A 288,358-nucleotide genomic window follows, 5' to 3' on the forward strand; every position below is an offset into this window, starting at 1 on the left:
TGCAAGAAAATGCATTCATTTTTTAGAGAGCTACAAAGTAGATTTAAGCTGATACTCACTGCCACTATGTAGAAGGCAAATTGCCAACACCGCTGTCATAAATGAGCACATAATCTGAGCAACCCTTAAGACACTCTGCAACCTATTCTGGCTTCCACGTTGGCATTGTGGACTTAGCTGCTAGCTCATCTACCAGACATTTTCCAGCAAGATCTCTCAGGCATTGTCTGAACTTCTAGGATCTCATCTCGGCTCGGTGCCTAAATTTGAGGGTTTTTACTTTAAGTGTAACTTAAGTTTTACCGAGTAACTGACAACAGTGTGGTGGAGTCCTGCCTTCCTATGTGGAGCTTTTGCTGTTGAGATTCAAACACACTTTTGCTGACCTCCCTCCGTAACAAAACTCTTCACCTGCAAGTAGTACACCACAGGAACAGACTGTGAGTGGAGAGGTCCTCAAGAAGTCCTTTTTGGGAGAATTTGACAAGGCAAGTGGTGTGCTGGGGCTGCTGCTGCTGCTGAATATGGGAAAGGCACTTGCACCTCCCATCTACCCTCTCCCCAGGAATGGAAACTATTTGTATCAGCTCTTGCCTAGTTCCCTGAACATATCTAGGGTACTTGACAGGTATTCAGCCAAGGGTGGTGTCCCTGGGTCTGCCCAGGGACAGCTAAGAATAGCTGTGTTTACTAACACCTCTCACAAATGACAGCCAGGAGCAGCAAGACAGGTAGTAGGGTGTGAATGGATAGGAGGAGTCAGGAGACTGCTTCCTCTTTCTGCTTCATTGAGTCACTCAGTATCTGCTTCCTTCTCTGCACAATGGGAGTTTCTTGAGTTCACTCCCAGTTTTGATAGCTGGATGAAAAGAGGTGAAGCACATTATGATTAATTTTCATAAGCAGCTATTAGGCTTGCTCATGGCTTTGAAAAGCTCTGTCAAAGAGAAAATCAAACTGAGATCATGATCTGACTCCTTCCCCAGCTCTGTAAAGACTCAGCAGTCAGTGGACACTGAACCTTCTCATGTGGCAGGTTTATAACCCACTCTGAGATACGGCAGTTTCAACAATGCAGTCAAACTCCCCGGTTGGGCATGTCAGAGAAGAGTAGTATTCCCACAAGGGAACTTGTTTGCCTGACTTGGATATTCAGATTGTATCAGATAGGATCAGGATCTCCCTCTGCAGTAGGCGAACTTCCTTCTGTCCTGTGTAAGGAATAGCATAGGCATTTGTTCAGGAACATGACATCATTGGGTACCTCATTGCAGGAACAAGATGAGTGCCAAAACAGGCTAGATTGGAGCACAGCTGTGAAAATGTCAAGCAATGGAGGATCCACCACAACATGACATGAGACTCTGGAACATGCATCTGTGCCTTCTCCGCTTCCTCATTGTTCACATATGTGTGTGCCATGCCCATCCTGTAAGAAAACATAGTATACTAAGTGTGGTGAATTGACCAACCTTTTTACCCAGCTTTCTCTCCCCAGAAAGGCCAGAAGAAGGGTATTTGCTGCAGCTGACACTACTCTGAGGGACTGGGTGCCCCTCAGCACCCAGGGAGGTGGTAGTAGTGAGCTTGAAGCACATCATCTGTCCCCTGCCCTGCACCAGGCTCCTTTGCGCACTCCAGCTCCATGGGGGCCAGAGACAGCACATAATGAACAGCAGAAACAGAGACTGAAACACCTTGCTTCAGGGTGTGGGACTTTCCATGCTCAGGGTGTGGGGTCTGGCATGCAATGAGACTTGAGGTGTGTGATATGGGAAGGATTTCCTACTGTTGCTTCTAAATTAAGGAAGAGAATAATTTCCAGGGGTTGATTCTGAACAGTGAGGAGAAGATCTTGTCCTGAAGTGCCCTTTGTGAGTGAGAGCATCTCTTAAACAACAAAGAAGTTGGAGTGTGGCTTTCCCAGCCTCTGTGAGCATCTTGTTATCAGCTGGAGAAGTCTTTGAAGATTCTAATTAAAGTCTGACTTCACCTAAATAGATGTAGTCAAGAAAGATACGGAAGCATAGCATGAGCTATGTTCTTCATAAAGAGGAACTCAGCAAATATGTAACTGTTTTCTAGAATGGGCAAGGCTAGGCAAAGAATAGTAAGTAAAAGAAAGACAGAAAGAAAGGAGGAAGGAAGAAAACAGAACAGAAAAAATGGAAAAAGCAGAGTGAGAAGAGGAACTTCTAAAATGGACAAGGTTTTATTTTATTCTACTCTCATCCCTTCCCTGTGTATCTATTACAGGTTCAATGTTGCTTTATCACTAAGCATTAAGTGTGCCAAATCATCTTGCAAAAATCTTGAACCAAAAATGAGCCTCAATTTTGATTTTGCTACAGTCACTAGGAAATCCATTTATATCAGGGGCTAAAGATCGTAGTGGCTTTGCTTGGAAAACATTGCATCAGTAGCAAGAAGGTGATTATAACGTGTTAGGCTGGGTTCTTAACTACTTAATTCAGTTTGGATCTGGTGTAATTTTATTTTTCCACCAGTGGTGTGGAACCTAGAATAACCCTTTTAAATCTCCTGTACAGTTAATCCAAGAGGCTGCTGTACAGAAATCAGAGCAAGGCTGGGCAATTGCAGTCACTTTAAGATGTTTCTTATGGAAAATAATTATATTTAAAAGGAATAATACTTGCTGAAGACTGCTTTTTTTCTCTGCTCAGTCTAATGGAGCCCCTTCAGCTGAAGACATTATTGTATATGACAGTATGAAATTGCTATTTTCTTTTAAATCTCTTTCACTTTCTTACCCTTGCTGAAATGCTGAAGGCTGTAGCACTGATATATCTGCTTCCCAGGGACAAATGCAAGTAACTAGGACTTTGAAACATTTTGTAAATATTTCTGAAAGCACATTTAATACCCCTACATAATTTTTCTCCTTTTTGAAGTGTATGTGCTGTAGCTTGCTCTGAGACAGAAACCCCCAAACTGGCCACTTAACAATGCTGTGGATCACAGGAATTTTCAACCATGTCCTCTCTGACCTGCACTATTGTGTTTAACAATAACAATATAAGAGTTATCATATATATATATATACATGGTCTTCAGACTCATCGCAAGCGATCTGGGATTCACTGCAAACAGCCACCACTGCTTTCCTTAGGAATGTTTTAGCATTTCCTCCATAAGCAACCTACCAGATCATTAGGACTGAAGTTTAGACCATCCCTGACGTATCTTAACACATCACTTCTTGGCCTAAAAGCTTGGTGTGGGAAAAAAAATCCCAACATTATATATATTTATTTCTATTTAGAGAGATTTGTGAGTGATTAGAAGCTTCTTTGCACTTTCAGACATCAAAGGACTAGTTTTAGGGAATGAAATTAGTTGTATTACTGCAGACAGAATTTATTTCTCCTTAAGATATTTTACGTTTTTTAAAGAGACATATGGCTAGAAAGAATGCTACTGTGCACATGGAGGAATGTTGCCTTCCTAAAATTAATTTGGTAATGCTTTGTACTCTCAAATGAAACAATACAATACTGGAAGTTCAGGAAGAACTTGATAGGAGAAGTACAGCCTGATATATGCAGAGTTAACCTTTGTGCCAGGAGGCCCTGAAGAACTTGGTCTGTGCTCCAACTCCTACAGCCAGAAATATAAACTGTTCTTCTGCTAGATGCTACTATCTCCTTTCTGAAAAGTCAAAGTGTGCTTGCAAGTGAAGTGAACAACCTTAGTGCTTACTTCCAAGCTAGAAAAAGTGTGTTATCATGAGAGACAGGGTTGTCTGTTTAGCTTGTTAAAAAGAAGATAAATTGATGTCTCTTTAAACCAGCAGGTAAGATATGAGTGTCTTAAAAGAGAGAAAATAGAATGTACCAAAGGGCTATTCAACAAAACAGAGAAGCGTGACAAGTACTAGTGCCTGGAAGTTGAATTTGGGCACATTGGATACGATGCATCTCTCAGCAGCAAGGATGATTAATGGCTGGAACAAACCCCATGAGGTTCTTTATCCTCTGTCTCTTGCCATCTTGAGTTCAAGCTGTTATGAAAGATGGGACTTCACCAAATGTAAGTCACTGAATTACTCTAAAGACCAGCTGAATTAAATTCTACAGTTTGCATTAAATAAGCCAGAACAAATCTGGTGCTCATTCTCCCTCATACAGATGAGTTTTTCCATTGCTCCCTCTTCACAGTGGCACTTGTGCCACAGTCCATGCCTGCAGCAGAGCATTTTATATTATGTCTCCTTAGCAGATGAAGCTTACTTAGTTCACTGTAAATCAGAAGTTATAGAGAGAAGGAGCTGTAATCTTTTCATACTGCCTTCTCACAAGACAATGTCAGATTAAGGTCAATAACTGCATGGAAATCCAATATAGGCTTGGGACTTCAAAACATCCTTACTCATGCTGAACTGCTCATGTCTTGGGATGACAACAGTGTCCGAGATGTAAAATGCTGCTAGCAGCATACCCTGGCAGCAAAGAGGTCTACCAGACTGACCCCTTGGCTCAGCTTCATTCTCAGTGAGGTTTGCAGAGCTCCCTGCTGCCACAGCATCCTTGCTAGCAACAGGCAAAGCGGCCAATGCAGCCCCACGGGAATACATGGCAGAGAGCACAGCATCAACGGGCCCAGAGCAACTGGGCACTGTGCCCTGGGGCCAGGGCTGAGCAGGCAGAGCCCCTGAAAGGGAAAACCCACAGCCTGGCAGCATGCCCCAGCTTCAGAGCAGTGCCTCCAGACACTGGTGATTTGTCACACTAAGCAGTTTACATCCATCTGCCATAACCATGTCAGGTGAAGCAATTTTGCCTTTCTGTTGAATTCCCATATTTGGATAGGTGCTGTTGGGAGGCAAAGGACACATTTTTTCAAGCCTCATGGCCTAAATTTGTAAATGAAGACTAGAAGGTGCCTTTGATGGAATTTGTGACATTTTGGAAAACAGGTCAATTATCTAGGTGCCTATTTCTGTGCATGTGTTTCTAACTTTAGTCAGAAAGCAAGAAAGTACTATCTTCCCATTTTGAAATGTAGAAGTAATGTAATTCAGGAGATCCTTCACTTACAGAGCTGTATTCCTCCATAATCTTTGTCTATAATCATCTTTGAATTTTTGATTTCTCATCTGATAGGCCTCCAGGGTCAGATCTGAAAAATCTTCCTTGGGGTATATGCCTTGGCAACAGTACTTTCTTTGTGTCAGATCTACTTCAAACTGTTTATGGTTTGGTTTTCTTTTTCATCTGGTAACATCTAAATGCACTTTTACAACATGAAGACAATGTAGGGACAAACTTTGCACTTAGAAAAACTGCATTTGGGAAAGTTTGTCTGGGAGGTGTTGACCCTGAAGGTGCTTACAAGGTAGAATATGCTGTATCTAGGATTTGTTTAAGTGAATAAATTCCACAGCGCCTTGCTGGATAACATTGAGTAAGGACACTCTTACACATTTCTTTACTGACCGGTGAGAGTCATTAACAGCAGGATGTAGCTGCTATTGTGTCAGCCTGACTGTACTGGCCAGGAGATAGTCCGATTTTTCCATTCCCTGGTACTGTACAAAATTGCACTCATGGGAGAGAGAGCCAAGGATACAAAATACTGATGATTATTGTACCAGGGTCTGGTAGTGCCACTTGCTTTCCAGCAAGCTTTAATATTAATCACATGGTGATGTAACCTTCCCCTGCTGTTTTGAGCTGTGCCAACTGCTACATGTACACAAAAAATTGGTCCTGCTTCAAATCAATGCACAAATCCCAGCACATACTGAAACACAGTAACACACAAAGGAATATAATGACCAATCAGAGAGGGGGAAGATGTGGAAAACAGGGTAAAAATGTAAGGATTGTGGTTAACATAGCGAACAGAGGTCACACCGCAGCAAGTGCAGTATCCATATTCTAGTACTTGACAAGCCTCACAACTGTAGTGAATTTAGGAAGGTCTGAAGCAAGCGCCTTGGTGATTTTGGCTGGCTGTATTCCCACAATAAAGGAGGGGCATGTGATAAAGGTGAAGGTGTCTGACTGAGAAAAAATAGCAAGAAAAAAATAGCCCAACCTGGTATTAAAGGTTGATCTCACAGAGAAGAGTTAAGGCTCCATTGTTTCAAAGTGTAATTATTGAGTATTCCTGTGCTGGCAGATGTGGTATTGAGCACAGATGTCACAGAGAGCTGTCCAGGAGATGAAACAAAAAAGAATTTCACCTGGATAAGTTTAGCCACCTGAAAAGGACATGCTTTAAAATGTAACCCAGGTAGCTCTCTTTCTTCAGTGTAAATCTATTTCCTAACATGCCCCCCATGGCTATTTCCTTCTTTACCCAGTTGGGCAGGGCTGAGCTGTGACACCTGTAAATTGAAACCTACTTCCTTCACTGAGTTTGTGATATTTGGTTTAACATAGATGGAGATGTAAATGAGGTGTGCCAATACAGTTGTGCCATACCTGATAGAAAAGTAACATAACTGGCTAAAGCAATGGAGAACTGGGAGGTGTAGCCTATGCCAAAATCAACAGACTAAAGCTCTGAGGAAAATGGGGGATAGCAGAATTACCCTCAAAGGAGGATTCATCTCACTTCTCTGTAGTGTGGCCTTCTAAAATAATGGTTTAATCCTGTCACCAGATATGTGTCAATTGCTGTCTCCATTACCTATAGAGGAGTCTATACTTACCCTCTTGTTGTAAGTTTTAGACCATTCAAGTTAGCTAATATAAATCCCACTCCAGGTTTCTAAACAGGAGTTCCCTGGTGCTTTCTGTTACTTTTCATTTGTACATACAAACTCCACTTCTATTCCATACTTGTTCAGGATGAAGGCTTCAAAAATGCAGAAGCATTACTACGGGAAACTTGTAGAGGGGAAGATTGACTTTTCTTTTTTTCTTTTTTTTTTTTTTTTTTTTTTTTTTTTGCTTTAGTTTCACAGGTTTACATTAATGTTTGCACTTAGAAGATTTCTGAAGTATTTGTTTTAAGGCTGAAGCTCTCCACATACAGAGCTCACGCATATTGAGTTAAAAGAACTGCAATTACTGGACCAAAGAAATGAATATCCATTACATTTTCAACTCACTGGATATTTCTACATGAAAATCCTTTTGGTGCTTTTGGACTTGTTCTAAAAAAGAGAAATAAAAACAAAAAAGCCAAGAGCATGGTGACCCACTTTGCTCCCAAACGAAACTTTTCTAACAAAAACTGCTCAGATCTGACCAAATGACTTCTGCTAATAAGTGAAATGTACATAGGAGTTATATTCATCGTCTGAGTGTGAAGGAAGATTAAAATTAATGTTCTTTTAATCTTCTATACAATGTACGCTTTGAAAGGTGTTATTTTTTCTGTCAAGTAATTACAGGGTGGAGAGAATGTGAGGCCAATGGCAGGAGGTTAATTACATGACCAAACACCCACTACATCTTGCTCAAAGAACCCTGAAATGATTACACATTGTTGTAACTAATAGCCTATTTTGGACTGCCGGATGGAGGGCTACCCTCAGCTTAAAAGAAATGCATAACTTCTGCATAAAAATCTTTACTATTTTGAAAAATAATGTTGTATGCCACAGAGAGACTAGCTAAATTTCTGGAGACAAGAGATGTCAGTTTATTTATTTGGTCCACTTGAGAGTTTTACATAGACTCTATTTCTCATGGCCAGCCAATTTCTCATCTTCTTTCACAACACAGCAGTTGGCAAGAAAATATTTTAAAGTAGAGATCTGTAATTACAAAAAAAAAACTATCAGAAAGCTTTTTTTCATACCTGCAGCAGCTCTGAACTTTGCTTTAACTGATTTCATTTTAGATTACATTGGAAAAGGCCAGGAGATACCACCTGATAATCTAATATCAGTGTATACCAGTCATGAAATCTCTCCTCTATACTTCTGCTTTGAAAAAAATCACTCCCCGGATGTAAAGAGTTTTCAAGAAAAACAGTCAGTATTTATCTGAAAATGAATCCAGCAGATATTACAGTATTAGGATAACACCTCTTACTGGGACCCACCTCTCTTCCCATGTGCTTCTGATTTCCAGGAGCTGTTCACCTGAGGACAAACACACATCTTGCTGAAGTCAACCTGAACGCCCATGTGCTACATGACAGTCAGACTCTCATTCACCTTGCTGAACACGGATCACAGCACAGCTCAGCTAAGACAGGACAAAGGCTGTCTGTGCTCGGAACCTTCAAGTACAGGTATGACACAGACTGAGCACCCCATCCGGCAGAGGACCCTGCCTTGAAGCCAGATGCACAAGAAGAGCTTTCTCTACTGCTAAATGGTCCCCTGGGCCATTTCAGCGTCCAGATCTGCTCCTTTATGCCCAGCTATCTGTAAATTAAGTGGTGAGCAAAGTCTGGCTGTGAAATTGATAGCTCATAGACAACTCCTGGGCATGGACTAGGAAAGAGCATGTGCCAGTGACCTCTCCAGCAGGCAATGTGCATGCAGCCACTCTATTTTAGAGCTAAAACAATTTTAAACCATGGAGGTGGTCAAGCTAGGTCACCTGGCTGTAGGGCTAGAGAAAGATCCTTACATTGCCTATTTCATTAGTACAAATATAAATCTAGATATTTTGATCCAGGAAGTATTTACTAATAAATTACTTTGAAATATCTATGCATAATAGAAATTAAGCATCTTCCTTAAGGGAACTTTCTTGACATTTTTCATCCATCCAGAAACCAAAAAGTAAGAGATATTTATTAAATGGCAATACAAAGCTGCCATTTTATACAGTTCTGTGCTTCCCCTCCCTAAAAATAGAGTGAGGATAATTGAACTGAAAAACCTAAAGATTTCCAAAACCCAATTACATAACTTGCCACACTTCCTCTGTTTTCCCCTCTTACTTGTATCTCAAAGAGGTCAAGGTTATTAAATAAAGGCTTCTGCACTAATACAGTAAGAAAAGCAGGAACTAAGTACACAGTAAAGATTTTTCATGTATGTGAATTTGCTCAGGTAGCCTGTGTATACTACTGTTTACCAATTCGGGTATGAAATTGATACTTTGATGTACACAGTGTGTGCAATTCTTCTGGGTGAGATAATGGCGCATTAAAAAACTTCTTTTCTCTCCCTGATTTTTGTGTGCTTATAGTGTCCAAAGCTGAAATCCTTATTCTGGATAATTTATTTTCCTCAGTGGGTGTGTCATCTATGTAGAGACTGCAGTTTGATGACCCAGGTTTGTTAATGTTGCTCTAACATAAGGTTTTGCACTGCATTGTGCCAAATTACAGCTCTGGTACCTCTGATCTCAAAACAGATGCACGCATGGGAAGCCATGAGAAGGGTTACTTTAATAATTTTGGTCTTACATATGAATTTATAACTTTCAGTAGTGCACTGACTTACACAGCATGGCACTATACATCAGATGCACGCAGCCTCGGAAAATTAATGCTGCATTCTGGCAACCATATGGGCAGCTGGCGAGTGGCCAGGAGACCAGCAGAGCATGACCCTACCTTCATGCAAGCCTTCCCGATGCAGGAGAACTATTTGCATGGACTGCACTAGCCAACGAGCAGAAGGGATCCTGTACGTGGTTGCTTCTCATAACCATCAGGTCCCACAGGGACCAACATATGCCAATGTGATTAATGAGAGGAGCTGCACAGACAGCAGACAGACCCTTGTGGCAGATAATCACATGGGCACTTGTGACTTTGTGATGTCCAGGGAATGAAGAGGATTGTAAAGCCTTCCTTGCATATCTATGTTCCTTCTTTATGGTCCTATCTTCTAGCTGGTGCTCTCACCTGTGACAAAATTTACCTTGCATGCTCTACAGGGAAGGGCATTTATCTTATTTGTTCTGTAAAATGCATATTAAACATTGAGTGCTGAACAAACAATCAGAATAATAGCTTGCAGCACCTTAGTTATCTTTAGCACCTTGGAAAAGAACACTGTTCAGCAAGAAAAGAAATTTAAAAAAAATTACCATCACTTGCAAGGAAAGCAGTTTTTGTTTCCCATTCTTTTGCTTCACTTACTCTATTATTTCTTATCAAGCATCTGATCTTCTAAGGACTTAAATCTAACTCTGCCACTGGCTTCAGAGGGCATACCTGCAGGAATGACAGTCTGAATTGGAAACTCCTCAAATAGGATTGTCTTCTCACTGTGTAAATGATAAAATGCTCACAAAGAATAGAGAGGAGAATTTAATTTAATGGTTTCAAGTAACTTTATGCATTACCTTAAACAGAAGATGCCTTGATGATAGTCAAACACACAATCCTGTTTATAATACTTTTTATACATATAATGCTTTCCATTCATAAATATCTCTAATTTTTTTTTACAGTTGTTCACAGGAATCATGCCACTCTCCAGGCTCTATAGCAGCTGTTTTACTTCTCATTGCAATGGCCTTATGACAAAACATAGGGACTGCAAGTGAAACAGCACACATTTTCCACAGAAAACTAGCTGGTATACTGTAATTTAATGCTTTAGTTCCCTGCACACTTGCTTTTCCAAGGAAATCAGGGCTTCTGTTTTATCTTCTGCAGTACAGTCTCTATATGCTGGTCCTGCTGGTTCACTCAGACATCTAAATTTTTATCTACACGAGTATTTTTCTTAAATCCTGATTCTGTACTAAAGATGCTGTCATTTGACTGTTGATGGCAACTTGTTCAGCAAGTTCAAGCAGGCCTGGTTTCTTCCAACGCTGCTTCAGCACTGACCAGATCATGACAGAATTAATCATCAGCATAGTTGCTGCTGGTATCTGACCATCAGTAGCATTTCAACTGCTCCTGCTAAACAGAAATACATTGTAGTCACTCGGGATTTCTGAGAAGTCACATCTAAACATTATTAGCCTACTCCAATTCTGCTTCATTTGAGGGATTTGTTTGTGTCTAGGCTGGAATCGAGTGTGGATCCAGAACAGTGATAATTTCATGCCTGGTGCTCCCCGGCATTTGAAAACCCAGGCATGCCAGCAATGCTAAATCAACTACTTTCAGTAGCCAGTTTTCCCAGAGCAACCACCTCTTTTCCCCAGGAAAACCAATTTTATCTATGTAGCTGGTAACAGCAAAACGTTGAGCTATGCACACTCTGTACCTAAGTCTCCTTTCTAATCCTGAAGCAATACAGCCACTGTTTCTCACCCTGCGAATTGAACCACCCATTTCAGCAATATGCAGACAGAACCAAGCATACAAACCAGCACAACATTCTGCAAATGTCATCTGTGAGAGAGCATGGAGATATCCGCCTTGGGTAGTGAGCTATCACATCACAGATGTGATACTTGGTTTCTGGGAGGCATTGCAAAATATCCAATGCTATCTGGCAGCACACTCTGGTTTTGGGAAAAAAAAAAATTCATGCTATTTTTCCCCTTCCTTTTATGTAAGAAGGTTATGTCTTATTTTTTCTTTTCTCTACACTTTACATCTAAAAGGAATACAGTATAGCTTTAGTATGATGGCACTACAAGAACTTGAGTTTTTGTGTGTCTCCCCTGACTCCTGCTAAGTTCTCCAAGGGCTCAGACAGGCTTTCAACACCTCCCAAAGCCTGGGACCCAAGAAATAGAATCCCTTCTACCCTTGGAACTGAGAAGTTTGAATATGGCACAGTTTACATATGTAGGGCAAAAGTATAACTGACCTTCACCTGTAAAACCAGAACTTCTGGTAGTTATACAGGTGCTGTACTACTGGATAAAAACAAAAATTTAATTGCTTAATGTAGACAAGGCCTCTGAGGAATCTCCTTCTTTAAATAACCCAGCCAAATCAAAACTTCATGAGCAAAATTCACTCCTCTGAACTACCTCAGCAAAGAGGAACTTGAAATACTTTGCCAGGTATGCTTAAAGGAAACAGTAGTTCCCCCTTTTTAAGCACTCGAAGAAACCAGAAAAGATACACACTTGGACAACTGAGTTCATACAGCATTGTTCACGTACTAAGTTTCAGAGGATGCCCAAAGCACGACAAATATGACCGCTGAACTATCAGGATGCATTACTTCAGCGGGTTAAGAAACAAAGCCAAACCGCCAGAGCTGGACTGGATTCCAAAGTCTACACAATGGGCGATGCCTCCTAGGGCCAACTAACACGTTTTGTGAGAAACCGCAGAAAAACGACATGTCTAAAATCCATTAAAACGTATCTGATGCTTTAACTTTTTATCAGGTTTATCTCAAGCTGTGGAAATTTCTGTCAATGCAGCCTTTTTAGACAATTCCTTACACACGGCGCTCCCAAGGCACTCCATAACCATTATCAAACGCAGCAGCGACCGGGGCAGCAGCGGAGCGTCGCTCCCCAAGCGGTGCCAGGAGAGGCCGAGGCACCGCGGCGACCCGGGGGCCGCAGGGCGAGGGGGCGGCCTTGACCTGGAGCCACCCCCCAGGCCGTGAGCCCAGACCTCCGCCCGCGGACAGGGAGGGCCGGGCAGCGACGACATTCCGCCCGCCCGCCTTAGCGCGGGGAAGCTACGGCGGTGCCGCGCCGGGATCCGCCCGCAGGGTCTTTGTTCCCGCGGCCGCGGCGGCTCTTTGTTGGTGCCACAGCCCGACCACGGGCCCAGCGCTAAGGCAGCGCCCAGGGCTCCCGCCGCTTCTCCCGCGGGGCCTCCTGCCGGCCGCGCTGACCCCGCCGCCGCGTGTCCCCGGCCGCCGGGCGGGGACTCCCGCTGCACCTGGCCGCGCCTCGCCCCGCCCCGGCCACCGCCGGGCCCCGGCCGCCCCCCCACGCCGGCGGGAGCAGGGGAGCGAGAGGGAAGGCGGGACACGGAGGGCACTCTCCGGAGGCGCGCGCCGGCGGGAGGCGACGGCCGCCGGGAGCGCGCGCAGGCGCGCACACGCCCGGGAAGGGGAGGAGGAGGGCGGGCGGCCGGGCGGGGGCGCGCACGGCCGGTGTGTGAGGGAGAGAGCGAGGGGAGGGTGATCCCGGGGCGGAGAAAGGCGGCGGCAGCGGCGGCAGCGGCGGCTTCGCTCGGCTCAGGGCAGGCGAGCGGCCACAGGCGCTGCCGAGCCGGGAGATACGGCGGGCGCTGCAGACTCGGGGCATCCTTCCTCTTCCTCCCCGCCCCCTGCCCGCCCTTCCCCCTTTTCTTTCTCTCCTTCCCCACTGTCCGCCGGGGCCGATCGCTGTCGGCGGCACGATCCCGGGGCGTTTCCGCGGCTCCCGAGCCGGCAGCGGCCGCGGGGAGAGCCGGTCCCTCCCCTGCCCGGCCGGGACTGAGGGACCCCCCGCTCCGTCCGGGGCTCGGCTGAGAGGGCCTGGCCCCGGCCCCGGCTCGGCTCCCCGGCGGCGGGCTCGGCGAGGATGTCGGGCGGCGGCGGCAGCCGGGAGGAGGAGCGGCGCAAACTCGCCGACATCATCAACCACTGGAACGCGAACCGGCTGGACCTGTTCGAGATCAGCGACCCCACCGAGGTGAGCGACCCCGGCGAGGGCCTCCCGCCCGGCCGGCCCGGTGAGACGCCGCGCCCGGGCCAGGCCGCGCCCCACGGCAGCCGGGCTCCCGCGCCGCCCGCCGCCCCGGCCGGCGGCTCGGACACAGGCTCTCCTGCGCTGTCCGCGGCCGGGGCTCCGCTCCTCGGTGGGCAGCGAGGGCCCCTCGCGCTGCCCGGGTGAAGGCAGGTTGCAGCGGCCGGGGAGGGGAAGGGAGCGTAGGGCCGGAGCCCTCCCCTCCTCCCTCTGTTCCCTCCCGCAGGCACATACCGGCCTGACCCCGCCGGACAGGCGGCTCCGAGGCAGGGGAGAAACCCGCTGGGAGATGGAGGTGGCGAAAGGGGGCGGGCAAGGGCGAGAATACAGGAGCTGCCCCCGTCCCGAGCCCGACACCGGGTTCCTCCGTGGGGTTTTTTTTGGGGTTTCTTTTTTTTTTTTTTTTTTGTCTGTCTGTGACTTAAACAGTACATACAGGCGGCTGGTGGAGGAGGATTGAGAAGCCCGGTGGTAGGCGCTTTTTTTGTTGCTAGCTTGTTTGTTTCTTTAAATATTCGTCTTTGTGCAGAAGGCGCTTCTTACAAAGCAACCTGCCGCTTACAGTCCGGCGGCTCTCCGGGTTTCTGGTACAATCCCCGGAGTGGCTTTCCCAGGGCGTGACGGACGGAGCGCCTTGGCTCTCCGAGCCTGCAGGCTGCCAGCCCGCCGCCTAAAGTAAATACCAGGAGCAGGTTCGTAGACCCGAGTTCACATGTTGTACTGGAAAAACACAGCGGGTAATTTCTGCCTAATGAAGTGGGTGTTTCTGATGGCCTAGAGAGGCTGGGTTTTGTCCTTTTTAAAAAAAAATAAAAATGTAATAGTCAAACCACACCCTCCCGCTGCCCCTTGTCATGTTCCCTTTGGCTGGTTCGTGCTTCGCGTCTGGTTTGAAAGCGTCGAGGGGGGGTAGGGGGAGGGCTGGGGACGCAGGTTACAGCCCTGTTTGTGTGTGACAGCGGGCTCCCTGCTAAGAGGGTGGAGGCTGATCATGTGCGTGTTCCCGGGGAAAAGGAGGAAATTCACACTTGCTCTTGGCCTGGCCCTGGTTGTTTATTAACAGAAGCCTCTGAGAAATCACGTTGGCTCGGTCTTGGAGCTGGCTCTTGTTCTGCTCCTAGGTGCTGACTGCTAGCAGAGCTACAAAAAAGTGTTGAAAGCAATTCTAAGATTAGGAACTACGACACCTTCGGGTATTTTCAGTTCTGCTCATTGCAGACAGTTTCTTGAACACAAAGATGAAAGTTTTCTCTGATTATTCCCTACATCTTCCAAGATTTATCGTAATTAGAGGTCCTTGATTGTGTTGCTTAGGTTTTAACAACGTCATTGTTGGTTGACAGTTACTGTCTCAAAAAAGTGGGCGGAAGCCAATGTCAAGAAGCTTTCATGATTGTGTTTGAGAACATAGCACAGTCTTTTTGGAATTGCAGGTTGACTGCTAACTGCCTGTGGCTGAACTTTTTGCTTTACTGATGTGTTTGTCCATTCCCAGTGCATTCTAACTCCAGCCTGTCTTCTTTGTGTTTATGGCAGACTGTGCTTCTGTGGTTTTGTTAGTAAGTAGTTTAACAAATCATACTTTCTTTAGGTCAGCCATGCATATTTATTATTGTAGTTAACTAGAGTTTGCACAAAAGTCACCAGCTTCGTTATAGATATTATTGAAAGAAAAATTTACTTGCATTCACTCCACACTTCTGCAGTTAAGCCTCCTGTATAGGAGCATACTCACCACTGTCAGTGATGACATTTCAGTTGAACTACTGAATGTAAAAAATGAAGTGCATGCATAATATCTTTGAATGTATAAGCTCTTTAGCCAACTAGTTCTAAAAGCATTTGATGAGACTGCAGGTGAGTTTACATCAAACTGGCACCGGGTAACAATTTTATAGATGAAGTATGTTTTCCTTCCAGATAATTACACTTACGAATGCTCACATTTATTTTCACTCTTACCCTGAGCTGACACAAATTTGGCGATATTTTTAACCTAGGTCATGGTGTGATTCACATTTGTGCTGTTTATCAGCTTAAATGAAAGCCCTTTTACTAGACTCTTGAGAACTGACAATCCTCTGTTGTTTCCCTGTTTTTCCAGGCTCAGCTTGATCATGAGGCATATCTTGCTTTTTGTAGGGACTGCAGCAAGTCTGGCATCTGTGAAGATGCAGTAACCTAGATATGACTTTTGGCTGTGTGTGCCTGAGCTGAGTCAAACTGAATAATTTTAAGCTGTCCAGGCATAGTTGTTGGCCTGCTGGGTTAATTTTGTAGCCCAAACTGCAGACTGTCATCCAGGAGCTGCTGGTTGGATGTATCAGTAGAGTTGATGCCTTGTTGTGATTCTTCAGGCATTTCCTCAGTGTAAGTAACCTGGTTTAAGTGAGTTGTCTTGTAACTTTCCTATATAAGAGAGTAGGATTTTCCAGAGGGCTAATCACAGTCTTAATAGTGGGGTTCAGAGATTTTGGTAAAGTGAAATCTAATGTAAATTTACTAGGGTTCTGACAGTATAGATTATGCAGTGACAGTGAAAGGAATTCAATGTGAGCGACTGATGTACCTTGGTATTAGTTTGATAGGTCTAATTCTTTGGTGAGATAGAGTTGTTCCAACTCCATTAGATCCTCTTTGCTTTACTGCAGTGTGTAAAATGTGACTTTGTTTTGAAGGTTGGATGGTATTTTGAAAGTAATTCAAATGTGTGGGGCTTTATTCGGAGAAGTGGTTCATGAAATTAATCTGTTTGAATTCCTGTTAATATTTTATTGGGTAGACTAGTCCTAAGGGATTAGAGATCTACCTGTTTTCTTGCCTCTTGTGAGGCTTCAGGAACAAATTGTTAAGGTATGTAAGACATTGAAGAGCAGAAGCCTTGGATAGGGTATATTGAGTTCTGTTACTAACTTTTTCTTAACTTCTCTTTGACTCTAGTAGTTAACTTAGTCATTCAGAGCTGCTGTATCCCAGCAAAACAAAAACGAAAACTTTCTGTTGCATGCTCAAAGTTGAGTGTTCCTCTGTCTGTATCATGTGGAAAGCTGAAAGACTTCTTGGGAGTGAGGATTTCATATCTTCACTGCTTTCACTGAAGTAATTTATGGACTCCTGCTTGAGAGCAAAGTGGTAATTTTAAATTTATTAGATACTTACCTATTTGAACCATTGTTGCTGTTCTGACAAACCTGTTAATTTGCACTATTTTACTCCGAAAATTTAAAATTATTTTTATTCAGAAAGTAGCTCAGAGAAGCTCTGCGGCTTGAGAAACTTATAATTGAACAAAACCAAAACACTGCGTTTACTTGCAGAAGTTTAAATGATAGTGTTTCAGGAGTGCTGCTGGGTACAGACCTTTGCTAAAGATGTCTGTAATACTGGTCATCATTTAAATTTGATTAAGCTTTTACTGTCTCTAACCTATGTGAGGCAGCTACTCACTTTGGCAAGTCTGAAAAAAATACTGGACTTTTTGGGGAAAGGTGGAGTGAATCAGTTTTTGTTTGTAGATAAATTAACAGATTCAAAATAAAAAAGATTGTTAACCCTTTTCTTCAATTGTTTCCCCTTGCCCTTGTTCCAAGTGTTGTGGATGCTTTTTCCTTTTATTGTTTTAAATTTTTTTGGTCAGGCATAGAAACACAGTAAAGAGATTTTGAAAATACTTAGACCTTTTGCAGTAGGAGATAAAATGATGGTTTGATCTTGATTTAAGTCTTGGGTGCTTACTCCTTTTTGAAAACTTTGGATGCTGTAAGTTCGAATGAATGATTTTGTAATAAGTGCATAGAGTTTTTTTGGGAACTTGTAGATAGGAGATGATTTGCATTTATACAGTTTAGCTTTTTTAACCTCCTCCTTTAATAAAAGTGCTAACTGGAGTTGATTGTTACATAAAATAACTGCGCATGGATGTTTTAGGTGAGAGGAAGGGATGGAGGGGTACTGTAGACTATGCATTTATCACTGTTTGAATACATCTAATAAGATACCATATCTGAACTAGATGTTGCAATTATTGTTGATAACAAATTAAGGTTTCATCTTTAATATATGCTTTCATATCTGTTATATATGAGGAAGAGAAGTGTTTTTTCTAAGCATGGTTTGTGGACTAGGAATGTGAATTGCATTTAATTCTTTTGAGACAGACACTTTGTAGAACAAGTGGGATTTTTTTATAACATTTGCCCAGGGGCTAGGGGATTGTTGTCAGAAACACTGATCAGTTGGAGTTTTGTTTTCTGATAGAGAATGCTTTTCTAGACTGATATACCTCTGTGTCAGCAAAAGTAAAAAGGTCTAATCAAAAAGCTTAGAGAAATAATATACTTTGCATTAAAGAATAACTCCTGAGAGTTTGACTTTTAAATGGCCATAATTAAAAAAAAAAGAAGGAATTTCAAAAGTGTTCATGCTATTTGATTATTTATGTGTGAAAAAACTTAGTCTTAGCAACAAGGTATTAGAAATAACCCATCAGAATGTGGGCGGGGCATTTTTTTTCCGGGTTGCTTTGTTTTGGTTTTTTTTTAATACTGACTTTCCATGTGTTGTTTTATGTATGTTTGGTGTATTCAATATGTTTTATATTGTTTTCTTTGGCTTTAAATACAAGTAAGCAATCTATTAACAGAAAATACTGTACAGTACACTGTATGGCAGGATATTTTAGGGCTGATGGAATTTTGGTCTTCTTCTGAACTTTTTGGGTTCAGATCTGTTTCTAGTTCATTAATTGTCATAGGGAAGACATAAGCTTTACAGCCTTTTAATGGTAGTTGTGCAAGCTTGTTATTTAAATCTAGTTAAAGCAACAAGAAATGGGAATTTTTAGGTTTTAACCCCCATGCTGTTTATCTGCATGGTTGCTCACCCACAAAAAGATCTCACCCTTATAAAAATCTGGCTCTGAGGCTTTTTCAAGACCTGTTTTTAAAATTGGTAATGTATTGTGTTATGGGTGATAGTAATAGTGGAAATGCAAGTCTGGAGCTAAGGAAACACTGTCTAAATGGTGGAAATACTTGTGCCATCTCCACTAGTTGGATTGTACCACTTTCAGTAGTTTAAGCAAGTGCAACTCTTCATACTGTATGGACCTCAAGAAGCTGGTAATATATCTGAAAATACTGTCCTTTTTAAGTTTGCCAAACCTATGGTGTGGAAAGTAAACTGTCTTTGCAACAGATGTTTAAACTAATATTTAGTCAGTCTGGAAGGGTGATTGGAATCCTGAGGACTGATGCCTGTGCTTTTTAGTGAACAGAATGTTTTTCTAATAATTGCTACCACTAAGCAGGCACAGCTCAAGAGGACATAAAAACACTGAGGCATTAGTTAAAGGTTCGGGATTACTAATAGCACTTTACTGAGTCTGTTGAGCTCTAGTTCTGCATTAAAATGGTTGGAGAATAGAAGGGATGCAGGCCTGCTAATGTGCATCAGAAGGGGTATTTGGAGACCAGTTTTTCTTTTACTGAGTCAAAGTGAATAGTCATTACAAATGAAGTCTTAGAGCTCTCTAGAGAGTCCCAATTCTGAGTTTGAATTAAGATATTGACCACAGTCTACACACATCATAATCTAATGAAAATAATTCTAGGAAGAAGTTTTAGGCTGTGCTTTTCATATTCCTTATATAAATTATTTCTTGAGCCAGTGGCCAATTAGTTCCATTCAATTCAGACATACTGGCTTTAAGAATTCCCTCCTGATGTGTGGATCTGTTCTCCGCCTAAAATGCCATTGACAAGCATTACTTTTCAGCTGAAAAACCCTCAGTCATCTAGACATGTAAGGGATTTGCTTTGTTTATGCAAGTGTGTTTTTTCTGTCAAAACCATTTCTCTTTCAGAGAGGTTAAACCAAGATGAATGGAACACACTTTCATGATTTTTGAGAAAAACTTAACTTTATAATTAATGAAATTCTGCTCTTGTGTCTAGATGCTTTTGTCATCTAAAGGGGGTAACAAAAGCTAAAACTTAGCTGGAAAGTGATAAAAGTTGAAATGAACTGGTGTTTGTGGGAAGGCTGTAGATGATAAGAAACCACTCTGAGTTAGTTTTTATGTCAGTATCTTTTGGCGTAGTTGCTCTGTTATAAATAAAGGGGAATAAATGGTAGCTGTGCAAAATTCAGAACATGCATAAAGAAAATAACTCCTTGTTTTGAGCCGTGGTTCTGATGAAGGTGGAATTGAGAGTCACAATGTGAAGTAGTAAACTGAATGTTGTGATAAACTTAAGAGAAGTCTAATTTAGCAGATATTACAGATACGTAATGGAGTGTCTACTCTGTCTTTTGAAGTGAACTTCATGCTAATGGAAGCCTCTTCTGAAGTGTATTTGAGTAAAGCACTGTTTAGGTAGTTGTTGGTTTTTCAAGATTTTTGGCTAGGAGGAATATTTACATGTAAAATAGATATTGAGTGATGCTCATTTCATATTGTGAAAAGGCTAAAACCTGTTAATTTCTGCTGTTAAGATTGTTCAGTAGATAAACCAAGGAGGTAATCGATAGTTGTTCTGGATGCATGCATCATTTGGCTTATAGTTGTTGTTAAACTTCTTGCAGAGATTCCTCTTTCCCCTCAGGTCTTTAGTTGCAAGTAAAAATGACCGCTTTTCTGTATCTGTCTCTCTCTAGAAGCTTAATAATCAAAGATGAAAACTTGAGTCAACAGAGATAAAACTCTGTAGTAGTTCAGACCTAGCAGTAGCAGTCAAATTATCTTCCTGGACTGTATTGTGCCTCATGAGCTTTTGCATAATGAAGATGTATAACGTTGTAACATAACTTTTTTCAGTGTAGGGATAAGTTTTCCACATGGTTGGTTGCCTTCAGTCGTTCAATTGCAGTTCTGCCTTCTGCTGCTGTCTAGTTTGGTTCTCTAGAAAGACTAAAACATTCTGCTTTGACATGAAGTCCAGTGTTCTTTTTTTTTTTTTTTTTTAGCCATCACTTTTTTGTCATACCTTCTTATTATGCTTGACTTTAATGTTTTCTTGTGTTAGGTACATGTAACTTGCTAAAACCATTTTGTGTAATGCTTCAGGATAATGGTCATCTCTTTCTGTTACAGGCATTGCCCTCAAGGTTATCAACTTATTGTTATTATATATTAAATTTTCTAGGTCTTCCTTCTTCCATTGTGTGCTCACCTGTAAGTTAGCCAGCTCCTCTTCAGATCATCTTCTAGCACAGGTATTCTTATCAGGGAGCCATTCCTCTTATTCTTGCTCATTCTTGTCTCCTATGAAGATGCCTTCCGTGTAGATACTACTTGCTTCATTTCTCTATGCACCGTGTAGAGCAGGGCTCTTTATTGCCCTGGTCTGTCTTGCAGAATTTTGTTGTAGATTAATCATTACTCTGGGAAATTTGCTTAGAGTTTGAATCCTGTAAGAACTGGAAAAAGTCCTAGAATTAGGGTTGTCATTTAGAAGATCAGTATAGGGCGTAGTTTTAAGTGCAAATCTGCACTTAAATGTAAACTTTACTTGGTTACATGAATTTGTAATTTGTGTTTGAATTTCATCATATTAATAGAAGAGTCTGTAAGAGTTTGATTGTACTGATGAAATTGTGTACACTCCTGTAAGTTTGTTTGTGTCACCTCTTCCAGTGAAGAGCAGAAATTGCACATCATTAGTTTTGAAAATTTTAAGCTTTTATTAAGTGGTGCTTGGTGTATCTTAAGAATAATAATAAATGGATTTCTAATTTTACTTATGCATTACAAGAGTATAAAATAGATTTTACTTTAAAAAAATATGAGTTACTATAGTGATTCTATTCAAGGATGTTAGAAAACTGGCTGGCTTGATATGGAATTGGTGATTGTGTATGTGTTTGGCTATGACTCCTAATGCCAGGTCAACTCTTGGGTAAATATTTTGGAATGGGTTTTATGCACTACAGTACTAGTTGCTATAGAGTGATGGCAGACTGAAACAATGGCTGCAGGTGGGCCTTTTTATTTGGTCAGTGTTTTTCTTACTACTTTGATAATTTGCAATCTTGTAACTAGAACTCAGAAGTAGGAAAGCACTCACAAAAACTCACTACTTAGTGATAGATGATCAGTTACTGATTATGTGGTTTAAGGCTTCCCCTTGGTGAATTGTGTCCCAGGGCATGGTCCTGCTGTATAGTAAGAGCACCTTTTATAGTGTGAAAAAGTGAAAAAGAATGAATTGTCTGGCAACAGTATTTATTTGGCTGACAAACTAGGTTGCTCAGAGCAGTATTTGTGAACTAAGATTTCAGCGTGTAGACTTTTCAAGCACTCCATGATGTGTTTAGTAGAGCTTTCTCTTGGTTAGATGACTTGATTTGTCAGTCCACACTTTTCTGTTTTCTTAGCGGCAAGATAAACAATTTGATGACAGTGCCACGCTTTTACAAATATTTACATTTTGCTTTTTCATATATTGTATTGCTTACAAAACTCAGTGGAAGATCAGAATCTCACTTCTTAATGAAAATTAGGGGCTGTTGGATAACCTGTCTTTGGGTGAGAGTTCAAAGGACAAAGAAACCATGCCCTTATGTCTAAAACAAGAAAAGGCCTCAATTGCCCTCCAGAAGGTGCTCTGCTTTGAGCAGTACATCAGCTAGAAATTCAGAAGGTCCCTTTAAACATTTTGTCATCGTTCTTAACTTTAGTAAAAACATTTACACCATGTTCCTAATTTTAAAAACATCGGGCCAATGCTGTCTGTGATAAGTGTCCTCCTGGATGGGAAAATGTCTATGTGGAAACAAACAAAATAGAACCAGGTTGTGTTACAGAAAGCTTTGCATTGCTAAAATGCTTTTCATAATATCACTTCTTTTATATTGAAAAATCCGGTTTGCATTCACCTTGCATTTACTGTTTGATAATATTTTCTGCGTTCGGATCGTATCCAAGCATTGCACACTTCTTGTAGAATGCTGTCTGTTTTGTTGGGAAACATGTAAGTTGTTTCCACTAAAAGCGATAGCCTTACTGAACATGGCTGCTACTTAATCTCAGTGTAGACAGAATGAAAGTTTTAAGACTTCTTTAATACTCACTGTACGTATTCTGGCTGTTTAAAGAGTAGGATAGTTTATTTTCCTATCTGGAAAGGGAAAATAATCTGAAAATGGTGATGGAAAGACAGTGTTTACTAATGAAAACACTGCTCAATCCTGCTAATTGATTTTGATGGATTTGCCTGTTAGGTCTAGTGTTTGCTGTAGAGTGAAGAAGGTCAAATTTGGAATTACTTAAGATTACTGTGTCTAATTCTTTAGCTTTTTGAAGCCTTTTAAAAAAATAAAAGGCCAAACAACTGTTTCCTTCTTTAAAAATCAGTGAAATGCTCTAACAAGGCCCTTCTTTGTTTTGTGTGAGATGTATTGTAATGCTGGAGACTTTATCAAAAGTAATACTGAAACTGTATCAAGTATTTCATGAGAGTTTTTCTAGTTGCCATAGCGCAGCAAAGACTATTTCAATAAATTCACTTGTTATGCTTATAGCAGACTGTTTTCAGACAGATAAGGATTGATATGTAGACTGGGCTAGAAAAAAAAAGGAGAACAATGATGTAATTTTATGCCCTGACTACTGGTATATTCACCAAAGCCATCTACCAGCATCCAAAGACCTAACCAACCCAAAGTGGTGACATTATTGCAGTTCTGGGAAGTTTTCAGTATACGAGCTGGGTTTGCAGTCTGCCTCAGGTGTTCTCTCCATTTAATAGGAAAAAAAGAAAAGTGAAATAAGAGAGGATTTATCTCTCTCCTGGAGCGTTTGTCAGGATTTACAGTAAAACATCTAGTTTTCTATTACCTTCTGATTTCTGCCTGTCTGTAGCTTTGGACTAAAATAGGATCCTGTAAAGTAGGATCTGTGATGAAATGAGAGTGTTTGAATTTTACAGTGTTCAAAATTCTGGTAGAATTTTCTGAAGCAATAATCAACTGTATCTCCTAACATTCTGATACTGGCTCAGTATCTTGGGTATTAGATGTTCTGAAGGAGTTACTAATTCTTACTGTTGTAAATAAATTGTTTGTAGTCTGCTACAAGCTCCAGAATACTTTGGTTTCACGATTTGCTTTCTCACCTGCATTAAGTTTAAGCTTGAATTCAAAAACTGGTACTTCCATTTTTTGATAGATTAGACAAATTTGAGAACTTTGCCTTCTCAAAGAAGTCTTCATTCATTTTGAGTGATAAAGTGTCAAGTGGCAGCACAAAAATTGGTAGCATTGTACCAATGTGAGAAAGTCACATACTGAAGCTCAGGTGTTGTACAGTGTTCTGATACTGGTGGTTTGTAAAAACTTTTGAAACTCAGCACTTGCTTAAGTTGCCTGTCTTATCTTCAGTGTACCACATTTGTCTCCAAATTCTTGTGTGTATGGATGCTCATAAATATCCATGTATATAATTATAAATGTACTGATATAGCTTTCTCAGTAAGCCTACCTGTGCTGAGACCTTTTCCCTCTCATTTCCTCGCACATGCACTCTGTGGCAAAACTCTCACATCCACAACCTTAAACCAAACACTCCAAACTTCTCCTTTCAGGGAAAAATGCCAATTACAGCAGTTTTCAAATGTGTTCATCCTGCTGCACTGGCTTCAGAGAGCAGCCTTTTGATTATCTGCCTCTGTCAGAAGTTTCCCGTGAGGTTACAGATCAGCCATGAAATCCTGAACACCTGCCACGTGGACTTTGTAGTTTGGAGTGGCCTTGCAGTTGGACCTGTTTATAACTAGCTAGTCTGTGTGCTGATGGTGGCTGTGACACCTGGGTTTTCTTCTAAGGAAGTGCTTTTTTGCTTGCTATACTGTTATAACCATAGATACTTTTCCCTTATTTTGGAGAGGATTCCTTTTAATAGGCTTTCAGCTTGTGTCATCTCTTCTGGGTATCTGTTCGGTAGGCAGACTGAGTTTTCTGGATTAACCTTATACTGAATTCCTTAGCTGCTGAGAAGGAAGTCTTGCTCCAAGGGGAAAAATGCCTTCCTAACCACCTCAGAGGTAATAAGGATGGTACTCAGAGCATGTAGAGCTTAAGTTATCCAAATCCTGAGGATAAGTAGATGTTTCTGTATGTTGCAAAAGGGTTAGGACAATTTCTCAGATCCTTGATACACATGCCTTTTTCCTAGTGTCTGTTGTCTTCTTCTGTGGCAGTATCATGATGTTATCAGTAGTAGTAGAAACCTGCAAGTAGAGTGAGATACCAACATATTTCTGATACCTTTATATCCTTAATTTATGAAGCGAAATGTTAAATAGCAGTGTTCTTTGTAATGGCTGATGGATGTGTGAGTAATCTGAAGCTATTTCCACCTCAGCAACTGCAAAAGAGGATGAACACTTTCACAGGTACACACACACAATGTTCTGCAGCCCCTTCTTCACCCACCTCTCAGCACTTCTGAGGCACAGAAAGGAAGTGGGCAGTGTTGACCTTCTTCCTGCCATCACTGCCATCATGTGATTGCTGTCATGGGGTTCTGTCTTCTGCCATGCAGAACTGTCCATCTTTGATTGTCTTCCAGCTCTGTGGTGTTGATGATACTGACTTTTACAGCAACCACAAGTACATGGTAGCAGTTAAATTTGTATGCTGCTTTTTACTGCGGCTTTCAGCTTTGACCAGCCCTTTCTCTGCCTTATTCTCCACCCCCAATGTCTGTCTGACTTAAACATCATTAAATGTTGACAACATTTTAAAATTGGTGCTTAGTTTATTTCAACATTTATTTTCTATATTTACATATGTGAAATTTAGGTAAAATGAAAAAAAATTACTTCAACAAGTTCGGGTCTTGCTAAAGCTTACTGCATTTGTTTTTGGGAAAAAGCTGCTTACTTGCTGTATGCAAGGAGACTTTTCTCTTTAATTACTGAGCTTTCCTGTTTGTATATGCCATTACAAAATAATGTGGTAATATGACTTTTCATTACATTGATTATCTCTCTAAATCAGTTTTATAAGTAGAACTTTTATGATACATTTTGTTCATGCAATGAGCAATTTTAAGTCTAATTCTTGTAAGTGGGCAATGGTCATTCAAGTGTGTTAGGAACTGAGCCGTATTACTTGATTTGACTTTTTTCCCCCCTTAGAGTGCTTCTCCAATTTGTTGCTATTAGCAAAATTGAGGGTTGGGACTAGATGATCTTTAAGGTCCCTTGCAACTCAAGCCATTCTGTGATTCTAAGGTGATATTTATTTAGATCATGCTTAGCTTGTACGTGTGAACAGCTGTATCTTCATAAACTGTCTTGGTTTGTATAAAAGACATCTAACATTCTCACTTTGTTATAATATTTCCAGGACAGTGGGATGGGAAAAGTGATGCAGATACATGAAGTAATGTGTTGAAAACTGATGTAAATTTAGTTACTATAGAGGCAGAAAGAGAAGCTAGATTTTTATAGATATATGCAATTCTCTAGGTTATCCTATTTTGAGATTTCACCCTATAAGACATAGGAGGAAGGGACTTAATCACACTTAGAGTGTCATCTACCGGCACCACCACACCCCCCTGGTTTAACTCTTCTGTGGTATAGCAAAGATTGCCCCTTTTCTCTACTGGGGAGCTGCATGCACTTAGGATGAATGTTATGTATCCTCCTAGAAAACTTGAATAATTTTCATATTTGGGGTTTTATTTAGTTCAGGAATACTTCTGTATCAAATGTACATGAGACTGCCTCACTTCTGTAAGTAGGTAACTTTAGTTCCAAATGTGAGGAATCAAACTGCTAAGGAGGTGGAATGGACCTTAAGGATCACCTGGTTACAGCCCCACCTGCCATGGGTGGGGACACCTCCAGCTAGACCAGGTTGCTCAAGGGCTTATCCAGTCTGGCCTTGAACACTGCCAGGGTCAGGGCATCCACAGCCTCCCTTGGAAACCTGTTCCAGTGTCTCACCACCCCCACAATAAAGAACTTCTTCCTAATGTCTAATCTTTCCCCTCTTTCAGTTTTTGTACCCATTACTCCTTGTCCCATCACTGGAGTTCCTGTCAGACTCCTTTTCTAACTTCCCTGTAGGCCCCCTTCAGATATTGGAAGGCTGCTTGAGATTTCCACACAAACTTCTCTTCCTGGCTGAACAGCCCTAGCTTTTTCCCCAGGAATTTCCTTTTTCCTCATGTGTAACTTTCTGGTATTCTGATGTCTTGTAAGCTGTTAATTAAGGCAAGCATATATGTTTTATTAACATTTTTGAAGTGAATTCTGAATAGAAGGAAATTCAAAATCCCCAAATGCTTTGCAATAATAATTTAAAAAATGAAATCTATTTGAATGAGTTACTCTTAAGTACCTAATCATAAGGAAAGTTTGTGGCTCACCATGGAGAGTGATAAAAAATGCAGACGACAAATGATAATGGTGTTATCTAAGACTATTTAGAATGTGCCTGTGCTTTTTCTTGGGGTTTGGTTTTTGTTTCATATGTTTCTGTTTCTATACAAATACAATATATTTGGAGGAATAAGTCTGGGAAAGTTACTGTTCTCAGTAGTAGAGAAACATACATGCTGTAGTCAGGATACATACTATACTAGGAGACATTATTGGTTGTTAATTAAAAGGAAAAGAAGCTAGAGACTCCTTAGATTTGTAAATTCTTTTCCACTTCTGCATGCTGCTGTCTTTGCTTCCTGTCAGAATTTTTGTTTTGGGTCATCTTCTCATATTCTTGTGTCATACTCCCTCACTGAGAAGATAGACCTCATTGGTATAACTCTTCAGCTGTTTTAATTCTGATTATTTGCTGCAGAGACTGTTTGGCTAATATTAGCAGTTAGTTAAAGCCTTAATTGTTTCACTGTGAGTCAGAGTATACTTGATTTCTTGTATGGTAGTATCATTTATGCCTTCATTAACTATGTTTTAATATCTGAGTAAGCCAAACCAAGTTACTGAATGCTTTTGTAATCTGAGCCTGTTTAAACTCGAAATAGTCCTGTTCACGGTTAATCATCTGCGTTAATGTTTGCATTGTAACTTGTCCTTGCTCTGTGTGCCACTCAACTGACAGTCCCTTGATAAGGATAAAAGTAAGGGTATTTGATAGAATTGTGTTTTAGAGCAAGAAAATGCCTGACAGTAAGGAACCATTTAATTTTCTGATAGTTTCTTGCAATGTGGAGATGATGAATGAAAGGTGGGAATTTAAGTGAAGTTAACTAAACATCCAAGCCATGTCACTGGCTGCAAAACTAACTACTGGGCAGAAGTGCGGAACTTGGTTAAAAATGAGAGTTCATGCCCAGTACACTGGCAAACACATTCTTCTGGCAACTCCTGATTAACAGAGCTGTAGAGACCAGTTTTGTTAACCAGTGCTAGATGATAAAAACAGTAATTTGTTCTCTTCTAGAAGAAATTTGTAGAATAGTGCTGGTAGCACTTTTTAAAACACAGCTCTTTGGTAACCAAATGTGCTATTTGAAGGTGAAATGAGCATTTTTATGAGTAGACTCCCCTGAGCAAAGTTACTTTCCTGGATTGGGAAATACTTCTCACTTTCTTATTCTATATTTAAACAAAGTGTATAATAATATTCTATGCAAATAAAAAAAGTATATTTTTTGTGTGTTTGAGGCATATTACAAAAAAAAAATCAGTTGCAAGTATAAAATTGCAATATAAAATTTACTTCAATGTATTGGAAGAATTAGATTGTATTTTCAAAATGAAAAGCATTTCAAGCATTTTTTTCATAAAGCTGAAGTATAGTCCAGAGGATTGGAATTTAAATAATCAACAAATTTTACTTAAGGAAAAAGAAGAATTGCATTGCTTTAATAAAAATGCATCTGATCTGGGCTTGATTATTGTCAAAATCTGATCTATGAGATGGCTTTCTTCTTGAAACAAGCATGAAAATTTTCAGTGCTTATTTTTGTAAACCTTACTGATGATGAAGAGGGTGTAGCATATGGGACAGAGTGTAATGGCATGTCTAAGTTCAATAGTTCTTGATCACGGCTTAAAAATGAATGGATACTGGAACTACCATTTCTGACTTTGATGTTGCAAATGAATCCATCTAAGTTTATTAGTATGGATTGGTCCAAAGAGAGCAGCTTACAAAATGGACATCTATATCCTTGCAGACAAAATTATGCTTTCTCTTCTTTGTCATTCAGAAGAGCATCTGAAAAATTTGGCCTTGGGGAAAAGATGTATTTGCTGGCATTGAACTAATCCAAGGATAGGGCATCCACCACCTTGCTGGGCAACCTCAGAGTAACGAATTTCTTCATAATAACTAATATAAATGTACTCTTTTCCAGTTTAAAACCATTCCCCTTAGTCCTCTCCAATACATGCCCTTGTAAAAAGTCCCTCTCCATGTTTGTTTAGCCGCCTTTAGGTACTGTAAGGCTGCTGTAAAAATGCTTCCCTAAAGTCTTCAGTTCTCCAGGCTGAACAATCCCAATGTCTCAGCTGTCATAGGAGAGGTGCTCCAGCCAACTGATAATTCCTCTCTTTTATCTTGGTCTACCTCACTTTCCTTTTGTTCCTGCTTTCTGAGTTTGTTTTCTTTTGATGTTCTGTTACTTTGTGGTGTTCTCAAAATCAAGCTGTTTGCTGTGGTTAGCTTGTGACTATTATTATTAATAATAATATTTCCACCCACTCCTGCCTTCCTGTGCCCCACATACCCTATAGCAACTATAGGTTAGCAACAAATGTGTATTTTTGATAGTGAATCACTTCCCTTGTTCCACTCAGATGCTTGTCTAGAGCTTCAGGACTGAATTGCCTTCAAAAGTAACATGTAGAACCCATGGAAATCTCACTGGTTTGAGGATGTAGAGAGGGTGACGAATACTGAATTTTTTTTTCCCCCAACTGCTTCTTCTGAGTTTTTGCCTTAAATTTCTGTATTTTTCTTGAGTTTTTTGATATTTCATTGTTTTTTGGTTATATAATCTTTCTTAAATGATGAACTTGTGTGTTAAAAGAATTATTATTTCAGGCATACAGTTCATTTTATCTGTATTAAAAGTTAAATCATTATGCAGTTCCCTAACTACAAGAGTGTTCTGCAAAAGAAAACTTCTCAGATGCCAGTGAATAGTCAAGTAGTGGAACAGGTTGCACAGGGAGGTTGTGCAGTTTCTGTCCATGGAGATTTCTAAGAGCAAGCTGGAGAAAGCTGCAAAAGAGCCTGATAAGAGCTCAGAAACGACCTTTCTTTCACTAGGAGGTTAGATTGGAAAATCCTGAAGTTTGTTTCTCCCTGAATTATCCTGTTATCTTAGATGGTTCCATGGCATATATACCCATTCCAGTTTATTTCCAGTTGTGATGGATTGCGTTGCATTATTAATGACTCTTCTTGTGTGTAGTAGAACCACTTATATAGGCTTTACTGTCTCTATTGTCTACCAGTTGGGCTTGTACCTGAAGAGAAATTTACAAATGTTACGGTGTCACTTAGAGTACTTTATTTAGCTTTTTCCATCCCTTCATTTGTCATGGCCCTTGTTGAGACACACCTCTTGATACATCTCCGTATCGTGAGCTGTCCTGTTGGTTAGAAGTCATGTCTAAAGTAAGAGTATCTGCCTGCCTGGCTGCTGTAACAATTAGTGTTTTCTGTAGCTGAACAGTCTTGGAAAATTAGCCTGTCCTCTACAGATGTTTAAATATGATCATTTGATTTGGAATAGACCTCAGGAGATTTCTAGTCCAGCCTCCTGCTTGAAGCAAGGTCAGTCCTGATGCCCCTGAGGGCTTTTCTCATAAGGTGTTGAAAACCCCCTAAGGACCAGTAACTGCAGTAACTCTGGGCACCCGTCTTCTTTGGCTTGACTGTCCTAATGTTGGAAAAAAGTTTCCGGTATAGTCAGTTTAAAGGCTGCTTTTATTTCAACTTAATGCCCAGTGTTTGTCCTCCCACCATGCCCTGTTCATCACTGCTGCGTTGTCTTCTAGGCCTCTTTGCAGATCCTGTGAGCTGCTTTGTAGGTCTCCCCAAAGCCAGCTCTTCTCCAGGAGCAAGAAACCCAGTTCCTTCTGTCTCGCCTTCTAAGATGGTTCTTCAGCCTCCTAAACATTCTGTAACTCTCTGCTGAACTTCAGCTTATTTCTGTTCTTCCTGTACTGACAGCACAAAACCAGAGTGATGGGTAGAGCAGTACAATTGTTTTACTTGACCTAAAGCTTATATTCCTCCTGTTAACGCGACTAAGCCTGATGTTGACTTTGCTGCCAGGGCATGCTTCTGAATCATCTTCAGCTTGCTGTTTACCAAGATCCTCAAGTTTATTTAGCAGAGCTTCTTCCCAGCCAGTCATTTTTTGAGCCTGTGTTGTTGCAAGACATTTACCTTCTATTGTCAGGACTTTCCTTTTTGCCCTTGTTGAATTCTGTTGAACTGAAAGGCCACTCAAAACTTTGAGCAAAAACAAAGCAAAAATACCCCATCTAAACCACTACCTTTCCTTTGGCAAAGCCTTTAGGCATGTACTTGAAAGCTTTGAATATTGAAATGCTTAGATTTTTCTTGAAGTTGAGCACATCATTCTTCTACCCATCCCGCACAGCCTTCAAGACTGAAAGTACTTTAATGTTTCAGGATCACTTTATGTATCCTTTGAGTTAAGCAAACTATGTTCTGTCAATGTATCCTCTGATAGATTGCCTAGGGGAGATAGGGTGAGGTCCTAGTGCTGCGCGACAAGAAGTGTTTCTAAGTTGTGTGAATTGCACACAGTTTTGCTCCCATTTTCTGTTTCAGTGCTTCTTCCTTCTCCAGGTGACACGCCTGTATTAGTTACTGGAATGGATAGGTGCAGTGAATGAGCTGTGCTGCGTTATTTTTGTTGATACGTGTTTTTTGGGAATGAAGATTTGCTTTCACTCCTGATTATTGTTAGTGTATAAAACTGTTTATACAGTATGGTGTATTGACTAGTTCAATTACTGATACTCAGCCTCATGTTCTTTGTTTTGAATTCTGCTATTGTGATATGGGTCTCTGTGTGATGCTGAAAAATAGGCCATGCTGGTAGTGTACCATTTTTAATGAAAGAAATGCTGAAGTTTGGAAGTAGACTGTAATCTTGCCTGGCCACAGATATTTGTAACAACTTTGTAACTTCAATGGAGCATTTTTACTATTAAAATTTAAGTAGCTATTTTGAAACTTGGGTAGCATTAGTCTGTTAATTCTGCAAATGTTTTTAGGCCAGAATTAATATAATAGGAATTTTAAACCGAAATAAACCAAATAAGAAACATCTCAAACTCAGCATTAAATTGTATATATTGATATTAAGTTTAAAGAAGCTTTAAGTCACCTTTTCTGCATCTTATGTTTGAATCTGTTTTGATGCAATCTTGCTAGCCATTCTTAAGTAGCTGAACTACTACTTTAGCTGTTAATCCCTACGTCCAGATGCTTGTTCTAGGATTTCCTTCCAAAAAAACATGGCTAAAAGGTTTATTGTGCACCCTGGGAAATCATTAGATCAGGACTGGTTTGCCCCAGAAGTTCAGAGATCAGAATTGAGTTGCTGAAGAAAAATACCCTTCTGATGGTCTCCTTTGATAAGTGGAATCTGCTCAGCTGAAGACAGTCATTGCAGTGACTGAGGGGAGACTGCCTAGATTATGACAACATGAAGTCTTAATGCTGGATGAACAAACTCTGGAAGGGAGCTATTAAGTTTATTCTCTAATATCTGTAATTATCTGCTCTCTCAGTTCTAGGAATGAAGCTGCTACCTAGACTAAGCAATGTACAAATACAGAATTGCACTGTTTATTTTCAAGTTCCTTATTCCAGACTAGGGTGGGTAGGAAGGGTGAGGAAGAAAGTAGTAATGTGAAGGATGCCTATGTGATGATTAAGTATTCAGCTTTTCAGTTGTCTTTTTGTTGTTTCTATCTCCTCCCAGCTCCACACACCCAGTCTTGTAACTGATGATCTGACTGACCTGCCCTCTGAAACTTCCTCACTCTTCTTTAAGCAGGCGGTGGCAACCTTTTGAGAAACAAAGAACAAGACACTACGAAATGAGGGGGCAGTATTAGTTTGGTTGCTGACCTACCAGACTAGATTTGTTCTGATGATAAAATGAGAAGCCAGCAAGCAATTCTTGACTACTTCAAATTTTGAGCACTTAATCAATTGAATCAATTCCATACTTTTCTTTCAATCCCTCATTAGGTCTAAAAGTGAAGCCAGATTTCTGCATTACCTTATATTGCAACAAAATTATAATTTAACATGCCTTATATAATTTTAAAGAAGTAATGATATATTTGTGTTTACCACTGGGAAAAGAGCTGCCTTGCTACTTTTTGAGAATCATAATTTTTCATAAAACATAAGTAGTCTTGCACAGAACACTTACTCTAATGAGAAACTCAACTCCAAAACATTTGAGAGGTTATGATAACAATAATAGTCAATCTATTTTTTTGAACTGGGATATGTGTATCTCGACTATTGTTTGAAAAACTTAAGGTGTTTTCTGACTGAATTCCTTCTGACAAAAAAATCGCTGAAGTTGGTCTTTATGCTACTACCACAAGATACCTTTCTCTAGATTATTTCTGCTATTATGAAGAGAACTGCAAAGGAAATGAGGAGCTTCCTATGTAATCAACTGGTCAACTGCTGTTTCCTCTATCGGGGATAGTGTTGGCGATTACTCACAGTCGCTGTGTTTACATTGTTGTCCTGAGCCTGGAATAAGAGACTGTGAAGCAGTAGGAAAAAAAGGGAATACAGTGGTCATGCAGTTACAGAATACTGCAGTTACAGAAAGAAAGTAGCTTTTTACACCCCTAGTTAAGCTTTTGAGTGCTTCTCTGTTTTAATGACTGGTGGCACAATGAAACGTTACCTTTAGCAGATCTCATTGAGCTTTTAAAATATGTGTATGCCACCCTGTCTCTAAACTGACTTTGTTAATTGACTATTTTTAAAAATCTCATTGTCTTTTAATCATTTTGTTTACTCTCCTCCTCTGGCTTGGACTTTGGAGATTCTGGGCTATAAAACCTGTCAGTGTTTGTGTGTGGACAGCATCTGATGCAGCAGTGTTTGGCGGAAGATCTCTTGGCACTGCTGAATAATTCCTGTACCATTTGTGTCATTCCTGCTTGAACTGAACCCCCTTGCCTTTTTATGCTCAGGATGTTTAAAAAAAAGTTGAAGGCTACAGTTAGAAGCTGGTGATTGGAGCTCTAATGGACTATGTACTTGGTGGCTCCTGATGTCTTGGAAAAAATACTATTTACATTAGAAAATAACACCACCTTGGTATTTGATACCTTTAGTTACTTTTTGTTGAAGCAGTAGAAAACTGTATATATTTGTGCATAGCGCTACTCATAGGCCTGGGTTGCTATGTCCTCTATCTAGTACTAAAACAAAAACATGGCTAAAGTTCTCCTCAGTTAAATGATTTAATAATTGAATTACAGTCTGATTTTATTTTAATAGCCTTTTTTAGGTCTATTGTAGTGAGTTTCAAATACTGTATTACTTTCATGGTGTTTTGTTTGTTCATCCTTAGGCAAGTGAAATAGATGTTTAGACAAGGATGATGAAATTCCTGCATTCCCACAGATAACCAGTTTATTCCCACCATGGAAGCCAGCTTCTATCATACAGCCGATTGGTTGGATTTCTGGGTCTGCAGAAGCATTCCTTGCCTCTGCAAACTACTGCTGTTGGTTTTATTTTGGGTGTCAATAGCTACCCAAGGGAAAAGTATGTGGATGAGGTTTCATACTTTTAGCTGGAACTGGTAAAATAGCTTTCTAGCTTCAAGAGAGTGCTCCTTTGACCCCTTCTTCAATTGAACAGGTTTGTTTGGGTTTTTTTAATCCCTCCTTTATGCCGGCATTGGGTTTTATGTGACTCCATGGTGAAGATCTTAGGGAAGCTGGGAGACTAGGATTAGTTCTTGTTGGGCTTTTTCCTCTGAACTGGCTTATTAGAGTTCTCCTAAATGCTTGTGTTGAAACAATTATAATGACACACAGCTGGAGTAGGGGTAGACAGGGGTAGGGAAAACCCCTTCCAATGTAACTGTTAGTTGCCATTGGATTAGTTTAACGTCGTATTTTCCCTTGCTACCACAAGCAGGATTTACAGAGTAATGTTTCTCTTGAGGTAGCCATCCAGTAATCAACAATTAGGAACTTCTTGGGGAATTTATTTCTAGGTCGATGTGACTAATACCTTCCGTGTTCTGTAATAATAATACTAATATGGAAGATACATAAAAGAAGAAAGTATTCATTTATAGAGATTTTCTTGTTAGATAAGCCTGTTTAGAGAGTAGGACCTTTCAGGCAATAAACTTGTTTCCAGTCTGGCAAAACAGACGCTGTTGTAGATTGGGAGCAAGCTGGAACCCCATTGGGGAAAAGGAAGTTGGTGGTAATTGGAATGTAAAATCCTTCTTGAGTGAGAAGGGTGTCAGCTCAAGTACAAAACATTAAAGTGTATTGTTGTGTTGATAGCTTCATGGTATCTTCTCTTTCAAATCTGAAAGTAAACAGAGCATTGAGGGAGTAAAATCAGAAGCAAGGTAACCTTCAGTGCCTTAGGAAGAAACCTTTTTATATGTTTAGGAGTGCTTTGAGCTAGCTTTTGTGTTAGAATGGAGGATTTTGTAGTATGAGAACAGTCAAAAGAAAACATCACAAAACAGGGAGTACAAAACCACTGTCAGTATGAAGATATTGTATATGGTGTTACTGCATAGAAAGCCCTTTTTTAGCTGTCAGCAGTTGTTTTTAAATGCAACTAACTGAGGCTGAATGTCATTCACAAAGCACAGTGCTTGATGAAATTGTTGCCAGAGATTATACAACAGGTTTAAGTAGGATTTGCAGAGAGAAGGCTATCAACAGATGAATTTTACCTAACTATTAGAATTACTGTATAGATTTTTCACAAGCTATCTGTGGCCTTGGTAGTCCAACATTCAGATAACTAATGATGTCAATAAACTGCTTTGTAAGTTTTAAGAAATTTCCCAATTCCTTTAAATATAAAATGGAGTCATTCATAATGAGGAGGAGGAGTTTTTGAGTGACTGAATTAAAAAAAAAAAAAACCAAACCCAAACAAACAAAAATACAACTCTTTTTGGGACATGCTCATGTTTAAAGGTTGTAATGTCAACCCCATTTTTTTTTTTTTTTAAGTATTCAAGGTAATGCTTTTTAATGTGGAAAACTGTGTGGCAATTTCATGGGTTAATTTGAAACATGTTTGGTTGTATCTGTAGTGAATGAATACCTTTTTTTTCCTGGATGTGTGGTAGAAGTAACCAGAAGGATGTCTCAGCTTGTGTATGTGTATGTTTACTCTAGACAAAGCTGCATATAAAAGCAGTGTGGTTGTGTGTCTTTGGCCATGACACAGATCATCTCAATTTCATTCATCAGTGCAGATTTTCAGTTTGGGGTTTTTTTCAGAACTATTTTTCTAGGTGTTGATTATTCCATAGCCTGAAGTATGGCTGATTTGCCCTTAAAAAGCAAAGAGGAAAGTATTTCAGGTAGGGAAGAAAAACAGTAGTAGTTCCAAAAGATGTCCTTTACCCCATTTCTCTAGAATTTGTTACAGTAAAATTGCATTTAGTGGTACTTTTTGACCTTATAATGTTACTTAAAACCTGCTTGACTAGCATAACTTATTTGGGAAATAGTTTTTTGAAATCTAGTCAGAGGTTGTATTTAAATCAGAATGTTGAGTTTTGAGGTTTGGGGTATTTTTATTTTTTTTTCATGCAGATTCCAGGCTGCAGTTTGTCTACTTCAGGAGAATCAGGTGCTTGTTTTTCTGTTAGGCTTGTTAGCATTCCTGCTTCAAACTCCTGACTAATTAGCCTGGTTGCCAAAGCTCCTCCATGCAGTGTATCAGATGGCACCAGCACCAGCGTTTTTCTGGTTCAGTCAGTGTAGCTGGATGTCTTAACCCTGTACGGGGCTTATTCCAGCTCATCCCAGAGGACTGAGAAGCCAGGGTAACACAATCAAGTTTATCATTACAGAGTAGAACTTAGCTCAAACTTTACTGGCTGTGTCAGCATAAATACATGGCATGACCCTTGTTGCATTATGTAAAAATGATTCTGTTTTTATAGTTTCCTTTGATAGCCTCATCATACTAAAGCCTGATACTGAAATAGTAAAAATGCAGTGCTAATTACAAGAAATTATTCCAGAAGTTGTTCATTTAAAGGATTGTTGGTGTCGGGTTTTTTTTGTCCTGTAGTGAGAGTTTATTTATATTATTTCCAATAGAGAGGTTATACTGAAAGCAAATAAATATTAATGTTTTGTCAAGTGAATGTGAGGTGGTTGAAGTGGGCATGGTTTCTGAGCTGCTCTATGGATTTGCTGGTGACAGCTTATCAATGGGCACCAGCTTGTCAAATTTGAGTTTTATTTGGTCTGTTGATTCTTTGATTGAATCTTCAGCCTATGTCAGGAGTGTGAAGTTGCCACTGTAAGAGGTCAGAAATGGACAAGAAATTTAATTTAGTTTGTACTAAGTAGTGTATGTACTTCTGGACACTAGAGAACCCATATGGGAGGGAAATGTTAAGAATAATTTTATTTGTGCCATCTATAATGAAACTGTGATCAGCTTTCGGAAGACAGCCACAAGAAACCCGGCTTCATGATCGGTGGAAATGGTTTTTTTCCATAATGCAGCTTTCTGCAGTAAGTAGATTGACATTTCTGTTAGAGATACTTCTTTTTGAGTGAAAACTCAGTATCTTTTCAGCTTTTAGTAGTTTCACAGATGAATTTGCAGACTACTTGTATTGTCATTTTTTATGGTTTTAAGACTGTTTCTGAGACATTCTTGTATCAAAGTTTTATTACAGAGGAAAAACTGTAATCTTTTTAAGTTGTGGAGAAATTATCGTGTAACTCTGGAATCTAACATTTTGTATGCCAGTTAAAAAAATATCCTTAAGATAACAGTATTCTAAATTTTACTTTGTGACTGTAGAAAATTAATTTATCTAAATGCCTTGTGATTGTGGACTAAGTCTTTAAAATATTTGAGAGATTTGCCATTCCTGTAACAAACTATAGTTTCCACGTAGCTCATCAGGACTGCCAGTCTCTGCTAGGCTGCTGCATTTCTGCTGCCTTCTTTGGTCTGGTGCTTATCTGACCTGTGTCAAGACTTCACAGCTGAGCCAGCATAGCCTGAGACAAAAAGCAGTAAGAGCCCGCTGGCTTATCGTGCTGGAGGCAGGTACGTGCTGATGCTGGTGCAGAAATGGGAATGAAGTGTCCAGCTTGGCATGCTGTTTCATGGTTCCTTGGTTGCTGTTTCATGGTTCCTTCAAGTTAACACAAGGTGCCAGCACCACAGTTTCCCCCAGCTGCTACCACTGACAATTTCCTCCGCACTGGATGAAGGGAAGGGAAATATCTTCCGAGTTAACCTGATTCATGTTGCTGTACAACAGCAGGATGCTGGTGCCTGGCATAAGAGAGGAGGTGGGAATGAGTGTGTCAATATGAGGAAGTGCTTTCTGCAGCACTAGAGTTTCTGTTGCTGACTGTGTGTCTGCACTTTTAATGTCAAAGTGAGTAAGGGCAGTCTTTTTTGTGGCCTGATTGATGTCTGAAGATGTTTTAAATACAGGGATTGCAGCTCTGCAAGTAGCAATGACAGTGAAAAATCAGACTTCCAGTGCCTGAACTTTCATTCTCACCCTTTAATTTTCCTGTTGTATTTTGGTTTGAGGTGGATGTAATAACCTGTTTCTTTTCCTCTAAATGGAACTGTTCAAAAGGAACAGTTTTTAACACAGTAAATAATATGGAAAACTCTGATTTATTTCAGTGGGTTTTTAAGATGCATCTGAAAAATGTTATAGAGGATTGTCTGTACTTTTAATTCTTTAAGTTTTCTGGTGTTGCTCCTTAGCAATTGTCTTAGTTGCACAACAGTGACAGGTTGTAAATAAATAGTAGAAAGGGAAGAAATGTTTTATTGAGGCCCACTGCTATTTGTTATTTTTCCTCTTTTAAATATGTCATGCTAATTCAAAGGAGGCTTTGTTTGGTTTTGACTTGCTTTTTACCTGGTCTCAGGTATGATTGAGTTCTGCCTGTACCTCTCTCCTGTTGTTGGAGGCCTTCAGGGTATTTTGATACACCAGATGTACATAAATTACTTTTCTGTTTTCTTAATGTCATATCACCACCTTCAAACAATTTTCCTAATCATAATAATAACAACATCTTTCTTAACAAGCTTTTGTTGGGTATATTTTTTTCAAGCGTATGTGTTGACAGTTGCTGCAAGGCCCTCAGTATAAGGGTATTGGGAGAGTCTCTGTATGATACTAGCATTAAATAGTTTGTAACTGGTGGTATATTTTAACTTGGGGATCTGATTTAATCTTACGTAGCTTTTTTTTTTTTATTTTGAATGTAATCAAGCTGATGAATGATTAAATAGTTACCAAACTGTTGGTAGTGCTTATTGTTGAAAACATTTTTAGTTTGATTTCTTCAGTTAACTGCAGGTTTCATTTTGTACAAAGAACAGATATGTGTGTTCTCTGGTTGATTGTGTAAATGCTGTCCACCGCAGCTTAACAAAGCACACCCTGCAGGGGGCAGGCAGCAGCTGTGTTGCAAGTGCTGTGCTGATTTTGCTGATCGGTACTGTTGGTTTGAAAATTAAAGATTGGAAAGTAATGTCTGTCATGCTTTTGGGGAATGCCCTTGGCAAGTTTTTTTTTTTAATTTTTAATGAAAAAGTGCTTTTTTATTCAATAATTTAATGTGAAGACAATTCATGTTGCTTGTGTAATATTATCTTTTGTAAAAGGTTATGAAAACTTCGGTGTATTCAGAATGAAGTAAGGTTGATGGCACCTCAGAATGTGGCACTGGTAAAAGACGACTCTGAAAACAACTTGTTTTGGTTTTTTTTTGAAGTCAGTAGGACCTGCTTCATCTACCTGGTGTAGATGGCTCTCTTTCGAAACTTAATTTTTTGATCTGTGAGATGTAAGTTAGCAGGAAAGTATTGAAGATTTACAGTAGTGTTTGTTTAATCCCTCGAGTTTTTGTGTTAATTAGTCTTGCTGTTGGGGGCAGATAAGCAACAGGAAGCAGGGACAGTGCATAGAAAGTATACAGTAAAATATCTACATCTGTGATATTTCAGGGTTCATATGGGCATTAAACCTGCATTTATAAAAGTCAATCCTTTTTTAGTGGATGTAATAATTATACAAAAGTCTTTTGGTCTTAGTTTAAGATTTTGGCCTTAGTTTAAGATTTTGTGTACTGTTTGTCATTTAGTGCAGTGGCCTTTGCATTGACTTCACTGCATTACATTTATATTGTGAAAGTGTTTATAGTACCTCTTGTCTTTTGGTTTTGAGGTTTTGTTTCAAAATGTAGTGGGACTGGTTCCTAAGATGCAAGTTTCCTCAGGAAAATAAAGAGGAGGTTTGTTAGTTATGATCTTTGTGTTGTAGGTTATTGGTAATTCTCTTTGACAGAAAGCTCAGTTGTTGGTCCTGCTTCTGTGAACATTACAGTATCTAAAGTGTGGCAGAATGAGTCATTCTGTAGTGAAAAGTCTTTGTTGATCCAGGTGTCGGAGGTTTGTGAGAGGAAGTAAAGCTGATGAAAATTATTTTTTTGTAGGAGCTGTTTTTTCATCTGTATTGTTCTTCCTTTCTTCTGTTAGATTAAAGGTAGTCTTTTATCGTGAAGCTGCACTTTTTGAAGTTAACTCAAAAACTGTAGCTTAACAAGAACACTGTTTCTTTTCTACATGGGAAACAGTTTATAACAGTTACCAGGATTTAAAAAAAAATTATTTGAAATTCCTTTTTAATAGTATTGTCTGTCCTCAAGTTTCAAATTGAGCAGTCATTATGGGAATTGAGTGCTAGAACTGGGAATGAGTGCTAGAAACCTCACCCTCATGTAATTTCACAGTGCTTATTGCCTTACTGATTTAAATGGGTTTTAAAATATTATAGGATTTTTAAAAAAATAATCTTGTACTCATTAGAATTCCACAGATTTGTCGTGTACATATGGCTTTTGGAGAGGCAAAGGAAGCAATTCCATTTTACTGTGTAGACTGACAACAGGTCAGATGCAAAGGCATGATATGAATGTTTCAGAATAATACTGTTCAGTGAAAATACTGTTGCTATGCTGACCTGTTATATCAATATTGTGACCCGAATTCATTTGAAAGCAACTTGTATGTGCTTTAATTCTACTTTTTGTGCTGTGGATTGGTTTTATTGTTATTTATATATATTCTATTAGCAAAACTCCTGAGCAGCAAGCACATGTACCTGAATAGTAATTGCAGCTTAGTTCTCTGTAGATTTTTGCTTGCAGAATTTGAATGGGGCACGAAGAAAGATGTGATGTTCTTAGTGCTGGATTTTGGTTTTTTCTAGGTGCAGTCATGCAGAATGTGCTTGCAAGGCAAACAGTGTTATCAGTGCAGCTGAAAGAGATCAAAGCCTCTTGGAGGGGGTGCAGATGAGGATTTCTGAAGAGAAACTTGTGTATTCTCTGCTCTGCTCCAGAGACTGAATAGTTTACAGAATGGGTAGTGTGTAATAACTCTTAAGTATTGAAGTATGTAGTGCTTTGTGATGCATACAGGTGGGATAGGAGTTTTAACAGCCTATGGGAATTCTTTGCTGGTTTATGAGAGTAGTAGCTTGGTCTCATTAATTGCTGTGCCCTACATATTGTGATAAATACTCTCATTATCTCTGACACTTTAAAGCAGGGGTTTCCTTTCTCATGTGAGCATGGCTGTAGATTATGGCTCCTGGATATTACTGTTTTGTTTGCAGAAGCTTCTCAGATTCTTCAGGAAGTCCAGGTTTCCCTGCTGCAAATCCCATTGTGTCACATTGCAGGCTTTTTCTGAGCTTCATGTACAGTGCAATCTTTTTATCTCTTTCTACATGTTTTTCGTATTCCTTCTTGACTACTATATTCTTGTGTAAAAAGAATGGGATGATTGGCAGAAAGAGAGGTTTGGAGAACGATGGTTTTTTGCGGGGATTTTCTTTGTTTTGAATTGCCAAAGTATTAAACATCTTTGGCTTCCATAATTATTAACACTTTTCACATGTGTATATATAACCACTCTTCATAGTTGGAGAAGGGAGCTTGAAATGCTTTTCCCTCCATCTATTCCTTGCATTTCTCTGTAGCATAACTTCAGATGAGTGATCTTGATTATTACTGATTTAAAGCAGAAATCCACCCTTGACAGTAAGTAACTGGGAACTAGATTTAAAGATAAGACTCTTTTAAAAACCTCAGTCACTTTTGTGAAGCCTCATTCAAAACACTGGTGAGAATTGATGTGATAACTTGTACCTCACATCTTCAGTTTTAAGTGTGACTTAAGTGTGACTGACTTCATTATGTATTTAAGTTTGTTTGCTTCCTGCTTTCGTAATGCTCTTTTTCATTTTATGATGGTCTGAGGTCCTCAAGGAGAATGTCAGAGTAGAGTGATAGCACTGAGAAGGCAGATGTTTTCTAAGAATGTTTAATGGAAGCTTTTCACAAGATTTTGTAGAATTTTGAAGAAGTTTCACTTTATGAAAGTGTTTCAGGTGTTTCATTCTGATGCTTTTGTGTGGTTTTATTTTTGTTTTCTGAAGACGCACTTTTGGAACCTTTATCCTATTGGCTTTGAAGCAGTTAGTGGCTGTCATTGACTTGATGCAAGAAGTCATAGCTAGGGATTTGAAATGCTTCTATAAACTCTTTCCTTTGTGCCTAATGAAAAGGTGCTGCAGCTTACTTTTGTTCCTAAAATGAAGAAACAATTGTTAACTGGCAACTATTATGTAAGTTGAAACCTTTTGAGTAGGATATGTTTTTGCAAACTACCATAACTTCATTTGCAACTGATAAAAAGGAATAATTATGCTTTGTGTTTGAGGAAAGTTGCCTTTATTATTTGAAAGGCCTAAAAAGCTGACTTTCACTATATGATCTTCAAAATGTGTTTTGCAGTCTAGATGATCAGCATGAAAATTTTGTGAAAATCGACTGTACTTGTGTGGCTGAAGACTAGTCTGTGTCCTTGCTTTCCTACATGATCCATGAACTTCTACAGCAGATACATAAAATACCAAACTTGATCGATAATAGAGCTAAAATTGCTTATCATGCATATAAACTCCTGAGAGGAATTTAGGAGTGTTCATACACTTAAGTAATCATTCTTGAAATCTGGAAAACAGTTTAATTTCTTTTTATTAAATGATAAATGACAGTTATTATTTTTAGAGAAAGATGGTTTCAAGAGATTTTTAAGCATTTTCGGGGAGATTCCTTCACTTACAAGAAGGTATCAGGGAATAATAGATAGATACTTCTGTATCTACCTAGTTTAGGACAAGTGATTTTTGTTCTTTAGCCTCTTTTCTTGACAGAAGTTCATATTATAAACTGCAGTGACTAGCAGTCTTGACAAAGAAATTCAGTAGTGAATGAGTTTGAGGATGAAACAAGAAACTCTGAAAAATAAGCACTTTAATGCAGAATTAGAGTGGAGAGTGGAAATTTAAGTGCGGTGCCTACCTTGTTGTCTGAGTGTGAGTGGTGGCATCTGTTTCTGTGCAGTTGGGATTTATTTATCTGCTAAGCACGTGGCTGGAAAGTTAAATATGGCTTGAACTGCAACTATACACACACACAAACACACATGCGATATTAAAAAAAAAATGAAGACTAGAAGGGGTTTTTTGGGTTTTTTTGGTCTCCTATTTCCTGATTTTTTGAAATGTGAAACCAATTACTTCCGTGTCATCAAATACTTTTATTTAAATCTGTAATAGTCAAAACAATGCCCCAAGGTACAGTTTGCAATGTAATGGAAATTAAATATTAAAAGGACTTTATATGGGGAAGTGATAGAAGATGGGGATGCTGTTTTGCAGTTTTTTTTTTTTTTTTTTAACAGAAAACTTTGGAAAAAGTAGAGGGGAAGGGACAAGGACATGGTTTATGGGGACACAGCCTGAGAAGCTGCTGTAGAAGAGATTGGGGGGAAATGGACAGTCAGTGGTCACTGCCTTCAGTTGTTTTTATATCCAGGTTGTCAAATGGCAGTATTAGAAAAACACATTACTTCTTTTGGAAAATGAAAACAAAACTTGCTTAAACAGATGTTGTATCTTGAGAATTCAGAATGTACTTTTGTTAGTACCTGGAAGTAGAAATAAGTAGAAATAAGTTGTTATTATTATTGATATTACTAATAGTAACAACAACAACAAACATGTAGTTTAGAATGCTTCTTGGGTTGTTTTTTTCACCTTCTCTAAATGGACCTGTGTTCAATTCCCTTGCTCTTTAATCTCTACTGTGTTATTAAAAAACCCTACAGAATAAAAGCATGGCTGCTTGGCAGTAGAATGTGTCCTCAGTAAAATCTGCTCTCCCAAAAAAAAAAAAAAAAACCAGAACCAAAAAACCACTTTGAAAAAAGCTACTTGAAACTTATCTCATTATGTACTCACACAGTACATAATGCATGCAAAAGATTAGGAATGTGCTCATTTTTCTCTTTTAAAATTCTTGCTTCAGCAGTACCTTGAGGTGGTGGTGGGGAAAACCTTGTATAAAGGGAAATAAAAGTTCTAAATGGGCCATGATTTTGCTTCATGATACTTCTGCAGAAGGTTTATGTGTTGTCTTTTGCAATGATCAAACAAGTGGATTGAAAGTTAAAGTTGATGATAAAAATACTGTGGCTGTTTTGTGAAGCATCATGGTTAAGGAGTATTAGCAGGAGAGACAACCATTTAAACCAAATCTGCGCAAAAGTGTGCATGGAATGTGGCTTGGAATATTACCTGTGACAATTCTTTCTTTTCTAGAGATCATGACATGATTAGATTGATTTTCTTGCAAAAAGTACAGAATTTTCCAAGCCAGTTGGAAATGCAGGATACTGGCGCTAGGGAAGCTTGGTAAAGCTAAAAGGGGCAAGTAAGTAGCCAAGTACTTATGCCTGCTGAGAGTTAAAGATGCTGTGCTGGAGGTACAGACCAAAAGCATGCCAGCTATTGAAGGAAGTGTGAAAGGAAGCTGGCATGACTGAACATCAGGCAAAGATAGTTACTAGAAAGCTGAAGTAGTATCCAAATGAGGAAAATTGTGAGGGTATAAAATCTGACAAGTAAAATATAAAAGCATGAGATAAAAAAAATAAATTGAGGAATGCTTTCAGATCAGCATTTGTTAAGAGTGATGAAGGCAGGAAAGCAAGTTACTAGAACTAGAGAATCTTTATCCAATAACTGAAGGAAGTGAGAGATGAATTAATTTTACCAAGTGGTCTGTAATGGCTCTGTTAGGTGGACACCTTCAGGTTGTTGGATGCAAATGCACTCTGAAACCAGTATTACAAAGGACGTTCACTGGTGATATTCTGTGTGAGAAGAAACTGCGTTAACCTACAGAATTCATGGACACGTGGTGTCTGTTATAATAGACTGTGGAAGGGTCAACAGGACTTAAAAAAGAAATTGTGCTTCAGACTTTTGGAACTCATTGGAGGAGTTTGCAAGAACACATGTAAGGGAAGCTCCAATTCACTATGATCGGTAGCATTTCCAGAAGTTGTTAGGTAGCCTTCTGCATGAGAGAAGTCCTTGTATGGATAATTAGTTAATAATTTGGTATATATAATTAAAGACAAGAAATTAAGTAGCCAGTAGTACTTTTGAGAGGTGAGTAGTAGCTGTTTGCAGCTAAAGAATTATACCCATGGCTGTATAAAGTGCAGTTAAGTTCAGAGTGTATGCAGAGGTGGAAGTTAGCTGGAGTGAGGAACGTGGAAACTGTAACTTCTTGCAGGAAGGAACACTGTATTGCTAAGTACAATACATAGTTCTGTGGGAGCGGCAGTGCAGGCTCAGAAAGATTAATTCTGTAAATTGTTCAGATAACAACAGAGAATAAAACACAGTTGGCCATTGTTGAGTTCCATGGTGCATTTCATTGGACTGCTGTGTTGGTGTAGGCTTGGGAATATCCTCAGAAGAACAGTTCTTATTTCTGCATGTATCTAGGTGACATAGATGTTTGTCTAATTGTAGGTTATTTGACTTTTTAATTCCTTTAAAAATATTCTTGTTTTTTCCTTTCTTTTTTGCAAAGGTCTTCTGAATGATAGAGTAGCTTCAGTAAATATCTCTATTCTTTGCTGTTCAAAGAAGCATTGTAATGTGTGTCCTGTGATCAGATGTAGTACTGGAAAGGGCTGTGCCTAGCATAAAATCTGTCACTGTGCTCAACAACTACGGATTTGCCTATTTCAAAGCCTCTGGAGAGTGAAGACAGGAGCAGTGGTTATTAAACTGTAGAGTAAACTTGACAAAGTCAACTGGAGCCTTGAATATCCTTGATTCCCCTTGAGTGCAGGGCCCCATGATTGCTGGGATTTATGCAAGGTGCAAAAGTTGGCCAGGTGGAGACCACTGGGGAACTAAAATTTGAATTTGGAGTTGTCATTCAGACCAGTAGTGGAGTAGCATAAGCAGACAGTATCCTCCTGAAGTTTGGTGTGCTGCAGTTGAGCACAGACTCCAGTGGCAAAGGAAATCACTTGAGGATGTGAATTTACAGTAGTTTGAACAAATTGCCTTTGCAGTTGTAGTGTAGCCACCTGGCAGACAGTTGCAGTCCCTTTCTTCACCTCGTGTTGGTGCTGACGTTTTTTTCCCTCTCAGAGTGTTTAGGGAGCTGTATCAAAGACTAACCTTTCTTAAAATAAAAAGTGCAAGCAAGTCAAATAGTTTAGCTTCCTTAAAAGGCTGCTTCTGGGACAAAGAGGTGCCAGCATGAGAGAGGAGTGCATGAAGGGGTGAAAAGAAGAGAGAAATGATGATCCTGTGAGTTCTGTGCAAGCTGTTCCTATCAAGACATGCTGTGCTGTTCCTTGAGCATGCACTTTTATGGACTTGGGTTGCAGGGGCCTGTTCTCAGTTAGTGTTCAAGATGTCTCTAGGTTTTAGAAAAGAGGTTTTATTAATTCTCCTGAATATAGCTGTTAATTTGAATACTTAAAGATTCAAGTTCAGTATTTTCAGTAATAGTCCTTAATTTCTTTTTTCAGGATAGCTTTTCAAGTTTATAGTGTCCTGGTTTTTAATTCTACTGTTTTGAAAATTTTGAAAACCAGTGTAATATTTGGAGGTCTGATATTTTCATAATAAATTTGTAACGAATAATAAAAGAACTCTGTACCTTATAACTGTTAGCCAGCACTCAGATTTGTATTTTTATTTCTTTACAGGATCTTGAGTTTCATGGAGTAATGAGATTCTACTTTCAAGACAAAGCAGCTGGAAATTTTGCAACAAAATGTATCCGTGTCTCTAGTACTGCCACAACTCAAGATGTGATAGAAACTCTTGCAGAAAAGTTTCGACCAGACATGCGAATGTTGTCATCCCCTAAATACTCACTTTATGAAGTGCATGTCAGTGGAGGTTTGTATTTATTCATTAAGTCCTTCCTGCATCCTCAGCACCATCATATCTGCTCCCAGCCCAAGTATATTTTTAGCTTTGCCCTCAGCTTCTGAACCACATGAGACTTGTTTTTTTTTTTTTTCTTAAATATGTTGCAGTTAATTGTTTTTGCTGAGTGTTTTTCAAAACTCAGTTATACATACCAGGCCTGCAGTTAATATAAGATTTGATTATGGTCTATAAAATGCTGTGACATCCTGTTAGTTTGTTGACATTTGTGACAGAGTTGCTATTTTTAGGATTAGTAGGTAAAGACAAAATTTATAATGGGAGACTGGGATTATTAAATTAGACTAGTTGAGAGTACATTTTCTGTTCTTTGAAACTGTGGGTTTGTGATGGTAGCCTTGTAACTCATGTTCTTTTACTGCTGAACTGGGGAAATTCAGCTTAATATTGTTTGAAGCCATTGTGTTTCTTAAACAGATCCTCTAATGCTACCTGTGAAGAACTTGGATATCTAAATAGCCTTTGGTACTGCTAAAATTTGTCTGTTAGAGATCAGAAGGTGTGTGTGGTGGTGGTGGCAGGGACAGATAAAGGAGAAACTATCTTTTGGTTGTGGGTTTTTTTTGGGTTTTTTTTTTTTTGGTTGTTGTTTTTTTTTTTTTTGTATTTCAGAAGTATACACAAGTGCTTGAACGACCTTAAATTCTGCATTTCAAAGACTGAAAATAATTTATTTTTTTCTGCCTTAGATTTCTTTAAAAGTCTGTTAGTGCTGTACCTATAGTCAAAATGAAATTGTTTTCTTTGCGGAACAAGTACCTGAGTTTTAAAAGATGCTTGAGGCATGCAAGATCAATAGGAGTTTCTTACTGAACAAAAATAACCACAAAGACATCGTTGTTTTTCTGGGCATATGTACTGTCTCCTTCTTTTCTTAGGGAAAATCAAATGGCAAGACTTGCTTAAGTTTTTTAATCACTCTGTCAGTTGTTTTTCCATATACTTAAAATAGATGTAATACTCTAAATGAAATTTTGTCTTGGATCTGAATAATGTCGTGGGGGCTTTTGATTTGTTTTATTGTTTAAACTTTGTAATCTTGTTTATTTTTGTGCGGTCTTTTTAGGATAGTATTTCTCAGGCTGCAACCAGACTGTGGTCTACTTTAAAGTAAATTTAAAATAAGAAAAATGAGTATTTACAAGGCCTAGGATGTTACAGAGTGCTAAACATTTCAACTCTAAATCTAACTTCTCCTCCAGAGTGGTAATGTTGTGTTCCGAGACTTAGTTCTGACAAAGGAGTTATGCGAGACTACCTTATGGGGACCTTTAGCTTACCTAGATGGATGGAGCACTTGGGCTTGTTGCTGGAAAGGGGACATGTAATTAACTCTACATTCCCGAACTTTCTTTCTGTCCCTATGCTTAACAGGAAAACATCAACTGATGTGTTCTGTTAAGCAAACCTTGGGGTTTTATTAAAAGTTTAACTTATTTCAAACTATCTTTGCTCTTGAGATACCAAGTAACTGTCACTGCTTTTCATTTTTTTGAAGAAGAAAGAAGATTAGATGTGGATGAGAAGCCTCTTGTTGTACAGTTAAACTGGAACAAAGATGATCGCGAGGGAAGGTTTGTCCTCAAGAATGAAAATGATACACTTCCTCCAAAGGTGAGTCTTCACAGAGCATGCTAGTGCTAACAGCAATTTTGAAATCTCTGGGGTTTGCTTATGTAGGAAAACATAAATTTCTCTTTTGCAATTCCTGAAAACAACTGCTGCTCATGACCTTCAATATCTGGAGCAAGTATTTTAAAATACTTAAAGTACATCTTTGCAACACAGCGCTTTTGTTATCTTTCAATGGCTGGTGATGCTGTGATCCATGTAGCTGTCTAGTACTGGAACATGCCTAGAGAACTTAAAGCTTGCTTGCTTCTATTATGATGACTTGAAAAACACCTCAAACAGTATATGGTGCCACATACCAGGAGGTGATCCTGTCTCTTGCAAAGCTTTTAAAAGGGAATGCCAGGGGGAGTTAAAGAGCTAAAAATTATTACCTCCTTAGGTAACATTCTGTGTCTTGAAAAAAATGATGGAAGATTTTTCCTTTTGTGCAGGGTTTTTTGATTTGGTTTGGTATTGTTTTTTTTGGTTTTTCATTATTTTTTTCTCTTACAAATGCAAAATGAAAGAGCTGCCAACATCAGCTGTACAAAAATTTGCTTTAATATTAGCAATTTAAACATTAAATTAGATTAGACTTTGCCTCCTAAACTCATATAATTATATATATTCTATGTAGCTTGGTTGCCTATAGCTATGGAAAACATGCCGTTCAGTGTGGGCTGTCTTAAGGCAAGTTTTTGATCTTGTGCTGAGCACTAAATTTCCTTCGCTTTTGGAACTAGAGCTTGTTAATTTTAGAAGTGCTTTGGGTATAGGGACGTGAGCTTGTACCGGGCATTTGACTACAGGATACATCCGTGTTACAGGGCAGAAGGGAAAGTTAGTGATGCCTTGCACTACATGTACCAACCCTGCAATTCCTGTTAATTGAATTAAGTGATTTGCAGTCTTCATTGTCTATGTTCTTTGCTTCCTGGTAGAAGTGAGAAAATCTGCATCTTCTTTCTCTCATGCTCTGTAATCTTCTCTGCAGAAAGCAAATGAGCCTAGGATTACAGGTATCTTGTGCATGCAAGGAGCAGGAATTGAAGAAGACAACACTGGAATGACGACTTAGAAAAATATTCCATTGGGGAAAAGTTTTCTGTAATGTTTTTCCTGCTGCAGTTTATTCTTATCTGGTGCTCCAACACAGTTGCCTTGAAAGCAGATTAAGCACAGCATTGTTACAGAGTATTTTTACTCAGAAGCAAAAATTTGTTTTGCAGCTTCAGTTAATCTTTTGAGGCCAACTAGATAGCAGGCATTATTCAAGTAAAATTCTGCAGTTCTTTCACTTTGTTGGGTACAGTTACTTCATACCTTCTTTGGAACATGACATTATATTTGTCTTCTCTGTGTTTCCCTTGAGAGCATTAATCCCATTGCTGTGTAATGAGTGTTGTTTCCTGTAGTGTTGGTTTTGGGTCAGTGATACGGTGTCTTAAACAGGTTCGTCTGCAAAGTTAAAACCAATACTAACTTTTCTTTGGATTGAAATTGATGGAAGCTGTTTTAAACTCATTTATTTCAGAAAGCTCAGAGTAATGGGCCTGAAAAACAAGAAAAAGAGGGAGTAATTCAGAATTTCAAGCGAACTCTCTCAAAAAAAGAAAAAAAGGAAAAAAAGAGGCGTGAAAAAGAGGCATTGCGACAAGCGTCAGATAAAGATGATAGACTTCTTCATGGGGATGATATGTAAGTGGCTTAAACTTATTTTTTAAAACTTAAATGATAGTTGTTTTTAAGTGCATTTGCAAAAGAAAAAGCGTGACTTGGAAGCACATGCTAACTCAGCTTTCCCATGCTTTGTCGTATTGAAAATCATAGTAGAGTTAGGAGTAGAAGGTAAAGTTTCTTTAATGCCTTTCCCCCTGTCCCCCTGTTTAAGAGGTAGAAGACTTCTTGTTTTCTTTGAAAACTAGCAGCTAGTAGTCCTTAAATTGGTTTTTTACATCAGGTGAGCATGGGTATACGAACAGCATTAACTGTAGCAAAACTGAAATTCATGTAGAAACCATCTTACAAGAACTTAAATGAGTTCCTGTGTCTGTGAACCCTATTGCTTTTTTATCCTGTGTGAAGTAATAAGGATGTATCTATTTTAAGCTCTTAATGACCTTCTTTTTATTTAAACTAACTTGGCAGTGAGAATTTTCGCCTTGCAGCTGAGGTTTACAAAGATATGCCTGAGACCAGCTTCACTCGCACAATATCCAATCCTGAGGTGGTTATGAAACGGCGACGACAGCAAAAACTAGAGAAGAGAATGCAGGAATTTCGCAGTTCTGATGGCAGACCAGACTCAGGTACTTGGAGTTCTTCTGGTTAAGTTATAAACATTTTACCGAGAGCATATTCTTAAGGCCAGCAACTCCTGTAAATTTTACTTAACTTTTGCTTTCTCCAGCATTTTTTGCACATGGCTAGTTTATCTGGTGTGTAACTGTACAAAGGGTTTGTGAAGGTAGGATTCCACAGGGGGGTGTTCCATGGTGAGTGTGAGTCAAAGCTTTCTGTGGTGGGCAGATTGAGAGAGTGTGCTCATTGAGCTTGCTAACAGTGCTAAACTGGGAAAAAAGGAAGGATGGACTTAGCCTGGCAAACTGAGGAGGTTGGCTGAGATAGCTGACATTCCTTGTACTAAGAATGAGCTGAATAACCTGATAGAAAATTCAGTCAGTAGTGTAAGTAAAGGACGTAAAGGACTGATTGTTCTGCATAAAGGATTCTGGTAGATCTTGGGAATAATAGTGATTAAGTATTTCTCATTCATGGGATGGGGATATAACAACAATGATTGTATACACTGTATATACCATTAGAAAACAACAAATGAAGCTATATTAGAACTGCTAAAATCTGAAATTATTATGTGTTCGTGGAGGAGTAGTGAAGAAAGAGTTGGAGGTGTAGAAAACATTGTCCTGAAGGAAATCTTAAATGGGCTTGTTAAAGAAAGGGGAGGTCAGCACAGACTTCCTGACAAGATGGTAAAGGTCTGTTCTTCAGCCAGTCATTGACATTATTTCATTTTAACTTCATGTAATACTAAGCATGGTGAAACACTGGGGAAACACTTCATCAGATAAATTACAGAAATATCACTGGAGATTTTTACCAGTGGAGAGATAAATCTATTTTGGGGATGTTACATAATTTTTCTTGTATTAGTAGAGTAACGAAGTTATTTCTGAAAGGGTTTGTTCTTGTGTACTGTTAGAAGTATAATTAATTACTTCATGTCTGTCTTTTTATTCTGTGGTTGCATTGTTAATTCCATTTGGTTTCCAAGGTGGGACGCTGAGAATTTATGCAGACAGTTTAAAACCAAATATACCGTACAAGACAATCCTGCTGTCCACTACAGATACTGCAGACTTTGCAGTTATTGAAGCACTGGAAAAATACGGCCTGGAAAAAGAAAATCCTAAGGATTATTGTATTGCTCGTGTAAGTTACTAAAACACAGTCTTCTCACATTTCGTGTTTGGTTGTTTTTTTTTTTTTTTCTTGCAGTAGCTTCCAAGCTAAATAGAATGACTCAGTTAGCTCAGTTAGTTCTGTGACTAACTTCTTCCCCCCCCCCCCAAAATCTAACAGCCTCAGGAATTGTGAAGTGACATAAGTGACATACCAGTTTTTTTGTTTTTAAAACTTAAATCTTCCAGTTGTACTAAATTACTGCTTGCTGTACAGGAAAACATTAATACTGAAAATGACATATTTCTTCATTGGCACTTTTATGGGTTTTATGGCACTGAATGTGCTGGTGATTCACAGATGTATAAACTAATAGTTCATCCTGTGGATACCTAAATCTGTGCACAGAACTATTTCCCTGAACTAAGAGTGTCCACTCTGAAGTGGAAGTGCTGAGGTGAGCTCCATTGTAAAAGGTGTATGTTGTGTGCTGCTTCCTTAAACCTTGCAGTGGTAGCCAACGCTCACTACAAACCAGAAAAGATTAAAGTGATGCACTTAATTTCAGAATTTAATTATTTTAGGAGTTCTAGACAAATTGCATAGAATTGTTATTTCTTAGAGGTGTGGCTTTAATCAAAAAGTCCCATGGGCAGTACTGATTAAAGTTTACAAACTTCTGACCATGTTGTCTTCTCAGGGAGGACACTGAGGCTTGAAAATATTGATCCTTTTTTGAATCCAGTGTTTGATTACATTTTTGCTATGACTTGTCTAATAAATTTGCATTTTTTGCTCTGTAAAATGTTGAAAAATGGGAAAAAAAGTTTGTTTCTTATAATAATGTGGTGGTTTGGGAGAATCATGGGCTACAGCAGAGACACTGAGTCTGAATTTGGAGGATAGTTCTACTTCATTCTGCTTAGTTCAGACTTAGGATATATTAAAAATCTTTGAGTATTAGTGAATTTATTGGACTAATTGCGCCTTTACCCAGGAAACTGCTGAAAGTTACTTTTTTTGTAGTGGTGGTGTTCCCCCTTAGATCCTATTTTCTGGTCTTGTGTGTGTATGTTTAATGTAGAAAATAGTCTGGGGAATGTTGCTTTGATCTTTGGCAAAGGTTAATGAAGTCATTGCTGCAAAAGAAATTTTTTTATAGTATTTTTTTGGGAAGTACTTCTGGAAAATATTTTGTGTTTCCTGAGTAACACATCTTCATACAGTAAGTGTCTGAACTGATGTCAGTTGTGTGCTTATGTTTACATTTGACGTACAGGAATGGTCTTCACTGAACAATAGCAGATCTGTTTTAATAAATCTTAAGTGTAGCAGATCTTATTTGTTCTCAGTAAGTTGTTGTAGTTGGCTAAAATCTGCTTGGCCATCCTCTGCTGATAACAGTGTTTGGCTTTTAATATGATAATGCTTCTTTTATTAATAAAGTTGAGTATTTTGAATCTAGATTTTAAAATCTACTTTTTTCCTGATATTTTATAAAGTTGCTTTCCTTGCTTAAAACATGAAAATATCCAAGAATTAGCTGGATGTGTCTTTAATCACTGTTGTCTTTTTGGGGGACTCAAAAATACACCATTAAATTTGTCCAATGCAACTCCCTTTATACTGAAGTCTCACAGCTATTCTCTGTCCCTGGTTTGGCTTTTGCCCCTGTTCTTCTGGCACTTTATGGTACTCTGTAGAGAGTACCATAGACAGGTCCTGCACATGTTCTTATTCTTTACATTTTGTTAAGTTCAGCTATTATCAGTGGAACATACAAAACGTCTTGTTCTCTTTGAGTGCCAGGTGCAGTGTTTTCTTTGAAGATTTAAGCAGTTGACATTTACTTAATAATTAAAATGAATTTTAAGTTTCAGGACAAGACCATTATAAGGCTGTGTTAGTACCTGAAATAAGGTTCACTCCTGAAGCTTCAGTTGAAAGATAAACATTGTAAGGCTTTTCATAACATTTTTGACAACTTTTTTTGTAAATGGCATTCTCCTATTGGTTGATTGCTTTCATACATTGGTTTGCAGTGTATCAGGCTGTGCCTTTATTCCTGGTTCTAAAGTGCTTTTCTGTGTAGGCAAGTAGACACCAGTTTGTTCCAATGTGTGTGTTTTGTTTATTTCAGTTTGCTTGGTTTGAGTTTCCCTGAGTAATGTGGGGTTCACTGCACTTCTCTGAAGATGTCAAATTAATTAGACAGTCTTCCAAGCTACCTGTGCATATTCACTCAGGGCATTAGGCTTCAGGCCTGCAGCAAACCAGTTAACTCTTGAAAGCAGAATCTTGATTAGACTTTGTTTTTAGCATGCACTTATTTTTTACTTGAGGGTAAGGCATAAATAACTTCTTGTAATGTCAAGCAAAAATATGCATTTAATGATGAGTAGTTTTATTGGGTTTTTTTAAGAAGTAGTCATTACAGACATAAGTATTTTAGCAAGATCCATTGCGGGGGTTTTGTGGTTTGTTTTGTGGTGTTGCTGTTGTTTTCTTAGTTTTCTTTTTTGGGTTTGTTTCTTTTTTTTTCGTTTGTTTGTTTTAGTAGGGGCATGTGCGGAGCCCGTGTTCCCAGCTTGTAAGGAAAACTGTAACTTAATTAATCACAATAAGCAGATATGCTCAAATATACTGTAGATATGATGGTTTTTACTTAAAAAAACATTAAAATGACAGAAGAGCTTATTGAAGACCTGTTGCAGCATGGGGTGTTGTCATGTGAGACTTTTTTAAGGATGGGTCTGATAATTTAATCTCTAGTTATTACTTATCAGAAGGCTTAATACTCAAATACGTGCCTTCCCTTACTTGCTTGTTCCAACAAATGTTATGAAAGTTAAGTCTGAAGTTGCTGTGGTCTTCATTTAAGTTTCTTAGCTTGTATTTCCTGTATATTTCACCAAATGTGCATTTGGTTTTTCTTTGGTTTCCTTCCAAGTCCAGTATTGGTCAGGTCCTGGTATTGTATGTATTTCGTGCTTTGTAACTATCTTCTGTCTCAAGAGCTTTGGAATTTTAAGATTGATGCTTCCTGAACATAGCTTGAAACACAGTGTTACCCAAATTATCCTATATGTGTAACTGTTTTTAAAATCTGAGATGTGAAATAGAGCAATTTGGCAGGATAAGGTTTGAGTGCAGATGTGCTTCTGTTTCCCTCTGGTTTATACATTGTAATGTTTTCCTTCTTTTATAATACCTTGTCTATTTGAAAATCTAATTAAAGATAATTTAATTAGTCCTATGTTTAGCCATGTTTTGCATGGAAAATGATTTAGGGATTGCATACTTTTAATCTTAAATGTAGTTGTTTCCTGCCTGGAAGAAGATTAAAGGATGTTTGAGGTAGATCTGTGAGAACTTGGTTAACACAGAAATGGGTGTGGAAAGGAGGGAACAAATGAGTGCAAAGTCTCTAGAGGGCTGCAGCGTAGTAGGGTGCTGTAGCCAATAGCTGCATCACTTCAGAAGGTCATAGTTCAGAGGTGGCAATAATTTGGAGTAGTTTGTTTAAAATAGAACTGTCCATGAATTTAAATAACATTGTTAGGATTACAAGTGTGGGAGTACAACATATTTTGTTTTATTTTTTGATTCAGCTTTGAAAGATCTGTTTTTAATAACTGTAATACTGCCTGTCATTGTTACTTGTTCTTGATCGCTGTGGGGAGCAGTAATGCATGAAATTACAGGCTGTGTCTCCTCTAAGATCAGATTTCATGAATCAAAGTTTCCCCCTTCCTCTGCCTTGTAAGGATATAGCTGTAAAAGGTAGGACCAGTCTGTAGTTCTGTTCCAAAAGTATTCTTGGTTTTGTTTCTTCCTTAGAGCTAGGCAGCATGAAGCAGTTGTGTGAAATGCGCCAGTTGTGCCCTTAGTCCCTTGTGTAGACCAGGTAAATTTTGGCTAAGACAAGGATGCAGCAGGTATAACATAGTCTTTGCCAGCTTGTTGTGTCTTTTCTAAATATAGGTGTATATATATATATATATATATATATATATATATATATATGTTATGTTAGCAGAATGGCAGTAGTGAAATGAAATGCTGATTCCAGTGTATGAAATAATAATGGAGAGTTCAGTTTTGTTTTTTGACTATCATCTCCACAGATTTTTTTTTTTTTTGTCTTAGCTAATGAGAAATTGAAATAACTTTTTTTTACTGAAAGAGGATCTCTCCTACTTAAAGTGTAGCTTCTTTGCTTTTTAGACTTGGTGTTCTGGGAAGTGCGATTTAACTGTAGCAAGAGGCAAGAGAAGAGTGTTAGAAAATCTTGGAAACAGAATGCATTCCAAGTTACTGAATTCTTTGGCCTTATCTCTTGTTATAAATAACACATGCAAAAAAAGTTATCAGAGAATATACGCCTGAATGTTCTAATTGTCCACTAACAGCGCTGAAAACTGATAATTCTTTTGTAGGTCATGCTGCCTCCTGGTGCTCAGCACTCTGATGATAAAGGTGCTAAAGAAACTATTCTTGATGATGATGAGTGTCCACTGCAGATATTCAGGGAGTGGCCTAGTGATAAAGGTATGTCCAAAAACCTTAAAGATATTTTTGTGCCTTGGGTCATAAACCATGTTGTGGAGCCCCTGTAAAGGAAGAAATTCTAACATATTTTAGTGTGTTTTGCTTTTGCTTTTGGACACTTAAAATACTAGGGAGTATTAGAGTTATTTACTATTTCATTATGCACTGTTCGTAGTATTACACTATTAGGTAGTAGAAAGGTTTTGCATTTTGTCCCAAATTTTCTAAATTATTCACTATACTGAAGTATGCTTTTAATCTGTGTGTAGTTATTTTGAAGTTAAAACTATTCTAAAGAAGTGACAGGAACTTAGTAAGCTGAAAGTAATCCTGTGGGACACTTGCAGATTAATAGATGTTGGTTGTGTGCTTATGCAGTGGTAGTGTGACTCAAAGGATGTATGATACTGTGTTTTAGGAGTACTGGTCTTTCAGTTGAAAAGGCGGCCTCCTGATTATGTCCCAAAGAAAACCAGGAAGATAACTGATGGAAAGCCATTAAAGGGGAAGGAAAGAGTTGATGGGTCTGGCTATGGCTCTTGCCTTCCTCCTGAGAAGCTACCATACCTGGTAGAATTAAGCCCAGGTAAGAATTGTGGTTATGTATTAAGCTAAATTAGATTATTGTATTGTCATTTGGATTTTTCAAAAATAAGACACACTCTTTGTAAACACAAGGAACTCTGTGTGGCAGGAAGTCTGTGCCACATGAGTTGTTCAGCTGATGTCAGATTCTAAATTGGAGGTAACAATTCTAAAGGTAGAGATGCATGTTGCTCTAATATCAAAATCTGGAGTTGGGAGTGTTTGGAGTGGAAAAAGGGGGTGAAATTATTTACCAAGCTCAAATCTGATTTTGCTTACATTCACAAGTACACTGTAGCATACATGGTATTTGACAGTGCCATACATGGAAAATCACATTTTTTTAACAGTACAAGAACATGAATTTTTAAATCAAACTTAGATGTGAAACATTTTTCAGCCTGTATGGAACTTTCTAATCACTAGCAAGCTGAGTTTTATTTTGGCATAACTGGAACTTGCTGGGCTTTGTGGTAATTTGCAATTAATTTTATCATCTAGGAACAGCTGGGGTGATTTATTGTGTATAGCACAGCTACTGATAAGACACACATGACTTACGCTCTTAATTTCTGTCATTCTCATGTTTATAGATTTGGATATGGACTTTTATTTTTGGTGATTGAGTTATATATGGTTCTTTTTCCTATTAAGTGTAACTTGAGTACACTCAGATATTCAAGTAAATGTTACAGTTTGAAGTCTGGTTGTGTACCTTTTGGGAAGCAAGGTTGGAAATTGGTGCTGAAACCTTTGCTGGATCAGATCTGCAAAAAAAAGGTTAAATTTATGGTCAAATAGTGTGGGGTTTTTTGTTTGTTTGTTTTAAATCCAGATGAAATTATCAGTACACAGAATATATGAAACGTACTGTTCCGTTCTACAGGTTGATGTTAGGTTTGCATATTAATATTTTGGATTCTTTTAATAGTACTGTTGATTTTTTTTCTTGTTTTCTTACTCTTTGTGGGATTTGGTGCTTTATCAGTGAAATGTTGTTCTCGGGCAGTGGCAAGAGTAAACCCAGTCCGAAATGCCGAAGGTGTCAGTGCTGTGTGCTGAACTTAACACATTGCCTGTGGGACTGACCTCTTGTTCGTGTTCTTCTTCTAACAGCTTGTTATTGCTTCTCTAAACAATAAGAATTGCTTCATTCAGTAGCTTTGTAGCACTGATGTCTTTATATTCTACACAGTTTCTAAAATTGAAAAAGTTTAATGAACTTCATCCTTATAAATTAAATAGGTGTTGTCCGGCTACAGTTTCACCCTTTTCTGTCTTTTCTTTTCTTGCCCTCCTCCGCATGTTCTGCATGGTATCTGTCCTGCTGGTGCTGCCTTCACCTGGGTCCTCTGCATGTGTTTCTAACCCCAGGGAGAAGGAATCACTTTGCCTACTACAACTATCACACTTACGAAGGTAACGCTGCATTTGATACTGTTCTCTCATTAGTTACTAAAAACTTCTCTGACTCTAAATCTTGTGTTTCTTTATGACAAATGAAGGATTATCTTATCTTAAGGGTTTTTTCCCAAGGGATTGCTTCTGTGATGTAGTTATGTTTTGTTAGTTGCCATTTAATTATTTGATTGGTGAACAAACATCAAATAGATCATGAATATGCTGTTATCCAAAGAGCTCAACCTTCCAGCTACAGTTAACAGCTAAATTTCAGAGGCTGGTTTACAAGCAGTGTTGTAGTGGAGCTAAAAGTTCTTTCATCCATCTGCTTGCAGAATTCATAGTTAAAATGGTTATTGGGTAAATAGCATGGAACCTAGCTGTCTTTTTCAGTATTTGACTGTGTTGATGCAGTGGATGAAGTCTGTGATGATTTTTATGGGAAATAGCGTTTGGACCCCTGGGAGAATTACTTCACTTTCTACTCCGTGGTGTTCCATAGCATCCTTTGGTATTTCTGCTGCCTGGTTTGTCTAACATTGGTGGTGTATGTCAAAGATTTAGGACTTCAGACAGTAGAGACTTGTTCATTTCTTGTAGTGTTTGAAATCGGTTGCTTAATGTACAAATCATTATGGATCTTCAACTCTCTTTAGAGTTTAAAGTAATATGCAGATGTGTTCTGGTTTGACTGAATAGACAGGAATAAAAAGCCATTCTCTTTTCATTGTGAAATGTCTGCCAAAATATTTTTTATTTTATTACTTTTTTCCCCTGTTTCCTCACTTTATTTTCTTGACTGCTGTAGAAGAACTACATGTGGTTGTCAGTGCAGCTCACCCTTTCCTTTATGGTTGCGCAGTGCAGTACTGGGGTTTAAAGAACTGTATTCAAACTTGTGTCCAGTGCTCAATTATGTGAATTGAATTCAGACTTCCATTTTGTTAACATTGTTATTCCAGAGAGCAGAAGGGTTTCATAGAGCATGCTGAGCTGAAAATCATGGATTGGCTCTGCAGGAACACTTGACCATTAACTAGGAAGACTGAAATTTGTTTGCATGTCACTGAAAAAAAAAAAAAAAGATAGCTTTTAATTTTTTATCTCAGTGTGTGAAAAAGAGGTCTTCACATAGTCTAGAGTCAGACTGTGTCTTTGGAAAAAGCACTTTAGGATACTTGTATTTATTATAGAAATAACTCCAGTAGAAATGTCTTCCTGTCAAAACAGAGGCTGTTTATTTTTGCAGAAGAACCTAGCAGACTTGCTTTCATGCCCTGTGCAATTGCACAAATTCATTAAGTTTGCTAGGGAAGTATGTCCAGTTTTTCCACTTCTCCACAGCTGCTGATGTTGCTGTTTGTACGACTGTTTCATTGACTGGAGATTAGAGATTCTGTATGGTGGAGGATGCACTTCAGTAGCTTGTGGCTGTACATGTGGCAGTCAGCAATAGTCTCTGTATCCAAGTCATGTGAATGAACTAGCAAACTGAGATGAATCTGATAGAAATAGGCTGAAGTGACGCTGAGCAGCACTTTGAATAGCTGATTTTGTCTGTATTGTCTGAATATGGGTTTTGATGAGTTCAGGAGTGTTAATAACTTCAGTTGTACAATCATAATATTTAAAGGCTGAGAAAAGTGGCAAACCCCCGTATTTTCAGATATGAGCCTCATATCCTACAAGCCTGAAATTAAAATTACAAAGCATAAGTAAAAAATAAAAAGGCAACCCCATAAGGCTTTTTTCCTTGCTTCATCACAAAAAAGAGCAACTTTGAGCTGTAGAACAAATAGCAGTGGATGATGTGGAGGACATGGAGTATAACAGCTTGGACGGAAGAATTGCAGAAGGTTGGAGAAGTGGAAAGCCTTGGCCAGGGTGCTTTCCTGGCCAAGCTCCTTTCTGAGAACAGAACTGTAGTATGTGTAACACTTTTGCACATGAGTTTGTTGTCTGTTACAATAAAAAAAAGGTTACAGTTGGCTCTTTCTGCTGGAAGTGCATATCTTGTCTGAAATTTAATAGTAGAATTATCTCCTGAGTTCAACATGGTATTTCAGATCTGCCCAACCATCTCCTAAGCTTATTAGTGTTTAAACCCTTAGTAGTTAGGAACTTGTAGAGGAAATATGCTTTAAAAGTGTAGACTTAAACTAATTTTATCTCAATAGGTAAAGTCCATTGTGTGACCATTTTTGTTCAACTTTGGGCTTTCTTGTTTTCTATGAGCTGATCTTCATAATTTGTTTTGGTCTGTGCTAAGTCAGTACTATTTCCCAGCATTGTTTCATTGGACCGGTGAAATCAACTGAAGTTACAATTTTCAAAGTGGTGTAGGATTCTTTTTTTTTTTTTAATTGCTTAAAAAATATGTGTTTGTGTTGCAAACCACTGATTTGATGTCCTTACAGTGATTATTCACTATAGTTCCCTGCAGGCTTTTTTTTATAACATTACTATTTAAAGTGTGAATGGTGACTCTTAAGTGCATAAATCAAGTGATGAAATCTATTTGTAGTGCATAATTTTCTAAGATCAGCCTTTGTGGACTCTCGTGGCCTGGGGTGTAGGGAGTAGGGCCTTCACCATAGGTATAGCAGAATATCCTGCTGCAGTGAGTTTTAAGGGATACATTCCAAATACCATTTAGGTGAGGTTCCAGCTGTTGGAAAACAGGAAATACACTTTACATTGTAGTATAACACAACCATCCTTCCCTTCTGTGTCCCTCCCCTAGAACAAAAAAGCCTTTTGTCATTCTTAGGAGTTGTTGTAATTATCTTCAAGATTAAGATACCTTATACTGTAGAAATTGGCTTTTAATACTGATGGAGTACAACAAATAACCCAAGTAACTCTGAATAACTCCTTAAAATTTTCTCCTTTTTGTGGAGGAAAAAATTGCATTTGTATCTAGTGCTGTGGTTGTAATACAAGGTGTTCTGGGAGTTTACAACTAGATTTATAGAACTTCTGTTTATATTGCCTTTCACATAAAAATTTGAAGATAACTAGTTGCCTACTGTAGACAGCATGAATGTATGCACCGTGGCTTTAATAATATTCTCTAATGCTTTTTTGGAGATGACTTAAAATCATTGTTCATTATACAGGTAAGACATACTTTGTCTTGCAGCCTGTATTTTACTTTGCTTTGGAAAAGAGATTGGAGAGAAATAGAAATGACAGTATTATTTCCGTTTCCACTCATATTTAAAGTTGTAGGATTTTCTGGGAAGTGGGGAGGATTTATATGTATGACAAGACCCATTTGTGTTAGTCTGTGAAGGCACCAGCTAAATTGTGCACACTTTGTATGTCCAGCATTTTTCTGAGGGGAGTAGGAAGTTGGACTTTATTTTTTACCTAATTTTCTGTGAGATGAAAATATAGGTCAATGGAACTATAAAGATAAAGCCAGAAGTGCTAAAGTCCTGTATATTAAGACTAAATGTCATAGGTAAACTTTTTGTAGGATTGTCTTTTAATGTTGCACTTGTTCGGTGTCTGATGAATTTGAAACAGTTTTGGTATATGGTTCACTTGACAGCAGATATTGCTGATAACATGTACTTTAATAAGATCAGTAGATGTTATTAATGTGGGATCTGGAGGTATTTTATTTTCTTTATCTTCTAAACCCATATATACCCATATAAAATCTTAGAGATTTACAAAAACTGTTGTATTGCTTAAAGTAGTAAGGAAATACAAAAGGTTTTTCACGGTATGTTCAGAATAGTAGCTCTTCATTACTTTATTTGTAGTAAACAGCTGTTCCAAGTAGGCTTTCTCTACTTTCAGGGTTCTTACATTATGAGGAACAACCAAGTTCCCTACAGTCTTGAAAGAATGTCACTCAGGTTTTCTTTTTTTTGTTAACATTGCTAAGTTGCAGTAAATGTAGAAATACTGTGTGAATGTTTGAACTTTATTAACTTACAAATAATTATTTGTCACTTGTTGTACAGATGGTTCTGACTCCAGAGATAAGCCAAAGCTCTATCGTCTACAATTAAGTGTCACTGAAGTTGGAACTGAAAAATTTGATGACAATTCCATTCAGGTATGGGAAAAAGCATACTCACATTACAGTCCTGATCTGATCTCTGGTGTGCTATGTGTCATTGTGAAATCTTAATAAAATATGCTGTAAATACGCTTCAAAGTTTGAAGGGTAAAATATTGCTGATATTTGGTATTATTGTTCATAATTATTTGTTTTAATTTACTTCCACTCTTAAATTAAGATGAGTGTTTTATTAAGTCAGTTTTTATTAAGGTGTTTATTATTTGAAATGGGGTTTTCTTTTTCGTAACTGGATCAATAGTGCATATCAGTGTTATTGTAACTGCTTAATGGCTTTCAAGTCCTAGTCTTAATCCCATTGAAGCAGGATTTTTTAAGAGTATAGAACAAGCATATTTGTATGAAGTTCATGCCAGGGAGTCTCTTACAGTAGCCTTGGTCCATGTCAGTGCATTTGGTTAATTTTTAATTATTTGCATTTTGTGATTTCATATAAAGCAGCAAGTAGAAGAAAACAGTATATGACCAAAACAGTGAAAAAATTTTCATCAAGGGATGTCTGCTGCACATGTTAGTTAAATATGTTTTATTATTCTTGTTGCATTGAAAAATGAAGTGAAACTCACTGATTTTAGTACCACTCATCTCTGTAAATTCATAATTAAAGTCAAATAATCAGTCTGTAAATAGGGGAAGCTACATCTTACTCTTTGGTTTTTTATTTCTGCTGCAGTATAATTTAATTTATTCTATGTTAATTAATTTTATTCCCAGTTATTTGGTCCAGGAATTCAGCCTCATCACTGTGACCTCACTAATATGGATGGAGTTGTTACTGTAACCCCGAGAAGCATTGATGCTGAAACCTATGTGGAAGGTCAACGTATTTCAGAAACCACCATGCTGCAAAGTGGGATGAAGGTTCAGTTTGGGTCTTCTCATGTATTTAAATTTGTGGATCCTACTCAGGACCATATTATTTCCAAAAGATCTACTGATGCAAGTCTTATGGTCAAAGGTCCAAGACACAAAACTGGGTGAGTAAAATTTATTTTCATCCTTGTGAGGTTAGAAGGGAAGCCTTGGAAAAAAATACATAATGAAAGCATTATAAATGACCAGGGACTAGTGTGTGAACTCATTTAAAGTGTTAGGTATATAATTTTAATACTTGAGCTCCACCTTGTGATTTTATGTAGGATTAGCAAGTGTCATTTTCATTATAAAGTATTCTAACAAGTTTTCCTCTTGCTCACTTCTGTGTGAAAAACGCTATAATGCCTTATTTTCATGTATTTCATAGTTCATCCGAGCTCCAGGAAAAGTCAGAAGGTGCTGAATGTTTTCAGAGAGTCTGGGTTTTGTTTTTTCTCAGATAATAACTTTCAAAATTCCACTAAAAGGATTTGGAAATGAAGTAAACATGAAATGAGACTCTTAAGATAGGGAATTATATGTCTCAATATAACAACCACTTTTTTGGTTGTTACCCACTGGTTTTTTTGATTACTTGCCCACTGGTTTCTGTTGCAAGGACTGACAGTCTAGAAGACTACCCTGTTGTTTCTCATTCATATTTTTAACAGGTGCATAATAAAAATACTGATCATAGATATTGTGACTCATAGGGGTTCAGGTGTTTTGTTCTATGGCTATAGAAATACTCAGTAGAAACAATCTTAAAATACATTATTGTATAATGTTATTCAGAAAAATAACAAATTGGCTTGGAGATGAGTGAAAGATACCTAGGAAAAGAAGCTTATCTGCTGAATTAATATAGATGTATGCTTTAAGCATTTTCATTTTTTCTCCGCTGTATTTTCTTATGGAAGGACACTGTTCTTTGAAGGCCCTGTCTGCAGGAAGACCTCCAGCCGTGTGGCTGTCATGTAATATTCTTGCTTAAATCTTGAGTTCATCCTGCATTTAGCCTTCAGATCAATAAATAAGTGCTCTTGCAGATTTACAGTCAACTGGAAAGCACTGTATTACTGCAGAACTTTATCTGGACAATAAAATCTATGGCAAAGGGCTGTTGCGGCTTGAACAATCAAGTATTTTTTGTAATCTTTGGAATAAGGAGATAGTAATATACATTGCAGTGATTTAAGAGTTATTTCCATTATGTTGTACATTTAATACTAAAGACCTGAGTAAAATATTGTAGCTACTGTATTGTAGTAAATGCAATGCCATGAACATGTTTTATGTGTATTATGTTTATGTGTATTTATATTTTCTCACTTGACTGGGAAGAAATTAGCTATGAATCTGGTTTTGCAAATGAAATTGTCTGTATGAATTTTTTAAGGTTTTATTGATTTGAAGAACTAATAGAGTATTAAAAAAAGTTAATATTAAGTGGACTCATAGTATAACCCTTGAATTTTAATTTACTAATTTTAGTTACTCTGTTCCTTGTTTATTAAATGTTGAACAGTATAATCTCTAAAACATACTGGAAATGTTATCTTGCTTATAGAGCTGTCCAGGAAACCACATTTGATCTGGAGGGAGATATTCACAGTGGAACAGCATTACCAGCAAGCAAGGTATTGTATTATGACTAAGTTAGCAATAAATAACAGTATATGTAAGTTAAATCAAAATTACATCAGCAGTAGTATTTGGGGAAGTGTGGCCAATTTATCAGTCTCCTCAGATGTTTTTTGTTGTGGATGGGCTCAGATATTATATGCATTGTTATTTTAGATTTTATTTCATTTTTTTTTCCCTAAAACCCTTTTGTTTACATTTGTATTGGCATTGGGGATGTGTCTCATGTCAAAGACAGTAACATTTTTTAGAAAGGGAAACTCTCCAAACCTTAAGTAGTTTCTCCTCAAATTGACTTATGGAAAGCAGATTACGTGCAGGTAGAGATTCTTGTTAGAACTGGTACATTGTTACCTTGTGTGTGTAGCATATGGCTGTTGTCATTTGTGATGTGGTAAATAAATGTTTTATATAAAATGTGAAAGGGTGTTCAATTTTAATTTAACTAGGCTTTTAAAATTTAATGGATGTGACTTTAGACTTCAATAGAGCTCCTGTACACACATTGACTAAACTGTCTCTGCAATCATAATTATAAACATTTTATGAGGTGATAATCTTTTCATGCTTTCTTTCTGCACTTTCTCTTAATAGATTTTGTGTCAGAATTGCATTTTGCAAGAGCAAACAAAGAGTAAATAACACAATGGTTAATGCCTTACTTGCATGATCACATACCTCAGATGAAATGAGAATTATTTCAGCAGTATTAAATGGAGTAATCTTCCCTGAACTGCAATCCCTTTTATGTTATTACACAACTCAAATACTTGTAACTATTTAGTGATATTAATGCAGCAGTGTAGGTATTAATAACTGATAGCTTTTGAGTGTATTTTTAGTCTTACTTGTTTTCTTACCACAGTCTTTTGATTCCGTTTCTCTACTTTTTTTTTTGTACCATTGGGTAGTGCTTTTAGCTTATGTGTGTTCTTCAGCTACTTCTGATAGGAATTTTAGTGATATTTTAAAAGGAAGAACAGAAACTTTATAAACTAATAAAAATCTCTTGAAATTTTTCATAATAAGAGTTTCTGGCTTTATTATAGAGCTTATTTCATATCGTATTCACAGTCATTAGAAGAATACTTCTAGTGGACTTAAGGTTTAATGGGAAAATTTAGTTTCTTTTTCAGTTGTGTTGTTTGAGACAGTGTACATCCTCTTGTTAAAGCACTGATGAATCACTCATTTTCTAACATTTGCTCTCTTCTAAGTTTGCTTTTCTGTTTGGAAAAGGGGTGACAGTAAGTTTAATGAAAGTTCTTTGAGATGTGGTGAAAATTATTTAGTTCAAACTCTTGCTTTGAGATGCGCTTATTGGCAGGTTTTCCTATGTTGAAGCAAATTATTTAGTCCTAGAAATTTCTTATGAAATGTTGAAACATATTCTGTTTTACTGATGTCTTGTTTTCTATTCTTTATGCTGAAAAAAATTGCTATTTATTTTGCTGCTTAAGGCAGCGTATTTGTCCCATTCCTGATAGGATTTGATTGAATTAGAAATCATAAATTAAAAGCTTCCTATTAAGGATCATGACACACCAAAAGAAAACAAATCAAATGTTACATAAAAACATAACAGTTTGAATTGCCCCTTCTTGTCTTGGAAATGTTGTACTGCCTGCCAGAGCAGACTTTCCTTAAGATCAGGATAAATTATGTTACAGATCAGTAGTGCAAACACTTGGAACTATTGCAGAAGCAGAGTGGGGGAGCATGACCAGTTTTAAATTTGTAAATACATTTAACTTTGTCCCTTACCTAAAGTTTTTATTCCCAACTCATTCTTACTTTGTATTGTAGCTATGCAGCTTTTGATTAAAGATGTTTGCAAGCTACATTATAAATTCTAGCAGTGCATTAACAAAGAGCTGCTCCTAGCTGGCTGTTGTTGTCTGTTGAATTGGAAGCAGGCTCTTCAGTGCTTCACTGTGGTGAAAACGCCTGCTGAGCTGTCGCTCTCTGTGCCATACTCCCTTCTTCGGTTTCCCCATCTCTTTTCAAGCCTCAGACCTCAGCTTTTAGTGCTGCTAGGCACAACTACTGGCTCATGCAGTGCTTGCATGCTAAGCACCTGTCCTGCTGTTTTGAATTAGAGCACGAGCAGGCTGGACGGTGACAGGACATCATCCGCATCCAGCACAGCTGAGCGAGGAATGGTGAAGCCGATGATTAGAATAGACCAGCAGGATTACCGCCGACAGGACAGCAGGTAGGAAATGTGGGATCCATTACTTCTCAGAGTCGAAAAAATGGATTTGTTTTTCCAGCAGGTCAAGTGCTGTGTTGAAGTATTTTAAATGATCTGGCTTTCTGTATGGAGAATGAGATCTCTCTCTAGATAAGTCCCAGGATTAACAACCAAAGCAAAAAACTTCACAATACTTTAAAAAACTCAAAAAAAGTAATCCTTTGCTTCAATATTCTATTATTTGTGGTTCTCTATCTGTAAAGTCAGGCTGATGGTCATGTCACATCATTGTTGATTTGTAGTTAGGCATGTCATATGAAATGAAAAGTACAATTATGTAAAATTTGTCAGTGGCAAGATGATGTGATTTACTCTGGAGAATGAAATAACCAGGTCATTGCTATGTCTACTGTGCTGTTGTCAGTGGGTGTGGAGTCTGTCCTTGAAGATACTTAAAGATACTTAAAACCTGTCTGGACACGGTAGTGAGCAACTGCTCTTGTTGACCCTGTTTTGAGCGGGGAAGTTGGATCAGATGATTTCTAGTCTCCTGTCACACCTCAGCAAATCATTGAGAATGTGAATAGAAGTTTTTCCAAATCTTTTTAAAAATACGAGATTGTATTGCTAGCTTCATAAATCAGCTTTTAAATTTAGATGAACAGCTGTGATAAATGCATGAAAGGTAAGGTAAATGTGCTGCAGGGTTAAAATGTGCAGTGATCCAAGTTGTAAAGCTTGCAGTATGAAGCTTTTTGTATCTTTAAATTGATATATTATTCACTAGACAGAAAAGAGAATTCAGAGATGTGAGTGGCAGGAAAAAAATACCAAAAAAGGGCAGAAAATTATGCTTCTGCTTGAACTTGAATGTTCAAATGTTCTAAAGCAGGGGCATCTTTAAAATACTTTCAGTGAAGTGAGACTAGAATATAACTCAGTTCTACTCTACTCTCCCTTGTTAGAGTGCCTGAGCATCTTCAGATTCATTTTTAGAATTTTATTAAGATTGTAAAGATTTAACTCCTTTTTGGATTACTAGTATTTTAATTGCAATTTTCCTCATAAAAGAAGAACAAAAACTTCTTTCTGGACTTTTTATAACCTGTCAGAGGTTCTTGAGGCTTCTGCTCTTATTATTTCTTGAACTGTGCTTCTGTATGTATATGAAGTTTATTAAATTTCTATGAAGAGGATTATCTTGTGCTGTAGTTCTATATTTCAAAAACACAGAGCCATCTGTGAGCTGTATCTTGGCTTCATTTTGATGGGGATGTTTTAACATCTTATATTCCTGCTAAAGAGAGTACTCATTGCTAGTTTTACAAAGGTCTTTTCACCATGGTTCCAGTGTGCAAAAAGTATTTTTAGAGGCATCTATATCACATTTAAATTTGTGACAACTACAACTTCAGAGATCTTCATCATCAGCCCTGACATTGATATTTTATTTCTTGTATATCTTAAATGTCTGTAGTATGTGTTGTGTAAAGAGTCTTATTCATCTAAATACAGCCCTTCTATCATGTGCTCTTTGTCAGATACATTCACTGTGTTCATGAGAATAACAAATTAGCAAAGTCAGGATGTCAGATTAGGACATGACAGATTGAACAATGAACTGCCTGAATACATGGAATTCCCCTTTGTGGATGTATTTGTGGACCTTTAGTTAGGTTTCCTCTGGGATACTCTGGCCTCATTTTGTGAACTCTAAGGACAGTAATTGTGAACTTCTTTATTAGTTTAAAAACCCAAAAATTCTTCACTGGCAAGTTTCAGGTTCTTCTACAACTTTCAGTCCACACTGAATGTTCTTGTGGGTACTCTGTGTGTTCATCACTGCTCTATAAAGGTGAATAATAAAACAAACAAGACTTTCTTTCAGTAACTTACTGAATAGATTAAAGACCCAAGATTAGAACTTGGCTGCCATGTTTTTTGCATTTCTAGAAAGAAAAAAACCTGACATCTGAGAGCATAACTCCAGTTTACTTACCGGGTATGCTTGTTCTGATTGTAATGTGACTCTTGGAAATCAAACATAATGACTATTCAGTTAAGGATTGTGGTCATACATGCTCATTACTACAATTAACATGCGCAAACATATAATAAAAATGAGAAGAGGGAATTTTTTGCCTTGGATGTCTTTCAGGAGTTCTTTAAGATGTGTTTGGTTGGTAAAGAGTGTGATGAGATATAAGTGGTGTTAACTGAATACAGATGCTTACCTGATGCCTTGCTTTAAAAAATACCTTAAAAATTTATACATGGTATGCTGACAGAAATAATCACACAAGGGTGTTTCATTTTTTTTCTCTAGTTTATCAGAGGCAATCTAGGAGAATACAGAAATAATCAGGAGAGTGCATTATTGCTTTTAAAGCGATATTAAAGTGTAATATTACCTGACACTATCTAAGAAAGGAGGCAACCCCTAGTCAATATTTATGGGCCTTCTAAACCTAACTAGACTTTCAGACTGGTTTAGCTCAAAGAATTTCATCACCACAGAGAGGCTTTATCTATAGGAGCAATAGCATAGACAGTATACACTTAAAATGTATCCATTAAAATGTGTTATCGTATCAGAAGCACAGAGAATTACTTTAACTTAGATTTCTAATGTGCAAAGCTTAATTAGAGAGTATTTCTTTAGTGTGTTTTTAGGGCAAGGAGGAAGATGGTACAGGGGTTGGACCTAGATGATCTTCAAGGGCCCCTTCCAGCTCACACGTATGGGTCCAGGATCTTTTGAAGGGAATTCCTGTTAGGGTAGTTAAATAATTGATTACTGCATCAGTTCCTAGACAACTAATTTACAGATAGAATTACATTTTAAATAATGCTTTGTATTAATTTGGCTCTTATGGCCAATTTCCAGAAGTCTGTGAGCAATCTTGCATTAATATCAGGTCTCATCACTCATGACACAGGGTCTCTCATTGGCTGGGAATCCAGTTCCTCTGTTTGTTCTGAAACTGATCAATATAATTTTGTTCTAAGGAAAATAAAATAAATCATCAGCTGAAATCTGTCACTGGTTTACTAGCCAATTTGTTAAACTGTTTCTATCTCTTACTACCTTTCCAATAATGAAATATTAAAAATTTTTCTGGAGTTGTCACTCTATTTCCATTTTATAATACTGTGTATTAGTAATTTTTCTATGGAAGTCATTAAGTTCTCAGTGGAGAAGCACTTTTGATAGTGTAGAAGTAGTGACAAATTAGTTCATTTTAAATTTATAGCAATAAAAAGACAGAAAATACTACAATTTACACACCAGCTGGGTGCTTTTCATAAAGACAGCATGCTGTCATGTTTGAAATGTAACTGAAATGGCAGAAATCTGTGTACATACAGCCATGCTGTGCCTGCTATTCCTTAACTTTCAACTCACACAGAAATTGGATTTGGTGAACATTTCTTCTAATAATGGATTATGTAGGTGGCATAACCTGAATTCTCTGCTGGTTTAAGGTTTTGCAAGTTTGTAAAAAAGCAAGGAACCAAACAAACCCTCACCAAAACCCAAAGGTACCCCGGATTTTTGGATTCAATATGCTAAAACTTAGTTTCGATCTTTTGACATCAGCCATCAAAATTATATTGTGGTTTTTTACTACAGGAGAAACGACACTGAAAGCTTTTATTCAGTTATCTCTGCCTTTTGGCATAACTAATAATTTTCAGGCGAATGACATTAATATGTAACATTCCTTTCTTTATCAATGTTGTTGGGGAAAGTAGAAAGCTGCCAGTTGTATTACATGTGGTTAAAATGGTCATTGCATTCAGAAGATGTTAAACTTTACTCATTTCCTAAAAATAGGTGCCCAGCCACAGAGAACAGCTCAGGTAATGTCTTTGCTTAAGGCTGTAATGATTTATTACATTAGCAAAAGGTTTTTCACTCAGAGGGTGGTTGGGCACTGGAAGAGCTCCTCAGGGCAGTGATCACAGCGCCAGCCTGACAGAGTTCAAGAAGCATTTGGACAATGCTCTCATGTACATGTTGTGACTCTTGGGGTGTTGTGTGCAGGGCCAGGAGTTGGACTCAATGATTCTAATGGGTCCTTTCCTACTCAGGATATTCTGTGATTCTGTGAAATATATGTGTAACCTTTTGTAGGCACCAGAAAAGTCAAATCTCTGTTCAGTTTTCTACTCAGTGATTTCTCTGATGGGTTCTGGTAAGAAACAGCTCTGCAGTCAGTTTCAGTGAGGACAGTTCTGGGGCTAATAGCTGTTTCTTGATGTAACATAGCAACAGCTAGATAGGGCCAGGGTTTGACCTCCTTTCCCTCTTTCCCAAAAAAAAAGGTCAAATAGGTTGGCTAAGTCTTCATAAATTTTGAAGGCACGGAAGGCAGCAAAGTACATTTGTTGTAACCAAGCTGATGTTTCAGGCAAAGCTTCATTCAATTTCTTTCATGTGTCCATGAATAATTTGTTATTTGAATCCTGTAAATGGCAGATGGCAAACTGATCCTATCAGTCTGCTGTGCAGCACATGAGAGGGTGCTAATTAATATCACAGACTCCGCAGTTCAAGTCTGTATTTTTATCTGTTGTGTTGCTGGCAAGTACAGCTTGAATGATTGTGGAGGAAAGGTAAAAAAAGTGTCCTTCTGTAGAAGGTTGTTGTGTCAATATTTGGAACTCGTGTATTTGGAGAAATATGTAATTTTACAGTAATTAGTATCACCCATGTGGATTATTTAATTTTTCTCATCTTTCTTTAGATCTCAGGATACCCATGGGCCAGAACTGATACTGCCTGCCAGTATTGAATTCAGGGAAAGCTGTGAGTAAATTGTGAAGTTACAATACTAAACTGTTAATGCATTCTTCTGTACTGTAATATTTCAGTCAGCTTGAAAACTTAAAGGTGATTTACGTAAACATTGAAAGAAACTATGAGTATATAGATGCTAGACAGTCTAGTAGTATAACTTGTTTTGTTGGGAGAGTGAGCGGATACTTTAGATATTAAGGCATGTTCATGTGTATCTTAATTCTGATTGCATTTCAACTCCTTATCTTCAGATTTCAGATTAAATGTGAAAAAAATTTTAATCCCATCTCCTCAAGAGTATCTTGGATTCATTGTCTTCTATATAGTTCTCTGTATAGCCTTGTGTAATAGGTAGCACCTTGGTCAAAATCCGTTTTCTATAAAATCTGATTAGGTTTATATTGTCATTTAGAGTTTAATTTTTTATTATCTTGGTCCCCAGGTTTTTAAGGCCTCAGATCTGGTAGCAAAATGTCATACTAAAGATTGCCCATACTTCAGATATTTGAAATGAAACAGATTAGTGAGTGCAAGCAAAGACTGATTTTTATTAGTATGAGAGCTCTGTTGGAGTAAAATTTGCAAGAGAAATCTTTCATTTCCCTGTTCCCTTGAAGATGCAAATTTTCAGTGGATAGGAAATAGTACAGAAATATTTCCCAAAGATCAGATTTTCTGGCTTTATATGGAAGTGTTTTGTTAATGTGTCTAACTGTAGTACATAATAGACAACTTATAGTTCAGATTCCTGTATGTTGCTCCCCCTTCCTCTTCTTTTCCCAAAGAAAATCCTTTATGCCTCAAGTAATGAAATTGTTTTCTTTTATTTTCTTTGTCTTTGGATTTATGACATACTGTTTTTTTTCCTCTTTGTCTGCAGCTGAAGATGCCTTCTTATCTGCCATTATAAATTACACAAATAGCTCGACAGTTCATTTTAAGCTGTCACCAACATATGTTTTGTATATGACATGTCGGTATGTATTGTCCAGCCAGTACAGACCTGACATCACTCCTGCTGAGCGTACTCACAAAGTCATTGCAATAGTCAACAAGATGGTGAACATGATGGAAGGAGTGATACAGGTGAGTTACTCTGCCAAAATAGGTCAAGGGAATTACCTACGGTTTTTGATAATCAAGCAAATTTCTTAGCCTTTTTCTTAGTCTGACCCTTAACAGCAGTTGATTCAGCAGTAATACCTGCATTAACTGCCCTTATGAGGGGCAGTCACTGTTTTTATGTCAGTGAATAATGTCAGTGGTAAGAAACTCTCAGCTGAGCAATGTGGGAAGTTAGGGAGTGGCTGTTGCTCTGAAGATGATGTTCCCTGACAAGAGGCGACTCCTTTCTAGAAGGTAAGATCTTTGTAAACATTTCTGGCTGTGAACCCTTGTAAAACAAGTTGGATCGGCTTATTAAAAACTACTGTATAGGCAGCATTTGTTTGCACTGATTGATACTTGAAAGTATTAAAAGAACCATGACTTTTAAATTCTGACCCTGTCACTTTTACAACGTTTGTAACCATGGAAATGGTTGGACGTCTTGAACATAAAACTGAACATAAAACGTGGACATCTTTAACCAAGCCGACACAACTGCTTTGTAAAGAAAAATACAAGTTCTCAAATGTTCCAATGTTTTATATGTAGTTTAACACTCTTGCTACTATACGTGCAAGACTTCTGCAGAATCACAGGGGGAATTCTGTTTTGTGTAAAAATTCAGGATAAGATCCACTGGGCTCTCTATGATATTAGACAATACCTTGGATTGTGTACCTTGCATTGATAAAACAGACTGGTCATTTTCTCAAAAAGGAGTGCTAATTCATGTATCCTCAGTAATTAATTAATTAAACTTCTTTGTCTGCAGGTTTTTCTCAGAAGAAAAATTGAAATCTGTTTCTATATTTATTAAAACAGGTGTGTTCGTTGCAAATAGTGCTGCCAGAGTAGCAGCAAGGACCCTGCTGTACTAAGTGCTGTACAGGCATAACAAGTGTCAGTCCTGCTTAGAGAATTTACAATACAAGTGTTACACAACAGCTTGAGTAAGGGAGAGTAGGAAAGTAATCAACAGGAGTGGCATGAAACTCACAACAAACCAAAATTTTTCTGGTTTTGGAAAGATTTAGTGACATTTTCAGCAAGGGAATGTTAGCTCTAGACACCTGTGTAATCTTATACAACAAGCTCCTACCTTTCACAAGAAAGACTGGGAGTAAATGCTGTTGTTGAGGATGCTTTGCAATAGGAAAGTGAGATTTGCCTTCTGTGTACATTCCAAAGTTCATCAGAGACTGAACAGCAGTTTGCTTCTGAAGTGAAGAACTAGTATGTTGCTTTGAATCTTGATGTTACAGTTGTTTGAATCTTGATATCACAGTGAATGGATATTTGATAAAATGGAAATGGTATCAAAAATTAATATCAGGCTCTTTTATTAAAAAAAATAATTAAATCTGTCTGTGTAAGAGAGGAGACTGTGATTGCAGGGGAGAGCATGAACTGGCAAGAGCCTGCACATTAGCAATTCAGCAGGTAGAATGGAAAGTAAACAGAGAAGTAGGCTTCAAATATAAACTGGAAGTTACAGGTTTGAATCAAAGAAAGTCACTCAGTTTATAGAGCTAATGTATACTAGTTATAATGAACCTAAAAAGACTTGTAGTGACAGAGGCAGGTACAGTGGGAAAGCAGAGATAAAGTTTTCTGTTCTTAGTGTTGAATGGCTAACAAGGTGGCTGCTAGAAGATACTAGCGGGGTGGACTCAAACATCAGTTTAATTTAGAAACAAATCAAAGCTAGAAAGTAGATTATCCTGTGAAAAATATTCACTCATTGCACTGAGGAGGGCTTCCCAAGTCACATGCAGCCTTGTGATTGTAAGCAAATGTATTTTCTATAATCATGTTAATACTATTACAAAACTGTTAAACCCAGCTGTTTGCCTGGACTGTCCTTTGTGAAAGGCCATTTCTGCAGCCTTGTAACTTCAGCTGCAGTCTAATCTCCAACCTAAATATTATGGAACACATCAGCAAGGAAGCAGTATTTGTGGTCTGTGAAAGATGTTGCCTAGTCGCAAGAAATTAACTGAAAGGAGTCAGAGGTTGCATAGAAATTGGGAAGGGCTTCATTCAAATGTCATGGTGAAAGGAGCCAGAGGAAAGGGGGGAAAATACACCTGGAACAAAAGAGAAAAACTTTAGTGAATTTCAAGGTTAATAGTCTGAAGGCAAAGAAATACATTGATTCTAGGGATTAGTAAAATGTCTTTAGCTTGGACCTCTCTTAGTAGAGTAGAAACAGTACAAGCTTAGCTAAGTCAAATGACTTCATCTAAGGTGTAACATAAGTGGTTGTATTTATGGCTGTAACAGTCAAATTACCACATAATAAGTTGTATCAAAATAGCTTTTCTGTGTGTCTCACGTGTAAAGTGTTCCTGCACTGAAGGGGATCTGATGGTGTGAGAGACACAGAAAGCAAATGAGTGGCAAGCAGAGACAGGCACCCAAAACAGGAGTGAGAAGGTGCACAAGCTCCTGTGCTACATTGTGGGAGTGAATTAATGGCTGAGATCTTAATTTTGCCTGCCTAGATCAGAAAGCTATCAAGTCTCTTTGTGAAGTTACCCAAGAAGTATTTGCTTACAAATAAAATTTGTGACTTCATATATAGTATACTATACATATATATGTATAGTATACTATACATATATATACATACACTCATGTATAGTATACTATACATAAATAGGTATACTATAGTATAGTATCCAAATATTATAGATGACTTCATATGAGATAAGTATAAAATAGGAGAGATCTATGAGAAGGCTCAGTGCTTTCAATAAAAATCCAGGATTAGAAGTTTAGTTCATATTAAAAAGCCCTTTTTTTGTATCCTTTTTTTTCCCCCCCCCCAAATCATTCTGTGGCATTTTTCATCCTTTTTAAATTTTAACATTTGTTTGTAGAAGGAGCATTTCCTTTTGTTCTGTGCCAACACATCTTCAGTCAGTTAAGAGTGCTTTGGTTGGAAAGGGAGAAGAAACAAAAAAGCGGCAAGTTGGTGTTTTGAGCTCTTAACTAAAATTAAAATAGTAACACCTCAAATATTTGCATCTAAGCTCACTGTGTTGCAGGTGGGGAGAGTGATCTGAACAGAAAGCGAAAAATAATTAAGAGCTCAGTTCTAAATAATCAGGCAAACATCTGGTGGGTTCTTTTTTTTCTTTTAACTCAGTGTAGCTTTATATTTGCCAACATTTAAGAAACTTAGTATGGTATTTCATTTGACTCTTCTGTTGTTTCAAACAATCTTTTTGTTCTTTAATTGAAAAGTCATGTATTAAATCTGTCCTAGGTGTTCTGTGTATTTTGTTTGCTTTTGAATGTTGTTGTTGTTGTTTTTTTTTTTTTCATTTTGGATGGGGGGTTTCTGTTCCCTCTTTGTGTGTGTTTGTATATTGTCTCTGTTGCAGCAGTGTGGGTAAATGGCTCCCAGGATCTGTTGTTTGGATGGCTAGTTACCCCATTGCCTGCAAAAATTTCTGCAAGGTTTCTCTGGCACACTGAGCATGGAATAACCAGTCTGGGATGGCAACTAGTTTAAGGCATTAATTCACTGAATTAATTGTGACATGTAGGCACTTCAGTTCATAGCTGTTGTGCTGCTCGTCCTATTGAAATAATTAATTTTTTAGAAGGAGCTCAGTTGCATTGTTGCTACTGATTAATGCATCTGTGTATAACTGTGAACATGTGTTGTACCTTCATATTTAGTGTTTGATTTCTAAAGCTTTCATGATTGTTCACAAGTTTCTTTCTTCTATTCTGTTTGATTTCCTTCGTCCGTTTTTCTCCAGGAGGTAGACCAGGTTGATCAGGTAGGATATATTTGCTGGGAACTGATCCTAGCTATGTTGGCTTAGCTCAGTTTCTCATGCTGCTTCCATATCAAAATACAATACTCAAACAGCTGGACTTGAACAGTTCATAACACTCATTCAGCAACTGGAACATGCAGTACTAAAATCCTTTTTTGACTTTGCAACTTTTACGGCATTCCATAATTTCTGCTTAACGCACTTCAATGTGGATATGAAATGACCAAAGTTCTTTTTCTTCCCTTTATTTTCTTTTTTTGTTGTTTGTGGTTCCTATTCTTTGGATTTCATCTGAGGTTGCCTGGCCTGGCATTTGTGGTCGGGAGATGGTGAGATAGATCAGTACTTGATACTGAATCACGTGGTATCAAAGCCAGTGAGCGCAGTATCAGTGTGGCAGTGGGCAGTAGTGAACATGCGCTTAAAAGTGCACAGATTACCAGATACTGCATCTGCTAAGCTTGTAGCACTGTGCAATTTGATGCTTACACTGTGGCTTCCATTGATGTGGCTATTGGCAATTTATTAGCATTTCATGTGTTCAGTGAACATGTTAAAATTGAACATAGTAGTTACAGCAATTGCGGTATTACGTACAAACATTTTGCAAATATCTGGTATCTGAGAGATGTTTGGTGAAATGGGAAGAGGTACTGGTCTATCTTTTGGAGCCTTTTTAAGCTGCCATGCTTTATCAGAAAATTATTTCCCTGTATTATTTCTTGCTTCTTTCCACTTACAGAAACAGAAGAATATTGCTGGAGCCCTTGCCTTTTGGATGGCAAATGCATCTGAACTACTCAATTTCATAAAGCAAGACAGAGATCTTAGCCGAATTACTGTGGATGCACAAGATGTTTTGGCACACTTGGTTCAAATGGCATTCAAGTAAGGCTATCAAACTTGTGTTTCAATTACCATTTTCTTTTGTTTCTGTGATTCATAGAACAACTTCACATTTCTGCCAGATTTTAGATATTGCAATAATATCCTTTGAGTATTATTAAATACCTGAGAGGAAAACTTAAAAGAACGGCCTAGAGTTACTTCTTTAGACAAATGCCCTGTTTTGTGAATATGGATCACTGAGTTGTGCACGAGTTTCATCTGTTAGATGGTCTTGTGATAGTTGAGTCTGCCAATGATAATTTTAGGGAAATTTAGTTTATGTTGATTGCTTTCTCTTAATTTAATGTGAAATTGTGAGGAAAGTTTAGTTTTGCTGTTAGTATGTAAATATATAGGCTTAAATAGTCCTGGGTCTTTAAAGTAATGAATCTTGTGCTCTTTAAGGGCTTTTAAATATAGTCTACTTTAATAATTCTCATAAATTGCAATTTTCACAGGTTTTTTTTGCACAGATTTTTCTTTGAAAAGGAAGGACAGGTTTTGGTTTGGAGTAAAAATCAAGCTATACTTGTCAGCTCAGGCAATAACAATATTGAATAAAGGAAAAATTGAATGAAATAACCAAATGGGAAGGGGAACCCTCAGAGGAAAGTGTCCTTGAGTAAAGATAACAATATTGTCCGAGCACAACATTAATCAAAAAGAAAAGCTTAATTTTTGTTCATATGTAGATTTTTTCCTTCTCCCCAAGCCGCTACTGAACAAGTATCTCACAGCAGATTTGTCAATCAGAAACTAATGTTTAGCGATGTCCCAGTGTACCTTGGGTCACTTAGACCCAGCCTACTCCCACTTGTAAGATGACTATTTTAAATACAGTGTTTTTATTTTTCTATAATCTTAAATACTGTATTGTGTGCTCTTTTCATACTGTGACAAATCTGGGAGAGCTAACCATGGTTGAACAATTTAGCTTTCAGGGGCTGTGTTTCTCAGAAAAGCAGTATGTGTAGTTTGCGAAACTTTGTCATTGTTTTCTGAACTTCCAAAAGGTTTCAGGGGAGCACCAGACCCCTTTGTATGGATTCCTGCAGATTCCTTTTTTTTTCCCTGTTGGTAAATTTTGGGCAAGTAGGGTAAAGCAAGTAGCTATTTTGACAAAGTCTTTCAATTTTTATAGCATCTCTGAATCACCAGTTGTTAATGAAGCTGTGCCTTTTGCCACAGCTCAGTGTCTTGAATTGGTGTCTTAAAATAATTTCCTGCTACTTTATTGGCCGGGTTGTCATCAAGGACAGAATACTGCTGTGTCTAGGAAGGCATGGTGCTGCATTTATCTCTCTACATTATGAGCAGTCTGGATGCAAAATTAGTCTTGAATTTTAGCTTTGTGGATTTTCCCCAAGTATAGTGTAACATGGCATATTCCAAATTCATGTATTAAACTTCTGGAGACCCCTGGAATATGGACTTAGAAGGTAAATAAAAAAGCAAAACTGAAGCATGAACAGAAAGAAGTGCTGTGAAAATGTCACTTGATGGTAACTGGTGTACTCCAGCACTGGTGGAAATTGCCATGGATTTAATTTCTAGCAATTGTATTTCATTAAAAATGGTTCCAGTAAAACAAAGGGAGAGTTTTAGAAAGCCATGAAATATTTTCCTGTATACATATGTTTACAATCTGATTCCTTTTTAGTTTCAGTTCTTAACAGAAAATATTAATTAGCAAAAACAAAGTTAAAGAGAATGTTTAATTATTTGAAGAGAAAGGATACTAAAACAGATTTTCATTTTGGGGTAGTTAAAGGTAAGAGTAATAAAAGAATAAAAAAATTTCTCACACAAAGCCCTAGGGTCATTTCAGGATTTTGTGTGTTGGGTAAGTACTACTCTTGCTAGATTTTAAAACTAAGAAAAATCTATTTCTGTTTAGAAGAAATTATTTTTTCAAACTTATGGAACCCAGGATTGGCCTGACAGCATCTCTTCGTGTAGCATATGACTGTCTCTTACCAGTGTGTTAGCAATATTTTATGTAAATTCATATTGCTTGTTCCCAGACAGCCTAATTGTTTGTGCAACGTTTCTAGGAGATTTATGGGAAAACTTGTCTCTCAGGCCTTTTAAAAAGTATTATTTGGCTTCCTGTAATCATATTCATAACAGAATTTTCAGGAATCTTGTAATTTGATAGAACTCTTCTCTTTAGAACATTTTGTAATGAACACATAGAGGATTTAAATTTCACTTTTTTCCCCATTCCCTTCCAGGTACCTGGTTCATTGTCTGCAGTCAGAGCTTAATAACTACATGCCAGCATTCCTGGATGATCCAGAAGAAAATAATCCTCAGAGGCCTAAAATAGGTTAGACTACTTGATCTCTGCTGAATTTGGTCCCTTAAACCTGTATCTTCCTTGTGCCAGGGATTCTGAAAGTGGCTGCTGTGCTCCAGATGCAGTCTCGCAATGCGGAGTGTATAGGAAGGATTGCTTCCCTCTCTCCCTCCTGCTAGCTGCACTGCTGCTGACTCAACAGCTCAGTGTGCAACTGATACCTTTCAAGCAACAACACACTGTTCAATCACATCCAACCTGATGTTTACTAGGATCTCTCCATAATTTTCATCAGGGATATTTTCTGTTCAGGTGGCACCTGTCCTGTGCTGTTGCATAAACTTACTCTGTCCCACATGCAGGACTTGACAGTTGCCTTGGACCTTTGTGAAATCCCTGTCGGCCCATTTCTTCAGCCCTTCTGAAAAATGCTGCTGCTCTTCAGCATATCAGTATTTTGCCCCCTCTTGATATCATCTGTGAACTTGCTGAGAATGTGCTCCATCACATTGCTCAGATCATTTATTAAAGGCATTAATTAAACAGTATCAGTCTCCCCTCAAAACATGAGGGAAGCCCCTAATCTGTGATTGCCAACTGGACATTGTATCTGCAAAGCTACCAAGTCCTACTGTCCAGTCATGTGTTGCCGTCAGTTTATCCAGTCCTCACCTTGGCAGTTTCCTCCCATAACTGTAGAGATGTTATGGGAGAACATGTCCAAGACCCTCCCAGCTACTAAGGTCAGGTTGACTGGCCGTGTAGATTCCTGCCAGGGTTCCCTGCTGTGATACTTGAAACATGATGCTTGCCACCAGAACACCCTGCTCAATGTGTGCTATCACCCTGTGTCTGTAATCCTGGCTCAATGACTGTGCTCAGGCTTCTAATGCCTCAATAATTTAAGGAAAAGTGATCTGCAGAGCAATTAAACAGAGCATTCTGTTGAACTACTAAAATTTCATAGATACTTTCTGGTACTTGAGGTATTAAGCTTTCTGTTCTTGCTTCTTCTCCTGCATTGAGCCTTTAAGGAAGACTGAAGACTGTGTTTGCAGGGCCATGTACTGTGAGAGTACTTCTGGGGACACAAATCCAGAAAATGTAGCAAACTGATACTGGAATAAAAGCAGATGCTGTTCTTATTTCAGTTATTTTTGAGCTGCATTATAGATTTCTTATAACCTACAGATATTTTTTTCAGACACAATCCTGAGTTTCAATTCTAAAAAAACTAATGGTCTCTTCAAAAGAGATTTCCAATTAAAAGTGTTGCTTTAAAGAAGACCTGGAGGTAAATGTATTGCTTCCACTGGGAAGCGTATGAGGGTGTTTGCTCTTAGTGATGCTAATAGTAGTCCCTGTTGCTTGTTAGGTAATATTGCAGTGGAGTAATTGGAAAATGGGATTTTGAAGTGTTTTAAAAATCTGATGTGTGAAAAGAAGGTACGTTCTATACTTCAGCTACATCATACAATGCAAATAACTTCAGCTGAAATTTCTAAGTACTTAGAAGAAGCTATGGAATAATTAGAATATGCATTTGAAACAGTAGAATATAAAGTTTGCATAGAAGAACAGAATATGAGCTTGTTATAAAAACTAATAGAAAAATCAGTTTACTGAAGTAAGAATGTGATTTAAATGTTGGGTATAGCCAGTTATTTACTTGTATGATAAATATTTTCCCCAATAATTTATTTTCATTTCAGGGGTTACGTTCCACCTAGCATTTTAATGTTGCTCTGTCTTTAAAATCATGGACCAGTAAGTGTATTTCTGAAAGACACTTACTTTCATAGATAAATACATATTCTTACATTCATAATTAAATAAACGTCAGTTCTGCCTAGCGTTTACCAGCCTGACTCAAGTGTCTTTGTGTTATTGCCTAAACCAGGTGTACTCTGCAGTTTGTGAACATGAGTGACTTTTTGTTTTATCTCTGTAGATGATGTGCTGCATACCTTGACTGGAGCCATGTCCCTGTTGCGACGATGCAGAGTAAATGCTGCTCTGACCATACAGCTCTTCTCCCAGCTCTTTCATTTTATCAACATGTGGCTTTTTAACAGATTAGTTACAGCCCCAGATTCAGGGTTATGTTCACATTACTGGGGAGCTATCATGCGCCAACAGCTTGGCCACATTGAAGCCTGGGCAGAAAAACAAGGTTTAGAATTGGCTGCTGATTGCCACCTGAGCAGAATAGTACAGGTGAGTGTATTTGTGATTAACACTTCTCACATATTTGTATATTCAAAGACAATATTTGCCTATGCTGTGTTCCTAGAAAATAGCATGTGGACAAGTATAGTTTGAGTGAGTCAATCCTGGAATGCTGAGGTAACATTGAGGTAAAGACTCAAAACATGTTTTCAGTACTGTTAATGTTTAAGTTACAAGTGAAATTAATAGTGAACATGGCTGTTAAATTTCCATTTATAAGACTGAGCTGTAACTATACCGAACAGAGACGGGAAGAGCAGCTGAAAAATTGATATGCTTCATTTGTTACAGATTTAATATTAATTCATCTTTATTTAGGGTTTGTTTGGGGAGGCTATTGATGTTGCTTCTGTTACAAATCTGTCTTCTTGCTTTCTCTTTTCCCGTATCTAAAGAGCATTTAGACACAAGGCTTAAAGTTTTATTCTGGTTTGAATTTGTCATCTGGGACTTTTTTCTCCTCTCTAGGCAACCACATTGCTTACCATGGACAAATACTCACATGCAGATGTTCCAAATATTAACAGTACTTGCTTTAAGCTGAATTCTCTGCAGCTACAAGCCTTGTTGCAGAATTATCACTGTGCTCCAGATGAACCACTCATCCCAACAGTAAGTCTCTTCTATCACTCATTGTCCAGTTTTAACATACTGGAGATAAAAAACCACTGGCTTTGAATAGGTATCTTACCTTTGGTGGATGTACTTCACTGACTCAAGCAGGGTGTAAACAAGAATCTCTTACGCTGAGTTGGAAAGGAAGGTACCATTCCCTGTTGGACATATTCTGGAAGGTGTCACTGCATCTTACACCATTTGTAATGAAATACAGAAAGATGCTAGAAGAGAGGACTAAGCACTCCTAAAATCTGGTTCTGTGTAACCAGAAGGAACAAAGTTTGCTAATTTGTAGAAATCAAAAGAAAGCATCAGAAACACTACACTTTTTGACATGTAGGAGGTAAATATTGAGGGATCTTGAATCCCTTCATACAAGCAGCAGACAGATTGTCTTTTGATTAGCATATTGATACCTGGAATTTGTATGTATATGTATGTATAATGTTGATTTTTGGGACTGTTTTTTTCTTGATAACTAAGATGACTGACTATTCTAAGTTTTATCCATGCCAAAATTCAAAAGACAGCTGTGTTATTGCAGAATTGTAAAAAACACTCTAAAAAAGGCAGAGGTAGTCTAATATTTATATAGCTGAATGCATTATCTACAAAGTCCATCTTTTATTAACTTTGGATACATTTTTTTATTAAGTCAGAAGCACTAATACAACAGCTCAAAGTTGTTGGGGGAATGGGAGGAAGGACATGTAGCTTGGAGATGTTTTTATGTATTGGCTACCAAATTAAAAAGTCTTTTGCTGAAGAACATAACCTATATTACCTGTTTACACAGAGGTAGCATTCCACAGTTGCTTGGGTTTTTTTTTATTATTATTATTATTATTATTATTATTATATCAAAAACATGCACCACAGGGTTGGAAAATACTGAAGAAAAAATGAGAGCATCTGTTTAATTTGCTAATATTTATCTATGGGTTTTCATAAAATAAAGCAATGCAGTGTACTGACTGTACATAGCAGAGCCAAAGCTGATTTTTCTTGCAATCTTAGCATCTTCTTAATATAAGGTTTTTTAACTTAATAAAATGATCACTTTGTCGTAACAATGTCTTTCTGCCTTCTGTCCAGGAATTGATAGAGAATGTAGTAACTGTTGCAGAAAATACGGCTGATGAACTTGCTCGCAGTGATGGCCGAGAAGTTCAGCTGGAAGAGGATCCTGACTTACAGCTACCTTTTCTCTTACCAGAAGATGGCTATTCCTGTGATGTTGTCAGAAATGTTCCTAGTGGTTTACAAGAATTTTTAGATCCACTCTGTCAAAGAGGTTAGTTCTTTTGTTGTTTTGCAATGATCTGTGTAGCAAACACAGAATGCAGAATATATTTTAGTAAAGTGTAAGCAAGTGTTTCTTTGTGTATGATTGTCTTTTTATACTATGTTCTTCAAGTGTTTGCTTTTGCAAGCCATTAAAATTATTAAGGCTTTTTTAATCCTTACCCTTTCCCCCTTTCCCTTTCTTTCAATTTCAAGGTTCTAAGTAAGCAGTGCTGAGTTACTAGAGCCTGCTGAAATATTATTTTGCCTTAGCTCCAAAACTTTTGATTTTTAAAATTAATGTGAATTGAGTAGTTAAAATCAAAAATTTTTTTACTCATCAGCTGATTCCATGTAATATTAAAAAACCCCATGAGGTTAAAATAATTCTTTCACTGATGATCAGTGTAATAACTTATGGTTTGGGCATTTGTAGTCCAACAGAATTTCAGATGACAAGTAGATGATAGATCTTGTGGTTGCATGAAACTCACTTAAACTTGTGGAAGTAAAGCAGGGGGGTCTGTCTGAGCATCTTCAGTAAATGAACAAGTTATAATCTTTATTTGGTGCTACTCAATTTTATTAGAATTTCTTGATTTTCTGCTTAAAAGCAGTTGTTTAAAATAAAATTGTACAGGAATGTCTGTACTACAGTGAACCTTTGCAGTTGTTGCTTCCAACTTAGTATATAGAAAAGCTGTATTCTTGCATTTAAAAGAAAAGTAGGAAACTTTCTGTTTTGAAAGTCCAGTTAGTAACAGAGGGTAATTTTGAGACTAGAGGAGCTTAGTAGAATAAATTATTTAATTAGTAAATATAATTTGTTGCCATAAAAATGGCTGTACATTCATTATAAGTAAAGCTTTTTTAATGCATATGTTCAAAATTTTGCTTTTTGGGTATCCCTTAAATTATGCTGAGGGACTTTTTGGAGTGAAACAGTGTAAACTGAATAGCTGAAAAATGGTCTTTATGGTGAGGAGAATATAATATATTTGGATGGAGTGATTAATAATTTCTGTGTGATATGTGTTCTCAGTGTCCCTGATATAGCAGAAAATGTTGGATATTTCTGAACTGCTGTGGCTTCTTTTTCAAAATTCTAGGAATTTTTCAAATAAAAAAAAGTAAATCAAACTAAATACCTGTTAATTGCAGTGCTGTATTTAAAATTGAATTGTATTGAATGTACACAGAGCTTCTCCTCTGCTAAATCTATGTTGAGACTGGTTAGCTAGACCCTCTGCAAAGCAGATTTCTGTAGCACTGTTTTAGTGAGAGTTCTGGTAGTTTGTATTCTAAAAAATGATTTGGCATTTCATGTCTCTTCTGAATCTGGTTGTTGCAGCCTTGGAGTTTTTTGTGAGCTTGCAGTGTTTTTAAATAAGTATGTTTCTGAGAAACAACATCTATAGAGCTATAGGATTTTGTAGGTAATAGCATAAAATTGCAGCAAAGCCCATAATGGCATCTGAGATATAAGATTTGACATGTTAATAAATATAAAAAGATTAATATTATTTTATTTTAATTAATCCCTTGACAAAATACCATGAGTATATTGACATTACTTTTTCTTTTAGGCTTTTGTAGACTAACACCTCATCCACGGTCACCAGGCACATGGACAATATACTTTGAAGGTGCTGATTATGAAAGTCACCTGTCCCATGAGAATGCTGAGCTGGTAAGTATTGATTCAGTGAATAATTACTGACTGCAATCTTGGCAAGGCATTGAGTTTTATGTGATCAGTTTTAGCCCTTATTAGGAAGAATAGGCTTCATTGTTAAACATGTAGTTCATCAGTGCGTTGGTGCATTTAAGGAACTGTTTGGAGATTTTTTTAAAGTCACTGTTTTTCTAGGCTGTAGCATGATTATAATTTTCACATAAGTAAACTTTGGCATATTCCCCCAATCAGAGAATAAACAATGAAGAAATTTCTTCTAAACACAGACAAAAATATAGATGGATGTGGATCTATAAATAACTTATGGAACTGCAGGGTGCTTTTATTTATAATTTGGCAGTTACCAACCAAATATTTAATATTAAGTTCTAGTCTGGTGCTTTTTCCTGGGAGAAAAAAAAAATCTTTAGTTTTCCTTTACATTATACTTACTAAAAAGGGTCTCCCTTCAGTGCAAGATACGGGGTTTTTTATTTTCTGTTATAAGGGTTGGTTTGTTTGTTTTGTAGTGGATTTTTTCTGCTTGTCTGTTTGAATATCAAAGTTACAGAACAGCTTGGTTTTGGAAGGATGGTGGCTTTATTTGAAATACTTTTTAGAGCAACTAAACAGAAATAGATAATATTTTAATTAGTATTTTCAGCTTAAAAACTACTTGCATTTCTAATACTTGAACTCGGTCAGAAACTACTAATATTTTTTTAAATTACTCTCCTTGGTTTATATTTTTACTTATCATGGGTCTTGTGGAACTTGCAGTTATGTTTCAGTATGAATACAAGGTAATGTGCTCCAGCTGACATTCTTCAGCTCATGAAGATTGGGATTAAAACTTTTTGAGTTGAGGAACTGGCAATGTTGAAAGATATATTAAAAAAAATTACTGAACATGTCTGGGGACTCTGGCTGTATTCCAAAGTATTCAGAAGTGAAATTTTTTGGAACTTTATTTCAAAGGTTTAATTCTGCCTTTTTAATGAATTGGCTTCTTCATAATTCTGCAAAGATAATATCATCTTCTAGATGCAGCACTAAAAATTGAGCTTTCTGTGTAGATCACCCTCACCGTTGTAATAGGGGCCTGTGGAGTCTGAACTTCAGTTTTTGTTAAAAGTTACTACAATTTTATAGATCGGTTACATTTTGATTTCTGATTCATTAATAATCTACTGAATTAAAGAAGGAGGAACAATGAGTAGACCTCAAATTTCAGTGGTGTAGTATAACACAGGTGTAGTACTTAATATGAATCCATATTAATTAAATGTTAGCTATTCTACCTGTAAAATAGATATTTTCTTTTTTCCCCTTCACTATTTGATAGGCTCAGCCTTTGAGAAAAGAACCTGAAATTATCACTGTAACACTAAAAAAACAAAATGGAATGGGACTGAGCATCGTTGCTGCCAAGGTATGGAAGTCAGTTTGTTTAAGTCTTATTGAAAAAAGCCTGCTGTGGAAAATGTAAATGGAAAAGGTCTGTTTCCCTTAAGTTGTTTGTGCACATTGTGTTGATCATGCTTTTATTCTGGTTGGGAAATGTTTCTGTAAAATACAGAGATGGGGACAATACAAGGGAAGACATAATATGTATGTAGTTATTATGGCACTTCAATTCAAACCTCGGCTCCAGGTTTATTCTGTTTTTTCAGAGCCAAAAGTTAGCAGTGTTATTAAATGGAATTAGTAAACAGGTGTATTTAGCACTTGTGCTGAAAGTAAAGAAGTAAACACAAAGAATGTGTGGGTAAATTGGTGAATAAACAAAACTATTCAAATGTATACAATAAAGTTGGAATACTTTCTGCCATGAACACAACACCTTTTCTTTTGTGCAGAATAGAGGTGCAAGAATGGATTCAGTTTTGTTTCTTTACAGTGGAGACCTACTTTGTAATAGCCAAAATTGTGGGTGTGTGCTGTAGCTAGTAGCAATGCATAGTAATGTATAGAATGCACATACAGCTCCAGCCACCAGATGGAAGACTCCACTAGTTGGTTGGTTTTGCTTTATTAACTGAATCAAGTAGCAGACATAATCTTTTGAGTTTAAAATTTGTTATAAATTATGCAACAGTGATACTGAAAAGTCTGTGTTGTGATTAGGTGGTATACAATAGATGGAATAAGTCTTTCCTAATATCTCTTCACTGTGCAGTATGTGAATCTTCAGAATACTGTGGTACTCCTTGGCACTTAGTGCATGAGCTGAAAACAAGATTGTTTGACTTTTAAGTTACCTCACATAGTTAATTGCTTCTAAACAGCACTGTTTGGTTTTTTTATTTTTTTTTTACAACCTTCACTCATTTCATAGTCTGTTCTTGAAATGGTAATCTTGCATGGTATCAGCTTTTAAGAATTATTTCTGACATCTGTAAGAAATATCTGGTGTCAGGTGAATAGTTCTAAACAATCAGCAATTATTAAGGAAACAGTTCAGGGTCTGGAAAGTCAATTTTCTGCTCTGATTTTAGTGGAGTGGGTTAATAATTTGAGAAGCAAATACTTGTTCTTGACACTGGATTAAATACCTATCAGACTTCTGACTGCCATCTACATTTCTGTTGAATGTTTCAAAATGTGCCATGGAAGTAATTTTTTTTACACTTTACTCTGTGAAATCTAATTTCTCATCTAGAGTGAAGCAGCATATTACAGGGGGAGAAGTTTCCTTTTTCATTGGAACTGGCTGCTAGATGTTGATTTAACAACTGACATTTAACTTCCATTAGCAGTATGCAAGAGTGCTGCCAGTCAGTGCATAAGGTTGATCTGAAACTTTTTTACAAGTTAATTAATACCATGATTTCTAACATCTGTAAAGGAATACAGTCATGGAAGAACAGTTTTCATCTGCACAGTTGCAGAAACATTGGTTCAGGCAGTCCTATTTTATCTTAATGTTGTGTGCTGCCCTAATATTGGAATTCTGATATAAAAACAGTCATGTTTTAAATCTTGCTCTGAAATAAGTAAGAAACTGATTTTTTTTGTTTTGGTGTATGTACAATAGAAACTTCTTTTAATATGAAGTCATGTTCATTGGATATGAAGAATGTTCATTGGATTGAAATGATTGTATGCATTGTATTGCTGTAGTAGTTAGGTAGGATTATTTTCAAGAGGTTCACAGTTGCATACTGTGAGTAATTACCAGCGTTCCTTTTCCTGTAATGGGCTTCATTTAAAAAAAAAGAGTAAAGAAGAATACAAAGAATACCCAAGCATTAGTTTTCTCAATCTGGTCAGGGCAGAACAGCTCAGAGAATTGAGTGAGTTTGACTGAGAAGCTAGCAAGGGTTGGTGCATTTTTTTCTTTCTATTCCTTAGATTGTTGATATTTCCTAGCATATTTTTCTACATGTCTCAAGTAGTATATCTTTTAGCAGCATAAAAGTTAAAATTCTTTTTTAACTTTGAAAATGCAGGAAGAAGTCCAATAGACTATTTGTAAAAATTTTCGAAACATTAACTGGATGGAATGCCTAAAATGAGAGGTAGAGGCAAGTATGAGAATAGATCCAGATTTTTCTAAACTTTCTAATAGTAAAAAGGTTGGCTGTTAGGTGCTCACAAAGTTGAAGAAATTAAAGCTCTTACTTTCAGAAATACCTAGTTGCTGCTGCCCTGCACAGGAACCCAGTTTGATTGCTGACCCAGTTGTGTTTAATGAACTGTTGGTTTCTACAGTGCTTCGAAAGGGGCTGTAGGAGTAGAAAATGCAGCTGGTCAACAGGCCCTGCTCCAACCAGTGAAGGACAACCCTGAATCTGTTTAGCTTTTGTTAGGAAAACAGTTCTTTTCCTGGGATGTATTTCCTGAATACTTGCTTTCAGTAACATGTTGTGAGAATACCTTTGCATGTCAGTGCTGATCTGCCTTTCTTGTTACGGGGCTTCTCATACTTGTCATGGGCTTTGGATTGAGTTTGTTGACATGCAGCTTGATTATATTCTAGAGGTGGACAAAATGGGCAGATTCACAGGAGATCATAAAGAAAAATAATACCAATGGACTGCTTTTCTTCCTTCTACCCATTGCAAAAAAATGTGTGCTTTCCTAGTAAATCTCTGTTCAACTGAGGAAACATCTAAAAAATTTGTAATCTAATGATTGAGTTTTTATTAGTTTTGAGGTTTTATTGGCTTAAGGTTTGTGCCAATTAATGACAAAATTAGAAATCATACCTTATATAATACCTTTACACCAAATGTTCCTAATTATCAAGTGATTGTTACGCCTTCTCTTCTGCTATCAAAAAACAAGGACTGAAGTTGAAGCAAAGGTTGTACAAGAAAAGAAGGAATGCAACTTGCATTGAAATGCCGTGCACCTGCTTATTCTTAGGATAGAAGTATTACCTTGGGATACTAGGTGTTTGCAAACATGTGTACGTTAATATAATTAAAACCCAAACAAAACCTGAAGAGGTGAGTCAGGGAGGATATGAAAGTGTCACGTCCCTGGGGAACTGTGTGTTGGATCATCTTCCCACCTAGAGACACGTAAAATGTTTAAGTGCATTACTTCTTTCACTTTCTAATCACAACTACTCATATTTTATTTAATTAGAAGTTTTAAAGGCCTGCTAGGAGTGCCAGAGAGAGCAGAAATTCAGTGCACCACCTAATTCACCTCGCTTTGGTGTTATCTGAGGCAGGACAGTGCCTCTGAGCAAATATGTACTAAGTGCATAAGCTATATGCAAGCGTAGCGGAGAAAACAGGTTTACTTATGAAACAGCTGTTAGCTTCCAGAGCACTGTAAACAGTGCTGTGCTTGTTTGGGTTTTGTTTTGTTTTTTATAAATTGAGAAAATACCTAACAGCAATTCTTAAACGGAATGCTTTAAACCAGTTTTTATTTTTATTTAAAATTAAAGTGTATAGCTTCATATATGATCCAGAAGAATAACTTCTTGTTCTGCCCTTTGGTAGATATTGCATGTTTTCTTACAGTAATACTCTCTAGCTTTATTAGCAATAGCTTTTGTAATGGAATATGGAAATGTAGTTAGTAGGAGTGGTCGGGCATAGGGAACAGGGAACAGTGTTGCTTTTTGAGGTTTTGTGCAGTCTTTGGTTGCTCTAACCCTGAAAGATGTTTTGATGTTAAAAGCTGCCAGATTCCCAACCACATTGTGGTTAAATTTTTATGAAATCCAGATGATTTGGAAGCTGCGTGTGCATGCAGTTTACTTTAAAAATATATCACTTTTTTGGGGGCTTTTGCATGTGACTTCTTAGCCATCTGTGGGCCAGCACATTACTTCCTGTTTAATTTGGAGGTTTTTTGTCTTTAGTACAAAAGGGCTCCCTTTTTGTTTTTCTAGCAGTTTTCAGAGTTTAATAAAGCCTCTAAAGTAAATGGAAGTCAGAACAGCATAACTGATTACGTAAGAGTCTGAATATTGTATTGGTTATAGCTGGTGTTGATAAATGCTACACTGTGTCATAGCATCGAGCTCCGAGTTATCTTGATGGGTATCTTGGAAAATCCAGCAGACTAGAGCTGGTGGTTGCTGTTGAGGGCTGGAAGAGAAGTGGAGAATTGTTTTTTTTCTTTCAAGGATCTGTAGTCCCGGAGATCAAAATGTGGTTTTCTGTTGTTGGAAGAACAGAATCCATGGTAAGTCCGTTCAGGTTTCTGTTGGGACTGTTTTTCTCTGAAGTTTTACTATCCCTGTACTTTTTCCTGCTCTCTTGCCTGTTTAAACCTGCCAGTAGTTACTTGTTCATGTAGCAAGTATGTAATACAGCATGCAGTTAAATATAGTCAGATGTTAGTAGCTAACTTTCTAAAATCTAGAAGGAAAAAACTAATTTTTTAGCTTGTTCTTCATATGTACTTCTGAAATTTGTGGAAGTGACTATTAATATTTAAAGTTTCAGGTGTGATAACTACTGTTTTACTGTGCCAGAGCATGAATAGCATGACCTGTGATCTGTTTACTTGTCATATTAGTTGGCTTTAATCCAGGTTTCTCTAAAAGTCTGTTTTCCTCTTAAAAAAAATCTTAGTAGAAAAATTAAAATCAGTGTCCCAAGCAGTGTAAGATTTTTAATACTCTCTAGACTCTTCTGGAAAGATCAGAACATTTAAATTAGTTGCAGTTAGGGTGTCTTATTGATCACATTCACAGAGGAGAGGCATTTAAATTCTGTTTAGATTCCTACTGCACGAAAGAAAGGATTCCCATGTCCTGCAGGAAGTTTTGTTGATTAATCTTTGCATGCTGGTTATACTCATTAGTGTATTGTGATTTAGTTCATTAAAATACGGCACACTTCTACTTCTTGTCCAGTCGTCTTTTAGTATTATCAACAGAAAAAATTACCTTAAAATATATGCAAGGACCTTAAAATGCATATGTATATGGCCCCACTGGCACATAAAGCAGAGTGTATTTTCTAGGATTTTTTAACGGGTAGTCAGACTAGGTAGTGCTTACTGAAATAGTGTGAGAGGTGATAAGGTATTTCTTTTTTGATAGAAGCATTTTAAACATGTGTATGACAGTTCAGCAGTAAATACTCCAGGGAATGGACTTACTGTTCTAAAAACAAATTTGTAACATCTTACCCAGAAATAATTTGCATTATTTGGCAACCTTTGTTGTTCTTAAGGATAAGCTAAATGATTCTAACTTGCCTTAATTTCTAAACCACTGTTTGTCATTTTATATTTAGCAGTCAGTTCAAGGTGTTAAATTTAAGGAGGGTTTCAGACTACAGGAATATCAATTTTAAAGTAAAATTTTTATGAAGGTTTTTTTGACAAGTATCTTGTAGGAGGTCCATGTAGAAGGAACAGGTTAAACATTAATTTAATTATTTTTTCCCAAAATTGAAAATTATGCTTATAGTTAATTATACTGGTAACAATATACAATTGTGAATCTAACCTGTGTTTGCAAATACAGAGAGTTTATAGGATTTTTTTTTTACTTTGTTAGCTTTTTACATGTGTTCTAGGTCTTAAGATTTCAAATACCTCAGCATTTAAAGCCTTCCTGTGACTGTGTTTCCTAAGTATTTAAGGAAATTTTCTGGCCTCTCCTCCCAGCATGACTGAATTGAAATGTTTCAGTAATAAGATTTAAAATTTTTTGAAGGTGGTTTTTTATTGGTTTTATTCTTTTTTTTTCTTTTTTTTTTTTAGTGTTCAGTACTAAACTACTAAACTAAACTGCTGGTTTAGTAAACTGGAAGCCTAACGGGCTTCTCAGGAGGACCTTAGGGGAAATAAAGTGTATAATTCTCATTTTCAGGACAGATTTCTCAGTCTCACAGAAATAAAATAGTATGTAGTTTGCCAGTTTAGTTTTCATCATGAACAAATAAGTAGCTGCGTGTTAGCAGTTTGCCTGGTTTTTGTTGATTCCTAACTTCCAGCAGTTTTTGCTTAAATTTTGGTGCCCTGTAAATGTTGTACAAATGTTTTTTTAATACTTTTATGTGCCATGTAAAATCTGAAGGTTACACAATCACAGTGTGATTGTTCTTCTCAGTAGTTGTGAGACCTCAGCTCTGCTCAGGTGGAGTGGGTTTTGTCTTATTTATTCGCTTGTATTTAGATTAATACTGCATCTAGGTGGTGACTCAGACATTTAGGCCTTCTGAAAGAAAGTGTGTTTTAAAATTCATGTGCCATTTCCTCATTGCACTGAGACCCTGTGTATGCAGGCACTTCTTAGCATGCCTGCTAAAACTGTAGTGCACATATCTCTGTAGCTAGAATTCCTGTACCACGCTTCTTTAAATTCTGGCATTCTAATAACTTTGAAAATTCTGTTTAGTTACATGTTAATACAGATTTTTTTTTTTTTTTTTCATATTAATGGAAAAGACTTTTGGAACTTGGAAAGTTCTGTGTTGACTTTTTGCTGTATGAGTAATACTCTCAGTTGGAGTAGGAATTTAGGTACTTAATAAGTCTGTGTTAGTGTACACACTGATCCAGGATTATGTTGTATCCATCTGAAACTGCAGAGCCTGCATTATGTGGAAGTTAATGTTCTGGGTTTTTTGGGTTGTAATTTATCCTTATAAAGGCAAGTGCAATTTCTTTGAAAAAGTGCAGAGATATAGGGTGTTTTTTTTTTTTTCCCCAAAATAAATTGCCCAGTATGTCTTGCCTGTGAAGCCTAATGCAGACATGATTAAGCTGAACCATAGGATCAGAATTGCCTTACCAAGGAAGAGCATCACAGAACCTGCAGTACAACTTGTAGATTTGTACATAACTCTGAGTATTATTAGTGTGTCAGTGCTCATGGAGTATTTATATCAGATGTACATTAAAAAGTTAACCCTTGTCTGGTGAAACAGAGCTCAAGCAATATATTTTCCTTGAGCTCAATGAAAGGTTTTTCCTTTGAAACAAAAGAGAAGTGGAATCAAACAAACAGGCTCATGTATTTAATATCTTTTTTTTTTTTGAAAATTAAGAGTGCCTTTAGTGCATTTTTAATGTGTCATATAAAGTTGCAGCATTTACAATAATAAAAAAGACAACTTTTTCCAGAAGGGTTAAGAAAGACTTGTAAAAGCAAATTTTGTTCATTAATGTTGTATATGAAACCTTTTGCATTTACTTACCACTTTTCCCATTTCATGAGAGTAAGAGTAAAGTAAGTTAAGAACTGTTGCATAGTTGATTCCAGTCTTAGAATTAAATGTTAGGTCAGTTGCATTCCTGGAGTGTTAGAGAAATCATGCTGTTGTAAATGTATGTATTTCTGTTTAGAACATTAGATGCTAGAGCTCTTTGTGTCAGTGTATCTGCTTTCCATGCTGAACACTGTTAAAATCCCCATACAACCACATATGCACAAGAGTACAGCACAGTATAATTTATTAATGCCATTTCAGGACATCCACTTCAGAACATCCTGGGTTGTCCTGTGAGAAGGACTTTTAGAAGATGAGAGTATATCCACTTGCTTGCTTTGTGTGCAAGTCAATCTTGATTGCAAACATTCATTTATTGAAAAGTAACATGTAACCCTTGTTCCATTAAAAATAACAACCAAACTTTTCAGTCTTTTCTCTTTACTCCCTTGGAGATTTTCTTATGAGTAGAGCACCTAGATACACCAGACATAAAGTTTCTTGGTTGTTGGATGTTTCAGATGTTGTATGTACTGCTGCCAACCTACCTTTTTTCCTCTGTGTAGTAAGGCACTTCTCATCCGTTTTAGTGCAATTTAAAGCTGCTGTGGAATTGGTCATAGCAGTTAAATACTTAGTTTCTTTACCTATTGAATAATATTGATTCTCACCAAAGTTTTGGTGATAATCTTGTGCTTGTTTTGATTGGAAATATTTTGGTTTGTTTAATTGAAAATATTTTGCCCACTTGTGACTGTACTTTTTCTAGCTCTAAAAGGTCTGGGTTTTGGCTCCTGACATGGAGGAGTATGTGAGAGGGGAAAGCAGAAGTATGTTGTATGTAGAGCATGGGTCAGTTTTAAAATTCTTTTTGAGTCAGGGTACAACATGACTCAGTGCAGCTGTAACTAACCACAGCTAACAGATCAGTTTAGATACAGTAGGCTGATTCACCTCATGTATATTTGAAAAGTATTTTCTCTAATGATGACAGATTTCCAAAGTGTCTGCATTGGTCTTGAGGCAACACAGGCCTTGGCTTTCTCTAACAAAGTGGGTTTTTCTGATTTTCAAGTCCAGAAAAATTTGCACTTGCTGGAGGTGGGACCAGTAGCTACAAAGTTGGCCTTTCTGCTGCCTCTGGGCCCACAGCAAGTAGTTTAGTGAGTCTTAGACATAGTATTATTTAGTACCTAAAGAAGATAAAATTTATACTCATCCAGATACAACCTAAAGAACACATACAGCTTTTTGAATGTGAGTGGGTGGTCAAAAACCTTTGCTTTTGCCTCCTAGAGAGTGAATTTGTAAATTCGCTGCATAGTTTAGTAAACTGTTATTTTTTAAAATGCTTACAAGCTTGGGTTATTTAATTGCTTCTAGACTAATTACTTCCCAGGGCAGTCAGAATGAGACTTGATTCTGTTCCATAAACTTGCTTTTAAGGATGTTTATTACAACTTGCAGAGTGCTTCTGTGGAAGCTTAAGAATCTGGAATCAGGAATTAGCCTTGATAAAAATCAGTGAAATCTACTCTGGGTGTAGGCAGATAAAAGGCATGATGTCTGGTATCAGGCCTGATAAGCTACATTTCTATGCTATTTTCTTTAAACACATTTTATTTGCAGTTGATTCATTCTCTGTTAAACTATTTAATTTTTATAAAATACCACAGAAGCTTAAGTAACTTGGAAAAACTGTCAGCTGTAAAGCATTATGAGACATCCCAGATACCTTTAGTAAGATAGATAGATTTGTGTATGTGTGCACACATATATGTGATACCTACATTATTAAAATAAAATCTTATTTCATGTTTGCATAAATATAAAGAATTTAAGAAAATCTTGAAAATTACTTATTTTAAAATATGTATGGTTATGTGAACTACTGAAATGTTTTGACATATAGTCTTGGTATCTAAAGCCACTTAAATTGGAGTATTACTTAAAAAGGTTGGTGACTGTATGACACTTTTGTGGATTCAGAGTATAATTGGAGAGGGAAGATGCTTTCAGTTCAGTGCTACTTTTTCGTTTTACTATTTATGTGAAATGTGAAACCATTTACATGTATATGTACTTAAGACAGAAATGTACATTTCTATATTGAAAGGTCATTAGGAAGACATTCTGACATTTTATGGAAATTAAAGTCTTTTATATTGAAACTTTTTTTATTTTATGGAAACTTTTATACTTTATGGAAATTAAAGGCTTTTATATGCAAACTTTTTTTATATTAAAACATCTAACATTGAAAAAAATTGTTATTGAAGGGTATTTTTTTACTCAGGTATGATTTTGCCAGACTTCGTTGGAAGCTGTTTGTTGCTTTAGTTTTATCAGAGTGATAAACAAAGTATATGAAGCTCAACGGGTGTGGGCAAAAGAGGCTTCAGAACAAGTAAAGACAAGACCTTCCTGTTAATTGTTTGGAGCAGCACCAGTTTGGTTAGGTGCTGTGTACTGCAGATCTGCTCTGCAGATGCATAGTTTTTCCTTAACTACTTAATACAATTCTTCTGTTATTTTTAACAACTGTAAAACTGTTTTTATAATAGTTTTTGTAGTTCTAGTTCTCATTATAGGTATTGAAATAGCCAGGTCATTTTACAGGTCTCCTAAAACTGCGGGAATTTTGCTAACCTCACAGAAAGTACAGCTGGTTTGTGATCCACCTACGTTAGGTGGGGCACGATGTATGGGCATCGGAGTAGTTCGACTGTTAAGAGGTTAGCACCTGGTCAACAGATGGACCTTCACTCCCTCTCATTCTTTACACTGGGATGCTGATGGGGCTGTGTGGTGTCTCAGCACTCCAGGCCATCATTCTGCAGGTGGCAGGTCCCCGTGAGCATGTCACAGCATGGGTGGCTCACCTGGGAATGAAGCTGAATGTTGATTCTCACTAGAAGGAGCTGGCTGTTGTTTTCACCATGCCTTTATGGCTGCTTGTCCTGGCAAATACCAAATGGGAAGGAAGGAGGAGCAGGCAGAATTTCTTCTGCCGGCTTTTAATGCTTCTTTGGTGACTCACAAGCTCATTGATAGCTGTGGTGCTGCCATTAGGAAGTCTGTCGAATATTCCTGTTATTCAGACTGTGACTTTTTCATACAGTTATGCTGTATGGTGTTTTCTGATTTTATGGCCAATGGAATGTGTGTGAGACAAAGTTCCCTGTGTCTGTTATTGACAAGGAAGTGTTATAAAACTTTTCTTGTGTCATAGCAACATTAGCAATAAAATCTGTTCTCCTTAACTACTCTGATTAAATCTGTCATGTTTATTAATTTGCTACTGTGGTACTTTTGTACATCCTCAATTTTACGTCCTCCTGATGTGGGAGTAGCAATTTCATTTTTTAGACCACTGTAGTTTATCTTGTTCTTGTCTTCGACATTAGTCTGAATACTCTATAGAAGTAGCTGTAATGGTTTGTTTTGGTCAGGTATTCTTTAATGCTGCCTCTTTTATTTCTATAGTTTTCATAGTGATATTTTTAAGCAAATGCAATATTTTGGGCACAATCCTTTCAGAACAAGGAAGGGCTTTCAAAATAATCCTAATTGTGCAAACAATTATGGGCTGCTATGTACTGATATATTAACAATGAATGTGATGGAAAAGAACTTGTTTCTTTTTAGGCTATCTCAAAAACTTAGGTTAGATTAGGTTATTCAGCTTGGTCCTTCGGCTTCTTTAACATTTTTGTAATTAAGGAGAAAATTGTACCAGGCTTAAAAGGGGTAAATACCCTTTTGGACAACAGGTATGAAATCTTTGTGTAGCATTGTCTCAGCTGAGCTTTTTTTTTAATGCATTAAGTTGACTTGTCTCTGTTGTATCAAATTAGTTTTTCTTCCATCCTCTTGCTCCCAGTGAATTTGTAGGTTGTTTTTTTTTTTTTTTGAAATTGAAGTCTGTGTGACTTGAAGAATGAAAATCTATAACAAACATAATATTGGGGGGAAGTTGTTTATTTTCTTCACCTTTCAGGTTCTGTTTTAGTCAGGTACTGTAGTGGTTAGTTTGCTCCCCTGCCATTTGTCACTGCCATCTTAAATATAGTGTATCAGCATTATAGAGACTAAAGTGCTGACCAGAGGTGCCAAAATTGGCTCTTTAACTGCTAGGGATTGCCATAGTTGCATGAGTTCTCAGAACTCTTCCAATCTTCCAGGCCCTACCGGAAAGCAATTCAGTTAATTTATTTGTTTATTCAATAAATTCTTTACTGATTTCCTTTATGAAAGGTGATATGTCCTGAAATCTAGCTCAGGTTTTCCAGTTATGCTACTGCTATTTAGAAGACAATGGTAAATGAAAGTTTACAGAGTCTTCATTACACCTTAATTTTACAAATATGGGTACTTAGCCCACACTTTTCCTGAATTAGTTGAGAAGAATAAATGTGAGTCCACGCATAGGAGCACATCTGTCAGAATATGCCAATGTTATCTCTCAGGTTAGGTTTTAATGTCGGCTTTAGTTGTTGGATTTTAATAGGTTTTTTGTTGGCTCCATTCTGTCTGAATTCATTCATCTCCAAGATAAATAGTAGTGTTTTTTTAAAAAGAACTGGAAGCTCTTGCTGCAGTTCCAGCTGTTCTCTGCTCCAGTCTTTGGTCATATTTTCAGGTGAAGTTAGATTTGCGTGGACTCTGCTACACATGGCCTGTGACAAGTACTGATAGGAAACGCATCATCAGCCAAATGCCTAATAAACCCTCTCTGTGTTTTATTTCCTTGTTTTTTATTTTCCTTTGTTTTTATTTATAGCCTTTTGTTGTAATTTTAGACTCCATCTTGGAGGATTTTTCTAAACGTGTTTTGTTCTGTGATAAGAACTATTTCAAACTAGCCTGCCTTGTAAAAAATAGAGCTACTTGTCTTTTCTAAACGCTTTCCTGTCTTCCTTCAGTCCAACTTTAAATATTGTCACACCTGTACAGGGCCACACAGATGAGATAAAGGTAGGTCTAAGGAAAGTAGAACTCCTGGTGAGTTTTAATTCCTGGATGTATTGCTAGTGTTTCATACCTCTGATTTTCATTTATCCTCTTGACTTGTAGCTCCTTTTAGTCTATCAGTAAGGGTGGAGTCCTTGTTTAATTTGTTTTTACATGGTACTTTGGTCACTTAAACATTTTCCCATGTATTTTCTTCATTTAGGTTTAGAATAATGACCCAAGTTGCCATTCTAGCAGATATCTGTATGCAGAAGTGTCCAGTGTTTATTTTTACCTCCCAAGTAGCATTTGAAAATCTTTTAAAATTCCAGTTATAAAAATTCTAGTTAAATGGAAAAGTTGTCCTTTGTCATAGAATTCCAACCTGTAAACCGCAGCAAATTTAGGATTAATTATTCTCATACACTGACTGAACTCCAAGTGCATGACAAACTTGCAAGTGCAGTGTGTTAACGTCTTTCAACTTGTGCTCTTTCAAAACATTTAATTACTTCTTAAGATAAGTGTGAGATGATTAGAAAATCTTTATACAGGTGTTGCATCTCATGCTAATGTGTGGCTTCATCTTGGATACTGGATTTAATAGCTTGCCTCAGTTTCCCCCATGTGTTGGCTTTCTGCATCCTAAAGATGAATAAACCCAAGCATGGAGAAGATTATTTTCAATAATCTTTTTATGCTTTGCCTCAGAGACCTCATAAAGCTCTCTGGAAAAAAAGGGGACAGGAACATAACATTTTTATCCCATTGTGCAATTACATGAGTAAAAGTGCATTGTGCTTTTTAGCCAGACACATTTTCATCAGTTCTACATGTCATTCATCTCCATCCTTTGCTAAAGTTAGGAATTTTTTTTACATTTAGAAGGGGAGTTGGTGGGACTCGGCAAAATAGGGAAGTGTCTTTTCAGTGCGTTTGCCATGCAGGCGTTCAAAAGCTTAAAAATGAAGACATTTTCCACTGTGTGGGAATGTATGTGGGTGTTTGTTTTGCAATTGTTTTGGGGCTCAGCTCCCACTAGAATACAGTTGTTTTGCAGACACTACACAGTGCTGCTTGAAATGTCAATAGGTGAGCTATAGTAGGATTTAGGAATTTCAAATTAAGTTGTTGGGTTGAAAATAACGTTATTAACAAAATAAAGGAATTAACCTCCCTTAATGATTCAGGCCCCTCCTAGCAACCTCCTTTCCTCCACTGTTATGAACAAGTCATGCTGTGCTGTAAACAATTTAGGGAAGCTGATTAAGTTGAAAACAAAGCTTGTATTTGGGAGGAGGGGAACTGGAGACAGGGATCAGCTGAGTCTCCATCTAGGTCTGTCATGGGACCTGCCACAATACACTAGTGCCTGCACAGCTCCAGGTATGAGACAGCAGGGGAGAAGACAGGTGGGTTTCTTCCTGACACTTTGTGTAAGTGCCCTACTACTGTTGCTGTAATTAATTTACTATTATAGGATTTTTAAAATCCTGCCGTGTATGGATAGCTTCATTGCTGGCCTTCAAACTAGTTCTCTCAGCTTTATGCGCTTTATTTGTGTATAAAGGTTTTTGTTTATTGATTATTTAACTGGATTGTAAAAGCATGGAATGGAGGTGTTTCTTGTATTGAAGCTTAGGTCTGGTGTTCATCACATATGAGCACTTTTAAATACCATATTCCCTTCTTCAGTTCCCAGTTCACTATTTGTTGAATTCTGTTCAGCTAATATCTTCCTTATAAAACTATTTTTCCTGTTTTGGCTATGCATTGTAAAAGTAGATATCATTTAGAAGTCTTCAGAGTCGTATTATACTCAGTTCAGTTCGAGAATATTGTCACCCAGGTGAACTGAAGCAGCAGTAGCAGTTTAGTGGGTTTTCTCCTTAAATTATTACTTAAAGAGGAGGATTTCCCAAATTTTTCCTTCAAGGATTGTGGGAAAAAGTTGCATCAAGTGTGAAAGAAAATAGGTAGATTGGTAGCACTAGAAACTGTGGTACAGCGGGTGAGGCTTTTTTAAATATAGCATATCTTATATTATTTTTTGAAAAATCCTTAAAAAGGTTTTCGTGATTTTGTATTTGCTTATGTATATTTGAGAAAATATGCTGTAGGTTTCAGTATGTTAATCTTGGGAATAAGCCATCTCTTTACGCTTACTGCATTCTTGCTTTCCAGTCAACTGACTCCTTTACAGTTGTGTTCTTCTGTTTGGACTAAAAGCCGTATCGATACACATGCTTCTGGTATTAAGGATTGGAGAAAATAAAATGAAGTGAAAAGAAGGTTCATCATTACTTTTGTTACTGATACACACATGTTATTGCTCTGTTTGTGGGGGAATAGTTTCAATTATGTTGACTTTCACATTCCTTTGGAAGAAAAGCAGTTTGATAAGTAGTTTACAAAGAAATCTGTTTAATTGTAAAGCCATTAAATGAAAACAGGAAAACCCATGTGGAGCATATGAAAATTTTATTCACTTTGGATTTAGTATGGTTGACTGCATATTAAGAACATTTTTGTGTTTCTAAAAATTATATATTTCCTTCTAATGCAGCCTTCTGGAAGGTAAAAACAAAACAAAATCAAGTCTATTTCAATAGAAATTAGGAATTTGGATTCAAGTTACAATAAAGCTTAGGGTAAAAGTTGAAGGGAATGTGCTGAGTTGATTTTAAGGTATTTAGTGAGAAGTCTTCCCAAGCTTGTACATGCATGTCATTAGAAGCATGTTAAATGACATGTGAATTTGAGAGAAGCTCACTGGTCCTAATAAGACATGAGTAGATGTGGTAACTGATAAGGATTTTCTTGTAATGTAATCTGAACAGAGATTTATTTTAAAATAATTTTTATGCTTTCAAAATGCATTATTTTTGTATCTAAGGGAGATGACGTGGAGCTAATACATCTGCTCATAACTTCCTTTAAAAGAACAGGAAAGAGATTGACAAACTGTATAGATATCATAAAAACATTGGAAAAGAAGCAATGAGGAGTAAAATGACAGCTCCTTTGAATCATAATGAAGAATTACTGCCAGGGTTAGAGTACAGGCAGAGTTAGAGAAAAAATCTGTCTGACATGGTATCTTCCAGCTGTGGTGCCTTTAGCCAAAGAACATAACAAAGTGTAAGATCTTTCTCTCATGTGAGGAAAGGCTGGGAGAATTGGGATTGTTCAGCCGGAAGTAAAAACCCCAGAGTAGCCTAATTGTGGCCTTCCAGTACCTAAAGGGTGCCAGCCAGCCAGCTGCAGAGGGACTTGTTAGAAGCGCAAGACAAGGGGAAATGGCTTTAAACTTAATAAGAGTAAGTTTAGATTAGGTGAAAGTAAAGAAATTCTTTACTGTGAGGGAGGTGACAGATTGGAACTGGTTACTCAGCTAAGTGGTGGATGCCCCATCCCTGGAAGTGTTCAAGGCTACGTTGAATGGGGCTTTGAACAACCCAGTCTAGTGGAAGGTGTCCCTGTCTGTGCAAAGGGGGTTGGAGCTAGATGGTCTTTAAGTTCTTTTCAACCCAAACTGTTCTATGGTTCATCCTGGTTTCTAGCTTTCTGTAATTTCAGAGTGCCTTGTATCGGGGGGGGGGTGGGGGGGGTGGGGGTGTTATGTTATTTGTTTGGTTGGTTTTTTCTCTAAAGCCTCAAAGAGCCCTACCAAGAATCTTGGCTTCTGTTTACACTTTGGCATCTTTCAGCAGTCTTGTTGCTGACTGTTTCCCAATTTAATTATGAAATCTTATGGAAAATGTTTTGCAGGGTGGAGTTTGGTTGCATTTTGTTTGTGTTTTACTATTTAAAGCATGCTAGATGTGATAGGAGAAGTAAGAAAGTGTTTTCTACTGGCTGATCAGAGAGATGATAAATAATTCTATCAGTACAACTCATAATCCCATTGGCCTTCAGTTCCTTGATTGTTGCTGAGCTGTGGAGCCAATGTGTCTGCTTAGTTGGTTGTCTAAAGAAAGGTATTCCATGTTTCTGATGATTCTGTTAGTGTCATTTTGTAAGGGAGTAATCAGAATTCTAAGCAGTTTTCTAAATGTGACCCTTGTAGATTTTTAGTGACCGTGGTGGTTTTTGCTTTGTTCTTTTCTGTTCTGCTGGCTTCCAGATTTCTGAGCTGATATAAGATGGCCCTGAAAACAATTAAAATCAGTTTAGAAACCATTATGGGTATTTGTGCAATTGAAAATGTTTATTTCAACATTATCTGCAAACCAATATAAGCCACGTATCATGGGGTTATACAAAAGGTTTCAACGTTGTTTAATGTGCCTAAGAGTTATAATCAAGCATGAGAAAGGTGATGCATATGGATGAATATAGTGTCTGACGCAATAAATGAGTACCGAAGTTGCATGATTAATGTGCGCACTGTTTTAAGTGGCAGTGCTCTTCCAAAGGTTTGCTTGTTTTTACCTAATCATTGTATGAGAAAATCTTTGTCTGAATTTCTGGACCTGAGGGGAAGAGATTCCTGCTAGCAACCTTTGAAGTTAGGACTGAATAAAAATGCTATCAATTCCAGGTGGCTTCAGAGGAATCTGGTTATCCTTGGTCACTGTGGCCACCAAGAAGAGCTGGTGTTTGGTTCTGCAATGAAAGATGAGATGCATGAGGTTGTAACTGCAAGGGTGGGTGGGTGAGTTGCTGTTGATTATTTTGCCCTTTGGAATTCAAGGCACTTGCCTTCAGGTATGCTTAGTGGCTGGAGGCAGAAGAAGGGACATATAAATGCCATCATTTAATTTTCAGTTCCTAGCTAGGAAATAGCTGGTTCTGCCAACAGTGCCCTGGTGGGAACCTTAGGAGGTTGAAACATTACTTCACATTTGAACCAGTGAAGTAAATTTTCACCCCATTACTGCTCCAGTATTCAGCATCAGGTGATCCATCTGCAACTCTTGGTTTTGACTTATTTGAAGAATCTTCTATTTGGTACATATAGTTACATTATTATTATTTGCCCTTTTTTTGGAACACATAGGAGCATGGTAAACAGCACATATTTTTAGGGTTCCTCTGCCAACATCTGGTCCTTGTGAAAACTAAGAACTTTTGATCCATAATTGAATCTGTTATTAATACACAAGGACAAGTTCTTTCTTATTGCCTATCACCTTGAAGTCTTGAAGAACTCCTGCTAAAAGTTCTTACGATGTCCATCTTGGAAGTCTAGGTGTTCAGCTAGATCATCCTTCCTCATATACATCTTGGTTGCTTGGGGGAAAAACAAAGAGATTTGTGAAGCGTGATTTCATTTTCCATTACATTTATCTAGTTGTCTTCTGACTTGTGTTTCTCATAACTTTAGCCAATTTTTCTGGTATAAAGTTAAAATTATTCTGCAGCTACAGCAATGTTTCTTTTGAGCTTAAATAAAATAAAACAAAAAGGAACTGAACTCTTAATTTCTTTGTATTCTTTCTAGACAGAGAAAATATCCGTATTTCAGTTATTTTTTGCATGTTTCCTTTATATCCATAAGTGACTTTAGCAATTATTATGAAAAATTTGGACACGTAGAATGTTAATCTGGAATTTTAAGACTTGAAGGAATTATTTTTCTGCGTCTTTTGTTTAAACATTTGGGATTAACCTAGGACTTAATGAAAATAGGTCTTTCACTTGTTTAGAAAGCCATGTCTGTGTAACACTAGCTTTGGAATAATCTTCACCTTGGTTCTTATTTTACTCTGTTATAACAATGGGAGCAATGCATGCTTTTGCTGCCAAAACTAAAGAGTTGAAAAGGAAGAGGGGAAAAAAGGAGGAAGCTGTATGTTCAATATCAAAGCAACTTGTGGGGTTAAGTTAGAAAAATGATGTTAAAATTAAGTCTGTGCTCTGTTGAAAATGTACTTAGCACTCTCCTAAGTGCAGAGTAAAACGGCACCATTTGCTGTAATAGATAAATGACAAGTAATAGTCTTACATTATAAGAGACAATTTAAAGGTTTGTGATACTAACATTTGGACTGATTTGTGTGGTGTCTTGTACATTGGAGCATGTGGATGACACAACAGCATGGCTTGAATAGATGCTTCCGTTCTTGTATCTTGGTATCTGTTGGTATCTGTCTTGCAATAAGTTCACTGTTAACAGTCCTTTCAAAATGCAGCAGAACACTTTTGAGAAAGATGTTTTATGAACAAAATTGCATGGTTTTGCACTAGACTTAAATATTGGCTCTGTCAATTCTAAGATACTTATGTCTGCTTTACTTGTTTATGTAAAGCTAAAGATACTCTCTGTTCCTTTACACTGGCTCCTTTACAGTCCTAATGAATGTAAAAAAACATTTCTATTCCTTTTTCTTGTAATCTGCAATTTACCTTGTTTCACTGGGGTACAGTGCTCTCTTTAAAAGCATAATACAAAGAGGTACAAATAACAACATGTGTAAAAGTGCAAATAAGTATTTCTTACTAGAAGGGGACTAGAGCAAACTTCTAAAGTGTAAGTTTTAGTTAATGTATTTTTTTATTCAAACTTGCATTAAGACCAAATATTCTTTGCTTCTAACAAAGCTTGCAGTTCTAAGAGGCCTACTATTAAATTTTTCATATGACTTCAATTGAATGGAGCTCTCTCTTCATAATTGGTTTATCTCCAGTTTGAAAATACGTAAAAGTAATGCGAAAGTAGAGGTTTTCTTATTCATATAAAGTTTTGATTAAAGTTTGTGGAGTGCTTAAGAAATCAAATATAAATTAACTAAATTAATGCCTTTTTCTCTGTAGGGTGCTGGTCAAGACAAACTTGGAATATACGTCAAGTCTGTTGTGAAAGGAGGTGCTGCAGATGTGGTTAGTAATATTCTTAATTCATCAATTTCAAAAGTAGTAAGAGCCTTTGGAAATGCTTGAAAGTCCTTTGTTTACTAGTCTGTGTGAATGATTGATTGTTGTAATGGAGATCATGCTAGCATTGGTGTATGAATTTTCTTCTCTTGAACACGAATTTAGGATGGTCGTCTGGCCGCAGGGGATCAGTTGCTTAGTGTGGATGGTCGAAGTTTGGTGGGCCTGTCCCAGGAGAGGTACAGAATGCTTTCCTTGGTTGTTTTTATACAAAGAAAATGTTAGCTTAATAATGTACCAAAATGGGCAGAAGCTCATGTTTTTTACACTTTGGGCTTTGTCTTGGCGTTTGATAACTGCCTATGGATAACTGTAGCAACATGTTCAACTGTTTGTGTACTATTTTTCTCTTCATACAGTATGGGTTATCTATGTGGAAGAAATTGTATTATACATTTGGATTTTGGTTTTGAACAATCTTTATTTAGGTCTAATTTTAAATACTTTGGCTTCTGACCTTTGAAGCAGAAACTGGAACTAACTAGTACTTGTCAGTAGGTATAGTACTTGTCAGTAGGTCTGTGTGCATAAACCTATCTTCTTGTCACTATCTTGTAATTTTTTTCAAAGGAATTTTAAGTATTAATCTGAAAAAGAGTGCTTTGTCAAGCAACAGATTACTGATAATAAGGGTAACTAAGTAATACAGTGCCTAATTTAATTTTGTTTTATTTGCTCTGCCTTTTTTTACAGGGCAGCAGAACTTATGACTAGGACAGGTTCTGTAGTAACACTAGAAGTAGCAAAACAAGGAGCAATTTACCATGGCCTGGCAACCCTGCTTAATCAGCCATCCCCAATGATGCAAAGAGGTAAAGATACTAATATTGATGTTAATGAAAGCTTTGTAAGTCTGCCTTCTGGGTTCATAAGAATGCAGAAAATAGAATAATTTACAGTGTCATACCAAGTATTACTATAATATTAAATCAGACAAGAATTGCACACAAAAAAAGAAATTTCCTTTCTTATCAGAAATTCATCTGGTTTTAAATAGTGCTTGAAATTTTCCTAGTCTAGTAATGAATAAATCCTTTGCACATGTACCTTTCAAAAGTTAATTATGCATTTAAACACAATTTTGATTTGAATTAATTTCCGTTTTAACAAACTGAATATAATTAATATAAAGGGCATTAAACTTAATGGCATTTTTTGTCCCTTTTATAAGAGCTTCTCTCCTCTCAGAATATGTCTTCTATGTAACGACAGAGTGTAGTGTAATTAGTAGGAGATAAATAAATGTAAACAGAAGCCCTGGAATGTATTTTGCCATTGAATTTTAATTTTTTTTTTTTAACTAGAAATGTTGAAATGTATCTTCTTAAGTTTCAGTGTCTGATCATAAGAAGTTCTTGGAGGCTTTCCAGTGTTTTATTTTATGATCCTACTTCAGGGTACTAACAAAACACATTTTAAACTCCAATATAAAATACTGTTGTAAAGGAAATAATTTTGTTAATGAAGACATTTTCTACATACAGGGTAGTATAGGAAAGAATGGGTTAAAAGAACAAATCCTTATTATCACAGTTGACAACACCATCCCAGATGCCATATGTCTCAGTCATCCAGAGACCTTTCAGAGTAACATATTTAGTTTTTCCAATTGTTGTGGTACCTTGTCAGAAGTTCTTTTGAAGAACACAGATGGAGGGAATTCTGTAGATTTGATAGAAGATTGGGATTGCATAAATGAAAAAAATAAAGATTTTTAAATCTAGCATTTGCTTTACTGGGAACTTAATTTTTAAATATAAGCTCAAGGTAGCTCTGGTTTAAAAAAAAATACGCTAGGCAGTAGTTAAGTGAAAAGGAGAAACTACATATCCAACTGTTACAGTTTCTGACCGTCGTGGCTCAGGTAAACCCCGACCAAAGAGTGAAGGTTTCGAGCTGTATAACAATTCCACGCAAAATGGATCACCTGAGAGTCCTCAGCTGCCGTGGACAGAGTACAGTGAACCAAAGAAGCTGCCAGGGGATGACAGATTGATGAAGAACAGAGCTGATCATCGTTCCAGTCCCAATGTAGCAAGTAAGAAAAGTTAACCTCCTTTTGGGGATAGATTCCTCCTCCAGTAGTTTTAGAGGCTGTTGTATTCAAAAGGGGGTGACTGTTTTTAAAAATTGATTAAGTTTAAAATACCAGTGTAGTGGTAACATTTGGAGCAAGCTTCTTGCTAGAACTACTTAAAGACAAAATAGTAGTTATTTTGTGAATACTGTTCCTTTGTTAAGTCTTTATTAAGGTCTGTAAATTATTATTAACAGTCATGTAAATGCTTCCTTTAACTTTCCAACAGATCAGCCTCCAAGCCCTGGGGGAAAGAATGCTTATGCATCTGGAACTACCACCAAAATAACCTCAGTCTCTACTGGAAATCTTTGTACAGAGGTCAGAAATGGCAAGCAAAATGCTGGCTATTAAACTTTCTTTATCTATTAGTAGTGTCAGTGGGCTTGAGTCAAAGCAGTGTCTTACTGAAGTATTTGACCACAGTGCTAGAGCTTGTGACTGGGTGGGGTTTTGCTTATTACAGCTAATGAAAGGTTTGGAAAGTTTTCAATTATTTCATTTAATTTTGTTCATGAAGTTGTCCTTGTGATTTCTTAGGTTTGTATAATGTTGCATACTTGCTTTGAGACCATAAAAACATGAGTCATAGCCACAGTTATATTTGATACTAGGCAACCTCTTCATCTCCTGTCCCAGATGAGTAATGCTCTTAGGAGCCAAAAGAAAATATTTGGAAAAAGCATGTTTAGAACAATTTTCCATACAGATCTATGTGATTAGAGAATCCTACCTTATTTTTTTCTCTCTTTTCCAGGAACAGATTCTGCCACCGCGACCTGAAGCTTATCCCATCCCAACACAGACCTATACTAGAGAATATTTCACATTCCCAGCTTCAAAGTCACAGGATCGAATGGGTCCATCTCAGAGTCAGTGGCCAAGTTATGAAGAAAAACCCCAGCTTCAGGCAGAAAGTAATCATTCTATCAATACTACCATGCAGGTGAGAAGTAATTTTTTTCAGTATGAGGAAACAAATCAGAAAGAAACTGCTTGCTTTCCGTTCCTGGACTGCTAGAGACTTTTTTCAGAATAGTCAATTCTCTACAACTATACCATGAGACGGGAACAACTATACTTTTGTCAAGGTGGGCTTGGGTTCAGGAACCGTATGGTTTGGTTTTTTTCCCTTTTCATTTTGCATTTTTTCCCCCATTCCTTTTACCAGAATTTGTTGCCATGTTCTGCAGACCTGTTATCTGGGATATTTTAATCCCCCTGGTAGAGATAATGGGGTGTAAGTGGTAGTAGGGTTCATCTTGTAAAATGTTTTGTGGCTTTCTGGAAAGCAAACTAAATCTCCATTCTTCCAAGAAGGTTTATGTGGAAAAATGTTTGCCTGAGGAATGTGTTATTTAAGTGATAAAATATTAAAACTGAAATAAAACAGTTCTTTGAGACCTATCCAGGGTGTTCACTGAAACAGATTCTCTGTTCCTAGTTAAAAAAAGAAATATATAACTTAATCATATCTATTATCAAAGTGTAGATGCACCTTGACATGGAATGACCATTGTACTTTCAGAAGTTCAAACACAGTGTTGTTCGGCTCCTATTAGTGAGAACTTCACTCAAATCCATACAGGAAATTAAACCTAGATCTACTAAATCTAATTACTGGATGATCTTCTTTCTCTAATCCACCAGACTTAAAAATATAGAGGTTTGGTTTTTTGTTGTGGTTTTTTTTTTTTTCTTTTCCTGCTGTTTCTTACTTAGTGATAAGAGCAGAGCCTTACAACAGGCTTATCTTTTACTTCTGGAAAAGTGTTGTGTAAATTATCATGAGATTCTGTCTAAGTAAGTAAAGAAAGAATTGTTTATAGGTTGCTCACATGTTCATAGGCAAATGAATTCAGTAAAAAGTCACTTTTATTTCGGTGTTTTTTTAGTATTATAGAGATTAAATTCTTGTTATTTGGGCTGTTAAAAAAATAGATGCTTTGCTCCAAGTAGGATGGTAATTTTGAAAGGGAATGCTGCAAGTTGAACAACTTTGGCAAATAGATATAGAAGTATTTTACTGAATTTCCATGCTTAACTCTTCCACATTTCATGATTTCATCTCACTTAACCTTTGCTGCATAATTAACATCTACATGCTTTCTGTCAGTGATGGGAGAAAGGGGAGGCGGGTGTCTCCAGAGAATGGTTCCTACCCATTTGTCTTAACTGAATTCTATGGTAATTGTTGCCTGGACACGCATCTCTCCCCTGCTTAAAACAAGCTTAAGTGAGTAGCTTAGATGAGGTGGTTAAAACGGGTAAAGATGAAGCCCATCTATTAAAGTTGTTGACAGACATGAATTTAAGCTATAGCCTTAAGGCTGAAGGCAGGGCAGAAAAGGATTTTGCTAAAGCAAAATAGAAGATTTAATTTCTTATGAGCACTGAAAGTGTTAATAGTTTTTTCTTGCCAGACTATAGTTCTTTTAAGTTGAAAATTAGAAGAAAACAGAAGAAAAACTTTTACAAAAATAAAAAAAATACACTTTAATCTTTGCAGAGAGAACTGGGCTTGTAAAAAAAGCTGCTAAATGCCTGTTTTCTATTCTGAAGGCATTAGCAAACTTTGACTAGGTGCATCTTTACAGCAAATCTACCACAAATAACTGTGTGTTCAGCTCTGTTGGACTAATAGAGCATAAAAAATACACTTGTTCCTCTCAAAGAAGGCATTCTTTAGAGGTCGTGGTTAAGGTCATTGATGGAGGAAAATAAAAGGAGTTTGCTTTGTTAGTCTTCTGTCAATTGTTGATAATTGGTGTGTTATGTGTTCAGTGCTTAGCAGTTCCTAACATTCAAAGTATGAATATTTCCTTCAAGAAAATCATTAACAGATTTAATAATCCTGGTTTATGGTCCAGTGTTCCTTTTCAGGTGGTTTTCAGTGCAATGGGACCCAGAGGTTCTATAGAAAAAGACTTGGTGTTGCATTAAAGTGACAAAAATCTCAGACCATTATGCTCACGTTCCAGGAGCAGGTAGAATTAGATTGCCTGCCTGGATTCTGTACCCTGAATTGTGTTAGTAATGGGAGCTTCCTGCAGGACATCTCTCCTGTTAATGGAGGAGGGTAGTCAGAGGCACTCTTCTCTCTCTCTGTCTGTAGCCTTTGTGTTTGCTTTTCCAACAGGAAAGATGTTCAGTGAAGCCAGTTGAAGTCTGAATGGCAGAGCTGGTATGACTGAGCCACTGCTCAGAGCTACCAGGACTCTTGTACTCACACGTGGGGGAGGGGGTGTCAGGGATAGTCCTGAGAAACTGTGCAAGCTGGGGAGGTTTTCAGCTTAAACTCCATTTTGCATTCATAATTCCTCCCAGTCCAGTTACCAGGCAGTTCCCAGGAGCTTGCTATAAGTCTTCCATCGCTTGAATGAGCTAAGAAGACTGAGAAACATACTTTATTGTTGTTTTTGGGAAACCTGCTGAGTATGGAAATGCTGAAATTTGTTAAAAGTAATTACCTTCAGTAATAAGAACATGTTTTGTAAGTCATTTTCAAATATGTTTTAATGTGGATGGACTGTGATACACATGCCTTGTTTATTATTTTTCAGCGTGCAGCTCGTTCCCAGGAAGAGCTCAGAGACAAAGCTTTCCAGCCAGAGAGGAATCGTTTGGAAGTTGTTATACGGAAGGATGTGGAGTACATTGATCGGAAGTCAGACAGCGATCAGTGGATGAATTCATCTGTGGATTCTAGCACATCTAGCCAAGAACACCTGAATCATTCCTCCAAACCAGTGTCACCTGGTTCTTGTTTAACTAAAAGTGGACCTGGCCGTTGGAAAACTCCAGCCACTAGCCAGCCAACTCCAGTGGCTATTTCCCAGCCCATCAGAACAGATCTTCCCCCTCCGCCACCACCTCCTCCAGTGCATTATGCTGCTGAATTTGATGAACTACAAATGGATTTGCCTCTGCCTCCACCTCCTCCTCCAAATCAGATAGGAGCACAAGCATCCTCCCAGGTAGCTGCTGCTGAGCGTAAAAAAAGAGAAGAGCATCAGAGGTGGTATGAAAAGGAAAAGGCACGTTTGGAAGAAGAACGAGAAAGGAAACGTCGTGAGCAGGAGAGAAAACTGGGCCAAATGCGTTCTCAGCCACTAATTCCTGCTCAGCCTGTGGTTCCTCCCGTCTCCCTTCAACAAGTGAAGTCAGAAAAGCCCTCAACTTTGCAGAGGTCTCAAGAAACAGTTATTCGAGAGCTGCAGCCCCAACAGCAGCCGCGGACTATTGAGCGGAGAGATCTGCAGTACATTACTATCAGCAAGGAAGAACTGTCCTCTGGTGATAGCCTCTCTCCAGATCCGTGGAAACGGGATGCAAAGGAGAAGCTGGAGAAGCAGCAACAGATGCACATTGTGGACATGCTGAGTAAAGAGATTCAGGAACTCCAGAACAAACCTGATCGTACAGCGGAAGAAAATGACCGCCTCCGTAAACTCATGCTTGAGTGGCAGTTCCAAAAGCGACTGCAGGAATCAAAGCAAAAGGATGAAGATGACGATGAAGAGGAGGATGATGAGGTGGATACTATGCTCATCATGCAGCGACTGGAGGCAGAAAGAAGAGCAAGGGTAAAATCCTTTCTAGAAAAAAATACTGTAAATTTCTAGCTTGGTGGGTTTTCATGCTTTGAGTATTTGATGTTCTTAGAGAGTAAAGGAGGATGACACTTTCTTAAATGGCTTGAATGTTAAAATTAATAACTTAGAGTGGTTTCATTCGTTAAGTAAGGTATTGTGAAAGTATCAAAGCTATCTTTTGTAGAATTCAGTTTAGCAATTGAATTTACTTTTCTGGTTTGGGGGCGAGAAAAGTTTCCTTTGGATAAAGGTTTTTTGCCATGTGCCTAGAGTATGGTTAGAAGGTAAAATATGGCAGAAATTTGCTTGCAGAAAGGTAAGCAAAAACATTTGAAATTATGAAAGTTTGTAGGAGAATCAGGAATAAAAATAGTGTGATTTCTCCCTCCCCTCCCCCGTGTATTTACCTCTAAAAGTTTTTATTTATAGTCTTGGGTCATGAACACAGACACTGAATGCATACTGTTTCCTGGGAGTAGTGAGCTGAACAGACATTCCAACTTGCTGGTCTGATACAGCTGCTACCTCTACCTTTACCACCCCTCAGTGCTGACCTCAGCAGTGGAGGGAGCATTGCTTGAGCTGTGTGGTTTTGGGTGGTATAATAGCTAATACACCCTGTCTAGAGCTCCAACTCCTACAGGCCTGGATTTTTCATGGTGTCCAGTTTAATCAGCACCTGAGGTTTGCTTACCTTAGCTTCAGTTCTGTGAAAGCTCATAATATATGTAATAAGATAATACAACTGAATAGTATGGTGAAATTTTTAACCACTTGCTGGTGGCTGTTGTCTCCCAAGACTCTGATAAATCTCCTGTTATTGAGAAGTAGTGTCTATAGGAAAATCTGTTCTTTCCTGAATAACAGCATGGATTCCAAAATTGCATAACAATAGCTATGCTTTTCCAGGCTTAAAAGCTAGCTCTGTAATATGTTCAGTGTCTTCTGCGTGTTTGTCTTGAAAAGTTGACTTAATTCTGTGATAAGCAGTGTTTAATTCCTGAGAAATGTTTGGACATGCTTGTTTTGACATTCAGAAATAGCTAGTGGCTTGAGTAGGATTTGAGTTCACGATTGTTTTGGCAGCTTCATTTCCTAAACTTACTCCTCTCATATTCGCTGCAGTCTGCATTGCTTTCCTTTTTTTTCCCCTTATGCCTAACTTTATTACTGTGTAAAACAATAGATACCTCAAACTTGGGAACTGAAGAAAGGAAAAGCTAAATATGTATTTGGCAAACAGGCTTCCCTAAAGTCCAGCATTGCTAACAGGCAATTTGTGGCACGTAGACAGTTACCTATGGGCATAAAAAATTCATGTGTAACTGCCATTATAACAAACAGTGTCTTAAAAATTTTACTGTGGCAAGGCTAAGAAAGCCACATGTTAATAAAAAAAAAAGCCAGTTGTATTGCATAACAATATTAGTCTTCTCTACAAGTGCCGGCTTTATAACACTATTCGTGCATGAAATTCTTCCAGCTTTTTGGAACATTTTGAAACTAAAAAGTAACAGTTGTCTTGAACTGAATCATTTTGATTACATTTTGCTTTTAGAGATGCAGTTAAGTAGCATCTTTGTGGAACTACTGAGGTGGATTATTTGGATATTTTGGTTTATTTGTTTTAATTTCTGTATTTCACATTTATGTCCATTCAGTTCCTCTTTCTAAAGCAGCCAACTAAACAAATAAAAGAAAATGCTTTTGAAATAGCACATATCTAACCTATCTTTATTTACGCTATGCATCTTTCTTTTTTTTCCCCTTTCTTACTACCTGCAGCAGACTGCTGTGCCAGCAATCTCTGTTCTAGATTTGGTATGTTTATTTCTTTCTCTTCAATATCTCTTTCCCATTTCAGTTCCTTATTATTATTAATAACAGCCCTATGTGCTTTGGATGATGATTTGGCATCTTTGGGTGTTCAGAGATCATTATGATACTGTAAGCAGTAAGTTAACTGCAAGCATGCATTTGAATGTTTTCAGATATGGTGATTCCTTTCCCTGTGTTTCCTTCCTCTTAGAAGTTTTGTTCTGCTTGCAGACTTGATTTGTTTGTTGCAGCAGTGATCTAACATAAAACTGTATCTGCTGATTTGTGCAATTTTGTTTACAAAATCTTACTAATAACTTTGAATGAACAGGCTGTGATGTAAGATTGTTTCCTTTCCCTTGCTCACCCATGCAGATTTTAGAAGAGCTCTAAGAACACTTCTTTACAGTTTGAAGGGAAATTGTACTGAGAGCCTAATAGTACAGCATACTTATTCAGCACATGCTAACACCCTGTTGTTTGCAGGTGTTACAGGTGTTTAGTTTTGGCACATTAACATAAAAATGGATTGTAAACTCAGAAATCACTTCCAAACTGACATTTCCAAGTCGGTTGCATAAGCATGCAATCGTTAAGTTACAATATAATTTTAGTTTCAATTGGTTAATACCATTCTCTTGCATCTAAAACATGACAGGCTTTCAAACTGGAGCAGCAATTGCTATGATTCCAGCTAATTTTGTATTTTATTGCACTCATTGGGCATGGAAAAGGAGTTTTGTAGTCTTCCAGAGCAGAAACACATTCCCTTCAAATCAATTTCTGTGTAATTAATGTACTAGTTCTAAAAGAAAGGGGATGTTAGTAAATTTTAATTTGTGCTGCTTGGAAAAATTGTCAATGTGTCGGTTCAAAATATGGATTTCAATATTCAGCACTGCCTTATGAAGAAGAAAAGCACCTTTTAAAATACATACTTCTGGTAACTTATAAAATCTAAGGTGCTCGGTTTTGTATCGTGTGTTATGTGAGTGTTAAACAGTTTACAGCAGTGGAACAGGTGAAGCATTTCACCTTCTTGAATTTAAGGACAAGCCAGGAGTCATGGATTTTTCAGACATAGTATCTTATCAATATTTTCTAATTACTACCTATATTTTTTTGCTCAAACCTTGATTCCTGGAGCTGCAGCTAGATAGATAGAATGCTTTTCCAAGCAGACTGCAAACATCTGGATCTTTCAGCAACAGGAGGTTGTGAAGGCAGACGGTATCACCAGCTTGAAAAATGGATTAGACAAATGCAAAGACATCATGCCTGCAAACAGCTGCTCAGAGGATTAGACAAGGCTGTACCAGCTGACATCTCTAGTAGTGTGCTGAATGCTGGGGGAATGGTAGAAGAAAAGGCCAGGCTCATGTACAGCTCTTTTTGCCATGGTCAGAGACAGCAGAATACTGGGCTAGATGGAGGCATGGCCTGAATCAGTTTATGATTTATGATGTTCATAGATTTAGCTTTAAAAAAAGACACCAAGCTAATTCTAAAATAGTTGAACACTATACCCAGCAAATACCACTTTTTCGTAATTTCGTTGTTTTTATCCCATTCACATGACTTTCGAGACATAAATGCTTCTAAACAATGCCACTTCATATACCCAAGTAATTGCTACTTTGTTTCTAAAAAAAACCCCAAACCAACAAAACTTTGTTATGTTTTATGCTTTTTTTGTATATCTAAAGTGAGCATTGTTGATAGCTGTTCTGCTAATTACAAAGCTGAAAGAAGGTTATGAACAATTAATACAAGAATTGTCAGCTTAGATAGTGTTTGTTTTTTAAATTCCCCAAGTCCTGTGAGATCTGACACAGCTTTTTAGCTGTCATTAAATAAATAGGTATAAATTTAAAGTTCTCCTGGAGCATCTTTTAGAGTGTTACAAGCAGTGCTTGGAGAAATTAATGTTTTCTGAAATTTGAGACTTCCTGGATTTGAGAATGGCCTGCCAGTCCTATGAATATCTTAACTTTCCTGATAGGATCAGCCCACTGACCCCTTTACCAGGAGCAGTAGCTCGGAAGAAATGTGGACTTCTGTGCTCTCCTAGGTGTAGGAGTAGTGCTGCGAGTGTATGTTGGCAACAGGGAGACAAAGTTGTGTGGCTGAGCAAATGGTTGGCACTTTGCAGTGGATCTCTGGGTCAAAACAGGGGAAAAGAATAGGTGCTTTGTGCTCAGCTGCTTTGCTCAGTTACAGCTGGGAGAATGCTCTTCTCCATCATTCTGGCTGTACAAATTAGTTGTTCTTCCCTGTTAAAATATAAACACGTGGCTTTGGAGGAGATAATGGAAGTATGGTGAAAACATGACTTTTAAACAAGAGAAAAACTGATTGGGATAGAGAAGCCCCCAATCAAAATACTCAACCTGGGAATCTTACAGCCCTCTCACTAGAAGTGGGATGCAAAGCTAATTTTCCTTTGCATCTTGAAAATTTGGGGTGAAGTTAGAACTGGGTACCATTGTACACACAGAATTATAGACACATTCCTTCAAGTGCTCTGACATACCTCATCATCCCACTGATCCCTGCCTTCATCTGAGAATGCTCCAAAATGGAAACTAATTAGTGATCATCAGGAAATGAAATGCCATCTCTTAATAGTTTCTGTATTCTTATTTCTGCCTTCCATGCAATTTTTAGCCATTTTCCTATAGGTATTATGTTTAGAATAGCCTCTGACCTGAATACAGTTGTCTTCACATTTCTTACGATTCAGATGCTAACAACAATTCCCAGCTAGGCAGCTTGGTAACTTTTGCCTTCTTTCTTTAGTTATGGTCAGAAGACAATTAAATAAACCAGTTCTTCTTTCTCTATAATTTAGCTTGAAATTCTTTACCATTTGAGTGCTTTTGAATAGGAATATTTGCTGCTAAGCAGTAAGGCATCCATGCCATAACCTGGGAGCAGTAACTGCCATGTTCAGGTGTTTTTCTAATATAGTTGGGACAGGAATTTTCCTGTATTTTCTCACCATGTAGTTTTTGCTTGCCTTTTTTTTTTAAATTTCTTTTATTATTATTATTATTATTATTATTAAGAGGAAATGACTTCTCTTCTACAAACTCATGTGAATTACTAGCTGTCTTTCCTTTTGACAGCAATATTTATCCTTTCCTAAAATAATGTCTTTCTAATAACTAAGACAAGAAGTCTTAATCCAAGTAGGGAGTTGGTTAACTACTCCATTCCCTGCTCTGCAGTGCAAACTGAGCTTGATCTTTATCTTTGTTTTCAGTTAGGAATGACAAAGTTTTAGCCCTAAATAAGGGGAATTTACTTGGAGGTAGCATCCTCTAAAATACATATATCAAACTAATTTTGTTCTTTAGCTTTCATGCTCAGAAATGAACAATGGGGGGAAATAATTGTAAAAAAATTAACCAAACGCTTTATACTATTTTATTATTTAAATGGGGAGGAAGATACTTGTATGGGGGTTGCCCTCACAAAGTCTATTTAATTTCTCTTTCTCTCTTGTACTGCTGTGTGTCTTAAGGGTCTTACTCTGTAAGTGAATTTGGATTGTAAAATAAAATCCAGGAGTAGAAAAGTATCCCTGTTACATGCAGCAAGATCAAATAATTTGTTGATTTGTACTAATAAGGATTTTAAAAAAAATATGTGGAGGAAAAAAAATACTTTAAAACATAGGCGACAGTAAGAAATAACACAGTATGTAGTCCAGTTAATTTCTACTTGTATTACTGTGCCAGTGAATATTCCTGTCCATCAAGGGCTTATATACTGTTAGCTTTAAGGAATCATGCAAAGTTTGGATTGTGCTCAGTTTTCCTATCTGTGCAGCATCATGCGTGTATATAAACCAGTATTGTCTGTCGGACATGAGTTGTTCTTGTGAGCTGTTTCATCCCAGTAGTCAAAAGTTTTCTTTCCTTCACTCTCTCCTTTTTCCAAAACCCATCTGCTGCAGATACAGTGGGAGATTTTATTTCCTGAGAATATTTGCAAACTTGCTGAATGAGCCTGTTACTTTAAATGGATTGACCCTTTGACTAATGAGTCATGATTTTCCGGTGCTTGAATTCTAATCCAAAATGAAAAAAACAATTGACTGCTGGAGCTGTGGACTTTTGGTTCCAAGTATTTAATTTCATTTTATTGTACCAATGAGACTCTGGTTGTTGAAGCTCTGTCACCTTGGTCTTCTTCTGGGGGTTCATACATGACTGCTAAAAATGTCTCCCTGTGTAATTTATGTTTTAATGTATATAGTTCTGTGCGCCTCTATTTTGCTTTTTTTTTTTTTTTTCTCTTAGGGATTTTAGGCAAGCCAGTATAACAAAGCATACTTGTAATGACTGGAAATTATATTGATGGATCTGTAGCATAGCATTTTCTGCTGAATGAGTTGTTTTTAGATGCCAGTATTTAGTTCCATTTTTGACCCATCTTGCCCATGTGAGTGACCAATTAAAATTGTGTCTCTGTTAGTTACAGGATGAAGAACGCAGACGGCAGCAACAATTGGAAGAAATGCGGAAACGAGAAGCAGAAGACAGGGCCAGGCAGGAAGAAGAGCGCAGACAGCAAGAGGAGGAGCGGACCAGGAGAGAGGCTGAAGAAAAGGTTGTGGTCTTCTGAGTGCCACAGGGGTTCTTGCAGGCCTTTCCTCTTCAGCCTGGCCAGTACCAGCTCAGTGTTGGGTCAGCAGGGTTTAAACACAGTAGCCCTGGTGATAAGGGTCATGGCCCAAGGCTTCAATTTGCCTGTCCAAACCAAAAAGGAATTAAACAAATAGCCCATTCCTGCTGGCTGGCTGGAGTTGACTGGTATTGCAGAAATAGTACTGCTTAGTACCTGATGGTTTTTAGCAGTGGCAAGGCTCTTACCTTCAGAGCCTTTCTGAAAATCATGGAAGAAATAAGGTACTTCCTGTTTCCCTTCAGCTCCCATCTTAAATTGCATACCTTTTTTATTATGGCTCAGTTAGTGCTGTTGGGTTTTCCTGTGTCCCAGTAGATGGCACTTAGATATTTCTGTAGTTTTTTTTAATATAGATACAGAGAGAAGTATGAAATATGATGGAGTAGTGATAAATATTCCATATTGTTTTTTATGTTTGGACAGTGGGAGGGCAGTGGTTTCTACAAAGCAAGTAAATCATTTCAGAGATGAGTGTGCAGTCAAATTATAAATATAAAGGGTAGTAGGGTTCCGTTGAAACATTATACATGAATATGAGAAGCTTTACTGATAAAACTAGAAGACAAAGCAACTTATTTGACTCAGCATGTTTCTTAAGACTTTTTTTGTTCCTAGAGAAAGCAGTTCCTTCTGTTCAGTTTGCCTGTTAGTAACACTGACTTCAGAAAGAAGGCTAGCTTTTAAAGTCGTTCATCTTAGAAGATTGAGCAGATACATTTAAAAAGCCCCCAAACTTTAGATACATTAACTTTGTTCATTTATTTTTCAGGCTTTGTTAAATTCTTTCCCATAAACAGTATGGTTTGATGAGTGGAAGAGGTGGTAATAAGAGAAGTGAGGAAGGTGTATCTGGAGTGCGGAAGGTTTTTAAAAGTAGGCTGTAGAGACCTTAAAAAATGCAACCAAGAGAAAACAACTATGGCTTTCTTAACTTCTGACAATGAGGCAGCCAAATGACATTTGGATCACACTTGAACGAGTTTTCACTGACAGATGTTGACTGTGATATTTCTACCAACTCAGAACTCAATACCATCAGTAAAATGGTTTTAGAGAGTAGTGCAAGGAGATGAGTTTCATGTCTTTGCTGCAATGAACAAGATCAGATCTATTTATTTTTTTTTCAGGATAACTGACTCAGTGTTGGACAGATAAGCATTAGTGTGGATTTTTTAAAACGTGGATTAAAACCAGAAATTATGGTTATTTCAAATGTCATATATTCCCAGCAGAAATTATGCTATGCTTATACTCAAAGGGTTTTGTAATGTACATACAGTTCCCAAATACACCTCATGTGTTATCAAACTACTGAATAAACCCTTGTATTAATTTACAATGTGCCTGAGACAAGAACTGAATAGAATTAAATGTTATTTAGTTTAAAAACAGAACAGTCTTAAAGAGGAAGAATACATAGAAGATATTTCATGACCTTTTAAATGGTCACTAACCTCATATAAATATCATTAGCATAGTTTCTGTTTCAAATGCCTTTTAACAGTATTTGTTTGATGCCTGTTTTGGAAAAGTTCTTTGTAATAATTTTTTTGTGTGAAAGTAGTTTTCCTGGTGTTTATACTAAAAACTTTGTTAGGAGTCATCCATTCCAAGGTTCTTTTGACTAATTTACATTGTATAAGCATGAAACAAAATTACAAAGTTCCTTTTTTAAGGTGGTAGTTAATGTTAGTTATATTCCTCTCCAACAGATTCTCTACAGGTTTAGTAAATTTGCACCTTATTAACTGTATTTACAGTGTGAGTAATAAATGTTGGAATGCCCTTAGTTTACACAGGCAGTTTCTTTAGTGACCACAGGCAGTGGTAAATCTGTAAATAACAGCTACACTGTGTTACTGGATGGCTGCTGGTTTTTGCAAATGTGACGGTTTGACCACTGGCCAAACACCAGTGCACCCATGAAAATCATTCACTCTTAGAAGTAAATAATCTTTGTATGAGTCTGTATAGATGCCCTGCTTATAGCCAGAAAATGAGACAAAAAAGATTGACAGAAGATATTTGTAGCTCAGTGATGGAAAGTTTAAATCTCATGGATTGAAATGCCTGACCACTGTGTTTCTGTTTCCTCTGGGCTTTCAGAGGCGCCAGGAAGAGGAGTATTACAGTCGCTTAGAGGCTGAAAGGCGCAGGCAGCACGATGAAGCTGAACGAAGATTGCTGGAACCTGACGAGCCTGGTCTGTACAGACCTCCACTTCCACGGGAATATGAACTCCCATCCCCAACCCCTTCATCTAACGCTCCTCCTCCCCCACCTCAGCGAAACACCTCTTACCTCAAAACACAGGTCCTCTCCCCTGACACGATTTATACTGCCAAGTTTGTTGCTTACAATGATGATGATGATGAGGAGGAGGATTCCAATCTAGCAGGTCAGGATAAGTACTCCAGCACAAGAAAATCTTATGGTGACTTTCCTCCTGCCACCCTTAAGCCACAGCAGCCCTCCCGCCAGCCTCGCCCAGTTTCAGATGGCATCTTTCTTTCCAACTCATTCCAGTCATCTTCTGTCAATGCCAACAGTACTACTGTCAAAAAAAGCCAGCCCCTGCCCCCATCAAACAAACCAAGTTTCATCCATGCCAGCAGCTCTAAAGGTAGAAACAATGAAATAAGTCATCTCTACAAAACTGTCCTTGTATTTTCAACTCCAGGGCTATAGATTGAATCACTTATTTTGTGATTTCCCCCTCCCTTAATCACTATTTTCACTCTGGTGATCTAACTTAAATCTTTGTATTAATATGAATCCTTCAATTTTTAATTATTTTGATCTCTCAAATTTTCTTCTCTTTACCCAAACTTTTCAAAAGAAAAAAATTCCATCTTTCATGTATGAATCAGAAATTATTTTAACTGCTACTCAATCAGTTTGAAGTACTGTTGGTTTTGGCTTTCACTGTGTATCTCTAAGTGATTTGTTTTGTATGACTGACTGCTGTTTACTCAGAACATCTGGAAGTGCACCTTTCTTGAACACAGGAAATCTCTCCTAATGGGTTCGTGGACGGAACTTATCTTCTGCTTTGTTTTTGGTACCAGGGTTCTCTCTCTTTAATTAGTGTGTGCAAATGGCTTTAAAAATTACATTTGTAGATGTAGATCTTAAATACACAAGCACCAAGAGAAATACAGGTCTTGCAGTTAGTTTCATGTATTAGGCACCATTCCTGAATTTCTGGTTTGTACAACGCAGTTTCCTTGCAGAGAGACAAAAATCTAAATTTCATCTTAGTACTGTTTGCTTTACTCCTTCCCTTCTATACCTTTATGTTTCTTTGACTCCTCATCTTGTTGTTGTATAACTCCAAGCCAACCATAATGAAGTTTAATTTCACTTAGAGTTCTAGCTGCCAGTAACTTCAGCACCATATTTTGCCTGCAGAGTACTAGTTGAACTATACTCTTGTATTCAAAGCTAATTCAGTCCAAAGTCTGGGGATTTTTTTTTAAACTGCTGCTGTATAGGAGAAATCTTGTATACTTCTTTGAGTATGTCTCACTCTGATAAGATTGCACTTTATTGATATAATACTTTGTCTTTAAACAGCAGCATCTGCTGTTACGTCTCCATTTGTTTTCTTCTATATTCTTTTGAAGGTGGTGGCCATGACATTCTCCTAGTTTATTCTTTTTACTTGCACTGGCAGTTAACAAGTGCCTGACAACCAATTCTATGGGATCAATTCATGCTTCTAAAATGAAAAAGGTAGCAAGTGACCTGAGATCCCAAGAGAAGGTGTTTATGCTGGCTTCTAGCTGAATGGTCAACTTGTTTGCTGGATTCAAGTCTCAGTGGCACAGGTGGAATCCTATAGTGTGTTACATCCCTCATCACTTTTTTGGCCACCTAACAAATTAGGAAAATCACTCACTTGCTTTATTCAGCAGTGTGCCCTGAGCATAGGGGAGGATATGAGCCTCCAAATAGGTTCCATCTATTAGAAGCAAGTATAATCCAACTGCAATAATACGTGAATCTGATTTAGGATATATACAAGGCCACTGAACTACTTGTCCACATCCTGTTCAGTTGAGGCTCAAGTCATCATTTTCCAGCAAGGAAAATTAGCATCCTTTCCTTTTCAGGTCAGGTTAGCTTCTGCTACCGTTGAACTGCTTCCAGTGCTGAAGAGAAGCTGTTCACTGTATTGTGTAGTTTTTAATATTACTGAAGGGATGGTTTAGCTCAGTTATAATTATTGTCCCACTGGTGCAATTGATGATCAGTAGTTCCACTGTTTGTGGTCAGCTCAACACCCAACTTGCATTAAAAAAAATGAGATCTCAGGATGTAGTAGTCTCTGTGGTAATAGCCTCTCTTATACAAACCCACTGTTACTCCTGTCTGGGTCTGTAATAGGTTCTGAATCTTAAAGGAAGGTGAGGGAATGTTTTAGCTTTTGAGTATGTTTTCATTAGACTGGAGTATAATTCTGGACACTACCTGCTGTGTGCTACCATAATGCCTACTACCGTGCATGTGAAATCACTGATAAACCCACAGCCAATTTTGTACCAGGAGGACTTCAGCTTTTGAACACTAGATATCACAAAGAATTAAGAATATTCTGAAATAGCAGGCTTCTGACATGAAATATGGCTGCTTTATGTCTGTACTTAATTTTTTTTCTTTCGAAGGACTTTCTTTTTCTAGGAATTCTTATTTGAAACTGACTGTAATAAAAAGTAAAATGTGCCTTCCATTACAGTACGTAGGCTTGCAAAAGCCATTGCTTCCCTTCCCTTTTTGGCACTTTGAAGGCTGTACATGTAATGAATTAGGCAACCCTAGAGCCATGAGTCACTAGTTGTCACCACCACACTCCCTGCCTCCCATCATCCACAACCCAGAATGCTATTTAGTATATATTGCATTTCTAATTCTGCTTTCTGTTAATATTAATTGAAAAATGAATCTCAGGCAAGTGAAATGTTCAGTGGTATTGTTTGTGCACATTTATTTTTCCTGAAAACTGTCAAAAGGACAATTTACAAAGATTCGGTTAGGTTTTTGGTAACAATTAAGGAAAATTGTAGTATGATGCTTCGCCTTTAATAGCCTAATTCATAAACCATAGAACTAATTCTGAATACTCTTATTTCATAATTTTTAAAATAGCCATGAGAACAGGTTAACTTCACTTGATTGCTCAAGCTTCTATGAAGACTGCCTGCGTAACGTACAAAGCCGTTTGCACAAAATGCAGAATTCACTGTGCAGTTTGACCATCTCCCATCTCGCTGACTCTGTTACATTCCTGTCCTTTACAGCTCTTTCCTGTTCTGAGTGTTAACTCTAGTAAACCATGCTTCTGCAAATTTTGCTCTCGTGCTTTCTTCCACTGGGTCTTAAAGACCATTGGGTCTGTCAGCTCACCAAGGAAAAAGTCAACACTCAAATTAAAACCACTATCCAAACGCAAATGAAACCATGAGCCACAGCTTGTGGATCCAGCCACAAGCTTTTCAAAGTAGGGAAGGCAGTACTTACAGGAATGTAAGACTCACAACTGAGAGGAAAAAAAATCTATAAAGATTTTTGGCATACCTAGTATGATTTGGTTTGCTGCAAATTTTTGGTGGAAAAAATTTGGCCTAGAACACATTAGCTAAATTGGCTTATATGTTCTAGCCTCGCTCAGAATTACTGAATATTTCTGAGAAGTTAGATGTACCAGTGGAAGAAGCAAACATCTCCTTTTGTACCAAAGAAGGTTCACAAGACATAACATGAATGATATTGAGATCAGAACTGTCTGAAGACAAATCTGAGTAGTGTGCAACACTTCTTTTTACTCTTTTCCTGACAGTTAAGAGAATATGGTCTTAAATATATAAATTAAATTATTAAATTTCTGATTGGAAATAAAAGGTTTTGTCTTGTGACCTTTACAAGGAATTAATATAATGTGTAAAACTTGTGTGTTTTATCAACTTAAAGGTGCAGTGCTGCAAGACTTGAAATTTAAATTCAGGGGTGGGAGGAAAGGGCCATCTTCTGAGTGGTGCAGTTTCAGTGTATCAGACTTAACAGGTGCTAAGATTTTATTCTGCTGAATTGCAAAGATGGTATATACTAATCTTTGCTTACTTTTAGCCTCAGAAAGAGAGGAGCTACAGCTAACTTACTTCCTGTGAAGTTTGTCGCAGGATAATGGAGAGTGTTGCTCTTTCTGTTGTTCTCCTTGAACAGCCTCTAGTATCTGTTTTACAATAAGGCATAGTAAGATAAAGATCATGATTTGGCATGTGCTGGATAATCTAAACAAAATGGGTTTTGACTCAAAATTAGGAATTAATAAAACAGACCATTTTAAGAGGGTTTAAATTTATTAGTACTGGAATTAAATATTCTAGAAGTCACATGAGCTCTGATTATTTATGATTCTCATTTGAGATTGTTTCTTGAAAGAAGCACTGCACCTTTTTGAAGGAATACAGTATAAAACTTCTGTGTTGTAGCTGCTGTCCTTAAATTTACTTCTTTCTTTTGCATAAGGAGTAAATTCATACACTGGATCTACAGGAGCAGCTGCTGGGGAAGTTTATCGGGATCCAAGAGACAAAAGATCTAAAAGGTGATATACAGGAGTCTATCAACTTCTATACAACTGACTTGGCTAGCTTCTGCAGTATTTTCTGTTGTCATCGTTGTATCTCTGGGGGCTACTCCAGAGTTCTGCTGTTGGCTCTGTTATGGGTTACTATAAAACACAACTAAGTTCTCTCTGCAAGTCCTTAGATGATCTGAAGCACTGCTGAACAGCAACAAGTTTTGGCACTACAAGTTAACCAAATGATCACTGTATACGAGCAACTTCAGCTGGTTTAGATGTATTTATAAATCTGAACAGTATCTCTCCAGTGGGATTCTTAAAAACTTGTAATAAGCATAAAAGATTTAGCTGTATATATACCTCATACAGGCTTTACCATGTAGCATACTGATAATGGGACAAGAAAAGGTTTGTCTTCCAGCGCTTATTCTTAGAAATGTGCCACCACAGAAGACTACTCTAGCCAAAGCAGTAATGCTATGCTAACACAGGCAGAGCCTTAGTTTATAACCTGCCATCCATGTTGGAAATTGGCAAGCATTTCCATTTATTTTGACATGCAATTAATGGTCAAGTCATGAATTTCTCTTAAGTGGTAGCACGATGTCAGAGTTTAAGGTATGTGTGGAGGAGCAAAACCTTTCAGAACACAGAACTTTGCTGTAGTCAAAGAAGCTGTCATTACATGTCATCAAGAATGATTATATTTAAGGCTCTTGTAGATGAGAAATATAAAAATTATTTTTTGTTTCCTTTCCAGTCAAGATGCAGATTTACCTGGAGCACCAGAAAACCTGACGTTCAGGGAACGCCAGCGACTTTTTTCACAGGGTCAAGATGTATCCAATAAAGTAAAAGCTTCTAGGAAACTAATGGAACTGGAAAATGAGCTGAACACAAAATAAGATTAAAGCACCTTATCAGATGTAATGGATCATCTCCAAATTGAGGGATTGAGATTGGGGGCACACTACTAAGTATGAGCAGAAAATGAATGTTTTCTGAAAGGAGTGACTTTGATTCCTCTATATCTAAGACTGTTAATTAAGACTTAGAGATATTGCAATAGCAAGAAAACTGATTACTTTGCCAGGAGCTTGTGGTTTATACAATGAAAGCACTGTAAATTTTTAAAGATATGAATCACGTGAAGGTAACTTTTTTTCTGTTTTGGGGGTAAAGTTCTTTTGCACCAGACCAAGTAGCACTTGTCAAAGATAAGTTCTGTTTCCTGGTGTTTTACAGACACACTTTTGTTTTAGCTGCTGAGCAGAGAGAGTGAGGATAGCTTGAACTGCCTAAACTGAACTGTGCACTAGAAATTAGTATTTTAGGTTGTTTGACAAGAACCCAATGTCTGGGCCACCTTAAATAAGGTTTCATATGCAAGTGTGACACACTGTATGTATGGTGTTCATAGAAGGATCAGCATATCAATACAGATTTTACCATTACTTAGTACTGGCATAACACACATTCTCTAGATAGAATCTTGGAATAAAAATGTCTCTATTCCTATGTATTTGTTGGGTCTAAAATGGATGCCTAAGATTTTATCTGTAGTTATGGAAAAGTCTACATTGTTGTATCCCCACTATTTGTGCTTCAGACTTTGAAAAAATGTGAAGATAACAACCTTTGGATAACTGTTTAATTAAAAATTTCATAAGCAATAGATAGTAGGCTACACTTAGTGGCCCTTCATCAGCTAGGACCAAAATGTTAGTAGCGTGTTAAAGGCAAGGATTACAGTTGGAAGGTGAGCAGAACACGTGGGTATGTTTTCTGAGAAATTCATATTAGAAGTTATTGGGCAATTAGGCCTGGAACAGTATTGATAAGTCTGTTATTATCAGTTCAGCATAGATTTCCTTTTCTATGGAGATATCAACTGGCATATTAGCGAAGACTGAAGTGCAAAGCATCAAATACAGTACTGCAGTCTGGAAGTGGGAACGTTCATAAGGTCATTAACAGAGCTGGTGTGCTAGCAAGGAACCATCCCTGCTCCTGCTGAGGAAGCAGTGCTAGTGAGTTCCCATTCCATCTAACTGGCTTTACTGACATCCTGTTACGGTTGTACTGAAAGCCTTTTTGGCAGTTCAAGCTATTTTTTCACACTGTTATAGCCTTATTTAATTTTTAATTGTTAATCTTTTTCCTCCCACTATTTCCTCAGCTATGCTTATGTGGCTGATGATGTTGGGAATAAGGACCTCATCAGAGTCTTTCTCATTGTGTGATGTTAAGACAATATATATTGTGATTCCAAACAAATTTTCTATTTGACAAAGCCCTTTACTGGCTTTAGATGATTTTTTTTTCCCTGTATCATATTGTTCTCTTATAAATATATATTTAGGGATTTGTGCACACTTCCAAATACAAAGGGGTAGACTTTCACTGCCTTAGGAAAGAAATCACTTTTAATAAGAGTTGTATGATAAATAAATGCAAGTTAATGAAAATTGGAGTGTAAATATTTTTTACGTATTTCAGGTTTCTTATTTGAAAGTGTGCTTTTACCGTTTCACCTGTTAAATATGAAGTAGAAGATTAAACTGGTTCAAAGTGTTAATGAAGGATCTGCATGCTTGCTATGTCTGTTCATCAGCAAAAGCAAGCCTCTCCCAATTTATCTTGAGAACACTAGCAGCCTTACAGTGACAAATTTTTCTTGAAGAAAAAAACTTATGCTGTGGCTGAATTACTGTTGCTGCTAGACTCTGAAAAAGGCTTAGCAAAAAAATACCTATAACCTTCAGTTGAGTGGATTTGGCCGCTATTGGGCATTCGGGTCAAGTGTGAATATGTGTAAAAGTGCTTTTCATATTTGTCTGTGCATTATTTGAAAAGAAAACATCAAAACTGCTGTAGTTTCCCATTTCTACTGTATTTCACTTGCAACCTATTTTTAATAAAGTTTGTATTGTATTTAACTTTGCATTTAATGTTTTTTGTATTCTTATTTCATTCTGCATTCCTAACAATATTATCATAAACCAAAGGGGCTCTTAATATGTTTTGCCTTGCCTGTCCTCTTACACTGATTTTGCTCATAAATACATTTTATCTTATATGAAAACTTCAAATTAATTTTACATGGAGAATCAACAGAGGCAGACCTCCCTAATCAGAGAGGAGAAATTCATAGCCTGTTTGATACCTATCGTGGTGACATGAAGGGATTTTTACAGCTTAACCAGCAGTTTAGGAAGTAGTAAATACCAGTGGTGTCGATTATACAGACTAGTCACACTGTATCTGTACGCTCCTCAAGTGCAAAGTTGTTTTTCTAACAACAAAGAGGAACCTAGAACGTGGCATCTTTTGGAAAAGTAAATAGTGTATGCAGAGTCTCCACTGGGATTGCTGTGGTTAATGGGAGTCAGCAGTTCAAGCTCTGCTTGAGGAGGGAGCCTGGCCCCAGTGAGGTGTTGTAAATGCTTTCTGCTGCAGCTGTACATCTGCTGAAGATGTACACCTATAACCTCAAAAGAACACAACTTTTAATTTTGAATATAGACTGTCTAGACTTGAAGAAAATGGAAACAATCCATTGCTCTACTGTATGTAAGTCCCTCAGTCTAAACAAAAGAGCCAGTACAAACAGAAAGTGGTGTATTTCAGTCTGTAGTTATTGCAGCTGTGAACTTTGTCATAGAAACTTTTATTTCTTGATCAAACTAATCCAGGGGTTATGAGAGGAACTGTGTGTGATGTGCAGTAGTAATGCATTTTCAGTGGGAAAAATGTTTTGGGCTATGCCTTCAGGTCAGGTTTGCTCAGTGAGCACACTAGTGTGATGCTGTTGGGCATTGCAGCACCTGCTTTGCTTTAGGGACATGAGCTGTCAGCCTTGGCAGCACAGCTCTTGGTGTTTTTCCTGATGGTGGCCCTTAGAGTGAAAACTGAAGTTATATTTGCATATGCAGTCAGCTCTCTACAAAACAAATCATTTAAAATCTGTGTTAAATTCTCCCTTCTGCACCTATCATCCATATGCACTGTTTTTCAACTCCTTTAGGTAGTCTGTACTACAGTCTTGCTGGGATTTGAGGAAAAGGCAATGAAATGAAGATGTTGACCAAGTCCATAGTATGCATCCTGTTCCCTGAAATAATAAGCAATATACTTGATCATACAGATTGCTGTTTATATGTCAAGCAATGAGTACATGAGTAGCAGAATAAACAAGACTGTTCTTTACCTCCTTATTCAATTAGATAACACAAAACATAGAGCTGGTAGAAAATGAGCTTCAGTAAAAACAGTCTTAAAACACATGCAGTAACTCATGTATGTGATGATAAGAATTGGCTCTTCCTCCTGTTTTGTCAGATGATACTGCTCTCTCAGGGTCAGTTACTGGTTGTGTGTTCCAGAAGGCAAAGCCTCACAGGCTAAAAATTTGGAGTTGGCTGACTTCTTTCCCAGCTGTAATAGCAGGTAAACTTAATGAGACCACAGTGCAATACACCTGCCCAGAGAATCTCAGTTTTTTGTTACTGACAGGTGGTCAGAACTCAACTACAGTTACCAAATAATGTGCAATGACATATTTACAGCTTCACCAAATAATGTTTACAGGCTGTGTGCAGTACAGCAGTCTCAAGTTACCATCTGCTGAGTGTGGAGAATGTCACCTCATAGTGGTGATGTGAGGATGTCCCCAAAACGTGGGGAAGTACAGCAGAATCTCTGTGTTTGGCAGAAGAGGGATAATGGCCTTCTTCCTAGGCTTTTCCCTCAAATGCTTTTCTACCCATTCTGCATTTAGGAATGTTGCAATGGACAACATATCAGAAGTTTATGGAGCTGGGACCTCATAGGTCTTGTTGGTTCCATCACTGGAGTTAAAGGGAAATACATCAGAAGTATTCAAGACAATGCTCACTTAATAGTTTCCTAAGATTTGTAATCCGCTTACACATTTTATAATCCACATATGGTATTTCACTGATGCTAAAAATAATAGAGCTAAATGTGGTTTTTGACAATACCATTAAATTTCATTTACAGAAGGATCTGTAATATGGCAGGGCCTTGCATTTGCAGGGGGGATATGGGATCAAATTGGTAAAAGCTGGGGGGGAAAGAATCTTTAAAACAGAGAATCACTGTAGAAGGATATGCTGCTGTACAGTCTGGCAGTATTTCTAGAAGACAGCTGGATTTTATAATTGTTTCTTTCCCAGGTCTCACCAAAAGGCTGTTTCGTTCATCAAGGAACCTATCCTAAGCTTTGACAATAGAAGGAACATCCCTAAGGAGATCTGCTGCTGTTGTGAAAAGTTACACATCATACTGAGATTTTTTGTTTTTCTACTCATGGGACAATTTTTAGTACTATTTGACCTTCAGAGGTGCACAGAGGAATGACTAAATAGGAGCAGTGGATGCTCAGTTTTAGGTTATACTTCAAAGAGTGCTAGTAAATTAAGTCTTGTCTGTTACAGCCTACAGAAACAAGATCCTTAATCTCATTAATTGTGGGTAAAATCCACAGTGAGGGAGAGATTAACCATTACACTTCAGAGGTGATCCTTCTGGGATGAAGCTGAGTTTCACTGGTAAATAACATTGTTCTGACTTGATTGCTGCTGCAGGATAAGCATTACATATAAAATCATAGCTCATTGTCAAGAATTGTGAGTCACACCCTGCAAGCAACTAAATCATCCTCCCCAAAATAGCTGATGTTGATTAAAATCCTGTCTGCCTTACTTAGTGCCAACATCTTGTAACATCCACACCATTGCAGCACTTTTGAACTTTTTTTTAGCCTGTATCCATTTGTCAGTTCTCATTTTTTCATCAAAGAGGAGCTAGTTGCAAGCAGGAACTGCTGAGTTACATTTTTGTGTGCCAAACCTAACCAGATGAGGGTTTTCTTTAGGTTTTTTTGTTTGTTTGTTTTTGGTGGTTTGTTGGGGTTTTTTTGGGTTTTTTTTTGTTTTTTTTTTTTTTTTTTTAACAGAGGCAACAGATTGTAGCAACTTGAAGATGCAGGATCCCAGAAAATGGTGGATAGAGCTGCACGGGGTGTTTGGTTTGGTCTGTGATAGCTTGGCTGTATCTGGGTTTCTTAGGAAAGGAACACTATCCCTTTTGTGCCAGGCATGGAGGGATTCACTGCTCTGTGTCTTTGGATTTTCTACTGTCCACATGAGAGCACATTTACCATGTTCAGTAGAGAGTAACTTGAGACTGCTATTTTGCAGAACTGGATTCCTCTGTAATTATCATGTTGGTTTTGGTTAAAAAAAAAAAGAAACCCAAACAACTACAGTGCAAAAATAGTGCTATTTCCCACTTCCAAGAAGCTGACATGTCTGTATCTGGTATACTTACATATTTTATAGCCAAATAGTATAATGACTGCTTTCAGGACCATGTAAATCTTTCAGTGCAATACAGTAGAGTACCAAGTAATATTGCTAAAGCATGTCACATTTTCACCTTGGAAACCTCGGTGCGAGACCCCCAGCCATACTCTGGATGAGTAGCTCCTGCTCTAGAGCAGCTCCTCAGGAGTCCCACACGACCCGAACCCATAGGCTTTGTGCTTGTGCTAAGACCAGCCCTAATGCCGGCCGTGTTTGCAGTTACTGAGCAGCCCCTGTGGGGCATCACCCAGCTCCACGTCAAAGCAAGGTCAGCTACAGCTCCTTGCCGGGACTGGGTCTACTTGGGGTTTGAGTAGCTCCAAGGATGGAGACTCCATCATCTCTTTGGGCAGCCTGTGCCAGTGTTTGACTACCCTCACACTATCCTTAGATTCCTGCCTCTTGTCCTGGCCCCTGGGCACCACAGAGCACAGTCTGTGGTGTTCATACTCTCCCATCAGGTATTTGCACATACTGTCTGGATCCCCCTCAGCCTTCCCTTCCTCCGGGCTGCACTTCCCCCAGCACATTCCGTGTAACAGATGTTCTTATCCCTTAATCTTCTTTGTGGCCTTACAGACTTAGCCCAAAGCACACATCACCGACTGCTTAGGGGGGAAGTCGTGTAGCCAATATCGGAGCTCTCAACTCTGTCCTTCTCCTCCTCGCCCTTTGCACTGATGTGAGGCTTGTGCCCCTGAGCCCAGGAACCTGGTAGCCTTACACCAGCCTTGGGAGCTCCAGCCTTTCCTTTTATTCCTGCACTCCCTGCCCTAATCCTTGACCATGGTCTCTGAGATCCGGACGCTGCAGGCAGAGGGATCCCCCACTCCATGGATAATGGGTACGGACCTCTGAGGTCGCTTGTCCCGCGGGACACTGCAGGCGGAGGGACCCCCACTCCCACGGATAGCACGCCCGTTCCCTGCTCAGCCTCCCTGCTGGGGGCGCTCTCAGTCACAGGCCCCCGCCTTGGCCCCGCCCCGTTCCCGCTCTCTGATCGCGGATTGGTTGACTGCCCTGCCACTCAGAGCCAGGGCGCGGCTGGCAGGCTGTGGTGCTCGCTCAGCCAATCGCAGCGCATAGCGCTGGGCGGGGAAGGGGCGGGCCCGTCGCCATGGCAGCCGCGATACCGCCCCAGACACGTCCCGGGTTAAATCCCCGCCGGAGCCAGAGCCGGAGCCGGGGGAGTTCTCGCTCCGCCTCGAAGTGGGACCGGGCAGAATGATGCGGCCGCGCCGCGGGCTCGACCCGGGCTCCGTGTGGGCGCAGCGCCTGCGGCAGCTGGAGCAGCGGTTGCGCGTGAGGGGGCGAGGGGCGGGGCCGGGGCGGGGCCTGCGGGCGGGCACGTGCTGCGGGGCCGCGCCTCGGTCGCCGGGCGGGAGGGCCTGGAGGGCGCTGCCAAAGCCGGCTCCTTCCTGGGCGGGCGTCCCGAATCCCCTCCTGCAGGGCCTCTTGTTAGGCCCCCACGTGTCGGAGGAGCGTGCTCCAGCTGGGTCTGGGGTAGGAGTGTCGGAGCAGTGCGCCGCTCTCCTTCTCTCGGGCCCCGCCGCCGGGCAGGGCGGGCGCTGGCGCTGTGGGGAGGCGCCCCTGTGCTGAGGGAGCGTCTGGCCGCCACGCCGTTGAAGAGCTCTAATGATGCTGCCTTGGAAATGGAAACTTACGTCCTTACGCATAAATAAATAAAATAGTGCTTTGCTAATGACCACGGTTCTGGGAAATGCCATGAGGAGGTTGTTTCGCAAAGCAAAAGCGCTTTAAATGGCGTACCTATGCATTCCCACGCAAGCAAGCAACGTAACAGAAAAGATGGAGATAAAGGAATATTAAGAGTTTATCCTAATTTTTGCATGCTCCTATACAAATATTGTTGTGATTAGGAGATGGGGGTAGGTAGTCCGTTGATCTCAGAAGTTTGAGACACAGTGGAATATGGTAATCAAGGCTATCATAATGAAATTATATTAATCAGACTAATTTTTATTTAGTTTTCATTTTTGTGTATTTGGGTGGCTTTTTTTCCTTAGACCAAAGAAGAAAGAATAGTTGTCCTGGAAACTGAAAATGCTGTTCTTCATCTAAAACTTGCAGAGGTGACTTTATTTTTTTTTCAGAAAGAATTAATGTGGAAATAGAAAAAAATACACTGAAATTTGCCTTCCTCTTTTCAGGTTTTGCCCTCTTTACCATCTGGGAAAATCTATAAGGGGTTAAGGCTCAGTGTCTCTTTCTTTTCAAAATCATGAATGGTAGCAGTAATGATAGGCTGATCAAGTAACTAGAAGTCAGCTTGAATTTAAATATTTGCTATTGTTTTAAATCTAGAAAGCTGAACTGAGGGAATGACTCTGGAAGTGTTAGATGTGGGATATCTCTTCTTACAGGGAACATGTTTGTCTAAAAGACAATGGCAGATTTTTCAGGAATGCTATTTAGACACAACTGGGACAATGCTTTGAAAGGAACTGTTCACAGAGTGCAGGAGAGACATTTCATTAGGAGTAGACTTACCAGGGATGCCCTGCTGTGTTTTTAGTTCTGGTATTGTTGCACGTGTGCCTTGTCACACAGCATACAGCAATAACTGGATGCCCTCATTGCCTTATATCCTTCTATAGGATAGAAGGATACAAGCATAGGTTATTCCTAGATCCTCACTGAAATAAGGAGCAGCCTGTGATAATGTTTGGGGCCTTCAAAGGAGGGGATTTCAGAGATTTAAAGAATTTTGAATATAGATCTAGGCTGCTAGAGCAGAGCCAGCTGTATTAGTGGTGATGGAAGCTGTTGGCCAAGAGTTTCTAATCTGGGCTGAAACATTAACTGGTTGGGTGACCTCAGGGAAGCCATTTGCCCTCCCTGTGAGTTTGCTAACACCTGTGGATAAAAGTGGGTTTAACATTTTTCAAAGTCTAACTGGAAACAGGTGGTATATCTGAAATGAGTTTTGCTAGGTATACAAAAGAACAATAATTTATTCTGAGGAAATGTTTTTACTGTCTTTGTTCTTCGTTACAATATTCATTGAAAACCTTAAGTATTTCAGCTGATTATTTTTTATCCTCACAAGCACAAAAAATTATTTATTCTAGTCAGTAAGGTGTATCAGATGTAGGAAGGAGTTGTCTGTGTATCAGAGAATACACTGAAGCCTTGTTTTTGAAATAGAGCACTGCTTCATTTTATTGAAAAAGGTGCTGGAAGAAATGGGCACCTTCAGACGCACAAGGAGTGTGGGCAGTGTTACCACCATCAGTCAGAAACAATGTCAAAAGAAATCCTTTGCAATTAACCTTGCACTAGTGGTTCTTGCACTGATTCCGGCAGTTATTTAAATACACTTAAAAAATTTGCCTCTTCTTGGTTAATGGGCCCCAGCAATCTGAAAATACAAGCTGAACTGACATCTATGAAATAGTTTTACCTTACTTGAAGACCCTCTATTAAAGATAATGCTAATTGAAATTAGTGTTATTTAAGGTTGTGCAATATTCCACCATATGTCCTAATATTCTACCAGCTATGCTGATGAGAAAAGCTACTGCCCTTGACTGTGTATTCCTGATCCTTCAGATCTGCCAGTGGAGTTGCCTGAGTGATTGAGCTGTAACAAGTCCAGTCACAGGGACCAGGGTTAACAGAGGTCTCATTCTTAACTTGTAAAAGCTAATTGGATTCATTTTGTCTGGAGTGAGTTGGGAAGCTTTGGAGACAAACTTATGAGGATTGCCATAAATTAGAATTTGCAGTATGAATGTTTGTCTGTAGGTTGCACCAGTCTTATTAAAATGTTATCTCCTGCTACAGACCTTCCCTTACATCCTTGAGACAGTGATGAACTTCAGCACTTCTCCTGTGTTCTGCAGCCTGGAGGGGTTGTTACTGCACATAGGCAGGCAGATTTCTAGGTAGATCTCCTTTTGCCCTGCTTTTTCCTGTTTGGAAGTCTGTTTATCTATTTGCATAGCCCTTGCTTTTATTAGCAGTCTTTGAGGTCCTCACCCTGCAGCCTTTTTTATGTAAAGCCAAGTCTGCCAGAATGGATCTGATTGCAAAACTGAGATTTCACTTTGGAGAACACTATTGAATAGTTCTGTTTCACTTCAGCTTATAATAAAGCTGACTATAAAGATATTTTAGTCCATTTTTTGCATCTATGTTCAAGCACAGGTTTACAAGTGCTGGCCTATGAACAACTCTGGTGAATGTTAAAACTATTTTAGTGGAGAAAATCCTAAAATCAAGACAACGTTTGCAATAAAGATGGACTTGATAGACAAAGTGATGCAATGACAGTAGCATCGAACTTTCTGATTTTGTCTTAGTGTTGGGAAATGTGGAGGGTCAAGGGGAATCTGTGCAGATGATGCAGATTAGGTGCTAAAAGGAGGTTTTAACTACCCTAAGCTTACCTAACCACAAGGCTTGAGTACTGCAATTGTTTATAGACATATGCTTAACTTTTCTAAACACTGTATAGAATCAATCTCAGTATCTGGGACCTTAAAGCCTGTAACAATTAAAAAAAACAAACTTCTTCCTGCTATTTCTTGTAAGAACTTTTTCTAATAGTGCTAAGGTGGTGCATTGTTCTACAGACATTCCACTTGCATGTGGAAATAGAAGATTCATGCTTTGTAAAGATGAAAAAGCCACATGAAAACATTGGTTTTGATAAGTTAAGTACTTCTTTTTTTGAAAATACAATCTGTCTTTATCCTGACAGCTTCAGGATGTTGTACTGTTTTTGTCGATATCGCCGGTAGTTAAACTGCAATTAAATGTTTGCTTTTTATCATCTGATAAATTTTGTTATCAGATGATTGGAATTGAATCAAATCCATTGTGTGAGTAGGTTTAGCTCTTTCATGTCTCTTGTCTCTTCTATGCTTTGCTAATTTAAATAACAGGGAATTACAGTCACAGAATGTATGGTGTGAATGAAGTAGGAAATAAGTCTGTGCAAGAGACAAGTGCATTTCAAAAATAAAGAGGCAATTAATTGGTACTGGTTAATGAATGATAGATGTGAACAGGTGGCAGGGGAAAACAGCTGCAGTTGCAGCTCATTTTAAGCACCAGGACTGTCAGAAAATTACAAAAATGCATTTTTTAGTGTTTTACAGATTCTTCCATATTTCAGAATTTCACAAGAAGTCTCTACTGAGATGACTCTTCTTGCATTCATGCCTGTAAATATTTAAAGCTGCATTATTTCTATTTTCCTTTTGATTTCAATATCTCAAACAATTTTCAAGTTGGCCATCAAAATTGCTTTTGCATAATAGGTAACTTTGGACTGTTAGATGGGATTCTTCTCCACAAACTTTAAAACTTGCTTTGGTTGCTGTGATCTCTGAAGACCTGGAGCAGGGCTTTATTGGCCCAGATTCACCCCATGGCAGCCCTACTGATTGTAGTGGAGTTGGTGTTGTCAGGGGGCACAAAGCTGGGGGCTTTGTATTCGGGATTTCAGCAGTTAACACGTGTATGTTTGTTCTGTTTCATGTCCTTCCACTGTGCTTTCTGCATTGAATCTAGTTTCCAGAGACACTTAATCCAGCTGTGTAACCAGCCCTTTTCCCTAAGTGAGAGGGTTTAGGTACTGCAGAAACATTTTAGTAATCTGGTGCTCAGGTTTATGATCCAAGAAAGTAGAATTTTGTGATGTTGGCTTGGGAATCATGAGGTGATTCTTTACATAACTCAGAAAAAGGTAAAAGCAAAGAAGTTAAGTATTAGCAACATCCTATGTTATCATATAGTTGAATTACCAATATTTACAGAGGAAAAGGGGACAGAATGCAATAGGAAGCATGAGTGTTTTAAGTGATTTTTTGTGATTTTTGTGATTTTTTTTTTAAATAGTACCAAGGGTTGGCTGGAAGAAGCACTAAAGAAGTATTGCAGCTCTATGCTGCTCATGGCCAGCAGATGAAATTTCAAAGGAGTTCTGTTGTAACCCAGCTGCATGGAGCAATAAAGGTAAAGGCACTTAATGATAACATAGACGTAATCAATGCCCCAAAACATTTACATGGTTATCAAATATAGTTAACCCCAGAAAATGGTGTGATATGACCCTGATCTGTGGCTTCATTGTATTCACAACAGGGCTTGCAGTGAGGTGTAACAATGATTTCATAGTGGTTTTGCTGTAATAGGCTGCAAAGTCACCTGAGAGGCTGGTAAAAGTGGATGGACCAGAGCTCCAGGATCTTACATATAGGGTGCTGTTAATACCTGAGACATATATTTTTGTAGTCAAAACTTTACAATTTCCCATCATACTGACATCCCTAGAAACAGTAATTGTGATATACTTTAGCCAGGTAGGCAAATCCTTTGAAAAAGGCATTTTAGAGCTCCACTGATTACTAAGAGTTCTCTGGCAGATCTCACGAGAAGTTTGCTGTATGCTCACTCAGGTTTTAATTTTGCATCACAGAGACTGAAACTGTTCTCCTAGTGCCAGTACCATAATATTTGCCTTTGTTGAAGTACTTCTGTGTGATGTTACTCCACAGAGTAGCGAGTTCCTTTTAGGCACACTACCAAATATCAGCTTTTCTCAGGGCAGCACCGAATGCCTGCATAAAATGACCAAAAAGTATCTCAGGAAAAAAATCTGATTCTTAATAGACAGAAGGATGCAGCTTAACTGGAACATTTGTTGGACTAGATGATTGTTGTAGGTCTCTTCCAATGAAACTATACTGTTTTATTCTAATTATAGTAGTTCTGCTTCGTAAATTTTGTAGTAGTATTTTATACTTTTGATTAGGTAGAATGGCAGAACTGCTTGTGATGCAATACCAGTGGATTGAGGCAGTAAACTATCAGATGTCAATGAAGACTAGGAGGGAGCAAAGCTCTCTAAATAGAAGTCTAGATGAACAGTCATCCTATACCCATAATAACAAAAAGATACTCCTTCCCATTTACATTTTATGGCTTTTGAGAGTGAGAAATGCAATGATTTTGTCCCTTTAGATTGCCTTTTTATCATTGAAACGAATTAATTAATTCAAGGTCAATACCTTAGGAAAAAAAAAATCACAGAATATGTAACACTTTATGTCACAGAATATGTAACACGGGCTGACAATGAAATATCACAATGTTTCTGTGACATAAGGTATTGTTAAGTTCACCTTAGAGATGGTTTTACATGTCCATTTCAGGACTTGGATGTCAAGAACTTTACTAATCCTAAAATTAGGTCAATTTGTTTTTATTTGTGTGGACTTGTACCTGAATATAGGCTGATCTTACAAACATTTAAAAGCCTCATACTGTATATTACACTGAATTACATACATAATAAAAATATTTTTCTGAACAACATCAGTTTCTGGTTTTTTTTTTCAAAATACATCTGGTCTCATAGGAAGACATAGGAGTAGCCTATACAAGAAATGCCTCAAGTGAATCCTAGCAAATACCTTCTGATCAAAGTGTGGAAAATTAAAGTAAGGCATATATAGATCACAATTTTTCATTGCTAATTCTGGGTATGACTTAAAAGTGGACAGAGCCTGCACATGCTCTCACACACTTATTTTTGTTTGATGAAATAACAAGGAGACTTGGTTATACCTGAAGCTGTGTTACAGTCAAAATAGGTATGATAAAATGATAAGGATCCATAAACTCTTGCTGGAACTTTTAGGAAATTACATTGCTAAATGTTTTGCAGGATCCTTCTCTAAACGTACTGAAAGATATTTTCTTGAAGGCTTCCTTCCATCAAGTAAAGGGTTCTTCTTGCCTGTGCTGTCTCACCATAATCATTTGGGCTGTTATGTTGATTCTTCGTAACTGGTGGTTCTGTGTCTTTATAACATATTTTTTTCTTGCTGAGAAGAGGCTTAAGCAAGACCTGAAGAGCCTTCATTCATTTGCTCTTGAGCTTTCAAAAGATTTTCAACGTCAAAGCAAGACTTGTCTTTACCAAGTTCTGGCAGCGGTCCAGGGGATACAGCTGCAGAATGAAGCAATGCAAAGTAAGGCTCATTGCACTTAGATTTCAAACATGTAACATCAACAATGTAATTGTTCAATGTTACTAATGTTAAAAGGTTGAGTTTGATTTTTGAGAAATGTGTTGCTGAAATTGTAGCATTTGTTTCTTGTTTGACATTAAATCATCAAGGAGTTCTGAAGCATTAGAAGAAGTACAAATAAGTCTGCAGAGGTTATGACTGATAATTTGAATTTGTCTTTTGTGTGGATTACAGCTGCTAGTAGACTGCTGCTGAGTTGGCTCAGCTGTAGCCTTTTTAAACTGAAGTTCTCAGGCTTGTTATCTTGGCTATTTTAGAAGAGCAAAATAAAGAATGCATTGCTTTATAAAGCTGAAATTTGTCTGCTTTTGACTGTACCAGCTTATTTCAGAGGTTTATGAAAATACTGCCTGAAATTAGGATAGACTCAATTTTTAATATTTCTGTGTATTTATCAAAAAAGGAATTACTTCAAATTCAAAAACCAGTTGCATCTGCTGGACTGTAGATACTAACAGCACATGGATTGCTGTTTTGGAATTCAGGCACTTCCTTGTTCGTGTATACATAAGAAGGAGAGCCAGTGCACTGGTATACTCTGCCCTCATCCCTGAGGATTAAGTGCATTGGTCCTACACCTGGATCCCATGGTGTGGATCTCTGTACCTGCTTCCAATATCCTTGATTCTGGTGAAGCTCCTACCAGGCCTGAGAATCACATGACACATGCAATGCTTAAATTGTTTGATGTGTAGCAGCCTGGTGAACTACAACAGATAGACAAATTTACAGTCAGAGGCCCTTTGTGATGCTCTGAAAGCCATCTGTCACCATTTAAAAGGTATGTTTTCTTTCCTTGAATTATTTAATTTTGGGACTGATTTGGTTCTGATGGGACTCCTTACGTCAATATCAACAAACAACACTCTTGGTGATGGGTGTTTACAAAACTTATTCCTGTATGTTAAGTACTAAGTTATGAATAAAATTTGATTACTGTATTCTTCTTGTTGAGAAAATGCTCCTTCAAAGAAAAAATCCCAAAGTTGAAAATTACCTTTATCTAAAAAGTGAACTTTTCTCTTATTGAAACAGGGGGCTAAATGAGCAGATATGAGATTGAGTTTGGCACTGAGCTATTGTGGTGTAAATAAATAATAAGTGTTCCTTTGGAGGTCTGGCAAAGTTGTGCTAACTCTTCTCAATTTGCATTTCCTGGTGCATTGTTCTTTGAAGTCATAAGAAGGAGCAACTTCCCTAACTATAACAAAATTTGTATCCACTTTGGTGGATGACTTTTGTTTTAATTTGTCTGGTTTTCAGTTCTCTGTCAAGTGTTTTAGATGGAGATTCTATTGTTAAGGTTAAATATGACCATTGGAATTGCCATCCTTAAATTACATGTAATCTTTTGTAGACAGAAAGCCCTAAGTATATATTCTGGAGACAGTATATATTACCAGTTTAATCTTAAAATAGAGATTGAAAACAAGGGAGAAAATTACAGAAGAAGCATTTGAGTAGGTAAATTTCAAGGTTGTAGTTGACTTGCAACAAACTGTAAAACTTTCTTATAATAACTGAGTAGTCCTTTGCTTAGAAATATTTATTCACAATCTGAAAACCAGGCTATGCCACCTTTCCCACTGAATTTAAGCAGTAGCAGCTCATAAGAGAGAGAGGTGCTCATTATTCTGTTGCTATAGGTCTGTTTCCCTCAGGGATAAAGCTGATATCATTTTTGCTAAAAAAAAAAAGTGGCCACAGAACTGCAAATGATACTACTGAGACAGATGCAGTAATGCAGCAGATTTTTGGAAAGGTAGAAATTATTGAAAATTTGAGATTAGTTTTTACATTGCTTCACCATGCAGATATTATGAGAGTCACAAGCCTAGTGACTTAGATATGCTTTGCAATTCTGGGGCACTTTCTCTCTGCATGGAGAAGATTAAAAATGGAGATTTCCCATTTTGTCCATGTTCTACCACCTATGTTCTTTGCTTTTGTTGGAGAAAGCTGAGCTCTGCACTGTGCTAATGACTTATTATTGATGGAATGTGAACTACCATCATCTTTTATCCTCAACTCCACAGGTGATTTTCACCAGCTCAGCTGCCTTTTGAGAGCATTTCCCTTAGTGGAGTAGGGAAGTAGGAGCAGGACCTTGGATCCAGTAACAGAAGTATTGTAGCAGCCCAAGGAATAGTCCATAGAACGGTTTGGAAGAGATCTGGAAAGGTCATCTATTTTCATTCCCCTTGCAGTGAGTAGGGACTTCTTCAACTAGATCAGGTTCTCAGAGGCCCATCTGACCTGATCTTGGATGTTTCCAGGGATGGGGAATCCACCACCTCTTTGCACAACCTGTTCAGTGTTTCACCACCCACACTGTTAAAAACTTCCTTTCTTATAGCTGATGCAAGTCGACCCTCTTTTAGTTTAAAACCATTACTTGTTGACCTATTACAACAGGCCATGCAAAAAATAATGTTACAGTGTGGGACATAAAATACAGCTGAATTCAAAAGAAATTTTGGTATTAAGTCTGTTGCATCATAGCTGCTTGTCCTAGGAGACATGATTAGATTTGATCTTTTTAAAAATGGATTCTAGAGTGGCAAGAAACATTAAAAAACCCAGGGAACTATGGGGACTGTTACACATCCATATCTCAGATGTGCTGTGGCTGTGCTAGGTTATGCTGCTCCTGTTTTTCATGTCCCTGTTATGGACCTTTCTGTTATGTTTGTGTAACTCTTTGTTACACAAACACACAGAACAGATCAGAGAGCTGAGCCAGGACAGAATTTGCTCAGAAGGAAGGATTGCTTTTAGACCTTCGTGTGGCTGAGGAAACAGTTTTGTGAGCACAGCAGAACATCCAGTGCAGCATTGAAGGGAAGGGAATAAAAAGCTCTGGGACTGTCAATTGAAGGAAGGGGGCTGTAAAGGTTTCAGAGCTGAATATGCTTGCAAGACATCACAACTGTTAGACTGATGTTACTGTGATCAGTAACATTTAAACAGAAAAATTGTTGACATTCCTAGCTCCCAGAAAAAGTCCCTATCAATCAATGAAATGAGCAAAGAATGGGGAAAAGGGATGTCTTTAATGGCTGCATTCTTGTGGTGACTACTTCTCTTGCCTAATGAAGAGTGTGTTAGTAGTATTTTAAAACAGATGTACCCAATGTCTACCCCTAGGTTTAAGGATGAAAATGTAATGCCTGTATACCTTGCATCTGATGCCAAGGAGAAAACTAGGAAAATGTTAAATGAATGTTTATATTAGTAACTGCATAACTCTACTTTCAGAAAAAACAATAGAAGGTCAGAAATAATTTATGCATCAGGAAACTTTTGTTCTTTCAAGACTGGAATAATGGAAGAGTATCCTAAGCATCTATTGTTTTACCTTACTGCTTGTTTCAGAGACTTAGGGAACTCAAAGTGTGTGTACACAAATATGTAAATTAAGATACTTATTGTGGAAGTTAATTAAATAATAAATGGAACGTTACTTAAATAATCAATGGAATCTAACCTTGTGTTTTAAAAATCACACTATAATTAGGGGTCACTGACTGTAAGTGGCCTTTTTGAAAACTTATGGTAACATATTTGCATGGGATTCTCCAAACCAAAGCATGCTAGTGTTACTCCACATGCTGGATGCAAAAGAAGGATTTTTCATAGTGAAACTCCTAGACATTGATTCCCCAGCTATTAACATCATGGTTCCACTGCATGCATGCACTTGTGAAGGGACGCTGTAAGCTGGAGGTGAACGGTGTGGGTATTAGAAAAAAGAGATCTGAGAAATCTCTAGTGTACACAAATGTCCCTGGAAATGATCTGATTTTTAGTCTATAAAAGAGAGATTAAATTGTATGTGCGACCATGCTGAGATACTGAGTCTGTTCCTTGCTCTGCAAGGTAGCATATACTGAGGCTGGTGGCCATGCTGCTAATTCAGCTCTCAGACCCTGATTTTGACTGCTTGATACTCTACATTTCCAACCTACTCACTAATTGCTGGGGATGTTGATTTCCCACCGGGGTTCCTAAAAGCTTGCTTTTTACACAAGCTTACAGTTGCATAATGTGTCTTCTGGGCTGTATGTTTGTTTTAGGCCTGCTCGGTGTTAATGTTATTGGGCTGAAATAAAAGCATTTGTGAAGTAAGAAGGCTTTTATAATGACCCATTCAAGTCTTCTCCATTTGGTGAAAGAAACTCCCTAGGGTTCAAATGGTCCATCTTTCCTATGAATTCCTCATGGAGTGATGGACCTATCTTAAAGGGGAACCTTACAACTGTTGAAAAGGATTAGAGGCACTGTAAGTGAGGCTGAGGGTAAATGACAGGTTAACTTCTTGTAAAGCTAGCCCACTTGAGTCTAATAAGTGCAGATGTGGTGTGAGCCTTGCAAGTGGCATCCCCATCTAGCAGCAGGCTGCTTCAAATGTAGGTTTCAGGCTTCACTGGCAGGTAACATCACTCTGACTAAACTGACACATTTGAGCTGCCTTTAAATATCTTACATTATTGATTGCTTTTCAAGACTTCACACATGTATAGTTGTGGTAACAATTTGTAGCGTCACATAGCAAGAACTATGATGGGATTTTTCATAGATGTCTAGTAAATCAGAAACTAACCTTCCTAATTGAAATTTAGTAGAAGTTGAGAAGGTTTGTGCTTATATTTCACGAGGTGCTACTGGACAATTCCTTTTGTAAAGTCATGGAGTTTATATTTCTGAAACTGCTTTCTTCTAGTGTTTCAGATAAAAGCTTTTGATCTTGAGCAGTCTCTACAAGAGGTGACAGAGAGATATGAGAAAGAAAAGCAGAAGAGGAAGGCTCTACATAACAGCTTAATTGTAAGTATGTTTAATAACAGAAAATTGGCTTATTTTGTTGAAATTATTCCCATAATTTCCTCACCAATGTAAGTAAAGAATATACTTCACATGGATATATCACTTACCCCAGCTGTCTATAAATGATGTGTTTATTTGCTGAGGCACATTTGCCTTATAATAAACCCCACTCCTTTCTTTTTACACACGATCTTCCAAATGCTCTCCTGTGACCTACTGCCCTAAGGAGTATCATCCATTTTGAATAGTGGACAGAAGTTGAGTTTCTTTATCCTCTTCTGTAAATTTGCAGCTTCTGAAATTGGTTTGAAATTCTTAAAATTATTGCCTTGATATTGCAAAGTAGTCATCTTTTATTTTTCCAAATATATCAAGCTGTATCCTGCTCAGCCATTGGTGATGTTCATTTGGGATTAAATTTTTCCTATTTGTACATTAAATTTACTCTTCCTCCCCTCCCCACAAATGACTAGTTTTGGGTTTCCTGAATCAGGACCTGATTTTTAGAAACACAAGCCTCCTTCAAACAATTTTTTTTAAAATTTTTCTACCTGGGACAATTAATCTCTTTGTTTAAAAGTACTTACCTTCTAAATTTTGCTTTGTCTTGCAGTTTACTGAAAGGATATTTCCCAGAGCAATGGGCTGTTAATGCCTGTGGTCAATAGTCCTCGCAGGCAAGCTGTGTTCAGTCATACAAAATGAGAAGAACTGATCGCCAACAAAATGGAAGCGATAAATAGGTCTAAAATGACCTACAGTGAAAAATCAGCTACTGGCTTTTTAATCATGTAGGAATGCAGTGCAGTGGAAAATATACAACATATTTTATATTCCAAATCTTTCTCAGGACTGGTGGAAGAGGAATGGAGTGTGTAATGTCTGTTGAGTTAATGCAGATATCTGAAAAAGCTCATGTAAGGAAGAAGGAGGAAAAGGAAGGGAAAGGAAAAAAATGGCTCAGAGGTTTTTTTTTTTTTTTTTTTGTCCATATGACCTAGAGAGGGCTATACAATTTCAGTGTACGAGCTCTGAAGAGCTCATACTTCCTCAAGTACTTTGTTCTACCTTACTAAGACAAATTATATTGATTCTGTTTTTTCCCCGCAGAGTCTAGGGCTATGATGCAGTAAACACTGGCTTTCTTAAACATGTTCATGTCTGTTTGACAAATTTCAGTGTATTTATCCTCTCCAGTAACTTGTGTTAAATACAGCTCAATATTCTTATCCCAGGAACTGAGAGGAAATATCAGAGTCCACTGCAGGATTCGACCATTGCTACCTTTTGATGATGCTGCTGGACATTCACACGACAGGTAAACTGGTCTGATTGTGTTAGAGCCTATCTGACTCATAATTCAAATACAGAGAAAACAGAAGCTATGTTTGTATGAGAACAACTGTGTCCTGGATTTTTCTGGTTTTATGTGTGTGGGGAGACAATGATGGTATCATAAAAACTAATTGCTGTTTTCTTTCTCCTGCTAAATTGGCTCTAGCCAATCTCATCTCCCTGTCTAAAAGTACGTCCATCTCAATAGAAAGCCATAGTTGTTCTGCCAAGCCAGGATTAGCCTTGGTTTGGCAGAAGTAACACAGCTGCAATCAGTTTAGAGTGTATTCACTATCCTATACGAATTCTGGGATGCAGTAATGTGAGAGCTGCCAGAAGACGTGGGTAGAGACACACAGTGTTACAGTTGTTTTGTAATGCTATAGAACACACTGGCTGTCACCACAAACATTGGTAATTCTATTTCAGTCTAATTTGACTCTGCACCCCTAATTTATAAAACGTTTACTGTAACTGATGTGTCAAAACATTCCAAGATCCAAAAGGAAAAGAGGAATTAGATGCAAGTATCTGCTTAACAGGCTGAATTCTCCATAGATGACTAACACGAAAGAAAGTAGGGATTGAAGTGTATACAAAGAAGGAAAGAAAGAAGGGGAAAACTAGGTGGGTGGCTAGAAACCAATAGCATAATTTGCTTTATCAGTAAATAGCTGATTTGGGGCTTTCTTTTACTGCCTGATAACTCTAAAAGAGTACATTCAGTGTTTTAAAGTTTATTATTTTCTGGCAAATCTTAAAAAAAAAAAAGATTGTTTTAATTAAAACAATGTGAAAAATAACAGACAAGATATTTCAAGAAGCCTGAAGTTGAAACTTGCATTAACCTGTGCTTTGTACACCTGGGAATGAACCTACTCACTTTTTTTTTTGTTGCAGTATGAAATAGTGCAATCAGGTGCTGACTTGCAGTATAAAACAGGATGGACTTGGCCAAACAAAAAATTGTCAAGGGTAAATTTCTTAATGTATCAAAAGGTAATTTAAATAAAATGTAAAACAAAGGACTGATTCTCCAAAAACTTGCACACATAAATAGATATATACACCTTAGTAATCCCAGTCAGTGTTTGGACTAATCATGGATTCAAGATCAAGGACAAACACCTGAAAAGAGGGTGTTTTTCACTTTAATTTTCTAAAGTGAAAGCCTCTTGTTACCAGCTCATGCAACAATCACAAAATAATAGAATGGCTTGCATGTGCATTCATCTTTATTTGGTTTGTTCTAAAGCAGATTATTTTGCTTGATTGCCAAATAATTGCTCATTACAAAAAAAATTGTTCGTTATATTGCAAAAATTTTTCATTACTCAAAATTAGCTGTGGTGTTAATATGTACATAGGGTACAATAATAGTGGCAATTCTGAAAGGTACTCTTCAGACAGTGTGTAGTTCACAGACACTTTAAACATTGTTTTTTCTCAGCTAAGTGGAACACTTATGGTTTGAAAGGTACCTCTTCTTCCCCTATTGATGCTTTTTTCTTCCTTTACAGGCAAAGAAATTTTTCAGAAAAAGTGGCATATGCAGCTGATGATGTGAGTATTTGATGGTGGATCTCAATAGCACACTCATAGATACTAGAAGAAGAAACAAAAGGGGCATGAGAATCAGGAGTTCAAAAAAACCAAAACAACAAGGCCAGGTGCTACTGAGATTTGATTACCCATGGATGCAGTAGCAGGTGGTTTGTGCTATTTTCATCCTGACTCTTTGTAGTGGTAATAGCTTGGAACTTCTGCTGGGGCAACCACCCTTTAACTGGAGGTTGAATGTTTGCAGCAGTCAAACTGCTGCTGATTTCCTGCTGTCAGTCCCTTTGAGCCACCTGTATGTGCTGTAACTATTTCTAAAATTACATCAGGCTTTTTTCAAATTTGTCTATTGCAACACATCTAATGCAATAGGACAGAAATCTGATACCTTGTGAACCACAGCAGCCTATGTGGTGCTGCAGTCAAGCATGTAAAAGTATCCTGGCTTAGATCCATCAGAGGAAGAACGGTCATTAAGGTTGCAAATTCAAATGACATTCCAGCATTAACTGAGGCCATTACCAAGATATAAAATTTAAAAAGGTACAGTAGTGTGAGCTAAGGTCAAAGTATTAACTTGGGCTTTAATTTTCATAGCTGCCATAGTTCTTAGTTGGCTGCTCTCTGTTACTTACATGGTGATGAGCCAAATTCTCTTTTATAGTGTAGAGCTTAAAATACTGCTGAAGTGACCTGCAATATGTTATGCATTTAAATTTCCCAAATTATAGTTTCATTAGGCAGATCTCACTTGTATAACATAGATAATTATATATATATCTGTATCTATAGCTATATGTGTGCAATTAGGTAACTAATGGAGCTCATAAAGAGATGAAGAAAGTAAATATATTAGGAGATAAAAAAACAGGGACCTGTAATGGTAGACATAGTATTCTGGATATCCTGACACATTTATTGTACTATAAAATACTGCAGCCATTTCTGACCTGTTAAATTTTATTGCATGAGGATGAAATTAGGCATATTTAGGAATATTTATGTTTTGGATTATTTAATATAGATATATGATGTATTACAGTATTGATATGTTTACAGGCAAGGCAGTGTTGGCTTACTTATGCCAGTTTATGAGTTTTATTTTGTATGAAAGAGTGACCTTCAATATGATAATCTTATGAAATATTTAAGGAATATAAATACAAGCACAGGATTGAGAAATGAAATTTGCAAAATGCTAACTTCCTGGTTTTGGAAAACACAACATAGACTTCAAATGTTTTATTGGTTTGCCTGGACATTTATTTAGTTAAAATACTTGCCAGACCTGAAGTCTTTGTTAGTTTCTTAATATGAATTTATTTTTCTTTAAGAAAAAAAAGTATTGCAAAAATCCTTACAAAAAGCAGTCGATTTAGACTAGTCTTACAAAAGTAAAAGAAAATAATGTTTATTGCCTGTTTACTTTGCTGTTAACAACTGAAGATGTTATGCTAGTGGCTAGGATAAAGGTGCAATTTTCAGATTAAAAAATGGGGCTTGACTTGTATTGAGCTTTTAGATGCAACACAGTCCAAGATTGTATTTCTGGAAACAAGTTAACCATTTCCCAGATAATGATTTAAGGGAAATTTTAGATCAGGGTGAAGGAAGACTGTGTGTGGTAGAGATGCTGAGTTTATTAGTTTTGCTTTTTAAATCATGGCTGCCTCTCCAGAATTTTTTCCTGAAAATACTTTGTGTGTAGTGTAACCAGGCAGTTATTTGCCATGATTGTGTTAGAAAGCAGAGCCACATTTGAGAACCAGATCCACAGAGACTACATGACTTCCATTTAGTCTCTGAGTGGGGTTTTTTTGTTTGTTTGTTTAGAAATTCATATCATTCTTAAGATGCATGGTCTTTTCTATAATATTGTTCATCTTGTCTAGAGAAACATGATTCTGATTTTAAAGTCTAAAAAAGGCTTAAGATTTTACTAAGTGTACCAGAAGAGTATTGTATTTCATGTTTTGAGTTACTTGAAGATTTTTGAAGCTTTCTTTTTGCTGTCTTGTGTATGCTCAGCTCCTCAACATAACATTAACAACTGTCTGAGCCTTTCTTCTGAAGCTTATTGTGCAATAACTGTGGAGAATGAGTAAACACCACACATCAGGTTGAACCACTCCACACAGATTAGGACACTGAACAGTGCTGGTATTGTCAACACCTGAGAAAATGAGCAGATGAGGAGGTACTGAATGCACAGACTGTTTCTGGTGGTGACAGCCCAAGGGGGAATGAGAAATATAGGAAATTTGGTCTAAACATGAGAAGAGGCTGTGAGGGTAGTCAAACACTGGCACAAGTTGTCCAGAGAGGATTTGGATCTCCATCTTTAGAGATATTAAAAGCCTGACTGGACATAGTCATTACAAATGCTCATATGAAATTTCTGCCTGTCAACAGTCAATTCTTTTGTTTCTATGTTATGCAAATAGAGGTTTTTTTCTCTTATTTCTCACCTTAGACAAAGCTTGTCTGCAAGTGTATTAGATATCTGAATCAGAAATTTATTCTGTCATTCTATATGTTTTTCAGTTTTTTTCCTTTTTCCTTCCCCTGGAGCCTGTTGGTTACGGATCCTATTAGAACTTTTGTGTCAGGCCATTTAGTAGCAGTGTTGTAATGACATCTGTACTCAGGTAAATTTGCCAATACATAGCTCATTATGTACAATAATGTTTTGTCATCATTAGTTTGATAATTATACATTTCTCTTCTCCAAAGAGGTAGAAATACTCATCAACTCAAAGGAAGAAATTTGATGTTTATTAGCATTTTACACACTGTTATGTGATTATTTGCTCAGCTCTTTATAACTTCAGTCTGTGGCAATACTTATTTGAGGCCACTAGTTCAGCATTCCAACCCACTTGTCTGAAGCACATTAGGAATTTCAGCACTCCCATCAAATGCAGTAATATAACAACAGGTTAGTAAGCTAGAAAATATCTTTGAATTGGATGAAGTATTTTGTGTGCCAGAGAGCTTCCACCCAATTTGTTGTCAGCCCGCACATCATTTTTTTCTTTGCTTTTCTCAGCAATTAAGCAACATTTACAATGAGGAGCAGAAGAGCACAGAATTTGCTAGCTAAGCCACATCAGACTGCTATGATTGTACTCTGGTAATAGTTTAAAGGGCCGCTTACATATTTGTCAGACTTACAAAGTTACTGTATAACTCATCTGGAAAGTGCATTCCACTAAAACTCATGGAATTCTACAGCTTGTTGAAGTGCAGCTCTTTCTCTTCGTTGTGGACTACCATGTTACTTAATAAAATGTGCATCTTTTGCTTAGTTCTAGACAGAGCTATCTATAAAATCAATCTGAAAAGGCACTGTGAAAATTTGCCCAACAATAAAAAAAAGAACTCTTTTTTGCAATTTTTTTGTGCCTGTAGTGGCAGCTGGGGAGCTTGTGTTTGCTTGCCTGTGACTTTCTAGGTCCAATAAAAAGTTCAGGTTAGGGTTTGGATCTTTCTCTTGAACTTAAGTGCCTGTTTTGTGTTGGTTGTTATTTAATAACCTGAAGGGATTTTGAGAGAATTTCTTATGGTTTTGCAAGTTCACTGCATTATGCATGCCCTAAACCCTCATGAACTGGTAACTGCTGCTTGGACTTCCTGGTCCTTAAAGCTGTCACCTGATACATTAATATTGATGGATATTTGGTTTTGTGTGTGTGCCTGTGATATTAACTATAGACAATTTATTCTTTCCTCTTAGGAAACTGTCCTTGTCAAGTGTAGCCGTCCTGGTCATGCCTCAATAAACAAGACTTTTCAGTTTGAGAGGTGGGTAGTCCTGTGTAGCAATCTGGTAATCTGAATTGTTGGAGGATTTGTGTAGTGAAGACTAATATTTTTAGTAGACATTAGCTAGAGGGTAATGCTCTTTTTGGTTGGGATTTTTGAGTAGGGCAGGTGGGAGGAAAATTCTTGGGGTTTTTTTAGTGTGATAATTATGTTCTTCCCAGGACAGAATAATGCATTTCACTGAATGGATAGCAGTCTTCCCTCTCAGTAAAGACTTCTGATAGGGCTGAGTTTGAAACCTTTATAGATACTTGACTCTTTTCACAATGTGAGTAACTGTCCTGATCCTTGCAACATGTTGCTATGTAGAAGAATGTTTTAAAGGTAAGGAAGCCTTGTTTGCCTTCCCGTACTTAAGAGGGAGCTCATAAGAAAATGGGGCCAAACTTTTTAGTTGGGCCTGTTGCAATAGGAACAGGAGAGTAATGGTTTTAAACTAAAAGAGGGTCAATTGAGACTAGATATAAGGAAGAATATTTTCACAATGAATGCAGTGAAATGCTGGAATAGATTTCCCAAAGAGGGACTAGAGATCAGATTCCTGGAAACATCTGAGGTCAGGTGATATGGGACTCTGAGCAACTTGATCTAGTTGATGTCCTTGCTTATTGCAGGGGGATTGGACTAGGTGACCTTTAAAGATTCCTTAAAACCCAGATAATTCAATGGTTCTATGAATTGAGGTGAATTGCAAGATTCCAGCATTAGATATAGAGCATGACTTTGGCAGAAACTGGACTGAGCACTTGTATGAGCTGATGTTCTAACAGCCTGACCAGAGGCAGGAAGGCAGAGCAGTGGCATGGGAATCAGTGCTCCCCAAGGGAAAAGCTACAGTGGGACTACTTTCTATATTAGATGCTCAAAAATCCATACAGATGAATCAGATTTTGAATGCACCATTTGTGATAAGGGCTTTAATGGGACACTGGAGTCACTGCCAGTGAGACAGAAAACTGCTGGGATTCAGGCTGAAGGGTGCCTTCTGTTCTGTCAAAATAGTGCTGACTTGGACCTCTGAAAACAGGAATGAAGAGTAAATAGTACAATGAGAACTCTGTAAATGATGAAATACAAAATTTTACCCCAATGCCTCTTTCTAATGCAAACTTTGAATCTGCATATTGCAATGACTCAGAAGGCTGTCTGCCCTGAACCATGATGCAAAACTCTCTAGAAACAGAATACAGGAGGACAATTTCATGCTTCCTTGCTTGAAGGCAAAACTTGATTTAAAGTCAGGTGTAGCCAGCATGAATTATCTGTCCTGGTTTAAACTTAATGTCTGAGCTTGTTCAGCTGAAATTCCTGTAGGTTTGCTAAACATGGTTAGTCATTTACCTTTTCCTCAAGGTGTTCTTGTAAAGTGCTGCAATTTTCTCATCACAGGAGAATGGGGACTGTGTCATGCAGGCCACCAAACACTTGAAAAATCCTGAGATAATGCAGATCTTGGGGAAGCTTTACTGATCCCACAGGTTATAGGACTTCTTTGATTCAAGGCATATGAGCTCTCTTAGGGTACATGGCTCCCTCACATGTTGCTAAGCTACTCAAAGTAATTCCTTTCACACTTCAGCTGTACCTAACCCAGCCATACCAGTTGAAGTAAACAAAGAATAATGCTGGAATTCAGCTCTATAAAGCAGCACAGTTAATGGTATTGACACACTACTCCAGAGGTGCTGTGATTCTGGAAATGTGGTGTAGATCCTGGTAATCAGGAAAAGGGTTAAAAAAAATGTAAATCCCCCAAAGAATGCAGTTCTCCAGGAATGTTTTTTTAGTGTCCCAGTACAGCTATTTTTTTATAAACAGAAAAGCATATGTTTCTTATGAACTCTAGAATGTTTATTTTTTTTAGCAATGTTTTATGGAACTAATAAATGTCAAAATATTTGATTTCAGCTCAGGAAGAAAATTCCAGCTTTCAACATGTTATGCTTTTATAATTTTATTGGCAAATCAGTTAGCAAAATAAAAAGGAAGCTCAGAATTTTCAATGTGAAATTCACATTAATCAGTGCACAGGGACAAATCTATCATTCGGGTAAAAATGCTTGGGGTTTTAGACAGAGATTCTTTGGATTTGAAGCATCTTTCATGGTTTCAGATAGCTAATGAAGTGGGTGTCCATGCTCCAGCCAAGGCTGTGGTTACAGTGTAGGATAAACTAGTTCAAGACTACTTTAAACCACTTTATTTCAGTATGGATAGCATTTGAACCACAGCAGCTAAGTAGTGGCAGTAAAGCTCCTTTAGGAAGTCGAGTAAATATTTGAGTAGTTACTGTAACGTGGAATCACGTGCCTTTCCTTGGATCAGCTACCGGAGCCTCACCCTGCCATAGCTGAACTGACCCTAGCTGTGGCTGTACTTGGAAGAAATGGCCTCAGGCTGCACTAAGGCTTAGGTGTGTCTCCAGCCTATGCTCAGGTTGGATGTCAAGGAGATTTTCTGCACAGAAAGGGTGCTTCAACTCTGGAACAGGCTGCCCAGGGAGGTGGTGGAGTCGCCATCCCTGGAAGTGTTCAAGAAACAACTGGATGTGACACCTACTGGGTTAGTTGACAAGGTGATGTTCAGCCAAAGGTTGGACTTGATGGCCTTGGAGGTCTTTTCCAAGCTAATTGATTCTGTGATTCTACTTTGCTGAGCAAATGAACTGCTAAGACTGATTGATTGATACTGAGTTGTGGCCAGTAGCAATGTGTTTGCTTTCTTAGGCAACAGAAGTCATCAACTATCAATGTTTTAATCTTTAAAATGCCTTTCTTAGCATTTTCTCTTTTTTTAATTTTACATAGTAGCTCTGAGATGTTCTGAAGTGCAAAGAAAAGATACTTAACACATACTGAGTTAGAGACCTAGTTGATTAAGATGGAGAACTGGTTGCTAATTAATATTTCATCAATTGCTGATAATAGATGAAGCAGAGAAAAGTGTTTGGAAGTGTTTTTGCTCTTTTATATTGACCTTGCAGATTGGATGTGCAAAGTTTACTGAAGCATATGCTCATGTGCATGCAAAGCAGGGACAGAGTGTTCAGTGCCTATGTCCTCCCAGTCCAAACTGTGCCACATTCCTGCATATTTGTTGGTTTCTCAGTGCTCTATGATGGCACATCAATGGAATGGCAACACAAGCAGTATTTGTCTATCAAGCCAGAAGTGCTTCTTTCCTTATTAAAAAGAGTACGTTTTCATGCAGCTTACAATTAGTCTGTGGAACACATTGCCACAGGATGTTGCTCTGGCCCAAGAATTTAGCAAGATGCAGAAAGAAACTGAATGCTAGTTCTAATAATATTTTTTTTGAAACAGACATTCAACTCATATTTCAGTTTTGAGGCCAGTATACAACTTTTAAGGATTAGGATGAAGCACAGAGATGAATTATTGTGTCACTGACCACCATACTGTTTCTTGCTCCTTCCTCTGGCTGTTGTCAGGAAAAATGCTGAGTTCAGTGCATTGGCTCCAATTCTGTATCTGTTTATCAGTGATCCCTCTGTATAAACTTATTTATGGAGAGCATGAATACAAAAACTCTATTTGTGCAGTCTATAGACTGTACCAGACAGATCATGGTCAGATATACAAAGAGGCTTGAGTAAATGCTGAAGAGTACACTGTGTCTTTATTCAGTTAACCCTGTAGTATCCTGTACCATTTGTGGGATACTGTTAAGGGAAGTGTACTGGTGTACTGTTCCTGTTTCTAATTAGCCATTTTGCTGTGAGCTATAAAGAGCATATATCATCTATTGGAAAACTGAGATAGACAAAAAAAAAAATTGCCACACAAAGATACCAGAAAAGGAAACTTTTTCAAAAGATAAACATTCATACCTCAAATATTTAACTGTGGGTAGACATTCATGTTTTAGATTCTGTTCATCTTGTATAAACAATGGGTGCTGCAGGCTGTAATCTTGGGGAGGACACATTTTTGGTGTGCTGCAGAAAAAATGAATGAGCTAGGATATCCATGTTTTATGATCAGAATTTCCTCTCTCTGATGATTTCCTATTTTCAGGTCTTGATTTTATGTTGTACAAACCTGAAAGGGTTGGAGGAAAGATTTCTTTGAAGATAACTGTTGGGGTTTTTTTTCCTCCTTGCATTCAAAAAACACATGGAGTTGTTTCAGACATCATTGTATTGGCCCATGTATTGAAATGTCATTGCTCTTTTTTAAGAAGTAGAATAACTCATGCAATTTAATTGTCTTCCATTCTGTTTCAAAAGGTCTGCACCTCATTACGTAAAAGAAAGTCTTCCCTTGAGTGAGAAGTGTTGATTTCAGAGTAGGTAGTTCATCAGGGCTGGGGATGGAAATACCTTAGGCTGATACTGCCCACAAAGATAGTGCATCTGTAAACATTATCTTCAGGAGCATTCTGATTTCTGCTGTGCCTCTGAGTCTTCTGAGACAAGTCCTCAGCAAGTTTGCAGTCTCTGTACCTTTTCTTCCCCCCGCCCCCGAACTTTACCCACATCTAAAGGGCAGTACAACCTGGCCACCGTCTTCCATAAACTGAAACATAGGAATCCCAGGCAGCAGGGCTATTTCATATTTCACATGTGAAAATGTTACAGGGATCCAGTACAGCCTAAAAAAAGACTCTGTGTGCCAGAGGGGCAAGCAGGAGGTTTAGGATGATCTCAATCCACAAGGGTACACCTATGTGTTGTTCTCCCCAAAACAGACAACAGCTGCTCCCAAAATGTGAGTGAGGACTTTGGAGTTCAAATTTTCAGTTCTGTGTCACAGAAATGTCAGCAGGTCCCAGATTATATGTCACTGGGCTACATTTTCTGTGGTCTGTGTTCTTGTGACAACATTTATGTTTTTCTTTGGTTAATCACTGCACTTTGTTCCTCAGAGTTTACAATGATTTGGAGTCTCAAGATGCAGTATTTGCAGATGTGGCCCCTTTGCTAACATCTCTCCTGGACGGGTAAGTTAAAAGGTTGCAGTAAGAAAGCTAAAGCACAAAAATCTACTGAAATCTATCAATTAAAAAAATACTTAATAATGGTGATCTAGTCAAGTTTTATGGCTTTGCAGTTCCATTTTCCTGTTTTCTTTCTACTCAGCACCAAGTGAATGGTGTTTCTCTGTATAAACAGTGAAACTATAGTTTACAAAATTTAGCAGAGCAGACAAATTTGTAAAAATAAAAACAATCCCAGTTTTTTCCACTGATCTGCTTCTGTCAAACTGATGCTTCTAATGGAAGATGTTGTATTTTTTCTTTGTGTTCTTTAGGTTATGCTTTATAACTTTTCCAGCTGCAGACATTGTATGATACATCTTTACCAACAGTGTGCTCACTGTGAACGTTGTGTGCAATGTGAAAGGCCTGCCAGGGCCACTCTCTGTTCTGGCTTTGTGTCCAGCACAGGCCATAGGAGGTGGTGCAATCGATTCCTGGTTGAACCAGAACTGAGCATTGTCAGTCATTCTACTGCTCCTTCAGGCACTGGGGTAAAACAGAATTCTGGTTTGAATACAAAACTGATCAGTAACAAGCACTAACAAATACATGGAATTACTTCTAGCTACTGAAGCTCATAAAGTGTGATTTTTTTTTTTTTTTTTTTTTTTGTAACTACTGAGCCAACTTAAGCTACTCTTGCAAAGAGGCTTTGATGTGCATATTGTCATAATCCTTGAGGTTTAAGCTGAGTTTTAGACATAACTTTCTTTCTGCTGCTTTTTCATCCTTGTTCCAATACCACTTAATTATGTGGCAGGGCTGTCATGGACTTTTCACTCCCTAGAGAGGAAAAGTTAGTCCCTTTCCATTCACAGTGGCATACTTGAATAGTGGGAATCCTTGTTCCCAGCAGCCTGCACATGGAGGTTTCCAAAGTTCCTTTTGTTCAAAGCAGCCTAGAAGAAGTATCTTAAAGATACTCTGAATATTGGGAATTCCATATGCCACAGAGAGGCCCCCAAGGGCTCCCTGGCTGAGGGAAGTCATAGATTGCATTATTCTTGTTTACCAGTCATGAATAACCTCAGTTTCTTTAGCTGACCAACCTAGGGAACCACTTTGTTGCAGCAGTGTAAAGAAGTCTTAAAACTACTGCTTTCTCTCCCTACTTTTTTCCTTTTGCAATGATCATATTTTTGCCTTGGTTGAACAGGTCCCTTAAGTGTCTTCAGACATATCTGATCTGCACCTTGATCTGCTGTACTTCCCACTTACTAATTTTTACATGGGGAGAATCCTGTCCTAAAAGCTAAGATTTTTGTATTCAGTTAGGAAATGTTCTGTTATTGAAAACAAAAGACCTGTCTTGTTCTTCCAGAAGTGCTGTTTAAACAGAAGCAGATTCTCAGGAAAGGCAAGTCTGTGCATATGAGCACAGCAGCCTTCCCACTGTAAATGGGAAACAGACATACTTAGTCTGAACCTTGAACCTCTCTGCTGCTCCTGATTGTTTTAGTCTGGGTTCCAAAGTGGTCTGTAACAACTTTTAGCTCGAGTAGAAGGGAGTGTTCTCTCCTTTTCTTTATTTTTTTCTATGTTTTTCTTTCTTAATGGATTGTTTCATTTTTCAGTACAAATATACAGGAAGAAAAGATTGTTCCATATGTAAACCAGATGAGGTATAGCAGGCTTCAAAGTTTACCATGAGCCATACAGGGCAAACAGGGGAGGAGGATAACTTCTTTTCTTTACAGCATTGAAGAATCCAACTTGTTTGTTGATTTTAAAGAATGAATTTCTCCTCCTTTCATTTCCTTTAACAGTGTTCTCTCCTACGGGTAACTTTGCTAGAGTGAACACCCACGCTCTTTTCAGGAGAGAAGTGCTACAAAACTATTGGTATTTTAGCTTGACAATAAGAACTTGTCTAAAGAACTCTATAACAGTTATATATAATAACGTGGAGAAGGAAAAATATCAGGGCACATAGGTGAATCATAGTAAAAAATCTTCAGACTTGTCTATTTGAAAGCTTTATGCTGGAGCTAGAACTCAAATGAAGTAAACTATAATAAATAACTACTATATAGATAAATATAAAGTAATCTGCTGCTTGTCCTATTGTTGAATCCCCCAACATTTCATTATCTCCTGTACCTGCTTAGGTATGATACTGCTTTGGCCAGATTTTGCTCATTAGGGCTGATTGAAACACTGTTTTGGCTTTGGCAGAGAAGTTACCACTGATTGATACTTGACTTGCACCTCTGTTTTCAATGTTACAATCCTCTGCCCACTTAACTTCTAATCATATAATCTCTATCTTGTCAGAACTATTTTGTCTGTGATGCTTACTTGTCTTATAACTAGCAGCAATTAAGGAAAATTTAAACAACTGGACTATAGGAAAGTCCTTTAGGAGAGACTTCTAAGAAGACTAATTCTGCTTTTCCTAAGGAAAAACATCTGGCTCCTTTTTTGGTTCCAAAGATCTGTTTAATTTTGAAATAGGGCTAGAAGTTTCAATAAGTTACAGGCTGGCCAGGCAGTGTGTATGAGGGGTGGAACTGTGAAAATTACTTATGGTTAGTCTAGCTAAAAACTACCAAAATTAGTGTGAGCTTTTCTACTGAGTTATGTCAGCAGTGAATATTTCAAGAAATCCCTCATTTCAGATTTACAGCCCTAATTGCTATCACATTTAATTTTACTGTAGTGCTCTTTGTTTTCAATTACAGTTATATCATCTCCTTTACTTGATCAAATCTATGACTAGACTCCTATTTTATACTCTGCAGTGCATGCTAAAATCTGGAGGGACCTTACTATAGATTCATTGACTGCAACTTTGACTTCACATTCCCAGAAAGGGTACCCAGGTATTTTCTGTGTGGCTTATCAGCCCACATTTCTTTCCAACAAGTGAAAGTTTTCAAAAGAATCCTCCTGAAATAATTGCTTCTGGGCATGTTTAATATGCATGTAAGTATTTCATGACTTGGAACCATACATTTAAAACAATTAGATGAGGGATGTTCATTCAAATATGTTGGCATGTGCTTGAAACTACATTTTTGATATGAGGAAAAGCATCAGATAATCAAAAGCAGCTGTTTCAGGTCTGCCCACAGAGGAGGTAGCTTAGGCAGTGAAATTTTATTCCCTGGCAGAAAAGAAGCAAGCCCATTCTTGCAACTCTAGTAGAGCAGAAGTTTCTGCAAACTGTGAAGCACTTCTTGTGTACAAAGTTCTGCTAATGTCGTATCCCTGAACAAACAAGATAGTCCAGGGAGAGAGCAGTCCTGTCAGCATAATTGCACATCTTCCAAGGCTTTGGCTGGCACAGTACTGTGGTCAACATTGAGCTGCTGGCAGGGGCAGCAGAGCAGGCACAGCCAAGGAGGGGCAAAACTTCAGCTGCACAGCACAGTGTTTGTCCTCCATACAGAGCTGGCTGGCTCCATCTGTATCCACCCACTTTTTTTGCTTAAGATGTTGACTTTGATCTGATTGTGTTAGTAACACATTTTCTAGATAGGATTCATACATTTCAGTTCAGATCCCTGTGGCACAGACATCCACAATGGTACTCACAGCTGTGAACAATTCTTTCTCTATTATTTTCAGTGCAGCCAAGAGGCATTTTCAGAGTTCTGTTCATTAGACATATTTACTTGTCTGCTTCAGAAGATGATGTTTCGTAGGTGCCTGTTCCTCTGCACTGATATTGTACATTTTCATTTTCTACTTGTCCTTATCAGAGCAGTTCCTGCCACCTTTGTTCCAGAATAGTCATTGTGTACATGCTCATTCTCAACTGGTGCTCTTGGTTTAAAATTTGTCCCTCCTATTCTTAGGGCTGTCTTTTCTGAGGGCTATGACTGATGAGCCTGCCTGAAAAAGGCTATGAGAGATGAAGAGTTCCCAGCTGTTAGGCTACAAGTGCAATGGTTTGCAGCACAACGCTGTAACACAAATCAGACCCAGAAACGGTTTACTTTAAAATGCTGTACTGTAAACTGCAGTGGTTCAGGAGCTGATCAAAAAGCAGCTCAGTAGTGAAAAAGCTGAATGTTGGGCAGGCAAGGAGGTCTAACAGCATCAATCATTCCAAGATAAGGATCCTTTAAACTTCTACTTAAAAGCATCCCTTCAACTCTACTTACAAAATAAAATCTGTTTAGGTGATGTTATGAACAGTAATTACTGTCAGACTTTGAGATCTGCAGAAAGAAATCAGGGGGAGTGTTTTTATTTTCTTGTTTATGTTCCCATATTGTTTGAAGTTTGACTTGCCACCTAACAGACACATTTGATAATGGTAAAATAAATTACAGCACTTCTATTTTTCAGGTACAATGTGTGTATCATGGCTTATGGGCAAACTGGAAGTGGGAAGACATACACAATGTTGGGACCACAGTTAGAGGGGAACTTAGCATTCGCCATAGAAGAGGAATCAGAACTTGGAATTATTCCCCGAGCTACCCAAGAAGTGTTCAGGTAAAAACTAAGTAAAGGCTTGCCGTCAGTGGCAGTCACTTTAAACAGTATAGAAAGGATAAAATAATGCTTGTAGTGTGTTTATTATTACAGATTTCAGCTTCAAAAGGTTAACATTTCTAGCTTCTCTGACCACCACTTTATACTTGAGGTTTCATATAGATTTCTAGTCTCTGTCCTGCTTAATCCAAATTTATAAGACAATAAGGTTATGCAGTTTTAGCGTGTGTTATCTGTCCATCTGGCTTTCAGACTCTAATTAAACTTTTGAAAGTGTTTCAACCATAGTTGTGGGAGTCCAAAAGATAATTAAGTTCCGAAAAGTTCTGTGAAAATTGACAACTGGAATAGATGAAGAGGATTCAGATTAGAACCCAGTCCCAAGGAAGAAGGATAGTAGAATTTTTAACTACAATCTGTTCTTGTTTTAAGGGTTCTTAGATATTTTCAGTTGAACCTAACAGAGGATTGAACTGATATGCTGCTATGTTACAGTAGAAGAACCATTAGAAGTTTTTCCAGCTAAGCTTGTTTGTTTTGGAGAAGGGTATAAGCTAAATCAAAGAACCAATTTTGTATGAGAATAACTGTCTAACTGTAAATACTCTCCTGAATAGAGAAGCCCTTAATTTATGGATTTTCTCAGGCTGTGAACAGATAACTTCTTCCAGATATAGTTTCTCATCTTTGTTCATTGCTTGCACTCTGCCAGATTTTATACTCTGAGTGCAATATCTGCCAGTAGAGAAATGGTATTTAAAAAAATCCTGAGGTGGGAGGCTAGTGGAAAAAACAAGCTGGCACAGCTGTTTGGAAAATTAAATTCTATTTACTTCCTTAAGTATAAATAAACTGTATATTCTGATTCTTCAAGTTAACATTGGCATATGGATGAGGCAATTCCAAGACTGCAGATACTGAGTAAATGCTTTTATCAGATTATAATTATATTACAATTAAAGAATAGATCTCTATTTACAGATTGTTCATGTGGGGTTTGACTTCAACATTTTCGGACGTTTTTCTTCAAATTTTTTTCTCTTTTTTTATTTGCCAGGCTTATTTCAGAAAAGCCACCAGGAAGTTACTGGGTTGAGGTTTCTGTTGTAGAAGTGTATAATAATGAAATTTTTGATCTTCTGGCCAAAGACAGTTGTGGAAAAGTGTTTGGCGTCAAGCGTGATGTTGTCACAACCAGAGAAGGGAAGAGCGATGTGCCATTGCTGACGCACGAGTGAGTACACGGCTTGCTCCTACCATCCAAACACTATCTGGTGTTAACGTTGTGTAGAGCTGTCACAAAATTGCATTATAGGCACCAGATTGCTTCTAAACAATGAGTCCTTACCATATGCAAAAGAACAGTTCTGTTTCTGTTAGCTCAGTCTATTAGACTGCAGTTGGCTGCAAATGTCAAAATACTTCCAGAAATAAGTGTATAGTTACTTTGAGTTATACTCCTGTGCTAAGTGCCTTCCACTCAGAATGCCTGAAGATTGCCACATATGTTGTTGTTGCTGGATCCTATGGCATCTTGTCAGCTGTAGAAAAAGAAGGGATAATCTAGTCACAAAGCACTTTCCATTCAGTCTCATTGAATTATAAAATTTACAGATTATAATAGAAATTTACGTACCAGTTGCAAATGGTTAAGCAGCTGTAGGGTGTTAGCTTTCCCTTTATGCATCAGAGTTACAAAAAATTAGAATAAGGTTTTAAGTGATCTTTTAATACAAATACCCATCTTAATATTACTTAATGTTCTGTTTTCATAAGTGGAGGTGTTAAAGCTGGAATTGTTTTGTTGGCATTTGAACTGGTAGGTCTTGAAAATCAAGGTTCTTCAAACTAAAAGCTAAGCAGCAAAGCTTCTCACCATTCACTTGTAAGATGTCCCTCCCCAGCATTGGGATATGCCAGGTTTGATCCTTATTTACACAACTTGACAGTGTAGGGAGAGCGAGGGTATTTAAGGCTACAGCTATACTTACTTTAATGCCTTCTTTTACTTACTAAGCATTACGAAGATTTGTTGTACTACTCATGGGAATGATTCTTGGCATTATGTAAGTGTGGCATACAAAGCAAATGTAGCAGTGCTTTCTTGTTATATATAAAAAACTTACCTTGGGTAATTCGATGTTTAAAATCATATGTTCATAAAATTTCATCCATTAACAAGAGGGAACCTGTTTCAAGTGCCTCATTTTAGTCATGGCTGTATCATTTTTTATAGAATGTCCTGAGTGAGAAGGGGCCCACAAGATCATTGAGTCCAACTCCTCGTCCTGCACAGGACAGACCCAAGAACCCCATTCTAGTACCTAGCCACCCTCTGGGTGAAGAACCTTTTCTTAATATTCAATGTAAACCTCCCCTGACACAACTTCTGGCTGTCCCCTCAGGTCACCAGGGAGAAGAGGTTGATTCCTGCCCCTCTGCTTCCCCTCACAAGGAAGTTGTAACTGCAATGAGGTCTCACCTCAGACTCCTCTTCTCCAGGCTGAACAGACCAAGTCACCTCAGCTTCTGCTTATGTGGCTTCCTCTCTAGGCCTTTCACCATTTTTGTGGCCTTTCTTTGGGCCTTATGCTAGTAGTATCAACATTAGCTAGAAAACAAAAAAAAATAGAGTAAGCAGTGCTAGAGGCACCAGAGAGGTGATGGTACACAGTGGAATTAAACTGGACATCTCTCTGTGAGCACCCAACATGAGAACAGATACAAGAAAGGAGCATATGCTCCTTTGTCAAGATGTCACATAAAGAAATGTCCTGTTCCTTGAGTAAATAATGTTTGTGAAAAGAAACATCTTGCTCTATTGAAATGTTCAGAACAGTGTTAGTGTTTTCTTTGTTACTGAGGAAGCATGATGTTTTTCTTTGCTTCTCTATAATAATTCTTGTTGTGGTCTAATCTCTACTTTTCTAAGGGGAATTAGCAGTCAGATATGAAATGCATCCCATGCCAATTAAATAAAATGCACCATCAGTGGAGATAATTTTGTCCTGTGGGACTTAGTCACATAAGCAGACCAGTAGTTTGTTTATGTGTATTTAATGCTATTCCCAGCAAGCCTTGATAAAAATACAAGATGTACTGGAGGATTGTGCAAATGTACTTTTATTCTACCTAGTGATACGCATTTATTGATTTGTACTTTCTACCAATTTAATTGCTCATAGAAAAGTAGGAGCCCAGAGAAATTGTCAAGTAGTTTTCTTCACTGTAGGAGCTATGACTCTCCTTTCTTTCTGTGAAATAATAAGCACTGCAATATTCTCAGAAGGATTAACATTTGTATGTGGGGTTTGCCTGCTCTTTGGTCTTGAGGTTAAATACAATTTCCAAAGAAATTCTGCAAGCTTGATTGCACTCTGCATGCTCCATAGGAATATGGAATGAATGAAAAGTGACTGGAGCTTAAAGTGATGAATCCTTTTGCCCTTTCTGTCTGTATTATGCTAACTAGTGGGTTTCTCTATGTCTCTATTCTTGTATTTCCTAACTGTGACTCTACTCCAACTTTTAGTATCTAATTAAGGCTCTGCTGTCAAGAGAATGAAAAACTCCAGAAGAGGCTGGGAGCAGAACTTAACCTGTGTGTGCTGCATCTTTCTTGGAGGAGCTAATCTTTTTCCTTTGACTAGACAGGAAAGGAGCCATATGACTTAGAAAGTGAAGATGGGTACATGTAGTGTGGGCATGCTGGGAGTTGAACTTTTTCTGTTTCATCAAAACCTCCAAGTACTTTTTAATTAAGGTATTTCAGTAACTAAGACACTGGCCTGGCATAATTTTATTCCTGAAAAATGCCTGTTCCACTTCCCAAGGGAACTTTGCATAGTTAGTGGGTGAACCATCTTTTTTCATAGATTTTGGGAAAGGGAGAGGTGAGAAGCAGTAGGACTTGTGCCATAGAGACAAAAAAGAAAAAAAAAAAGAAGCGGCAATAAGGTTTCATTTGTCCCTCTAGTTAATAAAATGGCTGCTCAGTTTATTTCTGTAAATTTTAATTTATGGCAAAGGAACCGGGCCCCATGAACTAAAACTCTTAAAAGCCACTTATCTCTATCAGCTAATACTAAATTCTAATGCAAACATAAATAAAAACATGGACTTGTATCTCAATTACAGTGCAAGCAGTGAAAAAAGTTCAATTCATAAACAGGTTATATTAATAATTACATAGAAAGGTTAATAAGAAAAAACAAACCCAAACAAAGTAAAGGAATCATTGAATGAGGCCACCCAGCTGCCTGAAATCTAAAGTAAACAGCTGATGCTTTGAATAAAAACACATCCTCATTTATGATAATATTTAATCTAGAATATATTGGCCTGCTGGGTCTCATTGGCTTCTCCATATATCCACTAAAGTACAGTAGCCTCTTTCCTGCTAACATGTTCATCTTACTGAATCATCAAAGTCTCAGTCTCTTTCTTCTTTTATAGCTTGGTTGACTTTGGGGAATTTTCAGCATTAAATTTTTAACGTAACCACAACAGGGCTTCTCTTTGTAGAATCTGGTCCTGGAACGTGCGGCACACAAAGCACGATGAAGTCGTAGAGATTATACTAAAATATTATTTCTGTCAGTCCTGCAGATGAGCTACTGTGCCAAGCTTGCCACACTGGGCTGGGGGTGTTGCTTGTCTTCAAAGCCAGCTGCAGTTTCCCAGCCATAGGTGACCAATACTGACAGCACACCCTGAGCCCTGTCTTCCTTGGCAAATGCAGGGATGGGGCAGCAGCTTAGAGCACTGACCCTTTGCCAGCTCACAGCAGCAGCTTGCAAAATCCAACAGCCTGGTGCTGCATCCTAAGGCTGTTTCCCCCTCGGGCCTTCCAGTCCTGGCTGACTAGCCACTGAAAGATGCAGTTCAAGGCTTGGGAAGGCAGGATGGGTGATAGTCAGGTCACTCCAATGCAAGGCTCTGACTGTAGGAACTGGAGCCACTGGTTCTCTGCTGGTACCAGGTCAAACAAGCAGGAGGGGGGTGCCCAGAGGTAGAGGTCTCACCGTCTAGGCTGGCATGTATGGCTCAGGATTGATAGGGGAAGTCTGTAGTGATTGTTTACCTCATGCAGGCCTGGATACACAGGGAACTGCACTGAGCTGGCTGCTTCTCCTAAGTGTCTATAGATATGGTGTGGCCAAATGCTCTTCTGTGCTTCAGATGCCCTTGCTTTGTTTTTTGAGGAAATTGTTTTAGTTGAGTATAGCTTGTTTTCTTTTGTTCTTCTGTTTCTAAACTCTTCAAGTATGGCTCTTAGCATAAAATAAGTTTGTGCCTGGTGTGACTTTTACTGAAATCAGACAAATCTATGTCTTAAAGACCTTGCCTTTTATCACATGCTAGCTGCTGCTGACTGCAGCATTGTGGAACCAAGCCTGTGGCCTGTCATAAGAGTTATTAATGGTTGTGGTGTTCCAGAGCATTCAGTGACCAGGCTATGATACACAGTCATAATTTATACGCCCACCTAAAAACAACTGTTTAGATGTTCTACCTTCAATGATTATTGAAGAAGGCAACACAGTGAAAGAAAAGGGTAGACAGTCTTATCTCATTTGTTTCAGACATTGCAAACATAGGGAAAATCATAGTGGGTTTTTTCTTTACCGAACCAGTTTATTTAATTTTCTGTTTTTATTTCACTGTGTGTGCTAGGTCTTTGCCCTTAGATTGATCATATTTGCAGTATTTCCTTTAACAGGAAAAGAAAACAGATAGTATGAGATAAATGGTCTATAGAAATTCACATCTAGTCATTCTGATATTGTACTCATTGAACAGTGGAACTGGACTTTTTCCAGAGATTCTGGATTTAACTCCATATGTGAAATATGACTTCCAGAGGCCCAGAGAAATTTTGAGGGGTTTTGCCTAATTCTCTACCTAAGAAAGTGAGCTACTTCAGCATAAATTGGAGAAATCTACTTCTGTAAGACCAGAGATTCCAGCATTGTCTAAACCTGTGTCTTTTCTTCCAAAGTGTGGAGATACAGAAATTTCTGTGGCTTCAAGAGCTGAGCTATAGTACCTCTGGACCTGCAAGGCTGGCAGGCCACTTCTGCAGCACTTTCAGGACTGCATCACAGCTTTTGGCATGAATTTTCATCTTTATCCCACCTGAAAGAGTCTGTTTGTGCAGCTCAAAACTGAGAGTAGTATAAGGAGAAGAGCAGGGAAATGGAAATGCTGAAGTTCTCATTCAAGTTGTCAGCTTCTTGTGTGTTTTTTCCTGTGAGCCAGTTAAATATCCTTTCTGTTTCTTTACTTCTTAGGACTGTTGAAAATTCATCAGAATTTTTGCATCTAGTAAACAAAGGCCTACAGCTGAGAGTCACGCACCCAACACTGGTGCATGCTCATTCCTCTCGTTCTCATCTGGTAGTGACATTGACCATAACCACAGTTGTCTTTGGAGATAACTTTGGTAAGTAGGATTTACTAAAATACATCTGGAGGCAGTTGTTTTTAGAAAAACAGTCTGTGGACTGGGAGGTTTTCATATTGCTTTTTCTTCCTTTTTCCAATGTTTGATACATTCCCTCAGTTCTTTTCCATTTTTCTAACTTCTACTTTCCTTCTTAAATAACAGACCATTTTCATGTTTGAATGCTACTCGAACTTTCAGTTTCATAAAATCTTAGCACTTTTCTTTACATGTCTTGACTTCCAGAATTGTTGAAGTTTTATTGCATGAGGCAACTAATGAATAAGTCTTATCAGAAAGTCATAAGAAAATAAAGATCTTGATAAGGTACATACTCAAATAAAGTAGTTAAATCACTTAGAATGAATAATTACATGTCATACAAAGTTTGTGGTTGAGCTAACCATAAATTTTAGGAATCATCACATGCTTCTGGTTGAGAAAGAATTAAATTTATTTACTCTCTGCCTTGCAAAAATGTCCTTTAAATTCAGAATCCTTTGAACTGTTAATAATAGGCCATTATGAAAAGACAATATACTTATCCTATTTATTATGGCAACACTGAAATTTCTGCTTCCCACTACACACCAAGTTTATTGGTTGAGGAACAACTTTCTTTTGGGGCTCTTGGGGAGTAACTTTGTTTTCTTTTGCTCATGCTATAATTAGGCTCTCTGCTTTCAGTGCTGTGGTCCATCTCCTTCATACTCTGCAACAACAATATGATTTTAGAAAGTGGGAAATATTTAACATTTTTTCCCTTACACTGCTATCAGAAGTTAAACCAACAGAAAAGCAGAACAAACAGTGCCCTCTCTTGCCCTCCCTTGCCAAAAGACACAGTTAATTTATAAGCTGCAGCTCCAGCATTCCCAATGCTAACTCTAGTCAGCTCCAGATTCTGGTCAATTAGAGTGATGGTACTTTTTTAAACTCAGTGCTTGCACCATTAGCATAGCAGCCATCTTGTCTGGTCCAGAATTCCCTTTGCCACTTCTAATTGCAGCCACCCCACTGTGCCATGTTGCCTGGCAGCAAAGCTCTGCCGAAATGTCTAATTGTTGTTGAATGCAGACTCTGGCTTTTGACTCCCAGTATGAGGGTGAAGATGTGCACTGTAAGGAAACAGAGAGGGCAGCACTGCAGCTGGGACCTCACTGCAGCAGTGTGTGACAGCACAGCCTGGCTTGTTTAAAAGGAAAGGATCCTGATTTAAAAGCCAGGTGCCATTGTCAAATATCTCAATGTCAGATACCTTAGTCACTAAAGAAAAGTTGTAAAGTCTGTGATGAGTTCTGCACCTAAAGCTAGGGTTAACAAGCCAGCACTTTTTCAGGTGTGATTAAGGTATTTTAGCATTTTGATCAGTATTATCTGTTGTTTGAGGAGAGCTGTTTCTTAATTTCATTGTCTAAAACTGAAGAGGAGTGGGAACACTTAGTTTGACACTGTATGGCCTGAAGCCATTTATTCTGTGTAAGCCAACACAGCTGCTCTGCCCACACTGTGAAGAGCTGGCTCAGGGTTTAGCAGCATCCTACTTGGAGAAATACAGAGCTCTGTAAGGCAAGTCAGTCTGCTCTTTAGTCAAGTTTTGCAGTGGAAACTTTCTACTATTCCAACTAGAACTCTGTAAGCACCCAAGGAGGTCTGTTGTCTCTATGACCTGTAGCAGAATATGTGCCTTTATTCTTTTGTTCTTTCAGAGAGAGAAAGAAAGAGATAGATGAAAACCAAAACACTAAGAGAGAAAAAAACCCAAAAACAACTACTTTGGGAAATTCATTTTGCATATATTCCTGCTAAGCTAATGTGAAAGCAGCTTTCCCAGACAGTATTTGTCTTCCTTCCCAGCAAACAGAAAAAGCCAGATGCTTCTGCTGAGGAATGATACTAGTAGGTAACCAGTCTGATCAAGTGGGAATAACACTCTTGAGGCTAATAGCTCATTGTGTGGCGATCTTGCAGTGGGATTTGAGGGCTGAAGGAAGTCCAGGGGGAGCAGCAGAAAAGGACAAAATAGAAAAGCAGGATAAGGTTTTTTTGTTTGTTTGTTTGTTTGTTTGTTTTTTTCCAGAGCACCAGCAGGTGATGTTTCAAATACATAGACTCTGTTTTCAGAGCCTACTTCTCCCAAGCATCTGAATTTGCTCTTTGGTTGCAATTAGTCTAAAACTTTTTAAAATGCCCCTTTAAGTCCTTACTGGACTCCCACTTCTTGTTTTCCACACAGATGTGTCAACAATGGGGATATTGGTTACAACACAATCTACACCAAAGCTTGTTACCAGTTGGTGCAGTCAGTTTGATGGGTAAAACTTTAAATAAGATAGAAAAAGTCATTCAGCCTGCCTGTGCCATGGATTCTGGCTTGTACATTGCTTCTGTTAGAATAGCCTGAAGCAGCAGATACTGTACATCACCCTATTGATGCCCCACTTTTTCCCCATCTCAATTTTCATTGTCAGTAAGAAGCTCTCTTTTGTTTTTTCCATTAACCAGGTACTTTATGGGAAGAAGAACAAACCAGTCAGAGACTAAATAAAGAAGCTTCCTTCACCTTTCCACAAAAAATGAGAGACAATAAATCCACCTCTTCTTCCAGAGCCTCTTCACCAGTGCAGCTTGAAGCAACTGAGAAAATGAAGCAAGTCAAAACGAGACTGCAGCTGGTGGACCTGGCTGGGAGCGAGTGTGTCGGTAAGTGAACGTGTCTGTTCATGGGCAGGGATCCTCATGGATCTAGATCACAATAAATGCCTTAGTCCTTTATGGAGGGATACATGCTGCTCACACAGGGGTGGTTTGAACCCACAGATCTTGGCATAAACAAAATTTTGAGGGCTGATTGAGCTGGTTTTATGCTGGTATAGTTTAACTGAAAGTATGGCTGTATAAGCTTGAAATAAGCCCAGGACAGTTACCCCTATCATAGGATACACTATTTGTTCAGACTACTTTTTTTAGGCCTGTTTTTCTGTTCTGAAAATTAGCATGTCTTTGGTACAGAAATGTTTAAAGGGCATAAATTATTTAAAGATTACAAATATCTGTAATAATTGATATCACCATGTGTGGATTTTTCTGCTTTATTGTGGAAAAAGTCTTGGAGGAAATTAGTGTTGAAAAGATAATATTGTTTTCTTTCTTTCTTCAAAGCATTTTCTTCCTACCTCCTCTATGCACACAATAATTTCAAAAACTTGATTATTTCCTAAAGGACAAGCTTTCTTACCAAGAAAAACCATGCAGCCAAATGTATCATTCCAGAAATAATGTTTTGAAAAGTGAACCAGTATTATGAAAAAGTCTTTTACTTTACTGCCAAGAATTCTTGCTGTTGCTCACTGTTAAACTTTTGTTCTACAGAGAAACCTAATATAATACATTATTTTTTCATTTGCTCTAAATGCTGAAAACATGTAATTGAGCAACAGGGTGTGTGTTTGTTCTCTCAGTTAAACCAGGACAAACATTTCCTTGGTTTGGGGCTCAGCAGGCCAGATCCTCCAGTGAAGCCAGAAGAGCTGTGCTCCCATCAGTGTTAGATGAGTTAGTGGCAGACCGACCTCTGCCATCAGATGTGCTAGTGGACATACTCTGCTGAGAGTGAGGGCAGTGTTAACTTGTAACCGTTTTAAAATGTGGGCAAATCTAAGGGAGCTGCAGTACCCCAAGCTTCTCGCACATGTCAGCACCCAGCCCTCTTGGCTCTACAGCTGGCCTGGGTAATTTGCAGCAGTGTTTCACTTTGAAAACTCAGCTAAATGCTTTATCAAAGTTCATCTAACCAAATGCAGATAATCAGTAGTTTAAACATGTACCCCCTCCCCAGTTTTCTTCTTTAGGGGGATAACTGTTATCCCAGGATAACATATCCCAGGAGTCCACTTTTCCTTGATATACAGGAAGCCTGGGGATGGCTGTATATATAATGACCCCAGTAAAGTTACCTGGAGATTCAGCCTATCTTGGATCGTTATCCACTCTTTGTCAGGGTCTTCCAAACTGTTTTGCTCTGTCTCTGACAACTGGACACTCTACCACTCCAACCTTTTCCTCTCCCACAGTCACAGTTCTACAGCCCTCCCTGTCCAGACTCCTGGGGTTTTTGCTATTACTGTACTTTTTCACATTTCCCTCTTGAACACCCCTTTGCTAGAAAATGCTGACCTAAGGGGAAAACAAGATCTCTAGCCACTCCCTGTACCTGTCTAGAGATAGGAGAGTAGGCAGTAGAGGAAGCTGTTGGCCTCATCTGATCCCACCGTCATCAGCTCTGCCTGACATGGATCATGTGCTCTGGGTAAGAAGTGACTGAGGGTGTATCTGTACCTCATCCACTATCCTCAAGAAAGCTTGAGTTTGAACAATATGATGCTAAATGCTAATAGCAAATTTCTCTCCCCCAAATAGCAAAGGTAAGGACAGCAGGAATTAATTACTCTTAATTAAGAGTAATTAATTAAGAGTAATTAATCCAGACTGATCTAAGAGTTGAGCTTGCAGCACCTCTTTGAATTGGTGCAATGTGTTGCATAGACCAAACCTTTACTGTGTTGCTCAGGGGCAGCATAGCTACATAAAACCATGCTGGGTGGGTGGGTGGTAGAAGGGCACCATTTTCCTTTATCGACTTCCTTACAGCAAATCATGCCATAAAGCACCACTCCACAGGCTTTGGTGAACCCAAACACTTCACACTTGTGGCTGTTGTACAGTTTTCTCTCTGCAGCTTGTGCCATCAGTGTCTCGTCTCTTTTCCAAAGGGATACAGATGGGGCATTTTTTATAAGTATTATAAAAAATGGCGGAACAAAACAGGCTTCTCTTTGGGACCACTGTGGACTTGTGTTTTCAAAAGCAGTATTGTCTTGTCTGATCTAAAGGTGTTCCTACTCTCTTGGTTCCTTGTTCCTAATACATATGGAGCAAAAAATGCATTGTACACCTCCAGAGATCAACTTTAACATGAGATGCTTTGGACCCTCTGTAGACATTGAACCGTCTTTAACCTTTCCTCCACATTACAGTTTTGAAGCAGATTTGCTTCGTGTTAGCAGTGCCTTTTTGTACACTGTACCAGGTATGTCTGGAGTGACAGGGGCAGCACTGAGAGAGACCTCCTTCATCAACCGCAGCCTGTCTGCGCTGGCCGACGTTCTGGGAGCAATAGCAGAGCAGCGAGCTCACGTCCCATATCGGAACAGCAAACTTACACACCTGCTTCAGGACTCCGTAGGTGAGGGATTATATTCTGACTCTTGTTCAACAATATAGATTTCTTCTCCTGGTTTTTCTTCTTCTTTGCTGTGTAAACTAGAAGATGATCTTATACTCCTTGCCTGAATGTGCCCTCTATTTCAAAGACTGGCTTGGGAGAGTGTGAGTACACGGTGACAGCTCTGAGCTCCTGAATCAGGCTAAACTGTGCTGTTTCCAAAGCTCAGTTGAAGAACAACATCTCAATGGGATCATGTAAAGGGTAAAAATTGCATTTCACCAGTGTTTCGTGTCAAGTACAGTTTAAAAGTTAAACTTCAATCTTTATTACTATATTGTGCCTTGTAGCAGCAAGACAAAGGAAGAAGACAGGACATGGCACTGTGCTACAATTTCCTTTTGTGTTTTCCTCTTCTTTAGCTCCTCATCAATGCAGAAGCAGTTTTAAAGCAAGTGTTATGCCTGCAGTAATGTCAGATTTGTGTCCGTATGTGTAGTACATTAGTCCATTTTTCTTCAGCCAGAAAATATTAGCCCTTATGCTTTTAATCTCCCGTTCAAGGCATTGACAGTGAATGAAGTAACAATTCAGTTTCTAGAATACTATTAATTTTTTGCTTAAGCTTAGATTTTCACTTAGTACTAGAGTCCCTACTGTGACAAGGGAAAGCCAAAAAAAGAAGTGAGAGCTATGTTGCACAAGCACTGAGCCTGATTTTGTCTATGTCTGTTGTATGACTTTGGTGAAGTGTTGAAAATGGCCATTTCTTCCTTTGTTTAATCATTGTCTATAAACTTCAAGTCTGTTTCGTTTTATTGTCACACAAGCCATTTTGCCATTACCCCAAATTTACAAATATTTGACAGAACTGAAATTTAAGTGTCCAGAGCCGTAACATGCATGATGATTAAGTAATGAAGATAATAGGGGAAAAAAATCTACATTACAAATTGTGAAACACTTGGGGGCAAATATCATATTGTTAGATGTAGACTCCCCATGAAGGAGCTGTCTGTTTCCACAGCCCTTTTCAGGAGCAGTCTTTTGCTTCATGAAAGCAGTGGTAACCCGTGCTCACCGTTGTGTATCAGTATGGTAACAATGTATAACTTACTGAAAATAAGGAGGTAAATAACTATGTTTTGTCTTTCCCCTGCTTTTAGGAGGTGATGCTAAACTGTTGGTGATGCTGTGCATCTCTCCTGGCCAAAAGTACTTAACAGAATCAATGCAGTCTCTGGGATTTGGAACTCGCGCTCGGCAAGTTCAGAGAGGACAAGTCAAGAAAAAAAATTTCCCAGTGCCGAGTAAAGGAAAATAAAACCTAAGACTCCTGTGGATTAAAGTATCATTAATGAGTTCCTCAGACTGAAATGTATATTGTTGTCCTTAAGCCAGTCTTTTAGATATCAACTGCCAGATAAAATAAACAATCCTCAACACGGCATTAGTAACCAATAAACCTGCTAATGATGTTCTTGCTCCAAAGATAATAGCAAGTATTGACAACAGCTACCCACCATGGTGGCATGGTAGAGAAATAAACTGGGCTTTAAGACATGGCTTTGGTGATGTGTTTCTTTAATTCTACTTGCCCTAAGTCAACAGGACCCTGATTTAGGGTGGTTTGCTTCTGACAGGCCAAGGGGGCATTCTGTCTTCTCAGCAGAAGTCAGGAGTGTAAATATCATTCCAGTGCTTCATGGAAGCAAGTGAAATATGTCCTCCCAGCTTGGATTAAAATGACACACATAATTTTTTGACTACTCTGCTATCTGGCATGAATGGGGTCATTACTAATGCACTAGCAACAGGTAGGAGTGTAAAGGAACTCATCAGCTGTACTGAATGGAGTTTTGTTCTCTGGTTTTAGGTAGGAAATAATGGCATTACTGAGATGGAGAAAAATAAGTAAGGCTATATCTGTTATCCCTCTGGAATGTAGTTTAGAAAGCAAATGAGGGATTACACAACTTTTTGAAAACACACTTAAGTTAAATATGTTGGAATGAGTCCCAGCTCTGCTGAGTTCATTAAACCCACAGCTTGGCCTGTTTGGGGGGTATTTTTGCTTCATGAACGCTGAGAGGCCCTGAACTACAGATCCTAATGGGACCCAACTTCTACTTGTACAACTGCTGTAGTAATCTGGCCTATTGTTTCACTTGCATTTCTGAGGCAAGTTAAACACATCACAGACTTGGTGCTGTGCCTTCAGATTAAAAAAGGATAACCACACAAATAAAACACCAAACACCAGCTTGTGAGATGCTGTTTGTCACCTGCAAGAGGCTTTCACCCTTTTACACCAATGGTGAGACAACATCATGCAGGACTTGTGAATGAAGGGACACCGGGTGAAGTTTCAAGAAGTTTAAGCAATGTTAGAGGTGAGAAGTACGTCCAAGGTGAACAATTGGGATCAAGCAACATCTGATGTGTTCTGTACACTAAATTACTGCTCAGCAGAGGCCTCAAGAGCCACTCTTAATTTTTTTTCCACCAGCAATTACTCTGCCCCTACACTGGGAGAGAGGTCGTTGTTGGGTCACTGCACGAAGGCTTAAATTGCAGTGGCCTGCCCCAAAAGCTGGAGTTTATAGTCCTCCAAGTCACTTAACCTTCACAAGCGCAAATATTTATCCAGAGATTATGTAGCATACTATTATTGGAATTTCACCCTTGAATATATAACAGCTGCTGTGTTGCTTGCAGTGCTCTGGTGCTCAGAACATAAGTATTGAACCAAAGAGCTGTAGTAACACTTGCTTTCCTAAATAATGTCATGAGGGTAATAAAGCCTTAACTTTACCTGATTACAGCAGTAACAGAGGAGTAGAAAACCACTCTGGCCACGGGAATTTAGGAAGCTGAGTGGTCAGTAAATCTCAGTTGAGAAAGTGTCAGAGCAAGGAATGTCAGTCTGGTAAACAAAATGCAGGAGTAGCTTCAAGCTCACCTTAGTCTCTGGACAGCTGGGTTAGTAAAGCAGCCTGGATTACAGCTCAAAGAGAGATTAAGTAACAAGGGCTGATTCCACCAGTAGTTAAAAGTAAGTCCAAGTATTTTAAGGATTTGACATTTTTAAGTGTTACATAGAAGCGCAATTTTCCATGAGCTGTTCTTTCTTTTCTTTTTCTGAAAAACTGCCCTTCAAAACTTTGGATTTATTTATGATCTTTGTTGTAGGAGAAAAGCAGCTGTACTTATTATTGAAGCAGAGAAATAAACCCCTCAAATATGAGCAAAAAGGTTAAGTTTCTACATTAACATTAACTCTGCCAAACTGAGAGTATGCAGAATTCCCTACTCCTGTTTTCCTTGTCAGAATAGCATATCGCTCACTGTTTGACCTGTACAACGGAGTGTACAGGATATGCAGGGCAGCAGGGTTAACGTTTTGTTCTAACAACTTTCAGGTTTGGAATTTCCTGAGTTATAGAGATGTGATTGCTCAATCCCAGTGTCAGAAGGGAAGAAGGGTAAAAGTTGTAAGGGTGAAATGGCTTTACTCACATGTCTAAGCTGAATTGCCTTCTGTCCCAAGAGTCACTCAGGCCTGCCAAAGGAGGATATTCAGACATGTAACTTATGTCTTGGAGAGCAAGCAAAACAGCATGTGCAAGTCCCTGTACTTCTTTGCTGTCATTTTTCAGTGTTTAGGTCTTTTGTGCCTTGAAATTACATCTATTTTAGAAAAGCAGATGTGACCTCAGAGCTGACCTCAAGGTTTCCCTCGTTGACTAAAGCCCATCCTGATAAACCAGTCCTCACTATCTTGGCACTGTCAAGCTGAAACACACATACCAACACTGGGAGAAAGAAAGAAAAGTGATTGAAAGAATTCTGGAATATTGAGATAGAAGGGCATAAGCACCAGGGAAAAGGTGATTGTTGTTAAGAACGCCCATGTAGTCTATATGCTAAAACAGCTTTGCTCTCTGCAAGGGCAGGGGCACAACCAAGTGAGAGTAAAACCAACAGAAATCAGGAGAAGATCCTTTCAGTGAAGTCCGTGAGTGCATAATGCAGCACTCGGTGTCTTGGGGCACTGAAGCTGGAGCTCTCTCAATCCTGCTTCAGACAAGTCCCTGGGTCACTGTCTCAGAGTGCTCCTCAGCATAGAGGGGTGCTGTTTCCTATCCATGATCCACATGCCTTGATGGCAGTCAGCATGTTAACCTTCCACCGCTGGGCTCTCAGTCTCTTCCCCTGGGCCCCAACTTTTTCTTGTGACATTTCAGTTGGTGCTCATCTATGTCACACCTTGCACTGTGCCCTGGCTGGCCCTAGGAAATAGGCACACATCCACATGATGCTGCAAGGCACCACAGACCCCAGCTACCCAGGGACTGACCTTCAGGAGCTCCTCTTGAATTTATGCAGCTCCCTGTAGAGGAGCTGAACAACTAATTTCAGCAATAGTATCCAGAAACCTCCAGCTCTTCCTCAAAGAGGCTGCCCACTGCAGAAACCACAGCAAACACAAGAGAATTTGCTCTCATGAATACTTTTGGTACTCAGCATCCTGGTTTAGTGTCCAGGTGGCCAAGGAGACAACAGTGTGAAGCCTGACCAGCACAGCACCTGCCTGGGAGGCCCAGGGTCCCACAGTTATGCAGATATACCCCAGAGCACCTTATTTACAAGTGGAAGCAGCTTCCACACTCCTAACTCATAGGCCAAGCATCCTCCCAGAAAGCAGAAACTTTGGATCCAGTTCAAAGACAGACAAATCTTTGAGCTCCTGCCTCTCCCAGTACATGAGAATGCTCTGGCTTGAAGGTCATTTAGCAGATCTGGGGATGGAGCAAGGAAAATGGAACTCCACCAGACCAATCCCTAAGGCCTAATAGCAGCAAGTGCTTGTCTAAGGTAATATACACAGATATGTGTACACATAACCCTACACAAAGCAGAAATCTAGACTTATCTAGAATCACACAATGACCTTTAAAGTACAAGTCCAAAATTTGGCCCAAAAGTACAGTTTGGTGCCCACTTTTCTTTGTGGATTTATCATTACAGACTGAATTTATCAGCTGAGGTTGGTGGCTGGCTTTGCAGCCAAAGGAAAGGGATTAACAGGAAAGATCCACTTTCAGCAATAACTCTGCCTCCCTACTCTATCAATGGATTCCAGGCAAAGGGTTTAGAGCACCAGCTCTCAGTTTGCCATAGCCAGGGAAACTGATTGCTCAAGGACTTAATCTTGAAGAATACACAACTGCTGTGGAGGGTTTTCACTTATGTTTTTCAGCCTTGAACCCTGCTGTGCCTGCTCAGCTCTGAAGTGCTGGTTCATGTACATTTCAGCCTTTGTAAATCTGCCCCCAGCTCCCTTGCAGCAGTCAGCTTTCAGAACAGGGCAAGGTTGCATGAAATGATGATGAGCAGATCACATGGCAAAGGAGCAGGTCTCCACCAGTTCTCTCTGAAGATGTTTTACTTGGCACCTGCAAGATACATCTTTGTGCAGAGCAGTTCACCATATTTAGCTCTGAATGCTAAAACCACACTGCAGTTCACAGCACTCTGCATCGCCTCCAGACAAGGCCTTAACCTTTCTCATCACCTATGAACACTCTCATCAGCAGAGCCCAAGAAAGCACTGTGATCCACCATTGCTTAAGAGAACTGCATATCATCACGGGGTTAAAACAAACCAGTAATCAAACCAGACAGTGTCTTTAGCCCATTCTTAAACAAAACCTTGACCTATGCTGACTTTTGAAAATTATATATTTAATTTCCATGTGTGGCTTCATGTTTTGGCAGCAGCCACACCACAAAGAGAGCCTGCTTTTAACCAGGCTAGAAAAACCATAATCAGCATTGGAAGGTTCACAAAAATTTGTTATTAAATTGCTGATTCCATTTTATGAAGCACTTTTCCAAACCCTTGCAAAATGTGAGGAACAAGCAGAATGAAGCGGTTACTGGAAAAGGCTCTTGGCTCTTGCTAAGAAGAAACAGTCGCAAGCTGATGGGCTGCTCGCAAGTCCCTTCCAGCCAGAAGAAGCAGCAGCATCTGATCACGGAGCAGCAAACAGGCCCGGAGTGCAGGGATGCCAAAGGTTCTGCAGCCTTTCACAAATCCAACTTGGCATTTAAACAAGGACATTAACCATAGCCCCAGCCAGATCAAAATGCCACATATCATATAACGGAGGGAACAGGGGGATCAAGTTGAAGGACACGAGAGAGGAAACATTGCCTACAACTATTTTTGCCCTCTTGTAAACTCACTTTTATCAAACCAGGTTTTACCTTGCAATGTATCTTGCCCTTTTTATTTTGTTTATTTTTTAAAAAGCTAAGATCAAATTTGAGCCTTCTTGAATTCATGCACATATGGCATGAGATTAGCACATCTTATCCACAGACTTTCAGGCCTAAAGTTGCACCTCTGCTCATTCCCCTTGGGGAACCTCAATTAAGTCAAATTATCACCCCCTTCTTCTCCCAGCTCTCCTCACTTCATTTTTGCAAGTATCTCCTCCATCCCATATCCCCTCTCACTCTTTCTGTTACATGAAATTACTATCCTGCCTGGGATGAGTCAGTGCCCAGCAGTTCACTTAAAAGCAGCACCAGGAGTGCTTTTCCTTTTCATTTTCCTTTGGACTTTACTTATGTCCCTCTTCTACATGAAACAAGACAAAACAAATAAACCAAAGGCACCACCAACAAAAAAGCCCCACCCCACTACTATAAAAAGTTTTGGAAGCCTCACCAGAAGCTTTGAAGATCCAAGAGACAGAAGATGATAGCTCCTCCTTCACTTCAGATGTCTGGGTTTTTTGTAGCATGAGCCTCCTCCACCTTCTGAACATGCACACATACACAGAGACTTTGCCCACTACTGCCTCTGGGCTGTTGTTTTAAATTATACAAGCTTCGGGAAAAACACACAACTCAATTCACAAAGGAGAGCACTTTGCAGGGCAACTGATACACTAGTGAGCACTGCTTCTTTAGGCTTTAGTCCTGGGCCTCCTGTAATTCCAGCCTTTTTGCCAAGCAGCACCAATGTTCCTGTCACAATGTGCATTAAACATACTCTGATAAGTTTTGTTTGAATTTGAGATCTGGGTGCCTGCAGTTCTTTTCTCCTGACCCATGCCCCACACCCTCCCCAAGGCAGGTGGCTTGGTATGGGTGGGTGCATGCACTCATCCATGTGCTACCTAGAAAGGAGGTAGATGAGGAACCCATGCTGCTCTGATGGGCTGTGCTGCCAAGGCTGAATCCATGGAAAATAGTTAGTAGGTATTTACCATGCCAATGTGCAGTTGGCTGCTAATGCAACCAAGCTTAGCAGTCAGATCTGACAAGATATTTCACAGTGCCTGACTTGTGGAAAGCACTTCCCAAAAGAGACAGGACAAAGTTCACAAGAGGCATTTCAATATTGTAGTATCCAAACAGGGACACCTCATGAGGGACAACGACCCAGGTGTTGGGAAGGTGCCAGGCAATGCAAGAGCCTCTGCCTGGGCTGCCTCCAGTGAAGACAAGGGCATAAAGGGCATTGTACCTCTGGACAGCCCCCACTGATGCTGCTTTATGGAGAGATGGAGAGAGTCTCCATCCAGAAGAAAGGCTGATATCTGCTTCCTTGCCAGAATGTGGTTTACCTGCTAAATTTGGCATAACACTTGCAACAGCAAGGGGCAGGATGTGACTGTGATGCTGGAACACAAGAAGCTGTACCTACATGTTCAGCAACATCAGCTCTTTTGTTTGCCCACGTGAACAAGGAGAGAGGACTTCTGATGGACACACTGATGTGGGCATCACCTGGCTGTAAGAAACTCACAACAGCCACTTTAAGGACATGGGATGAAAGCAATAGGCCTACAGTTTTCTAGCACAAGTAGGCCTGTATTAAACTCTTCTTAGGACCTTTGTCCCATGAACACCAAAATGTCACAACCTTTGCAGTCCCAGCTGCATGCCAGGAGCTCAGCTCCTATGGCATACAGACAAAGGGCAGAAGAAGTGGTGAATAACAAAAATGTTAAAATGTGCAGTTGCATGGGGACATGGAGCAGAGGACAATAAGCAAGCTACCTGCACAGTCGCAGGAAGGATCCTGGGAAAGAAATTTTCCCAAGTTCCACAGCAGAGAAATGCAACACCTGGGGAAGCTGAGCACACAGGTACTGCTCCTGATCCTCACATCACCAGGCCTGCACCCAGTCTGGTTGTGGGCCTTGTATGAGCTTAGAAGTAACTCCAGGTATTACCTCAAGCCATAGTCAGGCCAACAAAGCAGCTGCTCTCTCCACTCATATTTCTCCATCCAGCTCCTCTTACTGGAGGTGAGTATGCCTGCTGTGTCTCTCCTGAAGTGAGCCCTGCGCTGCCATGGCATGGTGAGGTGGTCCCTCTGCAGAACATCCCTGCTGTGCCAGAGAAGGGGCGGTGCCACTGAGGATGCCTCTGCCTGTTTGCAGGCAAGTCTGGTGCTGCACAAGGCAGGAACAACTGCCTTTGCCCAGGACATTCTTTTGGAGATACCAGCCAAGCACAGAGGATCCCAACATCCCCAAATGCTCTGGGAGAGCCAGAGAAGGTTACACACTACAAGGCCAGGTATGGACAGCACATGGGAGTCCTGTTACAGTTACAGGGTTGTGTGGTGATGGGAAGCTTGAAGGCAAGGCAACCTCACCACAGACACAAGAAAGTAAAAGTATCCAGCCTCAAAAAAGGCCAGGGACTTTTGGACACCATCTACTTCCCAAAAGGAGTGAAAAGGAAACATGGAAAATGCCACAGAGTCCTGAGGGAGTTCTGATAAAGTAATGGCAAGCACGAGGTAGTGGAGATGCTGTGACACTGACTCATACAAATGTTGACTCACTGACGTCCTGAAAACAACCCTGGCAGATCAGATTTCATTGGCACTTAGCACCACACAGCTGAGGTCCCATCCTCATTGCTGAGATTTTGCCAGATCCTGGCCAGAGTCTCAGCTTAGGCACCTGCTTTTGACAGAGCAGGTCTGAAAGCCCCCTTAAGAAGGGCCCCAGTGTCTCCCACCCACTCTCACCAAGTGGCACTGTCACCAGGTCAGTCCCTGCAGGTGTCCCACTGCTACATCCCGCTGTCCCCTTCACCCAGCTGCTCACACTGCCAGGTATTTGTGGCCCACATCCAGACAGGGCTGCTCCTAGTTTGGACTCAGCAATCACAGCACATGTGCCTTGGGAGAGGACACTGCTGGACAACTGACATGTTTGAGGCCAAGGTCCTCTGCAGCTCAAAAGACCAGGACTGCAGAGCTGCTCTTCCATGAGAACCCCAAGCTCCAGGCAACACAAGAGCCACATATGTGATAAAATAAGGGCAATCAGGAGTAAAATAGGCCCTGGCCTAATGATGCAGTGAGCACAGAAGACCTATCAAGGTCCTGCTGCCCTCACCCATGCCGTTGCTGCCTGTAGTCCTTGCAAGTTATTCCTTACACCAGCACATACCAGGGAAGAGTCAGCAGTTTCACCAATAGGAAACACCAGATAGGAGGAAGGTAGAAACAGCTTGCAGGACACATCCCAGCAACTAATATGGCTCTTAGAGTGAGCAACATTTGGAAAAGACTAGGAAGCAAACAAGCCCTACCCCATTACCCCAGCAAGTCTCTCCTTACTTCTCTCCCGGGCAGTTCATATACAGGACCACAACACTGGAGCCTTCTGGTCACTTCTCCCAGAGCTTCTGCTGAGCCTTCTCCTACTTGGCTCTTTGCCTCAGAAAGACAGCTGATTTCCTGTGCCTTGATTGCCTTCCTCTGGAGCACCCTCCTCCTGGACCTGCTACCAGCTGCAGCAAGTCAAACGCCTGAGCCACTAGGAACACTCTGTGGTCCCTGCTGTCAGGTGCAGGAGAGTGGCTTAGAAATGCCAGAAACCACTTCATGCTCCTCCACACCTGGGATGTCACCATTTCACTGTCCCTGCTGTCACCATGCCTTGTGGGGATCTCTGTTTTAACCATTCATCCTGAAATGGGAAGAAATTGTCCTTGGAGCTTTGTGGGCATCTGCTTGGAGTTAGAGAGGCAGCTCTGAGCTAAGGACAGCCTTGATGAAGCAGGGCCAGAGTGGTGGCAGTAGCAGTCTGAGGCAGCAGCTTTGAGGAGTCTTTAAAGTTTGTTAACCTTAAAAATACTGGGTTGTCCCAGCTGTGACCTTGGGAAAAAGAAGTCTGTAAGGGCTCCTATCTGCTTCTGTTTATCTTGAAAACAGGTTAACGTTGACATTATAGCTATGGAGCTCTCCCTAAGTTTGCTTAAGCTGCCCTATGTTTTTCCATAGTAATGCTGAAAATTTTGGAGCTCAAATGGGTTTGTGCTGAAGCAGATTGGAAAGCAATGGTTGGTACCCTCTCTGTTATTTGCAGAGCACATGCTAAGCAAAGTCTGCTCCCACAGCAAACCCTGCTGTTCATCCCGCTGCAGGATGTGGGTATAGCTGAATGCCAGTGCCGCCAGCCAGGCTGGGCTGGGACAGGCCAGGGGCACAGCTGCACCAGGGGAGCTGTCCCCACTCCCAGTCTCAAGGCATTGTGTAAGTGTGGGCTTGGATCTAGATGTTCCAAAACATAACTGTACTCAAGGCTCTCTATTGCCCTTCTGGCACGGGCCCCTTAAGCACTCCTATTGTCAAATTTTCCCTTCATCCAGGTATGCAAAGCATTCCTTGTTTTCCTTCTTACAATCTGTAGGCCTTATGCAGAAGCATGATTCAGGGACCTGGGTTTCCAAAGAAAACCTAGAGCACTGCAACACCTGCACATGTGGGGACAAAGTTGGCAATACTAACTCCATCCCCTTCCCCCAGGTGCCTCGCCTGTCTTAATGCACCCACTCTGGTGACTGGTACATCCTTCCTGACCATCCCAAGAAGAGGAACTCCCAAAAATGCAACACAATATCTAACAGCACTTTAACATAAGAATTATGGAAGCCCTCTCTTCACATCTGACTAGAAAGACCATAGGCAGAAAGTTTGCATTAGCCACAGAAAGACCACCTGGGCAGAAAACCCTCTCTGATAGCAGTAGTGGTGCACCATGTGCACCAGAGAGGAGAGGGATGCTGCTGGCGTCACTTGTCCTGCAAACACAGAGGGTTTAAGGATCCACTTCAGGGGACAATACAGGTAAAATCCAGGCTGGCTTCCCATGCCTTTCCCATACACCCAGAGAGCCATTTCACCCTAGAGATAAGGAGTGCAGCTCACGAGCCAGACAGGGAAGATTTCAATACCACTGTCATGAAGAACAATAAACTGCATCTCAGTCCTTATTTCCAGCAGTGGGTATCTTAGAACAGGGCAAAACCTCCGCCCTCTCATCCCCAGAAGTTACATAAGGAGGAGAGAAAAGTACCTGGCTTCCTGCAGTGCAAGGTTTTCCTCAGGAATCTCCATCCCAATAGCCAGAGCTCTTTTGAAAGCACTTGAGTTTGAGAGGGTGCAGAGGGGAGGGGAACCCCAAAGCCTGCACTGAGCAGAAAAGCAGGGAGGGGCTGCTTTGATGCAACTCTTCCAGTCTGAAAGGCTTTGATTTGACAGAGACCCATAGTCAAGGCTTTCTTTTTCACAAGGGTGGAGAACGTGGATGTGGGAATTGGTCTCCATTGCAACGACTGTCAGACAGCTCAGGCTGTTTGTCATCTGGCTGTAGCAAAGGGGCTGAATGCTTTCCGTGGCTGACACAAAATGATTTTTCCTACACTGAATGCTCTACTGTTACTAAAGTGGGATTTTCTACGTGGTGGCTTGAGACATAAGGCTGCAGGTTGGAAAGCAACATTTACCATATCCAATTATCTCACTGCATATGAGAACGGCATTGATTGGAGAAAGAAAAACAAAGATTGATATAAATGTATTTATGAGATTTAAAATAAAACTGTGATGTTTGTATTTCCAGGAGTAAAAACAAAGCAAAATTTTAGAACACCACAGCCATGCTCTTCAATAACCCATACTCAGCTTCCCTTGCAGTCTGCCAGAAAGGATAAATATGATTTTTCATCATTACATCTCTGCAGTAGAACAACAGACTTCCCATGCAAAGCTTGCTACCTGGATCTTATTCTAACAACTACAATCTCCTGCTTGCAGAGACAAACTCAGGGTTCAGAAGGACAGATACAGCCAGTATCTGACTAGCTGACTGGCAGCATGAAAATATAGCATGGCCATAGGCTGAAATGTGCCCCCAAAAAATGAGCTTCAGTGCCAGCAAAGGAAGGATGGGAACTACTTTGAGCAGGGTTTACTTTATAAAATGCTGTTTGGATGAGAGAAGTGAAACAAGACCCTTTCTGTACATTTCTCCATCATCTCCTTGCTCCCTCCAGCCCATCCCTGCTGATCAAAGGCATTCTTGCTGACCCCAGACTCACCCTCTCCTGTGTTCCACTCCTGCTGAAGCCCTGCACCAGTCAGGGCTACCCAGAGTGTGCCATGCCAGGAGGGTGTTTTGCAAGAGGCACTTGTGCATGTCTCCCCAAGCTGTGGGCTCAGCCACCGTGCCAGCTACCCCTGCTCCAAATGGGCTGAAGGCAAGGGCAGAAGGGCCCAGTTGTGACCAGACAGCAGCCCAAACCTAATACTCAGCTACCCAAGGGGGCCATGGAGCTGGAGTTGGAGGGCAGGCAAGTGATTGCAATGGCACTCAGATGTCATTAAGAATTCAGTACATCTGATTTCCTGGGTGCGCCTAAGGGAAATACCCAGTGGTGCTGCTCTGACACTGCAGAGGTTCTGCAGAAAGGAAGCTCCGTTCAAGCCAGAGAGAAAAGCTGCTTCACTGGGGGGTGTTTGGGGCTCCCTCACACCCGTCCTCTCACCATGGCCTGTGTGTGACACAGAAGGCGCAGAGCTGGCTCAGCACACACACACCTCCATGCTGTCCCAGCTACAGCACCTCAGGGTGCAGCTCCTGGGCCACTGGGACTTCTCATCCCATTAAACCCATCTGCCTTTCTTAAACCAACTTGTCAGAGGGGGGGGGGGGGAAGTTCTGAATTTGTATCAGCGTTTCACGGCTAAATTATGCCGGGCCAAGGGTGACCAGAGGCTAAAGGGCATCAACTTTCTCCCCAGTGCACTTTGGGTGCACATCCCTCCTTGCAGGAGCTGGTCCCCCGAGACCCAGAACCGCTCCCTAGGCTTTTTGTGCGGCACTCAGTGAGCACCCGACGGCCACCGCTGGCTTTGGGCTCTGCTCACTCAAGTACCGATCACTCCGGCTGCCCCGTCCCGGGGGAGAAGGTCAGCCTGGACCCGCAGAATGCTGACAGAAGCTGCCCGAGGTGAATCGGCACCACTTGCCCGGCCAGCTGCGGACCCCGGCCTGCCCGGAGCCCCCGGCCCGGCCCCGGCCCGTAGCCCCGCCATGAGGCCGCTGCGCTCCTCGGGCGCCCCCGCGCGGCCCGGCCCTGCCGCACCCCCCGGCCCTGCCCGGCCCGGCCCGGCCCGGTCCGGCCGCCGCGCTGGCCCTCGGTGCCCCGTGGCGTGCCGCTGCTGCCACGGGCCGGGCAGAACCGCCAAGGGACATGATGGGTCCCTTCCTCCTCTCCACGCCACAATTGGTGGGTGTCCGGGAGAGACTTAAAGGCAGGAGCCAGGCCTTGGGCACCACGAGCCCGGGAATACGCTCCGAGAAAGGGGAGGCGTCATAGCAGGGGCTCCGAGGTAGAGGCTAGAGGCGGAGGAGACGAGGATAGCGATGAGGGAAGAGAGCTGCCACGAGAAGCCTGGGCAAAGTAACTAGGATCCACCAGACCCAGACAGAGGAAGCACCTTGCTGGGGAACAAGGAGCTACAGCTTTCCAGTGAGAGGCTTTAGGGCCAGTTCTTGCTCTAAACTGTTCAGATTTTAAAATACAGTATCAGCCTCCAGTGTCTCAGAATTTGCTGCCAAGAAATCCACTGAAGAACTGCTCTCACCTCGCCCAGAACACCTAGGTTGTTTTACCCATCAGCTTTAGCACACACCTTCAGGCCTTACCTCCATGCAGCTCCCACAGGTGGCATGCCTCAAAACAGATCCAGTGGAGTAACCACATTGCCCCCATCCCATACTGCAGCACTTGACTGAACCCACACAGGATTTGCTGGTATCATGAGAAGCCCCATTTTCTGAGAGAGACTCATTGGTCAGCACCAGTCCGTCCTAGAGGGCAAGAAAGTACTATTACTTCCCAAACAACATAACAAAGAGAAGTGACCAAGTCCTTCAAATTTGGGTGACCTAATGTCGATCTGTTCCTTAGTTTTATCTCCATACAAAGCTCCCTGTGTAATCAAATCACCCTTTCCCAGCATTCCCAAGCCAAACTTGGATGAGTCTCTAATGTCCTTGAAAATTGGTGTACTGGAAACACAGCAAGTACTGGACAAAAATATGAAGTACAAGAAAAGAAATCTTAAGAATAGAGGCAATACTACCATACCAAAGTCCATAAAAAGTAAATTTTTTTCCAGAGAAAAGGAAAAAAACCCAAAACCATTTATAAGAGGCTCCCAGTGAGCAAGCTCCTTCAAGAAGAGATCCAGATAGCTCTGCAGCACTCCTTCATAGATTTATGATCCAAGAAAAGAAACCTTTCCTTTATCCATGCCAGACTCCAGGCCAGCAGGTTAGGTGACTTTGGTAGAGTGCTCTTCAGCAGCACTTTGCATCCTGTGGGCTGGCAGCTGTCCTTGGATGCAGCCCCCGGAGGATGCTGACAGGATCTCTCTACCTCCTTGGGAGTTCACACACTTGGTTTTCTTGACTAACCACCAGGAGCAGCTTAACTTGTCTCTTCAGTCAGATTCAGACTGAGTGTCCTGCTGACTCCAACCTGCTCAGCTGTGTTCTTAATACCTGACAAAGGTACCCTTTGGCATTGTGCTACTGACAACAGCAAGGAGGAACAGGAGTTGTTGCAGTGACTGCAGTGCCTCTGGGTTTGTCATCACAAGCTGAGCTCATATGGATTAGTCTGGCAGCAAATTAATTTATACAACCCATCTCAAATGGAAGACACAGTCCTCCTTGGACACAAAAATAGCTACACAGTTACCTTTTTTCTATACATACTTTATTGCAGGTGTATATATAATTATTTATGTTTTATTTTAAACAAGAAAATCCTTTCATGGAAAGGAGAAACTTTTACCATTAAAATAGAGTGATTATAACACGAGTATTTTACAAATATGTACAAATATTGGCAGCTAGTTTCTAACATCAGCTGATAAATGCTTACACACTAATGTCTACCAAACAATCAAACCCAAAAATAAGAGATCTTCTAAATCCAAACAAAAAATAAATGTATTACTAGCAGAAACAGGTGATTTTTTTTTAATATGAATACAAAAGTTGCATAATAGATATTCACAGTGCTCGTAAGATATTGATTCATTCTCAATCTATACACAAAGTGTCTGGTCTCCCCTTCATATGCATACATCACTTACAGTACTGGAGGGAGCTGCACAGACCACAGGGAGAAGACGGTCAGACCTGTAGAGTTTGCCTTCCCTACCAGCCATGAATAAATACAAGAACTCCTCAGGAATGTACAAGGCAGTGGATGCTCATGCAAGAGTCAGTTACGGTGTTTTCAGGCATTGGTGCATTTTGTAACCAGCGGCAGCAGGATTACAGCGCTTCACCAAATCCTTCGGATGCCTGCTAACTGCAAAACCAGAACAGTGAGCTGCCTGGTGGCAATAAACATTTCTGTGATGTGGTTAGGCTGAAGCAGATAAGGATGTGATTGTCTTTGAGAGAAGTGCACACATGGTGCACACACATTTTACGACCCTTTTCCAAACAGCTATACCCACTGAATTTTGACCTTTTTTTTCCTGTTAACAACCATTCCCAGAACCACAAGTAGCTGTACATCTACATGGGTGGGAGAGCAACAGGTTAGTGGGGCTTTCACTCCAGACCTCCCCCTCATGTTTTTCCATGGACAGGCACTGCTGCAGTAAGAGCCATCCCTCCAGCTCCATGGTGGCTGCAAGAGCAAGGCTCCTGCATTGCTGCAAGGCTGCTGCCTGTTGTACAGCCACTGGCCTCCTGGATCCTGGCCATGCCTATCTCCTGTGGCTTATGGCCAAACAGGACCCAGGTAACAGGGAGTGACTGACAGAGGGAGGCTTGACTGGACTGTTCAAGAGCAGCCAACCAGATTTCCTTTACCCATTTAGATCCATTTAGAAGAATTTATTTTGGATGCAGTAAACATACCTCAAGTACTTTGCAAAGGCATTTTGGCTTTGTTTGGAAGAAAGGAAAAGAGGCTACAGTGAACACACAGCTCCTAATTGTTCATTACAACAAGAAAGAACAGTGTGATCAAAGAGGGCACAGTCAATTAAGTCATGGCTACAGTGCATGCGGCTTGGGTTTGGTGCTGGATTCTTCTCAGAGGATGTAGAGCAGCTGGTCCCACTTCAGTGAATGCAGATGCACTTGCATGGCCTGTCTCTACATGGCATTCACACAGAAGTGGCAAGATGATGGACTTCAAGGATTTGCTACTTTAATGACTTATGGGAATGCAATTTACCAGACAACTACTGAGCTTGCACACCCTTGACCATCAAAGCAGCAGCTCACACCTTCCTTGTCATAGTCTGGCTTCCTTCCTTTCCCAAATTAGGCTATCTTCAGCTTTTGATAACCAACACTGCACAACATACACTTCTCCAACCAAAAGAACAGTATTCCTTTCCTTCTAGAGTTTGCCAGAACACACCTAGATGGCTGTCAAAAGCTGGGCCTTCAAGTACAAGCTTCCCAATACTGGGAATTGATGAGGGGAGGAAACCAAACACGTATTTATTTGCATGTGACGAGGCAGTAGGATGTTTTCCACACCAAACGCTTGAATCAAACAGCATAATTATGATTATTTCCCTAGTGGGAGCTAGCACAGCCAGATCTACCACTCTCAAGGTCACCAAAAAAAGTACCCTTGGTCTGGCACACAAACACCCTACACCTCCACCATCATCAGCCTTGTAGCGCCACACACATGTTTGCATGACCTATCCATGACTAAGTAGGACACAGTCACCGTGTCTGTCCTTGCAAAGTGACCTTCTCCAGTCCTTACTTGCCTCCTAAGCAGAGGGAAAATCTAAGGAACAGATTTATTAAAAACAAATAAAAGAACAGCATTAAAGTATGAATCAAAGTAAGGGGTGATCATGCCTGGACAAATTCTCCAGTCACACTCCTCTCTTCAAAAGCCCATCAATTAATGCTCCTGCCCTCTGTACTCTCAGAAGCAGCCAAGTAATTTGCTTTATCTCCTCCCTATCTCCCCAAGGATATAATGCCAATCTGCATCATAGCAGTAGTAGGCAGCTGACAGTTTCATTTGTTGCAATAAAGAAAAAAAAAAAAAAAAAAAAGACCACACATTGTATTTGGCTGGATGCTTACAACAAAATAACAACAACAAAAGAAGAAACTCCTGGCAGAGCAGGTCTTGCTACCAGTGCAGGGAATAAGCAACTTGTGTTCATTACAACTGAAAAAGGGCAGACACTTCCATACACAGCCCTCCAAATGTGCTAAGAGTATATCCTAGCCTGACAGCCGTTGGCAGTGTTGCAACACCACAAACTGAGGACAAACTATCTGTACACTAAAATTAAGAGAGATGGACCACAAGAGAATGGTAGGAATATGACAAACTTTAAATTTCTGATTAATCCATTTAGACAAAGTTTGCTTTACTAGCTCAGTGTTAGTTTTGGTCCACTGTTTTTTGGTTTTTATGTTGGTTGTATCCCTTCCAAGGTTGCAGGCCACTTCCACTTTCTGCTCACACAGACACTACCAATGCCAGTGTTAAGTGCTACACTCCAGCTGATTTGCCCTGTAGCCAGGTCTGCAGAAGTGATGACACTTAGTGATACAGAGCTGAATAACAAAGCTGCTCACCATCTCCTGCAAGAACCAGAGTGACATCACACGTGTTAATGAGGTATATATTGCCATGATGAGCTGTTTCCTGGTATGGAAGAGCTCCAATCTCATTACACCACAAACTCCTCTGGGAGCTGGTCCTCTCCCAGGAGATCCAAGGACAGGCAGTTCATGGATCGCTTCCCGTAAAGGGCAGACTTGGTTTTGCAGTCCGCTGTGGAATACACGCAGCCATAGACAGACAGCTTATCCTCGAGGCTGCAGCCGAAGGTGTAGCTGTGGGACGTGTCTGAAGACAGCGTGGCACTTAGCGATGGGTGCCGGCGCTTGTACAAGCGGATGTCATCCAAACTCTGGCTGTGCTGCTCCATGCAGCTCCGGCTTTTGGGCGATCTGACCTGCCAGTTCAGCAAGACACACACGAATAAAAACAATGAGCTCAGACACAGCCTAAGGATGTTGGCTATGCTAAAAGTTTCTCAAAATTGTTCCTCCCCACTTTCAAAAGAGCCCCACCAGCCTTCTGAAAGATGTTGGCTTAAAGAAGGAGCTGTGAACAATTCAGAAATTACAAGTGCATTAAGCTGCCATGCCATGTTGAGCTGGATCCCAATCTGTCTGCCCTGTGTCCTCAAGCATCCAGTACAATGGATGAAACACTTGACAGATACTGACACCTGAATGACCTCGCACTTCTTGGCAGACCCAAGCAGTTGTCCTCAAATGGACGAAGTGCACTTAACGAAAAACTACCCCAAGTGCTCGAACACATTAAGTCTAATGAGCTGAAAGGAAGGTTCAGAAGGCAACCATGCAAACTAATGGGTTACAGTGTCCAGTAATTGCCACAAACAGTTTAATCTACATAATGCTGTTCCATAAAGAATGGGAACAAATCAGCAGTAATTCCCAGAGGCACCATCTTGCTACACAAGCCTCTGTGAAGAAATTATTGACCATTTGAGAGTATTTCCAGCTTCAACACTTATATTTTTTTCTTGCTCTGCCTCTTTAATAATCATCTGTTAAATGCTAATATTAAGGCTAATTTCAAAAAACGTAATTTTGAAACCAAGACACTTCTGTTTGCACCACAGAAAACTTACTCCCAGTATAATTTCACTCCCTGCCATAGGAGGGGAATTAAAAAACTACCCTGAGGAAATCCTGTTCTGGCTCAGCTGTACTCCCAGAAACAGGAATATGTTGCACTGTCTGGTCAATGCTAAGGAAACCCTGCAGCATTTAGTTACATGGCCTTGTAAGGAATATTTTGATAGTTTTCTAAGGAGCCACCAAGTATGTGATGCACTAAAGTGGCAGCCAGGTCTTTGCAATCATATAGACAGTCCTGTATAAAACAGATGTCTCATTTAACAGTGTAAGCATGGTAACAGCAATAACTTTAAAAACATTACAGCTTTAAGCAAGATGTCCGCTTCCAGCCATGAGCTCTTAGGTTTTCCACTCAAATAGAGGAATAAATTCATTATGATTTGTACTGTATGGTCTTTAGCTTGGGAAAAAAAATAACCAAGATTCTGTTCAAATCTCCCACAGCACTTTATGGACTATTTTGCTGATAAATGAAAATTTCTTATCATTTTTGATTGGGTCATAAAATTAAAATTGAAGTCCTAAGAAGTGATTTAAATCCTTGTTAAGAGTTTTAGAACTCTCTCAGCAGATAAGGTAATTTTGGATTAAGAGAGGGAAGAAAGGGTAGAAGTGCTTTTTTTGTGGTTTTTTGTTTTGTTTGGTTGGGGTTTTTTTCAAAAAACCACATTTTTACCCCAGTGGGTACAGCTATACTTTGAAAAGAAGTCTTAAAAAGACATTTTAATAAGCTTCTTCCAAATATATCTTCTGTGACGTATTTTACCATATATAGTTTTCCTTTGTCAAGTGTTTGGTGAAAAGAAAACCTTGACAACAAAGACTTCAGTACACACAGACTATAATCACACAAATGATATAGCAACTAGGGCTTGAGCATCTGGTTTTGCTCTGATGTAAGCTACTTATGGCTTCAAGATTATCAAGTTTGCAACTCACATCCAAACTGCATAGATGGTCTTTGCTCTGTATTGCACTGAAAATTTTGAAGTGGTTGATCTTCCATGTCTCATCCAGAAGACTAAGGTAGATAATAACTGGCTTCCATGATCTCCCTGTTGATTGCTCCAAACCTTTCTATACTATTCTGACCCCAAATGCTGCTCTTATCCTATTCCCGAGAGCAGTAGCTGACCAGCAGCAGCTGGTTTTGATTACACCATGTAAAAATCAGTCAAATCCAAACTAATCCATGTGTCCTGATTTACAGCTGCCTCCATTACACTAAACCTCGGTTCAATGCCCACACACAGACCCTCCTGCTGAGCAACCTCTCCCTTACCTGGTGAAGGGATTCCACACTTTGGCCTCTCATTTTGATCAGTGTGACTTGCACCACAGACAGAGATTCCTGATTTAGGGCTGCAAAGGAGAAGCAGGAAGTGAAAAGCACTGCAAGTTTGAGGTTTTGTGGGCAACCGAAAAGGGAAGTTGTTCTCACAGGCCACATTCAAACAGTGACAAACAGTGTCCTCTCAAGACAAATATACGTCATTAAGCACTCTCAATGCTCCAGGAGTTTTGCTACCAAGTCATTTTTGGCCCTAAAGATCAACATTTGAAAACTTTCAAGGAAACAGTTTCTTGCCAGTCCCATTTTTCAGCCTTCTTGCTGTATATAAAGGCTGTATATATTAAGGCCAGACAGCTCCTGCAAAACCCAGTTGCCTAGCATTCCCTGTATCACAAACCACAAAACTTTACCTAAGAATTCCTGTGACCATCCCATTACTCTGTGGTTGAGCCCCTTGGCTGTTTTGTGGCATACAAGATATTAAAGCATATTCCTTCCCTACAAAAGGTTTACCTCAATTATCTTTTTGTCATTAACTGAATAAAAGCTTGGCACATTTAGAGAAGGGAGACTTTGAGGAGCACAGAGGAGAGCAGCACTGTACATACAATAAGAATGCTGGCCTGTAAACTCTAGATGAGCTGCCTGCAAATCCTGTTGCAGTAGGGCAGTAAATAACACTGGCAGCTGTTAAGAAGGAGATAAACAGTTTTTGTAGATCCCTCAGATTGTGCCTGTTGCTAGAGCCTTAAAGAACAGCATTGAGCAGCAGCAGAAAGCCATCTCACCTTGGCAGCTAGCAGCATCTAGAGGCAGGGATTCAACAGATTCTCCCACAGTGGCCTCCTCTAACTGGTCTCCCTCTAAAGGCTCATCTACAGGCATCTCCTCTGGCTCATCTACTGCCAGCTCAAGCTCTAGGAGGAAGAGAGCAGCAGGAGAATGGTTAGCATTACACTTGTGCTCCAAGCTGCTGTACAGTCTCTTACTCCCTGCCCTCCTGCAGGAGAGGACAAAAGTTGGCTTAGAAGTTGCTCCACATGTCCAAATTCTTTACCATCATCCTGAGCGTCATCTTCAGCTCGCCCTTTGCTGCCACTGTCAATGCCAGAGCTACCGTAGCTGATGGTTGAGCTGCAGGATTTCTCTTTCCTATGCACGCGGTCAATGCTGAAGGGCTCATCCACTGACATTTCCACAGACACGCGGTGCCTGGAGTCGGCCTCGATGCCCGAGGTGTGGGAGCTGCCGTGACTCCCCGTGGACTGGCGCGAGAGGCGGTTATCCCTGCGGCTGCCCCCGCTGCTCCCACTGCCACGGGAGTTCTTGTCACACGGGTCCAGGTCCATGTCTAGAGTGTCACTGATATAGGACTCCCGGTAGCGCTTCTTCTCTGAGGGAAAAACCAGCAAAAACTTTAAGGAAGGGTAACAAAATATATTCAGGAAGTTGTGTTGGCATCAGCCAACAACTAAGAAACAACTGCTGCAGCTACTGAACAAATACAGGGATAGCTTTGTATTTTGTTTGCTCAACAGATGGATGCTCAGGTGGTTGTAAAAGAATTACTCATACTCGCAGTAAACCCAGCATCTCCTAAATTAGAACAAGCAGGTAGAGGCAGTTATGATGCAGAAAACAGTAGGTTTCAGAGTGAAGGTCAATAACACCAAAGCAAAACAAAAGCAAACAAAAAAAAGGGAATTACTTAATGAAATTCAGTGCTCAATCTTTAAAATCAGATGCACTGATTGGTTCTTGAAATACCCACCACTACATGAAGTCAGCTAAGAACAAGATTCCTGTGGCTGGTATTTAGTAATTATTTCTTCCATGGCATGTATGTGCTGAGGGTGTCTGAGAAATTCATGTGACACTAACAGACACAAAACAACCGAGGGCTTTTGCCCACAGGCGCTTGATCAGTGAGCCTTTCTACAGGTGACTGGCACTGTGTCACCCACACTGCTCACGGCCACTGCTGTAACCCCACTGAAGGGGAAGATAGAAACCACTAGAAAGGAGATATCCCTCTACTGCTATCACATAAACATGCTTTCCGATCACAGTCAACAATGTGGGAGCCACAATTACTTCTTAGGAATGGACTTGAAACGTACCTAACACCTCTGCTTCTATCACTGTCTCTCCAATAAGGCAGAAACACCATTAATTAGATGAGAGTAGGCACCATAAAACAACAGAAGAGACTAACACGCTGTACTCTTCCTCTTACTAAACTCACTTGGGTGTTCCCTAACATACCTTCAGCCTCCTCCAGCTTTTGGATCTGCTTCAAAACTGGCTGAATATTCAGAAAGAGCCGGTGGCTGTTGCTGAGTAGCTGCAGCAAATGGCGTGACCTGAAGGGGCAACCCGTGTAGTAAACCAGTTTCCGTGCAGAGGGCAAACCATCTGGCTGGATTTCAAATTTTTTCCCCTGCACAAAGAGGAAAGATGCCAAAGAAATGAGCAGGAGCACATTTTCAGCCACACAGCTACCAGAGATAGCTGTGGTCTCGTGCACGCAAGTGACAGGACGTGACGCAGCAGCACAGGCAGGCCGACAGCTTTGCCACATCCCAGGCTGGCAGCCACTGGCAGATGGCCTCCATTCCATCATACTCACCAGGAAGGCCAGCTTCCCGATGTGTGACCAGGGAAAGTCGTAGAGGAGCTGGCGAACGTGATTCACCTCCTGCAACACATCAAACTCAGAGTGACACAGGGACTGGCAGGTACAGGGTGGAATCAGCGATGTGCAAAGAATTTGCAAACAACCAAGAATTTGAGATATGTGGAGCCTGGGGTTTGCAGGGGAGGCAGAGGAGCCACGGTGAGGGGGGAGGACAGGGAACTGGGCAGAGTTAATGCTACACCAGAAGGCTTTCACAGCAGTCTGTTACCTGATAGATGTGCATTCCTCTCAGGGTCAGGCCCAGGATAACTGTCGGTCGATCTTCCTTCTTATCCTAAAAGAACAGAAGAGTCAAAGGTTAATCTACAAAGACCACGCTCTTGTTCTGGCACCTACTGCAGGAGAGGTAGCAGGACTCCTCATCACACAGATGCCATCAGCTCATTTGGTTTTTATTAAGTTTGTAAAGTGCACCTTGCCTTGTTGACCCCTGAAATACCTACACCTAAAATCCCCTCATGCTGGGAGGCTCAGGCATTTCACCAGCATATGTCCTAGCTGCCCTGGACAGGGAGTCCTGTAGCTTTAGTGATTTGAGAATATGGACAATTACTGTTCTCAGGGGTACCTTGTAACCTCTCTTGCAACCACATGCTATCTCTGCTGTCCCCATGAACATGCACCACTCTTGCTCTCCAGGTGACAGAGAGCCCAAAAGAGAAGGGGAACCCATTCCCCTCTCCTTGCCACAGCACTGCTGTTCCCATCCAGGGATTTGCTAGATCTTAGGTAGCTTTTGGCTGGGGGGGAGCTAATCAATGCTCAGTTATTGAGACTGTCATTCTAACATTCGATCTCGGTGTTGGGAGTAGGTGGTTTTACATGAGATTTATTACCTGTGTTGAAATACTCTTTTAACTCGTGCTGTATCTTGTTATGACATATTTGGTCTCTATTCATATTCTTTTGCTTGAAGACCAAAAATATCATAAGCTAATTCTTTCAGCCTCTCCTAACACAACAGACTTAGGGAGGGGAACACATGCATTTTTGTGTTAGGAGAAAAAGGAGAAAGAAAATTTGGAGGTAAAAATGTATGGGCTCACAAAGCTCAAACTTTATGTCACAACTCATATTTATTTATGTCTCTCCTCATCTGGCTTGCAAGATACAAGCCTTATGCCATCACATTACCCCACCCTTTGTCCCTGGTACCGTCTCCGTCTTCAGCTCAAAGTAAGAAATATTAAGAAATAATAAGAAATATTTTCTGCCTCCTAAGGACAAAGAGCTTTGTAAATCAGTATTGGTCTGTATGAGAGATAGGGGGTGTGTTGTGTTTTCTTTAGCTCCCAACCTCAGTAGAAGCCATGAGGAGGGTGTTAAGAGGGACTGCTTTTGAAATCTCAGCAACACGTTCACCAACACGTTCACCAACTCCTTTGCTCTTGCTCAGGCGATCTGTGACCCAAGCATCACCTAGGAGGAGCATCTCTCACCACAAAATGAGATAACTGTGTCACACAGCAGGAATATGACTCTATTAAGATCAAATGACATATGGAAGAGTACATGGTGCATAAATTCCAAGTCGACCAGGAATTTAAATATTAAGAGCAACCAATTTCACAGCCTTGATGCTTTTGGATATAAAATGTACCACGTCCTGCCAGCTGGATTTCTTATGGCATTCAAGTGTAACTAACTCTCTCATGACTGCACCAGTAACAGCATTAAGAATCAAAACAGAGAACAGAAAAGAGGTAGGCGAGCATCTTTTGTTTGAAAGCAACTAAGCCTGGACTACTGATCAAAACTTATTTTCTCTAAAAAATGCACATTTCTTCAGTAACTAGAGCTGTTAGATATGTTCAGAGGACATGTATACTTCCCAGACATAACTGACACTGAGCACAAAAACCCGAAAAGTTTAATTATGAGTCTGACAGAGGAGTGTATCTCCATTTGGAAAAAAACCCCAAGCCATTCCTAATTGCATAGGCAGGTTTCACTCACCTAAGTGGAAGAGAAAACTTTTCATTAGTCCCATTTCTAGATCTAAACACTCAGCGTGTGAAAATGAAGCACCTTATGTTTAAGCAGGTTTGGGGAAGGAGTCTAACAAGCAATAATGCAGGAAACCAAAACTGCCAAGAAAAGCATACAGCTGAAAAAACACCAAACACTCTCGCAGGGTTGGAGAAGGAATGGGATACAAAAGTGGAATGACTCAGTGTGACCTTCAGTTGTTACACGACATTTGTGTGAAAGCTGGCTGACCTCTTGTCATAATTTCAATGAACTACAACAAGAAAAAAAGAGGCTTCATTGATTTCCCTGGTGCAATTCTACTGACAGGCAGGAACAAATATGAAGTTTTGCCATTCCTGTGGCCAGTTTCTTGGCTGAGGAACAAAACTAAATTCCAGCTACATCTGTATATTGGCGACGGATTTGTTTGTGGGGACAGCCCTCATTTGGCTGAGCATTTTAGATTTGTTTGGCCTCTCTGAATCAGAGGCAACCATTCCTCAAACAAACAGAAAGAGAAAAATGCCATGGTGCACTCAATTAATGATGGGAGAGAAGTTCAAAATAAGAAGCTCTTTGTTTAACCTTCTGCAGCCTGTAGAAGTGGACGGGCACATCTTCCAGCAGGCAGGACTCCTTAATGAACTTCAGCACCGCTTCCTTAGCGCTCAGCCCTTGCTGTTCTCGGTGCATCTCTGGGGCATGTTTCAAGATGTAGTCGCTCCCCCTCTTTGCAATTATCTAAACCGCAAAGAAAACAAACAGGTCAGCAACTCTTCAGCAATCCCCATGAGAGGCAGCTGTGATGAACAGCAAAGCAGTGGCTGGAGGTGGAGGAGGTTCATATATTCCCTCAAGATGTTGGTCTGTGTTTGCCTCTGCCTCCCTGGAGAATAAGCATTTAAAGCAGCCCAGATGACGCTGATGTCTCCAAACAGATCCTAGTGACAAAACTGTAACAGACCAAGACTAAAGAGGTCGTATCAGCTCTTTTCACTTTTAAGTATTGGAATTAGTTTTCCTAACTCTTGGCATCCATAAATGTTAATGGGCAGATAACAAATACTCCTCTGCATGCCAGCACAATCAGCAGCAACATCTCTGAAGAGGCAGAAATACTAGGTTTTCCTTTTAAGACCAGAAACTACACATTAGGCTTATTTAGCATTTCCATTCTCAAAGGGTGGATAACACTATCTCAAGGTATTTTTTTATCTATTAGGAGTGGTTGGCAAGCACTCACGTGGCTTCACTAAGCAGCAGAAAAAAAACCTGCCCTGGGCCTTTTGCTCCTGCCCTGCAAGTGCCCAGTTCCCATGTTTGCCCACATGCCCTCTCCGTACAAGGCTACTGGGCAGCTCAGCCCTCTCCCATACTTAACTGGTTCCTTTCAGGCTGAGAGTGGCAGTGACAGGTAAGAGGGATGATTGGCTGAATTCACTTCCCAACATCCCCCACCACCAGAGGCACTTAAAACTAGATTGCACCAGGTACCAGAGAAATCTGCCAGAAACAACCTGCCCTAGCTCAAACCAACCAGACCTCATCACCACCCAGTTCCACTTACATTGAATATTAAAGCCCCTGCTTATTCTGTTTGCTAACACCTCTGCATGCCCTGCCAGATTGGTTGCCCTCCCACAAGGAAGGCTGGTTTTGGTGGAGGACAATATTGATGCCATCAGCTGTGCAGCGTCAGCAGAAAGAGATGTGCCAGCTCCATGGTTCAAAGCTGGGTGGGTCAGCCCAGGGCAGCAGTGCCTCTCCTCACTGGCACGAGACTTGGGGCAGTCCTTGGCCAAATGATATGAAGCACGTGTTGAAGGAAGTGATTGTGTTGGAGGAGGAGATTGCTCACTATCTCCCCAGGGGCAGGGAGAGAAGCGGCCCCATGCCTGCCAGATTTTGCTGTTTGTAATGATGTAATAAATCACCCACATACTTGCTTGGGGTTGTGGCTCAGTGCAGGTGAGCAACAGTATGTGATAAGCCCTTTAACTGCCTCAGAAACAGCACACAAGACCCACCATTTCCAGCCCTTTGTTAGCTACCTCCTAACAGGTACCCCGTAACAAGGAATGGCGTGGGATGAGGGCCTGTTGTCTGGGAGAAAGGCACACTGCTGCACAGCAAGGCAGGCAGGCTAGGATTTGTGCATAGAAGAGACTATCGGTCTTCAAGACAGGTCCTGTCACTGGTCTGAACCTTCTCCCCAAAGCAGAGGACAATGCCATCTTACAGGGGAGATGCAACTTGCCTGGGACAGGCAGCCAATTAACAAAGTCTTAGCTAATTTTCCTTCATTTGAAAATTAAATCAATTCTTGGTTGTAAGTCCTGAAGGGCACAAGTCACATGCACATGCTTATAAACAAAAATGCAAATGCTTTCTCTTTCCTCTTACTGCACTTGAGGCAGAGATTAATGACAAAGCAAGCACCAGAGGCACTGCACAGCAGTATTACCCTGTAGGGTTTGGATCTCTCCATCCCTGAGGCAAGAATTACAGAGAGGAAAACAAAGGGAAATAGACTTGGCTTTGCAGCCCTGAGGTTTTCTGGAGAGCTTGGGTTGTGCAGATCTTGCTGATGTACCACTGGAAACACACAACCCTTTAAGCCATAGAAGAATTAAACAAAGACATCTGCACTGTCAGACTTATTGATGTGACACCAATACATGCCATTACCAAGGAAGGATGTATCACCCATCTCACTGATGAGTGAGCCCAGGAATGTGCACCTACATCCAGTGGAAAGACAAGAGATATCTCCTGAGGAACCTTCAGGGTGATACTCTACCCATCTGCCTGATCATTGCAGCGGGAGATGGGGAAGTTGCATGGCTGCAGTTAGGTACCACCTTGGCATAGCTCCTGCTGCATGCATGATCTGTTGACAGAAAGGTTCCCCCCAAACTTACCCATTGTGGGAAATAAGCCTGAGGTTCAAAATATTTGCCAGCATGGACCTTCTCTCTGTAGTTGCCCAAATCCGCCTGTAAGCTGTAGGCAGCCAGCAAGAAGTAGATTTCTTCTTTGTGGTTGCAATGAGACATAAGTACTTGCTCTTTGAGATGGCAGTAGTAGAGCTGCCGTGCCACCTTATCACTGCAAGACAAAGGCAAATTTACTTCAAGAACAAAGTTCAGATAAGGCCCCTCAAAGACATCATCCTGCTGAGAAGAGGGATTAAACTTTGACACGTCTGATGTGTGCCAATGCCACCCTGATACAGTTGTGTGTATAAGGAGCACCAAACCAAGATCAAGGTCTTCTCCCACTAAGTGTTGTACAAACACAAGAAATGGTAGCTTCTACCTTGAGGAGCATGAGATCTAAGAAGTTAGGGCAGAAGGCAGATGAAAGAAAAATCACATCACACTTGTTTTGGAGACTGACTGTAATCAAGCACTTCTGTTTCCCTGGAAAGCTTGTAGCAGCCAGGAGAGTCAACTCCCTTGGACTCCCAGTAGTCCTATTTCTTGCACACCTGTCCTCCTTTTCCCTCTAAACTTGGCACTGCTGTTTGTTTCACCTTGCCTTAGGCTCATGATAGTTCTTAACAGCTAATTCCCTGCAAGGTAGATCAAAAGACATGGGAGCCCTGGGCTTGTTTCTGTTTTCTTCCTCAAGCTGCTAAACAGGGATTGTCTGATAAGGAATTACTATGGCATAGCCTTGATAACCCACACACCCCCTGCCCTCAGAGATCATGGGAAGCAGGCTGCTGACATGTGCATATAGATGAGGTGCTGGATATTACAGTCTGCTTGTAGAAGTGTGAAAGTATAGTTTGAAGGGGCCAGATAACTATTTCTGCATGGCTATACAAACCTCTCCAATTAAACTACTAGTGCAAGAGAAATATGCCTGTGATGGTGGAGGATACATAACTTGGAAGTGGCAGAATGGTATGTAATCTCTCTTTGTACAAAAAAGGCAAAATGAAACAAAAACTTTTATCAGCCAGACAGACTCCATAAGAAAGAGTCCCCTTTCATCCAAAAGTGAAAGACTATGGAGAGAGAAAACACAGAAAACCACAAGCTTTGCTCAAGACAAGAACGAATGCCAAAAATTTGGTAAAGATTTTAATGCACCTAAATGATCCTAGCTCTTGGCTTACCCCAGGGACAGAGCCACACCAGAAGCATTGATGTAAATTAACTCTGTCAGTTGTTAATTTCTAACTACCTCATCCTTTGTTCTGTACCATGGGTGAGGGTGGTGCTGTTTTGAGTGCAGCCCATATTCCATGTGAATGGACTACAAATGAAAAACTTTAACTTATGAAGTAATTTCTTTTGTTTACGTATGAAAGTCCATTTCCAGGAGTAGACTGCACAGAGCACTGCTCAGATACAAAAAACAGATCCAAAGCATGTGCTTTGGAGTATAAATAACTATTTTTGGTATATTCACCCAGTGCCTCTCATACAACCAAAAGACACGAGCAAAAGAGTGTTTTGATAATGTCATCATTCAACCTGCACTTTCAACACAGATGGAAAAGCAGTTACAATTTTCCTAGGGATATGGAGTATGATTCAGGCAGAAAACATTCATAGCTGAGTGAGGACATCTGTGAAGGTCTTAAAAAAAAATTCAAGCAGATTTTTAAAGCTTATTTCAATGAGTTCACAGAGATGAGCTTAGCAAAGAAGCATTCTTTTTCTTTCATTTTAAGAATACACTGAATAATTCAAAACACAGTAATTACCACAGAAGAGAACTTACCCTATTACTCTTCCATTTTCTACGTAGTATTGTACTCTAAAGAACGCAACAAATGGAGGGCTGAATTTCTCTGTCCCCTAGAGCAAAGACAGAAGATGAGTTAAATTATGATCAGGATCCAAAATTCCTGTTACCCTACCTGGTAATGTTCTCTCCTCTGAAATTCACTCCCCATACTGCTTTTCATTTCCTACTCTTAGCTCTTGGCAAGTTTTAGGAGGGAGTCTGACTGTCTTGGAGGCTCATGACAATGAGGCAGCACAAAACATTCAGACAGGTTGAACGACAAAATCTCCTAGGAAGAGCAGAAGATTTTTGGATAGGAGGGATGTGCTGGTGTAAGAGTCCCAGTGTAGCCTGGGGATACCCAGGCTGGCCCAGAATTACCTAGCTCAGCACCTGGCAGCACCACAAACACATTCGTGCTGAACGCAGCAAGTTTAACCCAGCCTCCCTCACAGCGCCAGGCAAGGCAGCAGTGCAGTGTGCCAGTGTGGCGTTTCCAGGGCACTCTTAGGAGCAACCATGCATCCCTGCACCACACCACATCCCCCAGCACTGACACACATGCTGCTATGTTCAGCACTCGCTGCCTGGGGCTCAGGAGCACCAGCCTGGTATCAGCTCCATGCCTTTGGTTTGGCAGGGCTCCTGGTTAGTTATTCACACGTTCCTGCAGCCATAGAGCAAAAGGCAGTGGTGGTGTCTGCTTCACACTGAGGAGTGCTGTCAGAAGAAAGCCAGCATGAGGCCTGTTGTTTTAGCTACAGCCTATCTTTCCAGCTTACAGACCTGTTTGAACAGGAGGAAAAAAAAAAAGAAAAAAGGGAAAAAGAAGAAAGGAACATCTTACTAGCTCATTCTCTCATCTTTCCTACTTTGCCACTTTCATGTTCACAGAGGTAACTTTGCTCCCACAGGCAATTCCAAGGCTTTGCTGGTCAGATCCATCTCACAGGGACAAGGTACATGCCCTCCACATCTGAGGAGACATGGTTGAGAAGCAGACAGCTTCTCAACCATGCAAACATCTCCATTTTATTTCTGGAAGTTGTTCAGAGCCACCCTATTTTAGCAGCTGGACTGGGCTTTCCACCTGAAACCTCTTCATAGGAATTAAATCCATGTCAACTAACCCAGTCCAGTAGGCTAACTCATCTCAGACTGCAGTACTGCCAATAGCAACTCATTGAGTCTTTTGTGATTCACATCACACCAGAGATTCAACACTTACCCTGACCAGGAAAGTGTAGCAAGAATCCAATCACAGAGACACCTCAAAGCATACCCCATCCTGAGGTGACCACAAACACCTGCTTTGGGAAGCTCTCACTGGCTGGACAGACAGCCCCTCCACATGACTCTGGCTGTTTCTGAAGTAACTCTCATGTGTTTGGGAAAAGCAGAGCATGTGCTTGGGGATAAGAGAGATGCCCAAACCTCACTAGCTATCTACAAACTTCTGTAAGCAGCAGAAATGGTAAGTGTGCCTACTCTGCAAAAGAAACACGCTTAGGCAAGGTGGAAAAAAGCAATTTACAACTTTTACAATGACCCAGTTAAGATATCTGAAAGCAATTGCATGCTATACTTTGGCTATGCATGCTATACATAGAATACATAGTATTAAACAATTACATAAGCTTATCTTTATTTCATGTAGTTTTTCCCTCCCTTATCAGGGCTAGCTAGCCTTAAAGAACTAGGAATTGTCTCAAACAGAATATCCTTCCTCTCCCTCCATCGTCCTTTTGCACATACTCTGGGAAGAGTCACAGCTCCAGTCATTTCCCGCATACCAAATTCAAGCCACAAAAAGTTATTTTATGCTGTTTTGCTTAAGGATAAAACGGAGGTCTCCAGAGTAAGATCCAGGCTAAATTCAAATGGAAAACTGACCAACTGACCTTCTCCACTTCTGCAGCAGCCAAACAGCAACCACGGTTACTATTGCTCAGCTAAAGCTGCATAAGGGACTGGACTAATTGTACAACTATACAAAAGTCACTGCATCCTGCTACTGAAAAGTATTCTGCAGACCATCTTCAAAAAATGCTTTATGGATCTTAGTTTAAGAGTTTTCATTTCATTGTGCAATCCAATAAAAAAGCAGTAGCTTCCAAAGTTAAACACCTCTCTTACTTTGGTGGTCTCTTTCTTCCATTCCTTTGAAAAGTATTTGCTAAGCTTCTGCTCCAGGTCTATAAAAACATATTCATTATCTGAAAGATAAGAAAATAGGAATTCAACATAAAATAATTGGAAATGTTTAGTCATTAAACATTTAGGTTACTCTACAAGTTATCTCCAAGCAATACATTCGCTGACCAGGAAATAGACAGGGCAGGGAAAAAAAAAAAAAAAAAAGAAAAAGAAAAAAAAGAGTACTCTTAAGTATATGTGCTACTCCAGACAGCATGGAAGGAAGGTCATTCACCCCTTCAAGAGATCTGAGCTAAAGGTTCCCAAATATCTTAGCCAGAAATGCAGAAAGCCTGCTTTATAATCAAGAAGCCATTTACAAAAAAAAGAAACATCATCTTACCCAGCTAATTATACTGTCAGCTTACCGGATTCAGTTTTTTTATTTTTATTTAACAAGCAAGCCCTACCCAAGCTTGTATTCTGCCATCATGTAGCACCATGGTCCAACATGGCAAAAGTAAGTAAAGAGAGCCGGGTACTTGACAGGTTTCATCTTCTGCATGAGAAGGGGATCCTCTGAAGGGGTGAGAAATAAGAGAACCAAATACAAACACCTTTCTCAGAAGGTCTGGTGCGTCCTGCTCACACCCAGCTTCTTTCATGTAGAGAAAAGATGAATGAAAGGAAGGGAAACCTGGCCTGCCTCAAAACACTGAAGGACCAGGACTTGCTCTCCACCTTAGTAGAGTGAACAAGACACAGCCTGAATGGCACATCATCTTGAAAGAGGTTTGTGCTGCTTTCAAAGCTGATGTTTCATAACACTGCTTACCAATTATCAAATACAAACAACTCACCCAGTGAAAGATTTTCTCCCTGAGTCTTCAAGTCTCTTAAGGAAAAAAATAAAAGACAAGACCTGACAGGTGTTTCAGGCTGCAGTAGCAATGCCAGCTGAGCACATTCACCTGACCAGTCTCTCTACACTTTGATCTTGCTTAGGACAGTGTTTTGACAAGTGACACAAGTACCAAGATGAAGAGCTTGCTCCTTAAACATGAAAGGAGCAGGAATAAAAAGGGGAGGGGAAAAAAAGAAAAAAGAACCCTTCAAAAACAAACTGCTGCCCCTTAAGACCAGCCCAGACTTCCACATGAGAGCCTGCACTCATGTCTGTATTATGGCAGATGCAGGCCTGGCATGGCCAATGCTATAGCAGGCATTGAAGGGGGCTCTGAGCTACCTCACAGCCATTCCAAAGCATTCCAGATCCTTACAGGGGCAGATACAACAAATACTTTCTTTGCTAGCTTTCAAAAAACAAGCGAGCAGAACAACCGCCTATCACCACCTCCTTCAGCTCCCACCTCAAGTTAAAGAAACCACATCTGGTGCTATCCAGAACTGGCCCACACATCACCCTACTAGGAAACCTCCTGTAAAATGGCAGTAACACTGGATACAAAAAGGACAATGCCCAAAAAAGTCCTGTTTCTGTCCCCGTGCTCTTTCCTGCCTTGTATTGCTTGCAGCTGTACTTTTAATATACCTACACTTCAGTTTATCACATATCACATACAGAAATATAACAGTATTTAACTGCACCATCACAGTGGCTATATAGAATTTCTGAAAGTGTCTGTGGTGGGCAATTTAGGTGCTGTAGCACACAGGATGACATGGAAGTTCATTTTGCTGTTTTGACAAGGAGAGGAAGAGTTTTTATCGTCACAGAGATTGCATCTTGTATCTGCCTCTTCGCTTCTGTCTAAGATAGGGTGGCTGGGGGCTACACTGGCCCCAGCCCTTCCTTCTCTAGGCCCATTAAGATCAGATAATACTGCCTGGAAGAGGCTGATAGAAGTCCTAGTCAATGAGCGAGAGAAGGGTTTGTTCATGTTAGGCTTGTTTCTGTCCCTAATCAACTACCAAGCTGGTAAGCACCACTCCATAAAGCTTTTATTAAAAAGTAAGTAAAAGCTCATTCAGGGAATCAATTGCACAGCAAGCGACAGGAGTGGGATAACATGAGCACACCACTCAGTCCCTCGCTGGGCTTTGGCAGTCCTGCAGCAGGGCAAACCCTCCACTATGGGCTCCCCACATGGCACAGGGCTGGTCCTGATGGCACAGCAATGATGGGTAGAAACTCTATCAGCTCTGCCAGCACTGTGGTCTTCAGCTGGCACCTTGTTAAGTGGCTGTAACAAGTTGAAGGGTCAGTTTTCCTTTCTACTTCAACAATGATCCCATGCCCAGAGGCATTTAGAGAAACACATCAATTATTTCTCAATCAGGAGGGAAAATTGCAATAGTAAGCACAGTGACATACCCCAAACCATCCCATCATCCCTGGATAGTACATCAGAAAGGGAAAAGTGTGACAGAACAGTTATACTACAGTAAAGCTATTTGTTACCCACACCCCAGAGCCCCTCTTTATCTGTCATGTTAATTAGGTTAGAGATGATTTTGTGAGGGCACAGATGTCACACCTGAGGATTCCAGGTTATTATCAGGCCTACTGGGAGATACACATAAACCACAAGAATAAGCCAGGCTACAGGAGGACACCCCAACGTATCATCTCTTCTTGGGGTCCTCCCCAGCCCAGCTCTGCATCCTCCCTCCTGGGCAAGAATGCAGCACTGCATTCCTGCCTTAATGAAGTTAATATGGCTGGAATGTCAACCTGCAATGCAAGCTTCCATCTACAAAAACAAAGAGGTATTTCCCTCCACAGCCCTACTGCTTTGTGGATAGCTTTGGTTTTTTTTTTTCCTCACTCTGGATTAGTGATGAAACCCTAAGAGATTTTTTGCCAGATGCTAAAACTGTCTGCTTTGAAAATAACCATCTCTAACAGATATGAGGGCACCAAACTGCAGCACCTCTGAGCAGTGCTGTAAAGGACAATATAGAAATGCACAGATGGCCCCCTTTCCAGGGAAGAATAAATTTGATCTGTGGATCCACACAGGGCTGGATACTCAGCAGGTACAAACTGTCATTGCTTCACTGGCCTCATCTGAAGGACAAGTGAAAGGTAATAAGAAGCTGACTGAGAAGCATGCACACATAAAAATACACTCTAATCCACCTGCAGCGACTGACACCGAGTTCAATCTCATCTCAGCACTGTAGGTGATCTTACAAATGCATCAGCTTCTCTTGAAAGGTTCCTCTATGTACATATGTACAGATACCAGACCTGGCACAACTCACCAGTGCACTGCACTGCAATCCCAAGAAATGCATCTGGACAGCCAGCTCCTTTGCAGTAAAGAAATTTACACACTTGTCCCAATTTCACCTTTGAGAATTCTAAATGAGATTGAAAGTTTATGCTGTAAAAATCACATTTCGAAATAAGCAGTTACCAGAAATGTAAAACAAATCTACTCTGCAAAATTAGCTTAGCATATTTTATGTATTAAAAAAAAATAGGACACGCATTGTTGCAAAAAAATAATGTGCCAGGTCTCCAGTTAGAAAAAAGTGACACAGTTCCAGTGAGTGATGCAGACTTACAATAGGCATTATTTACACTGCAGGAAAAATGGGAATGGAAAATTATGGCTGTAATACAGGGTCAAATCAGTTCCGAGTCATTGTTAACCTAAAGGCCATTATTTTGCATTAACCAGTTCCTCCTCATCTAATTTTTTATGAAAAGTAAGTTCTCTGCATAAAAGCTAAGTAATGGTGATGACAAAAGTCTGTTCTCCTCCTGTGCCCATTGTGGGTTAGGAGCACCAACAAATTCCACAAAGGTGTCCTATCAAGAGTCAGTGCTTAGCCCCACAGGCAGCCAGGAAGATCCCATTAACAAATTTGGCTGAGTAATGTATATTTTTAGAAATGCAACTAGACAGCCCAGAAGAATAGGATTCAAATAAAATTTGAATTAGTGCAAAGCCAAATTTCCACATAGCTAGCATTTTCTACCTAAAAGAGAAGGGAAAAAACTATCCACGGCTACTGCACTTAACTTTTCCCAGATGCTTCAAGAAACTTTGTGGCAACACCACTACGTCCCCTGAGGTGCAACAGGAAAGAGAGCAGGATTAGGACAGAGGGATGCTAGGGTTAGGGGAGAGCTGAAGCTTAAAAAAACCAAAAAACAACAAAACCCCACACTAAAATATACCTCACAACACATGCTGTAGCCCTCACATAATCTGAACACCAGCTTGGATTTTTTTTTGTTTGATTATTGAAGAGCTGGCTACACACCCCCTTTTGCATGTGGATCTCCCCAAGCTTCCAAGCATTAGTGATATGGGAAAATCACTACCCACATGGCACCTGCTCCCACCACCTCTGCATAGCTTCTCAATGCTCCTGGTGTTACCTTTCAAGCCAATAGAAAGAAACATTGTCCACTTTCTGATATGTGGTTGATCAGTTTACTAAAGGGTCTAAAAGAACTTGGTTCAGGAAAACCTTGTATTTTTAGCTTTAGCTGGAAAGTACATGTATCCCAAGTGAAGGGAAGATCACAACACAGGCTGGGAGTAAAGCAAGGGAAGTCCTGGCTGAGGTCACTTTACCAGGGATGGACACAAGGCATATGGAGGGTACTATGAAAGGAGACAATATCAAGAAGCCTGAGATCTTGTGGTGTTAGGAGCTGTTGAGGTCTGAACACTGAGCTAAAGGTTCAGTCATTCCTGGTAATGGATAGGAACTGCCAGAATTTTACATTGGCATCTTATTTAGCAACAAGGCATGCCCAGGCAAAGAACTCCAGACTTCAGCAGCGTCACGGGGGATTCTTCTGTGCAAGAAGAGCTGCAGAACCATTTCCAGCACTGCTCATCCAGGGGCAAACAAACCCTTTGCAATTCTCAGGCAGGAGAGCACTTGGCTGGATGTTGTACTGATACCGAAGAAGAAACAATTGACAGCAGGTACAGGCAGAAAATTGCCTTCATAGGAAGAGACCATGGAAGTCCTTTCAAGGAGTACTTTATACTCTCTGGACATCTGAACCCCTGCAATTCCCTCTAGGTGGTACATTTCTGCACGTGTTTTTCTTATATTGCATTTAACTCGTCTGAGGTACCAAAGCAAGTGCATAGAGTTGTACCTTAGGTTAGAATACAGGAGAAATTCCTAAAAAAGATTCAACTATTCAAGCAGATTAAAGAGAGGACAGGCAAGAAGCATAGATAATGAGGAAGGACTAGTGTGTAGAAACCATCATAAGGGATATCAGAGAACTTTTGTTATTTGTCTCCTAAGAGACCCTTTGTTATAAGACATACTCAGGTAATATAAAGACAAACTGTTAGCATATTCTGTCCATGAACTTCAGTACTGGAGGATATACAGATGCAGAAGAGTTAACTGGAGGCAGAGTGGTTTTGGCAGAGTTAATCTCTGAGCTCCTTGCTAAGCATGTGCTGGGAAGCATGGGCCTGGCAAGGTGAATAGCAATTGCTTTAAAAAACAGAGTATTATTCTTGAGGCAGATGAGCTGAAGCAAAGGGATTTGGTTTTGTAAGAAAGCCAGCCTGACAAATTCATAAGAGGACACAGAGACAGTGGCAGGGTATAGGAGCTGCAGTCTTGCTCCTTCCCAATTGAAGGCTTCCATCTGCTTAGGTCAAGCAAGGTTTGCTCCTAGAAAGGCATGGCCCAAAACTCAGGATCGAAGGGATCTGGGTTATAACAACAAAGGAAGCCTGGCTGTTCTTTGTCTGCTGACATTCAGTTTTGTTTTAGAAGACTGAAGTGTGTCGCTGCACACACTTTCCAATAACAAGAGGGAAACCTCCCGCAGGGCACTAGATAAGGTTGACCCCGCAGGAGGATTTGCCATATAAGACCCAGCTGCTGAAGCCTATGGAACCAGATTGAACCTGGCAGGGTCACAGGATCTTTCACTGAGCAAACTAAGTAAAAAAAAAAAAAAAAAAATTAAAAAACAAGCACTTTAGCAGCAGGAGCACACAAGGTATAGCCTGCCTGATGATCCATGACAAAACCAGAAGAGCAGCATGTCCCAAGGTTTGTAGGACCTCCCATTAATGCACATTCCTGAGTTTGATTTTCAAAGTGAACAACTTCTTATAGACACAAGTTTTTTTTTTTCTTCTCTAATATATTGGGTTGAAGCAGTTTTCCTCTTGAGAATAAAAAAACAGTTCAAGAGCAGAAGGGATCAAAAATGCTATCCTGACAATGTAACTGTTACCCTTAATCCTGAAGCTTGCCTTCAGCATCTACAACTGCCAGAAGAGAAGGCAACATTTTTAGGTATCAAATGCTGGGAAACATGCTCCAAGACCTACAACTTAGATTTTACAGCATTCATGGTTTGCAGCTTGCCTGGTGCTTTATGGTGCCGTTTTCCTTTTTGCCACACTTAGGGGTTAAACTTCTGTTTATGATTAAGGACCCCAACCTCTCCCCCCACACACATACTTACTATGAGACCAACTGAGCATTAGTGTATCTGTACAACGTCTGCAGGTCAAATGGGCTCCTAATCCAGATAATCCATGCAGTGTGATTGGCTACAGTTCTGTAGAAATCCTTTAATTTTCATTCTCTTGCTACTGCTGACAGTCAGGGTTTTGTTGACAAATTAGCAGCAAAGTAATGGATGCAGGTGGATTAGAATACCTTGTTTTGCACGTGGCAATATCAGACTGCCAAAAATAAATACACAATAAGAAACCAGGAAAGATATCATTACTAAAACAGGGTGGCTGTTTTTTAAAAAAATGTCTTCTTGAAGCTGCAGCACAGAGGTGAAAGCATGATGAAGGAGAGGATTACCTTGTTGAAAAATGTAGATGCCTCCTCTTCATTTTTTGGACACCTAGTTCAGCCTTTCCTGAGGGACCAGGACCAGGTCTCCCCCCTTCACAGCTTCTGTGGGATGTACACTGACTTGCTACTCAGCCAAGGTAGTCGACTTCAGCATCCACGAGGCAACCTTGGGAATGCAACACTTACCTGGGGCCCCCCCCACTACCTGACCTGAGCACTTCACAACAAGCTCTCATCTCAAAAAAGGGAAGTCAAAAATCCCTGAGAAGCAGGCAATACCTTAAAGGCTACTTTACTACTTCCAAATGCCACACTCAGTGCTACATTTGCTATAGAGGCAAGACCTCAGCTACCACAGGCAACAAGGGAGATGATCAACAGTCTGTTGACCAAAAACAAAGTGGAGAGAAACCAAGTTGTGGAACAGAAAAAGTCTTTCCTTTCAGGAGAGCAAATAACCAGCCCCCATAACAAAAAAGAGAGATGTTAATTCAGGCTGCTGGACTCTTGTAACTTTTTTTCTTGACTTTTTAAGAGCTTTCAGGAAGAATTAGCTGCTATAAAAACGAAGAATGCTTTCATGAAGTGAGAAGACTGTTTCCACTTCAAGCTGTGGACAACATACTCTAGTCAGAACAGCTTTGTTATTCTCTTTGGGATGTGGTGGTTACAATGCATTTCCAACAGGTTGAAAGGTATCTGCCACTACAGGTTACCTTGGGACCAGAAGCCCTGTGCTTGACAGGGTGAAGGAAGCTGCTTCACAGAAAAGGTGTGAAGGAAGGAAAAAGCAGGGTACAGAAAATATGAAACAAAAAACGTGAATGGGGGGGAAAGTGAAGGAACAGGAGAAGAATTCAAAGAAAATAGGAATGAAATTGCTCTGTTTTACAGGAGAGGACAATTATAACCAAGATGTCCTGCAAATGGAATAGGCAAAACCTGGTGTTAAAAAATGTCGCAAAGGGGAGGACTCAGAAATACAGATGATTTTTGAAAAAAGCTAGGAGCATTCAGGTCTCCTCACATTAAAAAAAACTATGCTGGTTTAAAGCACTGGTATATTAGGTTTAAGGAATCTTTTGGAGACTGCAAGCCTTATGGAGATAAAGAGCTTATGCTCCTCTCAGTTTGAACACTGCACTCAAAAAAAGCAGTTCTTACAGAATAAGAGCATAAAGGAAATGAGACAAACTTAGAAAAAACCTTATTTTATCCTACATATTTATAAAGAAGCAAAAGAAACCTTATTTAGAAGGACTTCTATAAGACTACTATAATTTCAATGAAATATCTTGAATTGCAGTAGTAAATAACACACTTGAGAAAAGTTTTTGGAGGAGAGACAAGTCTTTCTGTGCTTTTGGAAATATGGGAAGGCAAGATAAACAAGATAACAGATCCATTTCTAATTACTAAGAGTTGGGGTGTGAGAGGGAATGTCAATGCTTACACCATACCAGAAATGTGATCTCTCATATCAATTTGCTTCTTTAAGGCATCATCTTAACACCATTTCCTGGCCAATACTGAGCCACAGGACCAAGCAAACTGGACTTTAACTCATGGGCTGGAAGTTTGGTATTTCCCATGTGATATTTCAAAACCCAATGTGTCCCATGCATTTATTCAGTCCCTTACAATCACTTGAGTTTCCTCCCCAGTGCCACATTCTTCACACATGGCTTAAGAAGACAAGTAACACTTTCAGCCCCAAAATCCTTTTAAAATCCACCTCCTGTTCAATACCTATAGTTTTGAATATAGTAACAAATATGTTGACTAGCAACTCCCACTACAGGAGAGAAAGAAAGCCCCACAAAGAGGTGGAATCCAAGAACAAAGGTGGAGAACAAAAGCCCCCCCTTTACTCAATTTGTCTGCCCACATACCAAAGATCAAAAGAGCTCTGGGAAGGCTCTGCATAATCTACATACTTTGTGACCTTATTACAATCAAATTCCCCCTGCAGGCACAGCCACTGTGTATATATGCACACACTGTAAATACACAAGCGGGTCTGTGGATGTTTGCCAAGTCACTTGCTCGTGCATTGAGTTTGCTTACTTTTAACAATGCTGAGGCCAAAGAAGTGAGGCTCTTTAATCTTCACTAAATCACAAACTTGCTGAAAGAGCTCCTGTCCAGTGGCTTTGACCTGAAAGACACAACCAATCCAACATTACAGATGGCTCATGCACCTGGATGGAGCAACTCTTCTAAAGAAGAGTTCTAAAGAAGAGTTGCAGGCCAATACATTTTTGGGTACCAAAGTAAAATACCCAAACACAACCACACCAGAGAACATTCTTTGTTTTCAGTATTATTGCTATTATCATAGAATAATAATCATTAATATTTACAGAAATTAAAATACTGCTCCCTTGCAAATCTTTTTTTTTTTTTTTTTTTTTTTTTTGAGAAAAGAAAAAAAAACAAAACCAAAAGTTTTCATTCAGGAGAGCCAGGAACAAAAGTACCCAAACAAACACAGGACTCTGAGTAGCTCATGGGTTAGAGATGTGATTTTTCTCTAGCCCACACAGAAGAGCTTGTTTTGTCTCCTGCTGACTTCTAGTCACACAGCCATTAACATCTTTATCTTTGGCAGCTGCAGCCAAAAGCCTCTAAGACCTTGCCTGTTTCCCTGCACACTGAGACCTTCCAATATCCCTGCCTCCTGTAATGCACAGACTGCCCCAGAAGGAGCATGGTTCTGGTTAGCTGCACGTGCAGACCTGGATGTGTACTATGATAGGAAGATACTCCCACTAAACATCTCCCCATCCATAGCCTCATTTCCCCCTGTCCCACTGCACCATCCCAGGAGTACTGACACACAAAGCACAGGCAAACACAGAAACCCCCCAGCCCACAGAGGCATGGGGGAAGGAGTCCAGAGAAAGAGCAGATGGGGAGAACAGAACAGCACTGACACAGACAACCTCAGCTCAGGCCATGGTGCAGCCAGCTGCAGCTGCAAAATGGGCCAAGACCTTGAAATTTCATTACCCCACTGCTGGAACATGCAGATTTGCAGAGCCAGGAGCAGCTGCCTGCAGGGGTACAGTGCAGTGCTACCTACCGAGCAACAGAGATGACAGGGCAGAAGTCAACTGTTTAACTCTGCTACAAACCAATCACCATCCTAATTTTTAAAGCTCTTTTAGTGTAGGTATGCCACACACCCCAGAAACTGGCTTGCACTCACCTCCCTGCCCCAAGCTGTACCCATGTCACTAGACACGGACAATGGGAAACAGGAGGTCATTTAAGTACTCATTTTCTTCTACTTGACAAGGCATCAGTAGCCAGACACTCACTACTGCTTTATCGGGAGCTTTGAAGCCTGCAATACACCAATGCAAACACGTGTAAGCTTTGAGCAGGGAGGAGGTAGTGCACAGTTCTGATAAGACCCAAAACCACATCTGGGTCTTAATTATGAGTCTCCATGTAAGACTGCACCCTTTCAGTCTCGTACCTAGATGCAGCATTTGGTCAGACACCCAGAACACACATTTGGAAGGTAAAGTTAGGCTCAGAACAATCTCCTTTGCCAAAGAAGCAAGCTCTGAGCATGTTCTCCTACCTGGGAAGGATTTGCTAAGACCTACCTCTAGCCAGAATGGTTATGGGCATACAAGAGTCACTGGCAGCACAGGACTCTCTGTAAACACTACACAATGAGATGAATTTTCTAAGTGGCAAGCTTTCATAGCTAAGGGAAGAAAAACCTGCTTTAAGATACTTAATTCTAGGGAACTGAGTACTTCAAGTGACAGTTTTGTGGCACACAGCTCTAAGCAGTGATTTAGGCAGAGTTCTTGCACAACAGGTATGTTACTACTACCTTGTCCACTCTCCTCTTGGCACTTCCCTTCTGTATCAAGTTCTACTCCCAGCCTTAAAGGCTATGCAATACCAATTACATTTGCAACTGCTGTTCCCTCCTACCTTCCCCTCTGCTCAAAGCAACCAATACTTCCCTTTGCATTTTTCATCTTTGGACTTTCCTCCCTATGCATATGGCTCCTCTGCCAAGATTGATCTCAGAAATGTTATGACTCATTCCTTCCATTGATACTCAGCTTTTCCCCATGTCGGGCTCAGGGCTTCTTTACACGTGAAATTTAGTCCAAAGTGAAATCAAGTGCAAGTTTACAGAAGGTAACTGCTACTCCAAGGTCATTCTGAGTACAGATATTCATATATACAGTGCATTAGTTGCCTATATCTATTTTTCTTGATATGTATGTTTTGAAACATTGGCTCTCCTGTTCACAGAACAACTGAAAGACTTCAGACCTATGCTTGCCATTCACCAGCCCACAGAACCTCACCAGACTTCCTCCACTGCAAAAGTTTCTCTCACTTTGCCTTGCTCTCCTCAGAGCAGCTGGAGAGCTGCAGTACCCCCTAGTTCCTCTCACAGTTCTGCTTCTCACATTCACAGCTGGTCCCCAGAAGGCAGTTTTACTCCTCACCATCCCCCCAGATTCACTGTACATTCAGAAAGGCGGACATAGAAGCTAATTAGGAGATACTTGACTGTGGGGGAAGAGAATTTAAAATGGCTCCTGCTCTTCTCTCTTCAACAGCACTATCTCGGAATGGTGTAAGACAAATACATTTTAAAGAGCAAGCTTCAATCTGTATGTTACCACATAAAACACATATAGGTAAACTCTTATCTGGAAGGGTGGAATTTATATGGGAGGGGAGAGGGAGGACTTACCTGCATAAACACTGTGCTTATCATGGGAAGGATCTATAATTTATTCTGCTGGAAAGATAACCATTCCTACCTACCTCAATGAGCTGCAAGCTTGTTTAGTATTTGCATTCCACACTGCAGAGGTTAAAAGGCTTTGGAAATCTTTAGTAGTGGCATTATTATTCTAATAAATGCACAAAGTATCATCTGTGGTTGTGCTAATTACATTTGGGTTCTACCAACATCACTAGAAAATTGCCTTGATGTTTCTTTAAAAAAGAAAGACCTCTCCAGCTGTGAAATCTTAATTTTTGTTGCTGTTTTGAATGAGTGTTGTGGTAAAGTCCGAAGCCAAATGAAAAGCTGTTTCTGGTGACTTGCCCAGCTGTAACAGGTCATGTTTCACTCTCTATGCAATTAGGACACAACCGTGTGTTGAGGTCTCATGTTTTGGCCCAGGCAGCTATTCCCTTTCACACAGAGGCATCTCCAAGTACATACTTTCCCAATTTCCCAGACACGAAAGAAAGGGTATCAGAAATGACAAGGGCGAATGTCTTTAAAAGGAATACAGAGAGGTGATGAGGAGGATTCCTCTGCAGGACAACATAATGATGCACAAGGCACACCAGCTTTTTGGAGGGGCAGCAGGCTGGGACAGGACCGGGGAGCAGGAAAGGACACAGCACTTTCCCTCTGTTCCTGTCAGCACTCAATGCAAAATACTATTTCTTATGCTCATTAAATATTTTAGAGGTATTAAAAAAGACATGCAGATGTAGCACTTAGGAATCTGGTTTAGTGGTGGACTTGGCAGCATCATGTTTATGGCTGGACTCGATCTTAAGAGTATTTCTCACCCCAAATTTATTTTACGATAAACTGCAGGTTTTTGTGATTTACTGGAGTGTGACCCAGTGGCGAAGGAACAGCTGTGTGCTCCATTTAGACACAGGCAGAGCGAGTAGCAGTGAGAGTGGCAGCCCTGCTGGTGCACTGCCCTCCTGCACCTTCCCCATGGCCAGCAGCTCTGCTATCTCCCATCTTTAGCCTCCCTGATAAGAGCTATAAGAAGGTGAGATTTAGGGTCAGCTGCAACAGACCATTACCCAGGCCTGTACACCTGCTGCCAAGAACTTAATTAAATCATCGTTTTCTGCCTTGCACAAAAGCCAGCAGATTGCAGAAGCCTTCTGGGGCAGTGGATGGGCTAGGTTTGAACCAGTAACCTAGAAGCAGAGCGTCCCAGATTTTTCTGTTAAAGCTTTATTCCATCCAACCCTTGAGGCTGTTTCAGTTAAGGACGCTACACTTAGACACAGCAGGTAGGAAAATTCCGACACGGATTTTGAAGATTAGCATGCATAGTTTTAAAAGCCACAGTTTCAATCAAGTACTTAAAATAACAGCTCACCTCAACTGTCTTCTCCCCCTCCTCATCCCAAAGCAGCGGAAAAAAACCTAGCCAAAACAAAGCCAAATCTCCCCAGCCCACATGAGTGCATGCACACGCTCACAAGAGAGCACTTATCTTTGAAACTCACTGGTTCTCTGAACGCCAAGTGCCTCTTGTCAGCTCAGTTTCTCTGAAGTTCAAGGAGAAGCCGGCATTGCACAAAGAGGCACCGTGCTGTGCAGACACCGTGCCACCCTGGGCTGCCAGCTGAGCTGGCCCTGCTGTCACTCACACACACACACTTTGAGACATTCGAGGCAGCAATCAAAGAAATGAAGCGACTTGCCTTGATTTTTTGTGTGTGCGAGTACTCAAGAGGAGGGAAAGAACCCCACCCACAATGGTTGTTTGCCTTAGACTCTTTGAAGCGATCTGCAGGCTGTCAAAACCAGGGATAGCTGGACTCTTTGCAAGAGTAAACAGTCATATGTTGGGTACACTTGCTAAGTAATCAAGGTATTTCAGGTTCAATTTTTAAAAAATTGTTGGATTATTACAAGCAGCAAAATACCATTCAGAGATAATAAAATGTAAATAACAACAGAAAAAGAGCAGAGGAGACCCCTCACCCTACAAACACAGCCATGACTTCTAACAAACTCCGAGAAAGAGTTGAAGCTGCCCAATTAGCAAATGGAGCAGCAATTACCCTAAGCTGGCTAATAGCCTTTTGGTCAGCAGACCAGCACCAGGCTTTTGGGAGAACAATGGGAGCTAACAAAACTGAACTGTGGCCGCGATGCAGCGACCTCCCGGCCACTCACCCCGACGGCCAGGCTGAGCTGCTCACGGGTGGGCAGGAAGACGCAGACGCTCCGGATCTCTGGCTGCATCCTGCCTGCCAGCAGTGTCCTGCTCATGGTGGGCAGCTCCACAGGGGCTGGGGTCTTCTCTCCAGACAGGTGTCAGGCTCCCTTCATCCCATGTACCTGTTGAAAAGGTGAGAGTATCAGCACCGTGCTTCTGTTGGCACTGGGAGCAGTTCACGGCGCGCATGTGATGAGATCTTTAAAAACAAAACCCCTCCCAACAGTCATCCATTTTCCAGGGCCAGTCAATGTTTCCACCAGCATCACAGCACAAACCAGGCAGCGTCAACCTTTTTAACAGCTTGAAAGTCCCATGAGAGTGCCATAAAGCAATGAGGACTCCCTGGAATAACAAACCAGACTCAAGGTTTTCAGACTCGTGTAAGCGATAAGGCAGGTGGCACCTTGGGCCATTGCCTGAAAACACTCATGACATGGGGGAGTGCCCATCCCTCAGCCAGGCACCTCACTCACTCCCAAAGCAGAGAGTTCAGTGGGCTGTCAACAGACACATGTCAGTGCAGAGGACTTCATCTGTGCTGTCCTCCCCCTCACTCCATCCCTACTCCCTGGGAAACCACTGCCTGAAATTCTCTACACTTCAACTCAAATGAGGAGGTGGAACACAAACTCAAAAGGCTGAGCCACTGTATAACACCTTCTGTGAGGTAAGCACTGTCTTCCTCTCAAGCACTGAGCACAGGCTGCACAAGCACCTGGAGTTCAGATATTAACAGAAATAAGAGATGGAAGTTTTCTTTGCAGCTAAATGCGGAGTAGCCAACATCATCTTGACTTTACAGCTAGGTTAGACAGTTTCCTCAGCAACTTGTACCATTTTATGTATAGCCCTCTCCTATCCAATGCTCTCAGCATTCCTCTCAGGAAGTATCCTGCAGCACCTGATGAATCTATCAGGAAGGGGAGAGGCTCCTCGAGGGTGGGTTAGGTATCAATGCCAGCAGAGACCTAAAGCAGCAAGATATCAGCCATGGGGTCCACTCTATGCCCATACAAGTTTTGATGTAAGTCAACTCCCAGCTGCCCTGAACAAAGGGATTGACTCCCTTCTACCAGCAACACCTGAGCACTCACCTGTAGCACAGCAACAAAGGGGCTGCTGGCTGATGCCTGTCCCCTAAGTCCCCACACACCTGGGGACAGGTGCAGACCCCAGCAAGGACAGCCCAATGCACTGGTTCTGGCAGTGCCACCCTCTCCCACCACCCACAGCCCAGGCACCTTGAGGGGACAGGCTGTGAAGGGAGCCATGGGCTTTTCCTTCACCCTCCACAATGCATAAAAGATGAGGGATCACATGGAGCAGGGAAGCCGGCCATGTTATACTAACACACAGACAGGTATGTGCATGTAGCTGTGTGCATGTGCACTGCAAATAAGTTTAAAAAGCATTGTTTTGTGTTTAAAATCATGTTTGTCCTGGTTCGGGAGAAAATTATGGCAGAATCAAATTCTTGTGTGGGAGATGGGAAAAGCAAACAATAATGTAGAGTACAGCAAATAGAACTTGGATTTATCCCTCTCCTTTCAACTCTGTACTCAAGCATCAATTTTTTTTAAATTATTTTTTAAAGCAAATACAAGATAGATCCAGGAGTGTTCTCTTGCAAATACAGAAGCTGTTCCATGCACCGCCTTCCCAGAGCCTTCCCAGAGCCAGCATATACAAGGCTTTTTAACAAAGCAATTTTTGATTCAAGCTATGTAGAGCATTCCTTACAGAAGTACACAAAAACTGCAGACAAGGGAGTTATTAAAATATTTTTTCAGAACAAGTATTTCGTTTAACAAAACCTAGGAGTTTTTAAAAGATTGCTCTAAACCAAAGCAAGTGAGAAAAAGACATTTGTCTTTACAGGACACGTGAAAGCTGCTATTAACTGAAATATTAAGGGGAAAATTCTGATTTATCTTCTCTCATTGAAATAATTATACTCACATGCTCTCTAAGGGTCCAGACTACACACTATTAACAGCTGTATATAAATTACAGATGTCTACAGAATGACTTGAGGGCAACAGGTCACCACTGTTATTGCCAGCTGATGTAATTCATGCCATAAACTTTATCAACAGCATAAAGACCTCAAGTATGAACTTATCTTAATTGTCAAACGGCTGCACTGGCCAGTGCACGTTCCCTCTCACAAGGGGACGTCACAGCCAGTGAAGACATTCATGGGGCTCAAAACGGAACTGAAAGTAGGACAAAAAAGTTACCATAAAACACAAACACACGCACGCAGATTCCTTTGGACAGCTGAAGAAACTGACTCCCACTTCCCTGCAGCCTCTACAATAAAAAGCTTCTGGAGAGGTTTTTTCCCACACCTGCTTTTTCCATTTGAATTTTTAAGAGAACAGCTGTGGACCCTTGGAACAGGGAAGTGAGAAAGGCAGAAGAGAAGGTGTCTTTCTTCCTATGATTCAAAACAAATGAGCTTGTGGACCCTCCCATGACAGGTAAGGGGTTAAAGAAAAAACGTCCTTAATCTGAAGGGGGAGGTCAAACACAAGCCCAGCTCAACCCTCTCTTCTTTAGAGGTATGTTAGGATGTGATAAAACATAATGAATCATTAACTTGCTAGCAATGCATGTTTACACCTTTACTTTTTTTTTAAAAAAAAGTTGTGAGTCAGGAGTAACTGCCCAATGAAAACAAGTGACCAGAAGGAATGCTCTTACTTAAACATACACAATTTCAGACTGCCCATATGCCATTCCTTTGTTTACCACAGATTCCAACCTCTTAACCTCAATTAAACCATAAAAGCTCCAGCAAATGCACTGCAGATGAATTAATAAAAGCTGAAGTCAATCATCAGCCTCTGAGACACCCTACAGGTTGTTTGTTTTTGTTGTGTTGCTTTTTTTTAACTAACATTCATGTTTTAGCTCCTGAAGAAGTGCATTTTGAGAGGCAATTGCTTGGTCAAAGGCCCAGCAAGTCTATCAATTAAAACACTCAAAGGCACTATTTATTTGTATTCTTCTGGTATCAGACTGGAGGCTTATTAGCGCCCAGAGTGGTAGCACAGCTTATTTAGCAGTGTTTATTTTACCTAAACACACATGCAGAGGATCTTTGGAAAACATGCCTGTCATTAACTTCAAGCCTTCTCTCACTAAGCAGCTCAAACATGGTCATAAAAACTCAATTAAATCTTCCCCTCCTCTCTGCACAGACCCTCAATCTGCCTCCCAGCACAGGGCCAGAACCTCAGCACTTGCTGGATCAAAGCAGGAATGGATGAGGTTTGCCCCAGCAAAGCAGAAAAGACCAGCAGAGCCCCCCATGGGAGGAAGAGGAGTTGAATGAGAAGGAAGGAGCCATTTGCTTCAGGGATCAGCAGGATGGCTCACTGAAACACCTCACACCACACCCACCATACACCCAATGACACAAGGATGTCCTGCCACCACTGAATTTGGGGCCATGCCACTGCCAGCCTGTCTGGGAGAAGGTCTCATCCAGACAGCATGTGGGTACTTGTAATGAACCATGTATTTTACATGCTAGTTCATAGCACCACAGAAAATTGGGTCCTAAGTCTCATTTCAGCCTCTAGGTACAGCTACAACCACATAAGTAAAATAAAGGGAACAGATGAATGAGCCATAACTTACCAACTCAGAGCAGCAAAGCAGAATAAAGTTCTTATCTATCGAGAAAAAAAGCACAGGTAATTCTGTGCTTCTCTCACGAACACCTGGAAATATGCTTTTAAGGTTTTTTACAGTAAAACATCTGCTTTTGCTAGAGTTGATAGAGAATGAGCACCGAGCATCTTCCTGATGAAACCTTACCACAGTGGCCCTACAGCCTCCCATAAAAAATTGTCCAGAAACATTAAGACTCTTCTTAATATTTTCCAGACACCATCCAGAGATCTCTTAGGCTTCTAAGAACACTAGACTCTTAGGCTGCAGTTTCACAAACAGCTTAAGCAGCTTTAATCAAGGCAGTCCTGCAGCAAGACAGACAGACAACTGCCTGGAAACAAATCTGCCTTTGGCAGCAACCCACACTTGGGTTGATGAAACACAGTCGTAGAACTGAAAACCCCCCTCACCTTCCAGGTATTTTATCCCCTCAGATGCACACTGTAGGGCACCAGTACTATCTGCAAAAGAGAGTAACAAAGAGCCTGAGCAAGTAAAAGATGTCATGATGGCATGTATAAGCCTTTCTCAGCAATTTAAAAAACTCCACCCACCTCCTTTGACTAAACCCTGCAATGATGAAAATTTCCCTGAGAAGATGCATCAGCCAGGAAGGAGAAGAAACAAAGTTGCTTGTCAGGGCAGAAAACAAGATTGAAGGTAAATAGCTTTATGTCATGGCTGTAAGACAATGTGAAAAGTGCCACCTGTGACCAGCAGTCAGCACAACCAGGTCACATCCTGCAACAAACTCCCAGAAGCACATTAACTTCTCAAATGTGTCTACCTCAGCATCATTCCAGGACTAGCACAACACATCCAAGGACAAAGATGCCACAGGGAGGTAAGGTACCAAATCTGGTATCCACACATTGCTTTTTGGGTAAAATACACACCTGTCTTCAAACACTGCATCCTACTTTGTAGGAAAGCCCTATTCAAAACCATTGAACAAGGAACACCAAGACACATCCCAGTCACTTGGGTGCTCTGAAGAACTGGATTCCAGAACTGGCGCAGCTTGGCTGATAGACAGGTGTAACACTGACAGCAGAGACAACTGGCTTCGGCCCACGGATCTGGGGGATTGACTTCTGCACCTGGTCAGGTGTGACCACAGTCCTCTCACAGGACAGGGATGTGGGCCGGGCCCCCACCTTTCCTTTAGGATTCTTCAAGAGGTGCAATGCAAGATGCCCTCAAAAGCTCCAGGGCTGTGAACCCAAGCAGATGAGATGGGGAAACTGCTGAGCATCGGTTTTAGATACCAGCCAACATCCTTTTTACTTTCTTCCTGGACAAGCAGCACTCCTTGGTGACACTGAGCTCTAACAATAGTAAGGAAAATGCTTTCTCACTAGTCTTCATTGCAGGATTAGATGCAGCTCTTAGGCATGACTGCTCAGGCTCCCTACCTTTGTGCTATACAGTATTCCTGCTCCACATCAAGCAGTACAAGTGAATCCTAGAAGAGGAAATGTGCTCTGGTGCTTGTAACTCTTCTGCACTGCAGCCCCACACAATGTGTTTAGGAAGAAGGGATCTCCCAAAATTCTGTGGACACCCATTCCTAACCTAGGACCATGCTGCTATGACACTCTGTAGGCTGCCCTAGTCCTTAAACTCAAAGATAGGGACAACTCTCCTAACCCAGGGATGCTGGCATTCTCTTGCAGCCAAATAAAAGTGGCTCATGGTTTTGGGTGCACTAACTAGACCTGAAGGAGAGGAAAAAATGCTAAACAAAGGACAGAGCACCAAAGGAGGTGCTCCTGCAGTGCATGGAAGTGTGAGGGAAGGGCAGCAATGGCAGAACCATGCAGAGTAGCTGCCACGCTTACATCCACCTCTCCCATGGGAAGAAGAAAGCTCCTCAGCAGTTTGCTCCCTCTGAGGACAGCACAACATGAATCACTTTATGAACTTAATATTTAGCTGAAACAAAACTGAGTTCAGGAGCTCTTTGAAACATATAGACAATGAGTATTAAAGGCTTCAGGCAAAAAGGGACAAATTAGGATCTCATAGGGATTATGTTTTTCCATCACTTTTAAGTGATGGAAAGTGGCTTTGAATTTTTATACACAAAATACATTATTTTATCAGTACTTCTTGCAAAACTCAGCAATGTACACATTTTAAAGAACACCCAAACAGTAAAGTCTGCATCTAGAGCATGCAATTCCTTTCCAGCATGCTTTTTTACCTGGGAAAACAAACAGTCTTCCTGTGGGAAGATAAACCGATCAACTGATCCTTCCTTTTCACTGACTGCTAAAAGTAGTAGTATGTACTACTACTTTTGTAGCACATACAGTACCTTTTTTGTACTGTAGTACTACTGTATGCTTTGTACTGTAGTACTACAGTACTTTTTTTGTACCCTATAGCATCTGACTACCAAAATGCAGGTTCTATTGCAATGAATTTCATTACTGCTGCATAATCCACTAATGGACTTGTTTATTGAATACCAATCACTTATAAGTCTTTCTCATACTTCATAAATCAAGCACATTAATTAAAGTTTTAGAGTAAGTGCCAATTTAAGGTATCAATTGGCCTAGACAACTGCAGAAGCATGAGAAAGAACCAGCAAAATATGGCACTGGGCATGAGCCAGCCTCAGTATCCATTACACCTCACACAGAGCAGCTGCAAAGGAAGCCTGGTCAGAAATGCCAAGCTCCATTTTCTCAGCTGGATTCCCAACACACATCACATGAGATCTCACAAAAGTTAAGAGAAGAGAATTGCTGGAATAGCCATTCAGTAACAGCAACCTTGTCACCCCTCAAACACACCGACATGTCCCTTTTGAGATGGACCCTTAGGGAAATCTCATTTATGGGCATACAAGTGCACAGCTGGGAGTGCAGTAAAGACAATGACGGTCCAGCATCTTGGTGTAAGAACAAGGACAGAGATTCTTCAATTTAGCACTCCAGTGCTTGGCAATTCTGCCTTGTAAATTGCAGTTCTTTAGTAAAGACCATTCATCTTTTCTATCTATGGGAAACAGGAGAGGCAAAGTGCAGGCAGCAAGTTCTTTACAATAAGGGAAAGCCAGGCTTCCTTCACAGGCACAGCAACTGTCAGGAAGCTTAGGAAGAGCAGCAGCAAGACCTGGCCTCTCTAGTGGCAACTCAGAAGAGAAGCACCTTCCTATACCATGCAAATTGCAAATGCATGACACGTCCTGACCCAAAAGCCTATCAGTTAATTCTCCAACTGGAAACATATTTCATTTTTAGTCTACCAAGGCTATAAACAGGATTTCTCCCAAGGGGATCCATTATACTCTTGCCTCAAGCACAACAGATGAGAGATACTACAGGCCTGTCTTTGCCCCAGTTATTTTACGTATTTTTTCACTTGAGCTACACTGGACTGATTTGGAATATATCCCTAAAACTCCAGAAGTCTGTTGCAGAACTGTCCAAAAATTTCTTCATTGCTATTCTCACCAAGATCTTGTAACAGTTATAGAAGCAGCAGACTAACAAAGTCTTTATTAAATAAATAAATAAAGAGCAAAGCATTTTCATAATTTCACAAGCAATACTTTGAGCTGCAGGACAAATAAGGAGAGACACAGTTTTTTTTTTTTTTTTTTTAACAATGTAACAAATTCTTCTGAGTAGGAATAGCTTTGCTACCAGTAATAACCATGTAAAAAATAAATTGGCTTGCTTCCCCTGAGGAAGGGGAAAGTCCACTGCTGATCTCATTCCATTTGAATCACTATCTAAATATCCAGACCAACCAGGCAGTTTCTGCATCAGTTTGCTTGTAACTTTCCCCCCCTCAACTGTACAGCTAGTCTTGAAAATATTCAGAGCAGAGAGGATGAAGTGGACAAAAAGAATAGATAAAACTCCACCTGGAACACAGCTTGCATCTGTTACTAGTGTGAAAATGCCAATCTGCCAATACCTTGATAAAATTAACACGAACAGCAGGGTCTTTATGATTAGATGCAGTTTCAGAGGCTTGCACACAGCACTGTCAGACATCAGCTTTAGCAAAGCAATGGGGAAGACACAGACAAAAAAAAAAAAAGAAACAGAACAAAAAAAACCCCTAGCCTTACAGAGTGCTGCATTTTTGAGGTGATGCTGAATTGTGCAAAAAGAGGAAATAGAGGGAAAAAAAGAAAAGGCAAACATAAGAAATGGTTAAACAAGAAGCAAATTATCTTCTCCTGTGATTCTCCAGGGAGCAGCTCCTCCTTGCCAGAGGATCATGTTTGGTCCAAGCCCACTGTTTGTCTGTGCAGAGTTACTAACCACACACCATGAATTAAGGTACCACTGCTTAACACCAGCAAGATAATCAAGCAGCAGCGCAGTAACAGGGGACTTTCTGCAAGAAAAGAAGTGTAACCCTGGAGCACAGTAAGCATGCAAGTCATTTACATTGTCTCACTTTGAAGGAACAGTAGGGAAACGACTTTACTACAAAAGCCAGCTGATAGAGAGCTAATCAGTGGATTCATATGTTTTTTACCTGCAATGTTGGGAAAAGTGCTGTAGCTTTAAAGTACTATCAGCTTTGATTTTTGAAAAAGCCAAACTAAAATATAACAAACAAAAAACCCCAAAACCCCATAAAAAATTCACCCATTAAAAAAATCTAAATGGTATGGCCCTCACCTGGGTCTAAAACATTCTATCAGAAAAAGACTTAGATGAGAAAACCACATGTAAATCCAGTTTTGGTGTTACTGGTATTTATCCCATTTTTATCAAGTTTGTTTTTAAAAAAATCCAGGTAACAACAACAAAAATTCTCAGGGGGAAAAAAAATGCCCAAAAAGCACAGACATTTTTCAGTAGACCACTGCAAAGAATCACTACAGTGGTGAATGCTGATGAAGAACTCAAGTCCTTCAACAGCATTGCATAGACTTATTTTTGTCTTACTCTTTTTTGTGTCCTCCCCTCTTTTCTTCCTCAAGGTGATCTCTACAAGAAACACAACCCCCACTCACCTCTCAGATTCCATTTTTTTCTGATTTGACACTACTTATCTGAAGCCAAAACACAGGCTACTACACAGACTCCTACCACCACCAATGCTGAAACAAGAACACTTTGATTAAGAGTGTTTAATTGTACAATTAAACGGGAGGCATAAACAACAGTGAGGCCAAGGCATTCTGTTGTCATTCCAAATTTTCCAGGAACAAAATAAAAATTAAAAACGCTAAACAAATTAATGGGTCACCAATGTTCAAACAGCTGTGGTTTGTTGGTTTGGGTTTTTTTAAACATTTTTGAAGTATTTATTGTCAGAGCCCGGGCATCACAGCAGTAGTCTGAAGAAGGGACAAGGTTCAGACAGTGTGCTAGTTTTCTGGTGTGGTGGAAAAACACAGATGTGCATTTTAAATGCCACAGGGGAGTTAACCTGAGAGCCTGTCACTGCCGAACAGCAGGAGAAGCATCTCTTGATGCAGACGATGACGACTTCTCAGCACAGGAAACCCAAAGCCTTTTCTTGTAAATCGTTACCAAAAAACAATTCCAAGAGGTGGAGAAACAACGAGGTATGGAGACTTTTGCCTTGCTGACGCCCACCCCTTCTCTCGCAAGCACACACCTGCGGAGACACTCTCCTCCTGTCCTGTCCCGTCCCGTACGGGTGCATCAAAGTCCCTCACGGCTGTCGGACCACCCAGACCAGCCCCACGAGATGCCTCCAGCCCCTCGCCCCCGAGGCTGCCCCACGGAAGGAGGCGGCCCAGGTGCTGTCCCACAGGGTGGGACCCGCGAGGCCATGTCCCTGTCAGCGTCCCTCGGTACCTGCGAGGCAGGTGGCAGCCAGCCGAGCACCGGCTGGGACTCGTCCCACACTCGTGCCATCGTACCGGAGCTCCCTGGGACACGGCCAGCCGCCTCGGGTGTCTCCCGTCGCGCAGCCGGTGTATGGCTGATCCCGCCCCAGCATCACCCCATCATCGACGGCCAGCGAGACCCACCGGCGGGGTCCGGTCCACGACACCGAGGGACGGATAAGTTACCACGACCCCAAGCTCCTCCAGAGCCCCACTCCCTCCTGTCCCCACCTCGTGCCTGCCCGCTCCCGCGGCCTCCGCCCGAGAACGCGCAGGGACACCCACGGCGGCGGCTCCGACGGGAAAACCCCCTGATAACGTGACACAGCCGGAGATCGCTCGGCCGACGCTCGCACCGCCCATCCAGACACAAAGTTGTAAACAGACTTTCGCTGCCGCGCGGTGGGACCGACGGCCGCAGCACGAAGCCCCTCCCGGCTCGGCGGGCAGCGTACCGCCGTCCCAGCGCCCTGGCCCCCACCAGTCCGTGCCCTGGGCGGCGGGCGCAGCCGGGAGCCCCGCGGGTCTCTCCGCTCGCAGCTCCGCCAGCAGCCGCACCGCGCCCGGCGCCTCCGCCGGAACCGCTCCCGGCGGGCGCCGCTCCCACCCAGGACCCGTCCCGCTCGCCTTTGTCCCCCGGCAGGTCACTGGGACCGCGCCCGTCTGCCCCCCGCTGCTGCGGGAGCCCTGGGACACCCCCTCGCCGCTGTCCCGACAGAGGAGCCCGCGGACTCACCGCGGGATATCCCCCGCCGCGGAGCTCCTCCGGCCTCTCCGGTGCAGCATCCAGCGCCCACCGAGGCAGCGGGGCAGGCGGCGGGCGCACGCCGGAGCCCCGGGGAGGACCGGCGGTGGGGCGGGGCCAGGCGGGGCGGCACACGGGGAGGGGAAGCCGCGGGGGCGGGACGGGCGGTGTGTGCCGGGGAAGCTGCGGCGGCGGGCGCCCTGCGTGCGGTGATGAGGGTTGCTGGCGGGGCTGCGAGGCGGTTTTGGTTTTGGTGGATACTCAGTTCACGGTACTGGCAGCAATGAAGTTTGCGTAGGGGAAATTGCAGTTAAGAGTGACCACAGCAAGTCACTGGAACTCGGTCCGGGTGGCTGTGCCGCACCCAGGTTAAGTGGGCGATGCTGGCAGGGGGAGATGGCTCAAAGCGTAAAGAGGTGCAGTGTAAGAGTCGGGATCACATCTGGGAACTCCGCGCCCGGGAGCCACAGTGCTCGAGAGGGAGGTGCTGTGCTGCAGGCATGGCATAAACCTTCTTGTTTCCCTCCCTCTTCTGTGTTATAATCTGCTTTTTAGTATAGTAATTTTCTGAAAGAAGGCAGACATCATCTCAAGTTATGTTGAGCTGCTCCCCCACGAGTAAGTTGTTGCTCAATTTCCCCACATATCCAGTTGCATGTGAGGATGCAGCCGGCATGGGAGCTGGGCTGGCAGCAGGCTGTAAGGGGAGCAGGTGGAAAGGCTTTTACACAGTGTTGCACAACTCCATAGCAAAAAAAAAAAAAAAAAAAAAAAAAAAAAAAAAAAGAGAGAGAGAGAGAGAGATTTGCCCAGGAGGAACCTCAGAACCTCAAAAGTGAGCCTGACTTGCTGGTTTGACATGGCCACCTGACAGGGTGATGTGAGCAGGGCACCAGGTCACCTGTAGTGACCCCCAGGTTTTAATGTTGCATTTGAGGTTGGGCACGAGACTGGCTAAAATCTCAGCCTTGCTGGCACAGATAATAAAGAGGACAGCTTACTTTTTTACTTTTGCCTCTTTCCAGCTGGACTGTAAGAGTGAGGCTGCTCTGTGAGCAGAGGGAACATCTCATCCCACAACAATCTTCTGAGAGAAAATATTGGTGTCATAATCATTATCTGTGCGAATGGACAGGCACCTCATTTCAGGAGTGCTTCCAGGGCTGTGGGCCCTAACTGAATAGAGGCAACTCCCAATGGTTGAGGTGCAATCTTTCATGGCTTGTCCTTTTGTTAAGCCAAGGCTGATCTATATAGCTGCCCTCTCAGCATGCCAGCTGTTTCTAATGTTATTCTGAGGTGCCTAATGCATATTTTCATGGGCAGCTGACTTGGCATGACATCTTCCTTCTGTCCATATGAAACATGTCACCCTATCCATTTTTATTCTTTACCATTTTCTGTCTCCTTCACTCCCTTTGCTCATGGTTGTAGCACCTTCCTTAAGCCAGCACTGGAGCACTTCAGATTGCTAAACTGATCAGTCTCACTAAATAGACAGAAAATTCCAGCTTTTTTTTTTTTTTTTTTTCTGGAAGAGTGGGCTGCTATGCTGGTGATTGTCTCATGGAGTGGTCCAGCCAGTGCTGGAGTCAGCATCTTGTAATATCACCTACTCTTCCTCACTTATTTTCCAGCATGAATTTGCAGGATTGAATTCAAGGGCACAGAATCTAGTGCCCAAGTGTAGGCTCTGTGGTTGAACCTGTTCTTATTTAACCTGCCCTGTACCATGCATGAAGCCTGCAGCAGAGCCAGCACAGTCGTCTGGTCACAGTAGGACTTTCTGTCGTGCTCTGACAGCTAGTGGAGTACTTGAAATGTTAGCAAACAGCTCTGAACAGTTGCTGCATTCTGGGTTTTGATCATTCGAAAAAGAAAATGTTACAGTAGCTTACAAACTCATGGCTCCAGTTTCTGTGAAAACTATCACAGGAGGCCAGCACTGTCTTAGGCTGTTGAGACAGGAGTGTGCTCTGTGGCACACCACCTTAAACTGCTCTCCTCATCATTTGCCCTAGAATCCTTAGGGGCTATTTCCTTCCCACAGAACCTGAGTAGGAGAGTAAGAAAAGCGTGGGCCATGTGCAGGTGGTGTTCCCAATGTAGCCATGATCAAAATGGAATTTAGTACAGAATGTCAGGTACCATTACCTTAATTGGAAGTATAGTAATTATCGCACATAGCTGGTCTTCTAGGGTTGTGTGGCACCCTAGAGAAAACAAGCTGCATTTTGAGAAACATCAGGACTGCAGGAAAACTGAGATAGTGTCAGCCTGTTTGTTTTTGAAGGAGACATCAAAGTGTTGGAGTCTGAAGGTATCTGTGTTCCAAGGAAATACCACTGCAAGTTTTCAAAGCATCAACTCCAGCTCTCCTTCTTGCAGTGCTGATAAGAAGTTTCATCCAGCTTGCTCTGTAAAGTGGAAGCTGGAGAGGGGGATTTGTGGATTGGTTCTTAAAAGCTGGTGTCTTTAGAAAAAAGAGTGGCTTTTGTAAGCTGATGTTTCATGCAGAGTCAGAGGGACCCTATGCAAAAATAAAAGTTTGCATAAGCAGGTGTCTTTACTCATGGTCTTGTCTGCATTGCAGTTAGGCAAAGAGATCTTCTAGTGCAAAAGGGAAAGCTGTGGCTTGCCTTCTCTGTCTCGGAAAAAGTATCCCTTTCCTTTTCTTACGATAATTATCACGGTGCACGTAGGAGATAATTTTGTTGCTACTATTTATTGTCTAGTTCACAAGCAGCACCTCAGCTTGGAGAGAAATGGGTTGCTTGTAGAGTTTAAAAACAAAAGGAGTTTTCACTAATGATGTCGGGGAGCTGAAGCTGGCTTCAAGCTGTTCAAGTCATGAGAGGATGACTCAGAAGTCAGAAATTTGAGGCATTCCTGTGTCTAGCGTTTAATCAACAGGCAAAGCATTGGGAGGTAAGCGGAGGAAATCAATGGCAAATCAAAGAAGAATAGGTCAGCTATTCATTAGAGAAAGGACTGATCTCAGGGATATTAGTGGAAAGGAGGGCATGAAATGAATCCTGAAGAAAAGTTTGAACTAACTGTGCAGCAAGCTGGCAGTCAGAGAGCCCTAAAAAAATCACTTGAATGTCTTGCATGAAAGGCTATTTGCAGAACTGCATTCTCAGAGTCAGATTTAATCAGTTGCATACAGACACTTTCCAGCCATAATGCAGCTCTAGCAGGAATAATAATTGTGTATTTTTCATTGCATATACAGTCATCATAGGTATTACACATGAAATTCTAACAATCTGCTTTCTGCTAGCATACATGCTGAAGCAAAATCATATTTGATGATGTTCTCAGTGCATGTTACAGCTTGATTTTGATGGCTCTAGCCTTATTCCTAGAAAATTATCAATAGCTTCAGTGGGACTATTCATCATGCTATGGCCTTCATGATTAACATGTCGCAAAATCAGATTTAATTCTGAGCTCTGAGGTTGGGAATTTTTTTTTTTTTTACATATGAAATATCAAATTTATCTAAAATAGCATGTAAACATGTAAACAGTAAAAATAGAGTTGCAGTGTGGCTTATCTGCTGGTACAGTATTGGTTACATTATTGATAATAATTAGTCATTATACCAAACATCGTATACAAGGTATAGGTATAACTGATGAGGTATAGGACACCAGTTTATATCAAATAAAAGTCAAATGCTGTTGTGCTGATCATTGACCACATTACTCTGCAAGTGAGGCCAAGGTACAGGACGGGAGCCATAAACTGCTTGTGGGCACTTGAAGGTTGGCTCCTGTGCCAGGGATGTGCCACGTGACTGGGGAGGACATGGGAGATTTTACTTTACACCCTGCTGTCTCTAGTGCCATATATGTCACTGTGTATTGCATCTTTCATCCCAGAGGATCCTGACGTTCTTCTTCAATAAGTTTTTCATTTGACATTTCAACAGAGACGCCTTCAGGTAGTAAGGGAACAGCTGCATAATGTTGCTCTGTCGGCAACCTTTGAAAACCAGGTGGATAATCTGGGTAGGGAGAGTGGGTTCATAAATCAAATTTGGCCCTAGAGCACAGACGTTATAACTCTTACCCTTGGCAGAGTCTCTGTGGGACTATATTTACTAAAATGGTCACAAGCCGCATTTTATTCTAAAGAGAAACAGAATCTTTCAGTAACACAAAATCATTTAACATCATTATAGGCTTATGGTCTTATTCTAACTCTGACCAAATTCCCAGGGCCCTTGGTTTCAAGATTTCCTAACCCAAGCTCTAATCAAGCCCAAACCTGTGTTCATTACACAGCCTCCTGAGATCCCTGCTGGTGGTGGCACAGCCACCATGTGAGTTTGTCACGTTCTCTCTGACAAACCATTTGATGTACCTTTGCCTATACAGGTGCTCTGGCAAGTTGGTATCTGCAGCTGAATACACACAAAGTGCATAAACTGCTGGTACAAATTCCTTTTTGCAGACAGGAGTTGTCTGCTGATTTCACCATACACTGAAACTCAAACTGTGAAGTTTTGGTTACTTTCTGACAACTTTGAAACCATGCCAGAGCTGTTAAATCCCTGCCCAGGGTTTCACAGCGCTTGTCATGTCTCTGCTAGGCCTCCATCACAAAGCTGAAATAATTTCATGTCCTCAGCATGGCAAACATATACACACATTGTCATTCACTGCTTAATAAAGAATTCTTTCTGGCTGTCTGTCCCCTGCAAGTTTTCCTCTCTCGACCCCTAAAGACAACAGTCCTGCCAAAGCATACCTTGCAAAGGAGTAAATTGGCTTCTGCCATCTTTGAACGTGGGTTTCACAAAAACTTTTCACTTCATTTTACTTGCTTTCAGCTATGTGGTTTTTTGTTTTGATTAGAATTGCGGTCTGTAATATTGCTTTCCTACTTTTAACTTTTTCTTTCTAGCTGACTTACATATTCTTGGTTCAAAAGGGAGAATAACACCAGTAGATGATCAGGAAGGGTGGATATTTTTTACATGAACTAATCAACTTTGGATATTTGGAAGAATATTCCACAGTCAAGTTTTTTTCTAGTACTAAATGGAGGTTTTATTTTTCTTTTTTTTTAAATCTGTTTTTATCTATTCTCCCCTGGATCTAATAATAGAGATGTCTGCAATTATAAAGTGTTAGAGTATTAATAAAAAAGCAGTAGAGTCAGGAAAGATCCATCTACAAAGGCAGTAAGGCCAGGAAAGAGTTTCCTACAAAACCATGGATTTTTTCATGCCCAAAGCATCGGCCTTTCCTCTTTTTTGAAAATCCTGCATGTTTCCTCTGATCCCCACCCCCCAGCAAACGGGGATGTGGAAGAAATGTAATCTTGGCCGCTGGGATCCTGCCTGCAGCCCCCTGCCTGGGGAGCACCTTGCACTGCCACACAAAGGAGAGCTGGTGTTTCTTGAGGGGGAATGGGGAGGGGGCTGGAGCACAAGGAAAGGGAAACGTGACTGGGAGCAGCTCCACCAGCTCCGAAATCCTACGTGCAGGAAACAATTGGCCGAACAGAGGCCACGGCTTGCAAACGCCCCGGCGGCCCTTTCTCTACCTTCTGCTACCAGGCAGTGCTGCAGATTTCCCTACCTTGGGAAATCTTGTGCCTGGATAAGAAAATACTGGGGGAAAAAATGGAGAGAAAGCCAAAAATAAGCACACAATCCTGCAAGTTTAAGGGAAGCAAAGGGATACCCTTGTGTGCTGTGTCATCCTGCTTCTTTAATGAGAAATGGGGGATGAAAGGAGAAAAGAAAAGGGGCACATTTAGGCTGAAAATTTCCATGAAGTAATGGCACTAAGATGATTTGAATTACCCACAGGATGAATTTAGCCTGACGTGTAAAATCTATTTCTGCCATTATCACTGCTAACCTAAGCCTATTCACAGATAATTACAGTCAAGTGCTTACCGTGCTCTTGCTCATCTGTTTTTCCCTCCTGCCCATTTAGTAAATGCATCAGTTATGTATTAACACTGGTATGCTGTGTCAAAGCAGCAAGAGCTTTGAAATTAGGCAGCAGAAGCAGAATATAATATGACGGGAAAGAGCCAGTGAAATCTGTAAACAAAGGGTTGTAAAAATGGTCATGAGAAGTCTGTTATGTTCTAGCAAATTAAGACCTTGGAATGAAATAATTTGAATTTATGACACTGTCAATACAAATGGAAGTCAAATATGGTAAGTTTAGCTAAAATGCCAAATAATCAAATTTTTTGCATTACTTGGGACAAAACAGATCCAAACACAAAGAAAAGTCATTGCCTGTATTTGACTTAAAATGCTGTTGAAATTCACGAAATGTTATCTTCGGCTGTACAGTGTGAATCTCCTGCACAGAAACATTCCCTAAATACTCTTCTCTCCACCACGTTCTGGATAAAATTACTAATGTGTAGGTCCTGTCAGCTTTCTTCCTCATCACATTACCTGGCACTGAGTAAGGGGTTTGAATGAATTCCCAGCTCCTGTGCAAAGCCAAGAGGTGACTGGGAAGAGTGCTGTGATATCTGTCCGTACAGGAGGTGAGATTAGGAAAAGTGCCTCAAGTATGGGATTTATTCCACCCAGAGAGTATGCTTTTAAGTATAGTAGAAAAAGAGGCATCTAGATCTCCCCTTATTCCTGAGAAATTCCTGCTGAGTTGTTGAGTGGGTGCCCAAGGGTACAGTTAATTGGGATTTGCTTTTGCCTCTGAAAATGGGGCTCAGGTTCAAAGGCGCTCCACAACCTCCACACACTCTCCTTTTCCTGACAGAGAGGGCTCTGCCCCTTCCCTTCACAGCAGCACCACTCTGGTCAGAGGCTTGCTTACTTGTCATAAGAGCTCTTGCCTATTTTAGTATTTTTCTTGTCTCCACAGGAGGTGGTGGTTCTTCTACTGCCAGAACAAAACAATTTACCTGGAATTGAGTGTTTCAACCTGTCATTCTTCAGGGAGAAAAAAATGTCTTCTTCCTGAAAATGAACAGAGCTGATATGAAAACTTGTATCAAGAAATAATAATCGCATTTCACCAAACTTCAGTAGTTCTAGAGGCTGCCTGGAAGTGTTAAAATGTCTGCTGGAACTCATCTCATTAAATTATTTCTGTATTGAAAGCTATTTCATCACATTATAAACATTTCATCAAGTTACAAAAACAACTTGGGTATCTTATAAGTATAAAAAGTCTGGAGCACTGAAACCCCCTTGTAAATAAAAAATATGGCTGTGAAATATAATCCCTGGTGGGATTGGTTTCTGTCCTTTAGATAGGACATTACTTTGAGACAGGCAAAGACAAAGTAAAAGCTGGAGATGATGGCTGGTAAGTGGAGAAAAGGCGAAAGTAATAAAAAATGTACACACAGGGCTTGCTAATCTGCAATGACGGTGAGCATGTCTCTCTGACTTCAGTTCTGAATAAATCATGCTATCTATACCAAGGTTATCTCCTTTTGTCATCATACATCAAGTAAAGATGAGAAACACAAGTCAGCCTGGTTCACTTAAAGTTACTTCCAAAATGTAAAATTGTTCAAAATCTGGAAAAGGTAGGAAGTGCTCTCCAATTCTTTGTATGTCCCAGAAATACTGTTACTGTTAATGATTCTTGAAATCTTTTAATTCAAGGCTGAGGACTGAATTTTGGGGGTTTGTATGACTGTTTGTTTTTTTCCATGGGGATGATGTCCACAGCCTCTTGGAAATGATCCCACAGAGGAGTCCTACTTTTTAAAAATAGCTGTTTCTCTTCCTTCCATTAAAATGACAGAAGAAATACTCATCTCAGTAACATTAAAAGCAGCTTTTAGAGTTACCCCTTGCCATCTCCAGTGGTAAAGCTGAGCTCTAGCAGAGGGAAGTCCTGCTGGCACTGAAGCTCCTTGGGGGTGGGTCTCATTCTCAGGGGGTGCAGTGGGCTCTGGACACTGCCCCAAACATAGCTCTTGGTCATGTACACATGAGCAAGCTGCTGCAAGAGGCCTTTTCTGAAGAGGCCAAAGCACTTCAACCAGACACCCTGCTGTAGTATCTTCCTTTTCAGGCCACTGAGAAATTTCATGTCAAGGTACATAGCACTTTATAATGCCTATCCCACCTTTCTTTCAGGTTTTTTTTCTTCCTTTCAGGTGACAAATACATTTTTTTTTCCTTCAGATTTTGTGTTGAAAAGATTTATAAAGAAATGAGAAAAAAGTAGTAATTTCCAATCACCATGCACGTGCCAGTTACATGGCCCTCTATGTTCATCAGGTTTTTTTGGCTTTTATCTACTGTGACTCTGCAGGGGTAAAAATAAGTAGGGTAAGTACTTTTAAGTAAATAGAGATACCTTTGTCATGCTTTCAGTCACATGTCAGGTGTAGAAAGCCAGTCCAGTGTCCCTGGACTGACAGGCATAAGGTCATTTCACATTTCTACAGCATTTTTGCTCTCTAGCTGCTCTCTCCCCTGCAAGCTCACCTCTCTGAAACAGAAAATAGCATTCCCGAAAGTATTTGAACTCGATCAGTTTACTTCATCCATAAATATCCACATGGGTGCATCCAGGCCTGTCCTCCATTTCCAAGGAGGAGAGCATCATTGGCACTGATGCATGGTGGATGCCCATGGTAAAGATTGCTCTTCTGTGTGCCCACACAGAACCTGAAAGCAGGGCCGTCATGACCTGCTGAGGAAGCAAACAGAGCAGGCTCATGACTGACTGTGTCCCTGCCTTGTGGTCTAAGCTCCTGGGTGGGAAGGGGCAAATTCCTGCTCTCTATTTTTAAGGCACCTAATTTATGATACAGTTTCAGGTTACAGCTAAACTGGTCCAGCCAAAAACAATGTTCTGCTCCTCTCCCTCTCTCTTTCTTCTGCTGCTTCTTTGGAGTGCACTCTAGTGATGGTACAGCTGCAGGGTGAAGGCCATTTGGCCTACCCTAGAAAAACTGATAGAATATTTTTCTAAGTCTGTGTTGAATTGGGGAGCCTTGCTCCAACAAGACACAAAGAAGGACGGCAGGAACTGCAGCTGAAGTTGCTGCAGTGGCAAACAACCTTTCCAGCAGAAACCCACTGCTCAACAGGGTTTACTGAAATGACAAGTAGCACCTAACTCACAGAAAGAAAAGGACTAAATATTAAATTTTCTTGCTTTCTAGATCTGATGTGAAGCATCAGAAGAATGGGAGTGGATTGCTGGGGTAGATGGAGCTGGGAGATAGTCTATCCATGTTTCTAACAGCAAAGATCCTTAGCAGAGGGAATTCTCCAGCTTTTCATGCCATGCCTCTTCTCAACTCTGGAAGAGTTGTGAGACTTCGTATGTACCTGCCTTTCCCAGTGTGCATTCTCTTCCCCTCTTCCCTGGAGGGGGCACATCAGCCACTCTAGTAAAGAAACAAAAACCCCTATCTCTGACTGCCCATGGTGGGCCCTGTTCTCTTCTATTACTGTACAGATCATCTCACCTAAAATTGGGCAGCATAAATAGCTCTCCATGTCTGCCTAGGCACCTGATGCCAATCACCTGAATATATCTGGACATGTAAATAAGACCACAGCTATCTGGACCTTAAGTACTTGATTGCACTGCTAGCAAGGAAAATGTGGAGTTTTTTAGTTAATTGTAGGAGGCACGAGAGAGGTTGGGATATGAAACACTGTCTGTGATACCTTCAATTCTGGGGACTAGAAGCTTGCCCAAGTGCAAGAAGATATGATGAGCCATGTATACATTTGGGTAAGACTTGTGTCTGTGAGTAACACTTGCAGATGTTTGCAAGGACTTGATCCAGAGAATTCCTCCTGACTGGGACACAAGTCTTTATGAGGACAGGTATATTCCCTTACTGAAATTGTCTGTAACTGGTTGTTTACATGCTGTTTACTGAAGACAAATATTGTACGGCCACTGCAGGAGCTCAAGCAAAGTGCAACTTCTTCTTTGTTAGAACATAAATTAAGTAACATCATCCATCCTGTATTAGCTTGCCCTTAGCCTTACATGGGATAAACTGGTGATTGAAGCCAAATACAATGAGATAGTGGACAAAAAACAATGTCAAAATTTATTTGTGTTTAGTCAGTAGCCCAGGAATGAGAGCTGTGGTGGTTGTGGTGATGAGCCGGAGGAATGCTGCTGGTATTAAGAGCTCTTTGCTGTGTCACACATTCCTGTATTTCACAGGGTCTGAAGGAATTAGCCTCAGGAAAGCTCAGAGTTTATTTCAGGTGGGTAAACCCTGTTTTCTGGCCTTTTGGTCGGTGGTGGGAAACATTCGTAGCGATTGAACTAGAGATCAACCGGCTAGATAAGAATTTCTTATCTTCCAGATGGCAGGTTATGAAAGCAGAGAAGAGGGCTGTGTCTGTCAGGTGTAGGCTAGGAATGACAAAGAAATTTAACTCCATTCCAAAAATGTTAACCATATTGTTCACGCTCAGCAGTGAGGGGGCCTGTGGCTGCTGTGAGATTAACCTTGTGACCCCGACAAGAGTTTAGACCAGCCTGTCAAAAGCATTATGCCTGAAGGCAGTAATCGTTCTTTATTAGAAGAACAGTTACTTTGCCTGGTTTCTACTGCCCACCTATGAATTGCATTTTGGCTGCAGCACCACCTTTAGGAAATGGTTTGTAGTTTAATTATTAACAACAGCAGATTCCTAAAGGTTTTGGACAGCCTCTCCAGTGCGGTTTAATTTGCTCTTAAAAAGTAGCTCCATGTAAAAATATACTTATCTGGTATAACAGTGATTTTCCACAGGGCTGTTACGGGGCTGGTAGTAGACTGTAAATTATTTCAGAGCATGTAAATATTTTTATTAAAGGAAATTAGGAAAATTTGGTTTTGTTATTTTCAAGCAGACTTAAGAGTTAAGTTTTTAGAATGGCTGTGCCTATTTATGGCCATCAATTTCAGATCATCCTGTGAAAGGCACCTGTTTGAAGAGCTGCAGCATTGAGACTATTGCAGCCTCGGTGGTCCAGAGAAAGGCTATTATGTGGCATTAAGAGCTCATACAGTTGTAAAAAGTGAGTGAGCTTTTAGGCCCAGAGGCTCTTCAGCAGGTTTGCAGAGAGTTGCAGAGCTGTTCCTGAGTGCTCAGCTTCCATGACTTTGGTGGGCCTGTGATTGCTCTTCCAAGTCCTCAACAAAAATTACAGTTGTAATAGTTCCCCATAGTTGTGGGATTTTATCACATTCTCTGTTGACAAGTTCTTTCAAAGGAAAAGTGTGAAGTGATTTAGTATTTTGTTCAGAAGGCTGATTCACTCAGTTTTACTCTAGTGGTTCAGGCATTTTGTCACAACTGTATTACAGCATGTGCCTGTAATAAATATACACTGAACAAGAAAATAACTAATTTAGGCCACAGAATATGTTCATTGTGGTCATTAAAAGCATTTTTTAAGGAAGAAATACTCCTTTAATAATATCATTTTATTTGGAAACTGCTGCACAACCTTATAGCCACATCAGACCACTTAGAGTTTTCTGCAAACATCTGGATCCTTATAGCACCCCCTTGCCTAACTTCATCTTTCTGACCCCTCAGGCTCTGTGGATGCTGAGAGTTAAGTTTGGGAACATCTTAACTGTACACACCTCCTGCTTCTTACCTTTATAACATAAAGGAGATAGACATAGGATGTCATTTCTTCTTTTCAGGAGCACTGTGGATGCTCGTACTACTAAAGCAGTCTGCAAGTACAAACTCGTACTGCTGCAGACTACTTGCACCCTAGAAGATGCTAAAACAGTGGTATTCCTCTAAGTTCTCCTTTCCCAGTTTCCATGCTGTCCACTTTGAGGTGTTTGATTCATCCCTGTGTTTATTTTGATGAGGATGCTGCCACCTGCTTTTTGCAATCAACAGATGCTGCCAGTGTGATTGTGACAGGGCACGTTCAGCTGCAGTGTCCCTTGGGACTGGGAGTATCTCTCTCCTAGCCTTTCAGGACAAAAAGCTGCAGCAAAGCCATTCATCTCAGGGCACAGGCATTACATCACAGGGGGAGATGCAGAGTTTTTAATGCATGAAGTCACTGCCATTCACAGCCAACTGAACTGTCTTTTGCTATGTTTAAAATCCCTTGGATGCCTATGTGTGTGTGTGTGTGCACTGAGAAACAGATAATTGATACTGTGAGGTCTTTGATACCTTTTTTCAATGAGGCTAATTGCCCCTGCATAGTTTTTGGACAAGCCTGCAATAGTGATGTTTGGTTGCTGCCCTGGATTAGCATGTTTAGCAATAGGAGAAGGAGAAATAGAGAGAGATGGCATCCAGTACCTAGGTGATGGGCCCAGCTCAGTGACATGCATCTGAATAAGACATGCCTATTTAACCCTGGAATCATTTTTCTAGCTAATCATGGAATGTGCATGACATTTGTTATTACTGACATTGTTATGCATCCATTCACTCTAGTAGAACTGCTAAGCTGTTCCCACTGGAAGTAATGGAAGCTTTGTATAAACTGAAGAGAAGCAGAATTGAGTCCCACTAGAGCAGGTCAGGAAGTTTCTCTACTCAGCTTTATTTTTAGGGAGCCGGATAACTGATGCAGAAGCCCTCCTGCTGCAGTTTTGGTAAGAACATATTGGAAAGTTATATATTTTAAGGAAATCTTTATTTCCACATTATAAGTTTGCTCTAAGAGTATCTTTGAATTTCTTGGCTTTCAATAATGTAGTTTTATTTGATTTTGCTTTATCTTTATTACAGAGAACATTGTAATTCAGTTTTCACTCCCATCAGAAGCACGGTGTGATCATGAAATCACCTCAATGCATGCCAAGTGAGCTAGAAAGCTGAGGGAGCAATGCTGGCCCTCACCCTCCTGGAATCAAGAGGATTTCTTGTCTCTGTTTTGTCACTGACAGTGACCAAAGTGCTAGCCATTTCGCTTACTGATTTTGCACTGGGTAAAAAACATCATTGGTGCACTTGACTTGCCAGCCTCTCAGAAGTGCTACAGAAATGTCTTAGAATTTGATGAAGTCAAGGTAGTGAAAGACACAAATAGGAAGACACATGGTCCAAAACGTTAGACACTTTATTCACTGATGCATATGTGCATGTTCTGACACCCTCTGCATATTTGAAAAACTGGGCCAAAATGTACTAGGACAGGATGTCAGTGTTAAAGCACTCTGCAGTCTGTAAATAGATGTGGAACTGGGATGCCTTTGGTTCCCAGGCAGTAGTTTTCTCTCTCCTAGTTGTAGTTACATATTGGTTTGCTGTTGCACAACCAAAGAATACCACAAAGATTGTTTTGATCACTGCATATTTTCCACTTGCAGTTTTTTAAAATATCCTTTGAAATATCTCCTCCACTTTCTTGTTGAGAACAGAAACTAGGCTCACGGAACAGGCAGAATTCTGTTGTTTCTTAATCAATCTGGCAAGTGCATGGTCTGATGCCAACATTTTCGTTAAGCTCAAGGTGGCGTTAAGGAATTGATTTGTCCCTTTAATGGCCTGATGTGTTCTGTTTCTGCATGTAATTTAGACAACCATCTAATAAAACAATAACATTGCTCTCTCTTTCTGTATCTGGTGGCAAACCTCCAATTCCTCTCTCAATATTCATTACCTGTGGAATACAGCAAAGTTTTGGGGACAAGAATAATGTCTTAACATTTACACAGCATTAGATATAATCAAGTCACTGCTTGCTGGAGCCTAAGCCTCTAATCAATATGAAGCTGTATCTCTTGAGGATACAATGTAGTAGAATTAGTTGAATTATTGAAGGCAGTGGGTAAAAATTCAGCAGTGTCCATGGCTGGAAAATGGATCTGAGAGGACAGATCTTCTTTATTACTGTGCAGCACTCTTTTCAGTCCCATACTGAAGGAGACTCCAGCATCTAGAAATAAAACTATTCTGAAAAAAGCCTTCTGACTGTGTGCTAGAGGTCCATGTGGCGAGACATGGCTGAGCAAGTTGGGGCTGATAGCAACACCTGAGTCCTGTCCACTGCAGAGCTCCTGCCACACTTCTGATAGGGCTGTCATAGAATAGAGGTTGGAAAGTATTTCAGGTTGGAAAGGTTTATAGCACATCTAGTCCAACAACCCTGCAATGAGCAAGGACATCTTCAACTACACCAGGTTGCACAGAACTGCATCCAGTCTGACTTCGGACGTTTCCAGGGATGGGGCATCTGCCACCTCTCTGGACAACCTGTCCCAGTGTTTTACCACCTGCTTTGTAAAGAAAAGATCTTCCTTAGATCTTATCTATCTTCTTTCAGTTTAAAGCCATTCCCCCTTGGCCTATCACTACAAGCCCTTGTAAAAAGTCCCTCTCCAGAATTCATGTACCCTTTCAGTATTGGAAGGCTGCTATAAGGTGATTCCAGAGCCTTCCCTTCTCCGTGCTGAACAACTCCAGCTCTCTGATCCTGTCTTCCTAGGAGAGATGCTCCAGCCCTGTGATCCACTTAGTGGCCCAATGTGCTGGTTTCAGCTGGGGTAGAGTTAATTTTCTTCAGAGTGGTTAGTACAGCTTGGTTGCTGAGAGGGGTTAAACCATGACAGTGCTTCTCTGGGCTCGCTCCAGCAGGTCCATGTCCTTCTTATGTCTGGGGGCCTCAGCAGTGGATGCAGCACTCCAGGCAGGCTCTCACCAGAGTGGAGTAGACACCACTCCCTGAACTTGTTGGTTACCCTTTTCATAGGATCATAGAATCATCAAAGGTGGAAAAGACATCCAAGATCATCAACAAATTCCACTGTGCCCGCTAAACCGTACCTCGAAGGTTTGTGCAAAAGATGCAACTCAGGAGACTGTCACTGCGACAGCACCAGCAGGGTGGGAGAGGAGGTGAAATTCAGTAGGGGAGGTGCAGGCTGGAGCGAGGCAGCCTTCCTGGGGGCCAGGCAGCCCGCCCTTTGAAGTCATGGAACAGTTTCCAAGTGCCATTTGTGCCCCTGGCTTGGTTTGCATACACACGGCATTACCTCACCCAACAAAGCCGCGTCAGCCCGGGCTGCACAATGGTGGGGGCTGGCTGTGCCCCATGGGGGGCTCCCAGTTGCCCTGGGAACGCCGCATTCCAGCATCAGCTGCTAATGTGCAAAGCATGCTGCTGGGGGCTGGCCCGGGCAGAGCATGGGAACATTCTTGCATACTTTATGAGACAGAAACAAACCGACTTTCAACAGAACAACAGCCAGGCATAATCCCCCCCACCCCTTGCCCCACCGCCTTCACCCCCTCCTCTTGAAACCAAAGCTCTCTGAACCTTTGTGTGAGAGCTAGGAGGTTCATTTCCAGGGTATTTTGCCAATAAAATGAACCAAGGATATGTTCTGATCCAGGAGTGAATTTTTCACGTCTTGGGAGAAGAATGACCTTAATGTCGAAAGCCTATAGTGTAATTTCCTACAGTCTTTTAGAGCAGGGCACCCCAGGCATCCTTGGCCAGGCCCTCCTGTGGAAGGTTAACACCTGGGACAGCTGGGACACTGACTGACCATGATCAGCCCTCTGCCTTTCTCGAGCCTCCTTTTTATTTTTCCTGCAGATTACAGCCTGCAATAAGAGCACATGGCTCAGCTGACCTCAGAGTCCCTACCCACAGCAAAGCAGTGGATATTTACCACAAGGCAGTAGCTCTGGATATCACCACAAGGCTTTTGTGGGGAAAAAAAAGAGTGAGACCAAGGAAGGCAAAGTGGCATTGAGGGCCATTTCCTGCCTCAGGATTCACTAAGTGAGAGCGCATCAGTATGGGACCGTGTAGAGTTCTCACCTTAGCCCCCACTTATGGGCAGAGCTGGCTTCAGCAAAGGCAAACCTGACTCATCTTTGCTTAAGAAGAAGCTAAACAGTAACTTTGTTGAGTAAGTAATTCAAGGCACAATGTGTCTCTGTAGCACATTGGTGTAACAGAAGGAACAGTGATGCGGAGATCCTCTTAGCAGGATGCATTAGTGAGCCCAGGTTTTACACTGTTCACAGACCTCTAATTATTCAAGGCATCCATGTGCAGCAGTTACTTGTGGATTTTTTTCTTCTACACACAGAAAAACTTGCAACATCCCCTGTATAAGGCAAGCTGCAGTTGCACAAGGCAGCTCTCACCCTTTTGCACTGAAATATTCCAAATCCCCTCCATGGCTGGCTCAAAAAGCACCTTCAGGAGAAGTGATGGGCAGGGTTTGTGTAGCTGGTTTGCAGCTGATGGCTTTTGTGGATGCAGGTTCAGTCCACCACTGACAGTGGTTCTCAGATCCTGCAACTCAGTGCCCATTGATGCAACTACTGGAAATAAATTTGGTGACAGGCCTTTGCTTGGTGGTAATCCAGTAAATAGTGTCTGTTCCTAAACCAGGGTTTTAAGAGACAGCACCACATGGCAAGCTCTTTAAAGGAACATCAGTTTCAAATCTCTCTGTCTCATCTGTGCTGTGCTGGTGCTAATAGCTGCATGCTGTACACAAGGCTCTTTCAACTAAAGATTTGAGAGAAGGCTTGCTTTTGTCTTCCCAGTTTGTTTACTTTGTAAACATGATGTTATGCACTGTCAGTTCAGCTATTTCCTCCCCCTGCAGTCTTCTTCTGAGATTCTTTATATCTTGCTTTCACACAGCATCTGAGGAGAGAAATTGCTGTGCCATATGTCTGTAAAACTGTTACACTTAATAAGTAGGCTGGATAGTAGATACAACGCTTACTTCTACTTCACCCTTTTTTAAAAGAACTTTTTTGGCATGAGGATGCAGCATTTTTGACCAAATCAAAGTACTAAAGCTATGGTCTGGATCCTCCCTGTTGTCCCAAAGAATCTGAGGACACATCTGTAGCAAATCCCTTAAATCTCTAGTTCAGTGCTTTCAAACCATGTTGGTCATGACTGAATACTGCTATTGTTCCTTGCCTTCTGACACATCTCTTCATCCAGTTGATCCTCAGCTGAGTGGTTGCACATCTTTGCAGGCTGCCTTCCCTGTGACAGAAAGATTTGTGAGCAGTGAGAGGCCAAGCCTGGCTGTGTGCAGCCATACACAGATGTCCTGCAACGAGTCTGGAAGCAGCCCAGGAATATTCACACTGCACTGAATTTGAGTTAACAGTGTCAGATGTCCCCATATAATGTTGCCCACTGTGTCTGATTCTGTTCCCATGGGTGAAGACAGACACAAAGAGTCCCTTGCAGTGTTCACAGCATTCCCCATAGCAAAAAGAGGAGCATGGAAGGGGAAAGCATGGAAGGGGAGCCGGTCCTCCAGATTGTCTGCCCCCAATCACTTTCACCCTCAAGAATTTATCCTGTTCAAAGTGCAGGAGACCAAAGTGTTCATCTGCCAGTCACACTCCGCAGGGATGTCTCCACACCACCACCTAAGCCACAATCAGCAAAAATGTGGAGTCTTTCAAAGAGCCAGCGTATATTTGCACTGAGAAAAAGGAATGCCTGAAGACATCTGCCCGGGTGTTATCGTCAGGCAAAATCTAATCCTAGGCCAAAGGAGAGGCAAAGGTACTGAAGAACACCTTTTCTACACAAAGTACCCTTCTGATGAGCAATCTCCCCCAGTGACTGGGACACCACACTGGGGTTTTCAGCTGGAGGCCCTTCTGCTCACCATGGCCTTTTTGCCCATGCACTGCTGCAAAAACAGCTACTGCTGGTCAGAGCTGATCCAACTATGCAGCCCACCCTAGAGCAGGAGCTGCTGGCTGCTGCAGCAGTTGCATTTCTGACGTCCAGCTCTGACTGCAGTGCTGCAGGGAGTAGGGGCAGCCTGGAGAAACAAAATTTAATGCAAAATTTAGAAGCTGCTTTGCTGTGTGTGTAAATGTGGCAGCATGGAGAGATTGGGCTGGGCCATAGCTGCGCTGTTTGCTTTATGGCCAAGTTATTACTAAGGGATTCGGCGCTGGGCTGAAGGGCTGAGTAAAGGAGGCAATCCCACCAGTACTGGGATAAGCACTACTCCATTGGTGAGGGTAAATGCACTGTTGCTGAGAACATTGCACAAGCACATCCCCTCTTGCCAAATAAAAGTCCATCTTTATCGCACTCTCTGGAATTTTGTAGTATTTAAATATCCAGTTCATGTAACAGGGTCTCTGATATTCCTGAGCTGCTGACTAAAGTAAATCCAAAACAGATTTTGTTTGGCTTTCCCATGGCTCAGTAGTCCCCAAAAGGTGTTTTTATTATTTTAAGTATTAGGCATGTGCATGGGAAAGAATTTTGTTAGTTTAGCTCGACCACTCCCTAGGAGTTTTCTTGTCTCTCCCAGCGTCTCCTTACCCTCGGGCTGCTCATATCTTTCAACAGATCTCACTACTGGACTCAGCAGCTCCTCGTTCCCTGCCTTTCCATGCAGATCCCAGCAGGGCTGGGCACCCACCACCCTCTCCAGACAGGGGGAACCCGTGGCCTTTCACAAGGAAGAGCCACTCTTTTCAAGGGCAGGGGCTGTAAGGGTGAAACTTTCAGGTCTAGAGTAACAGCCAGTACAAAGCTGTAAGCTGCCTGGATCCCAAACAGATTTCAGACTCTTTCTCAACCAGCATGTAATTAATATATAAGACTTGTGCTGGCCTTCTGCATATTCGTGAAATCCATTGCTTGCCTTTTATTCCAATCCACTGCTTCTTGCTTGTTCTGTTTCTTGTCTGAATAACAGCAGTGCAGAGTAGTGCTTTTCCCTGGCTAAACAGAAAGGAGACAATGCTGCATTTTATGCCACGTGAAATATTTTCCCCAGTTTCTGAACAGAGTGGTAGGTGAGCAGTAATTTATCTGCAGCAAGCAGATAAATTCAAATGGGAAATAAAGAGCATGTTTGAACATTCAAGCACCTTCAGGTAAAGTTATCAAATATTTCTGGAGCAGAAGGACCAAAATTGTTCAGGAGTCTCTTAAGGTCAGCAGGAGCCTAATATACTGAAATTGTTTGTGAAAAATGTAAGAAGAGATGCCACAGGCAAACAGAGTATTGCAAACCATTTCCTTCCTATTTGTATTTAATACTGTTTGTGTTACTTGAATGTTACGCTTCAGTTCAGGAGAAAGCATCATGGGCTCCAACAGCTTGTCACTCATCACACAGGAAGCCACAACTGCCCTCAGTCCCAAACTGTCCTTTGTTGGAGCTGGCTGGGTTCACAACATGGGCACAGAGATGAAGCTACCCTCTTTTGTTGAGCATGTCCAGGAGCTCTTCGCTCACCAGACTCCTGCTGTGACTTTGTCTTTCGTTAGCTGGAAGCCCAGGCTCTCACAAGGCTCAACTGATCAGGCCAGGTGGAACAAAGACTAAATATAGACAAAGTGATAAGATGCAAGAGAGGGTAGAAAAAAGGTGAATCTGTGGAAAAACTGGTCCTCTGGTGTCACCAGGGCAGTGTGTGCAAGATTATTTGCTAAAGGTGAAAGAGGCAAAGGAAGAAAATGCTGCATGTGTGATGTTACTGGCAAAACAGGCTCCACTCAGGGAATTTTTACTTGCTTCAGTTTATTGCCAATGGACAGAAGCTTCTAATCACTGACTTGGGTTTGAGAAAAAGAAATCATGAACAATTAAGCAAAGGCTCAGGTAAGCAGCTTTCTTGACTCTTCTTCCCCAGGCACTGTTCAGCAAAACCCCTTTCCTCCTTCCTAGTCTCACCTCCCCCTGTTTTTGATGTGGGTTACACTGAACAATCCCAGAGGCTGGGGCCATATACACAGTGGGTTTAGTCTGCTGCCTTTCCACACTCCTTGCTGGTATTCCTTTGGCCATCTGTCATTCTTGCTGTTTTTTCTCTGTCCTTCTTGCCTCTTACAGTTTTGCATGCTGGCCCCAGTCCCTCAGAGCTGTCCTTTCCCTAGTGTAGATCACCCATTGCCACAGTCCCACAGGCTTGTCCCTGCCCACTCTGGGTTGCCCCAGGCTGCCTCCCTTTAACATGGAGCTCTTCCTTCCAAGAGGGTGTCCCCAGCTCCATGTCTCCATAATTATCTCTGTCTTCATTTGTCTCCCTAAAAGTGTTATCTGTGTATCTCCTGCTTGCAGTGGCTGCTAATCGTCCTGAGATGTACCTGAGCTGGGATGCTGTGGGATTCTCTGCTGTGGGATCCTGGCTGCAGCTCTGGTGGGTGGTGGTGGCAGACTGCTCTCAGAAATGGCTGGGCCCAGCTGTGACTGGCACACGGGTCCCCACCACAGCCCCTGCTGCTGAAATCCAACCATGCATGGGGAAACACATCTTAAGTGAGACTGAGAGATAAAGAAACTAATTTTTTCCAGGGAATGGCCAGGAAAAGGAATGCAGCATGCAAGGAAGGCATGGGAAGAGCGAAGGTATGGCTGAAATTTGTCTCTCCTTGCACAGACAAGCATTTACTCCTCCTTGTATGATATAAGAATACTCAGGAAAATGGCCAAGCAGCACTTTGAAAAGGTCACTCCAGAATTTCTACAGTAGAGTAAAAAGCTTATGTGGTATTTGGAAACAGTAAAGAGCAGGAAAAAGATCTCCTCCTGCCAGAGATGGACCCTCTTTCTCTTGCCAAATTTTATTTTCAGTGAATTTTCTATATTGATTCAAACACCAAGGACTGCAAATGATTCTACTGTCATAATTATTCTACTGTCATGTCCCATTTATGTTTATCTCCTGCAAGGAGATAAACAAAGGCAAATAACACCTTGGCCCTGCTGCAGGAATTCCAGGCATCCCTTCTCCAGTAACCAGCTTTTGTGAAGAGATTGCCAGGGGTTCTCATGGCCCTGAGGAGAAGGAGAGTGGGGATCCATCACAGACTTGTTTCAGACTGTTAGTTCCTCACCTGAGTGAACAAGCTTGACCTGTGCTCTTAGCAAATGTCCTACATGAATGGTAGATTTTGTGACTATTGCCAAAGTCCTTATTCTGCAGTCTAGAATTTCTCTCTAGGAGTGCAGGACCTGTAGGGTTTGTTGGCACAGGATGATTGCCCTCCTGGAGAAAGAGCATCTGACCAGATCTGCCCTCAACATAGCTCTAGAAAGCAAAATTTGTTCTTACACATCCTCATCCGTGCATGAGAGGCCACCATGACCAAAGCCAGAATATTGGCAATGTAGTGGCTGCAGCAATCCCAGCTGATGTGCTAGCGGGCTCTTGCAATAAGACTTGCAGTGATCTCTGTCCTGCTTCTCCCATTTCACTGCTGTCACACCAGTTTGTGATGAATTTTCTGTGCCAGCTTAAAAGCCTTTCCTACATCACAGAATTGCTTTTCCAATTTCTTTCAATGATTAATATAAGAAGTTGTCTATGATTGCCATAAAAAATGACATAATGAGAAAAAGCTCTTGTTACCTTGGCTGTAAATCATCCCAGCCACCCTGATGTAATCACCTACCTCTTAGACTTCCCTTCCAGGGTTTGTGATACAATCACAGGGCCTGGACTTGCTCAATCCCCACCTGGTACAACCTGGCTATGCCTGCTAGTGATTTGATTGGTCCACCACTGGCATCAAAGAGATTTATCACTGGATTTTGCTTTTTTAATACCTCAGAGTTTTAATCTGTCCCTCTTTATAGGGAGTCTTCTCTGCTGCATCTCCCTTGAGGTAGGAAAATATGTGATCAGGGATAAGATCTGCTTGGCTTTTGTCCTCTAAAAGTTAAGCACTTGGTCTGTGTACTTGTCTGTCTTTTCAATCAATGAAGACAAAAACCTTCTCCAGAGGACAAGAGATCCTGCTAAAAAAGACTAGCAAATCTGGGAAGAACTGTCCTTTGGAGGTGCTTTTAATGTTGTCTCCAATGACTATAGGTGAAACACAGGTAACTAGATTAACACCACTATTTTAGATGGCTAAAGAACTGTTGATGCCTAGAGGATGGATAAAGCTGCTTTCTTTTTTACTGACTGAGAAAGCAACAGGACTGTCCTTCAGATGTTTTGTACATGACACTTTCCTGGGCTTTTGTGAGGATGGAAGGAAAGTCACAGAGAAGGTGGAAGGCTTTCCAGGAGCCTGACCAGTACCACAGACCAGTGTTGGGCATTTTCAAGCTCAGTCAGTGGATGGGAATCTCATGACAGAGGGATGGTACAAAATGAGTATTCCATCATATACCACACTGGAGGGCTGAATGAATATGAAAAGTGAGGTGCAAGAGGATGACAATCAGCTTGCAGCTGGACCTGCTCCACATAATCAAACCAGGGATGCTGCTCTGCTGTAGGACAGGAAGGAAATGCGTGGAGGATAAGATATGTGGAGCAATTGTTACTCGCCTGGAGCTGAAGGATGCCTGGGGACATGGTAGCACTTTAAACCAAGGATTATACCTCATATAAAATGTTTCTTTTGCCTCTTGTGTTTAGCATTTTTGAAAAATTTATCAAGTTATGTTTTAAAATTATTATGAAGTTTTAAAAGCCGGTGTCACTCAGTTGCTTTTTAAAGATTCTTGTATAAAGTTTAGGTTCTGCAGAGGTGGAATAAAACTTTTCTTTTTATAGTCACAAACCTCAAAAGCAGCAAGGTAGGTATTTTGTGCTGCTTCACTGTGATTCATACTTTATCGGTGGAGCTGAAGAGAGTCACAACTGGTTTTAGCTGTGCTGGAGAGAATATCTGTTTGGCTGAGCCCAGGCTACAGCCTGCATATTATTTATGTATTCACATACTTAAGTAGAGTTGTAAGCAAGTTCTATAGAATTAAAGAAATACCTGTGGTTTGGCCACTGGGAACATGGCAAATATCTGTAAACAACACTCCTGTCCCAAACCCGCTTTGCATTCAACACAGAAGTCAACCCCTTCTTGTCTCGCAACAAAAGATAAGTCTTAAGCTATGGATCCTATTTAATGGAGAAGTTTCACAGTTTTCTGCTCCCCTTCTTTTGTTTGTTCTTCAAAGCCCAAGACAAAAGCCTCAGTGCAGGTTGCCTGCTGTGCACAGCCCTGGTACCTGTTTGGTGAGGTCAGGGCTACGTGCGGTCGGGAGCAGCGCTCTTGGCACTGATATCCTGCCAGCAGAGAACAGAAGCATCCCAAGTGAGAGTGACAGCCTTTGGCACGACTGTGGGATATCCCCTGGGAGAAATCCTGCCTTGCTCAGCCTGTGGAAAATCTTGCTGATGGCAGACAGGCCAATGAAGACTCGAGGGCTATAGTTTTTCTTGCAAATTAGGGATGCTCAGGGCTGTTTTCTGCCCTGGAACTGACTGGCACAGTCTGGAGATACCCAATTACTCAAATCCATACATGCTGGGTTCAGAATTTGCCTGGGAGAAGTTGCCTGCTCATAGGCTCACCGTGCAGGCACCTGAGCTGAAGCTCTGCACCAGTGTTGATGGAGCACAGCTGAAGCTGAAATTTCATAACAAAGCAGACAAAACAACCTGTAATAAAAAGATCCCAAGAACTTTCCAATTTTCTTTGGAGATGATCAAATAACAGACAAGATGACTAATTTGTGATACAATTTGAAACTTTGGTTCCCTTTGCCTAGAACTGAACTCTCATTATCTGTGATGCTTCTGAGGATCCTTCCCAGACCTACACAGTGTATTGAAGCACACAATTTTCAATCCTCTGGCTGTTTAAATCTAAATCCTTTGAGCCTCACTGAATTTAAAATATTTGTTAAAATGACAATTATTTGGATTAGGGTTATCTTAGATCCTTGTCATCTGAGAGGTGTGAAAGCTCATGTTGGCCGCATTGTGATAACTTTTCAGATACCAAACGGTATAAAAATAATGAGGGTGTAGTCAAAACAGTTTCTGAGCCAGTTAAGTTCCAGGGCTGATGCAGCAAGTGCTGCACCAGCATTTGAGGTGGTGCAGATGCTCATTTGGGAGTAAGAGGAAGATGAGAGCAGAATCTGAGTGTGCTTGTCAACAGGAGTGCAATGAGGTGTGAAACTTTGAGCTTCAGCTGTGCTGTTCTGTCTAGGGATGTCTGAGGTTCATGGCCAGGCAGGACTGAGGGAAACTGGAGTCCAGTCCTGCTGCAGGGAATATCAGGGACTGACTGACAGGGTGCTGTGCCAGGGGCAGAGTGGGAAGTGCTGGGGAGGCTGAAATGAGATCTGACTGGGACAGGTAAAACCGGCAGTGCTACAGCTCTACATCCCTGAAAGCAGCACCCCCTCAGTCCCTCCTGAGGGATGGTGAAGGAAACACTGAAAAGCCATTGCAATGGTCACGGCAGGGGCTCCAGGTTACACTTTATAGCAGCCCCTCAGCACACACAGTTCTCCCATCTGTGTACATTGTGAATGTGCAGGGTGTATGCTGTGTACAGGTGAAAGTGAATTCTCCAAATGTTTCTATTCCCTATAAATTCTCTCCTTGGTTACACACGGCCTCTTCCCAAATGCGGCTGCAAGACATAACTGACATAAAAGTACCTAAAAAAACATTATCTTAAAGATGATATGAAAATGACACAATATTTACAAGCAAGAGATAGGGCTCTTTAATTTTTGGCTGCTGAGGTAACTGTGCTACCAAATCTATCTGGGAGTCTTACATGTGTAAGATGTGTTCACTCACAGAGTTCAGTTACAGTCCTAGGAGTTCAGAAAGATGTGCAAGAAGTCTGAGCAAGAAGCTCAGACCTGAATTTTGTCAAAACCGTAATCTTCCTTTTTTCCCCTCTTTTTTTTACAGTACAGCTAAATATACAAATATTTTTCCAGTGCCTTCACTGAAGGCTTTTCTGTTTTGCTCCTCTCCACAGATGTCTGGGATTTGTGCCTGGCACAGGGCTGATGCATTTCATGCTGAACAACGCTCTCTTGGGCTGCAGTGGAAGAGAAGGAGAGAAAAAAAGTAGCTTCTGTGGAATGAGGGGGCATTGCTGGCAGCTGGTGAGATATGTGAGAGCAAGGACTAGGCTTTGCAAACCTGTGAGCCACACAGTCACCCCAGTGTGAGTGTGTGACCCCACACATGTGCCTGTGCACTCTGTCAAGGAGGAGGTTGTACAGACTCAGAATCACACCCTGGTTTTGGTGCCATCCCAGTTTCTCACACGGGTCTCATCTGTCCTCAGTCCTGCAGATGTTTACACAGGACAGACACAAATGCCTTCTCTCCAAAGACTACAAGAGAGAAGTAGGGGATCTGGGGACCCCATCTCCCCCCCCAGGTCCGTTCCCAGGCCTGGTGTGGGAGTCAACAGCCTCATGCTCTGGTGGTACTACTCTGGGATGACAGCCTCCCATGCAGTCCTGGTAAATCCAGTCATAATACCAGTACTTTAAAGCACTAATACACACCAAATTGGGCCAGAAACCCTGTGGTTAAAATCAGAGAAAGTGCAGATTTGTTGATATAGCCATACCTCTGGAAGAGCTCTTGACCAGCATGGTTGTGTCTGTCAGGGAACGCTGCTCTTCACACCTTTGGCAGATGTATCCAAGCCAAGCAGAAGTCTGTGCTGTAGACCTGGCCTCACCTATCCCTCATGTTTGTGCTCTGAGAACCACAGGTATTTTTCACACAAGATAAGAAAGCAGAGGAGGAGGCTGGAACAATGGCCAGTTGTTTTCCACTCAGGATGGTATTGTTCAGTGGGTTTATCTTGTTAGTATTTTTATCACATCACCTCTCAAATGTATCTGTACTACTTGCAATATCTCAGGAAAAAAGAGAAGAGGCAAATTTGAAAAAAAGGAAGATTTGGAGTCCCTTAACCCATTCATCTATGGGACTGACAGCCCAGCTCTGGCTCCAGCAGCCCTGTTCACAACAAACTTCCCAGCTTTGAATGAGCCCTGGGCAGATGGGCCTTGCTGCAGTGCTGGAGCTGGGAGAGTCTCCTGAAGCTGTGCTCCAGCCTAGGCAATGACCATTGCACAGCTGGGGTCATGAGGATGAACACTGGAGCAACCATGCCTCTCAGTGGCACTCTGAGCACTGTTCCGTGTTGAAAGAGCAGATGGACAGGCAAGAGGAGATAGAAATCCCAGAAATCCCAACTACTCTGCATTGCCTTTGCTGTTTGTGCTGTACCTGATATCCATTTCAGTTACTGGAGATGGAGTAAAGGAAGAAGATAAAAAGGAATAAAGAAGTGTAATAAAATGCCAGACAGGCACAGTACAGAAAGAGAGCAAGGATAGCATAGCTGCCTTGGGTACAATCAATCTTATCTTTAAATACTTTAAGCAGCTTTCTCACAATGATGGATCCCTTGGAGAGACTTAAACTGAAATAGTTAGTTAGGGAACTAAAGTCCTAATTTGAAATCAGCTCTTAAAAGCAGAACTAAAGCCCTATCTGTAGTAAAACACAAACTGAACCTGGCTAGGCAACAATATATGTCTCTAGGGTGACTTCGTAGCTGTATATTTCCAACAATATTATAAGCAGCAGGAGGCTAGGATGAAGGATTCTCTGATGGTGTTGGCATGCTGGCAAAGGATAGTTATAAACAGTCTGAGACCAATGCTTGTCAGCCTTTGAGAGCAAACCACGTGTATATACTTCAAGACAAAAAAAAGTACAAAAAGGAGACATTGAATAGACGGTCTTTCCCCAAGATGAACACATAACACATTCTCTAGCTTACATATAAACACTCATAATGTCCTGTCTGTGTCTGATAATACATTGTGACCTTTCCTATTCCAGTAACAAACTTTAAGAAAAACAATGGAAAAGATGAGGCAGGAGAGCCAGCACACTGCTGTGCCAGGAGAAACAATCTGCTGCAATCACAGAGCCAGCAGTCCCCTCTGTGATATCTGGGCTGGATCCGACCTTGGGAGCCCAACTTCATCACTCCCTTGGGCACAAGGGAGTGCTCAATGTCCCCTGCTGAAGCTGGCCCTGGCTTCAGCTGCCTGCTCTCACCTTCCCTGCGGAGCATCCCTCCCTCCAGGGCAGTGGTGGGACAGATGCAGTGCAAGGCTCAGCTAGCCTTGCTCAGTCTCTGCCAATAATGATTGACTGAACTTTGAGTGCTGAAGGGGGCACTTCAGCAAGGACAGGATACCTGTTCTTCCAGCTCTCCTTCTGTGGGAACACTGATTGCCAAGAGACTGGGACAAGCTCCAGGAGTTTGTATCATCATTTCCAATCACAGCTTCCTGAAGCAGAGGGCAAACTTTATGTTTGATGACAGCAGTGAGGCAGGGAAACAACTACAGATGGTTCCATTCTTGATCTATAGAAACTTTATCTGACAATGACTGCAAATCTGAGCTGTAATTCCCACTACAGGGAATGCATTTTCTGCCGTAGGCATTACCTGAAATAAGAGTAAGACTCAAGAGGTGTGACTTCTGAATGTCTCAAAAGACTTTCCTTCTCAAAATATACAAAAAAAAAAAATTTGGGGCTCTGGAGGAGGCATTGCCACAATGTGGGCAACTTGTGGGCAACTTTTCCAGATCTCCTCCCCTCACACCTGTGTAGGCATTCCCAGTAATCTGAACAATGGTTCTATCCTCAACAAGGACACATCGTGACAGACAAGGGGGAATGGTTTGAATTGAAAGAGAGCAGGTTTAGATTATTTATACAGAAAAAATTATTTGCTGTGAAGTTGGTGAGGGACTGGAGCAGGTTGCCCAGAAAAGTTGTGCATGCCCTATCCCTGGAATTGTTCAAGCCCAAATTGGATGGAGCTCTGAGCAGCCTGGTCTAATGAAAGTTGTCCTTGCCCAGGGCAGGTAAATTGGGATCTAGATGTCAAGGTTCCTTCCAACCCAGAGCAATTCTGTGACTTAATAATCTGTGTGGAAATTCTCCCTATAAAATGTAGTGTGCCCAGCATTTAATGAACTCCAGGAGCACATGTTTTGAGGCACAGAACACCTGCTGAAGCAATACTCGCACTCATGCCCCGATTCACTCATCTGATAATTTTTGTACAACCTGTCAACGTATGTGTGGAGCTCCTGTGTGAGCACGTTCTGCAAATGACATGTCTGGCTTGGTAAAAAATAAGGCGGCTCTTTTCTATATCTGAATGTAGTTCTATTTTGCCAATGTTTTTTATGTCTTAAGAAGAACATCTCTGATTCATTATGGAGTAAGGTTGACCAGGAACAATAAAACATTACCTCCCACCCCCATGGCTGAAGCTGAGTGACTAAAAGTAGCTATGCTGAAAGAGGAATTTTGTGGGAGACAAAGAGAGTTGTTATTGACCTCCAGAATTCAAAAGCTAATGCTCTTCACTTTGTTTCTATGGCAAAATCTCTGTGGTGTGCCTTCCAGAACCATGTGGCTACTGCCCAGAGGGCTCTAATCCTGGGTTCCAGCTACTTGGTGTTAAAAGTAGCTCACCTGGAATTGAAACCGGCAGACTTGTTCAAAGATTGCATCTTTACACTCAGAATGGTGTGAGGCACTTCCTCCCATAGATGGCTGGAACTCAAACTTTGAAATAAGGGCAAATTGGAAAATGTGCAGGGGCAGCTTGATTCAAGTATGTTTGATCTGGTTTTTGCCCTTCCTTAGGCAAGATGAGTTAGTTCAGAAGCAAACTTTATTATTATCGTGAGTTGGCAGCCAAATACGCTAGAGGTGTACTTATTTGTTAAATAAATACAGGGAGTATGCTTCACTGATTCACCACACCCACACCAAGCTCTGAATAATTACAGGCTTGTTGCCAGACAAGCTAGTGTTGTTGGTCTTTTGGGGTTTTCTTTTTGCAAACAGAGGTCTTATTCATAAGTCATAAATATCTGGCTGTGATGGAGTTGATAATTTTTCACAGAAATGCTAAATGATTGTTCTAAGTGCCCTTCTGCTACCAAAAGAGGGGTTGTATTTAGTTGTTGCTAATAGTCATTCCTTGGTAAACCTCAAAAGATAAGTTTTCTACCAGGTCTAAACCTGGCTGAGATAGCAAAGCATAATGTAGAGTAGGGATGCTCTCTCCAACCACCACTGCACATTAAGAAAACTTGGCTTCAGTAATTTTAAAATTACTATTAAGTTATACACACTTCAGTGTGTCTAGCTGCTGTCTCAGAAATATTTCTGCAGCTTTCCAGCTGGCACCTTTTACCACATTTACCCAAAAACTAAAGGAGTGGGAGGGATTACTTGCTCTGGATGTAATTTCCTGGTTCATGTTCTTAGTTCATATTCCAGTTTAGTATCTTAAGCTATCCATAATGGGTGGTCAGCAGTAAGAGCCTCAGCTACTGGCAGAGCTCCAAGTACTACGTGGCCATGCTGCCACCGTATTTACAACTTAGCTAGGGGCCAAGAAACTGGTAAAAGGTCAGTTGGCATCTTCAGCTTGCTCACCTCCTACTTCCAACAAATCTGCAGGAATGAGGCCTTGTGGCAAGAAAGGGAGAAGCAGTATGTTGTACACTGCTTGGGAGGACACACGGGGAGCATCCGCTGCTGATCAGGCACCCTCTGTGCTGTGGGACTGCAACTGAGAATTGCAGCCATATCCACCCAGCTCTGTGGCCTCATGCTCTTTCTTTTTGCCTTTCATTGCTCTGGTTTAGAATTCAGCCAAATAACAAAGACTCAGCAATTCTCTGTCAAGGCCATGTGGTCTGTGCATGTCTGCCCACACGTTGGTACTGCTGGTGAGAACAGCTAAGGCTAACAGGCCTTGGCTAGAAAAGTAGCTGATAGGCAGAGTGGGGCAGAGTGTTGCTCTCTTAGATTTTCTCCCAGTGATAACTGCCTCTGTGAGAATCAAAGGTAATTTACTTTCTCTTAATCGTTTTTCCTCTTCCATACCTCCTTAGCTTGTTTCCCTATTAATATTTTTTCCCTTTTTGATAATAAAGGCACATAAAACATGTCAAAACTTTCCAAAGCATTAGCATACTTTCTGCACAAATTGTCACTTTTCCCTACATTGCTTCTAAGGATGCACTGTGCAGTGAGTCTGAGTCCCATAAACGTGCGGTTCTGCCTCCACATCTGGATTCTCTTGTTTTAGAAGCTTTCCAGGATTTTTGATTTGGATTTACTCCTCCCAGAGTTTCTTTATTCTCAGTCTGCTCTCTCTGACATTTCGTTATGGCAAATAAGAAAAAGCTGTCACTACTGCACAACGATTATTGCTTCAATCACCCTTTATCTCTGGCTGATTTATATTTTGAAATGTTAGGCAAAGGAAAAATAGCTGCAACAATGTGTGAGGAACAATGGCATCCAGTGTCTTACAGAGAGAGGCCAGATCACAGTCAAGAGACTTGGAGGAAAGCCACTCACTAGATTAGAGTTGCAAAGTCTACAGTAGGTTGAATGGGAGAGGTGGAGGGGAAGCTGTGAAAAAAAAATCTTATTCAAAACCTTTAATGCTTGGCATTTTTGTGGCTTTCCCTCTCCACTGTGCTGATATTGCTAATCCCTTTCTAAAGGTGTTTGAGCACCGCTGTCCTCAGGGGTCCGCCCATCTCCCAGCTCCACCTCCTTGTTCCCTGCTCCTTTGTTTCTGCATCCTGGTCTAAATCCTTATGGGATCGATAAGGAAAGGAACTGCCTTGGCATTGCACACTGCAGCACCAGAATGCTTGCTGAAGGTGATTAACACTGGTCAAAGAATATTTTAGACTGACTACTTGTCAGGCTCTGGAAGTGAGCCTGGCAAATAAGCTCCCCTTTCCTTCCAGGGAGGCCTTAGAGAGAGAGACATTGAAGGAGAGTGCAAAACACAATGCTTGTAAAGCTATAAATTATTCCCACATTAGTGAGGGCCCTTCATTTTGGAGGAATAACTGGGGAAGGACGATCATAACCCGTGGTGAGATCTGCTGGAGATTGGACATTTGCAGGCTGATAAACTATTCTGCTGCTGAAAGTGATCTTTTATCCAAAGGGACAGAGTTTCCTCCTTTCATGTAGACTATCACAGCTTTGCTCAAGCTGGTGGAGCTGACTCCATCTGAAGGTGTGGTTTAGAGGCTGCAGTCTCAAAATCTAGCCTGATTTTTTCCAGTTGCTTTTTATTTACCAGTAGAAAATGAATCCTCGGTAGGGTATAAACACTGTGCCAATACAAATCACCCTGAAATTTCAACAGGATGTGATGTTCCCACTCTCTTTCTTGTTATCTGTTCTATTGTGAACCCTACTTATATCTGAGAGATTGTTAACCAAATAAATATTTTCCACCTTCAGCAGAGAATTGTCACAAATAAATAGATTACTATTCTATTATCATTTTTCTGCTCCTACAAGCTTTGTTTACTGAGTGGAAATATGCTAAGTATGTTAATATTAGCAAGACACAGAAGTGTGATGGAAATTAGGCAAGTTAGATAATAAGTATGTTTGTTTTATGATAGCCAGTGGGAGCATATTGTGTAGGCAAAAAGAGTTCTGTTCAAAACAGGTTATGGACATCTCCAGAGATTTACTGAAGGAGTGTCCAGATCCTGGACTCCTCTTCTTGGCTGTAAAGACTGTTAAAGCTATATATTCATTATAGTTTCCTTTTATTTTATAGCCTCACTCAACAAAGTGATAAGATAGCAAATAGCACTGTGTGCATTCAACTCACTGGCAAACAGCATGGGATAAAGTCAGTCAACAAAGCTAATTGTACCTGACAATCTGGTTAAAAGCATCCTTAGCCAGTCATCAGAACTACTCCTGCTTCACTCAACAGACTCAACCACTAGATATATCACACTTGGACATCTCTGAAGTTTAGGATTAGGTCTAGTCCTTCAAACCAAAGCTGCAGACCTCTTTCAAATGAACAAAAGCAGGCTGGGTTGCAGTCTGCAGATATGTGCTCTGCAAGGATATGCACCTCATTCAAACTGACAGTAACAATAGTGATGTTAGTAATTATACTACCAACACATTGAAATGTGAAAGAACAGACACCCAAGGCAAAAGTCACTCTACTTAGATAAGAATGTAATGCATGTGGAATTATTTGCCGGATCCAGACATTTCCAAGCACTTTTGAAGCAGTCCTCACTGGACATAAGATGCCATTTCTGTCTCATCAAGTCCTGTGTGGAACTGAGGGGCTGATGTGTAGTATTGTCCACAAGGGTCCCAGGATGAGGGAAGAGACGAGAAAGTTGACTCCATGTATCAGAAGGCTTGATTTATTATTTTATGATAGATAATATATTAAAACTATACTAAAAGAATAGAGGAAAGGATTTCATCAGAAGGCTAAGCTAAGAATAGAAAAGGAATGAATAACAAAGGCTTGTCTCTGACCAAGACAGTCTACACAGGTGATCTGTGATTGGCCTTTAATTCCAAACAACCAGATGAGACCAATCACAGATTCCCCCTGTTGCATTCCACAGCAGCAGATAAGAATTGTTTACAGTTTGTTCCTGAGGCCTCCCAGCTTCTCAGAAGGGAAAAATCCTAAGGAAAGGATTTTTCATAAAACATGTCGGTGACACTGATGATGGGTAATAAGATTATCAAGGATTATAGTTACTGATAATGCTTCTGTGAGGGAGGCACTGGAACAGGTTGTAACACAGCGTGAATGCCCCATCCCTGGAAGTGCTCGAGGCCAGGTTGGATTGGGCTTTATGCAACCTGGAGTAGTGGAAGATGTCCCTGCCCATGGCAGAGGGGTGGGAACTAGAAGACATTATAAGGTCCTACCCAAATAATTCTGTGAGTCTGTGTTTCTCTGATTCTCTGATAATGAGTGTTTTGGAAAAGATAAGACAAAAGAGATCCATCTTCTTCAGGGGATGCCAATTTTTCAGCCAGAGGTTGGATAGGGAAGAGAAGGCAGTGTGTTTGCCTGCTGAGGTCTCCTGCAGGCTCATTTGGGTTGTTCTCTTCTGGATCTTCTCTGAGACACCACTGAGTGCTGCACAGTCAGTCAGTCCCTACATAACAGCACTTTTTTACTAGTAAATTGCTGAAGCTGTTTCCTTCAGCCTTGGCTTCCACCCTATAATATGTTTAAAGAGTGGATGAGGAAGGATGGCATGGAGAGGTAGAACAGCACAAACCAGAGATGTTATCAACAGCACCAGATAAAGGCATTGCTTGCTCTGGGAGGCAGCACAACTGCATGGTTTCATACTCAGGCTGCTCTGGGGATCTCCTCCTGCCTCCCTTGCCTTTGCAGGCAAATCCTGGCCCCTTCGCTTTCCGAGGTCTACCAAAGTACTCCAAAATGATCGAGCTGTGTGATAATGTAATGAGAGCTGCTGTCCTGGCTGTGACAGCTCTCGTGGCTGGGGACACAGGAGGGTAACGTGGTCTGCTGGCATGCAGCCAGGCAGCTGGGGCTGCTACTACTCTTGTCTTGAAGGCCAGAGGAAATTTTAAATAAATATTCTCTTCAGGAGGGAAAATGCCAAGGCTCAGATTTAATGGAAATATTAATCCCAGAGGGAAACGTGCATCATGTGGGGCTCTCAAAATGAGACAGAGACTTCAGAAGATATTTCTTAATGACATTATTTATGTTTATTTTTCAGTGCTGTGGTAGCTCCCAGGAGCTATGAACCAAGTGCCTCTTAACCTTGGGACTCTATAAACACAGGCTGAAAGGGTGATCTTGTTCCGGAAAGCTTTCTCTCTTTGGCAAGCTGACATCTGAGCTGATGCTGTTTTACTTAAAATGAGCTAGTAAAATATACAGTGAGTGCCTGTTTTTCCAGCTGGGTGCTTACCTGTCTCTCTCTCTCTCTCTGTGTCCTGTGCTTGGCCACGTGTCTCTCACCTTTATGGACTGTGGTGTTCCTTGTGTGGCTTCCTCATTTCCATTTTCAAGTGTGTGCTCCTAAGGCACCACAGTCATGCCTGATAGTCACTTGGAATTGTGTAAATAATTTTAAAAATGAAAGAAAATGCAATTTCCCCCCAGTTTTTCTGACTTTGTTTCATCATGTTAGAAGCTTTCTGATAGGGGGAATGATGTTCTTGTGAAAGAAGGTATAAAACCTTACTCTGAGCCCTACCTCAGCACAGTCCCTGCCCTAAATTGAAATGGGGCAAAAATTAGCAGCTTGTAAGAGCATCTTTTCAGACTGGATACGTCTTCCTCTGTAGGATGGGCATCTGATAGGTTTTTGTCTTTCCACATTATTTATCTCTCATTTTCTCTGTTATACACAGTAAAAAATGTAAACATATAAGAGGCAACTTTTGCTTTGGTCAAAATTACAAGTGTAATTTAATACTCCTCTGGGAAATAAAAAGTCACACAATCTTGATGAAATTAGGTTCCTTCTCTGTATAAATTAGGTCCAAACTACTTTTTATGGTAGCAGGAAGCACCATTGTCACTAATAGAAACATCCTATGAAGAAAAGGTATTGTATAAGGTGTTTAATTTCTCTCTGTTTATGATGTATGATATTGCTGTAGCCTGGTTTGGCTTGTTAAAGCTAACCTGGAATTGGTAATTTAGATGTTAGGCTTTAAGTCAGTGGTTTGAGACAGCTGTTCTGTGTCTGTGCAGTGCTTGTGGCACAGCTGATGATTTGCAAGCAGAGCTGGGATCAAGTATTAAAGGCAGGAACTGTTTCAGACACTCTCAGCAAGCCAGACCCTCCTGGTGGTATGAGGGACTCCCAGAGGAGTCCGTGAGCACCACCGCGGTCCTGCCCATCCACCTCCTGCATCCCTGCCCTCCCGACCATCCCTGCCCTCCCGGCTCAGCTCCTCTGCCCCTTAGTGGCTGAGCTCGGAAACCCAAACAGGAGAAAAAAGAACCCCACAAATAAAGCAAATAGTCTGCAGTTGGTTAAGATCCCTGAGCAGATGGCAACAGACGGTGTGGCCTCATGGAAACAGCAGAAGAAAGCCAGTGACAGAGATAGGGATTACATCAGGGCAGATTTGGATCAACCACAGGTGCTGTGGAACAGCACCCTTAGGGACCCAGGGGCAGGGATGAGAAATATGGAGAAGAAAGACTCTGCTGTACCCAGCATGAGCTGGAAATGTGAATTGCAGTTTAACTGCATGGGATGGGAATTCACCTGCATGTTGGCCACACCAACTCAGTAAAGCTACAGATGTATTCAACTCTTCACTAATCTCATGGGCTATTAAAAAAGGTGATCAAGAAGGAAATACAAGCAAAACATAAAGCACCATGAGAGGTATGAAAAAGGGAACAATTATCTACTTACTTACTGCATTAGGGACTAAGAGGCACCCGCTGAAATGATCAGGTAGTGAATTGAAAGGAAATGGAAGGACTGTGCAGAACTGAACTGGTTGGAAAGGAGCTCTGGAGCTCAGATATCCAGGGCCCCAGAGAATTGTTCCCCACAGCAAGATACACCGGTGAAGCAAAAATTATAAGAAAAAATCTTCATATATCATAACATACTTTGGCTTAGGGAGGGTTTCCAAGGTCACCTCGTCCAAGCCCCGCTCAAAGCAGGACCAAATGTGATGTTATGTTTTTATATGATCGAATATAATAAAAATGTCCTTGTTGTATTGATCCTTGTGTGTATGGACTACTTTTGATCTCATCTTTCCCAGCCTCTGAGAGCTTGAGTTGCTAACAATCTCTTGCAGTGCGCTGGAATATTTCCTGGCACTAGACTTGAAGAGGCAGTTGGGTATTTTGCTGTGCAAGAGTTGCAACTTGTCCTAGCAATTATAAACCCCACCTGCAATTATTTTTAGGCATAAAAGGGTAAGCTGGCTTTAAAAAGCATGTCTTAAGAGCTGGGTGAATCTAGCAAAATTGCAACATTGCCATGAAGAAATGTGCTGAGGCATGTGAGCCTTCGACAGATCCAGTCTGCTGACAGGCTGGATCTTGAGTGGCACCATCTTAGTAAACCAATTAAATAACGGGTGCTAGTTTCTTAAGGGTATGGCCCAAGGGAATTTTGAATTGTTCAGCTGAAAGTTGGAATTAGTGAGTCAAACTCTTCCCTGAATTAGACTAATTAAATTGTGACCTCAGCTTTGTTACCCCAGATTTCCATTCAACTAATACAGGGCCTTACACTGCAAACGTACAATAGAAGACATCAAATTTCCATCCACTTTTGAAATGAAATCTTTCTCATTTTCTCTAGCTCCAGTGTGTTTCCAGAACATGATAAGAAAAAAAGTTTGGTTTAATTTGGAATAAAAAGGGAAAATTATGGAAGAGGATAATCTACATAAAGGAATGCTTCATGCAGGTCATGAAGTTAGAACCTTAGAAAAGTTTGAAGCTATGGATTCATGAACAAGCAGGAAATTACATTTGGGTGTAAATTTAGAGCTCAATCTCTGATGCAGGTGCAGCTATTCAGGACAGGGGATGGGGTGGGGTGCTTGTGAAAGGCTACACCCCACATGTCAGTGGTACTAACTGGAATGCTGGGTGACACCTTCATGGACATGTGACAGGCAGCCTGCACTCACCTGGGGCCTCCAGAACTCTGAAAGCTCCAGAGCATCTCTGTCTCAACTGTCTGCATATGCATTGTGACCCTGAGGTCTTTGCAAGGCAGCCTACTGCAGCACAAAACCAGGATAGCTTGGGGAAGGACTGCTAGGAACACATCCAAGTGGTGCAGAACAAATCAATGGGATCAAACTAAAGAAACCAGGAAGCACAAGAGAGGTCAGTTTACAGAAATGGCCTGTGGAAAACAATACTTGCATATACTTTCTCTCAATTGTCTGTTGCAGCCTCCAGGGGAGTGACATCCCATGGAACACAGAAACCAAGAGGCTATCAGTCCTTGGCCAGGAAGCAAATGGGTGGATGGGAGCAAAAAAGACTAAGAATGGAGCCTGCAGATCCATGAGGATGTGACAACTCCCCTGGCCAACAGTCCAGTGAGGCAACAACAAAGGCAGGAGCCTCAGGTAAAGCACAGGTCATGGGACTGGGAACAATGGTGACAACAGTATCAGTAACCCAGCGGTGTCTGCTAACCAGAAACTTGGAAATGGTCCAGAATCTGCTGGTGGAGAAGAGCCACAAGCAAGGTAGATGGGTAACCAAAAGGGACAGCCACACCAGAAGGAGGAGGCCCTGCAGAGGGAGAGCAGCATGAAGATGAAACACCAAAACATGAAATGGGTTTAATAGGCATCCTAGGGCTTTGAGGTGCATCTTTCTGTAGTGGGAGTACACTGAAAGACATGTCCTCAGGAAGAGTTACATGTCAGGAAAATCCTGCCACAGTGAGTCAGGAAACTTTTACGTAGTATGCAGAAAAAAGACTTGGAGAAAGTCCCTCAGAAGCTGGAGGAGGAGGAATTTGGATGCAGCAGCACAGTGCTTGTTTCTGCACATTGGTTCACAGGATAAAATGTCTGTAGGGAGTCACTGAGCCACTCAGGTTTCGCTACCTGGAAACCTTTGCTAGCAATGGCCAGCATCCAGCAGGTCACACAGCTGAAGATGTTACTGAAGATGATGCTGGTGTTGGAGCTAGCGCTGACCTGATCAACCACATTCTGGATTCCTGCCTTTGCCACAAGCAGGGAAAAGGCGCCTCATGCATCTAAATTATTCACCCAAAAACTTCGTCACTTTTACCCCGTGCCTTTGCTGGGGGAAACAAACAAAAGAAACAAGCACGCAAAACCGACCAGATAGCGTTTGTTATCCGTGTTCACAGTGAGGTTCATTCGCTTTGACCCCAGCAGGGAAGGGGTTGTCGCTGAGCGCGGCCGTGCCCGCCGAGCCCCGGCCGGGCGGTGCCGCCGCCCCGCGGGAAGCGGGGCCGGGCGGGCGGAGCCGCAGCGCCACCTGCCGGGCACGGCCGCGCTCAGTGCTCCTCCAGCGGCTCCTACGGGGGATGCGCTTTGGATTCGGGGCGAGAAGAATTGATTACTCCCTGATGGTTTTAGTTGTTTCGCAGAAGTGTTTACCCCCAGTGAAGGACTTCTCAGTTTCCCATGCTCTGCCAGCCAGCAGGTGCGGGGGGGGGAGGGGGAGAATGGCCAGGATAGCAAACACTACTTGTTCTTGCTCTTGTTCTTGTTTTTGTTCTTGTTCTTCTTCTTCTCCTTCTTGCTCTTCTTCTTCTTCTTCTCCTTCCTCTTCTTCTTCTTCTTCCTATTATTTATATTTTTATTTTTAGGTTTATTATTATTATTATTATTATTATTATTATTATTATTACTGCTACTACTACTACTACTACTACTACTACTACCACTACTACTGCTACATTAAATTTTGTTTCAATTAGTAAACAATTCTTATCTCAATGCATGACTTTTTTTTTTTTTTTGTTTTGTTTTTTGTTTTTTTTTTTGTTGTTGTTGCTAATTCTCATCCACACCAGGGGACAGGGTGGGGAGTGAATTAACAGCTGTGTGGTACTTAGCTGCTCCCCGGGGCTAAACCATGGCATGATACCAGCAATTACATTTTTCCCCTTGAAATGCTGTTGCTGTTTTACTTTCACTAGCACACTTCTTGGGAGGAAATGTGTTTCGATTTCTCTGCTAAAGATCACATAAATACCACGTAAATTCGGTTTGTAGGTTAAGAGGAGATGGGGTTTATGACTAATTTCTCCAAGATCTACATTTTGGTTGCTGAGTTTCATTCTGCAGTGGCAGTTTCCTGTTAAGCCAGGGTTTGAACAAAGTTGTTTTTCTGCCTTTCAGGTCCAATGAGATCTTACTAAAACAGAATAACTTTATCAACCATGAGTTAGTAATTTCATAATACTAATGGTCTAGAGAGCTTCATGAATTATGTTAATGTGCTGGAACTGGATTTTTTTTTTTTTTAATTCTGCTTTGAATAATTGCCCCACTTCATTATTTATAGACATAGATGTCAGTTCACCTGGGAAAGAGCTTCAGGGCACTACCACATTCCCTGCTCAGACACATTCATTCCAGCCTTGCTTGTCACTGTGACAGGCCTTGTGTTGTTACAGGTCTGATCTCCTGCAGCAGCAGCAGCAGGCAACAGTGACCATGTAATTGCTCTCCTTTGCCCATGTGGTCAGAGAAGTCTGGAAAACCAGTGGTTAGGGTGAATGCCCCAGGGAAGCAATATTTCAGAGTCTGAGCAAACTAGTGAGCTGGGGAATTTATTTGCCCAGAGTTGTTAGTTTTGATTTATTTGCTTCTACGGAACTTACTGACCACCACTGAGTGAATTTTGTCAAATGGTTTGAACAGTGCTGAATAGTTGTTGAACAAAAGACATGCACACCCTCTCGCAGCTGGTGTGAAAATTACCTGATTTAAGCCTCACCTGTCCTCAGGACTTGCTCTGAATCGTTCAGATTGTGCCACACTGGATGATACAGACTGCTCTATTACTTAGGGTTTATATGCTCCACATTGCTCTAAATTGACACATTGCCTCATCTTTTTCCTTTAAAAGGAAAAAGCGAAAGAGCATGGACTGCTGGTATTGAGCATTGATTTCTCTCCTCAAGGGCTTTTTCTGGGAAGCTCAGGCTGGATCTTTTGGGCTCCTGGTGTGATTGCCACCTGCAGGCATGTGTGCTGCAATGCTTCCTACAGGAGGATGTTTTGACATCTAGCCTCAACTAGGCTGAGAATTCAAACTCAAAATCTTTCATGAGTTTTTGGATAAAAGGGAGGTATTTAATATGGAATCAGTTTAGATCATAACCCTGCTTAGAATAACTCAGACTTTGAACTAGATTTGCAGATGTTTGACTTTCTGCAAGTCTCTTGGTGGGATCTGAGCCAGACTACATTTTTCTGACTGCAGTTTTAGTGACTATTATCTCTTTAATGTCACTTTTATACATACTATACACTCGCCATAGACCACACTTACTGAAGCCAAATAAAAAATAAAAGTACAAGTGCTACATGGAGTTCAAATTTTGAATTCTTCACAGAAATGTTGGCAACTGCTCCTCCCTTTTCCTGCAACTGCCCACACAAAACCATTTTCTGTGTCATTTTTAGTGCAATTAGAAATTCTAATCAGAACCCTTGAAAATTATTTGAATGCAATAACTATACCCATGTTTATAAAAAGTATATGTACATATATGTATGCACAGAGTCTCACACACTTACCTGCCAGTCAAGAGGAGGGGACAAGTGGCATCTGCTTTTGAGATCAGCTTTTCTGATCATCACACTCTCACCACATCAGTATTTTGAATCTGTAAAAGCCAGTCTCAGGAGAATTTCCAGACACTGCATTTTCCAGCCCTGAGACTTGATTCACATCTCAGAGCTTGACTAGCAGAAATATTTTGATTACAGGTCTAATTGCTAAAATAAACCCCCAATGTCTGCATAAGTAAAAGCCCAAGCCTTGATGTAGTTTTACAAAGATGTGGGTGATGCATGCCAAGCATTTTATTAGCAGGGAATAAGTAATTATTATGTGGGTTTTTGTGTGCTGGAACATGACTGTGTTCTGGCCAATTTCAAAGGTCAAAAAAGGCAAGTGGTGATGAAGTGTGCACATTTTACTGAAGTTCATATATAAGGACTCATGTTGTTCAACTGAAATTCCTGTGGTTGTGAATCATGTAGACCTTTGGAGCAATTATTTCTAAAGCTTTGACACTTCACAGTGGTATTGCTAGGCCTGAAATGACCATGAACAACAGACCAAAGAAGGGAAAAATTATGGCTTAGGTAAAAAGGGAAGAAAGAGATGCAGAGCAATTAAAAAGATGAAGGGATAAGGTGGGTGGACTTTAGTGGAGGTGGGGGGAAATGGAAGAAGCAATATTTGTATTGAGATTAAAAATAAAATGGAGGTAGAAAGCCCTTAGCAAACGGCTGATGTTGATTTAATCCAGTGTGACACATTGGTCCATGTATTTATGTAGCAATTTTATCAAAACAAAACAAAAAAACCCCAAGAGTTTAAATACTGTGTACTTGGTAAGGAGCTGCTCTGTCATATGTCTGATTTAGGCAAACACATTATAATTCCTTTAATGCCAATTTTGTAATGTCATTTAGCTGGCTACACTGAAGACTTATAAACTGTGCCTGCTTGGCTGAGCTGACCACTCAAAGCCTGTAAAGCTGAGGGTTGCTAATCTCAGTCTTGGCTTGAAGACAAGTCATCCACATCAACCAGACCCCTTCAGATCACTGGCCCCAGGCCCTCACACTTGTATGGCATGATCACTTCTATGCAGGGGGGCAGATGGACCAAGGCTCCTGTGGAAAAAGGGACATTAAATCATCCTGCGTTCACAGGCCTCCCTTCCTTGCTCAGGATGAAACTCAGTGCTTCCCATTAAGATTTAACTTTGGCTCTGAGACAATTCCTCAAGCATTTCCTAGGAAAATGTCTCCATGTAAAGCAGGGACAAAAGTGTCTGCTGAGCCTTCACTGACAGAAGCTGGCTGACTCCACGTGCACTTATCCCTGCTCAAAGGACACACTGTGTAGAAAGTAAGTTTTCTGTCCAGTTAAGTCTTTCCCAGACTTATTTTGCAGAAGGGCAGCAGAAAAAAATCCCTAGGAAGATGGAGAGATGGAAGGAATATAACTCCCACACAGCCAGCCTACAATACTACTTCTGTAGTTAGGAATGCCTTCAGGTGCAGGTAGAGCTGAGAAGTTGCTAACCAGTTCCTTTAAAGCTCAGAGCTGTAGACAGACACTCTTGCAAATCTCATGGAACTCAGAAGAATCTGCAGAGGCTGAATGGAGGCTACAGCTGTTGATCTTGAGCTGTTTTTATACTGCATCTCAAATGGAAAGAAGACAGCAAAGCAATTCTACCACGTTGGTGTGCCTGTGCTAGGCAGGAAACACCAAGAGAATAGCGGTGTTCCAGTTCACCAGTCTGTGGAGGTTTCTGATCTGCTTTTTGTCACTTTCAGGGATTGAACTGGTTCAGCAGGCAGGATGTCATCTGAGTTCAGAGAATCTAATAAAAGAAGTCATACCTGTCAAGGTCTTTTTTTTTTTTTCTTCCCAAAAGGCTGCTCTGAATCAATACACTGGAGATAACAGCGTTGAACAAGACTAGCTGGAGCAAGGGCTGTTTTGATAGTTATGAATTCATGACCTTCTCCCTCAGCAGCACTGTGACTTGAAGCTGAAACATTCTTGGTGACTGGAACAGTAAATCTCAGAAATAGGGAGGGAGTCACAGGGAGGGGGCAGATGAAAGGCCATGGGTCATAGCAGGGGGTGCACAGTGCCAGCAAGATTAAATTTCCCTCAACCTGTTGTAGCCACTTTCCATCATCCTATGGGATCCTTTGTGGATCACAGAGAAGAGCACAGCTGTTATTTTTTACTGTAGCCAAGCAAACTGTCTGTCCCTACCAGAATAGGCCACCACATTTTTTTCTCTAGCTTTTCTTCTCCTCCTTTCATGTGTGTTACAAGCTGAGAACACCACAGAGTAAAAATATAAAAAAAAGTAATCAGAAGTGTGATTATTTTCTAAACATAAGTGGAGGATGAAATTATCTTAAAATAGCACTGTCTTGACTAGATCTTCCTTGTGAATCATCAAACTTTTTATTCAGGACACAGAAGTATTTCTAACTCAGAAGACTTCATTACAAAGAGAGCTCCAGATGCACATGCACAAAACAGGTTGTCAAGACCCCAGCAGCTGAGAGCACAGATAACAGGCTGGAAACCTTTCCAAGCCCAGCATTGCTGGTTCCAATCCAGATATTGGCATAGGTGAGTCTCCCAAACGTAAACCAGCATGTACTCCTGATGACTTTTCATTTGCCTCTATTAAGTGAGGAGGGTTTCACTTCAGTGTCTGGATGACCTCTTAGACATGGAATAAAGGATTTTTCTATGGCTGAGTCAGAGCAGAAAATGGTGGTGGGGAAAATCAGTGATTTTCAGCCACTGTGCATTTCCCACAAGTCAATGTAGCAGCTGAGACAGAAGTTGTCAGTACCATTTCAAGTGCTTTGGAAAGACATGTGCTTATTTATTGGAAACCTTCTGCAAGTTGTAAAGAAATAAAAAGGGAGGAAAGTATAGAGGCAGCTGGTGCTTATAGCAAAGACAGTATTTTGCTGTAACAAGGGTTTGGATAGAGTTGATTTTTCAGAATGACACAGGGGAAATAAGAAAGTGCATGCAACTGATGGCCCTTTCTCTGACTGAATTGTGTCCTGTGAGTTAAACCTGAGAGTTTTAGACAACATCCTTGTTTTCACTGTGACATTTGCTCAGACAAGGAGGAAAAATTTGATAAACAGCCTAAACCAGTTCAAAATATACAAGAGCATTTCATGCTAGCAGGAGATCAATCTATTTTTCCCTTTCTGCAAAAGTTTTCTGGAAGACATCCAGCAACCTTAAATTCCAGCAGTTATATATATATATATATATATATATACACACACACACATATATGCATGCCTTTTCAGGCCTTTCTATTCTAATGGTTTTTAGCATTGTTCCTTTTTTCCTTTCTTTATTTAAACTAATGACACTGCTGAATATATATTTAATTGACCCTTCGGGGTATTAAAACTAACTGTCTGAACATTTAGGAAAAGCAGCCAAGTCTGACCTTGTGTCATAAAATAAGGGAGCTTGCCAGAGCCTGGACATAGAAGCCTTGTGCATGAGAGCTTGACCAAAACACAAGGAGAAATCTGATAGCTGCAGAAATATCCCACAGTTAGCAGCACATAAACCAAGGAACTTCTGTGAGATTAAGTATCAGGTGCTATTACACTCTGCTGCACCAGGGCATCTTTTTGGCTCAAAGACCTATTTATCCTAGAGCCCTTTACCAGGCCTGTGCTGAGTGTAAATGCAGACCTTCTCCACACATAAGGAGGCCTTTATTTTCTTGTAGTGAAACAGAGGTCCAGCTGTGACCCTTGCTGGCCCTGGTTCCCACCTCTGCCCAGGGCTCTCCTCAAGCAACTGACTGACTGTTTGAAGTTTGGCACACCAGCAACAAGGGGAATTTGTATTTGGTTCTGCTGAGTCTTAATGAGACCTTTATTATAACTTGTCGCTGCCTCTACCGATGCTGGAGCTCAGGGAGTTTTTTAAACACATCAAGGCACATTTAAACTCTTACCCCGGGGCAAATTGGCCACTTTGTCTGATCACAGCCCCTGTGCTGATATAAAGGTCCATCTGTGAGACTGCACAGACAGCTCTTGTAAAAGCCCCACTGACCTCGGTGTGTGCTTCAAATGCTGTGTACTCAGTACCAGTCAATAGCTTCTCAGCTGCTGGAGTTTTCTTAGGGCTCTGTGTTTGTGTGTGTCTTTATCACCACGAGGGCAATATGTACTCTTTGAAACAGCTAAGTAGCTTTTAGCAAGATACTAGAAAGGTGAGGTGGTAATACTAGCCACTGAGTGGCCTTTCTTGTTAGCCAAAGTGCTGTTGAAAGGATCTTGGCATTTTGCACCATACAGCTGGGGTGTTTAGAATAGGAGGGCTTAGAAACCTTCAGGTGCTAAGTCTGCGGTAAAACTATACAAATAAGTAATTTGCAGTTTACTGTCCGTGGTTAAAAATAATAAAAAAAAAAGCTTAAATTCACCTGACTAAAAAAAAAAAATTTGAAAGCCAACAAATATTATATGTGTAGTATTAGAGATTGTTTTTAACTTTATCAAGCAAGAAAGTAGTTTAGGTACATTGTGTAATAAAATTGGTTTGGAAGGAAAAGCAAAATGGTGGTTTGAAAAGTCCTTTCACAACTACAGGAGATAAGATTATTGGGCATTTGCATGATTATAAATGCAATAGCCTGTGCTATTGAGTACCACTTCTCATCTTTCAGTGGGTGGAGCGGTATTTGTTAGAATCTGGTTTAATTACACTAAGTAATGTACTGGCAATGGTGCATTTTTTTTGGAGAAATAATTTTTATTTCCCATTTTAACTTTTTTCATTCAGATGAGTTTAAAAGTTCTTGGTACACTGAGACTGCACATTTTTGCAGAGCTAGGCACATCACTTGCTTATTCTATAACTTGTGATGTTTAACTAACATTTTAAATCACGCATTCAAACCATAGCATCTAGGAGCCTACATTTTGAATCAAATTAATTCTCCAAGTCATTCAAACACTTTGCTTTTTTCCCCAACACATGTCTTTACAAATAACGATAATAAATAATCATATAATAAAAATAAACTTCTCACATAAAAAGCTGAAATAAAATTATAAACATTAAATCACATGAAATACCAAAAAACCTTCAGGAGGCATCATGATTTACAAAGATAAAAAAGGAATTTTTACAAAGGAAAAGGGAAAAAAAGGAAACTATTTACAAAGATAGTAGGGAATAGCTCTTATACAAATCTGCTGTTTATATGGACATTTTTTCTTGATGATTCAATTCATTTTTTGGCAATAATTTTCCACATTTGTAACATATTTGAGCTTTAGCTATTGACATGTAAAACAGGACTATGATATCCTGTTGTCTTTCCCAGCAGCATTATTGTAAGTGACACATACTTTTGCTGCTTCAGAGCATAAACCTTCTTGTATCACATGTCTTCACAGAGTATGAAAAGTCCCTTCTTCCTCCTGGAAGGACTTGGCTGTGAGGACAGCTGAAGCTTGTGCATTACAGGCATACCCCAAATTTTAACCGCCTGTAGATGTTGGCATTGAGGTGCAAATAGAGTAAAAATGGTGTGCACCAAGGTGTATGAAAACAAAAGGGGCAGCTGCTTTCTGTTTTTAACCTGAGAGGGTCCTGAGTTTCCAAAACTGCTGTAGCATTTTAGTGTTGCAAATGAAAAAAAATCACAGTCCAAGCTGCTGCTTTTTAGAGTTCAATCTGCAGCTTGTTGTTGTGGCTGTTTTTCCCCATGAGAGAGCTCCCATTACAGTAGGACATCTGTCCAGCTGGAGAGCCTGGTGCCCTTAACAGCCTGAAACATTTTGGTGTTTGGACCTTTACAGATGGGGTAAATTAAAACTGGATTGTGGATCAAAAGCAATTTCCGTGTTGTCTGTGATCTCAGTGACCCTTGGCTGGGATCTTGCATCCTCAGGAAGGGGCACCAGTATTGCTGTCATTTGGTGGAATCATCTATTTTTTTTGTACCAGGAAGTCTGATTTCAAGCAGTAAACAGCACATTAAAAAGTGGGTCAATCAATAAAAAATATCCACACCTTATTTCTATTTCAGAACAAGCAGTTTCTTCATCTGTTTGTGGTCTAAGCAGTGCTCTGTATTTGTACACAGCACAGCAACTGTAATCATCAGGAAGCAATTTCCCCTCTAACTATGAGGGCAAGGTCTACCCCAGCCCTCCTGGGGTGATGAGCAGTCAGTGAAAGAGAGTGAATTTTTCCCTTTTTGCCAAACAGACCTAATGAGGGTTATATATCTACATAAATTATAATACAAAAATACACTTGAAAATATAAAAATAATACATATATATAAAAGCTAGAATTTCAGCTGCTATGCTTCAAAAGTCTTCAAAGGTGTCTAAGTGTTAGAAGGTGTGGGATTTGTATGAGATTGTAAGCAGATTTGGTTCTTAACTTCTGTTGCCTGCTTTAGGTGATTTTGAAAGTCTTGATGGTCATCTCTTGAAGCTTTCAGCAAGCTAAATAATTTTGAAAACCTTCCCCCAATGGCTGGAAGAGGCTGAGAGTGTTGCAGAGGCTGGCAGTGAATCATAGCCCTCTTTTTTTTCTTCCCAAAAAGCTGGCCAGTTCAGTGGGGTTGGCAGGCTGCTCTCAAGAGAAGCAGCTTTTTGTGCATTTTCCCACCCTGCTGGCTGAACACGCGCTCTAAGCTATCTTGTATCAGCCTCTTTGTGAGGCAGATCTGGCATAAGAATTCAGAATTGATGAGAATACCAGCCTATTAGCTTTACCCTGAAAGCCTCCTCCTGAGGTATTGATGTTCTGGCCTGTCTCTGGTGGGGTGCTGCTGCTGCTGGCAGGGCAGTTGCAGTTTTTCCCGGGGAGCAGCTGGCTTTTCAGCACCAGTGAGAACAACAGAATTAGACCTTACATTTTTCCTCAGCTCTATCTCAAGATAAACTAATAGCTCTCTTCCTAATGAGGGTGGTAAGGACTTCATAGTGTGGCCTATAATTAGCTCTGCTGCAGGTCAGAGATTGTCAGAGCAGATGGCTTTGTTCCCCCTCAATGGCTGATAGAAGATGGTCCTGGGTGTTGTAGTTGAGTGCGGTAACCTCCTTTGCTGGGGCTGTCTCAACAAGAAAGGGCAAACCCCACGACTTTCTGCTCTCCACCTTAGCATGATTTTCCTGTCACCATTTGTTTTATTTTTCCAAGTATAAGAGTGTTCCATTGAGTTGCCCACACCCAATATGTGGATGCCTGTCAGAAACCCGGAGGAGTTAGGCTGGGTAATGGAGACAGGGAAAAGACATTTGCTTTCCAATGAGGAGTGTTGTCATGGCTCATCCTGACAGTGTCTGGGTCCTCTGATGCAGAGGGACGTGGTGCAGCTGCTACAAGGGAACACCTCACAGCAAGACCTGTGCTGCTGTTGCAGTGTAGCACCTCTCTCCTGCTCTGGGGCACACGGAGCGCTCACCTGCGCTGGCACACGGGGGCTGCAGCAGGGCAGGCACTGGCGCTGCTCTGCAAAGGCAGGGGAGAGCTGCAGGGAGTCAGCAAGAGGAGAAGAGACTAACTCTTGCACTCAGAGCTGACCTGATAGACACAGATTTATTTCCCCATGGAAAGGTAATTGAGAACTCTGCACCTTGGGGATGGTGTTGGGATAGTTTCCCACTAGGCTTGCCAGTCACAGCTGGTAAGTGAGGATGGAAACACACGAGAGTGACAGGTCTGTTTCCCCTTTGCAGCATAGTTCCTGGCAAGGGAATCTCTAGGCATGGCTGAAACAGGATTTTGTTAAACAATCAAAAAGTCTCAGCAGTACCTAATGAACACTTAGGTGGCTTAGGTGAACTTAGATGCTCCAGCTAAAAATCTGATTGAAAGCTGAAATAGCCAGTAAGTTACTCTTTTATTTCTGTTCATGGTGAGACAACAAATAGATCTGGAGTTCTTCCAGTCCATTTGTGATTCACAATTATTCATTGGATCCTTCAAGTAATTGACTTTGCAAATCTTCACATGTTCACAATAGCACAGTTGCATATCACAATTCATGCTGTGGTGTTTAATAGATATAAGGCTCTGGTCCTACGGAGTATGAAATCCTGACATTAGTGAAAGCAAATAGCAGCTTTGACATTAAACTGAGACTAGGATTGAATCCTAATGCAGTCCTACCAAAGCCTTCTTTACACTCTCTTATTCATGGTGGAGAGGAAGCCTAAATAACATATGTTGATTGGGAAATACGTGCAACCAGATCTGTTTGAAAGAGAAGTCAAACATCTGCGCCCCATCAGTTGATTAGTGAATTTTAAGAACTCACACATGAATCAGTAAATTGGAAGATTAAGCCTCTTTCCCCGCTACCAGATCACTGCAGGCATTTTCCCTGAACTGCACATTGACAAGGTTTGGCAGATGGTGAATTATTTTGCTCTTCATGAATATTTGTCAGTGGCTGATTGACAGCTGATAGGCATTTTTTCTTGAGACAACAATAAGCCATATTTTCCCCATTGCTGTATTTCTGGAGGTATTGCTTTTCTCCTTTCCAAATGTGACATGGGTTTGTATGGTCTGGACCCTCCCCAAAAGCACGGTATGGGAAGCTCACAATCTCACACTTACTCCTGGGGCTTTGCAGGGCTGGGGCACCGTGCCCAGCATCCCGGACTTCGGGGCTACCGGGAGCTACTGCAACAGAATGGCCAGCAAGGAAAATGCAGGCGGCTGTAGGCAGTTTTCCTGTTCGCACAGGCCAGGGCTGATGTATTTGAGCTTCGCACCAGGAGATGGCAGGGTCGTGCTGTCCATGCCGCCTGTACCAGCGCGAGTTACTGATCCCTGCCTTTCTAGGGGGGATATTAAAGCTCAAGACACCGAGCCTCTGACTGGCATTTATGAAAATATACTGTATGTGCTCAGCAGTGTAATTAAAGAACTATCACTCTTGAGACTGGCCTGAGTTAAATGCACCAGATACAGACAACTGCAAGCTTTATGAGAGTGCAGATGAATGACAGAATTTTCAATTTACGCTATTTCTCTAGAATCTTCTGTTCCACTTATGTTGTTTTTCAGCAACCTAGAAAATTTTGCAATTGGTGATGTCAACCCAACTTTTCTCTTGACCCTTTCTACTGCCTTCTCTCCCCCTGTGAGTTTTCTTTTATTAAGGATACTCGGAAAGTGAATTTGGTTTTGGTGTGAGCTTCTTTTCTTTTCTTTTCTTTTCTTTTCTTTTCTTTTCTTTTCTTTTCTTTTCTTTTCTTTTCTTTTCTTTTCTTTTCTTTTCTTTTCTTTTCTTTTCTTTTCTTTTCTTTTCTTTTCTTTTCTTTTCTTTTCTTTTCTTTTCTTTTCTTTTCTTTTCTTTTCTTTTTTCTTCTTTCTCTTTTCCTTTTCCTTTTCCTTTTCCTTTTCCTTTTCCTTTTCCTTTTCCTTTTCCTTTTCCTTTTCCTTTTCCTTTTCCTTTTCCTTTTCCTTTTTCTCCTCTTACAGTCACTGTCAGCATAGCTTTTTTTTCAGGCTATGAAAGATAGAGGAATGATGGTTTCATGCATGCCATATGGAGGGAATCCTTAACTTGTTCTGCCTACTAAACCCCACCTTCTCATCCAACAGTCACAAAATCACACAGATTAAGAAAATGTTGCTGCCTGTTGCCATTAAGAGAAAATTCTGCTATGTCTTGGAGAAAAAACCAAAATTATGCTGATCTCTCAGTTAATAGAATAGCTTTCCACTGCTAAATTTTATAGCCACAGACTATAAAATTTAAAGTGTGAGGTTTGATGGTAGGAAAATTTTGTACTTGTTTTATGTAGTGGCTGAGGCCTTGCAAAGTACCTGGAAAGCTGCATTTTTTCTATTCTGTTATATATGGATAAGGGGATTGCCATAAAAATGGAATTGTATTTTGCAGTAAATCATTAATCACAGTAATAGCAGTGGCAGTGATTAATTGGTCAGACAGAAAGCATGTGCCTGACCCATGACAGTCACTGGAAATGCGGTCTGACTTTTTAGCCAATGGCAATGTGTTGCTATAAATCTGGGAGACCACAGTCTCTGCTGCCTGTGGGGACACTGCCCAGAGGTGGATGCAGAGTCCATCCTACCTTCAGTGCTAACTCATTCCTGCCTGCCCCAGCTGTGTCCATGGGGTGTTTCAGCCTAAGAAAAACTCTGTTCTTCTGGCTAACCCAGCCCACTGCCAGCCCTGCTTCCTGCTGCCATAGGTGCTCCCGTTGGCTGCCTGCACTGTTTCAGGCAGCCCAAGGGAAAAGATCAGCAATATCTATGCTGGCTCAAAACACACCTGGGCATTGCTTGGGGAGAGCCAAACGAGGCTGCCTCTGGCACGCCACAGAGGGCCAGGGCAGCGCATGGAGCCGCGCTCAGGGCATGCTGTGCAGTGCAGAGTGCTGTGTGCCTCTGACTGATGTCCTGGCAGGTCATGATGAGTCTGCAAGATCTGCTGGGTGACCCCTTGAAGGCTGGGAGAGACTCAGCCCCATCCTGCCTGGCCTGCTTGGGAGGGTGCAGGGTCAAACCAAGCCAGTTGCTGCTGCCTGGAGGACAGATGTGCTTGTGCCAGATGTGAGCCCTTGCTAAAACGAGCACGTAGGCAGGGCAGCTGGCTCACCATACACTGACCAATGCCAAGCCTACTCCTGAGCAGAGATCAGTTCCTCCCAGCCAACTTTCCACCCAGTTTATATACTGGGCATGCCATTCCATAGTATGGAATATCCCTTTGGCCAATTTGAATCAGCTGTCCTAGCTGTGCCCACTCCCAGCTTCTCCTCTATGTGCATTTTGGCAGAGCACAGGAAACTAAAAATTTTTGACTTGGGGTAAGAGCTACTGAGCAACAGCTAAAGCACCATTCAACATTATCCTCATAGTGACTCCAAAACACAGCACTGTACCAGCTGCTGGGAAGAAAATTAACTCTATCCTAGCTGAAACCAGGACACTGGGCAGGCTTTTCCCCCCTCTCCATCCTCCTTGGTGCCAGAGGCCTTTGCTGGTGATGGCTGGCTCTTAGTTTGGCTGTGTGAATAACAGAAGAGCATCAGGACAGGAACAACAAGTAGGCAGTGTTAAGTCTCTCTTTGTCAGGAGCCCTGGGTTGTTATTACAGTACATGCGCTGACTCTGGCACGGTTCATCAGGCATAAGAAGGACTTTAGTCCTGAGCAGCACGCATGATTTACAGCTGTCACCTTTATAGTATCCTGCTGCCAGAGCCTCAGTACCCAGTGGTGTTCCATGCTGTGTCAGATTAAATGCAGGGCACAGCTGAACTTCTCTGCAGAATGACAGACACCAGGAAGGAGATCTGTGTCAATGTTGAAAGGAAATGCCTTCCCTAGTTTGAAGGTTGGTTTTAAACTACCTGCCCAAACAGGTTTGGGTTGGTACCACCAGAGGCATGGTGGCTGGTACATTGGTACCAGCCAATTTACAGTATGGAAAAAAAATGGTAAGGAAATTTTCCCATCTCAGAGATCCTCACTGAAAGCTCCCATGTAAAATAGTGATTTGGTACCATGGGCCACAGAAAAACCCGACATAGTTGTGACCATCTTGCTTTCAAGTTACCGTATGAGATGTTTTGAAAACCCCATCATTCACTGCTTTTTGGGCCTAGACCACTTCTTTTTGGCCGGTGTCCACTGTTCAAACTATTTGTGATGTCACACAAAGAATGAAACCATATTCCACAACAGGCCTCAAAATCAGTTCATTAACATAATCTCTGACTTTTTTCTCAGCTGCTCCTTCTTTTCTTCCAGTGTAGATCCATTTTTGTCAGCTTGTTTCCATCTAATTCAGAGCACCAGGTGGTCTCTGCTCCTTTGAAAAGAGCCTTGCAGTGCGCTCCGGTAATTGCTTTGCACACCCCTGCTTACAGCTGGGGCAAGGCATGGCTCAGGTCATTGGTCAGATGCATTTGTGTTTTTTACAAACTTATTAGGCAGTCAGCAGTCTGCAGAGGCACTCTGCTTTGTTCATGGCCTGATCATTCAATAAATGCTTCCAGCTAAATGAAAAGGAGCAGAAAGTCTTTGCATGTGGAGGTTTGAATGAGCAAAGACAGCGAAACAGGAAACTGCACTTTTGGGGCACTGGGTGTGTTTAGCAGCCGCCACTCTGGCAGCCCAGGGATTCACAGGGATTCCGGGCTCACAGCAGGGTTTTACCAGAGCAGGCTCTCCAAGCAACACTCTGAGTCAGGCACAGTATCCAGCACTCCATGTGTGGATTGATACAGGAGTGTTATAGAAGTACCTGTAGACTCACTCAAGCATCATAAAGTTATTTTTTCAAGCAATTTCTCAGTCTTTTTAGTCTGTATTCACCTCTTAAAACCTTATTGCTTTGGTTTTCTTTTCTTCCCCTGAGATTTTGAAGGCTAGATCTTCACTGTCCCATGTAATTCTTTGAAACCTGGAATAACTGCTCTACAGAAAATGCCATGTGCTGGCTATGCTGTTTAAGTAGAAGGCAGACAGGGTCAGAAATGCCAGGTGAGCTTGGGGGCTGGCAGTGCCAAGTATCATGGCACGGAGGAAAACTGATCATCATGAGCACTACAGAGCATCCCTTTGGTAAGGGACTAGCAGTGGTGAATCAGATGGTGGCATCAGGAGTAAAAGCAACCTCTTACATGTCTGTAAGGTCATGTTCAAGTGCTTCCTAAATCTTGCAGGATATAAAAGAGCATTTATTACAGGATGAATCTGGGTAAAGGGTTTTTGGAAGAATTACAGGTAAGGACCTGTAATTCTTTGATCCTGTGGAATCTCTTGAACATCAAAATGCCTAAAAATTCCAGACCTAATTCCCTTTGAAAGCACAAAGCTTAACCCAGTTTCTGGTGACTGACCTAAGCAAATCTTGGCATGGCCACTGCTATGAGTTGAATTAGGTGCCCACACTGTCCATGAGCCTAAATCAAAAACTTGCCTCTTGGTTTCCTTTGTGCATCTCACCCTAAGTATTACTCCCAGCCACTGCTGGGTTATTTCCAGAGCTGCTGCCAGTGGCTGTTTGCTCAAAGTCTGCTCCCTTGCTCCTCGGGTCCAGGGTTCAGGAGAGACCTGGGAAGGAAAAAAGAGTGTGTTCAACAAACCCTTTCAGTGCTGTCATATTCAGGTTTTAACTTCCTTTTGGAATCTAAATGGGATGTTTGAAGTCCCCTGTGTGCAGGGATGAATCTCTGGCATTTGACTGCTTGCTGGGTGATTACACCAGACTTGTAGATCCCAGGGATTTCGGGGAGCAGGACACCACATGCCAACTCCCATGGGGGGAGTACGTGAGCCTGGAATGGGGCATGTCAGTGTCTTGGCTGGCATCCTGGTAAAGCAAGAACAGGTCATTTTGGACTGCGACTGTAATGCAGGTCTGGGAAGCTGCTGAAATCCTTCTGTCTGCACAAGGGAACCTTAGTGCTAATTTGGCAATATCTCATTTTTAGAGGCTTCTCTCTCGTAAACATCTGTCCTCCAATGTCCTCTTTGGCTAATTTCCTCTGTTCTCCACTGCAGCCAAAACACTATTTACTTTTGAAGGATTAGGGGCTGCCACTTCCAAGCAATGTCTGGAAGAAATCACTTCAGCAGCAGAAGATCCTCTAACAGAGCTGCTGAACCATTCCTTCCCATCAACCTCAGGTGCAAGTTGACACAGCAGAAGTGCCCACCATACAGCCTAAAGGTGGGATATAACTTCTACTGCCCGGGAGTACAGACCAGGGCTGCCTTTCTACTGACTGGAGTCAGGGAACACAGGTCTGGTGGTGCTGCAGAGTTTCCATGGAAGGTGGGAGTAAGTGAAACTGTCTGCTGGCAGAAGGTAGTGTGACTGACTCTACTTAAAGGTAATGACTTTTGAAGTTATTAGGGGACTGATTGCTGCCTTTGAACACTGCCTCTACACAGTAAAATGAAGTGGATAGAAACACAGATAAGATGGTGCCAAGGTTCTCAATTTTTTAAACATAGAAATCCTCTTTTTTTGCCAAATAACTAACCCTTCAAAAACAGATTTTTACATTTCCTGAAATGGGACCAAACCCTGGCCCATTTACTTCACATCTTAATTTAAGTGGAGTTGTCCCGGGCCACTATATAGATTTCAAGTTTGGTAACTGCTCTTCACAAACATACTTGAATGTGTGGGGTGAGATTTATCAAACCACCTTCAGGACACAGAAACACAGGGATCTGCAGTCATGCTTCAATTAGCATTTTTCTCTGTGTTTCACATTAAACACATTTTAATGTCTTGTCCTATCTCCATGATGAGAGCAGAGAAATGACCAAGACTATGGCTAATCTCTGCCAGATTCAAAAGGAGGTGCTGAGTTTACTTCTCTGACTCAGAGGAAAATAAAGCACCAAGGAGAAGTCAACAGGTGTGAAGGACCAAGTGTACTGAGGAGACTTTCTTGACAGACAGTACAACAGAGTTAGTCTTCCTAGAAGAGCAGATGGAGCCATCAGGAAAAGACAGAGGAGTGGAAAGGAGAAACAAAGTTAGACTGTGAAAGGTTGTGTGAAGTCCCACACAAGCAAAGAGAAAACACATGCTTCAGTGCTATCTTGGATGGGGTCCAAAATGTCTTACAAACATGCAGCTAACATAGAATAGTCAAGATCTGTTCTGGTTTAATTTTGGTATATCATGTTTAAATTAGTGAACTAGCTCACGTCAAGTACATGCTCATAATTAAATTTTGAAAGAACATTTTCTTTTCAGAGAAAGATTTTAAAAATGAATTGGTTATATTTCAGCTTTGTTGACAAAGACAGTTTCAGTTAATGAAAGACTAAACTGGATGCATTAAGAATGAAAGGAATATAAACCATATGCTGTTATATTTGGTGCACTTAAAACAGTTCTTCTTTCTACTGGATTCCCTGGGGCTGTTTTCAGACTGAAGGTAATCTATGTATTTGTTTTTGTGCTTTAACAAGAGATAACCCAAATAGGTACAGGTTGGAAAATTGAATGTTCTTGATCCATTTTGAAGTATCTTTCTGCTAAAAAACTAAGGGGACTAAGCCAAAATGTCTTACTCTTCATGAGTCAAATTCTAAAATTAGATTAGTTTATTTTTAGGGTTGAAACTTGCAATGTCTTGTTGCTTTTCTGTATTTTCATTGAAATTTATGGAATGCATCAAGCCCAGGGTGCATCCTTTTTGAATAAAGAACATCTCGTACTTTACACTGATGACTCTGGTATTTTCTCAGAAGGCTGCAAACCACTCTTTGGAAGGAGAATTTATGTTGGTTTCAACTGTTGCCTATTAACAAGAAGTTGAAGACATTCAAAGAACTGCATGAACATTTCTCTCAGAAGCAATTTAAATGCTTTCATGATAGGATATTTCATTTTTACAACAAATGTTGGCCTTGGCTTCAAGAACCTCCAGTCCTTGAACATTAAATTATCAGCTGCAGGGAGTACATGTGGTTACAATAAAAGAGAAACACACACAGAGTTTATTGTCAGGAAAAGAATATCATCCAGTCTGATGTTATTCTTATTCTGGTTTTATGAGAGTAGTGACAAGGGATGGGTAGTTGTGAAAGTCTTTATGAATCCCAAACAGCTCTTGTATTTTGCTAGAAAAAATGTTTTTATACTGTTTGTATTCAAAATGAGTAATATATACCCTAGCTCTTGAAAGGATTTGAGCAATTGCACCAGGAATATTGCTGTCCTCAGTACAATACATTCTTGACTTGCTCTATTAAAATCAACATTGCATTTATTGTAAACTTGCAGTATGTACAATCCTGTTTCTGTTTGAGATAGTGGGAGTATTTTAATCAACCTCAGTGAGAATTTTTTTGTATCCTAAGGAAACAGATGAATTTCCTTTATCACAGATAAATACCATGTTCCTTTTCTCTGAGTGAAGCCCCTTATTTAGCTTCTCAGCATCCAAGCTGTCCTGGTGAGGTGTTCAGGATCAGTCATGCATGTCTCTAAATTAAATAGGGAAATTAATAACCTCACCCATATGAGAAAGCATACCTACTTATATTAGAGGTTGTTAGAGTCTGTTACTCAGAACTGGAATGGAGAAAGCTGTTCACCTGCTGCTGTACCACTGCCTTTGTATGAGTTTCTTCTGCTTTGTAAAACACTGCTTGGGACATAAAAAAGTTTGTATAGTTCCAGGCAGTCACAAATGCCCTTGCTTATCCAGACTTTTTCTCCCACATCTGGCACGTCTGTAGGACAACACATTATAGTGTGAGTCTTAGACATTCCGAAATTCACTTTGCTATCCCTACTGCTGTGTTTGTCTGCCAGCCTTTTGCTGCTGATGTACTTGATGATCTTTGAGGTTTTTGTTGCTGTGTGACACTTTTCACTTTTTTGATTTGTAGAGCACTGGTTGTATCTACCACAGAGACTTCACAAGCCCATGATGTGGACAAGAGTACTGGTTTCTGGTGACTCTCCCAAGCAACTGCAAGCATCTTTAGGGAGGTGTCTGTGTCTATTTCAGTGGGAAACTGAGGCACAAGGAGCACTACAGAAGACCTCTGTAGATTAGTCTTTTGTCTGCACTTTAAAGTCAGGTACGTAATGATGACTTGTCATTGCTCTTTGTTGAAAATTTGAACTCCCTTTTCTGAGTCAGTGTGAACTGCTTCTTAGCTGGGCAAATTTTGGCTTCTCTGCTAATCTTTCACATATGTTTGTTAGTGCTGCAGTTTAGTGTTGTCAGTTCAGGTTTCAGGCTCTATTCAGGATTCCTTTGTGAATCAGGGTGTTGTATCTGCTTGTATCATCATCCCTTCAATGTCTTTAATCTTCTGAAATTAACTCAATATGAATACACACTCTACAAGTGGAGAGTGCCTTTTGTATTCCTTAAAGAATTCCACCACACCTTTTGCTGTGGTGTCCACACATCCATTTTTCTAAGCTGATTTGGCCTATACAAATAGGTGCAATGATTGTCTGCATTTGTATATGTTGATCTTGTGAAATTCTACAAAAAGGATAGAACACTTTTCTTCCATCCTTTCCTGCTTTCTAGCTTTTTCCCTCTCTTTCTAGGCAGTGACATATACCTAAGGAGTGTTTCCCCAGGGCCTGTTGTATTACAAAGTGCAGTCTTCGTAGCAGTGAGCTGGGAACTGAGCTTAAGCCTGAAGTTTCCACAGAAACCTTTTTGTCATCTAGAAAAACTGCTGCACTCCATCATTTTCATTACATCAACAGCTGAACAAGGTATTTACACTTTCCCCCATCCATGTATATATGTGTACACCATACATGTTTACACCTGTGAATGGCACACGTGGACACCACAAAGCCTGAGGTAAACCCAGTGGATGTTGCTCTTAGAGAGAAATGGGGGTTTTCACTTTCCCCTCACAATCACCTTCTCAAAGATTTTTTCTTGTAAACAACAGTCATGAAGACACAGTTCTGCTGAAGAGGCAAATATATGAAACTGTTTAAAAATAATTATTGTTATTGAGAGCACTGCACTCTTAAACCCAGAAGAAAATATGCATGCAAAGACATTTTCAGAGTTCTTAACCTATGTGAGTAAAATCAGAAGGAAGCAAATTTTCATTAGATAGTGCCTTCATTCAGCTCAGTAACTGAGTCAGATGGGATATGAGTGGTGGCAATCTTACCAGCTCCCAAAATGTGCAGTTGTATCCCTCCAACTGCAAGCAACTTCTAGATCAGTTAGTACTTGCATTTTTGCTCATTTTCTAGTTGTTTTGTATGCAGAACAGGAGCTTGGAAGAAAGGGAGAATTTTGTCATTTAGCAGACTTTGGTTTGACTAAAACACCATTTCAGCCTAAGCTTACCTTCAGGTGCTAGCAGTTAGGGTGGTGTTCATACATGATTTTCTGCTACTAATGGTGACATTGAATATCACCCAGAGATAGCATACGGTAATTGTACAATTGAAAAAAGTGTCAAGCTGCCTTTCCGTTGAACTTTTTAATTTATATTTCACAACAGCAGATCCTAACCTAATTAAATAACAAATATCTCAAATGTCTTATAGGGAATAATTCCTATTCATTCCCCTGTGGCAGAATCCTTTTCCCCTTTGGTAGTCTCTGGGTTTTAATAAAATTCTGAATCACATGATGATGATGATTTAAGTTTGGTACAGTGATGCATGGATGACCATTTAATTCCTTTTATATCATTGGCATCTTCGAGTGGAAACTGCAGAATTGCTTATGCTTTCTTGGTTGAATTTTTCTGCTCTAAAACCTTACTGCTTTCCCTGCTTCAATAATTGGAGGGGGGGATTTTTGTGTGTGATGTATTTTAGGCTTTTCTTGTTTGTTTTGGTTTTTGTTTGTTTTTTGTTTGTTTGTTTGGGTTTTTGTTTGGTTGGTGTTTTTGGGTATTTTGGGGTTTTTTTGTTTGGTGGGGTTTTTTTTTTAAATTTAATATTTGAGTCTTTTTAGCAACATTGGCTTATAACAAAAAATAAAATATGGTAAATGATGGCTTTGGATTGAACAGATGAAGGAGCTCCTGGCATTAACATCCACCTGTATTCTGTCATCCAGAATAACTATTCAACTAACTTCTGTTAAAGGACAAGGTTGTATACTGCTTTATAATTTCTAGCAGAAAAATTCTAATAATGTTCCTAGGATGTCATATTTTGGAACAGTTAAACAAAACCTGCTTACATGAGGAACGCAGAAAAGCAGTCATTCTAGGTTTTTCCAGGTGTAAGGAATTTTTATTTGAGATGCTTTTCTAAAGGCCAATTTCTGTTTTATTTCCCATCTAAGCCAGAAACAGAACTCGGCCTTTAACTTGCAACCACTTGAAAAGCCAGAATCCACATTTGCCGGTACATTTTGAGGCCTTCTTCTCTCTTTACAAGGAGCTGCAGTCATGATGTCTTTCATGGCCCCTGCCATATCTCTGTTTGGAGAG

General features: G+C 40.3%; 3 protein-coding genes and 1 long non-coding RNA gene across 27 annotated transcripts; 2 read left to right on the top strand and 2 right to left on the bottom strand.

Annotated features, from left to right (window-relative positions):
• The first annotated feature begins 12,964 nt into the window (after positions 1-12,964).
• Positions 12,965-129,366, top strand: AFDN (afadin, adherens junction formation factor). 19 transcript variants are annotated; one of them, XM_059841500.1, is made up of 34 exons: positions 12,965-13,442; positions 46,881-47,076; positions 48,626-48,741; positions 50,276-50,439; positions 50,890-51,050; positions 52,037-52,194; positions 56,604-56,715; positions 57,134-57,301; positions 58,675-58,719; positions 62,679-62,773; positions 63,512-63,774; positions 65,223-65,292; positions 67,396-67,511; positions 72,242-72,303; positions 73,175-73,380; positions 77,175-77,195; positions 77,938-78,083; positions 80,318-80,412; positions 82,334-82,599; positions 83,080-83,223; positions 84,325-84,523; positions 86,100-86,203; positions 87,534-87,620; positions 106,537-106,602; positions 106,762-106,835; positions 107,350-107,468; positions 108,500-108,694; positions 108,963-109,054; positions 109,491-109,679; positions 112,297-113,319; positions 119,635-119,763; positions 121,948-122,464; positions 126,370-126,448; positions 127,188-129,366. In XM_059841500.1, exons 1-34 carry the CDS (start codon positions 13,332-13,334, stop codon positions 127,330-127,332), a joined length of 5,733 nt encoding a protein of 1,910 aa, XP_059697483.1. In that variant the 5' UTR covers positions 12,965-13,331; the 3' UTR covers positions 127,333-129,366. The 19 variants fall into 19 exon arrangements, 18 of the variants coding, with proteins under 18 accessions (XP_059697483.1, XP_059697493.1, XP_059697486.1 ...); XR_009485762.1 differs by lacking the exon at positions 127,188-129,366 and having other exon boundaries at positions 12,966-13,442; positions 119,629-119,763; positions 121,948-122,044; positions 122,155-122,239; positions 126,370-126,438; XM_059841498.1 differs by having other exon boundaries at positions 12,966-13,442; positions 119,629-119,763.
• A 4,592-nt stretch (positions 129,367-133,958) lies between these two features.
• Positions 133,959-175,108, top strand: KIF25 (kinesin family member 25). The gene is made up of 15 exons (XM_059841517.1): positions 133,959-134,118; positions 134,844-134,909; positions 138,685-138,801; positions 140,684-140,822; positions 145,606-145,709; positions 146,945-147,027; positions 148,565-148,607; positions 152,341-152,408; positions 157,317-157,391; positions 161,727-161,876; positions 162,934-163,110; positions 168,170-168,321; positions 170,827-171,024; positions 173,411-173,566; positions 174,712-175,108. The coding sequence occupies exons 1-15, from the start codon at positions 134,041-134,043 to the stop codon at positions 174,867-174,869; spliced, it is 1,764 nt and encodes a 587-aa protein (XP_059697500.1). The 5' UTR covers positions 133,959-134,040; the 3' UTR covers positions 174,870-175,108.
• LOC132324896 (uncharacterized) lies at positions 163,105-177,109 on the bottom strand. Its single transcript, XR_009485763.1, has 3 exons — positions 177,065-177,109; positions 164,359-164,487; positions 163,105-163,417 (listed from the first exon to the last, which is right to left on the bottom strand). It is a non-coding gene; the product is annotated as an uncharacterized LOC132324896 (long non-coding RNA).
• An 11,781-nt stretch (positions 177,110-188,890) lies between these two features.
• On the bottom strand, positions 188,891-229,637 carry FRMD1 (FERM domain containing 1). 6 transcript variants are annotated; one of them, XR_009485764.1, is made up of 15 exons: positions 228,733-228,944; positions 219,196-219,360; positions 214,326-214,416; positions 205,473-205,552; positions 203,331-203,407; positions 201,515-201,701; positions 199,179-199,334; positions 196,831-196,896; positions 196,554-196,622; positions 196,190-196,364; positions 194,982-195,317; positions 194,713-194,841; positions 193,913-193,992; positions 191,530-191,912; positions 188,891-189,262 (listed from the first exon to the last, which is right to left on the bottom strand). XR_009485764.1 is itself a non-coding variant. In XM_059841520.1 (14 exons), exons 2-14 carry the CDS (start codon positions 219,289-219,291, stop codon positions 191,625-191,627), a joined length of 1,830 nt encoding a protein of 609 aa, XP_059697503.1. In that variant the 5' UTR covers positions 219,292-219,360; positions 229,501-229,637; the 3' UTR covers positions 188,891-191,624. The 6 variants fall into 6 exon arrangements, 5 of the variants coding, with proteins under 5 accessions (XP_059697503.1, XP_059697504.1, XP_059697501.1 ...); XM_059841520.1 differs by lacking the exon at positions 228,733-228,944 and adding an exon at positions 229,501-229,637 and having other exon boundaries at positions 188,891-191,912; XM_059841521.1 differs by lacking the exon at positions 228,733-228,944 and adding an exon at positions 228,996-229,117 and having other exon boundaries at positions 188,891-191,912.
• Positions 229,638-288,358: the final 58,721 nt, after the last annotated feature.

Source organism: Haemorhous mexicanus, chromosome 3 (assembly GCF_027477595.1).
Source record: "Haemorhous mexicanus isolate bHaeMex1 chromosome 3, bHaeMex1.pri, whole genome shotgun sequence".
NCBI classification, from domain to species: domain Eukaryota; kingdom Metazoa; phylum Chordata; class Aves; order Passeriformes; family Fringillidae; genus Haemorhous; species Haemorhous mexicanus.

Coding starts and splice junctions, on each gene's coding strand:
- AFDN (XM_059841498.1), top strand. CDS start 13,332: ATGTCGGGCGGCGGCGGCAGCCGGGAGGAGGAGCGGCGCAAACTCGCC. Junction 13,443..46,880: donor AGATCAGCGACCCCACCGAG/GTGAGCGACCCC, acceptor ATTTCTTTACAG/GATCTTGAGTTTCATGGAGT. Junction 73,381..77,174: donor TGATGGAAGGAGTGATACAG/GTGAGTTACTCT, acceptor GTTTTTCTCCAG/GAGGTAGACCAGGTTGATCA.
- KIF25 (XM_059841517.1), top strand. CDS start 134,041: ATGATGCGGCCGCGCCGCGGGCTCGACCCGGGCTCCGTGTGGGCGCAG. Junction 157,392..161,726: donor CTAACATCTCTCCTGGACGG/GTAAGTTAAAAG, acceptor TCTATTTTTCAG/GTACAATGTGTGTATCATGG. Junction 161,877..162,933: donor GCTACCCAAGAAGTGTTCAG/GTAAAAACTAAG, acceptor TTTATTTGCCAG/GCTTATTTCAGAAAAGCCAC.
- FRMD1 (XM_059841520.1), bottom strand. CDS start 219,291: ATGAGCAGGACACTGCTGGCAGGCAGGATGCAGCCAGAGATCCGGAGC. Junction 214,417..219,195: donor AGCTCAGCCTGGCCGTCGGG/GTGAGTGGCCGG, acceptor TGTGTCTTTCAG/GTCAAAGCCACTGGACAGGA. Junction 196,365..196,553: donor TCGGGAAGCTGGCCTTCCTG/GTGAGTATGATG, acceptor CTCTTTGTGCAG/GGGAAAAAATTTGAAATCCA.